This window comes from Podarcis bocagei, assembly GCF_964188305.1.
Source record: "Podarcis bocagei genome assembly, chromosome: 2".
In the NCBI taxonomy this organism is placed as follows: domain Eukaryota; kingdom Metazoa; phylum Chordata; class Lepidosauria; order Squamata; family Lacertidae; genus Podarcis; species Podarcis bocagei.
Window position 1 is genome coordinate 110,950,736 of NC_138126.1, and position 276,242 is coordinate 111,226,977.

The 276,242-nt window shown below is 45.7% G+C and overlaps 7 protein-coding genes and 2 long non-coding RNA genes across 21 annotated transcripts; 2 read left to right on the forward strand and 7 right to left on the reverse strand.

Moving 5' to 3' along the window:
* Positions 1 to 5,051: 5,051 nt before the first annotated feature.
* ZC3H10 (zinc finger CCCH-type containing 10) lies at positions 5,052 to 13,708 on the reverse strand. 3 transcript variants are annotated; one of them, XM_081181471.1, is made up of 3 exons: positions 13,365 to 13,708; positions 9,924 to 10,000; positions 5,052 to 7,655 (listed from the first exon to the last, which is right to left on the reverse strand). In XM_081181471.1, the coding sequence occupies exon 3, from the start codon at positions 7,610 to 7,612 to the stop codon at positions 6,419 to 6,421; it is 1,194 nt and encodes a 397-aa protein (XP_081037597.1). In that variant the 5' UTR covers positions 7,613 to 7,655; positions 9,924 to 10,000; positions 13,365 to 13,708; the 3' UTR covers positions 5,052 to 6,418. The 3 variants fall into 3 exon arrangements, with proteins under 3 accessions (XP_081037597.1, XP_081037598.1, XP_081037599.1); XM_081181472.1 differs by lacking the exon at positions 13,365 to 13,708 and adding an exon at positions 11,310 to 11,488; XM_081181473.1 differs by lacking the exon at positions 13,365 to 13,708 and adding an exon at positions 10,996 to 11,268.
* Positions 13,709 to 13,853: 145 nt separating this feature from the next.
* PA2G4 (proliferation-associated 2G4) lies at positions 13,854 to 39,851 on the reverse strand. The gene is made up of 16 exons (XM_081181477.1): positions 39,516 to 39,851; positions 36,740 to 36,868; positions 35,006 to 35,111; positions 34,535 to 34,604; positions 33,058 to 33,150; positions 32,188 to 32,251; positions 29,840 to 29,918; positions 29,562 to 29,640; positions 29,153 to 29,286; positions 28,096 to 28,190; positions 26,723 to 26,850; positions 24,809 to 24,862; positions 21,355 to 23,728; positions 17,057 to 17,401; positions 16,262 to 16,284; positions 13,854 to 14,180 (listed from the first exon to the last, which is right to left on the reverse strand). Exons 1-13 carry the CDS (start codon positions 39,601 to 39,603, stop codon positions 23,663 to 23,665), a joined length of 1,185 nt encoding a protein of 394 aa, XP_081037603.1. The 5' UTR covers positions 39,604 to 39,851; the 3' UTR covers positions 13,854 to 14,180; positions 16,262 to 16,284; positions 17,057 to 17,401; positions 21,355 to 23,662.
* On the forward strand, positions 17,408 to 115,417 carry LOC308580260. Its single transcript, XR_014004760.1, has 3 exons — positions 17,408 to 17,809; positions 18,788 to 19,978; positions 114,249 to 115,417. It is a non-coding gene; the product is annotated as an uncharacterized lncRNA (long non-coding RNA).
* ERBB3 (erb-b2 receptor tyrosine kinase 3) lies at positions 43,634 to 139,702 on the reverse strand. The gene is made up of 28 exons (XM_081181255.1): positions 139,285 to 139,702; positions 98,245 to 98,396; positions 93,436 to 93,631; positions 81,876 to 82,001; positions 79,300 to 79,365; positions 77,820 to 77,938; positions 76,942 to 77,083; positions 76,030 to 76,143; positions 75,142 to 75,262; positions 73,888 to 73,961; positions 71,652 to 71,742; positions 71,066 to 71,265; positions 69,587 to 69,719; positions 69,392 to 69,482; positions 67,450 to 67,604; positions 66,423 to 66,476; positions 63,802 to 63,943; positions 63,122 to 63,241; positions 62,602 to 62,700; positions 61,029 to 61,214; positions 58,798 to 58,953; positions 58,246 to 58,321; positions 56,621 to 56,767; positions 56,124 to 56,221; positions 54,931 to 55,080; positions 53,462 to 53,533; positions 52,150 to 52,417; positions 43,634 to 49,932 (listed from the first exon to the last, which is right to left on the reverse strand). The coding sequence occupies exons 1-28, from the start codon at positions 139,454 to 139,456 to the stop codon at positions 49,391 to 49,393; spliced, it is 4,062 nt and encodes a 1,353-aa protein (XP_081037381.1). The 5' UTR covers positions 139,457 to 139,702; the 3' UTR covers positions 43,634 to 49,390.
* Positions 139,703 to 141,042: 1,340 nt separating this feature from the next.
* LOC308580270 lies at positions 141,043 to 144,155 on the reverse strand. The gene is made up of 3 exons (XR_014004769.1): positions 144,053 to 144,155; positions 143,328 to 143,451; positions 141,043 to 141,238 (listed from the first exon to the last, which is right to left on the reverse strand). It is a non-coding gene; the product is annotated as an uncharacterized lncRNA (long non-coding RNA).
* Positions 144,156 to 156,891: 12,736 nt separating this feature from the next.
* On the reverse strand, positions 156,892 to 159,798 carry RPS26 (ribosomal protein S26). Its single transcript, XM_081181602.1, has 4 exons — positions 159,658 to 159,798; positions 158,391 to 158,568; positions 157,840 to 157,970; positions 156,892 to 156,989 (listed from the first exon to the last, which is right to left on the reverse strand). Exons 1-4 carry the CDS (start codon positions 159,658 to 159,660, stop codon positions 156,954 to 156,956), a joined length of 348 nt encoding a protein of 115 aa, XP_081037728.1. The 5' UTR covers positions 159,661 to 159,798; the 3' UTR covers positions 156,892 to 156,953.
* A 152-nt stretch (positions 159,799 to 159,950) lies between these two features.
* Positions 159,951 to 250,460, reverse strand: IKZF4 (IKAROS family zinc finger 4). 10 transcript variants are annotated; one of them, XM_081181381.1, is made up of 10 exons: positions 225,810 to 226,074; positions 224,154 to 224,208; positions 211,856 to 211,960; positions 206,805 to 207,065; positions 205,609 to 205,776; positions 188,465 to 188,614; positions 186,974 to 187,144; positions 184,594 to 185,293; positions 176,140 to 176,211; positions 159,951 to 160,323 (listed from the first exon to the last, which is right to left on the reverse strand). In XM_081181381.1, the coding sequence occupies exons 1-9, from the start codon at positions 225,957 to 225,959 to the stop codon at positions 176,169 to 176,171; spliced, it is 1,803 nt and encodes a 600-aa protein (XP_081037507.1). In that variant the 5' UTR covers positions 225,960 to 226,074; the 3' UTR covers positions 159,951 to 160,323; positions 176,140 to 176,168. The 10 variants fall into 10 exon arrangements, with proteins under 10 accessions (XP_081037507.1, XP_081037508.1, XP_081037509.1 ...); XM_081181382.1 differs by lacking the exon at positions 159,951 to 160,323 and adding an exon at positions 162,826 to 162,960; XM_081181383.1 differs by lacking the exons at positions 159,951 to 160,323; positions 176,140 to 176,211 and adding an exon at positions 176,227 to 176,463 and having other exon boundaries at positions 225,810 to 226,077.
* Positions 163,922 to 176,101, forward strand: LOC308580110 (uncharacterized protein). 2 transcript variants are annotated; one of them, XM_081181373.1, is made up of 4 exons: positions 163,922 to 164,831; positions 167,903 to 168,910; positions 171,005 to 171,131; positions 172,806 to 176,101. In XM_081181373.1, the coding sequence occupies exons 2-4, from the start codon at positions 168,206 to 168,208 to the stop codon at positions 173,807 to 173,809; spliced, it is 1,836 nt and encodes a 611-aa protein (XP_081037499.1). In that variant the 5' UTR covers positions 163,922 to 164,831; positions 167,903 to 168,205; the 3' UTR covers positions 173,810 to 176,101. The 2 variants fall into 2 exon arrangements, with proteins under 2 accessions (XP_081037499.1, XP_081037500.1); XM_081181374.1 differs by having other exon boundaries at positions 163,922 to 164,325.
* Positions 250,461 to 253,397: 2,937 nt separating the features above from the next.
* SUOX (sulfite oxidase) lies at positions 253,398 to 266,978 on the reverse strand. Its single transcript, XM_081181404.1, has 4 exons — positions 266,662 to 266,978; positions 263,401 to 263,467; positions 260,421 to 260,592; positions 253,398 to 258,954 (listed from the first exon to the last, which is right to left on the reverse strand). The coding sequence occupies exons 2-4, from the start codon at positions 263,454 to 263,456 to the stop codon at positions 257,524 to 257,526; spliced, it is 1,659 nt and encodes a 552-aa protein (XP_081037530.1). The 5' UTR covers positions 263,457 to 263,467; positions 266,662 to 266,978; the 3' UTR covers positions 253,398 to 257,523.
* Between the last annotated feature and the right edge of the window lie 9,264 nt (positions 266,979 to 276,242).

Genomic DNA, 276,242 nt, shown 5'->3' on the forward strand with positions numbered 1-276,242 from the left:
CAACCATACAGAACCACAAACCTTGCTTCCTAGTGGAGGCGCAACATTGTGGCAGAGACCAAGCAAAGCACATGTGGAGACCTTGGTTGTGGGTGTTCTGCTATGTCCCTCCCCACATCAGAATGAGCCTTTGAGAGTGGTAAGAGAAGAGCAGCGGCCAGAAAAGTGTGTTTCAAGCTAAATTTACTATCATTACTATTTTCTATAATATATAATCAAATCTGTACAGTTGATTTGAGTGTTGGTACTATTACATTTTTTTTTTTAACACTATACAGTGGTGCCTCGCAAGACGAAAAGAATCCGTTCTGTGATTCTCTTCGTCTAGCGGTTTTTTTTGTCTTGCGAAGCAAGCCCATTGAAGGATTAGTGGATTAGCGCTATTAGCGCTATTAGCGGCTTTTAGCGGCTTATCTGCTGATTGGATCAGCTGATAAGCGGCTTAGCGGCTTAGAAAAAGGGGGGGGGGAGAAAAAAAACCAGCAGGAACTCGCAAGACATTGTTGTCTTGCGAAGCAAGCCCATAGGAAATTCGTTTTGCGAAGCACCTCCAAAACGGAAAACTCTTTCGTCTAGCGAGTTTTCAGTCTTGCGAGGCATTCGTCTTGCGGGGCACCACTGTAGTGCCATTATAGTGGCACTATAGTAGCACCAGGCAGACGGCCTTCTCGGTAGTGGCACCCGCCCTGTGGAACACCCTCCCACCGGATGTCTATTTCTTTGACTTTTCCAACTATCTGACTTTTAGAAGATATCTGAAGACAGCCCTGTTTAGGGAAGTTTTTAATATTTGATGAATTATTATATTTTAATATTTTGCTGGAAGCTGCCCAGAATGGTTGGGGAAACCCAGCCAGATGGATGGGGTATAATTAATTAAAAAAAATGTTGTTGTTGTTATAATATTTTAAAATCTATCCCAACCAGCATGGCATAATGAATATTGGACTAAAACCTGGGAGAGCAGAGTTCATAATCCCCACTCAGCCATGAAGCTCACTGAGTCACCTCAAGCCAGTCACAATCTCTTAGCCTAACCTACCTCACAGGGATGTTGTGAGGATGAAATGGGGAGAACCATGTACACGACGTTGAGATTCTTGTAAGATAAAGGTGGTATATAAATGTGAATACAGTGGTACCTCGGGTTACATACGCTTCAGGTTACATACCCCCCTTAAGAACAGTTTCAGGTTAAGTACAGATCTCCGGAACAAATTACAGTGGTACCTCAGGTTAAGTACTTAATTCATTCTAGAGGTCCGTTCTTAACCTGAAACTGTTCAGAACCTGAAGCACCACTTTAGCTAATGGGGCCTCCCGCTGCCGCCGTGTCGCCGGAGCACGATTTCTGTTCTCATCCTGAAGCAAAGTTCTTAACCCGAGGTACTATTTCTGGGTTAGCGGAGTCTGTAACCTGAAGCGTATGTAACCTGAAGCATATGTAACCTGAGGTACCACTGTAAGTACTTAACCCGAGGTACCACTGTAAATAAATAATAATAATAATGTATAACAGGAGAAAATTTTGATCTCTCACACATTTGTCTGCTTTTCAGCTCTGCTTCCTAACATAAGAAGATACAAGACTTGATGACAAAAGTTGGTAGGTTAGGTAACCCTAACTCCTGAAGTACTGTGTGGTACCTCAGTGATCCAAACATCAAAAACAATGCTGCAGAGAAGGGTCTACTAAACGCAAGAGAAATGTCTCTGAGCTTACCATACAATAATGCCACCATAGGGTGATGTGGGAACTGGGGAAAGCAAACACCAGAGATGTAGGGTGTTTGCAATCAACTTTGAAAGTGTCCATCACAAAAACTCCTAGATGTATTTGTCTGCAGTTTGGCAGCTTCCTTACCCATGAGCACTTTTCTCATGTTTGTAGTTTTCCACCCATTTGTCCACAAAACACATGGGGACTTTAAACAATTCTTTGTTTACCCATCCCAAAACTTTTAACAGCTGAAATTTCAGGAAAACAAATCCTTCTGAAATTTGGCACGATTCATGACAAGGGGCAGCATTGCTTGCAAAATGCATCCAAACCTGCCTCAAAATAATTATTTTTCTTTAAAAAAAACAAAAAACCCCCCAAAACTTTAAAAAGGTACCTATTACAAAAGCCCCCGGACCTATTTGCCTGCAGTGTGGCACACTTTAGCAGCTCTAGACAGACTAATAATGCCTGAATGTTTCATTAGCTTCTGACAAAAGGAAAAAAATTAAGTTGTACCTGTTTTTGGTTTCTCAATCATGAATGGGGGCGACGATGAAGCAGACTCCGATAAACCTGGAGCCATATTTGATGGCCTACAAAGCGCCTCAGACCAAAGGGAGCTGCTTTCTAAACTGCTTCAATGGGGTTTGAACTCCTTTGTAGAAAGCTGAGATGCTGCCTCCATTCAGCTGACATGAGCCATAAACTATACTGATACCAGAAAAAAAAATCCACCTCTTTATCTTATTAAAATACAGGCTACTAACTTCAGTCCACCTGTGGGCTATAGGCCTCTGAAGAAAAGTGATGCGGCCTGGTCTGTTGCATTGCCTAACACATCAACACTCACCATCTTCAGCTGTGTCTCTCCAAAGGCAAATCTGCCATTGCTGTGCTAGAAGCCCAGAGCCATTTTTTTGCTTTTGAGGCTTTGTAATTGTTTATCGCTCATATCTTTCTTTTGTTTTTCTTCTCTTTTTTTACAATGTCTAAACTTTAATAAATATTTTATATAAAAAAAAAATAGAAGCCCAGAGCCATTAACAGCTGCTCATCACCTCAATTTTACATGCTCATCATTTCAGCTCCTTTTCAAGCACAGGGCTACAGTGGCAGGTGAAGCCACTTCTGGCAGAATTTCCTGGCTTGTGGAAAACCTGGATCTTGGACCCACCAGATCTCCATCTTCCCTTCCTGTCCACTGCTATACTAATAGCTCACACAGCCCCTCCTGCCTGTAGGTTGTTATGTGAGGTTTTGCCCCAGCTCTAGTTGTTCATTGGCCTTCCTTTTTTTAAGCTCTAAGCCAGGCACCCCCCCAACCTGCGGCCTTCCAGATGGTTTGGCCTACAACTCCCATGATCCCTAGCTAACAGGACTGGTGGTCAGGGATGATGGGAATTGTAGTCCAAAACATTTGGAGGGCCGAAGCTTGGGGATGCCTGCTTTAAACCCTTCCCCAGCCATTAATTGCTTTGCTGGCTGTTGTTGCCACTGTCTCACGTCTTCAAGGAATTGTGACTTTTAACCAGACCCCACCCAAGCCTTTATCCACCAACCCTGGCCATATGCTGGGGGAGGGGGGGAGCTGTTCTGCCTGGAACAAACCCACCTACATAGTGTAAATCAACCTGCTAAATTAATCTCCCCACATCCATACCTTCATGTACGATTGAGGCCTTGGTGTTCCTAATGCTTGGCTAGAAGGGGAAATGTCACCTGCTTCCTCCCACGTTTAAGTTCTACATGCTACACCTGGCAGAATTTCTTTTTCAGGCAATGCTTAAAGATACAGACGTACCTCAGGTTTGGCCAGCCTAAGAGTTCCTGGTTCAGTGTCCTTCAGCTTCCCTCACTTCCTTCTGGTCATCACCTCAGGGCTCCTTGTGACCTTGGTTCCTATGCGAGACTTTGCCCAAGCCTGTTATAACTTTAGTTTCTCCTTCCCTAACTTCGAGACTTTGCAGCCTTGTTTCCTCAGGCCTCTGCTTTTAGGTGCATGATATACCGTATTTGCCTACTGTTCCTTTCTTCCTTCAACCACCCTGACGAGCCCAGCCTCTCTGTTGTCCTTCCCATCAGCAGCATACTCCTTGCTGTCTTGTGCGTTTCCTACAACCATCGCCTCCAAATAGTCCCTCCTCAACCTGCCGGCTCCTTTGCCATTCTTCTCCACCTGCCCAACTGCGACCTACACCCACAGACCCACGTTTCTTGATCGACTGCCAACTCTACATTTTCCTATCAGGCACCTGCCCAGGCTTCCTGGATTTAGCTTCCTTACCTTTTTCCATGCATCTTTCCGGTCATTCTTCTTACTTCAGGACCACTAAGAGGCAGGTACTAAGGCCCCAAACTGAGCTTTCTTTAAAAAAATAGATGTGTCTCCCGTCTTCCTAGAAATGTAGCTCTGCTTCGGCCTTTTACCATTCTGCTCCATGTGCTTGCAGCAGTCAGTTTTGTCATGGTTAACAGTATTTCATATTTATAGGTTCCAGACTTTGTGTGCATATATATTGATTGTAAAATGATGTTGGGGGTAGGGAACAAACCCCATAACCTTCCTTCGCTGCACGTAACATCTTTTTGCCATTCCCTAAGAAAGGTAAAATGGTCAAGGGCTCATACTTACGGAAAAGCCATTTAAGTCAGATTGCACAGATATGTAGCATACAATTAATATAGTCAATTCCTATAACAAGGGCTGGCAGATACCTAAAACCACCCAGCATGTTGCTTCGGCCAATTCATCAATTCATCCTTTTTTTATTTACAATCTCTGTAGCTCGGATGTGCCATAAAGAGGTTTAAGATTTCTCTCCTGTGACCCCCCAGGTGGCAGCAAAGAAAGATCGCCTGCTATCAGGCTTTGAGAAGACTAACGTTTAGAGGAACCCTTATCATGAAAAGGCATACCTTCAAAGCCCAAGTTAACCTATAGGAGAATATTCTTCCCAAATCTCCCTATATCCATTGCTAATCAGCAGACCTTCTCATGATAGCAAGCTAGTTAATGGATCATCACAGCTACTTGTAGTTTATCTCACAGCAGCCCAGTTGTTCGCAAGGCATAAATAAGCTTGCAGGCTCAGCAGATTTTGCCTACAATAAAAAGTCACCTAGAGTATTTCCCTCCTGCCTCTCACCCCCTCCATCCCACCCATTTCTTGGAATGCTGCCAGTGTTTTGGAAAGCTGCTGTGTTCTGTTCCAGAGATCTATACAGATTCTTAACTGCAAACCCATAAATATTTGGAGGAGGAAGGGGAGAATACTGTATGTGTGTGTACACCCACACCCACACCCACGAATCACATCAGCACTGGATATTTGTGAGGACTGTACATTTGTTTTAATAGCGGAAAACATTTACACAGTTAACTGTAGAAGCAGCAGGTTCATGAAGCACTTTCCTCATTTTTGTCAAAAACATTCAAATAAAACCCGATCCAAATGGAACATGAAAAACACGAAAGCTAATATGGAGCCAAGGAAGAGCTGAGGGTTGCTATCATTAACAACAAAATTCCAAAAAGGAAACAGAAACACTGAATGAGGGAAGTTTAAGTATGCCATATAGCAAAACATGAAGTGATGCAGAGCAGGTAAGTCCCTACAACAACCAAGTCCTTGAACATGGGAGCAATTCAGGCATGAAATGCAGGCAGAAAGCAGTGAAACATCTCAGAAGAATGAACAAAACAGTGGGAGCTATTCTGGGCTTGCAAGGCATCAAGTACCCCCATAAGTGCCAATGGGAAGTTAGGCTGCTTCAAGTCTATGGGTAGCTACAAGATATTCCGCCATTGCATCCTGGGTGCTTTGTGAAACCCATAAATTCATATAAAAGATGCCATCTTTATATATGCCAGCAATCACCGCTAGCCTGCAAACTCAAACTTTAGTAAGTCACGTATGTTGAACCTGCTCTTTCCAGGGCTACAATGTCAACTGTCCATTCCTAATCAATTCAGAAGAAAAGGCAATATTTAATTTTGTGCTCTGGAACCATTTCCAGCTTACTGTTTATTACAGCAACAGAGCTCAGATAAAGCCATACCTAGGAGCCTGGATTTCTGGCTTCCTACAGCAAGAAACAGTGTACAAAGATACATGATGCAGGCTGACAACAGTCTCTGCTCTTTGTGGAGCTAGTACAGTTTTAGAGTCTTTGCCCCTTTCTTTGAGCAAAGCAAAGCCACTCTTCACTTCACCGGCAAGCCCCTGGGAGCTTAGCTGTTTTCCCCTCTCTGCACCAACCACCACAGGATGAATTCTGTGTGACTATGCAAAAGCAGTGCTTCCAAGGCGGTGAAATGTGCTCAGCTACAAAACTCACAAGGGACTGGTGGGTGGCTACATGAGGATGGACAAGCTGCAAAATAGATACAACATACACACAAAGGCTATGAGATTACGATACTCTCCAAACTGCTTTGTTAGCATCCCTGAGCCCTGCTGTCTTCCGAGGAGGGGCAAGCGCCACGTATTCCTGTGTGAGGACAATTGTGAACCCAAGCTACGGTCCTCCCCTCTGTGTCGAGATGAGGTTTCCGGTGGCTTTTCAGATCCGCACCTGAAATCAGTTTCATTCTCTCTTCCGCACGTTAACCACCTCTAACGAGAGGGGAAACAGATCCCGGTAGCGACCTAGGGAAAGCACAGACTGAGCAGAGACACTTCCCTTGGAAGTGGGTTAGTGGGGCATGGCTGTTATCCTCATGCTCTGGGAGGCTATGGGGTATGTCACCATGGGGGTGGTGGCGTGGCTCATGGTGATGCCCCCCAGTGGCTGAGCCATGGACACAGCCACAGGCGCTACGGATACGGCCACAGGAGCCATGGAGACTGGTGGAGCCATCCCCTGGGCAATGGTCTGAGCCAGCGCTGCTGACAGCGGGGTGATTTCTGGGTTCATGGGAGGCGCTGCGTTGCTAGGGGGAGCTGCCTGAGCTCCAGCGGGAGCCACCAAATCCTGCTGGGACACAGGCCGTGGCTGCAGAGCCTGGCTGCTCAGGGTGGTGTGAGTCTGGGCAATGCTGTGGTTGTAGTTGGTGACGGTGCCCACGGTGGGTGCCAGAGTCTGCTCAGTAGCCGGGGCCGTGGTGCTGAGAGTTATCACCTTGGCCTGGTTGCGGAACTGGGCGTTCTGTTCCAGCAGGACCTCGTTGGTGGCTAGGAGGTTGTTGACCTGCTTCTTGAGGTCCTCCACACGTTTGCGGAGCATGATGTTCTCCTCTTCCAGGAGCCGGTATTCCACCGTGCGAGGACTGGTGAAGTTGTACTCGTAAGTCTCAAAGTGGAGCCCGTCTACACGCCGCCGCTTCAGCACAGGGTCGTGATCATCAAAGCACCGGTCGGAGTCGTACATGGGGTCATAGGGGTCGTATCGGCGCACAGGAGTGGTGATGCCCTGTTCCCGGGTGGCCAACCCCCGGCCGTCGTACTCATAATCCCGCTGAAGGTGCTGGAATTTACATTTGGCCCCACGCTGACAATCCCCCTTGAGAAAATCCCTACAGATGGGGACTTCCTCCTTGCTGTTGGGGAGGTCGGCTGCGGAAAGGCCAAGCCCAGCTGCCACTTTCTGGCGAAGGCGTGGGGGTAGCTCCCCCGTCTTTTTGTAGCAGTCTTCGTCTTCCTTGGTGCCATGGATGAAGCGGCAGTTGATGCGGACGCACTCCTTGTTCTGGAAGTCGTGGCAGAAGATGAACTCGTTCTTGCTCACTCCCAGGTTGGTCACCTCGTTCATATCGGGGTGGCGGAAACGGCAGCGCTTGCCCCGCTTGCAGACATTGCGTAGGAAATCCCGGCAGATGTCATCGGAGTTGGCACTTGCCTCGTCGCTGCCACTCCCACTGCCGTTATAGGTGTTGTCACGGTCAGGCATTTTTTCGTGGCCTTGTGCAGGCTGGGGCCCCAAAATCAGGTTACTGTGCAAGTACAAGACAACAAGTAAGAAACGCAAGAGGGAAACCTGTCCAGTTAGATGATGATGATGATGATGATGATGATAATAATAATAATAATAATAATAATAATAATAATTTATTACTTCTGACTGGGAAGAGAATACACAATACATCAAACAACACTTTGTAATAATAATAATAATAATAATAATAATAATAATAATAATAATAATAATAATTTATTACTTCTGACTGGGAAGAGAATACACAATACATCAAACAACACTTTGTATCAGGTCCAAGTATTTTATAGTCTATATGTACATGTATATCCTCTCAACTATCAGAAAGAAACAACTTATTTGCTTGGACTGAATGGCTTCAATACTCCTTTTAGTTCCTCCTCATACTTTCCCCTACTTCTATCTTTTGAGAACAGATGATCAGAACTAAACACTGCACTCAACTCAGGGTGGAACTATATTACTGGCCTATATAAGGGCATTACATTTTTGCTGCAGAGAAGGGGAACAAAACTGAATGAGAGTTCCAAACGCTTACCCAAGACCACAAAGGCAATATGAGCCAACAATTGAAAAAGATGCTGCTTTTTACTTTGTTGGATGATCAAGCAAAGATTTTATTAAGTCTGCAGCTGCCTGCATAGGATTCAATTAAATTTCAAGGTAGTTTAGGATGTAAATGCAACATAATCTCAGATGGACTGCATAGCCCTTTAACATTTGAAAGTAAGGTAAAAAAGGTAAAGGACCCCTGGATGGTTAAGTCCAGTCAGGCGACTATGGGGTTGCAGCACTCATCTCGCCTTCAGGCCGAGGGAGGCAGCATTTATCCGCAGACAGCCTTCCGGGTCGTGTGGTCAGCATGATGGAACACTGTGAAGGAAACTAGAGCGCATGGAAATGCTGTTTACCTTTTTATCTGCTTGCACTGGCATGCTTTTGAACTGCTAGGTTGGCAGAAGCTGGGACAGAGCACCTACTCTATTCCATAGACTCAAAGCAGCTCATAATAGTTTTTCTAAATCTTAACAGTCTTACCCCCGAAGGGTTCACACTCTGAGAAGTAAAATAAGGGTTTAGCAAGTATGAAAACAGAAGGTGTCATTAAGGTAATTAATAAACACAGGGTAAAATCTAGTGATAATTTTTTCTTCTATGTAGTTTTGTAGTTATGCACTACTACTTATTATTTCAATATGCAAAACACTGAGCTACAGCCTAACTACTTCACAAAGCTTTATTTTTAACCATAGTAATGAACGTCAGCCATTCACTTATACGGTAAATAAAGGGATACACTCAATGATGCCATATGAATAGGAGCTACACTCTGTCCCCTGGTAACCACTGGGTGATATCCAATTAAGGCATAATCAAAGCAGACCCACTCAATTAATGTGCCAGATTGAGTTCTATGCACTCATAGAGTAGAACAGATATTTATACTGACGGATTTTCCCCCAATCAGATCTACAGTCTGCTGTGGCACAGCCCAGACCAAGGTTTACCAAATGGCTGAGAACTATTTGTGTGTGTAGCTTGGTTTATGGCAGGCTGCTGTTTAACAAGAAAGGAGTGAAGCTAAAACAAAGAAAACGAATGACTGCAATTCTTTGAATCTTGAAATCAACAAGGATTTCAACTTGCTACATGTATACCCAACATTCCTAGAAATGCTTAGAAATAATTCTTTGAAGACTTAGATCACCATGAAGACTAGCAGCTTGAACTTTCAAACAGTTCACAAATGTGAAATCCTACATCAGTTAAAAGAAGCTCCTACCCATCTTCTGTCACAGAAAAGGCATGGTTAAAAAGTTGGACTCAAAGATTTGTGGAAATGGAAGGGCACCCAATTTGCAAGCAAGCGGGGTGACTGTGTGTATGGAGTCTGCAGAGCTGGCAAAATTTATAACAGAAAAAGGGTGAACAAAACCCCACACAAGAATGGCATGCTTTTTCATTCTCATACTTCTGATTTTGCTTTAAAATTCCAAGGTAAGAGCTTAATGAAACTCCTATGGGGTCTTTTTAAAGTCTACATTTGCAATTCTATGCACACTTACCTGGGAGTGAGTCCCACTGAATTCAGTGAGATTTTCTTCTGGGTAGACCTATACAATATTACTCTTTACATTAATTTACAACCATGCCATTTCTAAATGACCACCAGCTAAAGCTCCAAACGCCAAGAATATTTAACTTCTGACCCCCCAGCAGATCATCATATAGATAAACCATTAGTTGTTAGGAAGCCTAACTTTACCTTCATGACACAAAATTTTCAAAGTCATGCCAGGGTAGGTTACGGCAAGGATTCAGACTTGATTTGTCCCACAAGAGCTATAGAAAGAAAAATAAAAAGCCATGCATTAAAATCTTCATTTACATGCATTTGTTTTGATAGATCAAAAATATTTTCAATCCTATCGTAGTGTCAGGATTTTAACATAGATTTTAACTGTCCATTCTACTGACTTTTACCTTTTCACATTAATTTATAAAGAACACCTATGCATCTGCCATAGACCTACTTCTGATATGCCGATAATTCTGAAGAGAACTGTAGAGTGCACTTAGTTCATACAGCGTCCTGGCCAGGTCCGCTGTAAATTATACCACATAAAAGAAAAATGCATTTAAGAGCGTGCCAAATGCTCCAACCCTATGGCTGCACAATGCAGAGAGGAAAAACAGCCTTTGAGGAAGGCTTAGTCACCATTACTATCATTCTGTAACAAATCTGTTAGTTTTTAAGGCACTACAAGACATGTCGTTGTTTTGTTACAATAGACTATATATAGCTACCCTTCCACAACTTATTGGTGAGGCATCCCCCCAAAAGCTCCTCAGAAACCCTAGGGATTCCACTTGTGTCTTTGAAAGGAACCGTACATCCTTACTGTACTTCTGATCATTATGTGCTGCTTCCATGCAGTGCGTGTTCTTAAGCCACAACCATGATCTGCTTTTAGCAGTTGTGTTACAAAGATGGGAGACACAAACTTTATTAGGAACATATTGGACCGGTCAGATATGATGCCCCCACCCCATATCTTTCTTCAAAAGTTGCTGCTTCTTTTTATTTGGCGATGAAGCAGTTTGGCTGTTTTCCATGAACTGGGTACCATCCTGTAGTACTTTTGATGACAGGCAACGTTGATCTCGTGTGTGTGGTTTTGCTTTGTTTTTTAAAAAAAGAAGATGATGAAAACTAAGAGCCAATCTCTTTGATCTCAGGGTGGATCGAGGATGTCTTCGGCTCAAGAGCAGTGACAACAACGTAACGAAGTTCTCCCCCCTTGAAATCCTGGGCACACCTGAAATCCACAGCTCACCTGAAACTTCGCAGCATCGCCCGGCCTGACCCCCGCCCCCCCCCCGAAAGAGCAACCCTAAGCCGGAGTGAAAACTTCCCGAGAGTCGTAAAGGGCCGAGGCAGGGCCTCCGCTCCCTCTCGGCGAGGGTCCGCTCGGCTGAAAGGGGAAGGAGACCCCGCGGCGAGAGGCCAAGGCAGGAGAAGGGGCCTCAGGGTCTCTCGAGGCTCGGCGGCATTCGTCCCTTGGGGAACTCTCGAACCCCGAGCCGGAGCGAAGGCCACGCCAGGCATGTCACCCCCCCCCCACCCCACTCCAATCTCCCAGCCACTCACCCTCACACCGACCTCCTCTGGTCCAAACAAAGCGCAGCCCCTTCCGCAGTGACGCCCCTCCTGCCGCCACCACCGGAAGTACTCTATGGTTCTTCCTACGCGCGCGGCTGCTAGGGAGGGATGCGGGCAGCGGCGGTTGCCGTGGCAACGGGACTCCCTTTTCTCATTCTCTCCCGCCTCCCTGCATGTATCGGAGGGGACGAGGCGCTTTATACTCCACCCAACAACACACACGTTTTACGCTGCTGGGCTTTGTAAGAAAACGTGGCGTGCGATGCATTCACGCTGCCATAACCGTGTTTACAACCGTGAAGCCTTTTGCGATAGGATTTCTCACCACTGCCCCACAACTATTACATGGCTCCCTGTTATTGGGCCCGCTGCTTATAGTCAGGCGGTCTCCCGGAGCCCGGCCTTTCATACAGGCCAGCTTTTAACCTATAAAGCGTTTTTTCACCTGTTCCGATTTCCAAGAGACCAAATCGTGTAACCAAGAGATAAATCGTTTTGGGGAAATTTTCAATTGGCACAATTTAGTTATGGTAAAAACCTAACTCTTGCATGCGCCAGCCCAGCCCTCTGAGCACAGGTTTCTACACAACCATTGCCCTTTCCCAACTCTCAGCACTTTCTAGTCTAGGTCATACAAGGAATCGACTTGTTCTGTGGCTTGTATACTAAAATCAGGGGTTACTGAACTGGTTGGTAGAGATGGTCTGCAAACTTTTAGGCAATATGCAGTGTAAAAATACAATTAAGGCAAAAGACCCCTGGACATCGAAGTCCAGTCAAAGGAGACAAAGGGGTGCAGTGCTTATCTCTTTTCAGGCCGGGGGAGCAGTGTTTGTCCGCAGAGAGATTTCTGGGCCATGTGGCCAGCATGATAAACCGCTTCTATTGCAATGGGACACTGTGACAGAAGCCAGAGCACACTGAAACACCATTTACCTTTCCTCCGCAGCAGTACCCATTTACCTACTTGCACTGGTGTGCTTTTGAACTGCTAGGTTGGCAGAAGCTGGGAAGGAACAAAGGAAGCTTACCCCGTTGCAAATTTGAACTGCTGACCTTCCGATCCGCAAGCCTAAGAGGCTCTGTGATTTAAGACCACAGCACCTCAAGAATGTGGGTTAAACCAGAGCATAGGACTTGCCGATCAGAAGGTCGGCGGTTCGAATCCCCACAACGGGGTGAGCTCCCATTGCTTGGTCCCTGCTCCTGCCAACCCAGCAGTTCGAAAGCATGTCAAAGAGCAAGTAGATAAATAGGTATCGCTCCTGTGGGAAGGTAAATGGCGCTTCCATGCGGTGCTCTGGTTCGCCAGAAGCGGCTTAGTCATGCTGGCCACATGACCCAGAAGCTGTCTGCGGACCAACATTGGCGAGTAAAGCGAGATGAGCGCCGCAACCCCCGAGTCATACACGACTGGGACTTAATGGTCAGGGGTTCCTTTACCTCAAGTATCATAAAGCATCTAATAAAGCACAGCAGCCACCAGAGGCAGAAAAATAATCAGGTGACCCACTCAGCAATTTACAAGTGGTCTGTGATGTTTATCCACTGTGCTGCGTAACTTGATAAAGGTTCTCAAACTGTAGAAGCTAGTCTAGATCTTGAGTGTACAGTACTGTACTGCTCTCGTACAAGAGCGGAAACTATCCTGCCTGGGTGCCTAACCTACAAATCAAGAAGTCTGTCAAGCATTTCCCTTGTAAGCACTTGTGGACCATGAAGAGTTCTGAATTCAACATGATTGACAATCCATTTGTATTGCTCCTTATACCTTTCTTTTTTATGCAGTCCTTGTTTGCTAGCACCAGATTACTGTTTAAGGAACCATGGATAGTTGGATGGATATAACATCTGCATTAGAACATTACTGTCATGGGAAGTGAGATGACAGTTGTTTTTTGTGATGAAAAAAACAAGCCAGATTCATGTAAATGAACTAAAACTCCAGTCTCATGTTTCCAAAGCAGCCCAACCTAGCTAAAATTAATATGGGTGCTGACAACCCCAATGTATTTTCCAACCACACATTTCACTTCATCTTACACTGGTAGTTACTGTAGGTCAGGGATTCACATTCATGGGCATCATCTTGCTCTCAAAGTAGACCAGTAAGTCTTATCTCTGCCACATCTGAAGATGGCACAATACCTCCTATGAGCTCACAAGCAGAGACACTTGTATGGTTCAAAGCTATGCACCTGTTGATTCTGGCCCAAACAAAGGAGCAAAGGAGCTTATGGTGTTGGCCAGGTTAGAAGCAGAGGGTTGTATCAAACCGTTTTACTCAAGAGTAGGGATTAAAACTGGATATAACCCAGATTGCTTTCACTTAAAGAAACCTTTACAAAATATCAGCACCCATTTTAGCCTGAATACCAGAGGACTTAATCCTACCCCACCCATGAAGTGATTTGAGTGCAGTAAGATACGTATGTACTGGATGCTGACACACGCACCCTCCCCAATTTCTCAAAGTTCCCCATAAATAACCTTTGCATAACTGTTTCAAACCTTTTACTGACAATGTCAACATTTGGTACGGGGAAAAAATGTGCTGAATTCCCCCAAAAAAGGAATTTTATTGTATACAAGTCACTACATCAAGCCACAAAGAACAAGATCAGTCCAGAAGAGTAAAGCTCAGGGGCCCACACACCCCTTGAAAGATCACCGCTCTTAAGCTTTAAGATGGAATCTCCTGAAGATAGGCAAGGAGTCTTCTAGCAGCAGCAAATAGGTGTTATCTGGAAATCAGCTTTTCAAGCTCTGCCCCTTCCATGCTCTGGTTCTGCAGCTTCAGTAGCACTGTGAGACATCTACTTGGACCTCTGTCTCATCTTTCTCCTTTTGCGCTTCAGCCTGCAGGGGATAATATTCTTTTAATTGTCAATACTAGCGAAACATTCTACCATAAGGCAATGTAGTGTTTCCAGTCGCATGAAGTGAAAAATTGTTTCTGCAGAGATTCAGTAGGTACCGTTTTTTCCTTTCAGGTTTCTCTTGAAGACTTTTACGCCAACAGGTCTTTGAAGCCACTTAATTTTAGATTAGCCAGCTACTTTAATGATTATCTGTGTTGTTCTCAATAGCATTTAAGGTTTCGATGTTGTACCCCACCCTAATACTGTATGGCAGTACAGAAATACTTGTATAACTAAATAAATGTTTAGTTCACTTTTCCTAAAGTAAGTCATTTCCTCCAATATCCTTCCTACCACACCAATTACTTGCAGAATCAAAAGGCAACTGAGAAAAGCAAAACAAGATGCAGTTCAAGCAGCTCTTCTTCCTGCCTCCTATTCATTCCTGTTAAGCAGGTTAGAGGTAAAAAAAAATCAGGTTAAAGAGGGCCACCAATGTGAACCGGGCCTGGCACTAAACAGGCAGCCAACAACTTTGCAGTTGTCAGTAGAAACACTTAATTTCTTTGGCATCACAATTTCATACTCCCAACATGTATGTTACAGGCAGAGCCCAAAGGCATTGGAGAGAATGATTGTGGCAAAGCCTGTAGCTGTCTTGCCCCGTCAACTGAGAACAGATGGCAATAATGCAGGGAGTGGTATTTTTCCACTTTTATTGCAATAAAAGCACCACTACTGCCTGCATTATTGCAACCTGTCCTGATTAGTTGAAGAGCCACCACAGAAGCCTCCCTCTGTACTTTTCTGAGGAGGGGAAGGAGAAGCATTGGCGACTGATCACTAGTGGAGAAGTACTGATACCTACTTTGGGGAGGAGGGCATTGGGGGGCGGGAGAAGGGGAATCATATAAAAAAAGCAAAATAATTCACACTTAAGTTCTCAACTGCTTAAGGTATTCAATGGTGAAGGGAAAATGAAAGATTACCTACCATCTCAAACAGTAGCTTTTTACCAAAAGTTGAGATCCTGCCCTCAATGAAATTCTCATTTATCACATATGCAATACATTCCTAGGCTTGTTTCATCCAAGCCCCACTGTGCTAAATCGTTTATCTGCTAGTGGGTGTTCCAAAGTACAAACAGAGTGTCTCAGATAACTATATACAACAGCTGCAGGGCTATTTCACATAGCACCAATTCTAATGTTTCTGTATTTATGATCCCTAGTGGGTGCAAAGCTTATGTTGGGAACAAGAACGAATGTAAAGCACTGAGGTATAAGTGCCTCAAAAACAAAAAAGGGGTTGTAGTCAAAGAGAAGGCTAATTCTACTTTGGTTAGTATGGATATCATTGGATATCATTGCATTCAGGCATGCATCTATGCAAGGAAATTGCCTCTGTACTAATGCCTCATGCATTAGTGATTGACCTGTGTTCGGCTTATTTTCTGTGCATCCCCAGTGAGATTCACTTGCTGTTTTACACTGGTTGAATCTGTGATGAACAGGCTTGAGGGAAAGCCTATTTCTCTGGATGCAACATGTGGCAGTCTGTATTCATCCTGACTGTATGTTTTCCATTATATTACTGGGAAGTCTTATACTTTGAATTATCACTCATTTTTCTAAAGCACTGCCTTGCAGAACAGCCACTGCTCCACCACACTGCTAGCATGTCTTCATCCACCTGCGATTTAGATAACCTAGGGTTAGTATAGCTCATCTGCATCTGTCTTGCCTAGATTCTTTGCATCAGTAACTGGTATGGACTTCTGGTTGCACCAATGTAAGAAACCTAGCAACATTAACATTAAGCCTCATTGAGCTCAATGGAATTTATTAAGCTAGCATAGTGGGAGTCTACATAGCCAGTAGACCAAATTTGAACTTAGAAACAAGTGGGGTCCTCAGATTTTAATTTTCAACAGCTACTATTTAAACTTTTAGATGCCCATGTTGTTACAACGGTATTACTAAATTAGTCAATGCACTTTCGAGAACTCTAATCAAGAATCTTCAAAAGCAAAGCAAACAAGTGGGTTGCACAGTAAAATAAAAACACATGCTCACATACCTGCGCATTCGCTTCTTTCGCCACTAGAGAAAGGGGAGAGAAAGGAAAGACAAAGTCAGCGTTTTTTATAGCACCAAAACCCAGAAGAGTAACACAAATACACTGGTATTTAAACATATATGAGGTGCAAGATCTCAACTTGTAGTTTTTTTAAAAAAACGGGCCCAGCACCAACAGCATTTTATCCATTAGTGTCATTTCCTAAAATTGCTACTCTGGAGCTTGGCAGAGTCTTGATGTCAATTTAAAAATTCAAACAACAGCTCTACATACCTGGGGCCCAGAAAAAAACATTTGATAGTGCGATCTTGTGCACTGCTTACTTAGGAGAAAGCCCCAGCAAGTTCAATGGGACTGACGCCTAAATGCGCATGTACAATAGTCACTAACAAAACTCAGGGCGGCCCTGATAAATGCCTTCATCAAGTATCAGGTTTACAGACTCGCTTCTCATGCAGAATCGCCCCATGACACTCGCTTTACCAGCTATTCCTCCACCCTCTCCAAGCTGCGAGGCCCAACTCTCTATATTCACACACCATCGCGCACCTAGGCCTCAGCAGGGTTTCCTATCACCGTGTAGGCCCAAAATATCAGGAGGGCCTCGCCTGGCAGAGAAGCACGAGGCGGTCTTGGCAACTCTTCCACTTCCCCGCTCGTCATAATAACCTTCCCCATTTCGCACCCGGCCAACCGAAACAATAGCCCGCCCCATTGCAAAAGACGGCAACGCAGGCCTCGAGCCCAGCTACGTTCACGGGTCAGCTCGCTATCCAAACCCGAGACCCCACTCACCTTAGCTCTCATGTCGGGGTGGGTCCCCCGGGCTCAGTCCCTGAGAACAGGCAGCAAGGCTGTGGCCGGATGGCGACGGATAGACCTCGCCAGGCACCACAGAGCAGCTCCGGCACAAGATGGCGGTGGCGGCAGCAAAGGAAAGGCAGAGGTAGGCGGTCGGTTGCTATTTATACGTCACGCGGCGGGCGGCAGGGGCGCGTCACAAACGGCGGTCTTCGCATTGCATGGTGGGAGTTGTAGTTTGCGCACGGGAGAGGGGACACATTTCTCTCAGAGTGTAGTCGGGTGCTCCGCCGCCATTTTGGACGTGAATGTAGGAGCCTCAGCCACCCTTCCTAACATCTGGAAATAAGACCCACTAAGTTCACGAAGACTTAACCGGCGCATAGACTGCACTGTTAGCCGGACAGTCCGGCGGAGGAGCAGTTAATAGCTACAAGCACACCCAACTCTTCGGTGGAATTAAATTTTAAGCGCTGAAACATGCTGTCAAGACCGTCTTTGACCATGTGCAGAGAGCATTTGCAAAAAAATCCGCAAACGGAGTCCGCCTGCGCATCTGGGAGACTTCCAAAAGTGTAGTTTTAAGCTGCAGCTCTTCCCTACGGACTGTAGCAATCATGGAACAACACGCCTAGGATTTTAGCAAACGCCCACGGAATAATCATGTTTAAATAAAGGGTCTGATCGTTTGAATTATAGGCATGGGCAGGCTGATCCTAGGCATATTTGTGCCGTAACAAATCCCAGGTAAGGGCATAATAGGATTGCGCCCTTAGCATATAGGTAAAAAGAAGACTGGGATGCACCTAACAGGTTTTAATTTAAGGTGTTTGGAACTAGAGCAACTGAACCATTCTTAACACTTGGCTGTACCCAAAATACTTGGGAATTGCATATTCACAACACTAGCCTAGGAGCACACACAAGGTGCACACTTACAAGGGAGCACTATCCAATCCTAAGTAGACAAAACTGACCCAGTGCCCACACCACTCAGTCTCTACCCCCCAAATACATTTCACATAGACCAGAATTACACATAAATCTTCCTTGTAAAACAAAAAACCCCAAACCACCACAAAACTACATGAGGGTCAACAACCTGGTGCCCATGGGTCAGGTTGGCAATCCCTCCTAGGATCTAGCTATATGTAAGATGTTATGAAAATGCTACAGTATATGCAGGCTTTCCCATGTATAAATTCATTGCCTACAATTGTCATCTGGACTCGCTGTACCTGATATACTAAGGGTGCAATGTGAAGTAAAATGTGACCTGCTTTTTCTATGCTAATGCAAACATATTTAATGAAAATGGGCCCTTGCCTAGCTTTGCAAAGGAAAATAAAAATTGTTACTGGTAAGTCAAAGTCAATATCATATACACCCACCCCACCCCGCAGATTTAAGTCGTCTTCTTTTTTTGTTAAGAACTTGAAATACAATAGGGTGGGGAAGACCACACTCCCGGCTCCTACATAGAAAAATACTACATTTCAGGATTGCAGGCTTCTCAAAACCTCAGGTTTACATCTTTGTGAAGTTACATGCACTTTTCAAGTCAAACCCAGCCCTCGTCAAATGAAAACCATGGATATTTGGAAACCTGCTGCTGATATTTAGTGACCACTTTATTCTGAGGAGCTTATTGTCTGAGCATTTGCTTCTCCCACTTTAATTATTTCAGTTATTTATTAAATTTATATCCCACCCTTTTCCCCAAAGGAGTCCCAAGGTCACAGGACGTCTCTGCAAACACACAGCTTCAAGGAATTCATTAGCAATGGAGATTAGTTCAAGACCTCAGAAAGAAGACATGAAGTATATCAGGCAGCATGTGATACCAACAAAAAGCTGAGTTCTGCTCTTTGTGTATCCCACCTAATAAAAGAAACAGCTAAAGTGTGGCAGTCTTACAAATTTGGAGCCATCTGAAAATGTCCGCAATGAAATGACTGCACCTATTCTTCAACAGATTGTAAAAATGGAAGCAAGCCAGGAAATCACATCACCTAAGTCTTCTGCATTTTTTAAAAATCTACATTAGCATCTCTGCTTCAGGCCTATCTTAATTTAAAATTGTGTTTTATAGAAATCCAAGGCGGGTAGTGTTAAGGACTTTTCCATCAGCACAAGCCTTTCTGCTTGTTGGATGGAACTATCTCCCCTGTCCTTCATCTGTGTGCTGATCTGGGGGTTCTCCTCATCCCCCAAAGCCAATGGAGGGGGTGGGGTGAGGACAGGGGGAAGCCCCCCATTGAAATAGCAGGATTTGATGCATTGGCTTCTGCTAGCACAGCTATTTTGTTTAATCCAGCCTGTACAATGTGCACTTCTGGTCCACAGAATTAAGAAAAATTAGAATACTGTAAATAACAAGATGAAATATAATTTTTAAATTATTATTAAAAGATGATCCAAAAAGAACTCCCTTAAGAGAATCAAGTCTTTTGTCTCAAGACAGTCTTTAAAATAATCTTTCAAAAAAAATTTTTTTAAATAATCCCAGTAGCACCTTAAAGACCAACTAAGTATAAGCTTTCTTTATACAATTATAATGGTCACAATTCTAACATAAAGGAGACAAGGTTGATGGGAGACCTCAGAACAGAACTCATTTTGGAATATTTCAAAGGCACTTCCTTCTCAGGTTGCAGTAGTCTTACATATCACTTGGGAAAACAGGCAAAGAAATGTGTACTGGAAAAAGCAAAGACCAATGTTGAAGCAATGATTCCACATCAAATTAGTTGAACTGGTCATTTTGTTCATATGCCTGATTATCGTCCTCCAAAGCAACTACAGTAGTACCTCGGGTTACATACGCTTCAGGTTACAGACTCCACTAACCCAGAAATAGTACCTTGGGTTAAGAACTTTGCTTCAGGATGAGAACAGAAATCTCGCAGCGGCGCGGTGGCGGCAGCGAGGCAGGCCCCATTAGCTAAAGTGGTGCTTCAGGTTAAGAACAGTTTCAGGTTAAGAACGGGCCTCCGGAACGAATTAAGTACGTCACCAGAGTACCACTGTACTCCATTCCCAACGTTAGAAAGGCAAGCATAATGCCAGTGGGCAACAAAAGTGGTTTAAAGGTGCTCTCAAGGCAAATCTTAAATGTAGTATAAACACAGACAAGTGCGAATCACGGGCCTGCGATCGCTCCAGTTGGAGAACAGCCTTGACCAAAGGTGTCCTGGACTTTGAAGAAGCATGAACGCAAAACAGAAGGGAGAAACGTGCCAAGATGAAGGCATGTTTGGCAAATCCTCACAGGGATCACGCCAGGAAACATGTCCCCACTGTAGATGTGCAGATCCAGAATTTGCCTCCACAGTCACTTATGGACACACTATTAAGAACGTGTTCATGGAAGACAATCTTGCTCAGCTACGAGTGATCGCCAAAGAAGACATAAAGCATCTCACTAAACGGCATTCTGTTAAAGCCCCCTTAACAATGATCTATGCCTTCTCATTACACATATCCATCATAACACAGAAGTTCTTCCACTTCATTCAATGTGTGTGGTAAAGGGCAACTCAACTGTGTTGTAAGGACCCTCTTTTCTGAACACTTCGGAGAATGTTACAAGACAACAGGTTGAACAAGTCATCGCATGGCATTCTCTTGCAAGGTAGTTATATCAACAGCTACTGCAATGTCAAGGTAAAACACTCAGGAGGCAGTTTTCCACCTGCGCTGCAAATGTACTGCATGCCTTGTCTTCTACTACTGCTGTATGGCCTGGCACACCATGGGATCAGGATAATGAGATTTGTTAGAACAGGCATCCCCAACCTGTGGCCCACCAGATGTTTTGGGCTACAATTCCCATCATCCCTGACCACTGGTCCTGTTAGCTAGGGTTCATGGGAGTTGTAGGCCAAACCATCTGGAGGGAAGCAGGTTGGGGGTGCCTGTGTTAGAATAACCACGACACCGAACCATTATCCCATTAATGCCAGAATGTAAGGAGCTGTCTCTCTGGCTTAACAGCAAAGAATAAATATAACATATTGTAGGCCAAGCGTTAAGAATCTCAAAATTTTACTCTTCTAAAACGTTAGCAAAGAGAGCGACAGAGTTTCACTATGCCGGGAATGTGGAAACTGTGGCTCACCAGATTAGGATGGACCTCAAATCCCATCATCAGGAGCCACTGGACTGATGGGAGTTTGGGCTCAAACACACCTGGAGAGGTACAGGTTCCCCACGCCTGCTTCATGCAAGAGAGGCTTAAATACTTAATGCTCACGCCTCCTTCATGGACATTAAAATGAAGAGATAACTACCCTCCATCCTCCAAAAAGCTGCTCATCCATAAGGCGATGTAAGGGACACACTAACCAGGAAAGCTGCACTCCTAGATTTTTAGCATGTTCTGGATATTTAGAACTTTGGTGACCGCAGCAGTTTAGAATCATGAAGAGAATTCAACATTTTAACGTTCTCTGTCATCATGGCTAATAAATATATAAAAGATGGAACATTTCTTCATGCATACCACGTTTAGGTCCGAAACACTCCAGATTCCTTCCACCCCCCTCAACATAGCAGACCCATTCATCTATCCAGAGGTGTCACTAATCAATTTTATTTGGAAAAAAAATCAAGTTACAGAACAGTTTGTGGGAATTTTCTTCCAAAATTTCCAACGGCATTTTTTTTTTTTAATCAAGAGATACAATTGCCTTGACGTTTCAAAATAAAGATAGAAAATTAAATTAACCGCCAGCAAGTCTTAGTGGTTTATAAACTGGTAATGTGGCTGAACTCAAGCCTTTCCTTTATGGAAAGGCGGTACGAAAACATACTTACTTATAAATGCTAAAATATTCCTCATTTGAACAAGTTCTTCTCCCTTCCCTTGTTCATGGTTAACAAATGGGAGCAGTTCAAAACTAAAATGGCAGTTAATTGCAAGTTTTGTGCATGATCCTCCAGGCTCATCGCTTTCATACGATTCAGCCTCCGCTCAACATGTTCCCAATTTTACCTCCCAAACGTAGCACTGAAAGCAACCCTTACAAAAGAGCAAGAGAACAGAGTAGAAATCAAAAGTAGAAAGTTTACAAAGAGTGATGGAAAAGGTTTTTCAGGAAAAAAACCCATGTGTTTATTTCCTTTTATGGACTTGAAACTTTGGTAGTAACTGCAATTTTTTTTTTTAAAATATTTGAAATCCAGATATATTGGTCAAGAAGGACTTTGCCTGCCAGAGAGCACTAGAGCTCCCCCTCCTAACAAGACAGGTCTTCAATTCAGCTACAGTAAGTGTCTTAGACAGGGACCTGGTTAGGAATACAATAGGAAAAAAATCCCACAATCATATACAATTCAATTGGACAATTTAAAAAGACATACTATAGAAAAGCGATTCCCACAAAGAGCTTGTTCCAGGTCCAACCACTTATGTAGCATTGCATTCATTCATGTAAAAAAGATGTTTGGAGGGAATTCTTCTGAAAAATCCTACTTTATACGACTTATCAACCTGAGCAGTGGCAAGTTGAACGGAAGTATCCACGTGTCCATGCACTGACTGAAGCAATCTGTCGGTGGAATAGGGAAGACAGGCAATTTTTTGCTATTCCCCCTTTCCATGCAGCCCCTTAAATCTGTTCCAGAAGGTTGGGGGACCTTGCAGAACAGATCTGAGAAGCACAGAGGGCTGCATGGAGACGGAAAACTGGGGGGGGGGGGGAATTGCCTGCCTTCTCTATTCCACTGACAGGTTCTTCCTGTTAGCAGACGGATAACCACTGGATAACCATCTTTAGTCCACAAAAAGCAACAGACAAGTGCAGATGAATAAAATGTCAAACTATCAAAAGAAAACTAGAGGGAGGAAGCTGCAGGTATCACTTTTGTCTCAAAGGATTTTGTGAGAGTTACCATATTTTTTGCACTGGGGTAATTATTATTTTTTAAAAATAAAAATAAAATCACACAAATTAAAAGAAATGTAGCATCTTTACGAAGACAAGCTATCTACTCGGAGAATGATCTTTAAACCAGCTTCCTGTCAACTTTAAAAATACAAGGTTGATAGTTTAAAAAGAAACACACACACAAAAGAACCCTAAGAATGTCCTATATGGTTTAAGCCAGGAAAAAAATGACTGAAGATTATTATAGGAAGAAGGCATGCAAGTTACATTAACTGCATGTAATGAAATTCTAAACCCAAGAGCTTTTGCATTTTTAACTTCAGTTGTGAAGATACTTGAGGATTTTTCAGAGGAATCAGAGTACCTGCAAAAGGGAATGGGGGGGGGGGGAACTAGACGAAAGCTCAGAACTGTATGTGTTCACCTCTAATGAGCACAAGTAGTATCAAAGGCTATAAAGACTGGATGTAGGTTAGTTTTTACTCCTGATTTTATTATTTCATACTTTTAAAAGTATTCTGAAGTGGCCAAGAGACTCCTCCCTCAGTGGCAAAGTCAGTCACAACTGGTTACACTCTGTGGGAAGTCCAGGCTATTTGTCATTTGGTCCTATGAGACAAACAGCCGTAAATGGATATTTGTTTCTCTTGTTTTGAGTGGGGCATTTGAGAGAAAGAATCAGGTGCTACGCAGAGGCGGTCAGAGCTGTTCAGTCACCAGTCTCATTCTCTTCTGCTGTTTCCCCTGTTGTGGCGTTCTCGGCATTCTTAGAGGCCTAGAGGAACAGAGCGGGTGATATTAACTGAAACTGAAGCTAATACTTAGGAAAGGAAAGGAACAGTTTGCAAAAACCCTAGACACAGCATTAAATATTTCACAGTTATTAACAGTTTTAAAGAGGACACCTCAGCTTTCAAAGGAATGCCTGCCCAAACCTATATGAAGTTGGATTTTTCTTTGTAAGGTTTGCATGAAATTTCTGATCAAAATATCTTAAAACTTTACCCGCATAAAACTCCACCTAAGACCTTAAGAAACTTTAAATACTGATAGACACTTTAAAAGAAATAAGCCCCCAGAATCCATATGTATTGTAAGTTCTTCATTTGGCCCAATATTAAGCAACTGCACCCATTTACCCTGCAGTTGTCAAACTCATGAAATCCTACCAGTCATTTGGAAAAAACGGAGTTTTAAAATATGCTGTACTATTATCGTATCCTGTTTAAGAAGATTTAAGGCGGGATGGGGAACTGAATGCAACCAGAAGGCTAGATCCTTATCTCCCTCACCCTCCATGGGCCAACGCTGACAGGTGGGTGGGCCATACTTCTGTCGATTAGCTTTTAAAAACAGTGTGTTTTTAGTTTTTGTTTCCAAAGGAAGCTTGCAAAGCTCCTTGCGTTTCACTTCCCGAGCGCCTGACAATCAGCTGATTGTCGGATGCTTGGGAAGTACTGAGCAAGGGGGTTTGCAGGCACCACCAACAGTGGTGCCTCCAAAGGCCCTTTTGTCCAAGTCCCTGCCCCTCACTTGACATCATACATGACACCAGGCGTTGGGTAGGTGGGTGTGGCTTGGCCAAAATGGCTTCACAGACCATATGGCCAAGCCTAAATAGAACCACAGGCCAGAAGTTCCCCACCTCTGAGCTGAGGCATCAACATAGTAATTTGAGGTCACATTGTCTTCAAGAGCCATAATGATGGCAACAACACAATTTTATACACACACACACACACACACACACACACACACACACACACACTTAAATCTGCCCTTCACATAAGGTCTAAGGGCAGGTTACAGTATTTAAAAAATGTAATGAGATTAGCACACAAACACAACCAAGTACCTTCTTTTTCTTCTTCTTTTGGGCCTTGCGGCTTGCTGAGCTCTGTAGGAGTGCCTGCAAGAGGGGAAAATGTCAGGAGCGAAAGGAGATACCTAGAGTGTGATTACTTCTAAGACAACAAGGAAGGGAAAATCACTGCCAGCCATAAAGGAATGCAGCCAGTCCTAGAATGCTTGGCACATATTGGGACTAACAATTAGCCTCACATAAAGCTGAGCTATGCATCCTTTGGAGCCAGCAACTTCTAGTTTCACCTGCTTGCAGAGAATTACTCAACAGTAGTGAGTCTGGGAGCCTCACATTGCCGCTTTAGAAATTACAAGCTTATAAAATTGTCATTTAAATTTTCCTAAGAAGTAGAAAGAAGAATTGCAAGGGGTGGGGGACTTGCATGTTTCACTTTAGCAAGTAAGTGCTCGCATTTGTGTAAAACGGCCTTCAAAATCATTTTGGTTTTAATTCAAAATGCTTTCTATGAACTCACTTGTTCTTACACCTCATTACAATTCACAACAAAAAACTTTACTAGCTCTTTAGAAAGAAGCAGCAAATCGCTTAAACATGATATCTCACATGACCACATGCCTAAAACATTTTTGTACTTAAAAAAAAAGGCACAAAAGCTAGGGGAGGCAAGGCTTTTTCTTCTTAGCACTTAATACAGGTACCCATTCAGTGCACGACAGGGCGATATTTGTGGCACACCGTAATCCTAGAAGGGTAAGGAACTATGAACCCGAAACAGTCCCTGGGGCCTCTACATCCAGCCCACAGAGTCCTCTCCTCACCTCATTCCCCTGCCACAGGCTTGAAAAAGCTTGGTAGAAGCAAACAGAATTATTTCCTCCCTCCCAAAGTCTAATTGTAGGGCGGTGGTGTCATAGCTGGAGATGGAAGTTAACTCTCACCTTCCCATGTGCTGTGATCCCATCAAGAACATCGTGGCACCACAATTAAGCTATTCATTGGCTCAAATAGAATTGCTTCTTTCAAAGCCGATTTCAGGAAGTGGAAAACAGAAGCATGGGCTGCATATGTAGTATCTCTGTGGGGTTCTTTTTGGCGGGGGGGCATACCTTGGCTTGCCATATCTACTTTTGTGTGGGACAGACCAGGGGTCTGCAACCTTTAAGACAAAAAGAGCCACTTGGACCCGTTTCCGAAGAAAAAAACAACTGGGAGCCGCAAAACCGGGAAGGTGATGTCGGGACGGTGCGTGACTAATGCACGCACCGCCCCCATGCGAGTCACAGCCAGTACAGCGCCCGCCACAGTGGGGAGTGTCGGGGCACACAATGCGCCTCCTTCCCTCGCTAGTATCCGCCCCGGAGCCGCGGCAAAGGTGTAAAAGAGCCACATGCGGCTCCGGAGCCGCGGGTTGCAGACCCCTGGGACAGACTCACCATTGGCATGCAACCTCTAGAAGTTTGACCAAAAGTGAACATGGCCTTTTGACCAAAAAATGTTCCTCACTTCTGTTCTGAACACACACTACAGTAAGCCTGCAACTTATGTGGGGATTATGTTCCAGGGATTGTCCCTAAAGCCAAAATGGCATATGGTCAAAACAGATTGGGTGTAGTGGCATGTGGAATTGCCACCCCCCTGCCCACCCCCTTTTTGCCAAGCAAAACTCCACCTAAGCTTACTTTATTTTAAAATGCTTTTCTTCTTCTCTATGGGATAGTCCTCAACATGTTAAAACCTACTTTGGATCCCAAATTTGTCACGCTCTCTTAGAACTCCTTCCCCAGCTTTATTAATGAACAGGTACTGGGAATAACAAGAACTATCAATTTTTATCTCATCACATTTACACTGGGAATAGGAAACTCAAGCAGTTCTCCCTACTGTGACAACATTTGTTCCTGGAACTCTGGGCACTTATACAAAGAACACTGTAATTCCACTGACCTTCAGATCTGCATCTTGCACCTCAAATTCTGATTTGTAGAGTTCAGGCTCAAAGGGACCGCTAGTTATCCTCATGGGACCATTGGGCATTAAAAGCACCGTGAACTTAAACTGGGCAACAAACTCTCCTGGGTGAGGGAATTAAGAGAAAGATTAGCCATGCACCGTATTAGACAACTGCCTACATCAAGAGTCTGACAAGCATACAAAAAAAAAAAAAAAAAAAAAAAAGGAACCAAGAGGTAAGATTGGTTTGGTTCAGACAGATCTGCTATAATAGTGGAGAAACAGGTATGTGAGCTTGCCATGAGATGTTCATTTCAATTATCCAAATTAGAGCAGGGGTTTCCTTCCCTTTTTACCTAACCTCAGCCCACCTGAACTTTTAAAGGCACTACAGTGGTACCTCGGGTTAAGTACTTAATTTGTTCCAGAGGTCCGTTCTTAACCTGAAACTGTTCTTAACCTGAAGCAACACGTTAGCTAATGGGGCCTCCTGCTGCCGCCGCAGCACAATTTCTGTTCTCATCCTGAAGCAAAGTTCTTAACCTGAAGCACTATTTCTGGGTTAGAGGTGTCTGTAACCTGAAGCGTATGTAACCTGAAGCATATGTAACCTGAGGTACCACTGTACTGTTGAGGTTCTTATTCAAGAAGTAGCAAACCACACTCTCATTTCTCACTGGTCTAAGATATTACTGCAAGTGTCCAGGGGTCCACAGTTGTGGCTGAAATGGAAATCAACCAAAATGTGTAGTTACCAACAATCCTGTCCCTCTCCCTTGAAAGACACTCTAAAATTGAGTCTAACTAACTGGATAAGTAGTTGCTCAGGAGCACTGAGTTGTTTTGCTGCTTTGGAGCACCTGCTAAAAGCAACACAACTGCAGGAATGAAGCCTTTCTTCTAGGCTTGGAGTGTTCACCCCTGCAGTTGCACTGGGCTTCAGAAGTACTCCAAAGCAGAAAAATAGTTTCACTGCTTCTGTTTCCAAAACCAGAGAGAAGTCCCTGCCCATCTTTCAGTTTGCCCTCATCACAAATGTGTTTACCAGGTGAAGAGACGTGCTCACCACTCGCAAGCGTATTTGCGCACTCTTGCAAATGACACAAAATATGTGTCCTAGTCTCTAACTGTGACCCCCCAAATTTAACCAAAAAGCAAAAATCTCTGTTATGAAGCATGTATCTGTATTCAACATGTACATTCCGTTTAAGTGCTCTCAACAAGAAACATACTGGGGCAACAAAGAGTTTATCAATTCAGTATATCTTTCTAAAGGTAAAAAAGTGCATAATAATTAGTCAGAGCTGCCAACTGCCTAGCCCCAAAGCAAGACAAAAATTGCTCTGACATCCAGCACAAGTGCTTACCTTCTTTATCATAGAGGACATTAAAAGGCTGTAGCAGCTCATGTTTAGCACATTCTACTACTCCCATCCTTGCCTTCTTTTCATCCTCAAATGCCCTGTATGGAACAAACATAAAAACAAAAACTGTTTGTGTAGGCTTTTCTGCATCCTTTGGTTACTATAAGAATTGCAGTCATAGTACCAAAGATTGCTTATGTATTGTGTAGATGCACACAAAATATAGAACATGTTACTGGACATAGAATTCAAGTTCCTACTAATCTCAACTTTCCACCCCCATTATGGCAGCAAACTTAATTTTGAGAATGAGGAGATGCTGGCACAATCTCACAAGGGATAGCTGAGTAAGACTTCTTGCGCCCAGGGTTTCAGTGCCCCCTACCCAGTTAGCAGTTACCACAGTTACCAAATAAGCAAGACACTTGCGTAGCTTATATAGGCTGTGGAATTCGCTTTCTCTTAGTACAACATTTTGATTTCTTTAGCACTTAACAATTCTGCTTATTACCTGTATTAAGAGGCTAGCATTCTACACACAGCTTAAAATAGGAAAAGCAATATAACTCAGAACATTCCGCTCACTTTACAATACATGCAAGAGACAAGGTAAAATAGGTAAAGGGACCCCTGACCATTAGGTCTAGTCGTGACCAACTCTGGGGTTGCGGCGCTCATCTCGCTTTATTGGCCGAGGGAGCCGGCGTACAGCTTCCGGGTCATGTGGCCAGCATGACTAAGCCGCTTCTGGCAAACCAGAGCAGAACACGGAAACGATGTTTACCTTCCCGCCGGAGCGGTAACTATTTATCTACTTGCACTTTGACATGCTTTCAAACTGCTAGGTTGGCAGGAGCAGGGACCGAGCAACGGGAGCTCACCCCGTCGCAGGGATTCGAACCACTGACCTTCTGATTGGCAAGTCCTAGGCTCTGTGGTTTAACCCACAGCGCCACCCACGTCCCTGACTGCAATGACAGGAACCATTCAATCATTAAACTACCAAGTGGAATCCCCGTTGCCAAGTGTATGCAGAGAGGCACCAGAAAACAAAGAGTACCTGAGAGTGAACGGCATAGCATCAAAGCGTCTTTCCACCTCACTGAAAAAGGCACGGGAAGTTTTCATTTTCAAACCATATTGCTTGGAAGGGTCCCTTTTGTAAATTGTAGTTCTCTGCCCAGCATCCTTTGCCTAAAGACATGCAAGTCATTAAAGACAGTTTTAGCAGCATAATATATAGATTTACTTATATGATGAAAGGGAAGGTAGCAAAAGAGTAAAAGGGGGTAAAGGATGTTTTTTGGGCTACGATTGTGGTTATGTAGAGCATTTCCCAACTTAACTGGCTTTTAAGACACTATATCAAACAATCTAATCAGGAAGTTAACATCCTTGTCACTTTAGATAAAGTTGCAGAACTTGTACGGCACCTGATTATAGAACAGGTGTTAAGCAAGGACACTTACCTTTCCTTCTCCAGTGCTGATGAGAACATCAATGGCATAAACTTCATGGACTTCAAATTCTGCTTTTTCATGGTCCTTTCTAGATTTAAAGAAACACACACACACACACACATGAAAATAGAAGACCACCTCTATTTGAACATTGTTTGGGAGTCAATATGAAGCAAGATACTAATTCTAAGTCATGTGTTTCATCTTACAACACATCTGCACTCCTAGTGCCCAAAAGGCACAAACAAAAAACGGCTTGGCAAAAATTCCAGACAAGAGACACGTACCTTTGCTGGTCTGAGGGGTTCTGGATGATAGTCTTCTCCCCATCTATCACATGCTGCTTCAGCTGGTGTGATAGCATCCCTGTCAAGAAAGGGTATCTATTAGCACTGGAGTTGCAAAGCAGCCAGTGAATCACAGCTGATAATCCAAGGCACTGCACTGCACTTTCTTTTTTTTAAACAACGATCAGAGAGACATCTTGTCATATGCCCAAAGGTCTGCATGTGCTTGTTAAAAAACAGCTTCAAAATTACACTAAGTGTAGCCTGGGATAGGTATTCACAATTCCAATAGCTAAAGGCTGCTTTATTAATAAGACAGCTACATCACCATTTCTACTAAAGAAAAGCCTTTTTGCCACATTATTATTGTTTTATTTAGTCAACTTATAAATGGCTTATTTTATATAAAAATATTTCAAAGCTATTTACAGTAAGGAGTTAAAGATTTTCAAATAACGAAGAGTCAACTCCGTAGGCCACTCTGTTAACCACCACCTCCTCCCCTCTTCCCACCAACATATTCTTTTCTCTTTCTGCAACTTACTATTTTAACCCTCTCTTTTGCCTTCTACTGCATAGCATGCACACTGAACCTCATCTCTATTTTCTGCATCACAATCTCTTTACCCTTTCCTCCAATTTAACTTTTTATGTTCCAGTTCTGTGCTCCTGAATCTTTCCTTGCTCCTTGCTGAACTTAACAGCACTCTCCCAGTACCTTGCACCCTAAGAGTCTCTCCATACTATGACAATATGGATTTGCAGACGAGTTTGCACTTGACAGGCAGCTGCAGCCAATTCTGACACTGGTAATTTCACAAGTATGAAGTGTCTGCTTCTAAACTCTCTCATTCATAATGCGTGTTTAAAATCTAGATAAATCTTTAGATGCAGGTCTGAAATATCTTATGTTTATCTCCATGAGGGTCTCATTCACAAGCAGACTGTGGCACAGCTGGATAGTTGCAACACTGCAAAACTACCAACTCTACTGTATGCCTCTGAATCCAGGGAGAGAAGCAGCACACAACACAATAAAAGCATCCTCTTGCCCCAGTCCCCACTGATTTCTTCAAGAGTAGGAACAGATCACAAACAGCAGGGGTCTGAAATTGCTTCAGGGGGCATAATTAGTCAGGGAAGTGACTACTTAGCAACCCATGGATTTTGTACTGTGCAAGAAGAAAGCTTAGAAGTGTTAAATGTGCCCTTAAACAAGGCGACACATTTAACTTGGGACTTTTAAAAAGACCTTTCCATTTCAAGCCTGAAACACTGTGTCAAGTAGTACTACAGGGACTTCTAACATCCAGGGTCACCAAACAAAGCATTCCTGCTCATCCAGAGACAAATGATGTGCCCAGAGAAATTTGTCCATTCTATTTATTCTCTTCCCCATACCACCCTCTGACACAATCTAGATCAGTACACCAAAGCATTCCTTCCTGCTTTAATGCACATCTTCAATATTTAAGATTCAATCTAGGGAAAGCCATGTCTCATCTGCCCTCCACATCACAAGCTTTGAGCAAGGAAATAGCACCTTTCTATTGGCAGGGGGCTGGTGGAGAGAGAGAAATAAGTCTTGACCTTGAGAGAAAAGAGCTCTGTTTAGTTTCATAAACTGCTGCCAGTGACTGGATGATTATAACACTTGAATGTTTCCAAAACAGTAGCTGCTTAGATTCCCTTGACAGCTTGAGCAGCCTCCTCCTCACTGTGCTGACATTTTTTTTCCTACATAGGCACACCACAGATCTACAAGACACTGCATGTGAAAAAATCTAACCTTAGAACCACATTTTTTGCAGGGTGGCCTAATACAAAAACATTAACTGACTGGTGGCCGAGAACCCTTCCATAACACATCACTAAAACAGCACATTTCTTTTACCTTGCTATCGCCTACAGTGAGCTTATTTTGTAAACTGCTCCCAAAGGTGATTTATTCAACTTTGGTGCCATCAACAAAATAAAAGCAACATGAATAGTTCAGCTTGATACCTTGATCATCTATTTCAGTTTCTAACAAAGTTCCTCAAAGCATATTACCCTGTGCCCTGAACTGTGACCCCAAATTTAAGCAGTCAGTTCTTTTAGCCAAATGAGCAGGCTAGAAGGAAACAGAGGAGTAATGTGTACATTGAAGCATCCTAAGAGCTCTAAAGGGAATGTTTATTTACAAGCATGTTATACCAAAGTAATCCAAACATCAAAAGCAGATATACTGTCCTCACAATAACTACTCTTCCAATACTTTCAAATTCTACAGAAGAAGGATCATTGCTATGTTAAATGCTCTTCTATTTCTGCTGTCTCATTTCATTGTTCAGTTAGCTAATCCTTACCTTCAATTGGTGTGCAGTTAAATGAATGAGCTATCTTGTTCCAGGCATCTGTCACTTGTGAATTCTATTGGAAAAGGGTGAATATTGGCATTTAAAGTTGAATTTGACCATATTCTGCAGTGAAACCTGTGATCAACACAGTTTAACGGCTCCTACACTGGCTATTATTTTGGAGAAGTGGATCATAAAAGTATTCCCCCTTCCCTGCACAATAAAAACCCCCTATAAATTCCAAGCCTTCAATAGAAAGTTGTTCAGCATTAGAAGCAGCCAAAACATTCCAGTATACAAGGCACTGTGTGACAATGATCCTTTCATACAGAACTTTTAATGGTGAGAAGCTGAATAGAATTACCACTGAAATCGTTATATATGCTATATAATTGAGGCAGAAACTAATTGTCAATAATAATGCAATAAATCTACAATTTCTTGTTTTCAATACGGTAGCATAAACATACTGCCCGAGACTAGGAGGGAATTACTGAAAGGGAAAAGCAGAACTTTCTACATCCTGTCCTAAAATTGTCATTAGACTAAACAAATGCTCAGCTGCCAAATACTTCTTATCATGTTTGGGGGTGGGGAATACCCAAGAACCTTCAGCCTTTTGCAGAAAGACTAATGGCAATACAAACTCTTCAGTAACTACTACCTTTTCTCCTCACCCGCCTCACTCCTCACCCCAGCATTTCTGCTATCTATGGCCAGTTGCCCTCAGAACAGTTTAATACTCTTCCCAGAGTAAGCCAGTGATTTTTAATTTGTATGTTCAGAATAAATTGAGGATTGGATCTGTGGTCATAACCTCTGGTCACCCATCCTGGAACATGAAACCAATTCATGTAAAAAGTAGCCACCCATTGTCACCTGGTTTCCAGGCTTAACCAAACGCAGAGCAGCTTCAGCACAGAGGTGAGCAGCTTTGATGACATCAGCTTTGCGACCTGACACTGGAGTTTCCTGAAATGGTAGGATAAAACTAATATTCATATAAGCATTTACTCCTAAGGGGTGAAAAGTGAAAAGCGCTTTCTCACTGACAAATCCTAAAGACACAGTACAGCTGCACAAAAAATGAATGGAGTAAACGAGCTTAAAATTAAGCACTCTTGTCCCATTGATTCCAGTGAGAGGGTTTAAGCCTTATCTGAATCCCATCCTGTTGGAATCAATAGGTCTTTTAAAAGTGTTTAACTGATTGAATGGTGCCCTTCTCAATCTGATGACTTGCACATGTTTTGGACCACAGCTCCTACTGTCTCTGCACACTGGCCATGCTTACAAGGAAACATAGGAGTTGGAAGTACTAAAGAGATGGAGAGCACCTGTGTTTGGAAGGCTGCTGAAAGTGCCGTATTTTTCACTCTATAACACGCACCCGACCATAACACGCACGTAGTTTTTAGAGGAGGAAAATCCGTAGGCATGCCACCCGTAGGCATTCCCTCCATAACACGCACAGACATTTCCCCTTACTTTTTAGGAGGAAAAAAGTGAGTGTTATGGTGCAAAAAATACGGTATTTTGCCACTCCCTTAATTCACAAATGGGATTCAAATATTATCCAGCCCTACAAGTCACTCTTTTCTTTGTTTTGCCTTAGATGCTAAATCAGCATTAGCTATGGTTAAATAAACCAAATTGACAAGTAGCAAGAGTTCTCAATCCACACCAGAATGCTTGAGTCACCAAAGTGACTCAAAAAATCTGGCTACATTTCCAGCAATTGTGCAGAAATTCAAAAGTTTAATGCAGCCTTTCCAGGAATATATTATATTATTATTAGTTTATTTTGCCTTGCATACTTTGAAGAGCTGCAGTTATGATAATTGAGAATTTTGCTTAGCTTGCAACTTTGGCCAAGTTGAATAGGGCATGCCACTTAAGAAGTTACACATTAATGTACAGCACCTGATGGAGTGACTGATCAATACAGCTGCCCCACATTCTTGGCAATGGGATGGATTGCCACTATACATCTAGAAATGCAACCACTTGCAGATAATGCAATGAGCAAAGTTACCCAGGACAAACATTCTCAGCACTAAGTGTTGCATAAAAGAAAAGTCCTTAAAAGTGACATGAAAATCAAGCAAACCCAAATAGGAAACACATTCTGTTTGTGCCCAGAACATATGGAATACTTTATACAGTATGATACTTGTATTACACAGTTTCAGAACCTTGACCCATCATACTTCTTAGCAGCTATAGCTGCAAATGAATAACTAGCAAGCCAGTTCTACTTAAGGATGCCGCTTACATTACTCCCCCTACTGGGGCCAAACCTGTCTTGAAAGTAGCACGTGCACATGCTACTCAAAGCCACATGCAGGAGATTTACCTTTGATGCATCAATGATAAAACTGTGAGCTACATTTGCTATGAAGCCATCAACATGGACTCCCAGGTCACTGCAACATGAAAAGGGAAAAAGAGATTTAAACCACAGCTAGCAATAAGGAAACTTCTGCAACATCAAAGGCTTAAAAAAATTCTGCTTACATGACACTTTACTTCCACATTCTGACCCTATTAAACCATTATGGTACACGCAATAGTTGGCACCCTAGCAGTTAAAGTGACTATCTCTACTTAGGAAGCAGGGCAGAACCATTAAAATGTGTCTCATTTGCCAAGAGAAATCCACACTAAACCAAAACACAAACACACACCTGCACCAACAATAACTTTGGTCCTCAAAGATGTGGCTCAGAGGTACCATATATAGCGTAATGCACTCTGAGCAGACCAGCTTAAAATATACAGCTGAGGGTAAAACAGATAACCCAAGAAAGTGAATGGAGATGCTTACATTTTGACCAAATCACCATCTTTGAGAACGTAATCCTGGTCACTCTTCAAGGGGGAGAAGTGACAGACACAGTTATTTACCGATATACTTGTGGGGAAGGCAATACCTACACAAAAAAGGGAGCAGTGATGAGATCATACAATCTACACAAGCCCTGTAACAGTTTTCCATCTCACAAATATAATAGTTACTGGTATGTATAAGTGTTAGTGTTTTAATGTGATTAGATTGTGTATCAGACATTGTTTTGACAACTTTTTTAAAAAGCAGGACAGAAATAAGTATCGTAACATGGGTCCCCTAAACCAGACATTTGGATTTGGGACACAAGTTGCCCTGTGTAATTCAAAGACTACATCAATCCCATAACGACTAGGTTGGATTGCTATCCTTTTTCTGCTGACACTGTGAGTGGTACTAGAGCTGCTACAGCTGCACCAACCTGTCTTGTAACTTTGGCAGCTTCCTCAGTATAAAATGAGCTGGGCTTGGTCAGTGCTTAGAGGGAGAGGCTTAAGGTATGACCTGGAATAATTTATGGGAGTATGAACCACTTTTTCAGACGGTAATGTGCTACTTTTCCAACAGATCATAATGCTGCTGCAGAGCCAGTAATTCAATGGCTTGGATTCAGAGATCCCATGCATGGAATTTTGCCCATAGGACTCTCCCTAGGGAGGGAGGATGGGGTGATTTTCACCAGTTCCATTTTCCTTTGTAGCCCAATGACCCTAAAAAGCTGCTCTGGACCCTCAAGAAATGTGAGAGAGGAAATGGAGAGGGGGGAGGGAGAAAAGAGATGGAAAACCTTCCTCCAGCAGAAGCCTTCATGGGATTTCAGACACACTGCAATTCTGTAATTCCACAACTATGCAAAGTTGCCTGACCACTTATATTTGCTATCAGCCCTTAATTTTGTGAAATATGAAACACTATAGTGCTTAATATTTATTTTGTTATCCAAGATTTATGATGTTATGCATGATTAAGACACATTTTTCTTGTCAAGGTATCAGTATGGATGCAGACTGGCCAACTATCATGCAGGACAAGGCAAATCCATTCATGGTTTTGTCTACACACAGAGTCAACATGTCTTAAACTCATGTCAATGTATTTTAAAGTAAACAGTTCATATAACACTACAATCCTCAAAACAGCATGGACCCTATATCCCCAAGGCTAATAGGTATTTTATACTTTTATGCCACTCTGAAATCCCAAAGCAATCTAGCATGGGTTGGTTTTCACATCAATTTAAAATTTGGTTTTTTTGCCAGACTTCAAGGTACACAAAGAAGAGGGGAAGAAAATTATGTGCTGGGTGCCGAAGTATTGAATCAACCCCATTAGGGACAGAACAAAAGTAATTTCAAATCCTCCCCTTCCAGTTAACTGGATTCCATGAAGTGCCAGAAATGTGAGCAGCATTTTTAAACTGCTTCCAGCTAGACAAAAACGGAATGCCTGATGTTCAAAAGTATAATTTATCTGCACAAAATGGAACAAATAATTCAGATCTGGAATACAAACTAATACAAGCCTAAAAGCTTGTAAGCACTGGAACAACCTGCAGCAAGTCACACTGGAAATCTGGGCTGGGTCTGCAGGTGCTGCATCTCAAACTCCACAATCCACATCACTGTACAATTAATTCTATTCAATGATGAATGCAATTTAAATGAGGCAACATGAGATGTATGTCAAAAATAAAGCTGGAAAATTGTATGTTACCTTTCTTCATATCTTTCTCTTTCTTAAAGATTTTGCCAGTCTCTTCCATGATCATGGCATCCCCTCTCTCACATAAGCTGAGGACAGACACTCCAGACTTAGCTGCTTCTACCACAGTCCGCAGGACTCCTGTAATTCAAGATAAAACTTCATATTGAATATTTTAATACACTTTACAGTTGCATAAAGCTATGCCACACTATGGAGCTCAGAAAGTGTATTTAACATTGGCAGCTCAACTTCTCACACCGAGGCAGGGTTCGAAATTAGCAGGGCACCAGGCACATTTTGCGCCTAAAGATTTTCAATTTGCGAGTGCCTCAAAAAGTCTGGGTGCCATTTTTTTGCACCTGGCTGACACTCAAGGATTACTGAAATGTATTTGCTTTGAAGCCTCAAAGTGTATGTTAAGGATAGACAATATGCTAAGGAGTTTAACAATAAAGGTCCCAGAAGCCATTTGGCTCCCAGCATTTCTATTCCAGTTTCTAACACTGAACTGCTAGATTCCAAGGCATCCAGGTTCTATTCCCACACCAACTGCCTACAAAATGTACATTAAATTCCATTGTTGCATGCCTACTGAATTAGAATACTCTTACCTATACCATTTAGGGAACTGAGAATCTCTAGTAATGTCTTCAGATTCCTAAAGTCAACTCCACCTCATGAGGTGACAACAGGTTGCAGTAGTTTTTCCAAACCTGCATCTTTCTGTCCCCAAGAAACTTTCCATCAAAGTCTTCTAATCTAATCAACCTTACTTCCATAGAAACGTTGAATTTTAAATACTATAGAACACTCACATTTAATGAGAACCTAAGATTAAAGCACACCTAGTCTTTCATGGTTTCATTTATGGAAAGCATGTGAGCCAAAGAGAAAAACATTGAGAATTCTGTCTTGTCTAATTAAAGTGTCCTCATCAGAAAAATGGTAATATTTTCTCTAAAGCCAGAGAATATTCCAGAAACAATACAATACATTTTTGCCTGAGCTGGCTTTTGGTGGGCAATGGTTAAACTGGTTTAAAACAATTTAATTTAATGAATATTTTATATGTCTTCAAATGCCATATCATTGTTTGTTCTTGTGATGATTGCATTTATCCATGTCATTGTATCTGCAACATATTTTGTGTTTAGCTAATACCAATGGACTGAGGCTACTGAACAACTGGCAAAAAATAGTGTTTGAATTCTTCAAGTTAAGTTTGCATAAATATTTAATCCTCATCCTTTTAATACAGAAATTTCAAGAACTGCTTCATGTTATCTTAACAGATCGGCTGAAGAGAGCAAGGAAAAGAATTTTAACTCCATTTATAAGAAGAGCTGAGACAGTCTTGTCCCATGTGCATTCTGCAACTCTGTGGTAAAGCTGAGACTTGCTGTTAAGTCTCCAGTATCTTTAACCTTTGAATTTAAGTAGAAAGAGTTTGCAGAAGTTTGTAAATGACATTAAGACAAAGTATCCCATTCCAGATTTTGGTAAATCCCAAATGTAGGATAGAACACAGGGATTCCTGAGTTCAAAAGCCTCACATTACAGTATGCACTCCTACCACCAATTAAGCAGTCAATAGGGCAAGCTTATCTTTGAACAAACTGCTTTCTTCCTTCGCAGCACAAAAATAAATTGAAAAAACTGGAAGCCTGACGCAGCATTTTAAAATTTAATGGAGCAGGCAAAGGTATTTCTCTACCCAGTATAAGAGTGTGTGAGTGTGCATGCTCACACTTTGCAAATGCTCAGGCCTACAAAAGTCAACTGTGAGGTTTGCTACAGGGAAAGACTCCCTCCAACACAGGCAGTTAAGAGCTGAGTTGCAAAAGCCGTTTCCCCTTTTCCTTAGTTCGCTGTAATCCTAACAATCCACTTCCTAGAGTTCCCCGAACAAGGTGATCCGATCCGAAGCTGAAAACCTCCCTTAAACAAAAGGGGAAACCTGGGAGGAAGCCAGGATGTCGGAAGATAGTGAACGGGAGAGAGCGCCAGCAGCACATGGCAAGTCGCAGACCATGTGCCTTACAGTTCCTGGAGGACGGCGGCTCCATTCCCTCGGGGGGATCGTGGATCAACCAAATCTTACCCTTCCCCTCTCTCAAAATTACCAGAACACATAAATTTATTTGTTTTTTTAATGCACGTGATTATTATTTTCTCAACGAGCTTTTCACGCTCGGGGGAAAAAACAAACACCCCAATGGCGGGCAGTGGACTAAAATTAGCCCTTAAAACTCTTTCTAGAGATTCCAAGTTGACCGAGGCAAGAAAGGAGAAAGGAAAGTACACCATGTGCCGGGCGGCTCTCCCAGCTTACCTATCAAGGGCAACGGCACTCGGGGGAGGGAGTGGAAGTATCCCACGTCCCGCAAAATCGGGGGTTTTCTTTTGAGGGGGGAGACAAGTCGCTCCAAGTCCAGTTTCTTTCTTACCCCCCCCTCCATTAACAAGAGTTCAACTTCAACCCAGAGTAGGAACCGGGAGGGGGGGGGAAACCACCCCCACCCCCAGGTCATATTTCACCCCCAAGCCTTGACGACCGACCAGCCAGCCACACACACACACTCATTTTACTAGGCAATATTATATATACACCTCACACCCGGGAGCGAAGAACAGATACCCCCCCCCCAACCAGGGCCGCCCCAGCAAACCTGCCCTGCCTGACAGCTCGCCTCGTCACCCCCCGCCCCGGAGGGCTCCACAGGCAGGCAGGCGCTCGACGCCCAGGCCCCAGGCCCGCCCCTCCAAGCCCCCGGGCCATACTCACGGTTGGCTATTTCTCCCCCCATCTTGTACTTGTTCACGACCACGTCTTCCGCGATCGTCAGCTCGGCCGCCTCCTCCTCGCCCGACATGGTCGGACTGAGCCGTCGCCGCCGCCGCCGCGGCGCGCCTTCTTCTTCTTCTCCTCTTCACAGACGACGACACCGCCCGGCCTCAAGCCCTCCCTGCCGCTGCCGCGTGCCCAGGTCGTTGTCGTTCAAGCCGCCGCCGCCGCCTCAGTAAAGAAGACCGACTGCGAGACAGGCTGCAAGAGGAGAGGGAGAGAGCGAGCGAGCGCGCGGGCTTTGCGCGCGGCACGCTGGGAAGCGAGTCCGCCTCCGAGGACTACAACTCCCGTCAGGGTCCAGGCCCAGCCAGGCTTCGGGCGCAGCGTGAGGTACGACGGGAAAGCTGAACCCCGCGCGCGCCCTTCTTTTAAGTGGCGTCACCTAATGGCCAGAGGGGGAATTGCGGGCAGCTTGTTGCGCCTTCGCCCGCCGCTCATGTGGTCAATGACGTTCGTTCTAGGTCGTCTTCCTGTCCTTATTTTATCGCCGCCTGGAAGTTGTAGTTTGGGTGTGCACGTGTAGCCAGTTTTGCTGCATATCCGAACCGTCCTTGGGGCGTTGAGATTAAACTTTTTGGGTTCTGTCCTCAGACTGTAAACTGTTGTCTCAACTCCTACGTACTTTATTCTTTTTGAACATTCACTCTTTGTCATGCTTTGTTTTCTCTGAAAGTCTTAAAATACCCTGCCCCTTAAACTTTTCCCGAAATATGATCTCTTGTGAGTTCTAAACCTGACAGAATTAGATGCCCGTAATCTAATACAATACTTAGCTAAGGCATTGCTAGAGCTGAACCGAGTGCTCCTTATTACTTTAGAAGTCTCTGGGTGCATTCACAAGTGACTGTAATGTAATGTAGTCAGATATGTGTCTAACTTATTCTGGTGTTCTTTGGAACACCAGCCTATCCTTCAGAGAATTTGCAGTCAGGCCTGCATTTTATGTAACCTGTGTTTCCTGTTAACTTATTTTACTCAGTGATAGTGACAAGAACATGATCAGGCTGCCTTCCTCCGCTTGGCATTAATTCATTTACTATTTATTTTGCTGACTTTTATCAAGGGAGGAATACGCTAGCTTGATCTAGCATAATGTGTACTTAATAAAATCATAAAGGTAAAGGTAAAGGTACCCCTGCCCGTACGGGCCAGTCTTGACAGACTCTGGGGTTGTGCGCTCATCTCACTCTATAGGCCGGGAGCCAGCGCTGTCCGCAGACACTTCCGGGTCACGTGACCAGCGTGACGAAGCTGCTCTGGCGAGCCAGAGCCGCACACGGAAACGCCGTTTACCTTCCCGCTAGTAAGCGGTCCCTATTTATCTACTTGCACCCGGGGGTGCTTTCGAATTGCTAGGTTGGCAGGCGCTGGGACCGAGCAACGGGAGCGCACCCCGCCACGGGGATTCGAACCGCCGACCATGCGATCGGCAAGTCCTAGGCTCTGAGGTTTTACCCACAGCGCCACCCGCGTCCCTAATAAAATCATACTGGTGGCTAATATTCCATGTCTGATGATTGCAACTTTTTTATATATAACTCAGACTCATCTCTTTCCATGTCCAAAGGTCAAGCATGCAGCCTGATTCTATACTTGTAAATAAGTAATAATAACAATAATAATGGGACGCGGGTGGCGCTGTGGGCCACATGACCCGGAAGCTGTCTGCGGACAAACGCCGACTCCCTCGGCCCACAGAGTGAGATGAGCGCCACAACCCCAGAGTCGGTCACAACTGGACCTAATGGTCAGGGGTCCCTTTACCTTTAATAATAATAATAATAATAATAATAATAATAATAATAATAATAATAATAAATTATACCCCACCCATCTGGCTGGGTTTCCCCAACCACTCTGGGTGACTTTCAACAAAATATTAAAATACAGTAGTCCATCAAACAGTAAAAGCTTCCCTAAACAGGGCTGCCTTCAGATGTCTTATAAAAATCTGATAGTTGTTGTTCTCTTTGACATCTGGTGGGAGGACATTCCATAGGGCGGGTGCCACTACTGAGAAGGCCCTCTGCCTGGTTCCCTGTAACTTGGCTTCTCGCAGTGAGGGAACTGCCAGAAGGCCCTTGGTGCTGGACTCAGTGTCTGGGTAGAATGATGGGGATGGAGACGCTCCTTCAGGTATATTGGACCGAGGCCATTTAGAGCTTTAAAGGTCAGCACCAACACTTTGAATTGTGCTTGGAATCGTACTGGGAGCCAATGTAGGACTTTCAAGACCGGTGTTATGTGGTCTCGGCGGCTGCTCCCAGTCGCCAGTCTAGCTGCCGCATTCTGGATTAGTTGTAGTTTCCAGGTCACCTTCAAAGGTAGCCCCACACAGAGCACATTGCAGTAGTCATAGCGAGAGATAACCAGAGCATGGACCACTCTGGTGAGACAGTCCGTGGGCAGATAGGGTCTCAGCCTGCATACCAGATGGATCTGGTAAACAGCTGCCCTGGACACAGAATTGACCTGCGCCTCCATGGACAGCTGTGAATCCAAAATGACTCCCAAGCTGCACACCTGGTCCTTCAGGGGCACAGTTACCCCATTAAGGACCAGGGAGTCCCCCACTCCCGCCCACCCTTTGTCCCCCCAAAACAGTACTTCTGTCTTGTCAGGATTCAGCCTCAATCTGTAAGTGTATTCAGGGGTTTATAGCTAAGAAAACATGCATAGGATTGTATTCTCAATGTGGCTTTAATAGCCATAAAGGTCTTTCCCTCATTTCTCATGTTCCAGGATCATCACAGTTTCCCACAAGGTTGACTCAGACAGTACAATAATTAATTACATTTGATCCGTTAATTTCTCCACAAGCCTTGATGGAGGGAGTGAAGGTCACCAGGCCAAGCTGACCCAAATTATTTCCTTTATAAGTGACTTCATACAGCAATAGCATTTCTTAAGGATTTACAACACCATACAGAATTTTACAGATTTTACATTTTACAGATGGGGAACTTCTTTGAGGCCAACCAGTGTCATAGCCATGAGTAAACAGGGATTTGAATCAAGGGCTCCCAAACCCAACTGCAGCACTCTCAGGGCTAGCCCAATATATTTTGCTAGGTGAGTCATGAGACAAAAGGACGACACCATCTCCCCATTGCATGAACAGAAGCCAGCTGGACTGGCAGCTGAATCTTAATGCAACACTGACAACTTGACAGCATCCTCCAACATACCAGATGCAGCAGGCTAATTTAGGGGGCTCAGGAGGAGCAACATATCTGCCCCCCCATATTTGCTGCCTGGGGTGGTCACCTTCCTCTGTTTATTAGTAGGGCATCCAAGCGCTCTGTTCAGTTTGCTTTCACCAGATCCTGCTTCCATTCTTCTCTGACCAATAAGGACACACCAAGTCCCTTTTGATGGAGAGTTGGGCTGAAAAGGCCTACCTCAATTTTTTCCTGTAACAGTTGCAATGTCCTGTCATGTGCAAAACCCTTCCCACCTAATTCCAGCTGGTTGTGGGAACTCTGTACATTCTTCTGTTTACTGAATAATATATTTTGAGTTAAGCTCTGGCTCAAGCCCTTGACTTGTTTCTGATGGTCCTATTGATTTGGAGGACTCCTCCATCTCTGTCAAGAGAAGGATGCCTGTACAGGCTTTCCTTCTCTTGTTGGCAGCAGAGGGAAGGAGGTGCTCACACAAACCTGGGGCAAAAATGTGCAGATCTGGCACTGATGTGGTTTGATAGCACACAGTTGAGTCTGTGCCTAAGTTTCTGTTCTTAGACGACTAACGTGTCCCGAACGAATTCAGCACATTGTTTGCAGCAGTGGCTAGCCCAATACCTTGAGAAACCCTAAAAGCAGCAGGGTATGAGGGGACACACTCCCCCTTATTATATGTATGGCGTTTCTGTTTAAAATTTTGTGGCTGGCCATGCCCCACAGCTGCCATTTTGTGAATGGTTGGATTCCCAACAGCAGCCATTTTGTGGTGGCTCCTGTCAAAATTCCAAATGTGTCCACAGGGGCAAAACTTTAGGGACTTTTGCACTGCTGATTTTTATCCATCATTGTAGTCAGACATTAAAAATGCACTTATAATGTCACATTTTTTTATTTAGTATTCAAGCACACACAAACTTTTATTTTTTTGAGGTCTTCAGTAACAGATAGAGCCTCTGTCAGCAAAAACTGGGTCATTCTAGCTTAGAAGGTAATTCATATTCAACACTTGCCCTGCAAGGAAAAGAGGTCTGAACTCTAGCCCTAAAACCATACCTGTACCTGTTGCCACAAAGCTTATGAGGAACTTCCTTCAAAAAAGCTCACCGACTTCCACATTCAGTAGATAAGATGATGAAGAGCCTATCCACAAACTAGTTTAACCATTATTCCTCTCTTCACTTGAGAAAGACCTTGGGAATTGTAGTTTGGCAGGGAAGCACTTTAAATTATAACCAGCACCAAAACTACAATTATAATCAGCACCAAATGACAATTCTCAGTATTCTCTGAGGAAATAAAACCAATGTCGTGAAGCTGTGGGCCTTCAGAGAGAACTTTAGCGTGGACTGAGTGTGTCAGGCATTAAAGTAAATAAAATAAAATTAAAAATTTGCCTTCTGCTCTGACAGGCAACCACACTGAGCTTTACCTAAAAAATGAAAGTGCTGAAAGCACTGCCTCCAAACAGGTTACGTTTGAAATAACTAAAAAAGGTTTGTTATGGAGCCAACTTTACTCTGTATATTAGCAAGCTAAGGTGTTTTTTTTTAATGAAAAAAAATTGGCCCAAGGAAGGTTTATGTTACAACTGATGCCAGAGTATCTTATTATATAATTTTCTAACACTTAGGGTTGCCAGATTTGATTTTTTTTTTTTAATGGCCTTGCTCCTGTGGCTTTGACAGCAGCCTGATGTACACAAACTAAGCATCTTTTCTATATCACTTTGGCTGCCATTCTATCCCTTCCTGCTAGGAAGTCTTATTTAACTCAGATAAGGCTTATTTCTCCATGGCAGAAAATGCTGCTTCTACTCACTTTCAGTGTCTGAAGCTGCTGCTAAAGAGACAGGAATGGGGCCAGGAAAAAATGTGGAAACCTTATGCCGTTTCCATGAGCATCTGTTGCCTGCTAGATTCAGGTTTCTTAGTAAACATTCGATTTGGGCACAGAAAGCAGTATCAAATAAACCCATCTTGAGACATCTCTCCTTATGACCGTGATCAAGGCCCATCACCTTCCTTCCAATTTGCTTACATCTTGGGAACAGGAGTTCTCCGGTGGCCTAGCTAATGGCAATAGCGGTGTCTCGATTTGTTTGTTTTTTTAAAACACTGCTATTACTGCTTGTTAAATGATAGCTGGGGCATTGCAGAAAGCAATTTAAAGTGTGTAAACATCTGAATTCCTTCCAGTTTTTGGTGGTGTTGTTTTTTTTAAGAGAGGGAATAAAACCTTCATGTCACCAGTTTCAAAGCATGGCATAAAACCAAAACAACCCAACATGACATTTATGACAGACAATATACACATCAAGATTTGGGGGCAAAAAAAATTAAATGTGACACTTTTACTCTACAAATACAAAGACGCAAACAAAAAACACTCAAGCTACGTCAGTCCAATGGGGTTGAGTCAATGCTTTTTGTTTCTTGTGCATCATCATGTGTAACAATTGGCGTTTGTTAGTTTAATTGTCCCAGTGTTCCTTAGTTTGGCTGTTATCCTCAACCAATTCATATCACAGATGTCTCACTAATGAGAAGAGCAACAAAAATTGAGGTAAATAATGGAGCTGAAATCTCCATCTGATAACCTTGTCCACAGAGTTTGTTGTGCTTTAACTCTGGTTTTTCCACCTCCTCTGTTTGACTATGGTTCAAACCTTTCTCAGGGTTGAGCCCATTAGAACAAAATATGTCTCTTCCACATTCAAAACATGGAGATGGAAAGGGAAATGTGTCCCCTTTGTTCTCGTCACATCATTCTGTACCTGCTTTTTAGCAAGTGTACCCAGGAGGCACAGCTCCCATGAGGCTCTTGTACTTCTAAGTCTGCAGTCTTATGCATGTTTTATTATTAAATAAGGCCCATTATTTCAAATAACAATGCACAGGATGGAGCACAGAATAGAGAAGTTTGACAAAGCGTGACTGTTCCTTGCACATACATGTCATGAAGGCAGAAGCTGATGAATTAGTCCCTTCCACATGACTCTTACCAGGTCCAAGAGACCTCTCAAGTCTGAAGCTGCTCAACAGTTACCAGGCTTTAAACTGGACCTGTTAAAAAGTAGTTTGATTTGCATTAATTAACAAATGATGATGTTTATCTCTATGCCACGAAAAGCTTCATGTGCTAGTTCCTGCATATGAACTTCAATTAAAATGCACAGGAGCAGGCCAGCCCATTTTTTCACTGGCCACTTGGTAGCCCTTACCAGGACTGTTCGGGAGCAAAAAAATATGAATTGCAATGTTCTGAGACTCAATATGCAAAACCAAAGTATTATTAAGCTTGCCAAAGTCCAGCTGTTGCGTTCCAGCACATTTAACTTTCTCTGGAATAAGCCCATGGTTCTCACCAACATTTTTATAAACACCTTGCACAAATATTGTGGTGGCTTAAGCATCAAGGCAGCGCTGAACTTTGTCCCTTTGTATTTTCAGGTGTCCAAATCTAAACAGATACAGATCTGTCTGAAATTTAATCCAAAACTGGTTTCACTGCTACTATTAAACAATCAAGCTCTGCTGCAGAACTCCTGCCAAACTAACTTCAGTTTTGTTCCAAGGTGTTGTTTCAGAATAAATTGCTAGCATTTTGTTGTCGCTGCTGCAAGGCGGGATGGGTTATGTTAAAATTAAACACTAAGTCCTACCACAACAAAGGATTCTACTGAGTAGCAGGTTTCTAGTCTTGAGTTGCACTGGATGAAGTTTCTTGGTTCTAGAATTAAACCAAGAGATCTTCCATTGTATTACAGGATTCTGGTGTGACTCTGGTTTTAGAACTTTACACCACAATCCTAGGCGTCTTTACTCAGAAGTAAGTTCCCTTCAATGTTACTGCCAGGATTGCAGAGTACACAAGGTTTATTTACTACTGCATTGAAAATGCTCCAGCTCTTTAAACTTATCTATCAACATATATTTATGTTGAAAGGCAACAACAACTTCTCTTGAGAAAGATTTCATTTCAGTGAATTTGTCCCTATGGTAAGCATGTTAAATAGCAAGATTTTTCTTTCCTGCAGAGGGCAGTCAAATAGCATCTCTAGTGCCCTTCTCTGGTATTAACCAATACTGTACAATCTCTGGTTGGGATTTCACTCTGCTCAGGTACCAGTGCTGTTGGCAGGACCCATGTATATTTGGCTGCTAGTCAGCTCTAAAGATATCACCACACCCTGTAGAATTATAACCCAGACAGAGACTTAAATTTGTTCAATCGGTTCCTGATGTTTCCCACAATGAGGAGAGAAGCAACTCTCAGGGGATAGAGTACCTTGTAAGCACAAAGTCTAAGAACTTGCAAGTCAGAATCAGATTGCTCCCTCAGAATCCAGTCAGTCAATCTCGGCGTTCAGTTTAAATGCACAGCAATCTTCTAGGCTTTTTAAGTTTGAGGAAAACATGGAAATGCGTGGTACTGGTCTTATGTAGGCAGAGTGTGGAATTTGCTCTCATCTGTCACACATTCTCATTTGTTCGGACCAAATAAGATTAAAGGAGGATGGAAAGGTTGCTACATTCCATACAAACATTTCTTTTTGCAATGGAATTCATCAGCGCATTGATTACATATACAATACAAAATATGCATTACAATAAAAAAACAAACAAAAGTTCAGTCACATATTTGCAATTCATATGAAAAGCCTGGAGGCCAAGCAGGAGGCCTCAGAACCTTCTGGATAATTTTTGTCACCCCAAAAGTGCTCTGTGGTGCAATTTAGGAGCCTATCCAGAATGCAGGCCAACTACATAAAGGAGGAATCTGCTGTTGAAACTACAGTTTAGGAACCTTACAGGACTCAGACAATGCATTGAGATCAATTGCAGAGCTTCCCTCGCAAACTTCTTTTTTTCTTCATCAGGTTTGATGTTCCCTTTTTTTGTAAATATCCCTTTATATGACGCAATCTAAAACTTGTGGGAACAAAGTCAAGGTTGTGCAGAATACGACTGGCCCTCAGGGTAGGGTGGGGTGATGGAAGAGAGAAGTTTGTTCCCAAATAATACTCTAATGTAAGTGAGCCTGGTTCAAAAGAATTAAAGAGTAACATCATTAAGGCTCATAGTGCAACTTTTCAGCCTTTCGCACAGCACTCCTGAGCTTCAGCACTAAAACTCATCTCCGTGGTCTTGTCACAGATTTCAGCCTGTAATCCTATACCCACTTACTTGGACATAAGCCCCATTGAACTCAGTGGGGCTTACCTCTGAGTAGACGTGTAGGATTGCATCGTGAGTTGCTGCTGCTGTCTTTTTTACTGAGCCCTAGGGTGGCCAGAGGGAGAAGAGGGCAGGGACCCTGTACCTTCCACAGTTGTGTAGAAGAGGAAAGTTCAGCAGGAGTAGCTTGCAAGTCTGCCTGGCACCTATCCCGAGAAGCATCCCATAATCCCTTTAACCGAGGGAGGGACTGCGGAGAAGGCTGCCTTTCAAAAGGCCGCTCTGCTGCATTCCGTTCCATTGCTCTCTCCTGCTTTTCATTCTGGGATGCTCAAGATCCGTACTAGATCTTCCACGGGCTGGAGAAAATTTAGGTTGGCCTGCAGTAATGAGCATCTAAATGCTAGAGGTGGAAGTCTGGGTTTCTAGCATGTTTGTTCCCTTTCCACTCCTCCCTCCTCAAGGGTCTCCCATCCTGATAAGGGAACTGAAAAGGCACAAGAAGGGTTGCTAACGGAACGCTGAAAAACCAGAGACAGAGCTGAAAACAAAACCCAGGAGCTCTGGGTTCTAACACACATTTTCTACACCTTAAGTCTTACTGAGAGGTAGGATTGCAGCCCACAAGTCTTTATCTCAGACCCACACTTGGGCACACTGTCTTCCTAAATGAAGTTCTCAGGCTCATGGAGAGGGGGAGCACCATTTTCCTTCATATCCACCCTTATTGCATATATTGTTGGGAAGACACATAAGCAAGACTTCTTCCTTGAGAAGGCCTTCCCTTCAGTCTTTGCAGCCTCCTACAAGGCTCAGCACGCATGCCTCATACTTAACGCCCCCCTGCTATTGGTGGGCAGAGGGTTGTCTTGACGAAGGCCGAGACAGGTACCCCAAAGGCTTCAGCTGTTGCTGAGGACCCTGTACAGTAGGGCACTCGGCACTTTGGTGGGTCAGCCCAGAAGACTCTACCCGGCTTTCTAGAACAGAGCTGATTCCTGAAGAGAGTGTGTCATATCCACCTGAGCGCAGAGGCCTTCGTGTCCACAGAAGCAGTCGCTTCCTACACTTATCTGTCCTCTTATCACAGAATAAGCCCTCTCTCTTTGCACAGGAATGGCTCCCAGAGTTTTGCTTGTGCCCAATCAGAGGGTTCCGTTTGCCCTCTTAAGTCCAGAGCATTTGAACAGAAGAGACCTGACTTGTAATCGGTAATCGGTCAAAACACAGTGCAAGGCGGGGAGAGCTGCCATCCAACCCTTGAGAAGCCCAGCGCCGGTTGGTCTCGATACACTTGCCCATTATAGGGTCAACGTCACAGAGGCTTAATGGGTGTTTTCCCTTTTTTCAGCCCACCATCACAACAATGGTGTTTGCAGCGATAAAGGGTAAGGGCTCGGGTTTTTACTCCCAAGCAAAAGGACGAATGAAACCACCAGTCCAACGCTCGCTAAGTCCTCTGAACATCCGCCTGACTGAACAACCGGCTGTGCCAGTAATCTGGGTTGTCAAAAGCACAGTCCGAGGCCTCCAGAGTGCGCAGGGGCTTCACAAATCCGTTCTTTGGGCAGGGCGGACTCTGGCAGCCAGGGCACTGCACTGGGGGCAAGACAGCATCCATTTCCTCGTAGCCTTGTTCGTCTGGGGAGCCCTGTGTGATGCCGGAGTCCATATCCGTATAGTCCCCCCGGGAACTGCGGATGCTGCTCAGGGACTTGCTGAGCTTGGGCTGTTTGTTCATGTACTCATAGTCTTCCTCGTCCTCGTCCTCATCCCGGCAAGGCGTGGTGAGCTGGGAGCTTGGCACACTGCCCAAAGATGTGCTCAGCTCAGAGCCCAGATCCATGTACTCATAGCCAAGCTCCTCCAGAGAGGCTGGCCGGGCCTTTGGAGCCTGTGGAGCTCTCCGGTTCATGTACTCGTACTCTTCATCCACTTCGTACACCGGGATTGAGCCACGGACCAGGGAGGCAGCAACACAAGCAGCACGCTCTGCACAGGAGAGAACACAGCGGTTCTTACAGCCTTGTAATTTTGCACTCGCCTGGGGCGACTAACAGTTATTTCCCAGGTAACCAGGTAACATTCCCCACTGAGGCTAGGATAGAGTCATATCTTCATCTGCCACAGCAGAATGTGGAGGTTGGCTCTCTCATTCCTGCTTAGAGCTAGTGGCTCTTGGGCCAGAACGGGGATGGAACAGCATGTGCTACTTTTATAGCGCTGCAGGGGGAGGCAGCATTATGAAAGCTGCACATGCACAGTTAGCTCATTCTCCATTCTAGTATTAAAAAAACCCATTTGTTCTAAGGCTAGAAGGCAGACAAAGGCAGTTCTGTGTGCAGCCTCCACAGCACTGCCTTGTTTAACTCGGGACAACAGCGTGGAAGCTGTGTCCGTGGCTCTATTCTGTTGCCATTCCCAACCCCATAGCAGGAGGGAGGGTAAATGGCAGTGGCAGCAAGCAGCATGGAGGAAAACAACCCCCAAATAATTGTTTGCAAGAACCATTTTTCACTGCTAGATTCAATGATCCCACTTCCCTTTTTCAGAAAGCAAGGAGGGGCGAGCTCTGGCCCTTGAATCCAATGTGGCCCTCAAGCTGCTTTTGCTATATTTATTAGAGTCAAATGTCCGCTTCCTTTGCTCAAGTACCGTATTTTTCACTCTATAGGACGCACCCAACCATAGGACGCACCTTGTTTTAGAGGGGGAGAACAAGAAAAAAAAAAACCTCCCCCTCTCTGCTCAGCGCCCCCTCAGCAAAGCGGCAGGAGAAACGGAGCCCCTTCCATTTCTCCTCCGCTTGGCTGAAGGGGCGCTGCGCAGCTCTCCCTCTCTGCTGAAGCCAGGAGAGTCTTGCTCTCCTGGCTTCAGCGAAAGGAACCCGAAGCCTCCAGAATGCAGTGGGAACTTACACTCCGCTCCGAAGGCTTCAGGTGGCTATCCCTGAAGCCTGGAGAGGGAGAGGGGTCAGTGCGCACCGACCCCTCTTGCTCTCCAGGATTCAGTGAAAGCAACGCGAAGCCTCCGGAGCGTGGAGGGAGCGCTCCCTCTGCGCTTCGGAGGCTTCGCGTTGCTATCGCTGAAGCCAAGGAGCCTGCATTCGCTCTATAGGACACACACACATTTCCCCTTAATTTTTGGAGGGGGAAAAGTGCGTCCTATAGAGCGAAAAATACGGTATGTTTCAAACTCTTATGGTGGGAGGAGAGGCTAGATGTGAGGACAAAGAAAGAGCAGGGCACTTAACCTCTGATTTGATGCTCCTTTGATTCCATGAGCAATAGACATAATCAGGTTAAAAACAGTCTGGGCGGGTAGCATTTTTACTTTGCTACTTGGCCCACAAATTCTAAGAGTTATCGGGCCCGATCTAATCGAATCTGTCCTTGGAAGCCAGAGGGGAATGGCCTCTGTGAGAGGAAGCAGAGGTTGTTGCTGCTTGACCCCTTGATCTACCTCCCCACCCTAGAGAGCTTTTCACTGAGGCCCTTCCTACTCCCTAGCCAGCTCCACAAAGAGTCCTTTGCTTGGGGCTGCCCTGACACCCACAGAGATGCCAATACACCTTCCCCTGGGCCTTCCTAGCTCCCCTTCATTCTACCTAGTTGAGCTGGATTCAGTTCCAAGTCATCAGATATCTCAGGCTGTAATCCTAACTCTTGGCTGGGAGCAGCAAAGTGGCCATAGCCCTGCCCTTTGTACCAGCCAGGGCAGAAGCAGGAGCCGGGCACATCATAACTGCTGCTTTCCCCCCCTACACCAGGTCCATGTCCATCCTTGGGTCCATTGCCAGTAGCTAGACCAGATCCTTGGCTAGGCCAGTTCCATCTCCTCCCTCCTCTTGAAATGTCTTGCTTAGCTGCTGCCAATGGGAACCTCCTTGGCAGCTAAAGCCTCGAACCAGTGAAGCTCAGCAGAACCGAGTGGAGCCAGTCAGATGTAAACTTCTGGTGCAACCTAATCCCCTCCTGTGCAGAACTGCACTACCCGCTTGATAAAGAACAGGCAAGCTGCTCACCGAGAAGACCCAATGTTGGAGAAGGCCATGGCCCAGAGAAAGCCAGAACCAATGAGCTGCAGGTCCGATTTGTTTCTACCCCACCCTTTCCACCTTGGTATTGGTGCAGTCCACTCCAGTTCTCCTAGGAGACTGTGGGCTGCATCTCAGTACCCTACAGACCCCCTCTGTGATGCTGTACTTACCTCTGCCGTTTTGATCTGGCATGACGTAGCCATTGGCATCTTCCTCTCCATCGGCACTCCCCACTGGGAGCATCAAGCTCTCTCGCTGAGACAGGTAGGCGCTGTCTCCCCGAGATCGCAAGCTGCGGCACAGGCTCCCGGACAATGACAGGTCCTCAGTGAGGTCGTATTCAGAGGTTGTGCCCCGTCCCTCTGAGGACTCCGACACCGTGCGTCCCATTGACTCCTGCCTTATCCGCAAGGTCTGCCGGGAGCCCAGTCCAGCGCTCTGGGTGGCAAAGAATTAGAAATGAGCATATGATTAGTGGCCTGATGAGACCCCACAGGCTCCTATTTCCCCCTGCCTATTGGAAACACAGGACACGGGTGGTGCTGTGGTCTAAACCACAGAGCCTAGGACTTGCTGATCAGAAGGTTGGCGGTTTGAATCCCATTGCTCGGTCCCTGCTCCTGCCAACCTAGCAGTTTGAAAGCACGTCAAAGTGCAAGTAGATAAATAGGTACCGCTCCAGCGGGAAGGTAAACGGCGTTTCCATGCGCTGCTCTGGTTTGCCAGTAGCGGCTTAGTCATGCTGGCCACATGACCCGGAAGCTGTACACTGGCTCCCTCAGCCAACTAAGCAAGATGAGCGCCAACTGGACCTAATGGTCAGGGGTCCCTTTACCTTTACCTTTACTGGAAACACAAATTGCTCACCCACGGGAGCCTATAAAACATTCAACTAAACTCTCCAGAGTCTGGCTACTCAGAAGTAAGTCCTGTTGAATGCAGTGGGGGCTATTCTCAGCTAAGCAGAGTTGCAGTCTGACCAAAGAGGAGCTGGAACGATAGTCATTTGGTAACTGTCTATTGCATGCCAACACAACTTGCGACCAAATGGCCATGCCTGGCAGCGCACCAGGGACTCAATAACCTTCCCAGTTTTGTTGCCTGGCAAGGCTGCAAAACAGAAAAGTTGTCAAGAGCTCGGCAAGCCGCATAACATGGCTGGCATGCCGCATTTGATTTGGTAGGTCGCAAGCTGTGCCGGCGGACCTGCTCTAGGGCCGATTGGCATGAGCGCAGCAATGTCTCTGGCAGAGGCCTGTTCCAGCAATGCTGTCTAATAGGAGTTGCCAGGGATCAAATTGTGCAAAGCACATGCTCTGGCACTCAACCCTTCTACTCTACCGAAGTTAACAGCCTCCATACAAACACACAAATTACACTGCCCCCCCCCCCCGTATCTGATGCTATTCTCACCGGACATGCCACCCCTCCTTCTGTACATCAGCTCTGAATCCCATACAGATTTGGAGAAAAATCAAATACCTGGCGATTTCCACTGAGACTGCTCTGATTCATGGGGATGTATCCAGCAGAAGGATTCAGAAGATTTGGGCTCTGGATGTTGATTTTTTTTAAAACCAAAAAAACAAAGAAGAGTATATAGCAATGAGCCAGGGCAGGGCCAGAATTGGATTTATTAATTCAGTCTGCTTAGAATATTTGTTCAGCAAAAAGTTCTCAAAGCAGTTGACACAGCAAAATAGGGCAAGAATTAAAACATATTAAAACATAAAAAGCACATTAGTTCTTAAATTTCCAGTATGGTTTTACCATCTGCCCCCTTCCTCCCATTTCCTCTTATTGCTTTGAAGGATAGGGTCAATTGGTGGAACCACGAGGAAAATAAATAATAATACCATGCCCTTTGCATGCCAGTGCAAATAGATAAATAGGTACCACTCTGACGGGAAGGTAAACGGTGTTTCCATGTGCTGCTCTGGTTTCACTCTGGTCATGCTAGCCACATGACCCAGAAAAACTGTCTGTGGACAACAGTCGGCTCCCTCGGCCAGTAAAACGAGATGAGCGCCACAAGCCCAGAGTCGTCTGTGACTGGACTTAACTGTCAGGGGTCCTTTACCTTTACCATTTTTATTGGGTTGTTGTTTTTATTTTTATTAGGTGTTTTGTGGTTTTATATCTTAATTTTAATTCTGTGAACCGCCCTGAAACTCCCGGTCATGGGGCAGTATATAAATTCAATTAATAACAACAAACAACAACAACTATAGTGGTACCTCGGGTTAAGAACGTAATTCGTTCTGGAGGTCTGTTCTTAACATGAAACTGTTCTTAACCTGAGGTACCACTTTAGCTAATGGGGCCTCCTGCTGCCACTGTGCCGCCACCACGCAATTTCTGTTCTCATCCTGAAGCAAAGTTCTTAACCTGAAGCATCTGTAACCTGAAGTGTTACTAATCTGGCATTAGTAATTTAGTGGAAGAAGTATGAAAATAAGCGTACTATAAGAACAAGGATGAAATTCTGATTAATATTATGTCAAATTTAATATCTAAATATTGGACAATAAAATTTAAGATTGGAGACATGATATTTGAAAATTACAAAATAAGATTTGGAAAAAGGTGAAGCACTGCTGATGATAACTTTATAAATGGGAACACAGGAAAGGGAGATGTGAGGAAGTCCAAAAGGAAGGGTATGGAAATTTGGTTTTTTTGAAATCTAATTATGTTGTATTTTATTTGTTTTGTGTTTATCTTCGTTTTTATGTTGGTGAAGGTGTTTTCTGTGTCTTGGTGATGTATTGTTTAAAACCTTTAATAAATATTTTATATAAAAAAAAATGAAGTGTCTGTAACCTGAGGTACCACTGTATATTGTAGGGCATCATAGGCAAGGTTAGGGAGGATTTCTTAATTGTTTGAGGAGGTTGGAGTCTCTCCCCCACGAAGAATCAAGTGGGTAAGGGGAAGGGAAGGTCTCTTACCCGCATGGAGTCAATCCACTGCCTGGACGCAAAAAGGTTATTAAGCTCCTCCTCCTCCAACTCTGTTTCCACTTCCAGTGTCTCCATCTCGTCTAGCTCCTTTTCAGTGAGTGTGGGTGGCTCAACTTGGGGAAGTGGCCCACTCTCTCTCTGAGGGGAAGAAGGAGAAGGTATTACCCTCATAACACTTACCAATGGCTGCTGAGCACTGGCACTTAAGCTCCCTTGGGAGCAGTGGCGTAGCGTGGGTTGTCAGCACCCGGGGCTAGGCAAGTAATTTGCGCCCCCTAACCCGTGGATTTGCGCCCCCTAACCCTAACCCCCAGATGTTGCGCCCGGTGCGGCCGGCCCCCCTGCACCCCCCATGCTATGCCACTGCTTGGGAGTGTCTAAATGAGAGCAGAACATCCTGATCTATGAAGATTCTTTGGGCAGCATTTGGGTTGATAAAAGGAGAGGCCCCCAGCCTCAGGTCTTCCTGGATGCCCAACCTTGCAGGCCTAGATGCACGAAGCCTGGCTAGAGCGAGAGAAGAGCCGTCTGCCACATGCACAGAGGCCTCCTCCCCCCATCCTCCAAACTGCCTATAAATTCAGAAAAGTAATCCTTGCTGACATATGTCTCATAATATCCAAAATCACATGCTCTGGCGTAGAAGCTGTTGCGCTGAAAAGTGGCTTGGGTAGGCAGCTCAGCAACAACGTGGGGAGGTTTTCACATTTTCAAACAACTTCATATTTTTTTCTAAATGAAAACAACTAATGCTCTGAAGCTGACAATAAATTTAAGAGAGGAAATTCATTTTTTAAAAAGGCAGACTGGGTTTTTAAATTTTTTATTTTGTTCAGAAATTAACACGTGGAACATGAGCAGGACCTATCAAGTGTAACTAACTGTGCAGGACTGACGGAGAGCAGCACATCTAGGACTCATGGTATTGATGGAACATTTTTAAAAACAGCCAGACTCACTGAGTGCTTATCGCCTGCAGAGTCTCTACAGCAGGGTGTGGGGAAACCTGTGACCCGATGTTGCTGGATTACAGCTCTCATCATCTCTTAGCTACTGGCCATGCTGAGTGGGGGGGTTGATGAGAGCTGGAGCCCAACAATATACGGAGGGCCACAAGTTTCCCCTGGTTTGATTTGTAGACTAGACAATAGGAAGGACATTGGGAGCAAGCCAGGACTAACCTTAATCACCAGGTAGCGAGGGGGGTCACGAGCCATACGTGTGAACTCATTGGCTAGCTCTTTGAAGGTGGGGCGGATGTTCTCGTCAATCATCCAACCTGTGGGGTTAAAGAAGATTGTGAGCATCGTTCAGGCAGATACCAGTCAGGACAGCTTCTGTGGCCAGGGCAAGACCATCAGCCTGTGGATTCTGGCTTAGGGCTTCCACTTGTCCTGCTGTTTTCCTCCAGGAAAACCCAATCTTTACCACTGAATCAGGGGAAAACATCAGTTGGGTTTTCCATGGATTGACATTTACTCTGATTCAGCACTAAAAAGTGGGTTTTCCCAAGGACAAGTGGAAAACCACTCAGACGCGTGCTTTCAAGGCACTGAACAAGTGGAAGTGTGGTTGAGCCCCCAGCCAGTGCCCTAATCTAGTGGTCAAAGGGCATCCAAGGAACTACTGAGTGACATTTCTCCCCAGGAGAGGGGAAAGTGTTACTCTGGTCACGTACATTTTACCATCACCATGTAGACATCAATGGTGCAGATCTGGGGCTGCGAGAGGCGCTCCCCTTTCTCCAAAAGGTCAGGTACTTCTGAAAGGCGGATTCCGGTATAAGGCTCATTTCCAAAGGTCATCATCTCCCACAATGTCACTCCTGGAGCAGGTGACAGAAAACGCTCATGAACAGAATGCAGTGGGCCAGATTCAACTACCGTATTTTTCGCTCTATAGGACGCACCCGACCATAGGACGCACCTTGTTTTAGAGGGGGAGAACAGCGCCCCTTCCGCGAAGTGGCAGGAGAAACAGAGCCCCCTCCATTTCTCCTCCCGCCTTGCTGAAGGGGCGCTGCGCAGTTCTCCCTCTCTGCTGAAGCCAGGAGAGTCTTGCTCTTCTGGCTTCAGCAAAAGGAACCCGGATCTCCCGCTGCGCTCCAGAGGCTTCAGGCGGCTATCCCTGAAGCCTTCGGAGCGCAGCGCGAGTTCCTGCTGTGCTCCGGAGGCTTCGGGTTCCTTTCACTGAAGCCAGGAGAGTCTTGCTCTCCCGTTTTCAGCAAAAGGAACCCAAAGCCTCCAGATTGCAGCGGGAGCTTCAGGCGGCTATCGACCCCTCTCGCTCTCCAGGCACCGACCCCTCTCGTTCTCCAGGCTTCAGCAAAAGCAACGCAAAGCCTCCGGAGCACGGAGGGAAAGCTCCCTCTGTGTTTCGAAGGCTTTGCATTGCTATCGCTGAAGCCAAGGAGCCTGCATTTGCTCCATAGGACGCACACACATTTCCCCTTCATTTTTGGAGGGGAAAGCGCGTCCTATAGAGCGAAAAATACAGTAACTGTCCCTGCCAGCATAAATCGGTGCAACAGGGCTTCCGCTAACACAACAGGGCTTTCCCTCCACCACACCCACACACACCACCCATACTGGCTGAGGAGTGTGTGTGTTGGGAGAACCTACAGAACAGCACACTGGGAGGCGTGTGTGTGGACTGGGAGAGGGTAGATCGTTCCATCGGAGAAACAGAAATGCTTGCACTGACAGAGCAATCTGCATAGCACTCCGCTGAATTCCTCCCAATAGATGTGGTACAGGTGGCTGTTACAGACCCAGGGATATAGTGGACAAAAGCCCAGTGCAAGGGAATGGGCCAATGTGTCCCAGCTATGGCAAACAAGGCAGGAATTGCGCCGAGATGTCCTCACTGTGCAAGTCCCAGCATAGTGGGCATTAGAAGACTCAAATGTGGGTTCCAGCCTCTCCCAATAGGAGGCAGTGAAACGCCTTGAAGCATAAGTACAGACAAAGAAAAGGGCACCAGAGGGCAATGTTTCATAAATATTTGGCCCAACAGTCAAATTGAACTAGGCGTGCCTTTCATTGGCAACAATGGCTAACCTAGAGGAGAAAGTCTCTTGGAACTTCATGCTGTGGTGGCACACTTAGGGAGGCTTGTGAACAAGCTCGAAGGCTCTAGTGATCACCTCTGCGGATCACTTTTCAACCTTGGTTGGGAACTGCACATAACTTAAGAGTCAGATAGTTTGCACTTGAACTGTTTTCTTGATTTCCAGAGACTTGCTATTGTGACAGATTTCCTGAAGGCAACCACAGTAGGAATCGGCTGGTCTGATATACCTACCGTAACTCCACACGTCACTTTGATGTGTATATTTTCCAAAATGTATGCTCTCCAAAGCCATCCATTTTATCGGTGTCTGAAAAATGTAAGGCAGAATGTCATAAATTATAATTAAGCTAAACATGCACACCACATTTGTAAGATTGCTTTCCAATCTGAATGCAACTGGATTCATTTCCTGTGAGTTTCCAAAACTGAATTTTCACTCCTAATTACCTATCAAAACTCATTTTGAAAATCTCATTTTTCACCTTGTTTCCCTCCTCTTCTGAAACCTTTTCAGGTATTCAAGCAGTTACTTCTGTAATAATTTTCTTTCTTAAATTTACTAGTTCTGTACATGGGGTATGCAGTTCCTCACTCCATAGTCTGGCGGTTGTCATTCAGAACATGACGGAGGCTCAAATGCAGAAATTGAATCTCTCTCTCACACACACACTCACTCACTCACTCACTCACTCACTCACTCCCCAATTTAGAAATGATAAAGTTACAAGAATCATCCTCTCTGCTGCCTGCACTGTATCTCACTCTAGTCTAATAGATACCAACCTTGATCTCATTGTAGAAGTATTTCTTGTCATCTGGATACAGCAAGTCGGCAATGCCAAAATCTGCCACCTGTACCTGGCTAGGGGATTTTACCAAAACGTTGCGAGCGGCAAGGTTGCGATGGACCATGCGGTGTTCCTCCAGGTAATACATGCCCTTAACATAAGGAAGGAGAAACAGATGAATGTGCCTGGATTTGTTTTGGGTTTGAGCACCTGATTCACGGGAGCTATAGTCTACCCAGGCCCAGCCTATATATTTGGGCCCTTCCCACCATAATGAAAATCAAGTATTTCACACAAAAGGAGGAGGCAGCAAGCCCTGAAATTGATGCATATCCTGTGTTTCTAAAGACCATTGCCAGTGGTGGAGCAAGAAGATGTGCTGGGCAGGAAGGTAAGGATCTAGAAGTTAAAATACATTTTGTGGATTTCTGCTGAGTAGTGGCATTTCCACACTGACTCATCTGCTGAGGAACCAACCCCCAGAATATCTGAGATGGAATTCCAGCACATGATAGAAAACTCTGGAACTTGTTCAAGGGGCATGCCCTGCGTTCACGCTAGACCTGCTGAGGCACGTTGGTGCACTGCTCTCTCAATTCACGCAATCTAGAATACACTCAACACACCTGCATATGGCAGGGGAAGTTTGATTTTTCTGGGAAGTTTTTCTGGTATTACCAATCTCACTGAGCAACTCCCTGATAACTTTTCAAGGGCCTGCGAGGCTCCCGGAACATCACCGGAAAGCCACTAGTTTGGGCTAGTTTTGATGGTGTGGCAAACACTCCGCATGCTTCTGCTGAGACCTTAGGTGCTTGTTGGCATTCTGCAACAAGCCACAATTATGTATTGCGTAACTAAATTAGCAGATCAAAACTGTGCTAATTACACAATTTACACTAACCCTAGCCAATTGCTTATCCTAATAATGGAGCTTGACTGCTGTCTCCAGTCACCACTTGCAATCAAGTGCACAATCCCAACTGCTGACAATCCTCAGTGACCACAGAGTCTTCTCATGGTAGCAGTCTGAAGGGCAGGGCATGGACTCACTACTATGACTTACTGGGAGCGGGGGGGCGGGCGGCAGCATGGAGTCCAGCACAGTGCAAATGCAGCAGTGTGAAGCACTGTGCTGACCTCAGCACCACATTGGCTCCCCTCTCTCCTGCCCTGTTTCACTGACTCCTACCGGCTTTTTTTTTTAGGGACGTGGGTAGCGCTGTGGGTTAACCCACAGAGCCTAGGACTTGCCAATCAGAAGGTCGGCAGTTCGAATCCCCGCGACGGGGTGACCTTCCGTTGCTTGGTCCCTGCTCCTGCCAACCTAGAAGTTCAAAAGCACGTCAAAGTGCAAGTAGATAAATAGATACTGCTCTGGCGGGAAGGTAAACGGCGTTTCCGTGTGCTGCTCTGGTTTGCCAGAAGCAGCTTAGTCATGCTGGCCACATGACCCGGAAGCTGTACGCCGGCTCCCTCGGCCAATAAAGCAAGATGAGCGCCACAACCCGAGTCGGTCATGACTGGACCTAACGGTCAGGGGTCCCTTTACTTTTACCGGCTTTTTGGTTCTGTTTCACTCCATCCTTCATCCCAACCTCTCACACCACTGACGACACCAGCAACGGGACTTGCCTGATTTGTCTCCATTTCTGTTTTATATTTATATGTTGTCCATGTTTAAGGTTCAGAATGTATTTGCTGGAAGTTCTCTCCGGAAAACAGAAGGAAGGCAGCCTCTCCCTCTGAATTCTGGCAGATCTTTCATCCCACTGAAACCCCTGGTGCCCTGTCCTGTGCCATTCCTATTTCTTAGGAGCTGTCCTGGTCCAGTGCCAGACTCTAAGTGACAAAGCTTGGGATACCGGGAGCCGTTAAGGTTCCCTACCCCTGGCTTACAGGATGCAGCAAGCAGAAAGCTAAACCAGAACTTGGTCGTTTGTATTGGACAAAACAGAAGGTTGCCTCTATTAAACAAACCAGAACAGCACCAGGAAACTCATGGCTCCACCCAGATACACCTTAGCCTGTTGCCACCTAGTGGCTAAGCTGTCTTATGACACTATCCATTGCCTTCAATCATGCTTGGGATACTCCCTCAACATTTGGAATGCAAGTGGTTCTAAAAAAAATCCAACATTCTGGGATAGATTACCCCCAGCCTTAATTGCCCCGGGAAAGGCCCTTTAATTAACCCCAAAATTCTTCTGCAAAACCCATACATACCTTGGCAATCTGCACACACCAGTTGAGCATCAGCTGTGGGCCAATGGCATCTTTGTTTTTGCGGACATACTCCAGCAGCGAGCCGAGGTCGAGGTACTGGGTGACCAGTTGCAGTTGGGTGCCAGTACAGATACCCAGGAGACGGACAATGTAAGCATGGTCCAGGCTACCTATCGCCATCATGTGCTGTACATAGTAAAAGCAGAAACAAAACACACACAAAAATGAAATCACAGCATCGGAGCAGAAGTACCAAAACGCCAAGTTACACCCCAAAGAGAAGGAACTCGCAGAACTGCAAGAAAAATTACAGGGTAGTGCTAAGTGTAGGCAGAGCCAACAGTGATACCAGTTAGACAAGGTTCACCATGGACAGCTCGCTGCTCAAGATGAGCAAGCTAGCTTGCCTGTGCATGCACAGCTGGTCACCCTCCTCCTCTAGCAGTGGTGCAGAAAGGCCTCCAAGATGCCAGGCACATTCCAAGGTCAGATGAATGGCATCACCCAAGAGCATCGGTAGGCAAACTAAGGCCTGTGGGCCAGATCAGGCCCAATTGCCTTCTGGATCCGGCCTGTGGACGGTCTGGGAATCTCCACATGGATCGCCAGTGTGCATGTTCTGTCCTTCTCCCTCTGTCTCCCTCCCACCGGTGCCTCCTCCCTCCCTCCTCTTGGCTTCTCCCCACCCTGCCTAGAAGAGGAAGGGGGCTGGGCTTTGTTGGTGCCAGCAGCAGCACTCATGCGGCCGCCATTTTAAGCAGCCCCTCTCTGGAGCCCTTTCGTGCGCCGCTCATCGTCCCCCCGCCACCAGACCCTGCCGCTCACATGACACAGGTAAGCTTCCACCAGGGCTTGTGGTGCTCTTGCATCATTCCCCCCCCAAAAAAAATAGTCTGCCCCCCCCCAAGGTCTGAGGGACAGTGGACCGGCCCTCTGCTGAAAAAGTCTGCTGACCCCTGCCCAAGAGGAATAATCTCAAAGGCGTGATTGCAATGCACATCACCTTCAAGGGGCTTTCCCTCTGCCACTAGAGAGCAAGTGACTTTTGATGCTCGTATATCTAGGTATCAGCTGCCCAAATTTGCCACCCAATTTGCTTAAAGGTCACCCAGAAACTGGGTGAGTTGAGTCAGCTCTTTCCATCCACGCTTTCCCCAATTTAAATAATCCTCCCTACCTGCCACACCCCCCAAAAAAATTCCTAGCCACAGAGCCAGAATACCCGTATCGCACCTGCCTTTTAATCCTTTGCTGCAAATAGCAACTTGTGGAAAGGTATTTGAACTGGGGGAATGGTTAAACACACACTGCCCACAGCACTGTGCTCTCAATCCAAATTACTCCCTATGGCTGCTGTTAAGCAAAGAAAGAGAGGTATTGGGATATACAGTTCTGGATCTTCCATGGCGTATCTAATTTAACACCCGCTCCCCCTATGTCTGGTGTGTTTCTCAAGGGGACTACAAAAACAAGCATGAAACAGTGACGGCCACGTTCAGTAAAATTTCCAAAGTGACTTGGGACCCGGGAAGGCCAGTCCTATCTCCTCCTTGCATGCCCTTGTAGCACTTACATCTGTGACAGCATGGAATGTCTGCCGGCCACTTGGGTCTTGGATGACTTTGATGCTCACAGGGATCTTGATGGAGTCTCCTTCTGGAATCCAGACACCCTGGTGGGGAGAGGGGCAGAGAAGATAAACTATATTGTTGATCTGAGGATCTATTTATTAACAAACTAGTAACTGCTGAGGACTCTTCCGAGACCTCATCTCTCATCCAAGATGGAAGCAAACACTAATTTTTCATTTACCATTAGAATCTCACCCCCCCCCCATTTCCGTTCTCATTTTCTTGAAGCAGGAAAAGGGAGTTCCGCTCCCACTCTAGATGACCTGCACAAAATACTGGAGCACCCCCCGCCCCCAGATAATGCCTGCCTCCAAGCACTCTAATCCATCTATGTCCCACCCCAGGTCCATCTCTGTAGCAATCTTCTAGCTCTGAACCCCTCTTCAAAGGCAGATCACTGTTCTCTGCCTCTGCTTAAACCAGCCAGAAGCAGAAGCTGTTCCTCCCAAGTCTCGGGCTTACTTTGTGCACTGTCCCAAACACTCCGGATCCTAAAACTTTCAGCTTCTTTAATTCTGTCTCCTTGAAGATTCGAGCCAGGACTTTATTGGCTTTCTCGCTGGGATCCAGGGGCTCCAAACTCTACAGAGAAGAAAGAGACCCAGACAAATAATTCAATCCATAGTCGTCAAGAATCCCTGTTTGAAAAGAACATCACAATTCACCGTCACTTTGCTCCTAATTGACTTTGCAGCATTCCTGGTTTTTTAAACATGTGTTCCTGTTCTTTTTTTGGCAGGGTGGGGGGCTGTCTGTCTGCAGCTAGGTCTAGCACAGCTGCTAGATACAACTGTGGTGCCAAACAAACCCATCTGTGAAATCCTTTCAAACACTTCAGCTAACCCTTACTTTCTACTGGAGTTCACAGAAGCAATGAAGAGGATTTTCTAATTCTATAAAAGACCCATTGAACAGGCACTCTTAATTCCAGAAGATGCCAAGCTACAAATAAAGTGTTACTTCATTGCCCCTTTTTCTCCTTCATGCCCAGTGTCCCTCATTGGAAAGAGCCCACAATCAGACTCCTGGATAACAGCTCACCCACTTACTGCCATATGTTCAAAGCTGGGTCAGACCAATGGCCCCCCCCAAACCCAAGTGTCCCGAGGTGTGTGTGGGGTGACACAAATTTACAGTCTCACCTCTCCTCTCTCCAGGTATCTGCGCATGGCTCGCTTCTTCTGAATCTTCTTGCCACGGCAATACAGAAAGGTGAGTAAGATGCAGGAACACATGGCAAAGAGGCAGCCCACAACCGTCAAAGCAATCACTGTCGGAGCTACCCTGGAACGCAGATGCCAGGCGTTATTAATAGTGAAGTCTGGGCACATGTCACAGTTCTGCACAAGCATGGCGAAAGCACAAGAATTAGTAGCAAGCATGAAGTTCAGCCATCTGAGAATCCCACCTTTACACACACACACACACACACACACACACACACACACACACACACATTTATAAATATATTTATTTACAGTGGTACCTCTAGATGCAAACGCGATCCGTTCCGGAGCCCCATTCACATCTAGAAGCAAACGTAACCAGTGACGGCATGTCTGTGCACGTGTGCATTGCTTTTCACCGCTTCTGCGTGTGGCGTCATTTTGAGCATCTGCGCATGCACAAGCGGCAAAACCCGGAAGTAACGCGCTCCGTTACTTCCAGGTTGCCGCAGAGTGCAACTTGAATGCGCTCATCCTGAAGCACATTCAAACTGAGGTATGACTGTATATATTTTCTGGCCCTCATGGCTGCAAAACTGTTGTTTGAAGGCATGAATGACGGGGGAAATCCCGGAAGAGAATTTTTCCATAGTTCCTTGCCCCTCCGATGGCTAGAAGAGGCAGAATAAATGGGTAAATAGAGGGAAATGGGCTTAACTTGATTGGGAGGGGGATAAATCTGATCAACCTTTCAAGGGTCATTGAGAATAATAAATGTGAAACGCACAGAGATGTATACTAAGCATTGTTGTTCTAAGTCACAGAAGTATCCAAATTTTCCCTCCTTGGTACAAAATCTGGTTGAATGGCGCAGAATAATAATACTCATAATCATTTTTCACGCAGTGCCTACTAAATATGGGTGACAGCAAGTCCTGGTGACAGCAAGATGCATCAGTACAACAAGAACCATGTGTTTGGCGCATGAAGCAGAGGTGCAGCCACCAGAGGTAAATTCTCTTCAGTGTTTCTTGATGTCCTAAGCATCCCCAACGTTGAAGGAATTGGCAGTGGTTCTGCCTGTTCTTCTGCAGGACTTTTGCAACTGGCAGTCCTTTCATCCCAGAGCTGGCCCCGTGCCAATCTTCATTATTCCCCACACTCCACCCCACGTCCCAGAGGCTCAATACGAGTTGCAAAATGCAAACAAAACCCAAGGAACATGCAAGCACGCTAAAGCTACAATGCTATGGAAGGCCAGTCCTTTCCTTGGCCAAACAAAGCTCCATGTCATAGGGGCTTGTGTTCCCCTGTCGCGTTGCGATGCGGCCCTCAAATGCTTTTTCCTCGTCGTGTCCCATATTCACAGGACAATTCGCACAGAGGGCATTGGAAGAGGGGCAGCAAAAGGAACTTTCACGTGGTGGTGGGAGCTTCCTCCGCCCCGTAAGGGAGGAAAAGGGTGCAGGAAGGAGATCAAAGCGCAAGGATCCACTCCCTCCAGCGACAGGCAGAGGCCTGCTGCGGCCCTGCCCTCCTTTCATGCCTCCCACAAAGGCCTCCAGGCAAACTGGCATTGGTGGGAGAGAGCAGGGGTGTGATTGTGAAGGGAAAAGAAAGGTGGGAGTACGGCTGAGGGGAATAGCCCTTTCAAGCATCCATTGGGTGAGGCAGATAATTATATATATTTTTTAGTTCTCCCTCTACAATCAATAGCCTGAGAGTTCTTTTTATGTTCTTTCTGACAAGCCTGAGTGTCTGAGACCCCTTTTGTTGATACAAGAGCCTGCCTCCTCAGTGGAAGGACCATAAAAAGGTGGCAACAAATGGAAGCGAGAGAGAGAGGCTGCGATCTTGGCCGGTTTCCCTGCCTTGGCCTGCTGAAGTCTTGGCAGGTCTAAGACGGCAGCTCCTTAAAGCACCGGCGTCTGAAACAGGGTGAATTTGGGAGAGGATTCACGTTTCAGTTTCGAAAAACGACTTAAAAAACAGGTGTCCCCCCCTGAGAAATCAGGAGGCAGAAAAGGAAAGGGGTGGGGGCAAGGAGGGACATAATTTGATTAAATGCCTTTGACATAATTTGGAAAAAAAGGCCAAACCATTTGAAAAATCCTGCAATTTGATAGCTTCAAGCAGGAATATCTTAACTAGACATTAGAAGCTATGCTATGGGCTAATGGCTATTAAGCAGTACACAAAAGCTGTTGATGTTAACTACCACGTGCCAGAGGCAAACCCTTAGAAGAAAGACTTCAGATAAAGTCTCCAGTGGCTTTAGTCCATGTTAACACAACAATAGCAATATTGTTTAGCTTTTATATAACAGCTTTTAAGTGTTCAAAGTGCTCCATGCACATTATTTCAACCATCCTCACAGCTACCTTTTAAGGTAGGTAAGGGATGGAACCTAGGAACTTGAATGCAAATATGCTGCTCTGCCATTGAGCTTCATGGCGATAAGATCTCTTCTTGGTATTTGTAGTCTGTAAGAGTAAGCACACTGGGGTGTGTGTGTGTGTGTGTGTGTGTGTGTGTGTGTGTGCAATTTATAAAGCTATCCCCGCACCCTCACTAGGTGAAGGGGTGCTGACAGGTACCTGTGAACAGGCAGTTCCTCCATGAAGCAATCTTCAAGCTGTGGTCCATCACACCTATAAGGAATGAAATCCAATAATTATCCCGGGAGACAGAGAATCCAAGAATCTAGGGAAACAGCCTCTAGCAGGAAAGTAAAAACCACAAACCCCAGTTTCCGCCTGCAGTAGAGAGAAGACTATATAAGATACTGCTCACCCCTAGTTGACGACTAACTATGATTTAGGCTCCAGTTGCAGATAGGTAGCCGTGTTGGTCTGCTATAGTCAAAATAAAAAAATTCCTTCCAGTAGCACCTTAAAGACCAACTAAGTTAGTTCTTGGTATGAGCTTTCGTGTGCATGCACACTTCTTCAGATATGCGTATCTGAAGAAGTGTGCATGCACACGAAAGCTCATACCAAGAACTAACTTAGTTGGTCTTTAAGGTGCTACTGGAAGGAATTTTTTTATTTTGACTATGATTTAGGCTGACAGGCATAATTTAAAAGTGTTCGTTTTGCTCCCTTAGCTGCAATAGCATTTAAACTGTAGCTGGTCAGGGCTCAAATGTGTGCAATGATTTTATAAAGTGTCATATTGATGCAACACTAACATTCTTATACATATATATATATTTATTATTATATTTTTCAAAAGTTTTCACAATTACCTTCAAATCAAATACACTGTCTCGTAAGGCGGCTTCCCACAATGCTTTTACTCAAGCCTTTTCCACTGCATTATATCTTTATCTATTGCAGAACATTTCTCTACAATTATTTTGTCATTTTTCTTCCGCTGCTTTTATCTCAAATCCCGCCCACGATTTCATTTGACTGCAATGTTGTTGTTTTTAACAGTCCACATGTGCTTTGACAGAACAGGTGCTGTTTGTTCTTCCTCACTTATTTTTTCCGTTCCCTGATCATTTACTTTTTTTTCAAAACACAAGTCACTCGGCTGCACTTTATGATGATGCTATCTGCGTGCAACATACTATGGAAATAAATTAGGTATTATTGCTGAAACTCCCGATTTCTCACTTACCCCTGCGTGCAGTTCTCATGGCACGACCGGCACTCATTGTTGGCATAGGGGTACTTGAAGATGAGCCCCTTTACCCCTACGATGCCTGCAGGGCAGTTTTCTACACAGTGCGGCCCATCCCGGTAGTTAGCACAATGCATACAGGCATCAGCACCCTGAGGAGAAAGAGGAGGTGAGTTGAGGAGACAGCTCAGTGATAGATCAGCTGCTTTGCATGCAGAAGAACCCGGGTTCAACCCCTGGCATCTGAGGAAAACATACTGAATGTGACCTTGGGCTTAGCAGTGCCTGCGTCATTCCCTATTCTTTCTGAAACTGTAAATAAAGCTTTCAGTAAAAATAATCTCTAGCATTCCCTCCACAGACCTCTGCATGGTCTGAACTTTCCGTAACTAGCAGGAGGACAACTAGGAACATCCCAAGGCGTTCGATCACCCAAACATTTGCAGCCCGTGGCCTGAAATGTAAGCGCTAATATGGCCTTGCAAAGTGACAGGGAGACCTGGGTACCCTTCCCTGCATTTAATCTGGTTGAGATCTGGGTCATCTGGCCCTGAAAGCTGCTCCATTCATTAAATAAAGGCAGCGGCAGCCAGAAGCAGGGACTTCGTGACTTTGGAATCTTCTTCCTGAAGAGGAATAACAATCTGCAGCTCTGTTGGATTTTGGAAGCCGCTGCAAAACGTCTCTTTTCCAGCAGGAATTTGCCTCAATTTGTTTTGTTCTGCAGATACTTCTTTGTAATTTCTTGTGTGTTTTTGTGTATTACTGTTTCACAATGCTGTCTGTTTTTGTTACGATCCGCTCACTGGTTTTGAGCTTTGGGAAATAAGTTTATAAATATATAAAATGAAACAATGGGTGTGGGCATGCCTTTCTGCATCCACTTTCCTCGGCCCTTTATACTATAGAGTAAGCGCGATCCTAAAAGTATGTCATTACTCCCCAAGCAATTGCTTGCAATGCTTGTACAGCTGGCCCAGTGCTTAAAAAGAAAGCAACGTAACAAGGAGGCAGGCAAGATGTACTGGAGCAGGTCCTGATCCCACAGCCTGAAACCTATACCTCAAAGGCCATTACTTTCCATAGGAGACCTAGTACCTTATAAGATATTAGAACACAGGCACTGCTCCAAGTATTATCACTAAGAGAGAAGCAGGGCCTTTGTTGCTGTGTCCCCAGAACTATGAAATAACCTCCCAGAAGTGGTTCATTTGAGCTCTAGTTTCCTGGCTTTCAGGAAAGGTGGAATCTGTTTAGGAAAAGCATATAGCTTAATTGCAACTCTTTCACATTATTTTATGTGTTCCAAGCTGCATCGAACATAACAAGACCACATAACACCAGTCTTGAAAGACCTACACTGGCTCCCAGTACGTTTCCAAGCACAATGCAAAGTGCTGAAGCTCACCTTTAAAGCCCTAAACGCCCTTGACCCACTGTACCTGAAGGAGCGTCTCCACCCCCATCGTTCCCCCCGGACACCGAGGTGCAGTGCCGAGAGCTTTCTGGTGGTTCCCTCACTGCAAGAAGCCAAGTTACAGGGAACCAGGCAGAGGGCCTTCTCGGTAGTGGCACCTGCCCTGTGGAATGCCCTCCCACCAGATGTCAAAGAGAAAAACAACTACCAGACTTTTAGAAGACATCTGAAGGCTTAGGGAAGCTTTTAATGTTTAATAGACTATTGTATTTTAATATTTTGCTGGAAGCCACCCAGAGTGGCTGGGGAAACCCAGCCAGATGAGCGGGGTATAAATAATAATAATAATAATAATAATAATAATAATAATAATAATAATAATAATAATAATAATTATTATTATTATTATTATTATTATTATTATTATTATCTGCAAAGGTTGGATATAAAATGCACAAAGATCTTTGCCACGCCACCAACCCTTTCCCACCACTCCAGAGAAGCTGTGTGACATTGCCATACCGATCCATTGCAGGTTAGGCCTCCTTCAATCTTCTGGCACTGCGGGTGACATGGGAAGCACGCCCCGTCTTGTGCAAATTCTCGAACATCCCTACGCAGAGCAGAGCAGGAGAGGAGAGGAGTTACACACTTGGGGCCAGGGTGGAACGAGAAGGCAAAAAGGGAAGGAGGTGTCCACGGCTGGCTATTTCTTACCCCTCGTAGAAGCTGCAGGAGTCAACACAGGTTCCGTCACGGCTGTAGTTAAGGCAGGAGACACACTGATCTGGGTCAGGACCCCAACAGCCATCGGTGGAGCAAAGAGGATGACAGACCTTCCCCTCTTGGGCTGGGAGAGAAACAGAGTGCCTGGATCACATCTGGGACCAGGGCCCCATTTTAAGTTGTGGGGAGGGGCATGTGCTACCTGGAAGGAAAATGCTTCAAGTCCCTTTCCCACCTCCCTGACCCATCTGTGGACAAACCAACAAAAGGGGGAAAGTCATAGATTTACTATTTTAAACCCAACATCATTTGGCTATAGCAGGGGTATGATTCTCTAGATGTCTGGCTACAGAAACAACTTTATTCCAGTTAAGACTAACTAGCACAGGGGTCAACAAACTTTTTCAGCAGGGAGCTGGTCCATCGTCCCTCAGACCTTGTGGGGTGCCGGACTATATTTTTTTTTGGGGGGGAATGAATGAACTCCTATGCCCCACAAATAACCCAGAGATGCATTTTAACTAAAAGGACACATTCTACTCATGTAAAAACACACTGATTCCCGGACTGTCTGTGGGCTGGATTTAGAAGGCGATTGGGCTGGATCCGGACCCCAGGCCTTAGCTTCCCTACCCATGAACTAGCATGTTCACAGTCCAAGTGGTATCCAGCAGCAAGCATCTGCTCTGATGTTGCAGTGGGCAAGACACTAACTTCAATGCGCAGAGTTGCTCAGATGGGCAGGTAGCGTAGACCAAGGAAACAGAGCGCAATGGAGACTGCACAATTGTTTTGCCACTGGAACATATGGGTGGGATTCAACTAATTTGAATCCCGCTAGCAGAAACCCACACAAGGACTTCCACTAGTGCATGGAGTCCCCCCCATGTCCTGAAAATCGGCTGGCAGGGAGGGGGGTGGTCGATAGAATCCCCAACACACTAGGGAGAGGGGAATTGTTTCATCTGGCAAGGTGAAATGCTTGTGCTGAAGGAACACTTGCCACACAGCTGCCTTGAATTCCTCTCCATAAGAACTGTTTGTTTGTTTGTAAATAATTTTTATAAATTTTCCATTAAGAACATCCAATTTATAACAAATCAAATCAAATCATAATCCAATTCAAAAAAATAATAAAAAAAAATGCAATCTGAATTATCAATTATTAAATTTCATACAGACTTCCCATATTCTAGACCTCTGAAGAACTCCTCTCACATAGTTATATTTCTGTCCTCTTCTTGTTGTTTTCATATTTTCCACATTCCGATCATAAGTACTGTTTGCACCCTACCAGAGTTCAGTGGCATCTACTACACAGTGAGAGTGACTGAGCCCTCTACAAGGATAAGAGAATGTTGAAACTCTTTTGAAGGAGTTGTTTGGTTTGGTTGATGGCAATGCGGCCTAGTGCAAGAAGCACCAAGTTCTCTAACTCCAGGCTCCCTTATCTACAGCTTGCCCACTCACTGCATTTCCTGGCAGGTTTGTTGCTCTTGATGTCAAGGTCCGAACGCCGGCGGGAGAGACGTTCCCAGTTGACCGTGTTGTAATAGCAAAGCTGCCGGTTCTCAGCGATGTAGACCTTGCCGGCACTGATCTCCCTAAGCGAGCGGAAGTCCAAAGAGGTCACATTCATGTTCTTCATGATCAGCAGCGAAAAGCCACGGCTAGGAAAAGCACAAACCAAAGTGTCAGCCTCAGGAAGAGGAGGAATGGGGACTATGTTCTATGGCTGGGAAGGAACAGCTAGTATCTATGGTTTGCGCCCCTGTCTGCCTGTACAACAAGCATGAGCAACTGGCAGACTGAGGTCCAAATCCGGCCCTGCTGTCCACCAAGCCCTGCACAACATATAAAGAAGCATGGATTTAGGTGGGGAGAGGACTAGTTTCCAGATTCAGCCACTCTTAATGCTGTGACTTTTCAGAATGGCATTAAAACAGCAGCTGTCCAACAGGCAGCCTTAGGCATCACCAGAACAATGAAGCTCTAAGACTCCTCCTACAACTCACAAGCAAGGTGAAGGAGGGTTGACCAAGAGAGCAATTCTTACTTATACAAGCTGCGTCCACCTATGATTTCCAAGTTGGAGAAGACGCTGAAGTTGTGCATGTGTTTGGGCCACGACTGGATGTTCAGGTAACCTAGGATGAAGGATACAAGGTTAGTGATCTCTGGTGCAACTTTCCCTAAGCATTCTCCCATCACCTCCAGAGTCCTTAGATCTCTGGTCTCTACGCCACCTTCTGGGCTCAAGCGTATACTAATGCCACTGTTTCCTCCAGCTTCCACATAGGCATAGAGCGGATGCCACTCTCAAGGAGTGCTGTACTGCTTTTTTGCAAGCTCCCCTTTCTAGCAGGACACCTGCCTATTTCTTCTTGCAGTGCACTGTGGGATTGATCTGAGAGTTCCTAGGCTGCTCCTGCCCCACCCAGTCTGGGGTCATCACAACCTGCACTGGGTCAATCTCAGCCCAGTCCCAGGCAGGCATGGGAAAGAATCTGAACCCAGCAACTTCCCCCTGTGAACAAGGAGCAACGATAGGATACCTTGGGCTTTTCCCAGCAATCCACAGTCCCTTCTCAACTCACATGCATTCCTAAGCCATATTACCACTCTCTAAATTTCTATCTACCCTTCCTGCTTATATACTAAAATCACACTGGGTACCATATCAAACATTTTATTATTTATATAGGTCTTGATTGTCAAAAACAAACAAAAACACAAAAAACCTCAAAGTGCTTTCCAGAAAAGAATGAACATCAGCAGGTAAAAAAACACCACCCAACTTTTTAATACATTAAAAAAATAATTAAAACCAATGGTAAGCTAAAAACCAGATTAAAATGCACATCAACATTCTAGGCGTCTGGATAGGCTTGCCTAAATAAATAATGTTTTTAGCAGGCACTGAAAAGGGTACAGTGAAGGCACCTGTCTGGTCTTAATAGGCAGGGAACTCCAAAATATAAGGCTCATCCAGACTTCCTTCCACGCTGCATTTCTAGACACAGGTCCACAATTTAGAGTGCCATGTTCGAATACTCTTTTTATGTTGTTGTTTTTCCGGTCCTGTGCTTTCCCTGTGAAAACCTGCTCTTTACCGCTGAACTGGAGCAGGTGGCAATCCATTTGTGTGACTGTCCTTTACTGCGGTAAAGTTAATACAGGGGTACCTTGGGTTACAGATGCTTCAGGTTACAGAGGCTTCACGTTACAGACTCCGCTAACCCAGAAATAGTACCTCGGGTTAAGAACTTTGCTTCAGGATGAGAACAGAAATCATGTGGCCGCAGCGGGAGACCCCATTAGCTAAAGTGGTACCTCAGTTTAAGAACAGTTTCCGGTTAAGAACGGACCTCCGGAATGAATTAAGTTCGCAACTAGAGGTCCCACTGTAAAATGGTACTGTCTGGCTTGAAAATTGGTTGTGTTTCTTATTTAATTCCCTACCTGGGACGAACCTGAGAGGTGGTTTTAGCCACTTCCTTGACACGCCATTTGTTCCAATTCTGGGATAAAGAACGGGTTTTTCTGGATAAAGGGGATGGGGAGGGGAAGCACTAGGACATGGTCCTTTAAAGTGTGGAACCTGTGCCTAGAAAGCACAGGGCAAAAAGCAACTGTGGATGAGCCTTAAAAAATCAATTTCTTTAAAATGTGGGACAAGTATTATATGGCACCTTGTAACAGTGCCAGCTCCGCAGACCAAAGTGGTCGAGTGGGCCTGGGCAATTTCACAGGTAAACTGGTCCCAAATTTTCCGAGACTGTACATACTAATAGTAAAACTTTGAACTTGGCCCGGTAGCAAATCGGCAACTGGTGCAGGTCTCTAAGCAGAGGGGTCATGTGCTGACAGGGTCTCACCCCTGTCAGCAATCATGCTGCAGCATTCTGCACCAACTGCAGCTTCCAGATCAAGCACGAGAAAAGCCCAATGTAAAGCACACTGTGGTCATCTGAATATGAAATAACAAGTGCGTGAACTACTGTGGGCAAGTTTTCCTGGTCCAGGAATGGTCATAGCTGTTGCAAAAGTTTCAGCTGGTAAAGGGGTGCTTCTAACCACTGAGCCTACCTGGGCTTCCAGTGACAAAGCTGGACCCAAATGCACCTGCAAAAACTCCACTTTTGTGGGGATTGCAACCCCATCCAGGGCAGGCAATTTGACCAGTTTCTCAGATACGGGAGCCACTCACCCACAGTGATCGAAAGGGACAGAGTCCTTTCTTACAACCCACATTGCTCATGACACAGAGAGTTCCCTGCACCCCAGTTCACCTGTGATCTCTCGCACAGTCTGGAAGATGTTGAGTTTTTCTGGGTCCAGGGGAGCTATGTTGTGCCAGCGGTCTCTGCAGAACAAGAGCAGAAATGGTCAGAACTAGCGGACAACCTCAAAATGGAACCAGCCTTTTTCTTCGAGAGCTGCTATGCATGATGACTTACCAAGGGATGGTAATCCCTGCACTCACAACGCTGATGTTATTTACATGGCTGTGAGAACATTGCAAGACCGTGCTGAGGTTACAACCCACAAAAAGGAACCCCCAGCTAATCAAGGGCTCATTCCTCATCCTGGTTGTCAGTTAGCCCATTAAAGGAAAAGGTGCCCCAGTCAGTACCTGCCAAAGGTGGAGCTGATATGGCGTATTTATCACCTCTGCAATAAAAGAGATGTGATGTCTACAACTAGTCTGGTGACTGGGAGTGGCCGCCGGGACCATATAGCACCAATCCTAAAGGATCTTCAATGGCTCCCAGTGCGTTTCCAAGCACAATTCAAAGTGTTGGTGCTGATCTTTAAAGCCCTAAACGGCCTTGGCCCTGTATACCTGAAGGAGCATCTCCACCCCCATCGCTCAGCCCAAACCAGGCATAAGCAAAATCTGCCCTCCAGATGTTTTTGGGACTACAACTCCCATCATCCCTAGCTAACAGGATCAGTGGTCAGGGATGATGGGAGTTGTAGTCCCAAAACATCTGGAGGGCAGAGTTTGCCTATGCCTGGCCCAGATACTGAGGTCCTCTCCTGGGGGGGTCTTCTGCTGGTTCCCTCACTGCAAGAAGCAAAGTTACAGGGAACCAGGCAGAGGGCCTTCTCGGTAGTGGCACTCTTCTTGTGGACCGCCCTCCCTTCAGATGTCAAGGAAATAAACTGACTTTCAGAAGACATCTGAAGGCAGGCCTGTTTAGGAAAGTTTTTAAGGACTGATGCTTTTAGATATGTTGTAAGCCACCCAGAGTGGCTGTGGGGAAACCCAGCTGGATGTGCTGGGTATAAATAATAAAGTTATTATTATTACAACTATAGACCTACTAGCCCCTTAGATATGGCCTCCAAATTATACTCACAATATTTATTAAATAAAATCCAAGAATGGGATAGTAACCAATCCATTATGTATGCTGAACAAGCACCAATCAATTTGGTAGACTGAGTAGTGCTACTGCTGCACTGCTGTTACCTAGCCACTCTGTCCCAACTCACAAGAAGTTATATCTTAGTGTAGAGAACAATCCGTGCATACCTACCCTACAAGACCAGTGATAAGGAAGTCCAGGTTGCCCAAGATTTTCGTGCAGTTGATAAAGCTGTCAATATTGCTGGAATCCACTGTCTGATACTTGCTTCCAATTCCAGTCCCTTCACAAGCTGGAAACAAGGCAGGGGGTCAGGGTTAAATGTTTCAAAGAGGTGAAAGCTACCAGCTTAACGTCTCTCCACACACCTCCCTAACATGCCCCCAGAGCTGATGGAATAGGCAAAAATGACTTGGTAATTGGGATCAGTCCCAAGTTTATATATATATATATTTAAAAAACTTTTCAATGAGGTTGTATAGCAGGAAAAAGAAAGGGGGGAGAAATCAATAAAGTACAATTGAACAAATATAAATATCATATTATATTTTCTATGAAATAAGCTACAGGAAGAGGGTATAAAGCCTCTTCTGTACATAGACAGAATATGTAAAAGAAAATCCCAAGAACCAGTCATGTATTTATTCACAGAATCTCTTCAACAGGCAGCATATGGAGCAGAGGTCTTTAAATCTTCAGAGATGGAATTAATAAATGTCAGAAATGGAAAACAAATACAAATCAAGGTCAATTATCACTTTACTTTTTTAATCAAGGTACCCCAAGGACTAACTGCACACACCCATTAAGGGCAAATGCCGCACGAGTATAGAATCACACATTTGTTTCTTGAAGAAGTCCAGAAGAGGAAGTCCAAGGCTTTCCCAGGCAGGTTGTCCGAGTTCTTTGAAGAAATGTGCAGATTACGTGGCATGTGCACAACCTTCACACCCGAAAGGTGGATATGCTCCACAGAGAAGAAGATCTGGGAGCCTCAGTTATGCCTTCCTATTTAGTTTCCTGTTCCAGTAGCCATAAGAAGCTATGGCTTCGTGTTACCTTTTGGGCAGAGCCCCACGCAAGGCTCACAGATCTTGCGACCGCCTTTTTCCACTTCCATTTTGTGATTAGGGCAGGTCCGGATGCACAAGCTCTGATCCACCACAAAATTATCTGCAAAATAATGGGAAGGAGGTGAACAGGGGAAAGATTAAAGAAATGTGAGCAACTAGTCACTGGAAACCCCTTAGGGATGTTTGGGGCTAAAACAGGACCTCATAAGTATCTGTGAGGAGAGAGATGGGGTGTTGGGGCTCCTAGATTTTCACTGAAGAATCCAGTCTCTTTCCATTTTAATATGAGAAAAGGAACAGCAGAGGATTATTATTATTATTACTAATATTTACTAAATTTGTATACTGCCCTTGTAGTTCACAGCATAAAAATACAAGATAAAAAACAGATAATACATAATACAAGCAGGGGGGGACGACCCCCAAAGGCTTTCAAACTTGAGGAAAAAAGCAGCAATTTCAACTACTGTGACTTCTCTCTCATTCTTGATCTGGGAACAATCAGGTTAAAATTAAAATAAAATACTCAAACTGTTAGTGTTGGGTTATAGTGATATTAAACGTCTTATTAGACATTATTTTATTTAGACTTTTAGACTGTCAATTTATATCTATGCTGCATTTTCCACCAGTCCATCTGTGCTCAAAGTGGTTCACAAGAAAACAATGTGTGGGCCAGCTTAAAAGTTTAAGAGGCCTTTGTACATCATGGCCCCTCAATGGAGTTCTGCCACATCTGTGGCAATTTTCCCAGATGGGTTGCAGGTGTGGGGGGGGGAATAATGTCTAAACTGGCCCTGAAGGAAGTGGTGCTCCAATCTAAAGGAACACCCATCACACACAGAGAGAGAGAAGACAACCACCCCCTTCTCCCCTATAGCCACAACCTAGGACTTACGGGGGCAGTTTTTGACGCATACGCCACCATACTGGTATTTGGCATCCGGGTTTGGCTCCAGTTGGAAGGTGAGCTTGTTGTAGATCAACGGAAGAGGGCAGCGTGTTTCACAGGCCCCATTGTCATTGACCTGCCGGCAGGCCTGGGGTTGAAAAAGCATGTGACAAAAAGCTGAGTAAGATCATGCCCACCCAACTCCCATCATTCCAGGCCGAAAGCTGAAACATTGAGCCAGATTCAACTAAACTAGTGTGCTAGCGAAGGCCAGCACTAGGACTCTCGCTAGCGCAATGGGCTTCCCCCTCTCCTCTGCCATGCCTCTCCCACACCTCCCTAAAATGTGCTCTGGAAGGGCAAGAGGGCCTCCCAAAACAGCATGCAAGAAGAGGAGAGGGGTGACCATTCCATCAGAAAAGCAGAAACGCTTGCGCTGGTGGATCAGTTGTATTAGTGCAAAGCTGATTTCCACCCACTTCATGCTAGATTCTTCCCCCAGTCCTGAAAGCACACAAAAAACTTGGCACTAACTCCATGGAGACACCATAGGGAGCTTGGTGAGAAAGGATAACCCACATTTTCCCCAATATTCCGTTAAAAACTGTGATTGCAAAGAAGATTATCATTGTAGCTGAACATGGAAAGAAGCCAAGGCAGCCCAGGAAACAAAGGCTCTGGCAAAAGCTAAAGATCAGGAGCTGAGCTCAAAAGATTGGAGGGTCGTGCTGGCAGGCAGGTTGTGGGGACAAAAGGAAAAAGGGGCAGATATGTACACTCAAAACCAAACTGTTCCCATTCTCACAATCATCTCCCTTCCTCAACACAGACCAGTCATACAAAGCACAACCAAGGAGAGCCGGACACAGAGACTGCTTACGTACAAAACACTCTGTCTTCAGTGGGCCAGTGCAGCCTCCTGCACATTCGTCGTGGCAGCATTCATTGGGGTTGGGGCCAAAGCAGCGCTCATTGCACTGGGGGGCACAGATGGTCTTGGTCACTATGGCAGGAGGAGAAAAATGTTGGGTGAGAAGCAGTCAATGCCATCGCCCCATCCTCTAATAGTCGGCTCCTCCCATCTTCTCCTGACCTTCCCAAGACCCTGGGAGGTGGACATAGGAAAAAAAAAATACCGTATTTTTCGCTCTATAAGACGCACCCAACCATAAGACACACCTAATTTTAGAGGAGGAGAACGGGGGGGGGGGGGAGAGAATTCTCTCCCTCTCTGCTCAGCGCCTCTCCAGCAAAGCGGGAGGAGAAACGGAAGGGGCTCCATTTCAACTCTCACTTCGCTGAAGGGGCGCTGCGCAGCTTTCCCTCTCCAGCGAAAGCAACGCAAAGCCTCCGGAGCACAGCAGGAGAGCTCCTGCTGTGCTCAGGAGGTTTTGGGCGGCTATCCCCGAAGCACCGATCCCTCTTGCTCTCCTGGCTTCAGCGAAAGCTGCGCAGCCTGCATTCGCTCCATAAGACGCACACACATTTCCCCTTACTTTTTAGGAGGGGAAGTGCGTCTTATAGAGCGAAAAATACGGTATTTAAGGTACAGTTACTACCCCTCAACACAGAAATTTCCCATAGCATGATGCATCTGCAATCCCTGATCCAAAAGTCCGTATATTGCCTTCCCAATTAATGGAAGGTTGGGAGTTGAGGGATAGCTCAGGTGGTAGAGCATGAGTCTCTTAATCTCAGGGTTGTGGGTTCGAGCCCCATGTTGTGTGAAAGATTCCTGCATTGCGGGGGTTTGGACAAGGTGATCTTTGCCGTCCCTTCCAACACTACAACTCTGTGATTTACTAGCATTCACAACTTATTTTTTCTAAAGAGGGCTCTTTGAGTGCTTTTGCATCAACTTTGCCCAGCTGAGGAACATCGTAGAATTGGGAAAAGGTTCAGAAAACGGTAACCAAAACAATCGAGGAGACGGAGCAAGCCCCCTATGAAGAAAGGTTGCAGCGTTTGGGACTTTTTAATAAACTACCATTCCCAGGATTCTCTGGGGGAGGCCATGGCTGTAAAAGTGGTATCCAGGTGCTTTAAATGTATGCCATTATTGTCAGAGTTAAATCATCACGGATCACCTATTATATGCAGGCAGATTGCTTAAAGCAGGTGCTGCCATAGCTTTCCTTTCCAAATTTGGAATCTGTCTATCACCATGCCAAGTTTAAGATGACAGAACCCACATTTAAAGCAGCCATGAAAAGTACCACCCAAGGACCAAACCTGGGGTTAGGGGTTAGTCTCCTCCAACCTGCCCTCCAATACTGGCTGGACATGTTGGGAGTTGCAGTCCAAAACATCTGGAAGGTCCCTGGTTTGGGGGAGAGACTGGGTCCCAGGCACTGTAATACTTACATGTTTGACAGTTATTAGGACCAGGCCCCCAGCAGTGACCATTGCAGCTCTCATGACATGGAGAACCTATCCAGGGAGACAAAATGCATCATCAGCCATCTAATGAGTATGATGGGCCAATAAGCTTATAAGAATCACATTACAGTGGTGCCTCGCAAGACGAAATTAATTCGTTCCGCAAGTCTCTTCGTCTTGCGGTTTTTTCGTCTTGCGATGCACGGTTTCCCATAGGAATGCATTGAAAATCAATTAATGCGTTCCTAGGGAAACCGCCTTCGGACCAGGTCCGGGGACAGTCTGCCCCCGGACCTCTTCTGAAGGCTGGGGGGGGGACAAGGGCTTTTCTTCCCACCCCCAGCATTTTAAAAAACCCTGGGACAGCGGAGGACTTCTTCGCTCCCGACCCCCAGCATTTTAATACCTCCCCGGGACAGGGGGAGATTTTAAAATGCTGGGGGTCGGCAGCGAACGCTTCGCTCCCGACCCCCAGCATTTTAAAATCTCCCCGGGACAGAGACTTCTCTGCTGTCCCTTGGAGATTTTAAAATGCTGGGGGTCGGCAGCGAATGCTTCACTCCCGCCCGCCAGCATTTTAAGATCGCCCGGGGCAGGCGGGGGGAAGGCAGGCGGGGGGGAGCAAAGACTTTTGCCCCCCGCCGGCCTTCAGAAGAGGTCCTCTTCTGAAGGCCGGCTGTGGGCGAAAGTCTTTGCTCCCGACCGCCAGCATTTCCCTATGGGCTTTCGTCTTGCGATGCAAGCCCATAGGGAAATTCGTCTTGCGAAGCACCTCCAAAACAGAAAACCCTTTCGTCTTGCGGGTTTTCCGTCTTGCGAGGCATTCGTCTTGCGGGGTACCACTGTATGTCCAAAGGCCTGCCTCACGTGCGATTTGCTTAATATGCATGGAACCTGATTTAAAGTGTTTTAACCCCACTCTTTACCTGAAAGGGCTTGCAGAGCAGCTTGACACAGGCACAGAGGAATCTGTCCTATGCAGAGTCAGACAAATTGTCTGCATTGACTGGCAGTTGTCCTCCATGGTTTCTTTCTTTTTTGTATATATTAGTTTTTTATTTTATTATTTCCAGTTATGCAGTATATTATGAAATAGTGAGACAGCTAGAAAGATAAGGCTTCACTTAACATTCTCTAGTTTCAGTTTAGAGGTCAAAAGCAGCTATTTCGAAGGAGTATAAATATATGTATTTTCCTCCCTCCATGTTTTCATACCAAGGATACACATAGCCCTACCTGGAAATGCCAGAGTTTGACCCTGGGACCTTCTGCAAGCAAACAGGTGCTCTATTTAAAGATCATTTTAGATTGGTTATGGTCTGAACCAGTTTGGATTTATTTGATATATGTTTTCAGGAACCTCATAAGAATTAATTCCCCAGGTGGCACACACACAAAACAAAGGCTAAAAACATAACAATAAAATCGTATTGCAGTAAAGACACAATAAACTTAAAAGACAACTGGTATAAAAGCCCCAACACAGAACGAGCGCAATAAAGATGCAGTGGTGGAGGACTTTGACTAGGAAGCATGTGATGGAGTCACCTTGTTGAAACTAGGCAGGTTTATGTCTGGTGACGGCCTGGATGGAAGATTTCCTGGGTTCTCACATTGCAGAAAGAAAACGGGGCACAAATGTAGCAATGAAAAGAGAAGAGAGGAAATGGCTGCATGGGGTTGCATTGTATCCAGGGCAGCTGTCTACCAGCTCCATCTGGTATGCAGGCTGAGACCCTACCTGCCCGTGGACTGTCTCGCCAGAGTCGTTCATGCTCTAGTTATCTCCCGCTTGGACTACTGCAATGCGCTCCATGTAGGGCTACCTTTGAAGGTGACCCGGAAACTACAACTAATCCAGAATGCGGCAGCTAGACTGGTGACTGGGAGCGGCCAGACTTGAAAGACCTACATTGGCTCCCAGTACGTTTCCGAGCACAATTCAAAGTGTTGGTGCTGACCTTTAAAGCCCTAAACGGCCTCGGTCCAGTGTACCTGAAGGAGCATCTCCACCCCCCATCGTTCTGCCCAGACACTGAGGTCCAGCGCCGAGGGCCTTCTGGCGGTTCCCTCACTGCGAGAAGCTAAGCTACAGGGAACCAGGCAGAGGGCCTTCTTGGTAGTGGCGCCCGCCCTGTGGAACGCCCTCCCATCAGATGTCTAAGAGATAAACAACTACCTGACATTTAGAAGGCATCTGAAGGCAGCCCTGTTCAGGGAAGTTTTTAATGTGTGACATTTTAATGTACTTTTAATCTTTGTTGGAAGCCGCCCAGAGTGGCTGGGGAACAAATAATAAATTACTATTACTATTACTCCTGTTACAGATGGGTAGCCGTGTTGGTCTGCCATAGTCAAAATAAAACTTCTGTTTCAGTGTATCTGAAGAAGTGTGCATGCACACGAAAGCTTATACCAAGAACTAACTTAGCTGGTCTTTAAGGTGCTACAGGAAGGAATTTTTTTATTATTACTCCTGTGTAAACACAAAACATTGGCAGGCCAGACAGGGGAATACGAGTGCAAGCACACACCTCACCCTACTTTTAGCCAATACTCACACTTGTCTGCGTTCTTTTGGATCACTGTAGGGTAGCTTGGATCCCGGACGATGTCTCCCCAATTGATAGTATCCGCATGACACAACTGCTGGTTCCTCCCAATGTAGACACCCCCAGACAGGATTTCTGAAAAACAGTAAGAGGCAGCTGTGACCACTTTCCTACTGGGAGATGTGAGACACCAAAATATCTGTGTGAGATATAGCCAGCATGCACACTGAGCACATCCAGCTTCCATATACAGTGGTACCTTGGTTCTCAAACACCTTGGTACTCAAACAATTTGGAACCCAAACACTGCAAACCAGGAAGTGTTCTGGTTTGCAAACTCTTTTCGGAAGCCAAATGTGCTCTGTTTCGAGTGTTGCGCTTCTGATTTGAGTGCCACACTTCTGTTTTGAATGTTACACTGAGGTCTGTCTGTTTTTGCTATTTATTTTGCGTTTTGTTTTTGCGGCTTTTTTGTGACTGTGTGGAACCCAGTTCAGCTACTGATTGATTGTGCTTTCATTTTATGGATCAGTGGTCTCGTTAGATAGTAAAATTCATGTTAAATGGCTGTTTTAGGGGTTGTTTTTAAAAGTCTGGAACGGATTAATGCATTTTGCATTACTTTCTATGGGAAAGCGTGCCTTGGTTTTGGAACGCTTTGGTTTTGGAATGGATTTCTGGAATGGATTGAGAACCAAGGTACCACTGTACTGAAAATGAAAGCAACCCTTTTCAGAACTCTTTCCAGAACAGATTATGAACCTATGGAAGACAAGCATGTGGAGTCCCACTTCCTCTAGCTCCACAGAATCATATAAAATCTGAAATGGACTAGGATGGACTCCCAAAGAGGTTTCCCCACTCTCTGAATTCTCTCCACTATTATAATAATTCTCTCCACTGCTATGATCACTGCCTAACTCTCATTTCTATGGCTTTGCTGAGCCGTCTCCTTTTTCCCTTCAGACCTCTTCTCCACCAACTTCTTATTTATGCATTATTCTATTTAAATATATTTATAGCCTAGCCTTTCATCACAACCAACCCAGGGCACGGCACAACCATAACACCGAACAAATTAAAACAATACACAAATCCATTTCGATTCACAGAGGGAACAAGAACAAGATAAAAGCGTAATTAAAAAGGCAGTCTTTAAAAACAGCAAAGCAGACTTCGTCCTTCCAGCATATGTGCTCGCTAAATTAAACAAGTTACCTTACAAAGGCCTGAGCAAATCGCTGAGTCTTGATCTGGCACTAAAAACAAAGTTGCTGTCATTACTACTTTCCCTCGAGCCATTTTTGTGGAGCGACTCATTGCCCGCACTTACAGTACAATCCTATACATGTCTATTCAGGAGTTCAGTGGGGTTTGCTCCCAGGCAAATGCCTATACGACTGTGGCCACAGTCTCTCTTGCTTCCTTGCCATCCTTCAGCGAAAGGAGAGTGTGTGTGTTTGTGTGTGTGTGTGTGTGTGTGTGTGTGTGTTTTGAAGAAACACATTTGTCCCTTAACAGCAAGCTGCTTAACAAACTGAGTTCTGGAGACTTAATGAGTCCTTACCAGCAGAGGGCTGGGAGCTATCACTGTGTTTTTCAGACTTCCAAAGTATTCTTCGGATATACAGTCATACCTTGGAATCCGTTCTGGAAGTCCGTTCGAATTCCAAAACGTTTGGAAACCAAAGTGCGGCTTCTGATTGGCTGCAGGAAGCTCCTGCAGCCAATCAGAAGGCGCTGAAGGCCCATTGGACGTTCAGGTTCCAAAGAATGTTCACAAAACGTTTGCAAAACTCACTTCCCGGTTTGCGGCATTCAGGAGCCAAAACATCCGAGTACCAAGGTGTTTGGGATCCAAGGTACGACTGTATAAGCGAATAGGTATATCAGCCTCCCTATAAGCAGCTGGCAGGCCATTTATATCCAAGCCAGGCTGGGTATAAATACTATTTATTAAATTTGCACTTGCTGGCTTGATGAAATTGGTGCTTTCACAGTACAGTGGTACCTCTGGTTATGAACTTAATTCGTTCTGGAGGTCCATTCTTAATCTGAAACCATTCTTATCCTGAGGCGCGCTGTCGCTAATGGGGCTTCCGGTTCGCGATTTCCATTCGCATCCTGGGGCAAAGTTTGAAACCAGGAGCAGCTACTTCTGGGTTAGCGGAGTTTGTAACCTGAAGCGTTTGTAACCAGAAGCATTTGTAACCAGAAATACCACTGTATTGCCTCACCCTGACTTCTGTTTACTTTTTTCCAGCTCTCATCTCCACAATCAAGGCTTATGGGCCTTGGTTACCCATTTGGAGGTGTCATGTGTTAAAGGCGCTCAAGGTAGTAAACATGGTTCCCCCAATATTATCCTTATAACAACGCTGTAAAATAGATTGGGCTAAGATCCTAGTGAGTTTCATGGCTCAGTGAGGATCCGAACCCTGATCTCATACTCCAATCAACGCACCACACATGCAGACCCTCCAAAGGTCCCTGTTTTCCAGGGACAGTCCTGGATTTACAGAAGCCTCCCAGTTTCTGATTTGATCCCAGAATGTCCCGCTTTTTCCTTTGAATGTTTTCATTGGAGGAATGTTGGAGGGTATGGAGTTATGTGACACCCCTCCCAAGCCATCTGAAGGCAGCCCTGTAATGTTGAATGTTTTATTATGTTTTTATGTATGTTGGAAGCCACCTAGAGTGGCTGGGACAACCCAGTCAGATGCTTGGGGTATAAATAGTACAACGGACCTCCCTGTTTTTTCATCGGAGAAATATTGGAGGGTATGCACATGGATTTTTGTAGGGGGTATATCTGACCAAATGTTTCCCAAATCAGCATTGCAATATCGCCTTTCACATTGCTCCACTGCCACAAAGCTCTTCCCTGGCCTCCTACGCCTTGTCAATTCCACAATTCTTCCCACAGCCCTTTAACAATCTACTTTAGGCTGAGACATCGACCTTCTTTTCCCTTACAAGGAACGCAGTACACATCTGCAATTATGTATTTAAGCGCTGAATATTAGCGATGTGAAATACTTGTAGTATCCATGAAATGCTGCAGGCACTTCCATACAGCAGGGAATGTTGCCCAGGTAATTCTGAAAAGCCATGTCTCCTCCGCCAAGGGTTGTTCTGTCAGCCAACAGAAAGATCAAGCGATGGGAAAGCTGATAGATAGGTGTTGTCTTTTTTTGGTGCCACAGTAGCTGAACAACAACAACATCAACCCAACAGGCTGGTTGGGGCAGGTACCTAAAACATGCAGAGGCCTGTTCTGGGCTGTCTGTCTTCCTCTTAGCTCTGCTGACATGATAGCCAAGAACTCAGATTTCACAAACAGCCACTTCCAGTGGTTACGGAAGACTTCATACTCAACCAACCAGTAGTGCTGAACTGAAGGACATACGTCAGGGGTGGGGAACTTGTGGCCCTCCAAATATTGCTAGACTCTAACACCCATCAACCCCAAGCAACATGGCCAATGGGCAGGGATGGTGGGAGTTGTATGACAACAATACCTGGAGTGCCATACATTCCCCATGGCTTATATAGTAGCTCCATGCTAAAATCTACGTTGGGGTCTCCATGCTTCTCTAATCTATGTTTGCACATGCATCCGTCTGCATTCAGATTAATATAGCCAATTTCTGAGGCAACATCCATTGGCTGTGGTCCCGTGAACAGAGAGATGAAAATGAAACTTGAATTTAAGTCCTTGCATTATCATTATTATTTCGAAGATTTATAGGTCACCTTCAGGGCAAACCCATCTCAAGGCAGCTTTAATCAGAATAACATATATAGGAGATATAGGTTACCTTTTGGTAATGCATACATATAATGGCTTGAAATGCATACTTGCTTAGCCACTGATCAACAGTCAGCATTAATGATATTGATTACTTGTTGAGTGAAGAAAGAAGGGGATGGTATCCCAGTCCCTCTGCCCTGCAAAACACCACGGTTGACCACGCTGGACATCTGCTAAGGGGATACATGGTACAGAGCCAATCCAATACAGATCGGCTTGCACTAAGTTCTGGGTACAGAGATTCTTTATCCTATAGAATGCTAGCAGGACTTGAACCAGCATGAGAAACCATGAGCACAAGACTACTTTTTGGGGCCAAATTATGTTGCGAAAATTAAAGTGTGATTATATTCAATGGCGTATTAGACTCAAGTAAATACGGTATTTTCATGTCTGGATTACCCTTGCTGTATTGGGCTGTTTTGCCTAACAAAGGGTTGCCATATGTCCGGGAATCCCCAGACATATCCTCTTTTGAGGGTTCTACAAGCTCATCTGGGTTGTGGGGGGGTTACATTTCAAAGCAAATGTCCTGGATTTGGAGTTTTTATTTTTATTTTTTCTGCGCGGGTGGCTCTGGTTCAGGCTTGGGCTCTGGCACCCCGGCTCTCTGGCGTGGACAGCGGAGGGGCTAGCGGGCGATTGCCAACCCTACCTAACACAGCGGGAACCATGGCAGAAACATATATTCAGTTTCAAATTAAAGAGCTCACTCCACAGATAAGCAGCAAATTTATCAGCCTGAATCAGATTCACAGCATCTTTGACATGATGATTAATCAGCTATGTTTGAAACCTCTTAGGATTCATTTCTGAATCTGGGAAGGAAGTAAAGCATAGCTGAAAAGTAGGTCCAAACGTGGCTATCATATTGTAGCAATGGGTTCTGGAGAGGTAACTGAACTTTGGGCTGAAAGAACCCTTCTGAAATAGCTTTCAAAGACATGCTATATAGTTTACAAGGGGTGCAGGTGGCGCTGTGGGTTAAACCACAGAGCCTAGGACTTGCCGATCAGAAGGTCGGCGGTTCGAATCCCCGCGACAGGGTGAGCTCCCGTTGCTCGGTCCCTGCTCCTGCCCACCTAGCAGTTCGAAAGCACGTCAAAGTGCAAGTAGATAAATAGGTACCGCTCCGGTGGGAAGGTAAACGGCGTTTCCGTGTGCTGCTCTGGTTCGCCAGAAGTGGCTTAGTCATGCTGGCCACATGACCCGGAAGCTGTACGCCGGCTCCCTTGGCCAATAAAGTGAGATGAGCGTTGCAACACCAGAGTTGGTCACAACTGGACCTAATGGTCAGCGGTGCCTTTACCTTTATATAGTTTACAATATCTGAAAGTGAGCTTGTGTTCACAGAAAATACGTCTGAACTATTAGCGAAGAGCGCAAGATACGCAGTATCTTGCTGCGTAAGATATATGTGCCTAATTCTGGGCAATGGAAATGCTCTTATAGTGCACCAAATCCCTTGGGCCTTCACTGGTCTCCTATGCGATTGTCTACAGAACGGATGGAATAGCAAGGGCTGTATCAGATGCAGCACAGCTGGGTTCTCAATGCCATTGTTGAGGCATCCTGGGTGTAAAGCTCCTTGCATGCCTTTTCCAGGAACAATCCATGGCATTCCGATTGTGCACTAGAGCTAAACAAAACCGGGAGGCAACTGCTGTGCAGGCCTGCCCTTGGCCAGACACTAGTACAAGATTGCCATACAGTAGTACCTCGGGTTAAGTACTTAATTTGTTCTGGAGGTCTGTTCTTAACCTGAAACCTGAAGCACCACTTTAGCTAATGGGGCCTCCTGCTGCTGCCGCGCCACCGGAGCACGATTTCTGTTCTCATCCTGAAGCAAAGTTCTTAACCTGAGGTATTATTTCTGGGTTAGCGGAGTCTGTAACCTGAAGCGTATGTAACCTGAAGTGTATGTAACCCGAGGTACCACTGTATTTCAAAAAGTGGAAACCCGGACACAAACGTTGTTGAGCTTGGGGTGGGGGGGCAAAGTTGTTGCCATATGCTCATTTTGGCCGAATTCCACCCGGACGCTCTTTCCGGCAGACGAATCCCAGCTATTTCTGGGAAATTCAGGTCGTATGGCAGCCCTAACTAAGAGGGCTGGCTTGCAAATCATAGCGAAGCAACATTACAGCACTCAGAGCTGCTCTTCCTTTTTTAAAAAAATAATAATATTTTATTAAATTTTCAGATACAAAGTTAGAAATATACGCAGAAAAAAGCAGTATAACAAAGAAATAAAAGAAGGAAAAAAAGGAAAAAAAACCAACCATTCAAAACATTTTTTATATAACTAACTGGACTTCCTCACATCTCCCTTACCCTGCGTTCTTTATAATAAAAATATCAGCAAATTATTACCTTGTTTCGTACCTTATTTTGTACTTTTCAAATGTTGTACTTCTGGATTTAAAGTACTTTTTATCAATTACTTATACCTTAAATTAAACATAGTATTACTTTAAATTTCGACCTTTTCTTACTTATAGCTTAAATTCCTGTTTCACAAATCTAATTGCTGGAGCTAAAGTTTCCGGATCATGCAAATTCTTAACATTAATACAACTTATATCAGAGCTGCTCTTCCAAACCCCAATCAAGGAAAAAGAACAATGAGACAAACCCACATTTACCAGTTGCTAACTGTCCTTTCCTTTCTGCCCTCCGTCTCCCCAAATGCAGCTGCTTCTTGGGTGTGACACAAGGACTATATAATGGCAATCCTGCCCAGGAACGAAGGAAAAGTTCACATCCGTAGATGAAACAGTGTGAATGGGGTCCGTTTAGGAATCTAGACTCTGCTTAGCCAGGTGTCACCTGCCCAGGCTGCAAAACAGTTGACATTCCTTCTCATGCAGAATAACCCCAGGGGACTTTCGTAATGCAAATTCTTTATAAAGTTTCTGGGTGAGAAACAGGACAAGCAGTCTCTCACAATTGATTTAGTTTCCCTCAAAGTTCTGCTTCCACAGTCCCCCACCCCCTTCCTCAACTAATTCCATTATCTCTACTGTAGCTGGAGTTGACCTTGAATTGGGACTCAACCCCAGGTTGTTTACAAGGCTTTTCTTTGTTGTACAGCACCAGGTCTGGCCAATTAAAGGGGCAGTGTGCTAAGGGTGGCCCACAAACCTGCTTCTTTGGCAGCTAGTCAAATCCTGCGAGCTAAGTGGCTAAGTGGACCCATAAATTCTTTCTTATAGATTGGACTTTCACCTGCTTATCTCCAGCTCAGATTGTAAAGATTGTTCTCTCGGATACAATCAGAAGTTCAGAGAGTTAAGCAGCAGGAGGGGCAGAGCCGCAGATTGACGTTTAGGATCCATAGCTAATGACTCCTGCGAGATAAACACGTTTTCTACCCTCATCCTGAAGCCATCCTTTCATTCGAGCCTCCATCACAGACTGGCCTCACCAACTTCTGAGATGCTGTGGATTGTGCTGGCTGCGTATAGGTTTTTCTGGCACCAAAGGTCCTTCTCTAAATATCCCTGCTACTCTGTATGCTTTCTTAGTAATAATTACTATTATTTATATGCCACCACCTGACTGGGTTGCCCGGAGAGCCACATTTTATAAAAAAAGATTTCCCAGTATTTTAAAGTGATTTTATATCTACTGCTTTTTGCATTTTTACTGTTGCTACAGTAATTGCTTTTGTTTCTGATGTTTTTGATTTGTTTTATATTTGTTCTATGGTTCTCTTTTGTAGACTACCTTGAAAAACTAGATTAACATTTTTTTTCTAAAAAAAAGAAGTGCTTTAGAACAACTGGATTTTATGTTAGAAGTAACTTCCAGGATGACTCAATACATCAGACTCCTAGATGCTTTGTCCAAATAGTTTAAGACAAAGCCTTAAATGGCTCAGGACCGCAATACCTCAAGGACCACCTCTTTCCATATGAACCTACCTACCCAGACCCTGAGACCATCTTCTGGGGCCCTCTTTCATGTGACTCCTCCTCAAGAGGTCCGGAGGGTGGCAACACCAAAACGGGCCTTCTCTGCAGTGGCTCCCCGTCTGTGGAATGCTCTCCCCAGGGAAGTTCGCCAGGGCATTTTACACCTTTAGGTGCCAGGCCTTTGGTTGACCTGATTGACATCCTCTACCCTTTTAAAATGTGGATCTTTTTTGGGTGTGTGTTATTGGGTGGTTGTTTTATTTTGATTTTATATATCGGGCATAGGCAAACTCAGCCCTCCAGATGTTTTGGGACTACAACTCCCATTACCCCTGACCAATGGTCCTGTTAGCTAGGGATGATGGGACTTGTAGTCCCAAAACATCTGGAGGGCCGAGTTTGCCTATGCCTGTTATATATCGCCATCTTTTCTGTGAACCGCCCTGAGACCTCCAGGTATATAGCGGTAGAGTATGTAATTTCAATAAATAATAATAATCCTGTCTGGAAGCTCCTAAAAGATCTTGCTGTTGCTCAGTATAGAACCATTCAATATCTGGTTTCAACCAGTGGCTGAATTTTGCTGTTGAAAGGAAAGGTAACAACCCCTAGATCAAGAATGGGATTCTGTGCACATGATTTCAAACTCCTAGACTCTTTCAGTGTCGCTCAAAAGAGCTTACTAGTACGTTTACTAGTACGTTGATTTAACCCCAAACACTGCCTATCACACTACTGATGCAAGCTCTATGGGTCGAATTACAGTTCCTTTCTGTCTTCAGTTCCCCTTCCCAACACCACACGACATACAGTGAGGGCTAGCAACAGATGCCAAGACAAGTACCCAAAAGTCACAAGTAAGGGCATGTCTGCTCTGCAAATTAATCTTTTGTAATTGATTACTCTACAAACAAGTTCACCTAATTCTATAAACTGTAGGTGAAAGTGCTACATGTTCTCTGAGGGAGAGTCATACTCTCATTACAAAAGCACGAGCACGGTTGCCAGTTTCGGGTGGGATTCAATCACACGCTGGCAAATGCAAGTTGTGCAATTAAGTCGATCAGTGCTCTTGCGCAGAAAACCCGTGATAAGCAAAATGAAGGGGAAATGTGACGGAAAGAGTGGGATAACCATGGCTTGACAAAACACTGTCAAGCCAGCCTCCTCACAAACTTTGTGCAAACATACCAGGATGACTGCTGACACCATACATTTAAAGCGCTCTTGTACCACTTTTAACAACCATAGGATGCGGGTGGTGCTGTGGGTTAAACCACAGAGCCAAGGGCTTGCTGATCAGAAGGTTGGCGGTTCGAATCCCCGCGACAGGGTGAGCTCCCGTTGCTCGGTCCCTGCTCCTGCCAACCTAGCAGTTCAAAAGCACAAAGTGCAAGTAGATAAATAGGTACCGCTCCGGTGGGAAAGTAAACGGCATTTCCGTGCGCTGCTCTGGTTCACCAGAAGTGGCTTAGTCATGCTGGCCACATGACCCGGAAGCTGTACGCCGGCTTCCTTGGCCAATAAAGCAAGATGAGCGCCACAACCCCAGAGTGGTCCGCAATTGGACCTAATGGTCAGGGGTCCCTTTACCTTTATACCACTTTTAACAACCATGGCTTCCCTCAAAGAAACCTGGAGACTGTAGTTTGCTACGGGTTATGACTCTGCAGACCTACAATTCCCTTAACAAACTACAGTCTCCAGGTATCTCATGCCTATTGGAAAGAGTACTTTAAACGGACATTAGTTAACATTTCAAAGCCAGCTGCTGGATGGGTAGGTGCCCATGTATTTTTCTTGAAACAAACATTTAGACTGAGATTGTGTTCTGCACAAGGACAGACTCCAGGCATAGCGTGCGATTGCCTGAGCCAATGGTGTAAGATCTTGAGCTGTGGAATGTACTGTCCTCCTCAGTGGGGAAGGTAAAAGGTGACAGATGCTGAAATCATTTATCCACTGAGCAATCATGCTCCACCCAGTGCCCCACATACGCCCTAGACTTGCCTGCAGGGAGCAACCGTGGGGATAGATATGCAATGTCTGCCCCATATACTTTTTCACTGGGTGCCTGAAGCAGCTTATAATTGCAAAGGAAACCAAGCATTCCATTTCCTCCTATCCATCCACTCTCAGCTTTAGCAGTGCTAAGTGTGAATGGCAATCTGGAAAAGGCTACTTAAACCGGGATGCCCATAACCCTAATCCCCAGTAGAAAGAGCCAGATAGTGGCTACTAAGCAGGGAAGGAAGGGCACTTTCCACATTATAAAAAAGCACTCTGTTTTCAGGATTGCTTCAAGTGGTTGAGGGAAATAACCGAAGCTTAGATGCCCAGATGTGGATTCTTCAAGGCACATAGAAACTGTGCCAAATCTCAGATCAATTGTTGCCTCTGAGCAAGTGTACCACAACACACACACACACACACACACACACACACACACACACGGCTAGGTGCTCAACCCTACCTAAAAGTCATACTCTCCTATCTGATCATCCTTCTCTTCAGATCCCAGTTGCAGTAGGTGTAGTTATTCACTGCTGAACCTAAGCACCCTGCACACGCTGAAAGGGATCTCTCTTTGCTATTACTGCATATAAAAGGTAAAGGGTAAAGGGACCCCTGACCATTAGGTCCAGTCATGGCCAACTCTGGGGTTGCGACGCTCATCTTGCTTTATTGGCCAAGGGAACCGGTGTACAGCTTCCGGGTCATGTGGCCAGCATGACTAAGCCGCTTCTGGCGAACCAGAGCAGTGCACAGAAACGCTGTTTACCTTCCCGCCAGAGCAGTACCTATTTATCTACTTGCACTTTGATGTGCTTTCGAACTGCTAGGTTGGCAGGAGTAGGGACCGGGCAACAGGAGCTCACCCTGTTGTGGGGATTCGAACCGCCGACCTTCTGATCGGCAAGTCCTAGGCTCTGTGGTTTAACCCACAGCGCCACCCGCGTCCCTTTTACTGCATATACTCAAGGCCAAACCCTGGCACTGAGCAAGACACCTTTGAATGCACTACTGGGGAGAGAGAAGTGTGGCATGCAGTAGCGTTGCATGGTTTGCCAGTGCCTGGCGTGGGGCAAGTGTTGCGCCCCCCTGGCGGACTGGGCAGCTGGGGTGGGGGCTCACGTGGAGCCTGCGCGCAGGGTGTGTGTGTGTGTGTGTGTGTTTGTGTGTGTGAATGAAGCCCAGCTCCAATAGGCTCCTCTCCCACTGCCTCAATCTGCCTGCCCACCAGACCAACCCGCCTGCCATCGCACCTCAGTTGCCAGGGCTCCATGCCTGTCATGGGGGCACCTGATTGCACTCCCTCAAAAATGTGCACCTGGGCAATGGCCCCTCCCCCACGCTACACCTCTCTGGTGGTTCACTGGGGTGGCCCATGTTCTCAGGCAATGGCCCCCTACCCCCCCACGCTACACCTCTGGTGGCAGGAAGAAGTGGAGAGAAGCTAGTCTTGGGCAGGGGGCAGGGATGGAAAAGTACACTCAGATGTTCAAGTGTTTAAGGAGGGGAACTGGTGGCCTTCCGCATGCTGCTAGACTACAACTCCTATTCATGAGCATTTGTCCTTCTGGCTGATGCCGGTTGGATTTGGGAGTCTAGGAACCTTGGGAGGGGGTGTGGGTTCCATCACCACTGGCTTAAGACATGCCCTGGCAGAGGACAGCAAAGCACCTTAAATTATATTGGTCCTTTCTGGTCCAGGGACTGTTTTCATCAGGGCCATGGAATGCTACAATCTGCTCACTAACCTCCACAAAGGCAGAAAAGGAGTCAGTAAGTAGCAGCGCAGAATCCCTGGCTGCGTAGCACAAGCCTCAAGGCTCACCTGTGAGTTGATTGAAACCCAACTGCTGTAGGCCATGTGTGGCATTTTTTCCATAGTTGAGGAGGATGTAGAGGGCGTACTTGTCACCAGAGTCGTCATAGTGCTGCATCCCTCGTATTATGCGCAGGTTCTGCAGTGGCAGATAGGTGAAGACGTTCATGGCGATCAGGACGTAGCCAGTCACTTCTCGGATAGCCTGGGGAAAGTCAGAGGGAAATTTAAAGGGCACCATAACACCCACCCATTCGTTATCAAATCGCGCAGCTAGCAATTTTGCTAACAGATCGTGCCGCCACTCAAAACAGGCTACGTATTGGGACTGCAGAACATGATGGGAGACGGTGACCTCTGCCCCTTCCCTGTCATTGGTCTGCCCCAGTCTCTTCTTCATTAAAAGCATTTGTAACAGCAGTGGTGGAAAAGGAGGAACCCAAGGGGAGATTCACATAAACCCCTCCATGCATTGCCAGAATGTGTGGGGTGGGCGAGTGTCACATGACCTCGTGGCCAAGCCTCGCCCACTGCCAATTAAAGGGGGGGGGAAATGGGTGTACATTTCCAAAATATAAGATAAAAAACAAATACAGTGGTACCTCTGGTTGCAAACGGAATCCGTTCTGGAGACCCGTTCGCAACATGAACAGAACGCAACCTATGTCTGCACGTCTGTGCATGCACGGGTTGCGATTTGCTGCTTCTGTGCATGCGCAAGTGGCGAAACCCGGAAGTAACCCTTTCCGGTACCTCCGGGTCGCTGCGGGATGCAACCTGAAAAGACGTAACCTGAACCGAACGTAACAAGAGGTATGGCTGTAAAATAAAACCTACATACAGCAACAGTGTTTTGTGTTGTGTAGACTCCTATGATGTAAGTAATGGGCCCCGCCTGCTAGCCTGCTCCCTAAAATATCACTAGTTTTCTCATTTTTATATTTTTTATACATTTTTATATTTTATACATTCTGCAAATGGCTTTAGATACCTCTTAGGTCTATTAATTACCATATAGCATATATTCAACACAATAAACAGTGACAATATGTTGTTGACAAAGGACAGCTGGGCATATAAAGGACCCCATTACCTTCAGTAGCTTAGGGCCTCATCAAACCTAAATCCGGCCCTGGAAACAAGTCTATGTACAATACAGATATGCATGTGTAGAGCTTCTCCAAGTGAGAGGGACCCCAATTGCTTTCCAATATCCACTGGGCGTGTTGGATGTCACAGGAGCATGGTGGCAGAAGTGGATGTGGCTACCTTTCGCAGTGGCAGTGGACAGGGCTAGCCCATGCAACTGTGGTGGGGCAAGGCTACATCAATGGGTCCCTTCCAGATGTTATATCAACATGTGAAAGGGGTTGTGTGAATCTGCCGCCCCCAAAGTTTTTCAAAAGTGGTTGTAAGAGCGGTGCAATTTTGCAGTAATCTGAGGATCAGAAACCTAGAGCAGAGGAGCCGTTTGATATTGTTTCAAGAGTGAAACTAAACAGTATGGCAACAGACCTGCGAATTCAGGAGTTGCAGAGTTCAAACAGAATTCCTTTATTGCACACCCCAAACTCTTGTTTGAATTACTTATCAAGTTTGCAGCTGCAACCATCGCCATGTTTCATTTTCCCTTTCTCTTTTGTTGGATCATACTTGCAACGAGACACCTTCCTCATATCCATGTTCAGACACTAGAGCAGAAATAATTTCTCTTGAGTTTCGGCCTCTTTTTTCTCCCCTCTGAGCTGAGGGGGAAAATTTATATCATCTAGACTTACCAAGATGCCCAACTATAATGATGCCCATTTCTCCCGAAGGATTTTACATCCCCAAGGATGTAAGTGATTCTGCAGCAAGCCAGATTACGGCTACTTTGCATTAGAAAGGTCAAGGCAGAGGCCTGCTGGTTACCCTACAATCTTTTTAGGCAAGATGTTCTTAGTTTTTCTATAGGGATCACAAAGCATTAGAGCTTGTGAAATCCCCCGAGACTATGATATCATCATCTTTGCTGGGGAACTGTTGTCTTGTGTTAGTGACTGCATTTGGTGGCCACCCACGTAAGGTACGTTTCATACTCTCTCAAATTAAATGAAGGGGGTGGGGAAGGCTCTTTCCCTGTGGGAGAATGCATTAGTCAGGGAAAGGACCACTGTGACTTCAGACAACACTCAATAGGGCAGTTGTTGTTGACAGCTCACCCTGCCACTGGAAGCAGGAAAGTTAATTCCTGCAATGATGAGTTGGCTCCATTTGTACAATCACATTATAGAGAGTCTTTCCCACTCATCATACTGTGGTTCCCACATACCACAGGCAGGTTCAATCTAGATTAACATATTATACAGCTGTTCAGATTGGACACTGGATATCTCGGCCTCCCAGCTACTGGGAGCCTCTGGGAAGGTGGACAATCCGAAACTACTGCCTCAACCATAGCTGTCAACTTTCAGATTTGAAAATAAGGGATCAGCAGCCCCGAAAATAGGGGTGTGGGTGGCGCTGTGGGTTAAACCACAGAGCCTAGGACTTGCCGATCAGAAGGTCGGCGGTTCGAATCCCCGTGACGGGGTGAGCTCCTGTTGCTCGGTCCCTGCTCCTGCCAACCTAGCAGTTCGAAAGCACCTCAAAGTGCAAGTAGATAAATAGGTACCGCTCCGGCAGGAAGGTAAATGGCATTTCTGTGTGCTGCTCTGGTTCGCCACGCCAGAAGCGGCTTAGTCATGCTGGCCACATGACCCAGAAGCTGTACGCCAGCTCCCTCAGCCAATAAAGCGAGATGAGCGCCGAAACCCCAGAGTCGGTCACGACTGGACCTAATGGTCAGGGGTCCCTTTACTTTTACCTTTCGCCCCCAAAATAAGGGATCAGCAGCCTCACCTGTCCCGGGGACAGTCTACGGGATATCTAACAATCCGGGATAGCAGCGGGAAGCGGCGCTGGAATAAGGGAATTTCCCGCAAAAAAAGGGAAGGTTGACAGCTATGGCCTCAACTGTGAGCTGAAGGAAATTACCCCAGTATTGAAATCTTTAGCCAGCTGCAGCATAGATCAGAAGCAGGGATGCCCAGGCTTCTACTCACCCTCAAAGTGCAAACCTCACTGACGCCAACATATGACGAGCAGCATCGTTCAATCCCTCCTCTGTCTTGGCACTAACCTATGACTCCCCACTTTAAGATGCAGGAGCCCAACACAGCAAAAACTCCACAACCTTGGCTCTTTATCAAGGCAGAGTCTAGGTGCCATAAGTGCTGTCTACCTGTCTGGTGCCCATAGAAGGCAAGTCAGGGCACAGCCCTGTCTGGCAGGAAATCTGGGAGCAAGTGAGAGCAGGAAGTGGGGGAGAGCTAACAAGACAGTTCTCCACACTAGTGAGATGGGGTAAGGACCAAGGAGGAAAGACAGAGAGGTTAATTTAAATCCTAAGACGGTAACAAGGGTATTGCTTAAACTGCTGACAGTCTATATTCCCAGGGTGCCTTGGAGAAGATTCCGTGCTAGCTTCACAAATCTGTTGACAACAGGAATAAACTTAGGCCTGGTGCACTCGTAACACGGGCTTTTTGCAAATCACGGTTTGCAGTTGGGATTCAGATTCAGGATTGAACTATCCCCCTTCCCCACCCCAGCATGCTTTCTCCCCCTCCCTTCCTGACAGTAACCATGTTTTCATTTTATGTGTGTGATAGCTCAATAGCTGTTAACGGCAGACTACATTCTTTTCTAACCATGGTTTTGCAAATCGAAATCAGTGGTTGTGAGGAAACCATGACTTATATCAATGAACATATTCACACAATATCATGTTTATCTGTGGAAAGGGAAGAGTAGGGCAGGAAATAGCTGCAAACAAGGGAAGAGGGAGAGAAAGGAATGTACATGCACAAGGTTGGCTCCTAGTCTGCAAAAAAAAGTGTGCATGGGATCTATTATTTTACCTGCACCAGCAATACCTGTACTCCTATAGGGCCAGCAGTGTGCATGGTACTTTAAAGAGTATAAAATGGCAAACCCCTGCCCCAAAGAGCTTACAGTATAATCTAAAATTATTTTAGATTATGTTATTTTAAAAAGGAAGGGAAGGGAAGCCCCAGGAGATTGTACACATGCTTAAGCTTCATGACAGGCTTAAGTAGTAGTAGCTTATAGCAGGGCATGGGTAGGCAGACTAAGGCCCGGGGGTCGGGTCCGGCCCAATTGCCTTCTAAATCTGGCCCACAGATCAGCGGGAATCAACGTGTTTTTACATGAGTAGAATGTGTCCTTTTATTTAAAATGCATCTCTGGGTTATTTGTGGGGCCTGCCTGGTGTTTTTACATGAGTAGAATGTGTGCTTTTATTTATTTAAAATGCATCTCTGGGTTATTTGTGGGGCATAGGAATGTGTTCATCCCCCCCCCCCAAAAAAAATATAGTCTGCACCCCCACAAGGTCTGAGGGACAGTGGACCGGCCACCTGCTGAAAAGGTTTGCTGACCCCCCTGTCGTGGGGCATGGGCAGGGATGCCAACTTGAACAAAATATTGTGGAGGCCAGGTAAGCCCCTTAATCGATCACATGATGCGATGCACACACACCATTTGAATGGCAGCCCCCTCAAATATTTATTGGGTGAGTGAAGACCCTTCGGCCCCTATGGGCATGGGAGCCATGGGGTGTCAACATCTCTTCCTGCCTTCTTTGTTTCGAAGCACGCTCCTCCTCCTAGATCCTTACTGGCCCTTGTGTACTTCACAGGGCTGATGCCAACACACAAAGGTCTTTCCCGCAACACACACGCTCAGCAAGTCATCTCCTTTCCATCCCCTCGTTACCTGTAAGAATGAGAGGTCCGAATTTCTTTCAATGAGCACAATCTCAAGGTTGCCCATGACAATCTCACAGTTGTTGTACATTTTCTGTAGCGTCTGGTATGTCTGGTGGGAATCTCCCGTGACGCTGAGACCATTCAGGGTGCCTGCACAGACTGCAACAAAAGAAGGAGAAGAGATGCATAAGTCAGGAGCAAAGCACAGTAGCTGAAACTTGGCAGCCAACTGACGACAAGAAAGATCAAGGTCAAACACACACACACCCATCATAAGCAGGGCTGCCCACACATCAGCGCTTCACAATTTGATCCACGATCCTGGCCAGAGCATGCCGCAAGTAAAGATTAGGTGTGAACCAAGTTAGCTGTCCAGGGTCACAACAACCTTCCTCTGGAACATATCACTCAAGGCACTTCACTCAAGCCCCCTGACACTAAGGATATATCCACATTATGAACTTACAAAACTTTTATGCCAGTTTAACTATCATGATTTCCTTCCCCCCAAATCCTGGTAGTAACCGTAGCTTGCTGAAGGAACTAAGAATCCCCAGTCCCCTTCTCACAGAATTACAGTCCTCAGGTTTTCTTTGGGACAGGGAACTGCTATGAATTTGGGTATGGATTTGTTGTTGTTGTTGTTTAGTCGTTTAGTCGTGTCCGACCCCATGGACCAGAGCACGCCAGGCACTCCTGTCTTACACTGCCTCCCGCAGTTTGGGTATGGATAGATCTTCTCAATGGGAGAGACAGAGAACCTGTGGTCCCTCCAAGTGTTGTTGAACTACAGCTCCCATCATCCCTGACCATTCCCCATGGTGGCTGGGGCTGATGGAAGTTTGAGTCCAACAACATCTGAAAGAACACAGGTTAACCACCCTTGCTCTATGGACTCACTTAGGATGCCTCTAGAGAAGGCTTTCCCAAACATGGGTGTCCAGCTGTTTTCAGACTACAACTCCCATCATCCCTATCTAGCAGGGATGATGGGAATTGTAGCCCCAAAACAGCTGGACACCCAAGTTTGGGAAACCTTGCTCGAGGCACTCTTGTGAGTAACAAATGTGACTGACATCTGCAATCCATATGGGATTATTTATTAAATCTGTATACTGCCCTTCATCCAAAGATTTCAGGGTGGTTCACAATATAAAAATACAAAATGAGAGCACAAAATACGTAACAAAATAAAACAAAACAAAAACTCATATATATATATATATATATATATATATATATATATATATATATAGTAGGATCAGATGATGTAGTAAAGCAACTATGGTCGATACCAGTTAGGGTAATGCCAAACAACCATGTTAGATGCCATAACTTTCAAAACTAAGCTGCTTCAGGTGAACCAGAGCAGCGCACGGAAACGCTGTTTACCTTCCCGCCGGAGCGGTACCTATTTATTTACTTGCACTTTGATGTGCTTTCAAACTGCTAGGTTGGCAGGAAGTTCTATATGAAACACAGCCAAATACAGTGGTACCTCGGGTTACATACGCTTCAGGTTACATACGCTTCAAGTTACAGACTCCGCTAACCCAGAAATAGTACCTCAGATTAAGAACTTTGCTTCAGGATGAGAACAGAAATCGTGCTTCGGCGGCGCGGCAGCAGCAGGAGGCCCCATTAGCTAAAGTAGTGCTTCAGGTTAAGAACAGCTACAGGTTAAGAATGGACCTCCGGAACGAATTAAGTGCTTAACCTGAGGTACCACTGTATAAGAAAGGAGAACCTGCTTTTAGCAATGGTTGTTGAATACAAGATGACATTCCAGTTTTATGTCAAGAGTTCAGAATTTCAAATTCTGAATTTCCTTAAAACCAGACAGTAAAGTTTCAAAAAGTCAAGTTCTGTATATATGTGTGTGTGGGTACGGATATATCACACCGCTTGGAAAACAAGTGGGCACTATTGACCAGTTTTACTTCTTTTGGAACAGAGGAAGTCAATACAAAAAAAAAAATACCAGTCACCATGGTGCCCACTTCCTGGCAGCTTGCCATTGGCTAATCTCACCCAGGGCCTGAAGGCAATTTGCCAGGGAAATGATTGGCAACCATGAGCACAGGCAATTCCAGCTCCACCCCTTGGAAGGTAAATAAGCAATCAGCTTCTCCCCCACAGCTGAAGTGGCAGGTAACAAGAAGAAGTGTGCAATAGGGCAGAAACCACAGAGAAGCAGGTTCCTTGACTTGATAGGCCTCAGAGAGCTTTGTTGAGATCTGGATCTGCCCCAGAATGGCTCTTTTGTTTTCTGTTCTCCTTGACAAGGAGTAGATTCTGGTGTGGGTGCATTTACACTTGTGGTTTGTTTTGTTTTTTTGGCATGCAACACACGCTTCAAGCTGCATCCTCAACACACCACTGACCCACTGGGTGCCATCATTGCCCCTTGCAAAGCACCACTACACAATGCCCTGACTCCATCAAGATCCATACCCTAATTCTCCAGCAGGCTCCTGCAGATATGGTCTGAGAGTCTTGTTCTTGGCATGGCAGAGTAAGTCCATCAGGCCCCTGGCACCCATACCCGGCTGCCCACCCTCCCCTGCACAGGCCTGATTTCCAGGCAAGCACCACCCTCTTCATTGCAACCCTACAGAGCAGGTGAGGGATGGGGTGTGTGAAACAGACCAAGCGCTAGTTACAGCTTTCAGCACTCCTCTATTATCAGGCAGACTTCTCCCAGCAGCTTTGAAAGGAAGCTTAGGGTGTGAGGATGCAGAAAACACCTGGCTTCTAGTTCTCTTTTTATTTCAAGGCTTGTCGATGCTCACTATTTTCTGTTCTCTTTGGGCGAACGCGCCAGAACCACATTTTTAATATTCATTTGTTCTTTTTAAAATATTTCTGCACTGCTCCCTCTCTTAGTGATACTTAAATGGTTCATAATATAAAACAAAATAATAATGTATTAAAACACTGAAAACAACTGTAGAATTCCACTCCCTGTCGCCAACGCTATATATTATTCAAAGCTGGAAATTAGGAACCAAACAAAGACCTGGGCAAACAGGTAGGGCTTAAGCAGGTACTGAAAGCTCACGACAGCCAACCTGTTGGGTTCTTTCCAAGAGCAGGGAGTTCCACAGAACAGGCACATTCACAAAAAAGAAATATAGATTAGTTAGTTACCACTGACTTTACCCTTCTCCTTATCATGTAATCAAGTGAATTACGTGGGGCAAAAGGGTGGTTTTTCTTCTTTCATGTTTATAGGTAAAGCGAGGATGTTACTTAAATTATCAGTTGTGTGTGCAGAGCAGGCAGTAGTGGTTATTCTGGATCAATTAGCCATGGAGACAGGTGTGCTCTCCAGTATCTGGTGTTTGCAGGTAAACTTTTGTTGCTAAATCACAGGTTAGGCACACTGTGCCCCATCATCCATGAACGCATAAACACTTGTTGTTAATAGGTAACAGAGCGAACACTGAATAAACAAGACTACCCTGCTCGGTTTTCATTTTGGATTAAATCATCCAAAACAAACTCTCACTCAACCCCCACCCCCATGTTCCTTATTCAAAACCACTCATTTGTACTAAAAGCAGAAGATATACATAAAACATGCAGTTCAAGAACAGGGGAAGTCCACCTTCGTTAGTCCAGTTGCAATGAACACAGAGTTGCGTTTGGTAGACCTAAGTGAGTCGTGCCCATTAACTTCAATGGATTTACTCTGAATAGGACTAGCATTGAATACTGGTCACACTGCCCGAAATCTGCCTCTGATAGAGGAGTCTCCCAGGATTCTCTGGGGAAGCCATGACTGTTTAAAGCGGTATCGCAGTGCTTTAAATGTATGATGCAGATGGGGCCAAAAGAAGCACTTCTTTTGTCTGTTTTTAACTCATCCTGGGCATCTGCCAGTGACTTCCACCCTTAAAGGGTTGGAAAAAGCTACCCCAATACCCAGGCTTAGTGCTTTTAGAACAGCAAGACTGTGATGCAGTAATGTTGACTAAGCACCACACAAGAACATTTTTCTTCCTCGGGGTGTGGATTTAACAGCTATTACGATAAGAACTTCAAACAATGTACGGTAAGCAAACAGAATAGTAAACAAACCAGGCACTGTAGATGATCTGAATTTATTCAGCCCCAGAATCCATATCCAGTGCGCAGGGTTATAAAGGATATGTCTTAGATGCATTTCCTGCTAAGCAAGGGAATTGCCCTATCTTTACTCTGTCTTCCTCCTATTGCTGCCCTCATCCCACCCCACAAAAGAGGCTTTGTTTCTGTGCATGATGGAGAGAGGTACACCTTCCCCACACCAATGGGCAGGGAAGATTCCAGGAAAAGATGCATCTGAAGAATTTGTGCCCATTGTACTACTGCTAAAGGAAAACATCAACAACAAAACTACTGCTCTGTAAATTGATCCCCAAAAAGAACTAGCCTACTTTATTTGGTATGTTCTAAAACAGGCAGAGGGACGCGGGTGGCGCTGTAGTCTAAACCAGAGCCTAGGGCTTGCTGATCAGAAGGTCAGTGGTTCGAATCCCCGCAATGGAGTGAGCTCCCATTGCTCGGTCCCTGCTCCTGCCAAACTAGCAGTTTGAAAGCATGTCAAAGTGCAAGTAGATAAATAGGTACCGCTCCGGTGGGAAGGTAAACTGCGTTTCTGTGCGCTGCTCTGGTTTCGCCAGAAGCGGTTTAGCCATTTTGGCCACATGACTCGGAAAAACTGTCTGCAGACAAACATCGGCCTATAGAGCGAGATGAGCGCCACAGCCCCAGAGTCGTTTGCGACTGGACTTAACTGTCAGGGGTCCTTTACCTTTACAGTGGTACCTCAGGTTACATACGCTTCAGGTTACAGACACTTCAGGTTACAGACTCCGCTGACCCAGAAATAGTACCTCGGGTTAAGAACTTTGCTTCAGGATGAGAACAGAAATTGTGCTCCGGCGGTGCGGCGGCAGCGGGAGGCCCCATTAGCTGAAATGGTGTTTCAGGTTAAGAACGGACCTCTGGAACGAATTAAGTTCTTAACCCGAGGTACACTGTACCTTTTAAAACAGGCAGAAGGCCAGACAGAGCCCCCTGTTGCTTCTCTGCCAACCCCTCTTATGAAAAAAAAGCAGGCTAGCAAAAAAAGATTCCCACTTAAGAATGGGCACTTCCCTGCCACTTCTGTTTCTTTTGTGACGAGCACACAGGAACAAGTTTTGCCATTCCTCTTCTGGCAGCGCAGTCACCTTGGTGAAAGTCCTGCTGGCCTAGGTTGACATGGCTTGGATCTGGTATAAACTCCTACATTGAAAGCCTAAAGGAGCAAAGACAATTGCCATCATTCTTTGCTGATTTCAGGCTAGGTATGCCATCACCAAGCTCTGCACTGCCCATCTTGTCCCATGGTTATAAAAGTGTTGGAACTGATGGGGGGAAAGTGCTGGCTGCTACAGACAGGTGAGGGAGGAATGCTCCCCTACAGAAACATTGCAGCTGACTTAGGGCAGCAGAGAGCTATGTACCAGTATATATGCAGCAGGAAGGAGATTGCTACACCCCAGAAGCAGTAAGTAAATAAGTACATTGCAGGTGGAGGGGGGAAATTCTAGAGGAACAGAGTTCCTTTGAGCATATCCTATGCCAATCAATAATCACAGTCACGTTCTTCAAAACCTAGAGAAAATTTCAGAAATTTTCCCATGGGCCTTAGGTTGCCTACCCCTGAAATCTGAACTCCCTTCCCCATCCCAGAATAAACCCACTGCTGTCTGCCACTAGACCTCCCAAGCTCTCTCTAGCATGGTTTCCATGTAGGCATGAGTTCTGGACATTTTACTTTACATTAAAAAAAGATACTATGCTGTACTTATCCATGACCTATGGACAAGACCACATTATGATGAGAAATCTCGTGAGGTACAGAGAAGAAGCCATTTACTTTCAAGCTCTTTAACTGCTGCTATTTCCTACAGTTTGGGTGTGTACATTTGCTTCATATCTGTAAAGTTCATGAGGGTTAAGCACGAGCCCATAAATCTTCCGCAGTTGCCTCAAAAACTGACACGCACACACCAAACTGGCTGGGCAACTTCTTTCGCCAAGTATGACACAAACAAACAACCTGATCGGCCAACAGTCTGAGCCAATCAACAGCCCAAAGTGATTGACGCACAGCAGGTTCGTGTCGTACCTGGAACACAACAGGACTTTGGCAATCCAAACACATACACAATGCCAAAAGCCACACCTCCAGTTTATGTTCCCGAGGTAGGGGAAGAGAACGGGGGCAAAAAGATGCATTTGGGGCCAACTGGGCTGGAAATCTGGACACAGGATTCCCCGAGCGCAAAAGTTATTTGTGGTTTCTGCTATGTGTTTCCAGTGGGATAAGGACAGAGATAAATTCCCCTGGCAGATCCTGTAAAAGTTCGAGCCTTATCACTCCACCAGTCATTCCGAATGTCCCAGTAGCCACAGAAGAAGTAGACCTTCTGGGTGCAGGAATGGAAACCCCTGCCAGCTCCAGAAGGGGAGGAGAGCCTGGACACAGGGCCTTCATTGTCCCCAGATGGAGCTGCTTTGCTCCCCAGGCCACTCTGTGAAGGGACAGCCCCAAGCCATGTCCTGGCTGGACAACAATGGGGTGATTATCCATGGGGAGGGGTGGAGACGTTAAAGGATCCTGCCACAAGACTGCTTGAAGGGAAGGGAACAGATATGTCCATCAGCCCCCCACTTCACCCAAAGAGGTGGTGGATCCAGCCCTGATCTTTCCGAGCTCATCCTCCCCCTCCCCCCTTCCTTACCTCTGGAATATTTCCTCCTTACTGCTATGTCAGTGAACCCTGTCTCTTACTTATTAACACGTTAAAAAAAATAAATCTGCACAAATCTATCCCACCTCTCTTAATTCGTAGAAGTCACAGAGTCCTCTACAGTGTGGTCCTAATCCAGATTCATTGACTAAAGGAACATAGCTTCCCTCCTGTTAAATGTTAGGCAAACACCATCTCTGTTGTTGTTTTCGGCACTTACCGAAGACCTTCCTCTTCCATGCAACCTTTTAAGTAGAAATCTTTTTTTAAAAGTTGAAATATTTCCCTGTCTGCATCTGTAGTGGAATTGTTTTTAGATGTTCTGTTAAATCTTTTCTGTGTGGGTTCCTCAAGGATTCCCCATTGCTGTGCTATAACCTTCCCTGGTCTAAGCTGGGATAAGAATCGCAAAAATTGCAGCCACGTTCCCTGATCAGACGAGACACTTCTCTATCCTTACATTTGCACTCTTTCTATGCTTAATTGTACTGTGGGTTTAAGTCACCAAAGGGCTGAAAAACAGGAGTGATGGTAGCAAGGGCTGCCTTTGAGAGTCCATAGCTATTTATTGCCACCAGACATAAACAATGCTTCCTTTCCAGGCAATCTATACTCCATCCTTCTACCGCCTCTGGCCTGGCAGCTTCTTTCCTCAATGGGCAAAAAAGGCAGAGGGAGAATTGGCATGAACAGCTACCCACCCTCTTCTCCCCAGTCCAGACAGTGGCTCCAGCCTGGGAGGCAAGCAACAGCCAGACATATCAAGTCCTTTCCTGAAGCGATAACTGGAGGGGGGAACATGAAAGGGTTGGAGGGGGTGGAAGTGTTTAACTCCTCTCAATCATTTCCCCTCTCTCTCTCTCTCTCTCTCTCTCTCTCTCTCTCTCTCTCTGTGTGTGTGTGTACACACACACGTGCACCACACAAAAGTGCCCCTCTCAGTTTCCTTCAGCCCCGAGAAGCTAGGAGTCCAGGACTCCTGGGTTCTACTGCCAGCTATAAGGGATTAATGAGTATTAATAAAGATTAGAACGTGGTGAGGGATGAACTTGGGTTGTGGGTTGGCAGGGGGCAAACGGGAAGGGGTAGCAAACAGGAAGGGGCGAGGAGCCAGGACCACTGGGTTTTGTCCCATTTTTCTAGTGACATGTTCTTTGCCGGGTTGCTATTCAAGAGCCAGACGTGACTCAGAGCTGAGCAGCTGGGTGTGGGGAGAGGGGAGAACAGTTTTGCCTCTCGCTAGGCTGAGATAAAATCAATGACACCCACTCCCCACCGCCGTAACCACAATCTCTTCACCCGTCCACCTAGATTAGGACACCCGAGGTTCATTCTTTATATGTAAAGTTATTGGCCTCATGGTATATACAATGCGAAAAGTGCTCCCCAACTGTGGCCACTTCTCTTGGGCTCTGGATCTAGACACGTCAAAGAAGCAAATCAGTTAAACGCATTGTAAACTCATACAGGGAAATCCGGCAGGGAAAGGTGGGACTCCACAGTGCCATCTGGTGTCACAGTGTTATATAACATATAAAAAGGTAAAGGGGACCCCTGACCATTAGGTCCAGGTGTGACCGACTCTGGGGTTGCGGCACTCATCTCGCTTTATTGGCCAAGGGAGCCGGCGTACAGCTTCCGGGTCATGTGGCCAGCATGACTAAGCCGCTTCTGGCGAACCAGAGCTGCGCACGGAAACACCGTTTACCTTCCCGCTGGAGTGGTACCTACTTGCACTTTGACATGCTTTCAAACTGCTAGAGCAGTGTTTCCCAACCACTGTTCCGCGGCACACTACTGTGCCGCGAGATGATGCCTGGTGTGCCGTGGGGAAAATTAAAAAGATTTTTTTTTTTTTGTAAAAGTCAAATTAGGTCCTAATCTATCTCTCGAGCGCCCCTTGTCCGTTATTGTGACGCATGAAGCGTGTTCCCGCCCACTCCCCGCCCTCCCTTGCTTCTCTCTCTCTCTCTCTGTGGCGCTCTCTGCCGCTTCCTGCTGGGCATGCGCAGCTCGCCTCGCGCTTCCGTTCCGGCCCCTCCTTCCCCCGACTACCCCGCCGCTCTGTTCCTTTCTCTTTCTCGCGTGTCAGAGAGCGGCGGCGCGAGCGCGGCGGTTCCCTCAGGGCTGACGGAGGGCTCGAGGAGGAGGAGGCAGGACGTGGAGGCGGAGAAAGCGGCGGCGGCCACCCCCCACCTCCGGCTCCAGGCCCGTGTAGAAAGCTGAGGGGGAGAGATAGATAGAGGTGGGCGGCGGCGGCGGCGGCGACCACGATCAACCGCCACAGTAGTTGTAGCGGCGGCAACAGCGAGCAGGGACTCCCGCTCTCTCTCCGTCGTGTCTCTCTCTCTCCCGGGCCCGTCCGTTGAGTCTCCCGCGCGCCTCGGCTACAAGATGAGCATCGAGATCCCGCCGGGTCTGACTGAGCTGCTGCAGGGCTACACGGTGGAGGTGCTGCGGCACCGGCCGCCAGACCTGCTGGCCTTCGCCGCCGAGTACTTCACCAAGCCCCGCTCTCCTTCCTGCCTCGCTTTGCTGCCTCCTTCCCCCCCACCCCCAAAGCTTGGAGGTTCCCCGGCGCCGACCCGCAGGTTTGACCCCCTTCTCACACCTGTTTGCGCTCCTTGCACGGAATGGGGCGGATGGGGAGGAACGGGGCTCGCCGCTGCCTCCGCTCCCCCTCCCCCCCTCCGCCGGCGGTCCCGCGATTCTTGGCTTTTTGGCGGTTGGCACAGAAGGAAGGCAAGGGGGAGGGGAAAAAATTGAAAACTTTCACTTTCGTGCGTCCCTCCCGGCGTGACGCTGCGCGCTGACGTCACGGGGCTGTAATGGTGGTGTGCCGCGAGATTTTTTTCATCAAACAAGTGTGCCTTTGCCCAAAAAAGGTTGGGAAACACTGGTTTAGAGGAGAACCCAAGAGGTTCTCTGCTGCTTTTCAGTTGTTGATGTCTATATGCACTGAATGACTGCAGTCCTCCTATCTTCTGTCCCCATTCTATTTCTGTGACTAATGGCAGCTCTTCTTAAAATTATTTTTATTTTCGGTACCTCTAGCAGAGCCTCCAGACCTCTATTCACTGTCAGTGATTCAGTGTCTGTGTGCCACTGCTATGAACAGGGAGCGGGCAGCTGGCCACACAATGAATTGTGTGTCTACGCATATATGCGGTGTCTAAACTAAAATGCATAACCTTTCAGCAACTGAAGATGTGGTGTGATGGAGTAAATTTGAATAACACAGGGCTGCTAGTCAGGGTTGGGTGGCATTTTATAGTCTGCTAGAGCTGGTGGCACTGTGGTCTAAACCAGTGTTTCCCCACCTTTTTTGGGCAACGGCACACCTGTTTAATCAAAAAAATCTCGCGGCACACCACCATTACTGCCCCGTGACGTCAGCGCGCAGCGTCACGCCGGGAGGGACGCACGAAAGTGAAAGTTTTCACTTTTTTCCCCTCCCCCTTGCCGGGGAACCTCCAAGCTTTGGGGGTGGGGGTGGGGAGGCAGCAGAGCGAGGGACTGAGGGACGGCGGCAGCTGGGGCGGCGGCGGCTGTTGTGGTGGTGGCGGCGATAGCGGGCGGAGGAGGGGGCGGCGGCGGGAGTTGCTGCTGCTGTTGTTGCTGCTGCTGCCCGGACATGCCGGCCTCCTCCTCCTCCGCTGTCTCGCGCTCCTCCATTTGCACGCGCTGCCCCGCCGCTCGGCACCACCACCGCGGAGCCGCCCCCGGCTTGACGCGGATCCTCGCCGCCGCCGCCTCTCACCGCCCGACTTGCCCGCCTCCCTCCCACGGCACACCAGCCGATGTCTCACGGCACACTAGTGTGCCGCGGAACACCGGTTGGGAAACACTGCTCTAAACTAATGGAGACAATAGAGTTTTAGTGCATGGGTAGGCAAACTAAAGCCTGGGGGCTGGATCCAGCCCAATCGCCTTCTAAATCTGGCCCGTGGGCGGTCCAGGAATCAGTGTGTTTTTACATGAGTAGAATGTGTCCTTTTAATTAAAATGCATCTCTGGGTTATTTGTGGAGCACAGGAATTCGTTCATTATTTTTTTTCAAAATATAGTCCGGCCCCCCACAAGGTCTTAGGGACAGTGGACCGGCCCCCTGATGAAAAAGTTTGCTGACCCCTGTTTTAGTGCATTGCTATTTTATTTGCATCCCAAGGTTCCTCTCAGATGATCAAGACAATTTATTTGGGAGTTGTCCTATTGAATTCTCACATCCATTCAACCTGAGATATGCAGCTTCTCAAGGCTAGCATTATAGCATACCCTCCAACATTTTTCTAGTCAAAATAGGGACATCCTATTCCATCATCATAATCATTTTATTTATACCTTGTCCATCTAACTGGGTTGCCCCAGCCACTCTGATCGGCTTCCAATTCCAATACTTAATTCGTTCTGGGGGTCCGTGCACAACCTGAAAAGTCCGCAACAAGAGGCACCGCTTCTGCGCACACGCACGACGCGATAGATAGCTTCTGCACATGCGTGCACGGCAAAACCCAGAAGCATACACTTCTGGGTTTGCCATGCTCGCAACCCAAAAGTTACGTTACCCGAAGGTAATGTAACCTGAGGTACCACTGTATATAAAAACATAACAAAACATTTAATGTTTAAGAACTTCCCTAGACAGGGCTGCCCAGATGTCTTCTGCAGGTTGTATAGTTACCTATCTCCTTGGCTAAGGGGTCACACAACTCCATACCCTCCAACATTTCCCTGATGAAAATGGGGACATCCTAAGAAAAAGCTAGGATCAAATCAGAAACCAGGACGGCTTCTGTAAATTTGCGACTGTCCCTGGAAAATAGGGACACTTGGAGTGTCTGTTGTAGTTGAGCAGGGAGTTGAACCCAAACATCTCCAGACATGCTAACCATGACCATTAGAGAGTTGGGGGCAGGGGGAGAGAAGACCTAAAAGCAAGGACTGCTGCCTAACCCTAGATTTGGGTGGGAACTAATGGGGCTAAATTGCTTTTTAGCAGAAAATACCAGGGCCTAGGTCTTCCTGAGATTTTCGCTCAGAACTTTCAAAGCAGTTTTTGCTAGGTGAATGTTTGGGAGTAGTGGTACCCTTGGATACGGGTGCTGCAGAGTAAATAATTACCCACCTACTACATTCCTTTACAGATTAACACATAAGTAGACATGGCCCTGGTTCTAGCTGACCTGAAACAGAGCTGATATTTACACAGCCCCATAATTTGTCCATCATTCCAACTAATAACTTGTTGTCTCGGCACTGTTTTTGTTTCAAGTCCCAGCTAACCCTTCAAATGCCTGTTATTGACCAGCATAGCGTAGTTGCTAAGAGCAAGACTCACGAGCCAGGAAGTCTACAGCTAAAAAAATCTAAGAAATCATTTAAGGTGGCATTAGGCTAGCCATTTTGTTGCAGCTTCAGCCTCCTCATCCAGACCTTTCCCTGTGAGATATAAGAGGATACAGTAGTACCTCGGGTTACATACGCTTCAGGTTACATACACTTCAGGTTACAGACTCCAATAACCCAGAAATATTACCTCGGGTTAAGAACTTTGCTTCAGGATGAGAACAGAAATCGTGCTCCGGCGGCGCAGCGGCAGCAGGAGGCCCCATTAGCTAAAGTGGTGCTTCAGGTTAAGAAGTTTCAGGTTAAGAACAGACCTCCGGAACGAATTAAGTACTTAACCCGAGGTACCACTGTAATAATATTTGCAGAAGCGCTAGGCAGATTATTGTAAGGATGTGAAGAAGCCCTCTTAATTATGAATAAAATACTATGTAGTATTAACCACTACAACTACTGCCTTTCGCAAAGATACTATTATGAGTTTGAGAGGGAGGTAGGCTGCATGCCTGACCCCACCCCTCCTTCTAATTCCTGAATCCAGCATGGATTCAATTCCTGGGACAGCCAGGCCAGCTTCCTGGTGAGGCCTTCTAAGTATGGGCATTAAGGTAACAAAGGAACTGGCTCTGTGCCAGAAAACAAACAGGTGGGCCCTTCTCCCTCAACTCGCTGGTAATTAGAAAGACAAAGGCCAGAGTTAAGAGTTGAGTTATGTGAGCTAAAAGATGGAAGCTGGAAACAGGCTGGGAAGCCAGAGAGACAGAGCCATGTCTGATTTCTGTTGGAATCCATGGCTGTGGCTTATGGGCAAAGCAAGACCCACTTGCGATGTTGGTAAAGGTAAAGGGACCCCTGACCATTAGGTCCAGTCGTGACCGACTCTGGGATTGTGGCGCTCATCTTGCTTTACTGGCTGAGGGAGCCAGCATACACCTTCCAGGTCATGTGGCCAGCATGACTAAGCCGCTTCTGGCGAACCAGAGCAGAACACGGAAACGCCGTTTACCTTCCCGCCGGAGCGGTACCTATTTATCTACTTGCACTTTGAACTGCTAGGTGGGCAGGAGCAGGGACTGAGCAACAGGAGCTCACCCCGTCGCGGGGATTCGAACCACTGACCTTCTGATCAGCAAGTCCTAGGCTCTGTGGTTTAACCAACAGCGCCACCCACGTCCCAGCATGGGATGTTGTATATATGTGCAAATAAGCCATATAGCATAGATACCAGTCTCTGCTGTCCCTCATTCCAAAGGAAACTGAACCCTCGAATCTTGCACCGCTCAGAGATTGGGGTGGCATGCAACAATACGTTGCACAGTAAGGACTAGGTTTCTTGCAGCTGTAGGACGTGAGACAGTTGCTGCCCATCTGTAATTTGAAATATATATTGCTGTCTCAGAAAACGTAATTTGATAACCCTGAGATTTACAGTGGCGTTAATTTGTGCCTGTAAATATTAAGCACTGTAGCCATGGTGTGCAGACATACTCTTGCCTATGAATATTATTTTGTTGGAAATTCAAATAAATTCATCTGTGACATGAAAATTGCCCTGCATGTCTTTTTCATCTTCTGCTTCTCTGTGTTTAGGAGTGTCATATATGTTCAGTTTATCACATCACTACTAAACAGAGGCTGGGATCCAAATAAACTACTTTAGGCACGCCCAAGACTGGGGGCAGGCTCAGTGAGATTTTTTTGACTCTTAAAACAAAATAGGCTTTTAACAGCAGACTGCCCGGCTCCTCAGCCCTGCCGTATCACAAGCTGCATTTGAAATTCTCCAGTCAAAAGCTGCTTGTCACGTGTGTCGTGGGGAAGCTGCTGTATTGAGATCCACAAGTTCAAGATCCTTTTAGAGCTATGGAACTTGCTGCATGTTCATTTGAAAACATTCCGAATTGTGCTGTTTCCCCTTAAAAACAGGAGGCGGGATTCACCTAACCAGCTCCATCAGCCAAAGCCCTGCATTAGAACTTCCATGTGCACAATGGGGCTTTCGCCTCTCTCCTCCCACCCATCACCCCCAAAATAGGAGAACCCCCAGCAGAAGAGCACATGGGGGGTGTCAATCCACCTGGCAAGCTGAAATACTTGTGCAGAGAGGACATTCATCCTAATAATAATAATAATTTTTTATTTATACCCCACCCTTCCCGGTTCAGAAAACCGGGCTCAGGGCGGCTAACAACAAATTTAAAACACTTAATTGTGATACAACAAAAAACAGCATAAAATACAGTATAAAAACGTGAATAACAATAAATTCAAAGTTCTAAAATCAATTTAGGGGGAAATCCATCCAATAAACATTAGATGATCACCAGGGCTAGCTGGCTAAATTAGTCCTATTTGGGCCAGCAAGGAGGCCAGGGGAGAATTAGCTGTGGGATCCAGAGATGGTAATCTTCATAAAAAGGGGAGGGGAGGGAGGGAAGGAAGGGGAATAAAAGATCAGGCTAAATTAAAATTGAAAGCCAGGCGGAATAGCTCTGTCTTACAGGCCCTGCGGAAGGAGGTTAAATCCTGCAGGGCCCTGGTCTCATGGGACAGAGCATTCCACCAGGTTGGAGCCATCACTGAGAAGGCCCTGGCCCTGGTCCTAGAAGGATGTTGAATTCCACCCAGTCATTTCCTGCTTGACAGGGGGTTGGACTCGATGGCCCTTGTGGTCTCTTCCAACTCTATGATTCTATGATCACGCAGGCATACTGCACTACATTGGACTCAAGGGAACTCAGAGTCCCTTAGGGAGTTGGGCAGCAAAAGCCAACCTTCCTAATTTCCGACAACAGAAGAACAAACATAAGTCTCTTGTAGATATTCATTGTTAGTAGCTTGTATAGTTGCAAGTGCATCAGGATTGCATTTGGTGGAATGATTTTTTAAAAAAAGGAATTACAGGTACCACCATCCCAAAGGAGTAGAAAAGACTTTTTATGTATGGGACAAAAGCCGCTCGGGTGTTACTAGCCCAGAGATGGAAAGAAGACAAAGTCCCTACCAGAGAGGAATGGCAAATTAAGCTGGTGGACTATGCTGAAATGTCAAAGCTGACTGAAAAACTCAGGAACCAAGAGGACAAATAAAAAAGAATGGGAAAAACTTACATAAATTATCTAGGAGACCACTGTAAGCAGATGGAAACATTAGCAGCATTTTAATTTCACTTGTAATATAACAAATACCATGGATAATATGGATTGATATAAAATTTAGAGTATGGAATAATATGCAGTTTTAAATGTTGAGAATAGGATCCCATAGAGGGGTTGGGGGGAAGTCGCGAGATTCAGACTCAGTATATGAATATGTATTTGGATTGTTATAATTTTATATTTGTAAAAACTAATAAAAATGGTTTTTAAAAAAGGATTGCACTTGTTGGAATCCCCCCCAAAATAACAACAACAACACCCAGCATATGTTTTCCCATCTTTGAAGGACCCAACTCCACAACGCAAGACCTATTGTGCAACACTGTTGGAAGATGTGTGATCTCTGCTGTTAAATTTTGTTGCTTCATCAGTTTGTAAACCACCTTGCGTACAGCAATATGGAAAGGCAGCGCACAATTTAAAAGTGAAATGAAATGAAGTGAAACATAGTTAAGTCCCAAATGTTCATTCTGTGCCCTATGTTTTTCCACAGCAAGATCACTAGGCATGCTGTCCACATCCCCTGCCCATCATCTGCTGCCTGAGGCTGCTATTTCTCCTTCCCTAATCATGGGGCTAGCCCTATACAGTGATACCTCAGGTTACAGACGTTTCAGGTTACAGACGTTTCAGGTTACAGACTCTGCTAACCCAGAAATAGTACCTCAGGTTAATAACTTTACCTCAGGATGAGAACAGAAATCGCACGGCGGCGGCAGGAGGCCCCATTAGCTAAAGTGGTGCTTCAGGTTAAGAACAGTTTCAGGTTAAGAACAGACCTCCAGAACAAATTAAGTTCTTAACCCGAGGTACCACTGTACAGCTCACATATCCAGAGTCTTTGCATATGGCATGTTCATGGACCTAGGTCCCTTGACAGGTGGCTGTCAGGGGCAAAACTGAAGACTGATGTCCCCAAGTATTGATGTCCCCGCACACAAATACACTTCTTCAACCTTTGTTCTGACTACAGGCTGAGGTTGATACTTGCATGGATCTGTGATGGGCTGAGAACGGGCTTGGTAAATTCTTGCAACAGAAATGTTATTAATAACTTAATAGATCATTGCTGCATCTCAAAGCAGGCTAAATGAGTAAAATTGTTATATACAGCATATGGAAAAGTCTGGACTCTGTAATCTGTAGATGGAAATCTGAAAAACAAGGTTTCCTTTGTGCACATCAAGCCTCATCTGCCCCATGTTAACTGTGTGACGTTTCTTTGAATCATTCCGTTAATGTTGTGCATCTATTCTGGTCATTTTGAGCCATCTTGGAGTAGACCCAAATCAGGAAACTGCTATAGACATTATAGCCCCAAGCACATGCACCGATTTGGTTAGGAGCCTGTCCTTCATTTGTCCGGACAGAAAACTGAAGGAATTCATTCAGAGAATTTTTAGTCCAAGATTTGTAGCTGTTATCAGTTATAGAAACTTTCATAAAGAAAATGATGATGGAGAAACTTTAAGCTCTTGGATTTCTGCTTGCTGTTGTTAATGGCACAAGAGCTCTGCTGGAACAAATTAAGCAACCCTCACTTAAAATATATCCTATAATGTGGTCTTTTGAAAACACACACACACACACACAAGTTTCAACCCTATCAAGTAAACAAATACTTAAATAATATCTTCTATAAAACTCTGGCAGTCTCCTTGTGAAGTGTTTGCGAAATTTGCAAAGCAGAAAACAAATTCCAAATCTGACTTCACAATAATAAATTCCAAAAATCTATTTACTCGTCAAACCTTTATTAGGCATTATAATCCAAAAATCTATGCCGTGCATCTTTTAGCCCTGAACACTGCCGAAACACGGCAGTCTCATACAGAGAATAAAAACTGCAAACTCTTTACACAAGCCTTAGCTTGCAAGAGATTTTTTTTTAAAGAAAAAGGTCAAACTGGGAGCAAAACAAAGATAAGGAATAAACCCAGTATTTGACTCCTTCCCGTTTTGATCACCTTAAGGCTTCCCTGAAACATAAGGGAGGACCCGAATGTTATTTTTAACCTGCCACTGTAACATTTTTTACAAAACTTGAATTGCAGCTTCTGTTTCTGACCAATCCAATGGAAACTGGAAGGAGCTTTTCAGCAAGCTCATCAAAGCCAAACTAGGAAACTTCTGGGGAATGTGCCAAGACTTCAAGGACCTGTCATTCCACAAAAGGGCTTGTTGTAAAACCCACGGAGCTGCATGTCACTTTCATGGTCCATTCTGCACTGTGAAATCAATTTTCCTATTTACAATCCCAGCAGTCTTGGAAGGGTCAAACTGCGTTTAAACCTGTTCCACTCTGGAGGCCAAAAAAGATGCCATCCTGTAGTTCAAGACTTAATACTGGGGACTGGCATATTGCAGAGCACAGCATCTCATTGTTTTGTAATGCGTTCCTATGAACATTTACTCAAAAGTAAGATCCATTTTAGGGACACGAGTGGCACTGTGGGTTAAACCACAGAGCCTAGGACTTGCCGATCAGAAGGTCAGCGGTTCGAATCCCCAGGACGGGGTGAGCTCCCGTTGCTCAGTCCCTGCTCCTGCCAACCCAGTAGTTCGAAAGCATGTCATAGTGCAAGTAGATAAAGAGGTACCGCTCCGGCGGGAAGGTACCGGTAAACAGCGTTTCCGTGCGCTGCTCTGGTTTGCCAGAAGTGGCTTAGTCATGCTGGCCACATGACCCGGAAGCTGTACACCGGCTCCCTCGGCCAATAAAGCGAGATGAGCACCGCAACCCCAGAGTCGGCCACGACTGGACCTAATGGTCAGGGGTCCCTTTACTTTTACTTTTAAGATCCATTTTGTTCAGTGGGGCTTGCTGTCTGGTTAGATGTGTTTGGTATTCCATCTTTAAGTGACTTTAATCCCTGGCTTCCACAGTTTTGGAGGGCTGATTTTAATGCAAATTTAAATGGGAAAATATATGCAGAAATGCTGGAATTCAAAATCCATAGCCTGGATTCAACTATTCTGGCACACTAGCAGAACCGAGCACACGAGGCTTCTATTAGTGCAACTGACATATCTCGCTTTGCATATCATGAGTCTATCTCATATATCAGTTTCACCTTTTAAGTTGAATTACTGAAATAAATGAACTTTTCCACAATATTCTAATTTTCCAAGTTTCACCTGTAATTTAGGGAGGAAAAACCTTATACCAGAATTACAAGAAGAGCTTGGGAAAAGAGACTATTCATTAAGGTTTAAAAATTAAAAGGCAAATATGAAGAAGTCAATAAATATTATGATCCATGGCCTGAAGGCCAGTTCGTTATTTCCAAATGTTTGTGTTACCCTGGGAGAACAGAAGATCGGCAAAGCACACTGGCCTGAAGGAACTGATTGTGTGGGTTGTTGCTTTGTTGTTGTTGTTTTGGTTCAAAAGATTGAAACAGAAGGTTGGGGGAAATTGTTTTTGCCACCTATTTGGCCGACATGGATTCTTCATTTGACTAGATTCCAGCAGAGTGTCACATATTTCACTACAAAGAGGCTCCTGGGCCCCATGAGGTCTGGAACCTCAGCCGTATTGCACATGAAATTCAGACACACAGCAGGTGACTCATGAAAGATTTGATCATATCAAAAGCACCTGGAGGGAATTACAACATATCAGTACATATGGGTTGTACAATCGTCAAGCTTGCGAAAATATTGGAAGATGTAAGTTGCACAGTCTACAATTTTATGCTTTGCCCCACCAAGTAAAACTTTGCTTTTCCTTTCGTTTTCCTAAGTTTTGGAAAGGAAGTCAATCCTTTCAGTTTGAATGTTAGGCTCCAAATGTTCAAGGTCAATTTGCACCACCATTTCAACCTTTTATGGACACCTCCATGCGGCCCTGGGGGGATAACTGCTTTCCTCACATTCAATGGACCCCATCAGCTTCCTTTTGAACATTTCAAAAGGTGTGAAGAAGTCATTTGGACTAAGTATTCAGAGACAGTTTCCCACAGGAAAGAAGATATCCAATCAAGGGCTGAAAAGTCCCCAAGATTAAGTCATCAGCATTGTAAAAAGTCTATGGCAATCAACATCTAAATGACTCAACCATTTGCTCTTAACAGTCCACAGAGGCAGATGGTTGTAAATGCAGCTGTTTTCTTCCTCTTTAAAGGCTTCTATTAATATGGAAATAGGAAGAGGCCCGGCAGCAAGCACCAACACATCTATGTTACACAGTGGCAAAACCTATAAGAGATGCCACCACTTCTGCATGGGATCCCTGTCATTAAGCCAAAATCACCTCCAGGGGTCAGTATATAAGACGGCTGGCTGTAGCTCAGTAGCTACAGGTATATCTTGGATACACCCCTGTACACTCGAGGGTTAACCATCCAAAGCTGCTGCTGCCAGTCAGTGAGGACAATATGGAGATGGAGGAGTTTTGACTCAGTATAGAACAGCTTCCTATGTCTGGGCACCTAAAATGAAAGGGGGTCTTAAAGAATATGAGATAAACCCACCCTATGGTGACACTTTAGGAATCCTACCTGAATTTAATGTGGTGGTTAAGATGTATTATGGGGTAACTAATCTGCATTAATTCTGGACCTTTAGAGAAACATGTCTAAAGTAGCATGTATATAGTCCCTGCCTATATAAATAAGTTTCTGGCTGTGCCATTAAGATGAGCAACAACTGTTATAAAGTAAACATACAAAAATATTCATTATTTTTTTTAGTTTTTTTTAAAAAATCATGTTGCTATAATCTGTTACTTCCTAAGGCACCACCTGTCTCTTTGTTGTTGTCTTTGCTGCTTCAAACTAATTTTTTTAAAAAAGGTAAAGGACACCTGGACGGTTAAGTCCAGCCAAAGGCGACTATGGGGTGCGGTGCTCATCTCGCTTTTCAGGCCAAGGGAGCTGGCGTTTATCCAGAGATAGCTTTCCAGGTCATGTGGCCAGCATGACTAAACCGCTTTTGGCAAACGGAGGACGGTGATGGGTGCCAGAGTGCATGGAAATGCCGTTTACCTTCCCGCCGCAGCAGTACCTATTTGCACTGGCGTGCTTTCGAACTGCTAGGTTGGCAGATGCTGGGACAGAGCAACTCACCCCGTCGCACAGATTCGAACCGCCGACCTTCCAATCAGCAAGTCCAAGAGGCTCAGTGGTTTAGACCACCGTGCCACCCGCTCCCTGTAAACTAATACAGTGACCACCTCTGGAAAGAATGCCCGGGAAATTATGCCCAGCTTTCAGGGCCAATCTTTCTAAACTTCGGGCATGATATAATGTCATCATGATGGGAACTTGCCACACTGGTTTTCAATAAGAGTCCTTCACAGCGCATAGTTGCCTGATCAAGAACGTGGCCTGCTTTATAACTTATCTGTTGACTCTGTTGGTCAAGTTACTTAACCCACTTGATAAAGTATTGTCATTGGACATGACCCACGAACTAGATGTCAGTTAGGTGGCAGTACTGACAATGGCAAGAGAAGGAAGAGGGAGGTTCACTAATCACTGTCTGGGTTTAATTGCACCTTTCCCAATTAAAGTCCCTCTGTTCACATTTCAAGAGTACACCACACACACAAATTTTCTCACACACAACTCCTATTTTCTTTGCTCCACCTATACTTAGCAGCTAAGGAACTGGAACATTTTCAAAGGAGGGGGGGATTACTGATCAGATGCTTTTTGGAAACAGTAATTGGAGCTTGTTGCTGAGTAGCTTATAACATGAGTGTGATTTTACCTTTTTTTTTTTAAAGATCTCCTTTGGAGCCAACATTGTTGCTTTGTGTTTGTGCGTGTTGTTCTGTTCAAAGGGGCCATCACCCAGAAACTGATAAGGAAGTGAAAAGTCAGAAGAATGCAAAGCAGGTTGGAATAAGATTGACAGGAATGAAATATAGCACTGTAAGTAAAGCAGAAAGGCAGGCTTATGCACCATTACTAATCACTTCAAAAACCACACCTCTGCACCAGGTAAGACTGTCAGTACTGTAGTGCTATAGTTTGCTCATAGTTGGGGGCGGGGGATGAGGTGCAATGGGAGAAGTTCTTTTCCAAAAAGTAATATAGTCATTCATTCACTGTTTTAAAAAGCAGAACAGTGAGAATATAATAAAGTCATGGTTAGGAATAAAAGTTGTCTGAGTTCTCATGAATAAACAACCAAGGCAAATCTGAAGAACAGGAATACAGACGTAACCAGCCTCGGAACAGTTCAGTTCCTGATCAGGTTGCGCTGTGAGTAGCTTGTTCTTCCATGAGTACATGGTGCCACATTTCATAGAATGATAGAATTGTAAGATTGGAAGGGACCCCAAGGGTCATAGAGTCGAACCCTCTGAAATGCAGGAATCCTGCTCACAGCCAACACTGGGTGGCCTCGAACCACCAACCTTCTTGGTTAACAGCCAGGTGTTCTTAACCAACAGCACTCTGCCATATTGCTGCTCCCCACTAGCTTGTCTATAGCTGTTTTTATTTCCCAGTGGTCGGCTAAGTTCGCTGAAAGCCCCTGGTGTCAAATGATGGAACAGTAGCTCAAGCTGTCATATATTATCAGATGGAAGCTATTGGATCCTTCTGCTACGGGGTAGCAAAGGCATGTATGGAATACAGCTGATATCTGAGGCATGTCGCACGGATAGGCCCTGCTTGGGCGGGGGTAGGAGGAGAATTTATTTCACCAGGGAAGAACGGGGCAGAGAGAATTGCAGCTGGCTAGGAAGGCTTGTGTCCTTTCTGAAAGGTGGACAAGGGCACATGTCTTGGGGGAGGGAAGGGCAGAAAAACCAACAGGAAACATTACAAGATGTCTGCGATTCAAACGTTTCAGCTGTAATTCCAATTAGATCAGTGGGATGGAATTGCACACTCTCCCCTCCAATGACAACCCCACACATTTTTCCTCTGGGAAACCTTGCTGCATGGGGTTTCGCTAATGGCTCAGGGTCTCTTCTCAACTGACTGCCTTGTTTGGCCCTCTCTTGCACACCCAGATCACATTTGCTGGTGACTGCAAGCTGGGCTATGTATGGCAGCTGGTGGCAATAAGCAGTTTCTTCCTGAGATTGCCAGTTTTTGATTTGTGAAAAAGACACCCACCCAGTGGACCCTAGAGGACTCAAGGCAGAGAGCCAGCTCAGAAGGATTTAACAAGTTGAGGCCAGAGCCAGGCGCGACTCAGAAAACCATGCATTCAAAGCCTTTTGCACCCAAATACGATCGAGCACACAAAATTACAATTTGACCGGTCAGCCCCTTGGCTGCCAACACTGAGCATGTGCAACTTGCCTCCCTTGCGTGAGCCACAAGGAGATATCTGGATGCTCACCAGAGATCATTTCACTCATCTGGATGCCGTAACGTACCTGGGGTGGGGCGGGTTGCCCACGGGGGTGATTGGCGCAGTGATCCCTGCCCACGGAGGGTGATCAATGGCAATCCCTCCCCAGGAGGGTGATTGGCGCTTCGATCTGCGACAATCCATGCCCAGGAGGGCGATCAGCGCAGCGATCCCCGTCCAGGGGAGATTTTGTAAACCCTCCCCCCCAGAGATGACACTTGGGGCAGACAGCTCCTCCTTCCTATGCCCTGGCCTACCTCAGAGGGTGGTTGTTTGTGAGGATGAAATGAGGGGAGAAGAACTTTGTATGCCATCCTGAGCTTCCCGGAAGCAAGAAAGGATATATATTTAATGCAATAAATAAGATGAACGGAAAGTAAAATCGTACGATTCTGAGACTTGGAAGATGGAAAAGGGCGTCAAACCAGGTTGCCTAAGGGGCAAAACATTCCTGGGTCTTTGCTTCTCCCCATGACGGGCAGACACAGAACAAAACCCTCCTTCCTCTGATCTTTTCTGGACACCCCCGCCTTCCCTCCCACAGAAAGGAGGTGCATCCAACTTCTCTCATCGCCGTGGGTAGGTGTTCAAGCGATCTGCCTCCCATTCCCACAGACTTCCCCTGCGCTGCTAGAGAAGGCTGCTGGTGGGTGCATAGCAAAGGGGGCAGGAGCTTTTGAGTCACAGGCTGCCCCAGGGTCCCGACCCAGAGCCCCCTCCAATTAAATGGCTGTCATGGCTACACAATGGGGAGCCTTTATGCCCTTGCATGGAAAAGGCGTTGGGCTGGCTTTCATTCCTCGGCTGCAGCCCATTAGGGGCCTTACTATAATGCTTGCTTGTCAGAGCAGCGACTAGCTTGAAACAAAAGAGCTACAGAGACAGAAAGCACCATGTCCCAAGATTTAAAAAAGTAGAGGGGGCTGGAGGAGAGAGAGAAAGAAATCCATGTTCTCAGCAGGGAAGGCAGCCTCCCCGCTACTTTTAGTCCTCCTATGATTGAGAATCTGCAGAGAAGGCAGCCAGTGGGAGGCAGAGGACACCAGCAGATCTTCCAGGCGAATTGTTGCCTGGAGGTCCACACATAAGAAAACTCATTCAGATGCCAGCACCAAAACAGGCCTCTATATTCCCCCTTCCACTTGTTACTTATTTCTTTCAAAGGATTTATCGTCCCATTTTTTGAAAAGATGCTTCGTAAAGCAGCTCACGATAAATACATAGCCAAATACAAGATTTGAACCTCTGAAGGCTGTAAAGGCAGACTTCGGAATAATAGGTAACTCCTGGCTAAATCTCAGAAGAAAGCAGGGGGGACGACCTTTGCATAGCCCTCGCCTCTCCCCGTGATTAGCAGAAGGAAACAGTACATTTTGCAGAGTAAAATATGCAAATATATGCCGGTGTACAGTAATCTATAAAGGCAGTAGAGGTCATGGCCCTGAACTTGGGTAAACGTGGCCCAGAGTGCACACTCTGAGCTGATAACATCAGTAGAGAGCATCGATATTTGTACGGTATTTAAAAACTGGAAACCTCTTCACATTTAAAAATATTTGTATTGGTAATGTTTTCCAAACTACACCTGCAGCTCTGTTAAACATTTCCTACATTCCAATTGCTCTTAGCAGTTTCTGGATGAACCTCCCCCCCCTTTTTTTTCTAAGTCCCCCATGAGAAGCTATATATATATATGCATTCCTTTTCAGAGCTGGTATCTGCCCCATGAAACCAAGCACTCCACCATCAACATTCCTACACGCCCAACAACATGCATACACAATGCTTGCCGCTGGCTACAGACGGCTGCTCGGGCTTGTTTCCATTTTGGGGTTTGCTGTCCAGCCTTTTATCTCTCTCCTTCTGGGAAATGTCCTTGCCTTTGTCCCTCAGCCCTCCCCACCCCACCCCCATCCCAGACCACCACCATGGCCACCTTATTGTAAAACTAAAAAGGTGAGACAGAACATGACTCAGAGATAGCAAAATGAGCTGTCAAGCTTGGCTAAGCCATGTCTTTAAAAAAAGCGGGCAGAAGAAAGAAAGAAAGAGAAAGAAGGAAGGAAGGAAAGAAAGAAAGAAAGAAAGAAAGAAAGAAAGAAAGAAAGAAAGAAAGAAGTGGAATTCATTCAAATTAACAGGGATGTGTGTAGGGTTTTCTTTCTCCCTACTGCAAAGAGCTTCTTAGCAAAATGATTTCTTCAACCATGAAGGTGTAGAACCCCCCCCCAAAAAAATCCTCAGGGGTGCCACTACAGTGGAGGGGCGAACAACTCTCCCCACCTTGTTTCAAAGCTCTAAAAATTATCCCTCAGAAAAAATATATAAACATGTATAAAACTATAACCAATGCTCTTAAATGCATCGCTTTCTTTTCTTCCAAATTGAGCTTGAATATACCGCTCCGGCAGGAAGGTAAACGGCGTTTCCATGCACTGCTCTGGTTCGCCAGAAGCGGCTTAGTCATGCTGGCCACATGACCCAGAAGCTGTACGCTGGCTCCCTCGGCCAGTAAAGCGAGATGAGCGACGCAACCCCAGAGTCATCCACAACTGGACCTAATGGTCAGGGGTTCCTTTACCTTTTATACCTAAAAGAAAGCCTTTGAACCTTGCTATATGAATCTCGATGCACCCTCACTTACATTTGTTCTCCCACCCACCAAACCCCACTTGCCAACCCTGCTGCTGAAGCCTGAAATGGCGTTCCTGCCCACAACCAGCACTAGAAACTGATAAAGGATTCACTCACATTTAAAAGCATGTGGATTCCCTCCCAAAGAATCCTGGGAACTGTAGTTTGTTAAGGGTGGCAGGAACTGCAGTTTCAGTTCCCAGGATTCTCTGGGGAATTCCATGTGTTTTTAAAAGCATGGCGTGGGTGCGAACAGCTACGTAACAATGAAGGGGTGCTCAGGTTCAGCTCTGTAAAATTCGTCGAAAAATGTTGCTGTCATCAGCAGAGCACCACCAAACCAGTCCATTCAAACTCTTTCACCACTGCTGCCATCAGGGCAGGAGTTTGGGACAGAAGTCCAAAGTCATATCTAGGGAATGGGGAGAGGCAAACACAGCAGGGGTGGCGTACTGCATTTTAAACTAAATTAATTAATACATGTTGCCATCTAAACACCAGGGTGTGTGCGCTCCCACAAGGCCATTGGGTGCTATTCAACTAAATATTTATGCCAGCACAGGGATGAGCGCAGACCCTTCAAGTATCCCTATTTTCCAGGGACAGTCCTTGATTTAGAGAAGCCGTCCCAGATTCTGATTTGATCCCAGCATGTCCCACCTTTCCTTAGGACATCCCTATTTTCATCAGAGAGGCGTTTGAGGGTATGGTAGGACATACCTATATTCATAGGAGAAATATTGTAGGGTATGGGAATTCACACCCCTATTTTCATGGGAGAAATGTTGGAGGGTATGTTAGCGCTGGGGCAATGGGCCTCTCCCACACACACACCCCATACCACACCTAAATCTGCTCTGGAGCAGTGGGGGGAAACCGAGACCAGATTTAGGGGGTGTACAGGAGGAAAAGAGGGGGAGAATGTACTATTGAGCAAGGAGGCTTCCTTGCCTTGACAGAATGTTCTCTGCAGCTTTACAACCCATGAAGTTCAGAGTCCAAAACTCCCTCATTGCACTGCGGACTCTTAGGAAAAGTGTTAGAAACGAGCTAAATGGCACCTTAAACCTAGGTTGTGGGCACAACAACGGAATGTCTAGGTGCACTTTTTTTAATAATAAGAATACGAAGCTGAAAATGAACGAACCTCAGCTAAAATCTTATGTTCATTTTTCAGGTGGTCTAGTCCTTCCCCTGGCCACCCCCCTAATATTCTTAAGAGGGTATCTTCTCCAGTCTTCAGAGCTGGAAGTGGGGAGGCATAAAAAAGTCCTCCTTTCCTTCCACTCTGCAGTTTTAATCTGAAATCTTAGGTGCAGTACTGCGCCCAGTGCTCAGAAACTGTTCGCGCTACTGAAATTCCCTATCGCAAAATGTGTGTAGAACAATGGGAGTTTCGACCACTGCTTAAAGGTAAAGGTAAAGGGACCCCTGGCCATTAGGTCCAGTCGCGGACGACTCTGGGGTTGCAGCACTCATCTTGCTTTATTGGCCGAGGGAGCCGGCGTACAGCTTTCTGGTCATGACTAAGCCGCTTCTGGTGAACCAGAGCAGCACACGGAAGCACCGTTTACCTTCCCGCTGGAGTGGTACCTATTTATCTACTGCACTTGTGTGCTTTCGAACTGCTACGTCGGCAGGAGCAGGGACCGAGCAACAGGAGCTCATCCCGTTGTGGGGATTCGAACTGCCGACCTTCTGATCAGCAGGTCCTAGGCTTTGTGGTTTAACCCAGAGCGCCACCCATGTCCTAGGCAAAATGTGCCTAGAACAATGGGAGTTTCAATCACTGCTTAGGAGTGTACTATTCTCCTATAGGCAGAACTTGGGTGACTATGACAGAGAGTGGAAAGAAATGTACGGATGCAGTGCTCAAAGGAATCACATGCCTTCAAAAGGGATGGGTGGAAAGAGAGGAAGGGTTGACAGCTCTGTGGCAGTTGGAAGCAGCAGCCAGCCGTGGGAGAAGGATAGCATGCAGAGTAACACATCTCCACAAAGGGAGCCGACCTCTGATCCTTCTCTGCATACTTCTGCTTATAAATACTTCTCACTGCTGCCCTTCTGGAACGACAGCACAGAGCCCTAAACAAGTATAAACCTGAGTTCCACATTTCCAGCCTAGAAAGACAGGCAGAAAACAAAATAAAACCTAGCCGCCTTAAGCTCACCATTCAGCACGCAACCATCTATGGGTGTTCCTCTTCCCTCCCCATCTCTTTTTTCCTCTTGTGCCGTGCCTATTAGATTGTGGGTGCAGGGATTGCCTCATTTTAGGTACTTTTATACAGATTATTATTCACAATCATAAATGACCCATTCTCCTCCTTACACACTGCATGATTGTGGTTTGTGTAGGCTGAGTTCACAGCTCGAAAACAATCGGGAGTGTATTAAAACCAGGAGGAAGTTGGCTTCTATAGGAAGAGGAGAGAACAGAGCCCCCGGTTTTTACTAAAGCCCAGCTACTTCCCATCTTAAAAAGCTGGAGCTCAGGTTTCTATAAATCATCGGCTGCCAATTGTGTTCTCATACCTGGCCCTCGGCCATTTCCAACTGCCAGGGAACGTTGTCGGCCCCATTCACCCTTTTGCTTCCTGGTGCCAACTGGAGCCCTTGCCCATCATGACATCAGGGGAAAGGAGGACAATTGCCACACTTATCTGTGCGGATAGGATGCATCAGTGGCGTAGCATGGGTTGTCAGTACCCGGGGCAAGGCAAGTAATTTGCGCCCCGTAACCCGTGGATTTGCGCCCCCTAACCCTAACCCCCAGATGTTGCGCCCGGTGCGGCCGGCCCCCCCTGCACCTCCCACGCTACGCCACTGGGATGCATGCTACTGGTCCTGTGTATGGAGAAATCATGGTGGTGGAGGGAGCCATATATGCATTCAACAGGGCTTCATAGATCCATTAATTCAACCTTCACCAACCTAGTCCTCTCCAAATGTTTTAGACTACCATCCTCCCTAACCACTGGCTGTGCTGGCTTGGGCTGATAAGAATTGAAGTCTTTAAAAATACCTGGAGAAGAGGCTGATCTGGGTTTCAGATGCAGCACCTTGGAAATTCACAGTTCAGATCTTGCTCCCATAACCGCTCCTCTACATGCAGTTTAGGGATAATCCGTCTGAGCTACATTACAGGGCTGTTGTACAGATGACCGGAATAATGTGCATCAGGAACACTCAAAAGAGCTGCATAAACAGGAGCAGTAATACTATCTAACTTTTATATGTTATTATTATTTAATACTATTCTAATGGTCGTTGAATATTACTTTTTTGATATAGGTTGCCTGTTTTAAAGTTTTATTATCACATTTTTGTATTGCATTAGATTGTTATAAGATGTACATTTTTTGTTTCTTCAGCTTGTAAACCGCCTTGAGTATTGTAAGATAGAAAGATGGTATACAAATTAAAAAATGAAAATGATGATACCAACCCTGGCACACGGTTGCCCGCCACACAGAATTCAAAGTTCACAGTGGCTGCATTCAGGTGTACTGCAATACTAAGCCACAGTTTAGCTTTATGAGAACAAGCACAGTGAACCTCCCTCTCATATGCTCCTATCTTCCTCTCGTCCCCTGGCACAACCATGGGGAGATTGAAAGGTTCCATTTTAGGGTCACTGCGGTTTACGCGAAAGGCCAACATCTGGGGCCCTCCAGATGCTGCTGGACTACAAAACCCATCATCCCTGGCCATTGGCCTTATTGGTTAGGACTGATAGAAGCTGTAGTCCAACATCAGGGGGTTGGACGAGATGGGCCTTGTGATCCCTTCCAACTCTACTGTTCCATGATTCTATGTGGACTATCACTTCCTGCTCTATGGTTTTCCCCATACAGAAAATACAAAGCAAGGAGTGGTTGGGTGGTAACTCAGTATTTCCTCCTGTACCTTTGAGCGGGCCACTCAGCTGGGAGATGAGGCAGCAAGTGCCTTTCATCCACCTGTTTCCTGTACACAACACTTTTCCCTCCACCGGTTGGAGCGAGGAAGGTTATAATCCCATAACGTTGTAGTTGGGCTTTGATGAGACTATTTTGGAATAGACTTGTTAGCACCCGAAACAAACGTCCCCCTAAACTGTGTTCGAAGAGAGTGTGTCACAGTGATTGACAGGAGAACAGAGGTCAAATTCAGCCACTAAACTTACTAGATGGCCTTGGGTCAGCCACACTCCCATGATCTATTTATATCTCACAGGGTTGTTGTGAGGGTTTGTTTGTTTTGGGGTTGTTGTTTTTTTAAAAAGAGGCTTATGTCACCCTGTTCCTCAGAAAAACTGCAGGATGCAACTATAATAGTCCTGACGGTGGACTGATGGAATCTGTCTTGTCCTAAGTCATTCCTGAACTTCCACCATATTCCAAGCAGAGGTGCAGTGGTCCAAGGTTGCAGGGGGTCAAAGACCCATTACTAGAGTCCTAGCAGGTCCCTACATCCAGCATCCCAGAGCCACCCAATCAGCATGAAAAGGAAGCTGTTTAGCAACTAAGAAGCAGTCTTTGCACCCTTTGTGCTTATTGGAGTCAAGCAGAGTGAAAGGAGGCGAGTCGGGTAAAGATTGGCTCCTAGGGTCACTCTGAAGGAGGCACATGGCATGGGAAAGGAGTTGTTCTGTATGCTCCATAGCTAAGCATTTAGGAAGAATGAAAACTGAAGGTGTTTCAGTTTCAAGAGAATGGTGTGCATGTTCTGTTGCGTAACAAGGTAAACACAACTTAAGTCGCTCAGAAAAAAGCTATTGGAGCGTTCCAAAACATTTGCCCACGAACATGCACACAAAATAGCAGACCTAGCTGAAAGGCAGCGCAGAGAGATCTGCATTGAGCATTGCAATGCATACATCATTATCATCATCATCATCATCAAATTATATTTGAGAGAGGAAAAGGCTAAGGAGTAAACTCTACACAAATCCCCAAGACAGCTGGATGGCGCCTTGCACACCCTCCCTCCAGCAACTCCAGCAGCCAAGCTAGCGCCAAACGTATTGCTCTGCTTCCCTTTGGACCACACCAGCGAGGTCTCGTTATCTGGGCATCCCCAAAACCTCCATTCAACACTGCCCAGGCTTGCGCCCCACAGAGGTCACTTTTGGTGCTGCTAATACAGCGGTTTGACTTCACCCCCAGAGGCACGCTCCATTGTCTCTCGAGACAGACGGATGCCGGCAACCACAATTATAACACGACTGTACTGTATAATCTTGCATAATCTTAGAAGGGGGCTTGGCTTGAAGTGACCCTGCACTTCTGAACTGGACTGATTCCAAGGGAATATGCATGCTGTGAAGCTGCCTCTAGCAGAGCTTTATTTGTGCCTCTGCTGCTACAGCGCCTGTTCCAAAAGTGTATCCTCTGTCAGGAGGAGGCGTAGGAATGTAGAAGAAGGCAGGCTCTGAAAAGCCCCCCCCTTTTTTTTTTTTACAAGGGGCAATGTCAAAGTTGAAAAGCCTAAAATTAGTGCAGGCAGCTGCACTGGAAGCCACAGGTGCTTCTGTGTGGCTTTCCCTCTCTGCCCACTTCCTCCTCCCTCCTCTCTGCTCTTGGTAAGAAAGAAAGAGAAGAGCAACAATCATTCTGTCCCTCCAGGGTGTCCCTATCATCAGGAGCCTTCTTCATTTCAGTTGATTAAAATACTTAACTAAAAGTAGAAAGATTTTGACAGATTTTTTTTCTGAGCACTTGGGGCCAAAAGAAAGTAATTTAAAACAACTGCTGAGATATTTCGTTCCGAATCTGCTAGACAGAACCAGTCAGAGGAGGATGATAGTGGGTGTCCAGTCCCCCTACCCCATACTGTAAAATAAATCCATGGTGAGGGGTGAACTACAGTTCCCAGCATAAATATATAATAATACGAAGCTGTATAATTATTATTATTATTATTATTATTATTATTATTATTATTATTATTATTTATTTGTACCCCGCCCAAACTTCCCTGAACAGGGCTGCCTTAAGATGTCTTCTGAATGTCAGGTAGTTGTTTATCTCTTAGACATCTGATGGGAGGGCGTTCCACAGGGCGGGTGCCACTACCGAGAAGGCCCTCTGCCTGGTTCCCTGTAGCTTTGCTTCTTGCAATGAGGGAACCACCAGAAGGCCCTCGGCGCTGGACCTCAGCGTCCGGGCAGAACAATGGGGGTGGAGACGCTCCTTCAGGTATCCTTCCCTCAATTCAAAAACAACAACAACAATCCTCTTCTGTGGATAAGCTCCCTGTCCTAAAACCAACATCTGCCATAAGATTGCTTAAGTGGCGATTCCAAGAGCTATCCTGGTGTCTGTCCCCAACACCCATTCAAACTGCGGGGGATGAGCAACATTGTTTTTCTCTCTCTCAGTTGACTCAGTGCTCTGTTTGTGAAGACACCCTGTGCCTATCTGGCAGGAGAGGACACACGCCAGGTGTGGGCGGAGGCTGTGGCCACGATGCTTTTCAACACCCCTTGTTTGGATATTATCCCTCAAGTAGATCACCCCTCCAATACATCATCCCTCTTGCTTTGCTGCCACTCGGAGTTGCTTCATGGCTGGGCATCCACCCTTCCGATCTTCCCCTGCACACCTGGTTTTTCGCTTGCGGCTATTTACTCAGCAAGCACTACCTATTACGAAAGGTCCTCCCTCCACCCCCCCTCCTTTGGAGTGATTCAGATGGGAGGGACAATCCTGCCCAGCCCTGGCCATGCAAATCTCTGACAACATAAGCTGTGCATAGATGGAAGAGATTAGGGCACAGCCCCTTGGACCCAAAAGTTGCACCACAGGGAAATGGCTGCCTGCATTAGGAAACAGGAGCGCGTGAAAAGGAGAGCTCCTCCAAGGAATGACATTTTCAGTGCCAGGTGAGCCTCAACATCCCATAAGAACATCTGTGCCTTTTTGTGAGCATCTCTAGCTAAAGTGGAACAATCTCCCCCATCAATTTTGGACCACTTGCTTAAATACAGTGATGATTTTTCTACCAGGTTAAATTGGCTACGGACCCTGCAGGATTTATTTGCATTTCCCTGCATCAGGTGGCTTGGCCCAAACGCCTGAGCCAGCTGGAGCATCTATAAGTCATTTTCTGAATCTGTTGGGTACCCTTTTTTAAAACAATGATCCTTCACATTCCCCCCCCCCCCCAAGGAGCTCCATATGAAGCCAGCAACCAGAGTTTTCTAGATATGTGCTGGTCACACTCCTTTTTCTCAACTAGAAACTCTGTGGTCATCCAGCTAGAGTTCATGGGATTTTTGAAGAGCACATAAGTACCCTGTGTTGACTGACCCTGAGTATGCACAAGAAGTGCCTTGTTGGAAAAAGCCCAGCATTCTTCGCAAGAACCCCAGCGAGCAGCAAAACACTCAGTGCTCAAACAGAATTAGCTTGCAGACCATAATCCATGTTCTGTCCACCTTCATTCTACAGCATGCTTCAGTCAGCAGGGACCATTTTCATACACATTTGCAAGATGGATGCGGCCATGATACTCAGTGTCTCTGTTCATGCACAAAGTACCTTCCCCTCTCCATGGAGTAACCACAACCAATTTGGCACTAAAACTTGGTTCTGGGGCAAAACCTTATATTACAGTTAATCTACTATGGATTCCCTACATAGTCATGTTCCCACTGAAATGCCATGATTCCTGAATCCCCTCCATTTTCCTAGCACTTCGCAGTTTCCAAATTAATAATCATTGAGCAAGAGACTTAAGGGGTTTGGTCAAACCAGAAGCGAAGGTCCAGCAACAAAGAGTTCTTTTATCTCAAGAGCGGGAGGCAGGGACTGAACCAAGGGCTGGACAGATTCCAATCAGAAATAAATGTATCAGAGAAATAGGCTCCATTGTTTGGTCCCTGCCCCGTTATCATTTGTATCTCAGCCCCACAGATGTTTATCCCCCTGACAATACAGGCTGTCCTTCTTCCATCCACAGGCACACACACAAATAACATGCATGAAACCCTAAAGTTACAATACACTCACACACTAGTTTCTCTTTCCAAACTCCCAGATTTTTGTGAAGCAAATGCAATCGGAGGTACAGTCAGTGATGGGCAACCTGTAGCCCTCCAGATTATGCTAAACTGCAATTCCCATCATCCCTGACCTATTTGCCATGCTGGTTATGACTGATGGGAGTTGGAGACCTTCAACAACTGGAGAGTCGGGGGTTTCCCAATCCCTGGTGTAGACAATAAAAGCAATCACAGTCTACGTGAGTAGAGTGTCGAGTGTAGATGCAAGAATCCAAGACTCAAATCCCTGCTTAGCTAGGAAGTTCGCTGCTGACATGACTGCCTCTTAGCCATAACCTACCCCACAGGGCTCTTGAAAAGGTTAAATTAAATAGCTCAGTGTAAGCCACCCTACAGTCGTGGATAAATGTGACAAATAATGGTCTTGGTGTGGCTCAGTGTTAGAAACTGGGGTAGAACAGCTAGGAGCCAAATGGCTTCTGGGACCTGGGTTGTAGGCGCCAAAACAGAATGTCTAGTCGCCACGGGACGGGGAAGGGGGTCGGCAACACTATTTATTTATTATTTTGATAAGCATGAATTAATATTAACAATGTGTTACTTATGAGAATTGCATATCACATTTAATGCATGCTTAATTTTGTGTTTACAATAAAAATATTGGTACCATACATCAGGTTTTCAAAACATTCTTTACTGTTAAACTCCTTAACATATAGTCTATCCTTAACATATACTTTTCAAAGCACATACATTTCAGTAATCCTTGAGTGTCAGCCAGGCACAAAAAATGGCAACCCGACTTTTTGAGATGCTCGCAAATGGAGAACCTTTAGACACAAAATGTGCCTGGCGCCCGGCTTCTAAGAGTTTTGCCCTCCCTTCCTTTATGACACGTGCCCTCTCAACTCATCCAGTCTGCTGGAGGAGATGGTGCTCTGCAGGCACTTTGGCACAAGGCACCTCTTTTGCTCTGGCACCCTTTTTGTGGCATCCTACTGTCTGACTTTCATTCCAGCTTAATCTGCAGGGAGGCCAATTTGTGGCTAATGCCACATGAAGGCACATGAAGGCAGGGTGGACCTGGACTGATGATGTCCCGGTCCCTCCCAACCCTAAGATACAATTATTTTCTCTGCAGCCTAGAAAATACACACACACACACACACACACACACACACAGAGAGAGAGAGAGAGAGAGAGAGAGAGAGAGAGAGAGAGAGAGAGAGAAGTAGTTGTTGTTGTTTAAAATCTATCAACAGAGCAGAGAATTGGCCAGGAACTGGAAAGTCGACAAAGCCTTCTTAACCTTTAGAAGATTTCTTGTACATATTAATTGAATGACCCTTTCTGGAAGGGAGCAGGCCTGGAGAAGGTGTGGAGAGTATTTGTGGCAATTAGCAGTGTGGCTGTGTTGCAGTGTTGTTGACACAAGAGCAGAACTGTGAGGACTGGGGTGTTGGAGAGATGATACCATGGCAGTGCTTAGGGTAAGCAAGATGGATTTCCTCTTATCAACTCATCGCCTTCAAATCTTGTAAAAGCTACACTTGAAACCTAATATAACAATGGGCTCATCCCGGCGTCAACCAAAGAGAATTCCTGGGCCAAGGCTAGACCAGGCGATTGCATTAAGGTAATTCCTCTCTTCCAGGTATAGCCAATGTGCTACCACTTTAGTTGTTGTGGGTTACAACTCCCAGCAGCCCCAGTGAGCATGCTCAGCAGCCAGGGATGATGGGAGTTGTAGTCCAAAACATCTGGAAGGCACTATGTTGGCTACCTAATCAATACACTTAAGCAATATGTCCAATATACAGTCGTACCTAAGCTCCCAAGCGCCTTGGGAGTCAAATGTTCTGGCTCCCGATTGAAAACTGGAAGTGACAGGAGCTTTCTGCAGCCAATCGGAAGCCACACTTTGGAAGTCAAACATTTCGGAAGTCAAACGGACTTCTGGAACAGATTCTGTTTGACTTCTGAGGTACGACTGTAAGGCCAAACTTCCCCTTGGTGTTTAATGCCTAAAAGTGAGACAGAACGGAACTCATGCCTGTCTGGGGTACCTTCCCCACAGTCCCAGATGCATGTAGCACGCTTGTGGTAATTTGGGGAAGGGGAAGAGGCCTGCCATAGGTGCTCAAAATGTTACCACCTCATTTTTTCAAGCCAAGTCTGGTTCTGTGTAACATCAGGATTCTACAGACGTAACATTGTCATTAGAATTATAATAGACCACATCTCACAGATATGGTCCATTTAGGACATGGGCAGGCAAACTAAGGCCCGGGGGCCAGATCCGGCTCAACCACCTTCTAAATCCAGCCCGCGGACGGTCCGGGAATCAGCATGTTTTACATGAGTAGAATGTGCCCTTTTATTTAAAATGCATCTGGGTTATTTGTGAGGCATAGGAGTTTGTTCTTTTTTCTTTTCTTTTTTCAAAACATAGTACGGCTCACAAGGACTGAGGGACAGTGGACCAGCCCCCTGCTGAAAAAGTTTGCCGATCCCTGATTTAGAAGTTACTAGGGGTCCTTTCCCATGTCTTTTCACACTTGGAAAGGGCCAGGACAAATCTGTGCAGGTACATACTTTTCACATGGAAGAAAAATGCAACCAAAAAAGGTTGATTTCCCCCCCCCCATTAGGACTTGGTTTTAGGCCAGCTTATGTGTGGGAAGGTGGGGGGGGGGGCTCTGACCCATGGATTCTTAAGAAGTAGACGATTTCCTCCCAATCTCAGCATTGCTTAGGCAGGTGTGTCTTGAACTGGGGATCTGGGCAGAGAAGGGAGGTTTTCCCTCTAGTTTATCTGACCGACACTGTTTGATTTTCTTCCCACTGACAAAAGCTACAGCATACATGGGGAAAGCAATTAGCAGAGGTCAAGAATGTTGACACAAAACTGGTTTCGGGCAACTGGGGAAACCTGGTCTCTATTAACTGAGGGAGGAGAGCAAGAGAGGGCTCATTAGCAAGTGCTCATTAAGTAGAAAAAAACGTAAACAAGGTTCCCAGCACTCGGTTGTCCAGCAGCTGTGTACCAACACATCAACTTAGGGAGAAAAATAAAGGTTGTTTCCTCTTGGCAGAGGAAATTAAGACAGCTGAGAACAGAGGAAGCTGCTATATACCAAGTCAGGCCACTGCCCATCTAGCTCATTTCTGTATGCACTGACTGGCAGAAGCTTGCCAGGGTCCCAGGGCAGGGGCCTCTGCAAACACTACCTGGAGAGGCAAAAGGTTGAATCTGGGATCTTCCACATGCAAAACCGATGCTATACCGCTGAGCTATGGAAGGAATCACAGAAATGCTTCTGTAGGGGAACCAGCTAAGGTTGCCTACGGAGGTCTCCCTTTCCTTCTCAGTTTCATTGTGTCTATTTGGCCTGCTCACTACCTTCCAATAAGGTAGCAGTTCCGAGGGTTAGAAACCCTCGGAATGCCAGCGCTGCCTTGGTGCTGGCAGCAGAAAAGGTTGTGAGATGTGATCTCTCTGTAGAGACCTAACAACAACATAGAGGACAATGACCTATCTGACTTCACAGAGGGCGATTTCACCTACGAGGTGGCTCCCCACAGCATAGTTGTTCATTAGCGAACAGCTGCAGAGTCCAAGTGCCTTGAAACACACTGTGTAAAGTACAAAAGGCAGAATACATGTCAGCAGAAACGCAACATAAAGTGAAAAGATGCATTATCTGTGCCAGTGCAAATATACCAGCCTCAAGAGATAGGAAAGACAGGAAGGGGTTGTTCTGGTTAGGGTCACCGGGCTGGAGGTGTGCCAAGAGACCCGGTCCAAGGCCACACTTCCCTGCAAATACATAACCCTACCCAAGGCCACACATCGCCGCAGGCACCTCACATAAACATATTTGCAGAGGAAGACCGGTATCTGTTCGTTATAATTGAATATACTGATTAGTCACTTTTCAGTTAAATAAGGTCTTACAAAAACGAAGCACATTGCTCCCATGTTAATTGGCATGAACTGACATTACTGCTCTTTTAAGCAGCTTCTAGTGCAATGTTTAAGGGGTAGACCCAAAATTTAGTAATAATCAGAGCAGGTGTATTGAAGTCAATGAGTTTAGGTCAATTCATTTAAACTGGTCTGCTGCTACTACTAATGTTGGTGATTGCCCATCAGATTAGTCCTGCAGCCCTTTAGATTTTGCAAGTCCAACAGCATCTGGAGGGCCACTGCTTGGCCACTCATTCAACTTTTTTTGCAGAGGGCCCTGTGCTTTTGGAGACCCTCCACACTACTATCGTTTTTAAAACAACAACAACCCATCTTACCAGTTCAAGCACAATTTATTGATTTTCAGCATAAATTATTTGTGCAGGGCCTTCTCGGTAGTGGCACCCGCCCTGTGGAACGCCCTCCCACCAGATGTCAAAGAGAAAAATGACTACCAAACTTTTAGAAGACATCTGAAGGCAGCCCTGTTTAGGGAAGCTTTTAATGTTTAGTAGGTTATTGTATTTTAGTGTTCTGTTGGAAGCCGCCCAGAGTGGCTGGGGAAGCCCAGCCAGATGGGCGGGGTATAAATAATAAGTTGTTGTTGTTGTTGTTGTTGTAATGACCTCTGGGTTAAATGACTTTAAAGCAGGATTAAACACCCATATGAAAAAAGAGCCTATCAATGAACAACAGTCATGATGAAGCCTCCAAGTGCCAGTTGCAGGGTTCAAGAGCAAGAGGGACTATTGCCTCTTAGCCCTGTTTGTTGGCTTCCCAGAGGCACCTGGCTGACTGCTATCATGATCCTGGATGGGAAGGACTTTTGCCCAATCCAGCAGCATGGGATCTTCTTATGTTCTTATGACAACAAAGCCTTGCTAAAAGGTTACTCCCATCTCTCTAGCTTTCTCCTTCATCCACCACCTTGCAGCCCCTAAACATTCCCTAGAATACACCAAGAAAACTGCATTCCAGATAATATGGACATAATATAGCAATGATGGGGAACCTGTGGCCCTCTCCATCAGCCTCGACCACTGGCCATGCCGGTGGGGAGGTGTCTGATAGGAGATGGAGCTCAACAACATCGGAAAGGTTGCAGATGGTTCCCCAACCCACTGGTGCAAAGGGAACCTGCCGAGGAAGTTAAGCATTCCAAAGGACTTTGTTCTCAAAAATATTTGCAAACATATTTACGGGCAGCAAAACGGAACGAATGCTTAACTTGTTTTGACTCTGTGTCCAGTGTCTAAGAGAGGAGGACATCCATAGTTCTTTCACACACAAACCCCTCCCCGAAGATTTCTTTTTTAAAACAACAGATAGCCAAGGAAACACTACAGAAAAATTCCTCCAGTGCCTAGCTGGAGAGGTTAACCTTTCAAACAGCATCGATTTAAGGGACTCCTTTTATTTCCCCCCGTCTGTTGGCTTAAGAAACCACAAAACAAGCTAGGACAGTGGACTTGGTCCTTTTCAAATCAAACCTTTTTCTCCCTTTGCGGTGTTTAATCTTCGCACTTGGAACCTGCCTGCCCAAGGTATGGATTGAATCTGACGGGAATGGAAGAATGCCACCTGCCACTCCCCTTTCTCCCCCAATGACACAGTTCAGCAATGGGAGATGAAAAGGCAAGAATGACTATGGCATGTCCCACACAGAGACACACACAGACATTCCTTAAGTAGAATTTAAATACATAGTGGAAGTCTCCTCTCCATAATCAGAGCAGAAGATCAAGCCCAAAACTTGTCCAACATCCTGTTAGCTACACTGGTCAACTAGGGACAAGACTGCAGTGTATTTGTATTCCCCAGCAACTAATATTCAGGGGCTTACTGCATGTGCAGAGTGCATTTCCCTCTTTGTAGCCTCCTCGAGCTTGTCTAATCTCCTTTTAAAGCCATCCCAAGTAGGTGGTCATCCCTGCCTCTTGTGGGAGCTGTCGTTATGTGCCGTGCAAAGAAGTACTTGATTTTCTCTGCCCTGAATCTCCCCAATATTCAGCCTCATTGAATGACCCTGGGTTCTAATATTATATGAGAGCAGGAGAAAGTCATGCATCAATACTAATGTAATGCCCCCCTTCTTTTTGGGTAGCGGGCAACAAGAACCCACAGAATTCTCTACATCACAACACCTACATTGCACCCCCAGGATAACTGGGGCAAGGCAAGCTTTTCCCAATAGTTGGCAGTTGGAAATATTATGGTTGGTTCAGAATTTGTGTAAGCACAGCACACTGGAGAAGAGTTGAAAGAGCGTGTGTTATCTCATTGGGTTTTTCTACTCAAGATTGCCATTAGTTAAAAGTGTTGACAAGCTTGTTTCCAACTCTCCCCCCTTGCATGTTCTTTCAAAATAGGTGGAGTCAGGATTCTAATCTATATTGGTGACTGGAATGTCAGATACACAGGCTCACGCCCCCAAACTCCATTAATTAGTCTGGAGTAGCTGCCACTCCCTCATGCAGCCTCAATAACTACAGTGGATCCGAATCCCCTACTTAACCCCATAAACCTGTTTTGAAAGGGCAGGATGAATCCACTGCTTTGCCGTATTTCAATCTATCAACAGGCAGGGTTATTAGAGGGCAATTGATCAATATGAACTGCAGGTCCCAACCATGTTTACACAGAAGTTAGTCATACTGTATTCAACTGAGCTTACTCCCAGGTAAGTAGGGTTAGGGTTTGTTATTTTATGTGCCCTGGATAGGGAACCATGAAGAGGAAGTTACTCTGACCCAAGAATCCCCCCCCCCAACCAAAGAAAGAATGAAAGAATTAAGTTCTCATTAAGAACATCATGAGTGGAGGGACTCCTCAGGGAGGAGAACATGGCACTGAATAAAATTTTGTGGAAGGGTTGTGTGAAGTAGCCACTTGTCTCATACATCACTAATGACTAATACAATAATAATTTTTCCCTCGAAGATGGCACTTAACTTCAAGGGGAAAAACAAAGAGTCGAATCCTACCTGAAAACCACACCTTCTCTAACCTATATATCCTGTAAGCCCCAAATCCCAGGTATGTAAGTGGGGAGGGCTATGGAAACTCAGTGAAGAGGGAAATGCACTTTGCACATGCTCACAGTCACTTGTTTATTATCATTACTTCAGGTGCGCCAGGGTTTTGAGGTTTAAACAAGACCTAGGGAATCAATTTCAAAGGCTGGGAGGGCTGAAGATCAAGTCCAGGTTCTGTAATTTCAGCCTAAAGCACACACCCCCCCCACACACAGTTGATTCCAAAACCCAACCCTTCAAACAAGCGAAACAACATTTTACAGATTCCATAAAGTTTGCATTGAAGTTTCTGCCCTCCCTTTTAGGAGAAACACAGACGCCTCTCCTCCAAACCCCGCAATCAGCGAGCCAGGATCGCGCTCCTCAGACCCGTACCAATCACGAAAATAAAAGATCGTTGTGGTTTGTTTGTTTGGGGGGGGTGTCCCTCTCCCTTTAGAGAAAGGAAGAGCTGAGAGGCTGGGGAGGACGAGACACAAAAATAGGTTTTGCCACAGCTCGGCGGCACAGGTTCAAAGGCGTCTCTCCGTGGTGTGAAACTAGTACACAGTTCCCCTCCCTACGGCTGACAAAACGAGAGAAAGATAATCAAACGCCTCGGATCCGATTTCAGGGGGGAGGGGGGTTACACACCACTATCATGCGGGATATAAACACAGCCGCCGTGTAAGGTCCTGTTTAGGGCTAAACAGACACTCGATTGTGTTATTGCAAAGGGCAGTTTTCTCCTCGCGATTCCGCTCAAGGCAGCCAAAAAGGAAAGAAGACGACAGATAACACACATTTTTAGACTGTTCGGGGTCACATACCTGCTTGAGAAGCTGCAGACCGCAGGCTCCACAGGAGAAGGACCAGCCAAGGCACGAAGCTTCTAACCAAGTTGCTCTTCATCGCTGGAAGATCTTGAGTTGCTTTTGTATTTTGCCTGGGCTTTTCCCTTCCTTTCTCTGCCTTCCTCCCACCACCACTTGCTCCTGGCATGCGGCGGCGCGTTTTTCAGGCTATGGCATTCTGCATTGGGGATGAGGAAGAGGGCGGCAGCGTGAGCCACCTGATCCCCAAGCGAAATGCCCACCAAGCTCTCCGGTTCTCTGGCTCAGCGGGGGTGTATGGAGCTGATCGCCTCCGTCCCCGCCGCCTCTCGACGCGGCAAGTTCTCCTCTAGAGCCAAGAACACCAGCCGTGGCGCCTTTGATCAGTTTCACTTACACACAACAACTCGCAAATTACACACACTTCATTCAAGGGGAAGCTTAAGTCGCGCCTCATTGGCTGAGGCTGCGCCCTAGCCTGGCCAATCAGAGGACAACAGTCTAAGCTCCCATGCCGAGGAGTGGAAAGCGGAGATTTGTATTACTGTATTATTACTTTTTTAAAAAAGAAGGGTGGAGGTAGAAAGCCTTATCTAGTTCTAGGCAAGGGTGATCCACGTTGTTGTTGTTGTTTTGCAAACTCTCATGAAAAAGAGTTCATAATAACGCGCGCACCGCTGTAGTCAATGGATCAAACTAGCAACGAAACTACCAATTTGAGAAACCGTGCCATATCAACATAACCCATTCTCTGACTATATTGTGGATAATTTTTTGTTAGTGGTCATTTTGCTTGAGGGCGGGGATTCCCCCCACTCCATCAAGCAATGTGTAAATTATATTAAATAAATAAATATTGCTAGTAGCAGGGACGTGCAAACAACTTTGGTTAGTAAAAATCCCACCGAGCCACGCTCCGCAGATTTAATCCACTTCCCTGATTATATCAAAAGTAGATGAGCCATTTTTCCCGTTACAATCTGACTCCTGTGTCTATACATAAATACCCTTGGCTGGACCAGGCTTCCCCTTCACCTCCAGGTTTAGTAATTAAGAAATCCTTAAAAAAAGGCTCACTCTCCCATTAAGCACACCGTGGTTCCTTAGGACTATCCTGCTATATGAAGAAGGGCAGCTGGGCTGAGGTTTTTTTTTAATTAGCTGTGATTTAACTGATATTGAAAAAGTTGAGCTGCCCACCACTTTCTCCCCTTGTGTAATGTTAATTCTGTGTAATGTGTCTGAATAGATGGATTTATTTATTTGCCTGAGATGAAGCACTGACAACATATAAAACAAGCCTGCCTTGGGGTAATGTGAGTTCATTTTGCAGTTGCTGGAATCTACAAATCTACCTACCTACCTATCATGTGATTGCATGCATATTTGGGAGGAGCTAAAATATCAGCTCCCATTGCTCAATCCCAGCTCCTGCCAACCTAGCAGTTTGAAAGCACACCAAAAAGTGCAAGTAGATAAATAGGTACCACCCCGGCAGAAAGGTAAACGGCGTTTCCATGCACTCCTCTGGTTTCGGTGTTCCGTTGCACCAGAAGCAGCTTAGTCATACTGGCCACATGACCCAGAAAAACTGCGGACAAACGCTGGCTCCCTCGACCTGTAAAACGAGATGAGCGCCGCAACCTCAGAGTCGTCTGCGACTGGACTTAACTGTTGGGGTCCTTTACCTTTACCTTTAAAATATCAGGACTGAACAAGGGGGGTGGGATTCTCTCTCTTTCAGTGAGGCCAATGTGGTCTATTGGAAACTTTGGGTATTATAACAGTGTTTTAAATGTGGTTAATGTAAGGTCTGTGTCAGGGAAGAAAGGCTGTATTTCGCTCACTTTCAGGTTGTAATTCTATACATGCTTAAATGGGACTTACTTCCAAGTATATATGCACTGTCAGGTGCCCCAAGGAGCTTCTTGCCACATCTGTCCAGAACATGCTTCAAAAACAAACAACACTTAAAAGTAAGATTTTAATCTTCACTGTGTAGAACGGAAACATGTCATGCCACTGCACAGACAAATGTGGTTTTTCACAGGTTGGGAAGTAGGACAGGTTTCCTCTTAATACTGTCACAATTCCTAAAACTAATCATCAGTAAGGTTTCCCTTTTCTTAAATCAGCTAGTTGTAGAGGCTGAAGAACTACATTTGGCTTTGGGAGAACTGAGTCCAAATCTCAGATTAGCCATGGGCTCACTAAGTAGTTTGCAGTTCCTTATCTTAGCCTAATTCAGCCCACCTCACAATGTCACTAGAAGGAGGAAGAGCCAGCCCTACTGTTGGGCAGAGGGAGGCGGCTGTCTGAGATGGCCAATGCTGATTGGCAGAAGATGCCAGAACTGTACAGTGCCATGATGTCTGCCCCCTGGGCTCCCTAAGTTAGCCAGCTGGTGGAGGACCCGACTGCTGAAGAAAAATTCACCTGCCAGTTTTATTCTGTTGCATTTATATCTCACTTTTTTTCTCCAAGGAGTTAAAGGCAGCAGGTATGGTTTTCTCCCTCCTCATTTAATCCTCACAACAACCCTGTGGGGTAGGTTAGGCTGAGAGGTAGTGGCTATCCCAAGGTCACCCAGTGAGCTTCATGGCTGAGTGGGGATTTGAACCCTGTGTCCTAGGATCTAGTCCAATAATCTAACCACTACACCACACTGCCTCTCTGTATGTGGCTTTTGTATGTGGCTTCTATATGTTGAATGAAGTGGTGGTAGTGAGAGAATCTTGTTCATAACCTCAGGCAGCAAAAATGTTTGGCCCCGTCTTGGGAAGGAGACATGAAATACAACCTGCATAGCATTGAAAAGACTTCTAGAAAGGTAATGGGAATATTTGGATTGAAGAAGAGACAATTTGAGGATGTTTCCTTAAGGCTGCTACCAGGTAACATGGGAGGACTTAACAACCTAAGAACAAATATAATGACTCAACCAAGGAAGGACATTTGGGTGGATACTTCCATCATACCAGCCTTGTTTACATGTATTTAGAAATCTATCAAAACAGCTCAATCCCAGGTCCTGATTTCAGAAGCCCCCTGACATGTTTGCTGTGCCGGGGTTTTATTGTATTTCCTTACCTTTATATCCCCTTCCTTCCTTGCATCATGTAATCCAAGTTAGCATACATGTCAGTCTTAGAGAAGTCCACATTTAAAGCACATCCAACACACATTTAAAGCACATGACCTTCCCCCAAAGAACCCTGGGAACTTTGTTTGTTAAGGCTGCCTGGAATGGTATCTCTGTGAATGGGGAATAGTCATTCCCAGGATTCTTTGGGGGAAGGTCATGTGATTTAAATATGTGCTAGATGTGCTTTAAATATATGTGTGGATCTGCAGTCTCCCATCCAGGCACTGTCTGAACCTCCTTGGCTTTGGCAAAGTGGTAGCCTCAGCTGCCTTCAGACCATATCCTGGAACCATAGCCTTGCACATGGGGCTAGTACCTCCTTGAGCATATGTAAAGTCGAAGAACAACCTAACACCTCTAGGGTTTGGATGAAATTATTAAAGGGCAAAGAAGTGTGGATTCTAGCCACCTTTGGACTCGAGACCCTTGTTCTACAGTGCTAGATCACTGTTCCCTCTCAATATCTTCAGTAGGACCCAGGAACCAGCACCTTAATGCAACGCTGTGTTTCTCTTCTGTTGTGCATAAAGTTAGACCGGGTCACAGAACAGGAAAGAGAAAAATTATTTCAAGACAGCAAGAGAGTTTACTGAACATGAGAACAGCGGTGGAACTGGGTAATGCAGTACCCTGAGCGAGGGCAAAAATTGTAACCCCTTCCAAATATTTCTTATTTGCACTATAATTCCTTTCAGTACAGTCACTTTTTATGGATCTTCTCAGTAGGTACTCCTATAATTATAGGTGGTGGTGGTGGTGGTTATAATATTTTGCGCTCCCTCAGCTCTGCATGCCCACACTGCCTCAAATCTGGCACTAATAAGAACCTCCTTTCTCTCTTGCATTCTGCTTATAATGTCCCTTTTCCTCCCCATCTATTCCTCTTTTCTAATACCTTTTGAGTTCTGCTGCTGTGTCTGCCACAATCTTCTGGAAAGAGCCAGTGGGAAACAAAAGCAGCCTCTATATCTATCCATCCATATCAATGGCTTTCTTTGGTCATTCAGAGTGAAGACAGCCTGGCAGAGAGGAGAGAGAGATGGGTGGACTGTTACTGTTGTGTCATCATCCTTATTCTCTGCCCGGGCCTTTGGCGGGAGAGAGCAACATGAGGAGCAGCACACCACCAGCAAGGTCAACCTGTCACAGCGCATGGCGTGGAGGGAGGGAGAGGATGGCAGAGATTCAGGAGTGGGTGCTCAGAACAATGGCCGCAGTCAGGAGAGGAGTGGGAGGAAATGAGATCAGAGATAGAGTCAGAAGAAAGCAAAGTTCATGGGCACTGGAGATGGGGCCCCCACCCTCTGCAGAAAGTAGCAGGATTCACCTGATAAGGTGTTGAAGGAAGCAGCCCTGGGGATCGATTTATCTGTTGGCAGCTTCTGGGCCAAACAGATCCCTCTGGAAGGATGAACCACAGGCTAAGCATGCGAAGCATGGAAGTTGCACCTAGCAGGCGGCAGAGTGTCTAAGGATAAAGTGCAAGAAATCTGTAACTGGATCTCCCAACTTTTTTATATATTAGTTCTTTTATTTATCTATTTATAAAAAATATTTAAATACTGCTGTATCATAAAAATAGATCACAGCAGTTTACAGCAATATAAAAATCATACTCACTGTAACATCAAACCCAGGAGTGGGGATCCTATGACTCTCCAGATGGTACTCATCTCTCATGATCCCTGATTGTTGACCACACTAACTGAAGCTGGCAGGAGTTGGAGCCCAATAATAATAATTAATAATAATAATAATAATAATAATAATAATAATAATAATAATAATAATAATAATTTATTTGTATCCCGCCCATCTGGCCGGGCTTCCCCAGCCACTCTGGGCGGCTTCCAACAAAGATTAAAAATACATTAAAATATCACACATTAAAAACTTCCCGGAACAGGGCTGCCTTCATATGTCTACTAAATGTCAGGTAGTTGTTTATCTCTTTAACATCTGATGGGAGGGCGTTCCACAGGGCAGGAGCCACTACCAAAAAGGCCCTATGCCTGGTTCCCTGTAGCTTAGCTTCTTGCAGTGAGGGAACCGTCAGAAGGCTCTCGGTGCTAGACCTCAGTGTCTGGGCAGAACAATGGGGGTGGAGACGCTCCTTCAGGTATACTGGGCCGAGGCCGTTTAGGGCTTTAAAGGTCAACACCAACACTTTGAATTGTGCCCGGAAACGTACTGGGAGCCAATGTAGGTCTTTCAGGACCGGTGTTATACAGTGGTACCCCGCAAGACGAATGCCTCGCAAGACGGAAAACCCGCAAGACGAAAGGGTTTTCTGTTTTGGAGGCGCTTCGCAAGACGAATTTCCCTATGGGCTTGCATCGCAAGACGAAAGCCCATAGGGAAATGCTGGCGGTCGGGAGCAAAGACTTTCGCCCACAGCCGGCCTTCAGAAGAGGACCTCTTCTGAAGGCCGGCGGGGGGCAAAAGTCTTTGCTCCCCCCCGCCTGCCTTCCCCCCGCCTGCCCCAGGCGATCTTAAAATGCTGGCGGGCGGGAGCGAAGCGTTCGCTGCCGACCCCCAGCATTTTAAAATCTCCCCGGGACAGCAGAGAAGTCGGGAGCATTTTAAAATCTCCCCGGGACAGCAGAGACTTCTCTGTCCCGGGGAGATTTTAAAATGCTGGGGGTCGGGAGCGAAGCGTTCGCTGCCGACCCCCAGCATTTTAAAATGCTGTTCCGAAGCGGGGGGCGGGAACATCTGCCCCAGCCGCCCCGCTTCGGAACGCTGTTCCGAAGCGGGGAGGGGGGGCGGGAACATCTGCCCCAGCCGCCCCGCTTCGGAACGCTGTTCCGAAGCGGGGAGGGGGGGCGGGAACATCTGCCCCAGCCGCCCCGCTTCGGAACGCTGTTCCGAAGCGGGGAGGGGGGCGGGAACATCTGCCCCAGCCGCCCCACTTCGGAACGCTGTTCCGAAGCGGGGAGGGGGGCGGGAACATCTGCCCCAGCCGCCCCACTTCGGAACGCTGTTCCGAAGCGGGGAGGGGGGCGGGAACAGCTGCCCCAGCCGCCCCACTTCGGAACGCTGTTCCGAAACAGGGAGGGGGGGCGGGAACATCTTCTGAAGGCGGGCAGGGGGCGAAAGTCTTTGTCCCCCCTGCCTGCCTTCCCAGGGGCTTTTAAATAGCCCCGGACAGCGGAGAAGTCCTCCGCTGTCCGGGGCGATTTTAAAATGCCGCCCGCCAGCATTTTAAGATCGCCTGGACAGCGGAGAAGTCTTCCGCTGTCCCGGGGTTTTTTAAAATGCTGGGGGTGGGAAGAAAAGCCCTTGTCCCCCCCCAGCCTTCAGGAGAGGTCCGGGGACAGACTGTCCCCGGACCTGGTCTGAAGGCGGTTTCCCTAGGAACGCATTAATTGATTTTCAATGCATTCCTATGGGAAACCGTGCATCGCAAGACGAAAAACTCGCAAGACGAAGAGACTTGCGGAACGAATTAATTTCGTCTTGCGAGGCACCACTGTATTATCATCCCTGGTCTAATGCCCCTCTAAGTCACAGCTGTGGTCCAAAGAGCCCCAACCAATTTTTTATTATTCATAGAGGGGCGGGAATATACAGGCACCATACCAGTGACTTTAAATGCCCAGATCCTACTCCTCGATTAAAGCAGCTCTCGGTGGAGCTGAGTTCTAATCCAGGTCAGCTCAAAATCCTGTCCAGATGAGCCACAGATGAGACATTCAGCACTGTAGCTGCTCAGCCTGTCCTTGAGGCACTGCTGAGCTTTAGCCCCAAATTTCCCTCCACCCAGCTCAGAGGATGAGTCACACAGAAAACAGGTGACACCAAAGAGGAAAAGATGGTTTCTGACATAAATAGGACCTCAGGCATGGAATGCAAGACTAGCCTTCTGCAAACCTCAAAGCAGATTACATGGAGAGAAGGTTTCAACTTGAAACCTTGACATAAGAGAGAAGCAGAGCATCTAATTGTTCCTTCGTTTTCCCCCATTACTGATCTCATGTGCTTCAGGGCACCTCTACTTTTGATGCTGTCCTCCAGAAACAGTTTGCAGTCTGTCTCACTATTCCTCCCCCCTTTCTCTTCATTCTTACTTCCTTTTGTTCTGAGCAATCAGAAAACAAAGGGGACATTCTTTGTTTTTTGTGTGTTTCCCCCCCAAATCAGCCTTGGAATGTAGATGAAGTACAAAAGCACTGCTGCTGCCCTCTGGCGCCATGCTGTGGCTCCTAGCTGGATGTGCATGGGGAAACCACACACATAAGTGTGAACGGATTACTGCAGAGGTTTTCAAACTTTTTGAGTCCACGGCTCCCTTAACCAACTACATTCTTTCTGTGCCACCCCTGTGGGGCTCAGGAGCCCAGTTATGTCACCCCTTGCCTGCAGAGCTGGCAGCTTCTCTCCCTTTTTTGAACACCCTCCCCTGTGGAGTGTTACCTCTGCCTCCTCTCCTCTCCCCTCTCCTTGGGAGTCCTCTGAGCAGCCACTGCCCCAGGTCTCTGAGCTTCACCCCCTGCCCCAAAGAGGGGTGCCTCCCAGAGGCACAATTCGCCTGCGAAGCTTATACAGTCATACCTTGGGTTGAATATGCTTCAGGTTGAGCGTTTTCAGGTTGCGCTCTGCGGCAACCCAGAAGTAACGGAGCGCATTACTTCCGGGTTTCGCCGCTCACGCATGTGCAGACGCTCAAAATGACGTCATGCGCATGTGCGGAAGCAGCAAAACGCAATTCGCAGATGCGCCATCGCGTCTTACATTCTATTCAGGATGTGAACGGGGCTCTGGAATGGATCGCTTTCGCATCCCGAGGTACCACTCTAGTTTATAGCCAGGGCTGCTGCAATAAACAGCTGTGCAAGCCTTTGGGAGACAGAGAAAGGAGAGGGCATCAGAGGAGGGAGGGAAGGAAAGAGGGACAGAGGCCTGCGGCACCCCTGACCATCATTCAAGGCACCCCAGGGTGCAACGGCACACTAGCTGAAAACCACTGGATTACTGTAACATACTCCACGCTGGCAGCTTTTGAAAGGTTCTCAATAACTATCTCTGATTCACAGGAATGCCAGCTTAGCCCCGTGACCATGGGTGCCCGGGGCAGCAGGTGCCATGCAGCGTGCATGGCCTTGGCATTGAAATTTGTGGGTGCCCAGCCCCTTCATGGGGAATTTTATGGGTACTTGGGCACCCAGGACCCCAGGGAGTTGGCACTTATGCTGATCCAGAAGGTAATTCCAGAATGTTAACTGGGGATGGCAAGAGTGGAACATACAGTGTTGATTCTAAGACAACTTCACTGGATCCCAGTTGGTTTCCAGGCCCAGTTCAAAGGAACATGTTTAACCTCTGTGGTGTTTAATTGTGTACAGCTAGGATAGCTCAAGGACCAACTTCTCCCTTTTAAAACATACCTAGGTAAAGGTAAAGGGACCCCGACCATTAGGTCCAGTCATGGCCGACTCTGGGGTTGTGGCGCTCAGCTCGCTTTATTGGCTGAGGGAGCCGGCGTACAGCTTCCGGGTCATGTGGCCAGCATGACTAAGCTGCTTCTGGTGAACCAGAGCAGCACACAGAAACACCGTTTACCTTCCTGCCGGAGTGGTACCTATTTATCTACTTGCACTTTGACGTGCTTTCGAACTGCTAGGTTGGCAGGAGCAGGGACCGGGCAACGGAAGATCACCCCATCGCGGGGATTCAAACCACCGACCTTCTGATCGGCAAGTCCTAGGCTCTGTGGTTTAACCCACAGCGCCACCCACGTCCCTCATAAAACATAGCGTACCTATTCATTAATAAAAACTTCCTGAGAAACCTAACTATAAGCCTTTGGTGGGTGGGTGGTTAGCCAAACAGGGCATTGAGACATTGGCATTCTCTTTGTAGGGTCATTGACCATGCTTCCACTCTTCTGTCTGTTAGGGAACTGATAAGAATGAGTCTTTTTTCTCCACAGAAGGGTTTTGGGGCTTATTGATCACTTTTATCTGATTCAACTTGACATTCTTTTCTCTCCTGATTTTCCTTGCTGCCCAACCTGTTTTATTATTTATGCAGTTTCATTTTTGGATGTTATGTAGTTTTTAACTGCAGGTTTTTATTAGTTGCCCTTCAGATCTATCAGCTCAGAATATAAAATAAGAACGTATTAAATTAATACATGTACAACATGACAGCAGGGATGCTTCTTTATTCCACTGTGAAAACATAGCTATAAGGAAGAAGATAGACCCCACCTGACTCTGCGGCTAAAAACAGTCAACATCCCATTAGGGATGTTTTCTGAAAAAGGAGACCATAATCCCCTCACTTTGGCCAGAAGGAAACTGAATTGTTAACCCTTTTGAAAACTGAAATATTACACAGTAAATATTGCCAGTGGTAATTCTTGTCCAGACATCCATATTCTGCAGCACATATAAAGCCCAATGTTCTGCTGGGATCAAATAATACAGCAGATGTTCACCTAGTTGCTGAATTTACAGAGGGGCCAGTTGCAGCAGTTTATGTAAGAACTAGGGACAGGAATGATGACCCAGACTTGATCAACATGTCAAGTTGTCATGTTTCTACAAGCCACATCATAAGCAAATAATGCAACCAAGACCATGTCCACCCCTATTTTTGCAAGGCAAATTGGTCTTCCAAGGGAAATCTTCAATTAGATTCATGATGTAAACAAGTGATGCTGAAGTGCAAGGTAAGAGGCCTCGCTCCAGACGGCCATGGACAGGTATGACTCACCTACAGTACATTTGCGCCAGGCATTAGTTTGACAAACATCCAATTAGAAGTAGTACTTGCTTTTCCACTTAGGGACTATGGCCAGTGTTTCAGTACATTGAAAACTGCTTAAAAGATTAACAGAACTGGTTTTTCTTTATATCAAGGGCTTGTTAGCATCAGAAAGTGGAACAGGATATGCTCATGCTCCTCCCTGGTGCCAGTTAACTTCTGGAAGGTCAACTTGAGTCAGTATCAATGTACATCCACAAGCATGCAAAACTGAGAACAGCATAGCATCTCAATTCAAGAAAGTTAAGTCTCAGAGTCATTCTGCATTCCGCAATCACAGCTCAAATTCTGTAATTGTATAATACTTCCTACTAGCAACATTTGGGTTTCTGAACAAGGATTTTTAGCTGGGGCTAAGAAACAGATCTGATATTTCTGAGTAAGGAAACCGCCATGATGTGGCCTTTTTTGGTTTCTGAATCTTTAGTAAACATGAGAACATAGGAAGTGAGTCAGACCCATAGGAGCCAACTCCTAGGGGCCAAGGTCCCTTCAGGCCCCCCAGTAAAATATTTGAGGGAGTTGCCCCAAGTTAATAGGTATTGCCATTCAAATGGTGTGCATACACCACACCATGTAATTATGTAAGGCAGGGCTTACCCGCTCCCCTCAATATTTTATTCGAGTTGGCACTGAAACCATTGGTCCACCAAGCTCAATAATGCTGATATGCCAAGGGAACCTTTTCAACTCAATTCCTGTTTGGGGGCACCATATGCCAACGGTGGGCAGAGGCAGAGGGAAAATGGACAGAGAAACAGATGCATGTGATTCTTACCTTTGTTCAGTAGGCTATATATCAGCAGTGCTGCTTTTAATGTTTTATGACGGTGAACTTCCCTTCTGGTCACAGAAGTGTATATCCTGATACTCACATTGCAGTGGAGATGGCCAGCTTCATCATTATTATTTTTTAAAAGCCCCAACACTGCAATTGCAATAAACATAATCCATCATCATCATTTCAATACTGCAGGTTGGAAACAGAGAGGAAGTGCAGATTATAACAGCCCTGCAATTGACACCTGTGTTATTGTCTCCATACATGATGTTGGGGGCAGGAGTTTACAGCATATCCTCCACTTTTCTCCAGTTAAAATAGGAACGCCCTATCTAAATAATAATAATAATAATAATAATAATAATAATAATAATAATAATAATAATTTTGTTTATGCCCCACCCATCTGAATGGATTGCTCAAGCCACTCTGGGTAGCTTCCAACATATATAAAAACATAATAAAACATTAAACATTTAAAAACTTCCCTATACAGGGCTGCCTTCAGATGCCTTCTAAAGGTTGTATAGTTGCTTATCTCCTTGGCTCAGGGGTCACAAAACTCCATACCCTCCAACATTTCTCTGATGAAAATAGGGATGTCCAGTGCTTTTTTCTGAGGGGACGCAGGGGTACGCATACCCCTAAACATTTTGTGAATCTTTGTACTTTTGCCCATTTACTGTATTTATTTTTCCCCGATTTGCACTACAAAATGGTGATTTTCTTGAGTCAAAATGAGAGTACCCCTAAACATTGTTTTTTGGGGGGGAAGCACCGGGGATGTCCTATGGAAAAGTGGGACATTCTGGGATGAAATCAGAAACTGGAATGGCTTCTGTAAACCTGGGACTGTCCCTGGAAAATAGGGACATTTGGAGGGTCTGTTACAGTTATCCTGTATTGTCACGATTATCATATTATCAAGTGAGGGGCTGAGTGGCAGATATTCTGATATGGAGAGTTATTACAATGGGGCTTTCTCCATCCCTGGCATAGGCCCAAGGCTTAGTGGTGCTAGGTAAATGGAGTCCTGTCAACTACCACAGAGAGGTGTCATTTCTGGGAGGCCTTGGCAGGCTCTCAAATAAAACAACAATGGGTGGGGAACCTTAAACTGAGCCTGAAGGCCACTTTTTTCGTTCGAGGGGCCAGACGCCAGTACTGGGTGAGGCTAGAGGGCAAAGTGAGCCTTGCAACTGTGAGGGGAGAGACTCCATCAGGCAAGGCCTCCTTCCACCTGCCTTGCTCCACCCTCTAGTCTCTGCTTCTCAATTTGTATTGTATTATTTTATGTACTGTGGCTTGCCATTGTTTTATTGATTATAGTTTAGAAATTATTTATTGTAACTGTTGAGTGGATTTCTGTTTAACTTTTATATGTTGATATCATTATCTTATACTACTCTACTAATTGTTGAATATTACTTTTTGATGTAGGTTGCTTATTTTAAAGTTTTGTTTTGTATTATCACATTTTTGTATTGCATTAGATTGTTATAAGATGTACATTTTTTGTTTCTTCCGCTTGTATTGTAAGATAGAAAATCGGTATACAAATAAAATAATAATAATAATAATAATAATAATAATAATAATAATAATAATAATAGGTGTGTTACCTTTGTACACTAGGCTAGCTTCAACACCCTCACACGTTCCTCTTTCCAGGCGTGCAGGAGGCATTAGCAGAATTTCAAGTAACTGTTCCAGACAGGTAAAAACACCCAAGCAGAGTACAAAACAGGGTTGTGGCTCAGGGAAGAGAGCTGAGAGGGGCCTGGAAGGCTCATTTGGGCTTTTAGGCCCAAAGCCTTTCCCAAAGCTCACCCTCTGTACAGTGGTACCTTGGGTTACATACACTTCAGGTTACATACGCTTCAGGTTACAGACTCCCCTAACCCAGAAATAGTACCTCGGCTTAAGAACTTTACTTCAGGATGAGAACAGAAATCGTGCTCCGGCAGTGGGAGGCCCCATTAGCTAAAGTGGTGCTTCAGGTTAAGAACAGTTTTCAGGTTAAGAACGGACAAATTAAGTACGTAACCAGAGGTACCACTGTGTACACATTTCCCATTTAGGATGATCTGCAGGATGCAGGACCACCAGCCCCTTAATGCCACACAGTGCTTCTCTCCCCCCTCCAAGCATGTAGAATTAAGACTGGATCCACATAAAGGGGAATACTTGTTTCAAGACAAGCCAGCAAAAGAGTCTGCTGAGCATAAGAGCATCTGTTTCTCTTGTGCATTCTGCCACAGCCTTCTCGTCGGTTGCCCTTTTGCAATAACCTTTGAGTCCCACTGCTGTCTCTGCTGCAAAATTATAGAAAAAGCCTATGAGAAACAAAAGCGACTTCTGTTATCTATCCATCCGTTCAGATGGCTGCCATTCCAAGCGGAGAGAGAGAGAGCCTGGCAGAGAGAGGAAGGAAGGAAGGAAGGAAGGAAGGAAGGAAGGAAGGAAGGAAGGAAGTGCTGGGTTATTACTGTTGTGGCATCATCCTCATTCCCTGCCTGGGCCTTTGGTGGCAAAGGATGGCAGGAGCAGCGCCACAGCCACTGGCAAGGTCACTCTGTCACAGTGCATGGCATGGAGAGAGGGAAAGGATGGCAGAGATTCAGGAGTGGGCGCTGAGAACAATGGTTGCAGTCAGGAGAGGAGTGGGAGGAAATGAGATCAGAGATAAGTGTCAGAAGAAAGCAGAATTCATGGGCGCTCGCTGCAAACAGGCCCTCCCAGCCTCAGTTAAAAAACAACTGATGGGGGCTGATGTGCTGAAGGCAGCAGCCCTGATGCAGGATCTGTCTCTTGGCAGCTTCTGGGCCAAGCAGGCCCTATGGAAGGACGGGCCATAGGCCAAGGATACGAGGCACGGAAGGGACACCAAGCAAGCAGCAGTTCCCCCATGCAGCCCTTTTCCTGATTGAATTCCCATTATGCTTCATGCGATCTTCAAAATTAATTTTTAAAAATGGCAAAACATTATTACCCTTCTGAAGCACAGTATTCTGTAATCAACAAAACCCCTTTGGTGTTCAGAGCCATTGGTGCCAGTGTGGCACCTTCACTAGAAAGTCACAAAAAAGTGAGCAAGCTGTGCGCATGCGCATTGAAGAGGAAGCATGATGCTGGAGCCTAAAGTCTCCAGCTTGCAAGTCTTGAAATGAGAATATACAAGGTGTTAAGATGAGGTAACTGGGGTAGTCTCTTGTCTGGTGGAAGGGTGTGAATGTGTGGTCCCCTGAGGTTGTTGGAACAAGGAAGTAATAATGTTTGCTTGCAACGTTACTGAATATATCAAATATAGCCGTTTTTAGAGATCATAACTCTTTCGTTTTAAGCAAGGATATAAATCACCACGGGATCCAATCAGATTTGACCTTTAAGTGCTCTACTACCCAATTTGGACCAGGACCTATAGCTGTGACATGTGATCTCCTGGCAAGAGTTGGGAATCCAGAAACAACTGGAAGGCTACAGGTTTATCATCACTAGTTAAAACATCCCACTTCTCTACTCTAGCTCTGGTCCAAACTGCCCCAACAGTTGTTGAGGAAATATACAGGAACCACGCAAGTGACTTTCAACCTGCTTAAAGAGTTCTTAAATGCCCAAATCCTACCCTGAGATTAGAACATCTCTCAAGTGCAGTTGAGTTCCAATCCAAGTCAGCTCAAAGTCCTGCCCAGATGAGCCACAGGTGAGAAACTCAACATGGCGGCTACTCAGCCTGCCTTTAGGCATTGCTGGGCTTTAGCCACAAATTTTCCTCCACCCAACTCAGAGGGTGAATAACACAGGAAATAGGTGACACCAAAGGGGGGGAGTTACTGTTGATATAATTAGGGCCTCAGGTCATTTCTTGGCCTGTAATATGTTAAGAGTTTGATTATAAACTCTTCATTGTTCACACAATCCCAAAGTGAGAAACACGTAAACATAATAAGAGTTCAATTAAATATACCTTGACTATTTTGACATCAGAACATCTAATTGTTACCTGGTTACTTCCAATCTCTGCAGGGCCTTGATCTCAGGCTTCAGGGGACCTCTAATTTAATCCTGTCCTCCCTAAACTATTTGCAATCTTTTTCCAATATCCCCCCATTATTTCTTCAATCTTCCTCCATGTGTTCTGATACAAAGCAGTTAGAAAGCCAGAGATACATTCTCTGTTTAATAAAAATCATCATCACCGTCTCATATTGCTATGGATTTGGAACGATGCACGGTATTAGGAGGTAAGCACCTAGAGCTGCCCTTTGCTGCCACCCTGTGCCTACTAGCAGGAACTACACAGGAGAAATAAATCACCCAAACCAGGAAATTTGCATCTTCTTCATATTCAGATTTGATGACTGCAACAGACTCTATAATGGCTGCTATTGAGCAGATATTACAATTGGTCCAGAATGTGGCTGCCATATTTTAAGTGGGTCAAACAATTTATTTGCGTCGTTTGGCACCAGTTTGGCTGCAGGAGTTGCCAGAAGTCGGTGTACAAGGCGCCATCCAACAGTAGATGTAGAATGATGTAGAACTCTGCAGCGAGGCATTTCAAATGTAGTACGTTGGTCCTTGCTCTTTTGCCTTGCCTGCCAGTGCATCCCAGGGCCCCATTCAATGGGCTCATTTTAACCTATAAAGCTGCAAAACAGCCAAGGACCCCAGTACCCGAAGCCCAGCACACCCTGAGTGGGCTCGAACCACCAACCTTCTGGTTAACAGCAAGACACACCAACTCACTGTGCCACTGGGGGCTCTACCTGTGGAATCGTCTCCCCAGAGTTTGCCAAAGTGTATGGCGCCTGTGGTGTATGGGGGTTACTTACTTTTATATAGGGGCATTTTCTTTTGGGCTGTATCCAACAAAGCTCCACTATCACGTCAAACTTGTATGCATGCGACAGATCTTCCTCTTCATCTTCTGTCTCCTCCAGCCCCTTCCCCCATCAGTGCCAGGAGGGTGGGAGTTAATCTTTTGAATGAGTTCTCATAAACCAGGAATTACCTCTGTGTGGCTTGGAGAATGGTTTCCAAACCATCTTAAACACAGTACTACCTTGCAGTACTTTCACCAGTCATAGTGGGAGTTCTTACCTAGAGATCCACATTCTGGTGGTTGTGGATTAAACAAAGGTTCTGCTAGGCTCAATGAATGCAGAGGGGGTTAAGGCCAAACACAAGAATTATGACCCAGATTGGATCATCATGTTGTCATGTATATATACAAGCCACATCATAAACAAAGAATGCAACCCAGACCATGTCCACCCTTATTTTTGCAAGGCAAATTGGTCTTCCAAGAGAAACCTTCAATTAGATTCATGATGTAAACAAGCAATGCTGAAATGCAAGGTAAGAGGCCTTGCTCCAGACTGCCATGGGCAGGCATGATTCACCTACAGTGCACTTGCACCGGGCATTAGTTTGACAAACATCCAATTAGAAGTAGTACTTGCACTTCCACTTAAGGACTATGGTGACTTTGTAAAGCACATAAAAAACTAGCAAAATAATTCATATTTAGGAAAGCCTTCAAGTTCAACGAAGCTTACTCCCAGGTAAGCAGGTTTAAGTTTGCGGCCTAAATGTTCTTTTCTTTATACTGGGTTGGATTTACTCTTCCTTCTGCTAAAAAGGGCTCCTTCTATTTGCTGAAATAGCTTTGATCAAGGGGAGACTTCTGCTAGACGAAGCAGTGGAGTTGCTTTTGCTGTATTCCTCTTTCCTCTATAGCCTTCAGCATCACCTCGCTGTTCAGAAAGATCCCTCAACACACACACCCCAAGCCAGAGCAGCTTTTTAAGGAACTGTCAAAAGAAGGAAAAACCCTGCATAACTCCAGTGGAGTGTTACATGAGTGGAATTCCACTCAGCTCAAGTATGAATGTGATCAAGTAAACTTTTTGTATTAGAGGTGGGCAAGTTTGAATCCTCCAAAAGCTGTTATAATACAGCTATATCTGAGAAGCATAAAAAAGGAACACAATGTACATGCTTCTCCCAGGCCCTAGCTACTTCCAGAAGTAGTTACTGGTCAGTGTGAGGACACATCAAGAGTTCATTTCCAGTGTGCAGGCCCACACAAGTGCAAACTGAGTAGAAACAAAGTTGGAGGTGCTTTGTGAATCAACTGATCCAATCCACCGCTTGATCTATGAAACCTGAAACTAAAGCATCCACAATACGCATGTGGCCAGCCTCTGCTTGAAGATACACCACTACATTTAGCCTAGCTCTCTGGAGCACAAAGTAACAAGTCTCTGCTAGCTTCTATGGCAGTCCTTAAAGTGCCTGATTATTTGCTTACACCCACACCCACCCAGTTCCTTACCTCATACAACCTTTTTCCAATACAGCTGACCACATCTTTGTTGCCCTCCACCAAACCTATTCAGTTTGTTCAGCTCTTGTTAACCATTTTGTGGTTGTGGGCAAATTTGGAAACACAAGAAACTGTTCTGAGCTACACACACACACTATATCACAGAGGCAAGTACACCCCGCCCCACTGCCATGCAGCCAGTCTCTTTCCACCCACCAGCAATTAGCTTGAAAAAACGTGTTTTATCTTTTTCTGAACCCTAATTTGCAGGGAGGGAATCTTCCTGGAAACTCCCCAAGAAGGTCACCCACAAATGATGGGGAGGGGGGGATCAAGGAATGTTCTCACCCGTGAAAACACGTCACATGGCATTCTTGGCTTCTAAACATTGTGCACATTTCCCATTACTTCAGTCCTGCCCACAAACGTGAGGACTACCAATACAAATGGCACTCTACATCTAACCATACAGATTTCCAAGTTCCACAGTCAGTATGCCTAAATAACGGCTAACAACAAGACATCCACCCCTTAAAATCCAGCCGTGTAAAAACAACACTCTAAACCAATAACACATAAAGACCAGCTGTAAATTTATTGTGTCAATAGTAGAAACTGGCATCATTCAAACCATCTCTTTACATAGGCTTAGGGGGTGGTCTTGGTGCAGCACCCTGGGGGGAAAAAAAGAAAGGTTGTGTTAGGGGACAGTCATTTAATTATGACACAGCTATTTAAATCAAGACAATACTCAATTGCCATCACAAGACCAATTTGATACAGGTGAGTTGCAACAAATGAACAATGCAAGGGAAGCAGTCTGGGGAGCTGGCCTTGCCCTTTTGGCGTCATCTTCAACTTTGAGATTAGGCATTTTAATGAATCCTGGCTTATGTCACTATACATCACCATGTACACAGGTGGCACAGTAGGAGCTGCAGTGCAGCTGCCTCCTGGGGCAGACTGTGGCTCTATAACAGCCTTTCTCAACCTGTGGGTCTCCAGATGTTGTTGAACTACAACTCCCATCACCCCTAAGAAGGGCAGAGCTCAGGGATGATGGGAGTTGTAGTCCAACAACATCTGGAGACCCACAGGTTGAGAACCACTATAAGGTTCAGTAAGAACCCGGAGATGCAATTATTCCTGCAACATTCTGGTGCCTGTATTCCGTATTATTTCCAACCTCTTCCACATGTAACTTTTCATTGGCACTCAATACAAACTGCAAATCTCTACTGTAAGCCACACACAAGGCTTCCTACAAAAAAACTGGGAAAGGATGCCAGCTGGCATAAAAGGGCATAGATCAAGAACCTCAGAAAAAGCAGACACACAAAAACCCTATGTTTTTTTAAAACAGGGGATCACAGGAAAGTGCTCAATTTTTATGCTCGGGACATTTTGTTACATAATAATGCAATATCTTAGTGCAAAGGGCCATTTCAATGCTGATGGTGCCTCACCAGCTAGGAGGTTTTGAAGTGCATAACTTTAAGAACAGCTTTAAGACAATACACTTACAGCAGGCCTGAACCGGGGTGGAGGGGTACGGTCCTTCCGGGCCTCACGGGAACGGTTCCTCACCACCTTGCTGTGGATGGCACAGCTAACACAATAGTGAAGCTTCACATAGAGTTTGGGCAGCACATATGCTGGAGAGAAAGGAAGAAGCAACAACAGAGCTAAGTACACAGGCATGCAACGTTTGCATTACAGAAAGGCAAAATCCAGTTCTTATATAGCACCCATGAAAAGCTTCCGAAGTCTTCCAATGGATGGTGTACTGCCGGTTAAGCTCATTAATGGGCTCTGAATTTTCCAAAGGAAAACCAGCATATAAAATAGTATTTTAAAAGAAAAATATTCAGGAGCTTAAAACTTTAAAGAGAAGTATGTCTCATGTTTATTCTGACAGGACAAAGCAGACTAAGCATACAACACACTTCAATTAAGAGTCATAATGGGATTTGATTTCTGTTTTTACACGAAGAAATCAGTCTTCATTCCACCCTTCTCAAACTTTATGAATACTGGTAAATCAGAAGTAGTGCATGGAGACATAAGATACTTACAGTCAAACACACTTGCTTCCGAGATATCTCGGACTGCGGCTGCTTCTACTATGTTTCGGATGACAAACTTCTTAATGGCCTTGTCCTTTGGGACGCAGCGGGCACAGTTGGTACAGCGAATAGGCTGGACATGTCCCCGGCCCTTCTTGGCACGGCCATTATTCCTTCTCTTCTTGGTCTGTTTAAAGAGACAGAAATTTATAAATATTAAGGTATTGGAGAACCAAGATAGCACTACAGAACACAGGAAAAGCACTGCTCAATACCCAGCAGTATATTCGAAATACCTCTCACATGGGCATCTCTGGTAAGCATCAGCTCCTGAGATAGACAAGGAAACATTGCAGCAAACAAAACAGGCATAGGCAAACTTGGCCCTCCAGATGTTTTGGGACTACATCCCCCCCAGCCACTCTGGGTGGCTGCCAACAGAATATTAAAAACACGATAAACCCAGAAACTCCCTAGCGAGCACAGGAGCCAACTCCTGGGGGGCTTTTCAGCTCCCCCAATAAAATATTTGAGGGGTCCGAGCCCCCCAAGTTGATGGCCATTGCCATTCAAAAGGTGCGCATGCATTGCGTCAATGTGATCGATTATTTGGGGCGGGGCTCACCTGCCCCCCCACCCCACCCAATACAGCGGTACCTCGGGTTACATATGCTTCAGGTTACAGACTCCGCTAACCCAGAAATAGTGCTTCAGGTTAAGAACTTTGCTTCAGGATGAAAACAGAAATCGTGCTCCGGCGGCGCAGCAGCAGCAAGAGGAAGCCCCATTAGCTAAAGTGGTGCTTCAGGTTGAGAACAGTTTCAGGTTAAGAACGGACCTCTAAGTACGTAACCAGAGGTACCACTGTATTTTATTCAAGCTGCTCCCCTCCCTGCAAGCTTGGAGGAGGCGGGCTGCCCTGCAGTCAATCATGCGCACGGAGGACAGGACCGTCACGAGGCCCAGAGGGGTCCCGAGAGGGAAGCCGGCGCCAAGGGAGCAGGAAAAAGGGGGGAGACGGGCTGTACCAACTGGAGCCCGAAAGGGGGGGATACTTGAGGAATGTTGAGGTGGGGGGGTGTTTGAGGGCCGAGACGGTGACCCGGAGCCGTTAACTCCAAGCCGTTAAAGGGGAACAGGATGGCAGCTCCACCACCAAACCCATTCAAATTCCTATCTATTTCGCTCTTCCCGCTCCCGCCCTCTCAAACTCAGAGCTTTGGCCTCCATTCCCCTTTCTCCGGCCCCGCGGAGCCACACGCGCAACTCTACCCACCATTTCGGCGCTCAAGAAGAGGCGAAAGAGGATCCGGCGGCCGCCCTGCGATCCTTATATAGCTATCCCTCCGCGAGGCGGAAACGCTTCACCTCATTTCCGCCCACGGTGAAAAAAGAGGTTTTCAAAGAACGGGTTAAGGGGGCGGGGGGAGGTAACCCACCAGTGTGTTTCGTCCTAGGGACAGAGAAAGCAATGATGTTGGGCTTTCCCTCGCTCAGTCCCGACTCTGAGCCTTTTTAAAAAATTGGATTATATTCCCTTTCCCTCGTCTGCGGAATGATTTTTCAAAAAAGGAAGAAGTGGTTTGTTGAAAGCCCGGATGTTTCCCAGGATGCATCGGAAGAGGTGTAAGGGCGAACGTTCTTGTTTCAGCTGCAAAGATGCATGCCGGGAGTTGTAGTTCTTTCCCCTTTCTCGTCTTGCGAGGTAGCGCATGCAGGAAGACGCAGCAGTCTTCTCTTCCGCGAAGCACATGGTCATGATGTCGTCATGCGAAAAACTGGGCCTAGCCAGTTTTTTTTGTTTTGTATTCTGCTTATATTTCAACTACTTTAGTGATTTCATTAATTTTTATAAAACTCTGGCTTTATTGCACTGAAGACTTGTAGCAACAATATTATTCTTTTTTTCTGAAACCATGGGCGTAGCACGCAGCTGCCTCCCCTAAATCAAGTAAATAAATAAAAATATGTTATAAGAATTTTAAGGTATTTATAAATTATATAAAATAGATGCTCATAAATGTACCAAGCAAACACATACAAATATGTAAACCACATGTCTGAAACCCACAGAAAAGTCCTGAAACCATTTTCTCTCTCCCAAAATGACCTCAAATACTTCTCTGCAAGGTTGAAGGAAATGGGGAACCTCCCCATTGTCTCTTTGCTCACAAAGCCTGTCTCAAGGGCACAGTTAAGATATCAATAGGGTGAGCCTGTGACCTGGATTCAATAACTGAGTAGTTATCATAACAAGAGAGTGGCCAGGATGCCTAGGTAATCCAACCAAGTAACCTGGCAGACAGGATATAAACAACTCACTGATTTCTGTTATGGTCTGCCCCTTCTCTGATGTACATATGACATATGACCACTTCTGTGATGTATGTATGATGTATGGAGGGGTGGGTCTTGAGCTACAGGGTGGGCAGTTCAAAAGTCTATATAAGGGCTTGCACACCTTTGTCCTGGGTCCCCCCCCCCCCCAGTGTACTCCATACGGGAAAGGGATCAGTTTTTGTTTACAACAAATACTTCACCGACCAATCACATCACAGATAGCTCGGTTCTGCCCCCACCCCAAACATAAATCCTGGCTACACCCATGACTGAAGCCATCTAATTTGTGTAATCAAAGGTGCTACCTGTTAGCCAAGCACTCAGGCTGTGCTTCCAGGCTGACTGCAATCCTCCAGAATTATGCAGAGGAAAATGGTTCACTCACAATATGTATTTGAGACAGTTCTAAGGCATGTGCCATGGCGGAGACAGATTTAGGGCAGCACGACTGTTTTCCCCCACGCTGGGCACCGAGTCAAGAGGGGCACCGCAGGACATTGAAACTATGACGTGCACATGCAGAAAAGGTGAGAGGCAGGGGGAGCAGAATTTTGGTTTCACACGGCACTGCTGAAATTTGAAAAACCAAAATCTGGCCATGGGCATAGATTGTTAGGCTAGACCTGTGGGGTGTATGTCTAAAACAAGGATAGCCAACGTGATGCCCTCCAGATGTTGCATTACAGCTTCCATCATCCTTGATCATTGCTGGGGGTAGGGGATTGCTGACTACTCCTATAAGCACTCCACTGTACAGTGGTACCTCTGGTTGCGAACGGGATCCATTCCGGAGCCCCATTCGCAACCTGAGCAGAGCGCAACCCGCGTCTGCGCATGTGCGGGTTGTGATTTGCCACTTCTGCACATGCGCATGATGTCATGTTGCGTGTCTGTGCATGCGCGAGCGGCAAAACCCAGAAGTAACTCATTCCGTTACTTCCAGGTCGCCACAGTACGTATCCTGAAAGAACGTAACCTGAACCTAATCTAACAAGAGGTATGACTGTAGTGCCAAAAATATTTCTGTGCCTGCAAGACCCCCTGGAAATTTGTCCTTTAACAGCAACAACAAAACCTTTTCAAAATTTAAATGATTGAAAATAGCGTGGAACAGCTGACCAGAAAGTCCTCTGAAAGGCAGCCTTGAAAACTGCTGTTATTGCTGCACCCATTTTTACACTTTGGCCATGCCTACTTTGATATGCAGCCCCTGGAGGGTTGATCATGATTCATGTGTCAGTGCAATCCTTGCCCCCCCCCCCCAATTTAACCACCCCAGGTTAATGGTTGGCAGTCCAGGGCTTGAACACAAGGCTCTTGCAGACAGGCTGCCTTTCAGAACAAGATGGGAAGCTGTCTTCCCATGCTCCTAGGAAAACTGTTCAAAAACTTACTAGACTTCAGGAAATCAGTGCATAGGATCTAGGTGTACAAACTGCAGTGGTGACATGAGTTTACAAGCATGCAGGATAGTCTTGCTGGCTACACCACATGTTGGCTACTGGTAACAACAGTATATGTAAATGGTATTGCAGTGGCAAAATCTTATCTCTGACAAATATAGTTCCAACATTATGTGGTTGCTGAGAGTGAATGCAGACATGACGACTCAAGATTTAATGGCTGTGTAGTTCTTACACTAGAACCACCTATGTTGCTTTATATATGATTGTAAGTTACCACAATAAGATTTAACATAGACAACATCATGGGATGAGTCTTCCTGACTTTAGATGACACTGCAGATGTGTCAGACACAGTTATAATCATTTAGCAGACGAGAATAGTTACACTGGCTCTGTGTCACATGCACAAGAAGATCATCAGAAGGGTTCAGAGTTATCGCAATAACTGAACCATTCCCTACAAATAGAATAAATAAAATAATTTTAAATAAAATTTATTTATGGCTCAGTGGCATGTCTCAAATCATTTCTGAAATTAGCTTCAAAAATATTTCCTTTTGCTCCATAAAATATGCACACATATCACATACAATTTTTGTTTTGTTTTCACATGTAACTACCACATCTACATGTTTTTATTTTGCAAAATATATTGACCCCAAAAATTTTTATTTTGCAAAATATATTGACCCCAACATTTACAGAATGTCAGAAACAGAATATGCAAGGAAAGTCGGAATCAGAGGTGGCTGGTCCCAAAGATGACACGGTGTAAAACATGAACAACCAGTTCAGTATCAGGGACAAATTCCGTATACACCATCAATCTGCACCTATAGTAAAACAACAGGCATTTGAGAATATGGCCTATAAACTTGAGTTTTTAGGTGGTAGCTTTATGCATGAAAGGGTATGATTTTATATTTGTTTTATAGGGCAAGGATGCATTACTTAGAACATGGGCATACTTGGTGATGGCTAGTTATTTAGTTTCATGTGTAATGATTTATGTTTCTGACCTGTTCCATCTTGGTTTCAGGTGAGCAACTCAAGTAAGGGCTAGTTGACTAATGTATATTCATCGCTTGATAACCTGAATGAACGAAACCCTCACAGACCCAACACCATAAACAGAACTGTTACATCGCCTCACATCACCTCTTTCAACAGTTTCAATAGATTCATTTCATGTCTTTGTTTGGCTCCAAGTCATAAATTATCAAAATGTTAACAACTCAGTCCTATATGTGTGTCCACTCATAAGCAAGCACCATTGAGTTCAATGGGACCGACTCCCAGGTACGTGTTTGTTATGTGTGTGTAAAAATGCATCACTCGGAATCAGTCTCACATACTTCTAAGCAGACATGTTTAAGATTACATTGTCACTGATGATAAACGAAACCATCTGCATGTGTTTGAGGCCTAGTTCTAGAATATCGATAGAACAAGGCCAGCAAAAGTAAAATTACACATTTAATGAACTATATCCCTGGTTTTTAGTGCTCCATATTTAAGATAATCCAGTTAAGGTCTTACAATTCGTCCTTAAAATATACTGGTTCAAACTTTGGTGAATCTCTCAGGAAAGGAAATCCTACAGTTGTGGAGCAGCCAAACAGAGGAGGTGGGAACAGCTTACTGTTCCTGTGATAATAATTTTGCAAATCAACACAGAATTATTAAGATGGCATTTTCAGTAGCTTGAGGGGTAGCATTATAAGAAAAGAAGAGAGATTAGCTAAGGTATACAAGGGGGGGATTCCAAGCAGCTTTGAACGTTTTCAGGTCTGTAAGCTAGTTAGGACTTACAGTGTGATTAAAATTTATGGTTTTGAGTCAACAAACAAGTGACAGTACTGAAACCCCTTTTAAGATTGCAAGCCTCCCTTGGTGGCCACTTTCAGACCACTTACAGAATGTCCTGGGGAGGCTGAAAACACACACGATTCCAGCTACTGTATCCCCATTTCCACGTGGAGAAATTTAAAGCAGGTCTCGAGAGCAGCACGCTCAGGCACAGATGTCAAGAAGATGCGACTGCGTTGAAAATCCGTTGCTCAACAACCTCGGAAGAGCAACTGATTCTGTTACTTTTGGAATGGTTGTGGAAACAGGCACGGCACGGCGTGGTGCGTGATTTATTGTTGAAACGCTGTGCAGTGCAGGAAGGGAACACGGCGCCTCTTTCCGTTAAGGTAGCGCCAGAAAAGAGACCATTGGTGGGGTGTTGTTGTTTTTTTGGGGAGGGCGCAACTGGAACCAAACGACTTTAAACCTTGCAAGCTCCACGATCTCGCTTTCTGCAGTGCCAGGGAACTTCGCCTTTGCCAAGAGAGAAAAGTCAAAAAACTCAACTGCTCCAAACACCTCATAACGCAAACACCCCTCTAAGGCCGAGACGCGTCAAGAGTTAAATTGACTGGCAGGCCGATCCTCAAACCAGTTAAACAGGAGCCCTTGGATTTAAGCCGGCTTAGTCCTATTGAGTGAGAGCTAAGCCCTGGAGAGGCCCAGGAAGCCGAGAGGCGGCGGGTGGGGGGGGGGGAAGATGCAATAGCCCAGGCGCCATCCTGCTCCGCCCTGGATTAAAAAACCTCGGGATTTGAATTTTATTAAGGGGTGTGCAAGGGGGGGTGGGATTGTGTCTGCAGGGCTCGAGATCCTCAGGGGTCCGCGCGGAGGAAAAGAGCTGTGGGGAGCGGTGAGTTTCAGGGGCATCTGGGGCAAAGGGGGAAGAGCCGATGCGGCTGCAGGAGAGGGAGAAAATGGGGTGGGGGGAGAGAATCAGGCGGAGCCGAAGTGCAAAATCCGGGGGGGGGAGAGGGGAGGGCTGGCAAAGGAGGCAGCCGGAGGGGGGCTGATTCCTTTCCACGGATCTCTGCAGATCTGCGTGGAAAGCTTTGCAGGAGCAGAGGGGGGGGGGCGGACACACGCACACACACTCGTCTCGCCTCTTTGTGGAGTTGGGAAACGACGGCCGTGGTCGGTGCAATCATTGGGGGGGGGGTGCGCTTCTGTAGGGCCTGCTCCATGGAGCTGCTTCTCTCTCTCTCTCCCTTTGTCCAGGGTCGAGGCGTCCGCCCCCAACCGGCTGCACCGAGTCCCAAGCAGCCAGGCTCCATGGATGCCATGCCTTAAATGCAATGCTGTTGTTGCTGCTGCTACTACTAATAATAAAAAAAAAGTGGGGAGGGGAGGCGGGGTGGGAGGGGTGTGGGGGGAGGGGAGCCATGGTGGGGTTAACTTAATTCCGTTAAAAAAAAAGAGAGACACAAAAGGAGACAATCCGGAGTTTTGTGTTTTGCTCGCTTGTTCGCCGAGTGGGAGGGAACGGAAGGAACCTTCTTTCTGCTGAATGGTTGCATTCAGGGGAAACTCCCTCCAACGAGAAAGGCAGGATTCCCCCAAAATGGGGTTTCTTACACCAGATCCGACACCCCCCCCCCGCGCACTTTGCTTACGAAACACCCCTTTCTTTAGGACCAGTGGCGTAGCGTGGGGGGTGCAGGGGGCGCCGGCCGCAACATCTGGGGGGGGGGCGCTCGCACTCGCAGCTCTCTGCCCCCTGCTAAAATCCACGGGTTAGGGGGCGCAAATTACTTGCCTTGCCCCGGGTGCTGACAACCCACGCTACGCCACTGTTTAGGACTCCCTATTTCCAGCCACTCACTGAAGGAAGAGAGTCCCAGCAGACTTTGCTAGTTTAATTGGGGTGGGCCAGGAAGGGGCAACAGGATCCGTGCACACCCCATTCTCACGCGCTTGTAGGGCAGGACTTGAGGTGGAGAGTGGGTTTTGTTTTTGAATTGGGGAGGGGGAGCCCCAGTGGACACCGCTGCCTGATGGTGGTGGGGAGGGCGAGCTCTGCAGAAACGTATTTAACTCCTGAGCCGATTAAGGAATCTGCATGCCCAGCCTGCTTTTGGTCCCTGAGACAATAACACCTCTGTTTTCCCCCCTTCTGCTCCATTCCTACTCTCTGGGCTACTCTGCGTCTCATAAGAACTAAAAACAGCCGCCCTGCGACAGAAATAATTCAGGCAGCACCCCTTGATCGCTGGATGGGAGAGGGATAAACTGCGTCCCAGCACAACCATCCAGGGAATTGGGTATATCTAATGTGACTCTCGGAGGCTGAGTGAAAACATTAAGAATGATTTCACCACATGTGTGTAGTTGTAATAAACTGGGTAGCAAAGATGTCCATCTGCGCATGAATTTGGCAGACACTTGATGCCATGTGTTGCTCCCGGAGAATAACATGTATTTTTTGTATATAAAAATAAATCCAACAGATTGGATCTTAACCTGAAACTGTTCTTAACCTGAAGCACCACTTTAGCTAATGGGGCCTCCCGCTGCCGCTGCGTCGCCGGCACGATTTCTGTTCTCATCCTGATGCAAAGTTCTTAATCTGAATCACTATTTCTGGGTTAGCGGAGTCTGTAACCTGAAGCGTATGTAACCCGAGGTACCACTGTACTTAACCTGAGGTACCACTATATATAATTTTTTACCCAAGTTTCCCCTTCGAAGACTCAGACTGCAGACACACCATCCATTTAAAGCACATTAGCAACAACACCCCAAACCCTGGGTACTGTAGTTTGTTAAGGATGCTGGGAATTGTCGCTCTGTGAGGGGTAAAGGTCGTACCCTCCAACATTTCTCTGATGAAAATAAGGATGTCCTACCATACCTTCCAACATTTTTTCCAATGAAAATAGGAACGTCCTAAGGAAAAGTAGGACATTCCGGGATCAAATCAGAAACTGGGACGGCTTCTGTAAATCCGGGATGGTCCCTGAAAAATGGGGACACTTGGAGGGTCTACAAGCTACAGTTCCCAGGGTCCTTTCCTGAGGAGGGGGAATGCTTTAGACGTAGGTTGTGTATGAAGCATCACACCCAAGCTAGGCTTCATATGAACCTGGAACACACCACAACTTCAGCTATGAAATGTGTTTTAAGTGCCAGAAATCTGCTTAACCTGTGAAAGAATTATTAAATAATACCTGCGGGAATGCAGGAAGCTGCCTATTTGTCCATCTAACCCAGTATTGCTTGCTCTGACTGGCAGCAGCTCTCCAGGGCCTCAGGCAGAAGGAAGTCGTTCTCATGGTCTTGCTCCATCATCCTTTTATCTGGCGACTGAATCTGGGGGGGTCTTCTGCAAGCAAAATGCTCTGTGTCACTGAGCTGCGACAGAGCAGGGCTTTTAGGCATGGCGAGGGATGATGGAAGTTGCAGTCCAACAACACCTAGACGACGCCTGATTTAGGCCCTTGATTGTGCTATGCTCAAAATATCCTCCCCTTCTGCCAGCCAGTCTGTCAAGAGAAACCACTGGTTGTTATTTCTCAGGCTAACTTCATATTGCAGGATTCTTCTAGGGCAGGGACAGAAACAAACAGCCCTAGGTACACTGTCCTAAGCAACCTGGAGGACAGATGTGAGCCACAGTTGTTAAGAATAAGAATAAGAATAATAAGCCACCCATTTACTGGGTTGTTCCAGCCACTCTGGGCAGCTCCCAACAAAAAAAACAGTAAAAGCACAATACATCATCACACAAAAAACCCTTTCCTGAACAGGGCTGCCTTCCGACGTCTTTTTAAAAACCACATAGCTATTTAAGTGTTTGACATCTTCTGGGAGGGCGTTCCACTATCTAAAAGGGCCCTCTACCCAGTTCTCTGTAACCTCTCTTCTTGCAATGAGGGAACCCCCAGGTTAATTTTAATTATTTTTTTCTCTCTCTTTCTTTCTCAGGAACAAGCTCCAAGTATCTGAACAAGAACTCGGGCCTTGTCCGCGACCCTGCTGTTCAAACTCACAAGCACTGTCAGGAGGGTATATACCTTCACAAGGGTATATGGTGCAGAAAACAGGAAAAAATAAATAAGAGTAGGAGAGGATTCCAAGTGTGAGAGTAGGCGAAGGGGTGGGCAGCTGAGAGGGTGGGGATAAATCTGTCTCCAGAAAGGTAAAATGGCTGAATAGTCGCAGGATGCGGCAGCTGTGGGTCTCCGGGTTCAGGAAAGGTTTGACAAGACGACGAGGCCAGTAGGGAAAATGGAGAAACAGGACCCGGCAGGCCCAAGGCCGGCAGAGAGCTTGGACGGAGCAGGAAGAGAGAGCTTTGCCATCCGTCCGGGAGCCATCGAGGAGCTACCTTGCTGGGCAATGCCACGCCAGGAGGGCAGCATCCCTCAGCACTTGCACACCCAGTGGCAGGATTTCCTGAAGACCATGCAGTCCCCTCACGCAAGATGGGGGAACCCGCCGTTGCCAGAGCTGACCTCCTGGGACGACCTGGTTGCTTTCGAGAGGGTCTTTGGCGCCTGCCAGTGGCCCAGGGGAGATGCTCTGACCCGGCTGGTGCCGGCCTTCAGCGCGGAAGCCCACCAGGCCCTGAGCAGCCTGGCCTCCAGAGACAAGATGGACTACGGGAAGGTGAAGGCCGCTTTCCTGCAAGGGAACTCCACCGGCACAGAGATCCATCGCCAGCGCTTCCGGCAGTTCTGCTACCAGGAGGCTGAGGGGCCTCGGGAGGTTTGCGGCCGGCTGAGGGAGCTCTGCCACTGCTGGCTGGAGCCGGAGAGCCGTACGAAGGAGCAGATCGTGGAGCTGCTGATCCTGGAGCAGTTCCTGACCATCCTGCCTCAGGAAATCCAAAGTCAGGTTCGGGATCGGAGCCCAGAGACCTGCGCCCAAGCAGTGGCCCTGGCGGAAGGCTTCATTCTGAGGCAGCAGGAAGGCGAGGAGCAGGAAGAACAGGTGAGGGAAGCAGCAAAGCCAGAAACAGGGTAAAAAATGCAGGCCAGTGGTTCTCAAACTTTTTTCTCTGGCCACACTTTTAGAATAAAAACTTGCTCGTGCCACCACCAGATTTTTTACAGATTGGAAAACAGGATCTCCTAGCAGCGCTCAATATACAACATAAAAGTGAAGGTAAAGGGACCCCTGACCATTAGGTCCAGTTGTGGCCGACTCTGGGGTTACAGTGCTCATCTCGCTTTAGTGGCCGAGGGAGCCGGCGTACAGCTTCCGGGTCATGTGGCCAGCATGACTAAGCCACTTCTGGCAAACCAGAGCAGTGCACGGAAATGCCGTTTACCTTCCTGCTGGAGCGGTACCTATTTATCTACTTGCACTTTGATGTGCTTTTGAACTGTTAGGTTGGCAGGAGCAGGGACCGAACAACGGGAGCTCACCCCGTTGCGGGGATTCGAACCGCTGACCTTCTGATTGGCAAGCCCTAGGCTCTGTGGTTTAACCCACAGTGCCACCCGCGTCCCAATATATAACATAGAACACAACTATTCAATAAATAATAATAGTTGTGTTCTATGTCAATATATAACACAGAACACAACTATTATTATTTATTGAATTTATATACCACCCTATACCTGGGGTTCTCGGGGCGGTTCACAGAATAAAATCGAGATATAAAATCACAGAATACATACAGTGATACCTCGGGTTACAGACACTTCAGGTTACAGATGCTTCAGATTACAGATTCCGCTAACCCAGAAATATTACCTTGGGTTAAGAACTTTGCTTCAAGATGAGAACAGAAATTGTGCTCCGGCAGTGCAGCAGCGGCAGCAGCAGCGGGAGGCCCCATTAGCTAAAGTGGTGCTTCAGGTTAAGAACAGTTTCAGGTTAAGAACTGACCTCCAGAACGAATTAAGGTCTTAACCCGAGGTACCACTGTATATAAAAACAACTCAATAGCTCCCCCCCCCCCAGTAACATTTGAAAAGGGTATAGGATGTCAATCAGATCAACCAAAGGCCTGGTTAAAAAGGAATGTTTTTGCCTGGCGCCTAAAGGTGTACAGTGGTACCTCAGGTTACGTACGCTTCAGGTTATATACGCTTCAGGTTACAGACTCCGCTAACCCAGAAATAGTGCTTCAGGTTAAGAACTTTGCTTCAGGATGAGAACAGAAATTGTGCAGCGGCGGCGCAACAGCAGCAGGAGGCCCCATTAGCTAAAGTGGTGCTTCAGGTTAAGAACAGTTTCAGGTTAAGAACAGACCTCCGGAATGAATTAAGTACTTAACCTGAGGTACCACTGTATAATAAAGGAGCCAGGCGAACTTCTCTGGGGAGAGCGTTCCACAGACGGGGAGCCACTGCAGAGAAGGCCCGTTCTCGTGTTGCCACCCTCCGGACCTCTTGGGGAGGCGGCACACGAAGATGATGATCTTTGTAAGATGACCATGGGACATCCAGGAAGTATAAAACAATGCAGCCATGTAAGAACGTGGATCATTCCCAAAATGTAATTCTAAATGACCATGTTACATATGTACCTTAAGTAGGTAAACAAACTCAACGAGAGGTGTGAGCTTGCGGTATCGCTTGGTGCTTTTGAAAAGATATCTGTGCATATTCGGCAAAAAAAATATTTTGATACTATACTATTTACTACACCGAAATGTTTAAATGTTTCTTAGATTGTCCTTGAATCTTTCCACCACACTTGCCAGCCTCTCTTCCCACACCCTTGGAGAACCACTGTTTCTTTCTCTGTCTCCCCCTCTCTCTTTTTCTCTTTCTGCATGAAACCAAATGCCACTGCTGGGGTGTCATGTGGCTGGGGTTGCGGCTGCTGTCATGATGAGTTCCTGCACTTCAAAATTCACCGCTGCCCTACTGCATTTAACCCAGTCCTGTCCATCTGGACTGGCAGGAAGTTTCCTACCCTGTTTTTCATGATCTCACACACAGGTTGCTTTTAACTCTGCTGTCGATTGAATGGGTATGCTAGGAATCGAGGTTTTCATATATGCAAAGAACACCCTCTACTGCTGGGCTGCCAGCCTCTTTGTGAGCAGGACTTTCAATGCTGTTTCAGGGGCACGCGCCGTTCCGAGAGGTGGCTGTGGATTTTTCTGAAGCGCAGAGAGCTCCGCTGGATGCCAGGCAGAGGCAGCTTGGCAGGGAGGTCAGGAAGCAAGAGAACGGCGGCACCTGCCTAGTGGGTAAGACTCCCTCTGGTACAATTGGTGTTGAGTCTTACATGCTCTTGGTGCCCACTGAAAATGTGCTTCTTCGCGTAGAGTGGAATTTCATTTTCCTCTCTTCCATTTGTTCTGTCTGCACAATCATTTCAGCTCTCCAGACGGAAGGATACCCCCTTTCCTCCCTCCCTCAATATGCTGTTCTGCAGATTCTCTGGACCCTCCCTAAGCCAATTTGAAGAGGGGGTGCATGGGAGAAGGAGATTAGTTGACACCATGGCACAGGGGCAAGTGGGGCTGGTTAAATGTATCCCACTCCTAGGGTGGATCTTCACTCATGGTTTTTAATGTTAAGGAATAATAATAATAATAATAATAATAATAATAATAATAATTTATTATTTATACCCTACCCATCTGGATGGGTTTCCCCAGCCACTCTGGGTGGCTTCCAGCAAAATACAGTGGTACATACGCTTCAGGTTACATAATCTTCAGGTTACAGACTCCGCTAACCCAGAAATATTACCTCGGGTTAAGAACTTTGCTTCAGGATAAGAACAGAAACCGCACAGCGGCGCCGCCGCAGCAGCAGGAGGCCCCATTAGCTAAAGTGTTGCTTCAGGTTAAGAACAGTTTCAGGTTAAGAATAGACCTCAAGTACGAATTAAGTTCTTAACTCGAGGTACCACTGTATTAAAATACAATAATTCATCAAATAAAAACTTCCCTAAACAGGGCTGCCTTCAGATGTCTTCTAAAAGTCTGGTAGTTGTTTTTTTCTTTGACATCTGGTGGGAGGGCATTCCTCAGGGCGGGCGCCACTACCGAGAAGGCCCTCTGCCTGGTTCCCTGTAACCTCACTTCTCGCAGGGAGGGAACCGCCAGAAGGCCCTTGGAGCTGGACCTCAGTGTCTGGGCAGAACGATGGGGGTGGAGACACTCCTTCAGGTATACTGGGCCGAGGCCATTTAGGGCTTTAAAGGTCAGCACCAACACTTCGAATTGTGTTTGGAAATGTATTGGGATCCAATGTAGGTCTTTCAGGACCGGTGTTATGTGGTCTCGGCGGAAGAGTTAAGGAATGGTTACATTCTACTTTTAACATTCATAATGTGCTATTAAAATGGGTGCTGAAGAGCAACCAGGAACCAGCAGTAGGGAAGCAGCATTTTTACAGAGAAAACAAGGAAAGGAATGCTTTTAATTTACAAGTATGCCCTGTGACGTTTTAGAACGATATACAGTGGTACCTCAGGTTACAGATGCCTCAGGTTACAGATGCCTCAGAGGCTGCTACTTCTCCTTCCCTAATCATTGGGCTAGCCCTATACAGTGGTACCTCGGGTTACAGACGCTTCATGTTACAGACGCTTCAGGTTACAGACTCCACTAACACAGAAACAGTACCTCGGGTTAAAAACTTTGCTTCAGGATGAGAACTGAAATTGCATGGCAGCAGCGGGAGGCCCCATTAGCTAAAGTAGTACCTCAGGTTAAGAACAGTTTCAGGTTAAGAACAGACCTCCAGGACAAATTAAGTTCTTAACCCGAGGCACCACTGTATCTAATATCGTTCTAATAACGTTGAAAAGGTTGGTGTAGATCCAGCCCTAGTTTTTTTTGGCCCCATCTTACTCCCACCTTTGCAATGGCCCACGGCCCACCATTGTCATTTGCCTCCTCACCCTCCAGGCACCACTAACACAGCCAGCAGAACCGAGGAGCAATTTGAACACCAGGGATCCAGGAGGGAAGACGTAGAGGAAGAGGCGGCAGCGCCCGCAGCCCCAGAGGGAGCCCAAAGGAAAGAGAAATCCCACCTCTGCATCGAATGTGGCAAGAGCTTCACCCGCCCCTCGGACCTGGCCAAGCACCTGAACGTCCACACAGGAGAAAAGCCCTACCTGTGCGTCGAGTGCGGGAAGAGCTTCAGCCAGCTCTCACACCTTACGAGACACCAGAAAATCCACTCGGGAGAGAAGCCCCACATCTGCTCCGAGTGCGGGGACACCTTCAGCCAGCGAGCGTACCTTGTCAGTCACCAGAGGAGCCATTCGGGAGAGCAGCCCTACCGCTGCTCCTACTGCCAGAAATGCTTCAGCCACCAGTCGGCCCTGAAGATCCACGAGCGGAACCACATGGGGCAGAAGCCCTACGCCTGCGCCGACTGCGGGAAACGCTTCGTCTCCTCTTCCTCCCTCACCACCCACCGGAGGATCCACACGGGGGAGAAGCCCCACGCCTGCGGCGTGTGCGGGAAGCGGTTCATCCAGCACTCGAACCTCGTCTCCCACCAGCGGACGCACTCGGGGGAGAAGCCCTTCTCCTGCAAAGTGTGCGGCCGGAGGTTCGCCTACCCTTCCGACCTCACCAGGCACCAAAAGATCCACACGGGAGAGAAGCCCTACCCGTGCGACGAGTGCGAGAGGCGCTTCACCAGGCTCTCGGACCTGATCACGCACCAGAGGATCCACACGGGGGAGAAGCCCTACCGCTGCATGGAGTGCGGGCGGAGGTTCAGGCAGAGGGGGGTGCTGGTGAAACACCAGAAGTGCCATTCGAAAGAGAACCCGAGAGGAGGCGAGTCGGTGGAGTCTCAGCCCGGCGGCGAGTTCAAACTCTGCGAGATCAAGCAAGAGAAAGAAGAACTGGAGAGCCTGGCAGAATCCGGTTTGATTCCCTCTCCCAGCTCCTGATGCTCACCATCACTTTCTTACGCCGCTGCACTAGAGGGAGGAATGATCTCGTAGGCTACCCAGAAGGGTTTTCACTGTGCTTTTATTTCTTTTATTTCTTTTTTTTAGTTAAATAGTTCCCCTTCTTTTGGTGCTGGCTAAAGCCGGTTCCAAGAGCAGCTATCCATTGCCATCTGCCGCTTGGCCTGTGAACAGATGTTGGGAACCGGGGTGGAGTGTGTGCATGTTGTGGATGGGGAGAAAGGACGCAAGGAATCCGCCTCACCCTCTCCACACGGCTGAATGGCCTGCTGTCACAGTGACCTTTGGAAGAAGCGGAGGCGAGGTGGAACGCTCTGTGTACAGCAGTCAAATACACCTCTCTAAAGCAGCTGGCCTGTCTGTGTTTTAGCTAGATGCGAAAGGGACGGCAGGGAAATAGGATTTCCTCTCTGCTACCTTGAGGGAGAAGCTGGATGCAGTGGTCTACTTTGTACGTCTCCAAAGGGACAATGGCATCTTCAATGCCAGACATTGTTGCTGGGCTGGGCTGGAAGTGAATGCAGCTGCCAGGGGGAAAAATGAAGCCAGGGGCTGGGGAAAGGAGTCGGGACCATAGCTGTCAACTTTTCCCTTTTCTTGCAAGGAATCCTATTTGAAATAAGGGAATTTCTCTTAAAAAATGGGAAACGTTGACAGCTATGGTCAGGACACCACAAGACCAATGGTGGTGGGGGGTGGGAATTGTATGTGTGAGGTGCGCAGCAATAATAATGGCACGGGCAGGTAAGCTTCCTTGAATTGGAGCAATGGTGGCTCCATCTTCTCCACATCCCTAGGCATTTGTGCAAAACCCAGCGGGCTGTCAAACAAGACAGGACTGCCGACAGTAACCTGCTTTTCATTCCTGCTCTTGCCACACACCCCTCCCCCTGATCGCACCCAGACAATATGAGCTGGCCCTGCTCAGTTAATGATATAAGAAGTGGCTTGAAAAAACCCAACTCTGGTCATTGGTAGTGCCCAATCTGGCTGGCTGCAGCTCCTCAAGCTCTCAGACAGGAGTCATTCTCAAGCTTGCTACCTGAAATCGCAGGTGGCAGGGATTGAACCCAGGACTTTATTCCACGCAAGTAATGGGCTCTGCCACCGATTTATGGGCTCTGAGCTCTGCTGGCTACAGATTAGACCTTTTTTTTTTTTTAATGCCCTGTGGCAAGCAGGCAGTCCCAGATCAATTGCCAAAATCTCTCGTTTTAATGTAAACCACTTTGGGAGCCTCTGTGGCTGAAGAGCGGTGCACAATGCTCTAAATAAATACAAATAAAATATACGCATTGCCCTCTGCTACCCGGCTCATTAGCAGATCTGCAAATCTGAAGTAGACAACAGATTAATATATACCTCCCCATCTCAGTGTTATAGAAGGAGAAGGAATGCATGGGGCTGTACACTGGAGGAGAGGGGCAGGGCCTGCAGTAACTAAACTTGGCTTGTGAACACTGAGATCCTGGAGCAAACAGAGCAATAGGATTTGCTTGGCTTCTGTTCATTCATCCTGAGACTTTAAATAGGGAGATTTGGTGATGGGAGAAGTGTGTCCTGAGAAATTGCCTCTGTTGAAGGCCTCAGAGCCCGGCCAGGAGAAAAAGTTAGCAACCTGCTGTATTCAAGTGGTTGGCCTCTTAAAACTATTCTTGTTAGCATCACCATTTGGGTTTCTCCTGACAGCAGGATAGAGATTAGGTTAGAGTAACTGTTTGTTGTTCCAAAGCTGCAAGGTATTTGTAGAATAAATTCACCCAAAACCTCGGAAAGGAACCGGCAAAAATACGTACGTTAAAAGAACTTTAGACAGGGACTGTGTGTACTTTATCATTCTGCAGAGGTTTGGGAATAAACATGTGGTGGACCTCACCTTTTAATCTGAAAGGTTTTTGACTTTCGTAGCTTGAAAATTATGCAGATAGGAGGGAGAGCTCTGAGCCAAATACGTAGTCACCAGGAGACAAATAACTGGTGCCTTAAGAGAACAATCTGAACTGTGTCTACTCAGGAATAAATCCTACTGAATTCAATTGGACTTACTCCTAGGTAAGTGGGTTTAGGATTGCAATCTACTCTCCCCATGGTTGAATAAGCAGAACGGTGAAAATGTATGCCGATTTATAGACACCACAGACTTTATGTTTTCTTGGCATGGGACTTGGGTTTCCCCAGTACAGTTCCCACAGCCCTACTTTTATGGAACTTCTGATATATAGAAATACTTTCAAATGCGGATGATTTTAATAAATAGAATCCTAAAAATTACTCTGAGCCATTTTTAAAACATTTGAGTTTGTACTCACGCGTGGCAGTTGTAAACCGTGTGTCTCACTCATATTAGGCATCTTGGGAACCTCTGTTCCTTTTTCAGTGTCCTGAGGTAAAGAAACAGATTATCTTGCTGATGTGGTTTCAAGGCAGCGACATATAAATACGGTAGTTTGAAGTGTTTGGATTTTTTAAAAAAACAAAAAACACCACTCCAGCCAAGTATGTTTTTACAGCTTCTTTCTTCGTTAATTAGGTAGTAGCGCTCTTCATAGTCAGTGTTAGGGATGTAATTGATTACTTCCAGAGATTTTCTTCCTCAACACTAGTGCATCACATAGGGAACCTGTGGCCTTGACCTAATTGAACGTGAATGGGGAGAAGGAATAAAAGATAAAAGGTGGGAAGCAGAGAGAGAGACAGAGAGAGAGAGAGATTCTTCCTTTGCTGCATCTATTAAAACGTAAGTTTGCTTAATTCTGAGAACTTGATTGTTTGCCTTGTCTTGGGCGTTCAAGAACAGGCTCACAAGAGGGTGGGCAGCCATGGAAGCGTCCCCCAACTATAGGATGGAGGATTCACAGAAGGGATAGCTTGAAAGGCTTTTTGCCCAGTTTTAACAGGATACTTGATTTAAAGAATTTGGTATATTAGGATAAGCTCCGAATTGCACATAACTTCTCCGCTGGAGGGTATTTGGATGTTTTGAGCGTTAGTTCTTTTTCAAGTCTGTTTTCCCTTCCAGAAAAAAACACAGCTTTTCTTTCTTCACTTAAGGAAAATGCCACCTAGGCTAGTAAGTCATTGGGAAGTCACAATATACAACTACCATAGGGAGTTGGGAAGAAGGCTCACTCTGTCAAGACTCCTAAGTTGGGGGTGGAAATGGGCTTGCACCCTACTTCGTATGAAGTGGTCAATGATGTGTGAATTCTAAGATGGGCTCTATTTCAGTATCCCACACCCCTGTGACCCTTAATGCCTCATGCATTTTTCTGACCACGGTTAGAGTAGTACCAGTTTGGCTGTCAGTCACACCCAGCACTTGGGTTTTCAGCCGCTGCCTGAACTGCTACTGTATCAGACACCTGAGTTGGAAACCCAGCCAGATGGGTGGGGTATAAATGGGTGGGGTATAAATAAAATTTAATAATAATAATAATAATAATAATAATAATAATAATAATAATAATAATAATAATTCTGTACTCAGTCCTGTGCAAATACTTACAGGACTCAGCTACATTAGTAAAAACAAATTATAAATGCATTATAATACTAGTTGACGCTGTAGAGCTGAAATTGGAACTCTATGAAATTTACCATCGTGAGCTTTAAAACGTCCCCCCCTCCCCCGGAGAATTTGTATTTATAGTTGTGTAGATGCAGCCACAGTCGTGTTTGCGGAGAGCATGACGTTGCATCTCAAGGTCACTTTGAATTCACCTTTCTGAAATCAGGTGAGAGATATAATAACAGCGACAGCATAAAAAAAGTTAACAAACATGAAGATTAGCAGCTCAGTTTCAGTGCTGGCTCTCGCTCTATTTAATGGGACAAGCAGAAGGATCCTATGGAAGAGCCTATAAATATAGGTATTTGCTTATACACTATCCTTGTTTCTGTCCAATCATAGACTGGCAACTTGGACTGGCATATATGCTTTGGGTCCTAAAACAGGGGTTGGCAACCTAAGGCCCACAGGGGTCGTTTAACCAGCTCCCGAGCCGCCCCCGAACCAAGCTGCCCATTCGAGACTCGCTTCTGTGGTGCCGGAAATGGCGTCTGCGCAGACACCGAAAATCACAGGCGTGCGCGTGATGCAGCCCACAGAGGGATCTCCACTGGAGTGAACTGGCCCAGGTGAGGTAAACCTTGCCAGCCCCTGTCCTAAAACTTATGAAAATGTCTCTCTTTGAAGCAGAGTTCCTCCATAAAGGAAACTGCAGTGCTAATAATAATAATAATAAATTTTATTTATACCCCGCCCTCCCCAGCCAAGGCCGGGCTCAGGGCGGCTAACAACCAATAATAAAAACAAGTTGAATGAATACAACTTAAAAACAAGATTAAAATACAACAGTAAAACATTAAAATGCTGCCTCATCACAGGAGGAGAAAGGAAAAAAGAAAGGGGGGGAGGGAATCAAATTGACTCCAAGCCAAAGGCCAGGTGGAACAACTCTGTCTTACAGGCCCTGTGGAAAGAAATCAGATCCCGCAGGGCCCTGGTCTCATGAGACAGAGCGTTCCACCAAGTTGGGGCCAGTGTTGAAAAGGCCCTGGCTCTGGTTGAAGCTAATCTAACTTTCTTAGGGCCCGGGACCTCTAGGGTGTTGCTATATATGGACCTTAAGGTCCTCCGTGGGGCATATTGGGAGAGGCGGTCCCGTCGGTACGAGGGTCCTAGGCCGTCTTTGCAGGTAGCAGAAATGCATACATGTATCTTCACGAGCACATCCGCTTGTTTCTGATGAAATGAAAGGGGAGGGGGGGTTGTGCATGTGTGAATGAATCAATCAGCATGGCTTTGTAACAGGGTGCTCATCTAAGAATGGGGAGCCAGCACAAACCTGGCAATAATCCAGTTAGGAAAACAAGAGACCAGGCTGTTAAATTACTCATGTTTATTTATAACAGACCTTCAGCCAGTACAGTACAAAACTTAACAGTAGTATAATCTCCATTACACAAATATGTACTTACAATATATTACAGATACAAAAAAGCTTTTGCAGTAAGAGGTTTTTCTTTTATTTAAAAGTGAGTTTAACCCCACCAAAAAAAAAGGGGGGGGGGGAAGAGTGCGACACCAGCAAATCCAATAACAATATACAAATGAAAGCTTGTTAGAAAGAAGAGAAGAATATTGTAGCGGGTTGGGGATATTGCACATCTTTTTGTTCTTCATACATCTGGTTAAAAAATATATAATATTTACACAAGTTAGAGACCTGGAGTTTTACAAAATTTCCAAGATTTGTTTTTTAGGCTCTTCATACAGGTGAAAGCAAAAATAAAACAGAACACTGGTTTTCTTAGAAATTTTAGAGCTTTGTTTCTCTAAAAACAAACCTGTTTCCATTTTCACAAAAGGGGAGAAGCAGGAGGTAAGTTGTGAAGTCTGAAACAGGATTTTTGCTCCCTGATTCATCACAGAAGCAGGTTTAAGAGAGATTCGTACCATTCCACAGTGCAGTAAATATAGTTCAACAGTGATGAGCTGGAGGTCTTCATTTAGCTCAAGAACTACCCAATATTTCTGATTTTTTTAAAAAAAAAACCCAAAAGAAAACCAAAGAGTTCCTGCAGAGAGCGGTTCTATTCCCACTAAAAACAGGAAGAAAAAGTCTGAACGTGGGCTTTGTATGGAGGCACAAAGGGATATCTTTACTTTTTACAAATAGAAATCAACAGTAACAAATGACCCTTTAGGTGCTTCAATTTACCAGTGTGGCATTAATTGATGCCAAGCACCCAAGGGCCATCTTTGGCTTTCAAGAAGTCAGTACCCAACTATGAAAGCCGATTTTCCTATTAATTTTTTGTTGTTGTTCTTGTCAAAGAATCACACTCGTATCTGGAAAAAACAACAACCTGTAAAAATATCTAACAAGAAAGACTGCACTAACGTATTTCCTTCCCAATGTTATATGTCAAGAAGTCAATACATGCCCCCACTTCTTGACAAATGTATCAAGTTGACAAGCATAGCTAGTCGGATTATGTTTTACAGTTTTCACAGCAATATTAGTCTCTGCATTGGAAAAAAAAGAAAGATGCATCTTCCCAGAATTTGGTCTAGGGGAGCGGGAAAGAACTCTAATCTCACATGGAAAAGATGAGAGCATTGAGGATCACTTCTAGAACTGGAAGAATAGATTATTTTGGGGAAACAAACCCCATATTCTTAGCAACTTTCCCTAAGGTGGTGTTTCAGATGCTTTGTACTGTAACTCGCCTTCAGCCCAAACCAAGATGGCTGTGGCTAATGGGGAATTGTAGCCCCCAAAAACATGTGGAAAGGCCCCCGGTTGTGTAACAGCTGCTTTGGGGTGTGTCTCCCCCAAGCTCTATTTTACAGATTGAGATTTATTTAAGTGCCTAGCATGAACTATGCAGCTGATCTACTAAGTGGGGGGAAAGCAGATACAAATTTTGCTCTCTGCTTTATTTCCACTTCTGCTTAAAAGACTGGTCACATAATCAAACAAACACCACGCATAAGATTTTGCCTATGTCTGGGGAATAAGTGATCTCTTTCAGTAGTTGGAGGACTTCGTAAATACCAACTTTTGTTTCACCTCGACTGATGGACCAAATAGTGCTTGCCAATTAAATATAGTGTTGCAAAACACACTGGGAGAAAAGCCTTCAACCCTGCATGTGTGCCACAACCAGAGGTCCAGACAGCCTCATGTACCTAGAGGAAAGTGCTCTTTGTCAGATCCTACAAGAGAGAATCTTCCTATAAATGGAAATGATTCCTGCAAACACCATTCTAGGCCTAGATTCATACTGGGGTGGAGAGGGAGGAACAAAAACATGCACACATTGAGTTTAGGAGTTTGCTTCTCTCATTACTGCTATACACACAGGTCTGCCTGGATCAGAAGATGTGCAAACATCTCAACTCAGAGATTTATTTCTATAACATTTGTGGTTCACGCGACAAATGTTTTAGATCTTTCTCTGAACGCATTTATGTGAAAAGCTAGTTAGCTTTCACAGGATGAATCCTATAAGCAAGATGCAAGAATCATCTAAAATACTGGCGTGTTAGGCGGTTCATGGGAAAAAATGTTGAAAATGCATTCTGGAAGAAGCTTTTTTTTACTTGCTCATATACACAAAATGGGCCAAAACAGTCACTCAATGACAGGTAAATGTCTTTAAAAGTTGGAAATCAGCTTTGAGGTTTTTTATTAAATGTAATAAATGTGCATTAGATTTCCAACATCCTGCTTTCACAAGTCTTTAGATAAGCCTTTCCTGAGAACCCAAATGTGTGTTTTAAAAAATAGCTAAGAAGCAGCTTTAAGATATGCTCTCACAGATTTCCAGGGGCACAAATGGAACACCTTGAGTTCATTCATTCAACACAATTATCTTATCAAACTGCTTGTGTTAATCTGACTCAAACCTTCATGTTTGCAAGATTTGTAGTGGACAAATCCTAACTTTTAAAGCAGTATGAAGTCAAAACATTCAAAAATACAATGTATAATAGCTGGATCATAAGATGTCTTCCAGTCACATGAGAAACCCCGTAACAATTCCCAGTACAGAAGTGTCATCCCCAGAATCACCACTGGGCAGTTTCATTCAAATAATATAATTTAATGAGCATCCAAGTCTTGGGAATTACTGAGGGGGGAACTATGCCTTCTGAACTGATTCTTCGGTTTAACAATCACAAAAAGTGCTGAATACTGTACACCAATAGGAGATATGAGTGCTTTTAAAAAATCAAAATCCTTTATCCAAGGGGCCTAAGGAGTAACAGGGAGGGAGGGGAAAGTACAATCCTCATTGAAAAGACAGGAAGTGGACTCTCAAGTCCCTTTAGCAATTTGGCAAAGTCTCCCAGCAGGTTCCATTCGTATTGCACAATAGTAATCTTAATGACAAGAATTTTAATATTCTATTCCCTCTGCTTGAAGCCACAAAATACACATCTGCCGGAACCAGCTCAAAATGCCTTCTGAACCTGTAAGATACAATTCGTATGCTGAACCCAAGTGACAAGGCAGAAGGGGAAAGTGACTGTACCAGAAAAGTTAAGAGCTTTAGAAAGCGTGGCAGAACAGTGGAGTGCAACTATTCAGTGGCGTAGCGTGGGGGGTGCAGGGGGGCCGGCCGCACTGGCGCAACATCTGGGGGTTAGGGGGCGCAAATTACTTGCCTTGCCCCGGGTGCTGACAACCCACGCTACGCCACTGCAACTATTTGAAGGAAGGTTCTCACCTTCCCATCTTCTAGAGGAATCCCCCGGAATATCTCATTTGTCAAGGCCTTTCCAGTTAAGCAAATCTGTCCGGCCTTGCAAGGGGTGGCGACAGCTCGGAAAATTTAGCATTTCACATCTCAAAAAAGAAGTCTAATAACAAAAGGGCAAAACCGAACAAAACGTTGCAACTTGAGGTGTTTCTATAAGTAGAAAAAGAACAGCCTTTGGTTTATCCCACAAGGAAGCAGTTTGCTGAGCTGCTGTTGAGCAAGTTATTTTTTATGCATCATGGGCATTTATCTAAAACCACAAGCCTTCTCCCCTTGCTGTGTCCTAAGACTAGAGATACAATTTTACCCTTACCTCCCATCTCTTTCTCTCAGGCAAGGTGCTTCTAGCAGGTCAAGGTGCTGAGACGAAGGACAACACCTTGCAGAAAGGCAAACTTCCCCAGTTATGCTGCCTCAACGCCCAAGCCTTTACATTTGGTGATTACACTCTTAAAAGCAAGGATAAACAGAATTTCTGCTTGGGCTGGTAGGAATGACTGCATAAGCCTGACGTGGAGTAACAAATCCTGCCTACAGTCCACTAACAGAAACGCATCTTCAACCAAACTACAGAATTAGAGGTTTCAGCCCTTCATGGTGATCAAGGCTTTAAGACACTAAAGTACACAAAGCAAGGTTTTTTCGGCGGGATCTGCATTGCAGAACACCAATGGCCCTCTTTGGCACCACTGATCACGTACCTGTGAGAAAATGGGAGACTCTGGCTACTGTGTAGATATTGGGCAGACAGGTTACCGGAAGTTACTCTCTACACGATTTTGTCCATGCCACTGTATGCTTTTATGTAGCTGTACAAGACAAGGAACTTCCACCTTCACGGCTGCTGCTGTCAAGAGTTTGCTAATGGAGTCCAAAAAAACCCCATATGCTTTCTGAACACGGATCACTAAGGTTTTTGACTGTTCTGTGCAAAAACAAGGCAGCCCTTCCTGCTGGGAAAGGAGTCAAACCCCAATCTACTTTGTGATAACCAATTCCTGGGCAACTGACTGGAGAGAGGCAGAAGTCAGGCACCAGAACAACAGCAAGAAGTGACAAGGCTTCAGCACCCGACTCTAGTAGTTGCAAGGGAGGTTACTAAAAGCCACAGAGGCTTTTGCTATCTTGTTTCCTGCCTTCCACTGAAAGTCCCTTGATTGTGTCTCCTAGGAATCACATCCAACAGGGTCATGTTTATTTATTCACCCTACGGAAGTTGCATGCTTTTGGAGAGAGAAGTCAGTGACATACACTCACCTAAGGGTTGAAGCTCACACCTTCTAAAACTTCCACTAAAAAAAAAAAAAGACTCTTTAAGAGCCGGCAGAAGGAAGCTCAGAGGACGTTAGCTCAAGCAACCCTCCTGGAGAGAAGGTCACGCTGAACAACACGGACATCGAGCAAATCCTTTTGAAGGAGGGCATCTCAGATTCCTAACAGCTGGGATGCAGAACATGCCCTTTAACCAGGCAGTGCTAAGGTTCCTTCCTTGCATCCTGGAGGGAAAAGAAAGGATTTGCTTTCCTAATGCTGATCTTCAATTGAGCTTGCAAAAGCAGCACCCTGGCAAACTTTGTACACAAACGCTTGCCACCTTCCTTCAGACTAGATCGTGCTGCAGCTCCTTCATTTTCACCAGATGCAGAATTCGCGACCTTTTCTGTGCCCCGAAAGAAGAGACACAAAGCTGTCATAAAGCAGAAGCATAGAGGTATAGAGTTCATGGGACCACAGAGTTCCTAGTAGGATACCTTCCTATGCTGTGTTTCACAGACACCCAAAAAAGAGGGAACACGCGGTTCTTCCTGACATCACCATCTAAGTGTAACTCAAATCGTGGCTTTCCTAGCCCCTTTGAAAGGGGGAAGTTCTACAAGAGTATATTAGCACCTGATCTGAGGTTCTTAATGTCTAACATGGTGACTTGACAAGACATACCTGAACTGAAATTCACCAAAAGAAGCCCAAAGAAACTTTGAATGGAGGAGGAAGGAGGGACAGACATGAAAGACACTAATATCTTGCTGATGTGTACCAGGGGTGTGTGTCGTGTCCCTCAAAATGGAGGAAGCCCCTGGCAAAATGACATAAAGAAAAGGCTTACATGACAACAAAATAGCGAAATGAAATTAATAAATAACAACTATGAGTGGAAGAGAATCAAAAGCACAAGAGAACTTTAAAATCAATAAACAGTATTTAAATAACACAGCGTAGAAAAGGCAAATGTTATGAGCTCCTCCCCATCTCAAGTTTCTTGGATTTTTTTTTTTTAAGTTAGGGTTTTTATTTTATTTTTTAAGAACATTTCTCTTTTTTAGCCAAAGTCAGTGCAACGGAGTACAAAAGAAATGAACGGCTCCATACCCGGCGAGGATGGGGCACGAGAGATGGGGAGGGAGATTTGGGAAGGTGGGGAGAGAGGGGAGAGAGTTTAGGACTAGCCGACTTTATGCTCCCCTCTCACTATGTGGGAGGAGAACTCGTACCGGTCTTGGCTGTGATAGCCGCAGATGTTGCATTCGAAAGGGTCTCTGAAGCCGTGGCAGCCCATGTGGATAGTGAACATGACGTGGTCCAGGAACAAGATTCGGCAGTGCTCGCATTTGAAGGCTTTTATCTGTTCCCCTTCATCATTCACCACACGCAGGGCTTCTTTGGCTGAGCTGGGAGTTGACCGAGTGGTGGTGGGAATGATGCCCTCTTGTACTTTCGGGTCCTCTTTGGCGTAGGCCGGACTCTGCCGGCTGCTGGTGCAGTTCCCAATGACGGACAGCAGCGGCTGCTGTGAGCCCCTCTCCTCGTGGATGCTCTCAGTGTCTGTGGAATCCTGGCAGCCGTTGCTAGGTGACACCATGCTGGGCTCCCGAGATGCCCGGTACACAATCTGCGTCCCGTCGGGAAGGTCCTCGTGGCCTTCCGCAGCTTCCCGGCTTCCTGCTATTTCCAGCCTGCCCGGGAGGGGCTGAATCTGCGTGTAGACGGAACTGATGACGGGGGTGATCTCAGAGATGCAGTTGGTCGGCGGGATTCTGAGAGGGCGCAAGTGTTCTGCTCCCATGAAGGACAGGGATCCGCCAAAGCTCGTGTCCATGGGATGGTGGGCAGCCACCATCTCCACGTCCTTCTCGAAGCCGGAGCTGACGTCAAATGCCATGTCGGAGAGGCCAAACCGCATCTGCTTCTCTCCTAAGGCAAAGGACGAGAGGTATCAAAAGACAAGTTCCCTCTACAGTCAATACGATGAGCCTGTTAGGGATGGAAGTCAAATAAGAGCACAGCACATGGACAAAAAGCCTTGCAAAGAAATCTCTGGATGCAGCTATTGCCGCACATGCAGGGCGTTAATCTCTTACCCCTGCCAATTCTTGTACGTAGCCCCCTCTTGTCCCTTTCAAATGCAAAAGGAGAACCTGAGAGACATGACCAACCTGAGCAACTGGCTCTCATTGGTCAGAAAGAGCCAGAGATCCCTCCTTCAAAAGAACCAGAGGGGAGAGAACCTTTAAAAAGCTGAGCAGCTCCTGCAGTTGGGGGGGGGGGGACCAGACTGGGTCTTCTATACCACCAGAAAGCTAACCATCCTTGCTGTCTACTCATAAACAGACTAGAAATATTATATCGTAGAGGCTGGGATTAGTCCAGTTTCAGGCCCACAGTGCTCTCTGGCTTATTTTGTATTCTGATCTTACCTTCTGTCAATTTCCCTACCTTTTATTTCTAATAAGGTTTCACAATTTAACCGTGTGTGCAATTGCCAACCACAGGATTCTAGAGCTCCCACATGTCTAGACAACTGGAATTTACATTGCCGGAAGTTTAGGATCAGAGTTGTAAAGAGACTAGCGTGTCCCACAGAGCTCTGGGAGAGACTCCGGTAACGTGGGCTGCCTTTGCATTCAACGTAAGTTACAAGGGAGTGGTCTGGAAAATACAAGGTGTGTTGGTCTCAGGGTTCCCAGTCATAAGGAAGTTGAGGGGGGTCTGCCAGGGAAATGAACAACCTTTCTTTGATCTCCAAGGTTGGATAAAGCAGCCGAAAGCAAGGCTTGCTTTCCTCAGCAAGTTGTCTGCTGGTTGAATGGAAGAGTGTAGGATGCGCTGGCTCAGAGCCAGTTTAAAAAGGAATGGGCTTTGGTGCTTTCCTGTTTCCCTCCCATCTGGTCTGCAAGAGGGTCCTGGAAGCAACTACCAGATTAAAAGACTCAGCTGGCAGCACTGCAGGGCTGTTGGGCAACAGCTGGGCAAGGAAGCGGGTGCATGAGACTTTCCTCTTCTCCGCAGCACATAGCTCTGAGTCTGCACTTGACTGGAGGCAAGAAATACTTTATGTAAGCAGCAGGGGGAAGGCTCAATTTGAACTTGCTTCTTGAATTTGTGACTCCATTTTGCACCTATTAGTTGTTCATTACTACTACTACAACTATTAGACTTGTCAGCCACATGTTACCTGAAGGTCTCTAACTTACAACACATTCAATAACATGAATACAATTAAATTATACCATGAAAACAGAAGAAAACAACTCCCACAACAGCCAAATTAATCTAGTGTGTCTACCACCTTGTAGTTTGGTTCAGACTTGAAGCCACACTTTAGACCACACTTGAAGCCAAATCCCACTAACGGCAGCTATTCCAGAGAGCATAAATGGCTGCCAAGTCCCAGTCTAGTGGTAGCTGCCATCTTGCTGCTTGCTGAGAGATGCCCTGCCTAACCACTTTTTTGCTTTTGCAATGCAGCATGGAGAGGGATGATAAAAGCTGGTGGGGCTGCGAATGCAAGATCTGATGGCCCACAGGGAAACACCCAAGACAATAAAATAACACAACTGTCGGTGGTCAACAGCTCCGTTGTCCTGCCACTACCTTTAGTCCACTTCCAGGAATCCAGGGGAAGCTCCTTACCCACAAATTTCTGAGGTGTGGAGCGTTTTCGTTTGGTGATGCTGTTTGCCAGTCGGTCAATGAAGGTTGGCCGGTCGGCTGAGGAGTGAAGCATGGAGTCCGGCACCATCTCCAAGTCTCGCATCTCGTCACCTGGCAAGGAGACAAAAGCAGGTGTGACGTTTGGCTCCCTAGAGCGTTTCTGCCTCAACCTTTGGAAGGCCTATATTGTGAAAACAGTAGATGCTGATGGTTCAGCGATTTGCCGAGGAAGGAAAAGTCACACAGCAAAATCGGCAAGGATGGAACAGACTCCCAATGCTAAATTTAGTCCGTCCAATTTAGATCCTGTTCCCCAGGTCCATGATAACAACAACTTTCTTATTTGTAGCCCACCTACTATTACAACAACAACTTTATTATTTGTACCCCACCTATCTGACTAGGCTGCCCCAGCCACTCTGGGCGGCTTCCAACATATATAAAAACATAATAAAACATCACACGTTAAAAAGGTCCCCTATACAGGGCTGCCTTCAGATGTCTTCTAAAGGTTATATACAGTGGTGTCTCGCAAGACGAAAAGAATCCGTTCTGTGATTCTCTTCGTCTAGCGGTTTTTTCGTCTTGCGAAGCAAGCCCATTGAAGGATTAGCGGATTAGCGGCTTATCTGCTGATCGGATCAGCTGATAAGCGGCTTAGAAAAAGGGGGGGAGGGGAAAACCCCCCGCAGGAACTCGCAAGACATTGTCGTCTTGCGAAGCAAGCCCATAGGAAATTCGTTTTGCGAAGCACCTCCAAAACGGAAAACTCTTTCGTCTAGTGAGTTTTCGTCTTGCGAGGTATTCGCCTTGCGGGGCACCACTGTAGTTACTCATCTCCTTGACATCTGATGGGAGGGCGTTCCACAGCGGGTGCTACTACCGAGAAGTCCCCCTGCCTAATTCCCTCTACCTTCACTTCTCACAACGAGGGAACTGCCAGAAGGTCCTCAGAGCTGGATCTCAGTGACCAGCCTGATCACTGAACCCATTTAGACTCTGTCCTTCAAGGCCACAGTTTCTCTGACTACCAGGCCTTACATGTTCTAGACACTAAACCCAAATTTTCACCTGGACTAGATATGGGATTCTAGTCCTCATTACCTAACTAGTGCCTGCTGCGGAAACAGATGGCAGGACGCCTTGGGCTAAGTGATCCGTAAATGAAGCAAATAATAATGATGATGGCAAAAGTAACTCAATCTGCATTTAGATGGAAATTCCATGCAGTGGAGGGGAACCACCTCAAAGAGGAAGTACCAGCTAGGGAAGGCATTTTGCATTGCAGACGATTTGGACCGTTCCACCCACACAGACCCTGCTAGCCGGTTTGGATACTTGCAAAAATTGCTGTGCGTAAAGCCATCCGAAGTGACCGACAACGCTGCCCCTCAAGCTCACCTGTTCCCAGCCTGGCAGGTCCAGACTTACCTTGCTGGCCAGCCAGCGACTGTGGTTCAGTGTTAAGACTCTGCAGGTAGTTGTGGCAGCGTTCCTTGTGCTCTTCCAATGTGCTTTGCTGCTTGTAGCTGCGGCCGCAATAATTACATTTGTAGGGCTTTCCGACGGTGGGGGAGGAGACTGGAATGGAAAGGGAAACGTAAAAGGGTCCAGTAATAAAACTCACATCTTTCTCGAACCACCACAGCAACCTTTGGGTCCGCAAGAACCAGCAAGCGCTGACAGCCTGCCTGCAGCTGTAGGAATGAAAGGAGACAGGCACAAACAAAAAAACCAGCCACCAACTTTGCAAACGGTTCAGTTGTCTGTCTCTGCAACTGTGCCTGCCTTGAGACGCTAAAGGAAAAGGGGCATCTTTCAAATGATTTCCTGCTGAAAGAAGTCCTCCTCTCGCCAATCGCCATTTCTATGATCATCGCTGCCAAGATCAAATATATGTGGGTTCCCCCCCCCCAGCTTTCTGGTAAGGGACTCGCATCAGATCCGAACATCCTCATTAGGCCCTAGTCATTGAAGGCACTCCAAAATGGGAGCTTTACGACAGTAATTCAAGGACGACTGATATAGCTGCCCTCATTCTGTTCTTCCCCCTTTACATATTTGAATGTTACTATTTAGGGAGTAAGGGGGCTTTAGCAGAGCATCAGGAGTCCTCACTGATGGATCAATTGGAAATCATTGCTAAAAGAAGTGTTACCCCCCCCCCACCAGAAAAAAAGCAAAGAGGTAGTGATTGTCAGAGTCTGAATTAGAAGCCAGACCAGTGCCTGATTTTATAATGAAATAAGCTAATGGCGAGATTGTTATATGCACAGAGATGGAAAGATACAACCCGACCCACTATAGAGGAATGGCTGATAAAACTATTGGACTTGGCTAAGATGGCAAAGTTAATGCGTTTAAATTACTGAAATTTATTAAGGATTGGAAACTTCCTATGGGCTTTTTGCATGAAAGTGAACATGTAATATTTGGATTTGAAGATTGAAAAAAATATTCATCAGTAGAATGGCTGGATGTTAATGAGTGAATACTATATTTAGCTGCAGGACAGAGAATTGGAAGTCTTTTTATCTTTCCTTATCCTTTTCTCTTTTGCTTTCTCTTCATTTTTCTTTTTTTCTGCCTCTGTTGTTTTTTAGATTAAGTATCTGTTTGATTTCAATGTATTATAAAAACATATGAACTTTTATACAGTGGTGCCTCGCAAGACGAAAAATATCCGTTCTGTGATTCTCTTCGTCTAGCGGTTTTTTCGTCTTGCGAAGCAAGCCCATAGGACAGGGGTGTCAAACTCAAATTCATCGGGGGGCCGCATCATCAGTTTGGTCACCCTCAAAGGGCCGGTTCGAGTTCGAGTGTCTTCAAAGGCCATGACACCTTTAACAGCTGGATTAAGTAATGCAGAGCTTCTGGCTCATGGAACACTACACCTTGATTTCATTTGAATACATATATGAATATAAAAATGGTTTCCTGTTTGGCTTGGTGTTTAAGTTACACAAAATGTGCAGGTTTTAATTTTTCTCATTCCCCAAATTTTAATCGAGCATTTGTTTGGATTTCCCCCCCTTTGCTACCTACCCTAAACCTTTGAGGAGGGCGGGAACTGATGGCCGGACCCTGTAATAACATTGAGGAAAAAATTGCATGATGTGTAAATACCCTAAAAAATAAACCAATTCCTTATCAGCTTTTTCCCCATATATAAATTTTTGCAATGCGCACCCTGCGGAAGCCGCGCCTGACGTTATTTACAAAACATGCACTTGCGTATCGAATTTGCTTTTGAATCGCGAATCCCCAGAGGCAGAGGATGCTGTTCATTGGGCAGCGCGGAAACGCGCCTAAAGAAAGAAATAAAGAAAAGCAAAGCAAAAGCACGCCGCCCCGAGTATTCACAGGGCGCGCTCCCAAAACACAAGCGCGCTCTCGGTCTCCCTCTCTCCAACGCGTGCGAAGCCGGCTCTGCCCTTCTCTGCGTTCCACCTCGCGCAGGCGCGCTGGGCTCCCGCCGGGACTTATTTCACCCCGGCGAGCCCGAAAAGAAGTTGAGAGCAGCAGCAGCGGCCTCCCATATCCAACCCCGCCCTCGCCGTGTCAAATAAGTCTCGGCTAGGTAGCTGGAGGAGGGGGAGGCCTGCGCCTGCGCAGAAAGGACCCAAGGCGCCCTGTGCGCGCGCCATAGCCCAAGCTTCCCTCACAGATATATATAGACCAGACTACACGGGCCACATGATGAGGTCTGGCGGGCCGGATTTGGCCCGCGGGCCTTGTGTTTGACACCCGTGCCATAGGAGATTCGTTTTGCGAAGCACCTCCATAACAGAAAACTCTTTCGTCTAGCGAGTTTTCCGTCTTGCGAGGCATTCATCTTGCGGGGCACCACTGTATATCTTTTATATATGTTTATATCTATTTTATAACAGGTATGAATATTTGTATATCTTTGAGTAAGTATCAATAAATATATTAACAAGGAACCACCTGGAAACCACCTCTAATCTTGGTGATTGTAGTACTCAATGGTGAAGGGAAAATAAAGACATTTATAACAATAGAAATCTATATTAATTTTAAAAATATATATATATTTTAAATTTTAGAGACCAAGTTTGTTCTTGGTATGAGCTTTGCATGCACACAAAAGCTCATACCAAGAACAAACTTAGTTGGTCTCTAAAGTGCTACTGGACATTTTTTTAATTTTTTAAAATATATTTCTACTGCGTCAGACTATCACGGCTATCTACCTGAATTTATAACAATGTATCACTGAATATACTCAAGCTAGCTACTTTTCTTCTTCACATGGTGTACTCTGAAAACCATGTTCCAGAGCTAAATCTTCATGAATGCTGTAAGAAGACAGACTTGCATGTTTATTTTAGGCTTGGAGCAAGCTAGCAAATTTAATTAATTTATACGCTGCCTTTCTATAAGACATTGCCAAAGCAGTTATTTTGCTTAACATTCTCCTGGTGCGTGAGCCTTCTTTGCCAATTGACAGACACACATTTGCAATAATGTCAAAATCTATACTAGCTACAATACCTTTATTAGGCTAATCAAAATGCCACAAAACAGCGTGCAAGTTTTTGATTCTATTGCTCTTGTTGGTTTAATAAAGGTTTTGCCCTGATATGAATTTTGGATTTTCTTCCTATGGGCCATGCTTTTAGTTTTCTCTTTGCAATGCTGTTTATCTTTTCATGGACTCCCCACTCCAGCCAAACGACAATTTGTGCAATTGTAGCAGCCACCAGATACCATTCACAGCGCCCATGCAACACAGGCGCAACAGCTCTGGCACATGAAGCCACTAGCGGGCAACATTTTGTGCAATTGAAAAAAAAAACCTGATTTGGTGAAATGGAGCAATGTTTCAGCCTTTGGCAAGTTTCCCCAATAAGAAAAGTCTGGGCAACAGGCAGTACCTACTTGCTGGAAATTCTTCACATTGAACCCCTGCACATAAGCGACAAAACTTTTTGGAAGGCTGGCATGTTATACAGTAATAATAAACAACAACAACAACAACAATTTATCATGTATACCCCACCCATCTGGGAGGGTTTCCCCAACCACTCTGGTGGCTCCCAACAGAATATTAAATACACGATAAGACATCAAACGTTAAAAACTTCCCTAAACAGGGCTGCCTTCAGATGTCTTCTAAAAGTCAGATAGTTGTTTATTTCCTGATGGGAGGGTGTTCCACAGGGCGGGTGCCACTACAGAGAAGGCCCTATGCCTGGTTCCCTGTAACCTCACTTCTCGAAGCAAGGGAACCGCCAGAAGACCCTCGGAGCTGGACCTCAATGTCCGGGCTGAACAATGGGGGTGGAGACTCTCCTTCAGGTATACTGGGCTGTGGCCATTTAGGTCTTTAAAGGTCAGCACCAACACTTTGTGAGAGACCAGCATGGACCAGGATTTACACACAGAGAAACAGAATCATCAAGGTGAAGAAATGGCACGAAAGAGGCAGAATTCAGAACTCTTTAAAGTTCCTTGTCCACGCAACATATTTGGGAAAGGCTGAAGGACAATGGTAGGGCATCTGTTTTAAATGCAGAAGTTTCCAGCTTCTCCAGGTAAGGACTGGGAATGTCCCCGCTCCTGGAGAGCCACTACTAGCGAGTGGAGACAGTGGAGTCTCAGCTGATGAGTTTGACTTCTGGCCTAGCTGTGGGTTAAACCACAGAGCCTAGGACTTGCCAATCAGAAGGTTGGCGGTTCAAATCCCCGCGACGGGGTGAACTCCCGTTGCTCGGTCCCTGCTCCTGCCAACCTAGCAGTTCGAAAGCACGTCAAAGTGCAAGTAGATAAATAGGTACCACTCCGGCAGGAAGGTAAACGGCATTTCCGTGTGCTGCTCTGGTTTGCCAGAAGCGGCTTAGTCATGCTGGCCACATGACCCGGAAGCTGTACGCCGGCTCCCCCGGTCAATAAAGCGAGATGAGCACCGCAACCCCAGAGTCGGCCACGACTGGACCTAATGGTCAGGGGTCCCTTTACCTTTACCTAATTCCCAATTATCTATGAAGTGACAGATCTCAAAACTAATACAGTGGTACCTCGGGTTAAGTACTTAATTCGTTCCGGAGGTCCATTCTTAACCTGAAACTGTTCTTAACCTGAAGAACCACTTTAGCTAATGGGGCCTCCTGCTGTTGCCACACTGCCAGAGCACGATTTCTGTTCTCATCCTGAAGCAAAGTTCTTAATCTGAGGTACTATTTCTGGATTAGCGGAGTCTGTAACCTGAAGCGTATGTAACCCAAGGTACCACTGTACAGCACATCCTTAGGCTCTTCCTAGTAAATGGTGGAAATAAAACAGCTCAAAGTTTTTACAACATACTGGCTGATATCGCAGTCCTCCAGCCCAGCCCCGGGGGCAAGAAGATCATGGATCAGGAGGGGGGAAGGGAGGGAGGGGCGAAGGAAAGAGAAAGAGACCAGGACCATGAAAACTAGCAGCCTGATTTAAAAAAAACCCAACAAAAACAAAAAAACACTTCTGGGAAGTGGCTAGAAAAGCAAAAGGTTCACCAAAAAAGGAAAAAAAGAGGCTGGTGGGGGGAGGGTGGAAGATGTCTCACAGAGCCTGTGCAATGTCAAATACAATTGTGAAGATCAATAGCCCTACACAATGCACTGAGAATGAAAGGGGGGGGGGTAACTTTCTGCCTCTTGACTCAACCGAGACACACAGAGAAACTGAACTAGGAAAGTTTTTAGGAATGGAGATGGCCTTTTGGAACTCTCTGCCATTTTATATAACGCAAGGGACCTTCTCTATTGCCCTTTTGACATTCCTCTTTCAACAAGCCTTCTAAGTGAAATTCTTAAGCCAGCTGGTGTCTGTCAGAAACTGAACTGAATTGTGTGCTACTGAAAAAGTAATTTCTGGAATGGCTTAGTGCCTTTCTAATTCCAAACTGAGGAGTCACGATCAGGGGTCTTCAATCCAATCTGCCATACTCACAATGACAAGTGTTCCGCTGCCTTCTCTTCAGCAGAACGAGGAGCAGCCTTCCTGGATATATAACCTTATTCTCATTCTGTGCTTCTGAGACACACAGAGCACACGGGAAGCACAGTACAATTCCAGGAATAATCCCACTTAGAGGAGGAAGGTGTGTGTGTGTGTAAGAAAATTAATGGATGCAGTGGTGCAATTAGGTAATTCTTGTATCTGGACTTAACAGGGTCCAAGTGCGATAAGCCAGCTCTGCAGAGTTTGGGAGCCCTCCTGTTCATTCTGCAAAGTGGGCTTCTGGGCTTCTGCCACAAGTCAACCGTACAATGGTAATACAACTGAGTGTTCAGGCATGTGGAGGAATGGGGCAGGTGGCCCTGCAAAATTTTAGATCCAACCCCAACAACCCATGACATTCAGCACCCAACAAATTACTTCATAAGGAAAGTGGCCTTCAGGGGAGAAACTGGCACTCCCCACACCTGACGTACAGCATATGAGTTACCCCACAACTAGGACTCTGTTCCCTACTGACAGGGAGTTTTTAAGAGCCCAGCAAAGAAGGTCTAGGTGGGTCCCTATTTGCAAGAGCCACTGACTCTGTAACACAATCCTGGCCAGCCGTGCATCTACAGTGGTGCCTTGCAAGACGAAAAGAATCCGTTCCGCGAGTCTCTTCGTCTTGCGGTTTTTTCGTCTTGTGAAGCAAGCCCATTAGCGGCTTAGCGGATTAGCGCTATTAGCGGCTTAGCGGGCTTAGCGGATCAGCTGATAAGCGGCTTAGCGGATCAGCTGTTAAGCGGCTTAGCGGATCAGCTGATAAGCGGCTTAGCGGATCAGCTGTTAAGCAGCTTAGTGGCTTAGGATCAGCTAATAAGCGGCTTAGCGGCTTGGGGAAAAGGGGGGGGGAGGAAAAAACCCCGCAGGAACTCGCAAGACATTTTCGTCTTGCGAAGCAAGCCCATAGGAAATTCGTTTTGCAAAGCACCTCCAAAACGGAAAACCCTTTGGTCTAGCGGGTTTTCCGTCTTGCGAGGCACTCGTCTTGCGGGGCACCACTGTATTTCTGAGCTACACACGCAACGCCCGGTACTGTTTGTTTTAAAGGAAGCCCGTTGTCATACCTAATCAAAAGAGTACTTTCTCATTTAAGCTGTGCTGTTAAGTTGTGCTTCACTTAAAACCGCATTTCCTCTATGGGCAAGAAGACCCTTTCAATCTTTAAATTGCATATATAAAAACAGGGAACTAAATTCTGACAGTCTGCTCTCCAAATATCCTGGGGAGGAGGGGAGGTGAGAGAAGAGAAAATTCTATAGAATTGGGTCTGCTGAATGCAAATTCCAAATGCATTTGTTTACTGGGTTGGAGAGAGAGAGAGAGAGAGAGAGAGAGAGAGAGAGAGAGAGAGAGAAAGGAGAGTTGTGTACTGAAGAGAGGTAGCCCCATGGGAGAAGAGTCATCCTAGTGATCCCACGTGTAGATGCAGCTTCTGATCTATTTCTAACTGATGTGATGCGTTTGATCTGGTTTATAAATCCTCACTTTTTTGGAGGCAGATCTTCAAAGATGAAAGCAACTGCCTCACCCAGGGGAACAGCATGAAACACACATGTCAGGTTAAGGGGTGGGGTGGGGAGAAGAAAGATATTCCTTGCTCCCCTTCCCCAGGTGGGACAGGCTATTTTTACAGCCGTAAAATCTAAACGCTGATGAGGACACTGTCATTTCACTCATATACCCTCTCTGCCTCATATTAACAATCTGCCCTTCTGCACAGCCTTAATTTTCTTTGATATTACAAACAAATGTTAGGATTTGGCACATTTTATCCGTCAACAGCTGCTTAACATCATTCTGTGCCGTGATATACGGAGGGCTGGTGGCGCAGAAATTACACTAATGAAACAGAAGGCCAGGCCTTGGAAAAAGCATGCTTCTGGAGACAACTAGGTCAAATTCTTGAGGGTCCTTCTAAACTGACCATTTGCGCAGGGAACTGCAGGCGAGTTTCTGTCACTATTTATCACACTCTTAAGCATTTTTCTCCTCTTAGAGCAGACCATACTGCCCTAACTTTCCTCAGTATTCTCTAGCCAATATCAGGATCTTGGGCAGAGGTGCCAATGTGCACACAGATTTCGGGAAGGGCTGTTGATGGCTCAGTGGCAGAGCAAATGATCTGCATGCAGAAGATCCCCGGTTCAACTGGGCAGGCCTGAGAAGGACACCCTTCTGAAACCTTGGGAAGTTGTGGCCAGCCAGTAGAGAACAAGATGTGCCAATATCCTGATGTGGTGTAAGACACATAACCGCCCCTACCTCATAACAACAGTGCTAGAGGAGCCTCCATTAGAGCATTTCTATCAGGGCTGAGGTTACTAGCCAGGCTTTGGAGACCAGCGAGTTATAGTGACAAACGGTCCTTCCAGAGCACGGGTCAAACACAGGAGTATACCCTGCAAGGTCCTGAGAATTCAGTCATACCTCGGGTTACAGATGCTTCAGGTTGTGCATTTTCGGGTTGCGCACTGCGCCAAACCTGGAAGTACCGGAATGGGTTACTTCTGGGTTTTGGCACTCGCGGAAGCGCAGAAGCACTAAATCGCGCTTTGCACATGTGCGGGAGCGCTGAATCACGACCCGCGTGTGCACAGACGCGGTGCTGCGGGTTGCGAAGGTGCCTCCCGCACAGATCACGTTCGCAACCCGAGCGTCCACTTTATCTTCTCCACCCTGTCTTCAGCTATGGTCTGAAATTTTCAGTGTTCACTTCTGTTTTCTGTTGGAGGACTTGGCATATACCAATGATAAATAAGCACACACATAGATATTCAAGCATAAAAGTGGTTTTAAAAAAATGTAGGAACATATCCATTGCTTTAAAAGAGAGGTTTGTAAGTACAGTGGTACCTCGGGTTAAGAATTTAATTCGTTCTGGAGGTCTGTTCTTAACCTGAAACTGTTCTTAACCTGAAGCACCACTTTAGCTAATGGGGCCTCCTCCTGCTGCTGCGCCGATTTCTGTTCTCATCCTGAAGCAAAGTTCTTAACCCGAGGTACTATTTCTGGGTTAGTGGAGTCTGTAACCTGAAGCGTATGTAACCTGAAGTGTATGTAACCCGAGGTACCACTGTAAGTAAAAGGGGGGGGTTAGTTTGATTTTAAGATCAATTTTCAGGGGAAGGGAGCTTAAGCAACCAAAACACAGTGTTAAGACCAAACATATCCGACTCCGACATAACTCTAGGAACAAGAAAAGGGTGACACTGCAGAAAGTGAAGAATGGTATCAGCTGTGCCTTGCATACTGGCTCATTTACCTTTTTAAGCTGCTTGATAGCTGCACATGCTGACTGTCAGCCGAGCTGGTTTATATGCACAGCATCAACTCATGCTGGCTGAGAGCACATGGGGTTTGAGCCATGCCTGAGGCTATGCATGCTCCATGCACTTGAGAGAATATTCTGTGCTAAGGTAAATAAAATGCTGAGTCAAGAAAGCGCAATTCTGTGCCCTGCACGAAGCATGCAAATTAATCACTTTTGCATACATCTGCTTATTTTACACACTCTGTTCTGCTACATGGAACTTTATACATGCCAGTGAACCCTCACCTCCAGACCACTGAGATACCTTCTTTTCTTCTCCCTATTTCACCAGGCATCGCCTATCCACACACACTTAAGCTTATTTTCACAGTCAGGTAGGCAACAAACCAAAAGGACCAAAGCAGGGATTCAAGTTCCATGCGTGCACAGATTAAGTAAAGATCTACAAAAACTACAATGTCACTAAAGACAGTGGAGAGATTAAGATGGCTGTCTGCACTGGAGTCTGAACCTGCCTTTTCTCTTTGCTTAAGCAAACCTAGAAACATGTAAGCAGCATCTCAAATGCCTACATACCAAGAAATTTCTGGGCTAGGCTTTCCGGGGGAGGGGGGGAGGCATGTGTGCATTAGTATATACTGTGCCCACTTGAATCCTTTAGACCTCAGATGTAGTCTCACTTCAGTCTTTGCCCTCATGGCCTATATTGTAGAGTGGTACCTCTGGATGGGAATGGGATCCGTTCCGGGATCCCGCTTCCACGTGTGACATTATTTTGAGCTACAGATAGGTAGCCGTGTTGGTCTGCCATAGTCAAAATAAAAAAATTCCTTCCAGTAGCACCTTAAAGACCAACTAAGTTAGTTCTTGGTATGAGCTTTCGTGTGCATGCACACTTTCGTGTGCACACACAAGGTATCTGAAGAAGTGTGCATGCACACGGAAGCTCATACCAAGAACTAACTTAGTTGGTCTTTAAGGTGCTACTGGAAGGAATTTTTTTATTTTGATTATTTTGAGCGTCTGTGCATGCGGCGAAACCCAGAAGTAACATGCTCCATTACTTCTGGGTCGCTGCGGAGCACAACCCAAAAATACTTCACCTGAAGCTACTTCAACCCAAGGTATGACTGTAGAACATGATTTTGCATAAATTGTGCAAAGCACAAAATTTAAATTGTTTTCGGCACAGGCTCTGGATTTCTGGGGTGCAGATTATACGCAGCCCTCGCTATAGACTCCTCTCTCTAGCTCTCAGGACAAAAGCTGTGCAAGTAATTATGAAACTGTTGCCTCTGGAGGCTTAATGGCTTCAGCCCAGCTTACCAAAGAGACCTACTCTTCCCTTTACTCTCTTACATTCCCTTGAGATCAGCTGAGAGCAGGCTCTTCCATATACCTTCTGTGCACTAATTTCATTCTACAAGGACACAGCATTCTTGGCATAGGCTGCCCTTGATCTAGAATACTCCCACTGTGGACTTTCATAGGTCTTTCAAAAGCCCTACAGTAACACTTTCTAATCTGAGCAGGCTTTCAGTGGGAATGCCTAAATTGGAAAGGCAGGATTTAACAGCTATGCCTTGTCTTTTGATTTGCCATTTTGAGTTTGAGTTTTTAGTTATAATACACTGCCCAAAACTGTCAGGGGGGAACTAGAAATTCAAGCCAACATATACTGGCATCTGTACATGTATCTATTCCTCTTTGTTACATAATGCAAAACTGTTCTTCTGCAGATTTCCCTGCCTGGGGATATCAACATCTTAGCAGGAGTTGAAGGGATGAACCAGCGATAAGCATAACAAGAACATCAAGGTACACCGGAGATAGCAACACGCTTTCCAGACTCTGCAATAATCAAAAGGGTAGGTAAGCTAGAAACAACTTCTCTGAAAAGCTAAGAAGGTTCAGGATAGGGTTCCGTTACACAAACAGCCTATGGCAATGTAAACGTTAATTTCAAGTGGTTTGATGAAAGAATGCATGGGTTATCCAACTCAATTAGTGCATGATTAAATGGCATAAAAGGTAAAGGTAAAGGGACCCCTGACCATTAGGTCCAGTCGTGACCGACTCTGGGGTTGCGGTGCTCATCTCGCTTTATTGGCCGAGGGAGCCGGCGTACAGCTTCCGGGTCATGTGGCCAGCATGACTAAGCCGCTTCTGGCGAACCAGAGCAGCGCACGGAAATGCCATTTACCTTCCCTCCGGAGCGGTACCTATTTATCTACTTGCACTTTGACGTGCTTTCGAACTGCCAGGTTGGCAGGAGCAGGGACCAAGCAATGGAAGCTCACCTCGTTGCGGGGATTCGAGCCGCCGACCTTCTGATCGGCAAGTCCTAGGCTCTGTGGTTTAACCCACAGCGCCACCCACGTCCCTCTAAATGGCATAAGGAGGCCATAATTTAAGCTATATTCTGGGGCTGCCACATGCACAGAACACTGCAAAGTTGGCAGATATATTGCACACTACACATCAGCAGCACACGGTATGGTGGGGCTTTAAAAGAGAATTAGACGAATTCATGGAGGATAAAGTGATCAATGGTTACTAGTCATGATGGCTGTGTTCCACCTTCACTGTTGCTGAGTGTCTCTGAATACCAGTTGCTAGTGAACCAATTGCAGTTGAGCAGGGTGCTGTTGTGCTCAGGCCTTGCTTGAGTGCTTCCTGGAGGCACCCACTGGCCACCAGGATGCTAGTCTAGATGGGTCATTGGTCTGATCCAGCAGGCTTTGCCCCACCCCCACCCCACCCCCGTGTCTGCTACTGACTCACATTCTAAATTTGCTTAAAGCATTTCCAAAAAATAAAAAGAAAAATGCTTCCATCAAAATTGTGGAGGAATTAAGAATTGTACTTTTGTGTGCACATGCGTGTATGGGGAGGTGCCCGTAGTTCTTTCTCTCTGATCTCTAGCCATGGCACTAAAATCCCTAGGGACCCTTAGAGAACAGCCATAATAGCTAACTGTCATGTATATACTGAATAAAAAAGGTAAAGGACCCCTGGATGGTTAGGTGACTATGGGGTTGCGGTGCTCATTTTGCTTTTCAGGCCGAGGGAACAGGCATTTGTCCACAGGCAGCTTTCCGGGTCATGATGAAATCGCTACTGGTGCACGAGTGCCTTAGTGCATGGAAATGCCATTTACCTTCCCGTCGCAGCAATACCTATTTATCTACTCGTGTTCATATACTTGTGAACTGCTAGGTTGGCAGAAGCTGGGACAGAGCCACGGGAGATCACCCCATCGCGTAGATTCCAACGCTGACCTTCCGCTCGGCAAGCCCAAGAGGCTCAATGGTTTAGACCACAGAGCCACCCATATCCCTGGTCCCAGTTCCAAAGCAAGTTAACTAGGTACTGCTGCAGTGGGAAGGCAAACAGTGTTTCTCTGTGCTCTGGCACTTGTCACGGTGTTCCGTCGCATCAGAAGTGATTTAGTCATGGTGGCCAAATGACCCGGAAAGCTGTCTGTGGACAAGCGCCAGCTCCCTCAGCCTGAAGTGAGATGAGCGTCGCACCCCATAGTTGCCTTTAACTGGACATAACCGTCCAGGGGTCTTTTACCTTTTTAACTATATACTGAATAACAGCAATTGTAGCAGTTCAGCTAACCAGCTGCTGGTGTTTAGCCTTCTTCTGGGCTTAGGTTTGCCCTTTGACTAGCAGGGAATCTCAGTGAAACACAGTTTTATACTATAAGCCTTGGGAACAAGGGTACACTTGTCTTGTTAGGCCTCAGATACAGTTTTCCACCCTGAGCCTTTTGGGACAAGCACAGTTTTAAATATATGGGGAGTGGGAAAGAGACATGTACAAAAGGATAAAAAAGGAAGTCAAATGACAATCCTACCTACTTCTGCACTCTGGGATATTTCATTTCAGTGTCTGAAAAAATGGTACAATTGGGTAAGGAAATTAGCAAGCAGTTGTAGCATCCCCTAACGAGTATACTTCAGGTTGGCTTATCTCCTTGAGATACCTCAATACAAAGACATTCCCTGAACACAGAAAACAAGCATGTCAGGGACAAGTCTAGCGTTTGGCACGGAGGAGCAGTCACAAGTGGTATAGGCCAGACACAGATGTGCCACCTAATTAGGATTGAGGGGAAGAGAGAAATGGAAGCAGATAGGTAAGATGGGATACCACCTTAGCTGCTAAGGCTTAGCACTTCCATGGTGCCCCATTGTTTGTATTTAAGAGGGTTGTTCTAAGAAAATTCCTGAGCATCTGGTCTACTGGGGCTGAACAGAGATATTTCCCCAAACCTATCTGGAGCCCTCAGATGACAAAACTCTTCTGCATTAACTAACTTTTCAGCAGGGTTGTGGCGGCTAAAGATTACAGCCTGGTTCTTTATCAGGTGAGGCAGTCTTCCTCTGAAGGCAGGACCTTGACTTAGCTGACGTTTCATGTCAGCTCCCACAATCCATCTGGCTGGCCCTTCAGGGTATTTTCTGATGCTCCCGCATACGATGACCCCGAAAGTGCTCTTTGCAGAGGCAGCGTCTCACTCGGTGGCAAATGCCAACACCTTTTGTTTTGCGACTGAGCGAATCCCCCAAACTGCAAGTTCTCTCTCGGTCTCAAAAAACGATACGTGCAAAATAGTTCTGAGCCCGTACTAAGCACCATGGATACCTACTGGCACCCCCCCCCGAAAGGGTCGGAATCAGAGGAGCTGTCGCCACTGCGAACTGTCGCCAGGAACCACCCAAGCGGAAGCTGGTTGGGGGAAGTGACAACTGATTTTGATTGCTCCAGACTGAAGGACTCTTCAGGAAGGCCAGAGGCCTCGAGGCACAGAGCAGCAGCATCCCAGCAATGCACAGTGATCTGTGAAGAGAGCTGTCGTGATTCCACGGCATCCCTCAACTTCCATGCAAGCTTGCGGGGGGGGGGGGGGAGGATGACAACAACATGCTGATCTCCTTTGCTCACAAAATAGCTAATCAGGGCTTCCTAAATAATGCAAAAAGAAACTTTTTTTCAGGGCGGGAAGTTCAGCGCGTGAGAGAAGAATTTTGTTTGTGTTAAAAAGCCCCAAAGCACTGCAGAAATAGAAGCTAAGAGAAAATAATATATGCTCAGCAGGTGGGCAGATTTCCCTCTCTCTTTCCTGCCCCCTCTGCCCCCCCCCCCGCTCACGGCACGCCAACTGCTACAGTAAAAAACCTTAGACTAAATTTAAAGAGCCACGTCACAAGTATCGTGGGTTAAGAGGCTGATGACAAACTCACCCGTCCATCTTCATGCCAACCGTCCACACAAATCCTACACATCTCTACACAAATAAGGCACCCTATTGACAAACCAGTAACCCACAGAAAGCCAGCAAGGAGTTGGATCCAGCAGTGCAAGATAAGAGAATAAAAGCAGCCCAAAGGTCTAAATCATGGGTAGGCAAACTAAGGCCTGGGGGCCGGATGCGGCCCAACCATCTTCTCAATCCAGCCTGCAGACGTGTTTTTACATGAGTAGAATGCATCCTTTTACTTAAAATGCATCTCTGGGTTATTTGTGGGGCATAGGAATTCGTTCATATTTTTTTTCCAAAATGTAGTCCAGCCCCCAACAAGGTCTGAGGGACAGTGGACCGGCCCCCTGCCTAAAAGGTTTGCTAACCCCTGGTCTAAATGATCCAGCAATCTCTTTCCCACAGTGGCCAAACAGATGCCTATGGAAAAAAATTGCAAGCAGGACTAGATTGTAGTAACAGAGGAATACTTCTCTGATACAGAAGGAAATATACCCCCGTCATGACTAGTAGCCATTGATAGTCTTATTCTCCTTTTAAATCCATCCAAGCTGGCAGCCATCACTACTTTCATAGAATTGTAGAGTTGGAAGGGACCCTGAGGGTCATCTAGTCCAACCCCCTGCAATGAAGGAAACTTTCTGCCCAGTGTGGGGCTCAAACCCACGACCCTGAGATCTCATACGCTACCAACTGAGCTATCTCGTCATTTGCTTCCCTAACCCGTGTCTTTTTTCTAAGCTAGAAAGTCCCAAACAGTGTAACCTTTTTCTTATAAAGGAGTTGCTCCAGTGCCTTGATCATTTTGGTTGCTTTTAAATTTAATTTCTCAGTTTTAAAAATATCCCTTTTGAGGTGTGGTGTCCATAATTACATGCCCAGCATTCCAGGTGTGGCTGAAACATAGATTTGTATAAATATGCTATGACACTGATAAGTTTTATTTTTAGCTTTATTTTAAATGTAATTCCTTTCCCAATGAAGTAGATTCTAAATTTAAGAATGTTGTTTAGATAGTCACCCCCCCTTTTTTCTATCAGTCACAACTTTGAGAATTTTACAGATCTTCAGCTGAACTTTAATTGCTGCAATTGAGGTTTTATTCAGGTGCAACATGAGGTCATGTTAATCCATAGGATTAAGGACAGAGTAGGCTCAATCTAAGAGATTACTAGCACCAACAGGTAAAGCTTGATAAAAGCTTGATAAAACTGCCATTAAGATAATGCGGAGTCAACAATACGAAGATTTCCAGGGTCAGTTAGAGAAGAACCTGAACGACAGGAATGTTCCTAAATAGCAGAGAATGATGTGAAGACAGTTCCACCTTCAGAGTTGAAGGAAGGGTGGGCTACAGATGTAACAAGTAAATAATATCTGTCAGAGAGAAAGAAATCATGAATGGGTGGATCCAGATTAGAAGGCAGGCACTGGAGGTGATGGAACATAGGGAATGGTTGGATGGCTGTGGGTTGCCAGGGGCTGGACTGAGGAGGAATGGTGGGGGCTGCCCCCACCTTCTCCTGAACCTTCCTGAGAACAGGAAGACAGTATAGATTTAGAACAGTGGTTTGCAGAAGGGCATAGTTCAGAGGCTGCAGAGTGGAAAAGCAGGGAAATATTGGGAGAGGAACAGCAGGAAGAAGCAGCACCGGGGGCGCGACAGTTGACAGACTCAGTGTCTTTGGAAAGCGTTCCTGAGCCCCCCTCTCCCAGGACGGCATTGAGAGTAGTAGAACAGAAAGCTTACAGGCAGAAAACTCAAATTAGCCGGCGCAGGGATGACGTAGAATAGGAGAAATGGAGGGGGTTTGAATTTACTCGGAGTAACGCCATTATTTAACAGAGATTGCATTCCTTCGTCTCTCTCTGTGAATACTGAATAAATTACGTGGTAAGAACTATTCTTGTTTATCTGCTTTTTGGCTGCCACTGGGGGAGGGGTCTGATTCCCTGAAGCCTGACATGGGTGGTCACTGTGGTCTACCTCCCTTTAAGAAGAGGTGACTCCAACTAGCAGAGGTCTGGGCCGAGGGCAAAGAGCAAGAGATAGTTCTGCCAACCCACCAAGCCCTACCTTGCTCTAACTATTTTTTGTCTAAGAAATTTATAAACTGCTTAATTATACAGTCATACCTCTTGTTGCGTTTGCTTCAGGTTAAATCTTTTCAGGTTGTGTCCCGCAGTGACACGGAAGTAACGGAATGTGTTACTTCCGGGTTTCGCCGCTCGCGCAGACGCTCAAAATGAAGTCACGCGCATGCGCAGAAGCGGCAAATTGTGACCTGCAGGCGCAGGTTGTGTTCTGCTCATGTTGCGAACAGGGCTCCTTAAAGGATCGCGTTCGCAACCAGAGGTACCACTGTATACATTTCTAAACACTGTACATAAAAGAATGGGACAATAAAGAAAAGAAAATACCGTATTTTTCGCACCATAGGGCGCACCCAGTTTTTAGGGGGGGAATTCAAGAAAAAAAATATTCCCCCCTCCGCAGCTCCAAAGAGGAGAGGCTGCGTGGGGCTAAAGAATCCATAGCCCCGTGCAGCCTCTCCTTGCCGGAAGGGTTGCGCGCAGCTATGGATCAAGCCAAGGCAGCGAGCGGGATGGATTCCGCTCGCTGTTTTGGCTTCCCCTTTAGCCCTGTGCAGCCTCTCCTTGGCGGAGGGGTTGCGCAGGGCTTTCCTGGCAGGTGGGGGGATTCCCTCACCTCTCGCAAAAGCCCGCAGAAGCCGCGCAATCCCTTTAAAGAGATTGCGGCTTCTCCTGGCTTTTCTGGGAGGTGGGAGAAGGGACTGATGCCGCCAGTCAGTCCCTTCTCCCTCCTGTGGAAAAGCCCGCAAGAGTGCATGGAGCTTGTGTGCGGCTCTTGGGGGCTTTTCCCACCTGCCTTCCCCCTGCATTCGTTCCATTGGACGCACACACATTTTCCCTTGCTTTTCAGGAGGGAAAAAGTGCGTCCTATGGTGCGAAAAATATGGTACCCATAAAACTGAACTAGAGCAGAAGTGCCTCGTGACCCACCTGAGTGTGTTCGGAGGTGCCCCGTGAGTGCGTCTCTCCTCCGACAGGCATAGTTACAGAAGGGACATTTGAAGGGCTTCTCGCCCGAGTGCAGCTTGATGTGGCGCAGGAGGTTGCCCTTTTGGGTGAAGGAGGCACCGCACTGATTGCAATGGAACGGCCTCTCACCTAGGAAGAAGAATAGTGCATTGGGATGAGTATCCAGAAAGGTTAGCCTCGACCCTTGCTTTCACTGATGAACCATGACCCCCAGTTCAAACATGCTGATAAACTGAGTTTAAAGGAAACAAACAGACTCGGGGTTGTATTCAGTGCAGTGTTAAATGGTGCAGGTGGCGCTGTGGCCTAAACCACGGAGCCTATTGGGATTGCCGATCAGAAGGTTGGCGGTTCAAATCCCCGTGATGGGGTGAGCTCCCATTGCTCGGTCCCAGCTCCTGCCAACCTAGCAGTTCAAAAGCACACCAGTGCAAGTAGAGAAATAGGTACCACTGTGGTGGGAAGGTAAACAGCATTTCTATGCGCTCCGGTTTCCATCACAGTGTCCCGTTGCGCCAGAAGTGGTTTAGTCATGCTGGCCACATGACCCGGAAAGCTGTCTGTGGGCAAACGCTGGCTCCCTCGGCCTGAAAGTGAGATGAGCACCACAACCCCATATTCATCTTTGACTGGGCTTAACTGTCGAGGGGTCCTTTACTTTTTTTTAACCTAAGTGGACAGTTCCATTGGGGCAAGGATTTCTCATTGTGCAGCAGAACTATCTCCCCCTCTGCTCCCCCCCCCCACTTCCTAAATCCATTCTGGGGAATCCTCCAACTCTCTGGAAGAGGAGAGGGAGGACGTCCCATTCTGCTAGTGCCAATCCTTGTGCTAGCACAATTATTTCCTTTAACACTGTCCCCCTAAGTCCTCCATGGAGCTGTTCAGGAGCAAGCATGAGTGTTTCCAGCTCATGCATCTTGCAGAAAACCATGGTTTAGCATGACATGTGGATGTGTGAAGTACTCTGAATGCACCTGGATTGATCTAACACCCAGTCTTGTAAGGAAAGAGCTATAAAGCAGTTCAGAGCCTTATTAGGCTAAAGAGCCTGAGCGTGACACATAGAACGTTTAGACCATTGAGACTTAAAGCACTATACAAGTGCAAAGCTCATGCATCAGCCCTTACGGTTACCAGCAGCCATGCCCGCTCACCGGTGTGGCTGCGCTTGTGCACCATCAGTACATTCGGGCCAATGCACACCATCCCACAGATATCACATTTCAGCTTGCCATTGGGTAGCCGGATGCCGCCAGGGGAATGTGGCTCCTGCCCTGTCCCGTCACAGTAGCCGAGTGGCTCAGAGAGAGAATCCTCCACAATCACGCTGTCCTCTTTTTCAATGAGCCGGTCGTCATGCGACAGCAGCCGGCTTGATTCTTCATCACTGTACATTTCCACCTTGATAGAATTTGCTATGGAGGGAAAAGATGTAAAAAAAAAAAAAAAAAAAAAAACAACAAAGCACGTACAGGTTTGTGACAAGTATTTGTAAACAGTTAACTTTTTTTTAAAAAAAAGTTGTTATGGTCCAGGAGAGTGAAAAGAGACTTCTAAAAAATAACCATCAATAATTATTAATAGATCCTACTAGCATCTAAGGCCAGGTGCTTGGGGAGCATGATAGAAATTTCTAAAATTATGTATGATGTGTGTGTGTGGGGGGGAGATTTATCCTTCTTTCCCACTATTTTAGATCACCCCTTGACACTGATTGGGAGCAAATTCAGCACAAGCCAATGGAGTATTTATTCAGAAAGTGCATCATCAACTTATGGGATTCAGTGTGACAAGAGAGCCAGTGTGGTGTAATGGTTAGAGTGTGGAACTAGGACCTGGGAGAGCAGGGTTCGAATTCCCGCTCGGCCATGAAGCTCACTGGGTGACCTTGGACCAGTCACTATCTCTTACCCTAATCCACCTCACAGAGTTGTTGTCAGGATGAAATGGGGAAGAGGAGAACCATGTGACCACCCTGAGCTTATTGGAAGAGAAATGTGACATATAAACGTAATAAATAATATAAATAAGCCATTAGTTTAGAAGGAACTTTAAAAAGGGATTAGACAAATTCATGGAGGCCGGGGCTATAAATGAGCATTAATCACATCAGCTAAGTGAACTACTATGATTACTTTTTAAACTGCCAGTTCGTGTGGGGCAACAGTAGGGTGCTTCTTATGTTCTAGAGCAGGCATCCCCAGACTCAGCGCTCCAGATGTTTTGGGACTACAATTCCCATCATCCCTGACCACTGGTCCTGTTAGCTAGGGATGATGGGAGTTGTAGTCCCAAAACATCTGGAGCGCTGAGTCTGGGGATGCCTGTTCTAGAGTATCAAAAGGTGTAAAAATCAAATACAATCCCCAGTGCTCCAAATAATGTAGGGCTCAGCACATGGGGGGCAGGGAGCAGGCCTCTCCTCCACTAGATCCCCGGCCAGGTAGAAAGGACATTTCACTCTGACAATACAGGCAGGAAAATGGTCTGAAGAGCAGCCTTCTAAGGCATTTTTCTGCCAGCACCCTGCAAGAATGTTGTGGCATCTTTTCTACAGACAGAAGGTCAAGAGTCCTAAACCCAGGGTCTGGTTTCTAAAACGTTCAGTTAAGAATGCGCAAGAAACCGGGATGCTATGACATTAGCAAGAAGAGCTCTTTGCTAGGGGAACGCACAGCCGGCCTGTAAATCCAACCACATCAGTTGGTGTAACAACGGACGCTCGTCCCATTTCAAGGTGCAAAAATGGGCAATAAAATATTAAAAATCTAGCCCTTCCCAAGCCAGAGACGGGGGAAGCTCGCAACTTGGAAAGCAGGGAGCATCTAGCGCAGGGCTTCCCCCTGAAGCAGCTAATGGAATGTAAAGCTTGAAAAACGAGGACTTCCTGTTTCGACCGACAGACACATGGAGCAGCCTCCGCCGCAGAAGGAATGCTGTTCGCGAGGCCTTGCTGAATAAACACTCCTGAACCTTTGGTCCATGGCCAGGTTACATCATTCCAAGGAGTGTACTGAAAAGAAGGACTCTCATATATGAATCTCCTCCCAATTCCTAAGTCCCACTGCGTTCTCTTCCAAGCAGCATTCCGCTGCAATGGGAAAACAGGAGGAAGCTGCCTTATACCAACTCAGTCCATTGGTCCATGTAGCTCAGTATTGTCCACCATAACTTGCACATGCTTGCTACACATGCATCAGGACCACCTATTAATACAGCGGAAGGTGGAGAGCCTCAAAATGAAAAGGGAAGCTGAACCCTTACCCCTCCCTTGTTCTGTTTTTTGCTTCAGGTAATTTTCTCCCAATCCAGCTTGAGACTAGGCTGGGAGCAAAATGCCCATAACAGCAAAGCATAGGCAGATAAAGCGAGGGAGAAGGTTCAGTTCTCTCACCTGTGTATCCTTCTTTTCTTAAAATTAAAAGCCCAGCACCACCTGCTTCGTATATAAACACAGCAGGCACGTGAACAAAGGTGCTCCAATCATATTTAGTCCCCCCCCCCCCGCAAAGGATGGCACTTTTAGCTATGCTCATGTGTTTTGGGATAAGGAAACAATATGAACCAGCCTTCCCCAACCTGATGTCCTTCAGATGATTTAGACTCCAACCCGCATCAATCCTAATTGGCATATCCCCACAGCATGATGGAAGTTGAAGTCCAAAACATACGGAGGGCGCCACGTTGGGGAAGGCTAGACGGCTGATATAATCCCTTCAGACTCTCCATGAAATGTCACCTAGATTTTTTTCACACGCAGGGCAGGATAAAGATAATAGTTTGAGTTTCCTCACTTGAAGCTTTATAAGTGTATACAGTATATTGTAACATCACGAATGGAAATCGTTAATTATATAGCTGTTGACTAAGGGATTATTATTATAACTGACATTAATTACGATTATGGAACACAGTGATGTAAGATTGGAAATGCACCCAAACCATCATGCGGGGAGCCGATTTTAACGAAAATGTATTAATTGGAAGTTGACTGGCACTTTGAGAATTGAATAATTTGGGAATTAATTGTTATTGTTATAATTTGGCTATTATTGGTAGTACGGTGGTACCTTGGGATGCGAACGGGATCCATTCCGGAGCCCCGTTCGCATCCTGAATAGAACGTAAGGCGCAACTGCGCGGATCGCGTTTTGCTGCTTCCGCGCATGGTCATTTCCGTTACTTCTGGGTTGCCGCAGAGCGCAACCCGAAAGCGCTCAACCTGAAGCACATTCAACCCGAGGTATGACTGTATATTGGAAAACTAATAAAAAAATGTTAGAAAGGAAAAGAAATGGCACCTAGAATTAAGGCGGCAGTTACCATGTTCATTCTTAAAGAGTGTTTGATTTGTGGCATTCCACAGAGCATTGGAATAGTTAAGAATGTAGGTCATTGCCCGCATCTCTGCTTTTTCCTCTCTTATCTAGTTGCCACCTATTCATGCTATACAAACTGAAGGTAGCAACTTGAAGGCCTTGCACACACAGCTACGGCTGGCAGCCATGGCAGGAGGCTAGTGCAGAGAATTTACCTGTGCTCCTAGAATATCTCGGCATTAATTACATTAAAAGAAGCCAGGCTGCTTAGGTTAGGCATACACTCCTGTTTATACATCTTGGAGATCCAGCTGCAAGCCGACACCTCTGTGCGCAAATATGAAGTGAAAACCTGCTCGCTGTGGCAGGAGCTGCTTGGGTATATTGATGCTGGTTGAACTTTGATGTTTTTTCGCTCCCCTGGGGATGAGTGTTTCTTTTTCTCTCTCCCCCACAGCAAACGGAGGGCTGGCTTTTGTTCTGCAACTTTCCTTACAGAAGGAAGGCAGAGTCTGGTTGGGTTGGCAAAACAGGTTATGTAATATTTCTGCTCCACTGGGGCATGAGCTTGCTGGCTGAACCAGCTGTGAAATCAAGACTGATCAGAAGCAACGGTATCAGGCAGCGTCTCCCTTTTAAAGGAGAAGATACTCATTTCCTATTTGTTCAAACCATACACTGGGTTCTCCTCCTGTTACACTGAACAAGTGTGATCATGCTTTTCCAGGGGATCAACTAAATTTTAACGCAGCGGATGTGTTAACATGGACATTTGAACGTTCCTTTCTAAATGACTAAAACTGGATTTAATTGTTGGTTTTTATAAGCCAACTGTAATCGGTTTTATAAACCAACTGGAGTGTAATATAAACCTCCCGTGATTTCAGATAAAGAATTAAGAGGATGTTATAGCTATCTAATGGGATGCGGGTGGTGCTGTGGTCTAAACCACAGAGCCTAGGACTTGCTGATCAGAAGGTCAGCGGTTTGAATCCCCGCGACGGGGTGAGTTCCCATTGCTCGGTCCCTGCTCCTGCTAACTTAGCAGTTTGAAAGAACATCAAAGTGCAAGTAGATAAATAGGTACCGCTCCGGCGGGAAGGTAAACGGCATTTCTGTGCACTGCTCTGGTTTGCCAGAAGCGGCTTAGTCATGCTGGCCACATGACCCGGAAGTCCTTGGCCAATAAAGCGAGATGAGCGCGCAACCCCAGAGTCGGTCACAACTGGACCTAATGGTCAGGCGTCCCTTTACCTTTTATAGCTGTCTAACACAAAGCAGTATTATCAGGTGAGAGACAATAGTCAGAAGTCAAGTCTGAGAACGCTAATCTTTCCCATACATTAACTCTGCAACATGGTGGTCATACTTTTCAGCAAAATTCTCAAAAAAGAAAAAAAGGAAAGCCCAGTTGATAATTTCAGCAGGAAATGCTGGTGGTTGCAGAATATGGCAAATTAGAATGCATCAGCGCAAACACCATCTGAATATAGAGTCCTCTCCCGCATCTCCAACTCTTTGCTCACATGATCTAGCACCACTGGTGCTTTCCCAGCAACCACAATTTCCAGTCACTCACTCACTATGAGAGGAAATGCCTTCTTTGTCGATAAATGTGTCAGGAACCAAACAGTGACTTTCAAATCTCTCAAACTAAAAATCTGAGCAGGAGAGAATACTAGGCAGAAAGTTCAGATAACCCAAGGCTGCTGTATAAAAGCTGCCTCTTTTCCAGGGCCTCCTCCAAAAGGTAAATTCTTCGCTGGTGTGATTATCTTTGTGCAGACCTTTTTGGAGGATTTCAAAGGTGGTCTCTGCCTTGATCACAGCTTGGGCCCAACACCTTTTGGACATAAACTACAGGAATCAGAAAATGACATACTTACCACTAAGGGAGCGGCTTGGGGAGGAATGTTGGCTGTTTGGTGTGCTCACAGTAGGGCCCACAATCGTGGAGGTGAACTCCTTTTCCAAAGAGGAATCTCCACTACCTTTGAGGAACAAAAAGAAGCAGAGAGCACAGGTAAGCCTCGTTTCAAGAAATCAAGAAATATTTTTCCTGTGCTTAGGACTGAAGATGGGCACAGAGGAAAGGAAACTCTCCTGATGAGTTTGAGTAAAGTCTAGATTTTGCAGCCTACAAAATCTGAATGAAAAAAATTCCATTGGCGCTCTGACTGAATGAAAACCTAGCAGGAGGAATCCCAACAAATCCCAACCATGTATATAATAAGTGCCCTGTTCTTGCACCGTATAGTTTATGATGATCAGATGATTATCAGTGTAGACCCAGATACAGTGAACATCCGACCAGCATTTCAGAAGAGAGATGTCAGATACTGATAGAACCAGTTCTATTACATACATAAAGCAGCCTTCTTGTATTTATAAGACTGAATTCATAAATGTTTTCAGAATGATGATACTGGTTTAACATGTATAACATGCATTGTCAAAATAAGCCTGCAGCCTCTAAGCTACCCGAATGCTTGTAACCAATATATGCAGCAGCACTTGGGAATCATCAAAGAAGTGCAAATATCTCATTACATGGCAATTACAGGATAAAGGGATCCCCATTTAAAATTTGAATCACCTTAAATAAAAGCCAGGATATACGTAGCTTTGTTGTTGTGCAAATAATACGCAATATGAATACAGAAATGTGTCATAAAGAAGAGTTTCAACATGAAGTCTCATGGAATAGCTGATATATATATATGAATGATTGCGGAATCCAGGCTCAAGATAACAATACTACAGTGAACTGATTTCAAATACATTCTTCATCTATGGATTCCTGTGTTGTTTGCTGTTGCCTCCAAGAGGAAGAAAGCATGCACCAAAAGCACTTGCTTACTTTGTTCTCTTTATTTATGGGGAAGAACATGAATCAGTTGCATATAAAGATCTTATTAAGGGTTTATTAGCTACAGTGTACATGGAAGTCATGCAACACTAGAGAGTTCGCAGAATCTTGCATTTGACTTTTTTTTAGAGTCTGACAGCTTGCCCTTTTAGAGAAGCTAGCCCAACTAAATTATCCAAATGTGTACTCTTGTTGTTTTTTAGTGTGCAGTTTCCATTTCTTCCATTAATAAGAACCCATCCTCCCTAAGCCCACCTCATTTATTGTTTTGGAAAGGGTGTGGGTTGTATTCAACAACAGTCATGCTCTAAGTAGGACCAGTGGAATTTATGGACATGGCTAAGTTTGGTGTATTCATTTCAACAAGTCTTCTCTGAGAAGAACTTCATTGGATTCAACCCAATCTTACTTAAGAGAGGAATTCAACTAAGTTTTACTCAGAGTAGACCCACTGCAATGAATGGGCATAACTTAGTCATGTTTATTAATTTCAGTGGGTCAATTGCTTGAACTGACACAACAATCTCCTTAGTGCCATGTTATATTCCACACATTATCCCATTTTTTTAAAAAAAATCATTGTACACTGTATACTGAAAACACAACCTATTGATAAAAAAAACTACTTGTTTAGTGACTTAACATGACTATGGAGGGACAGAATCACTCAACAAGATACATCAGTGCACTTTACACACCCATATTAAATATTTGCACTGGTGTATCTGCCTGCAGCTCCACCAATTTAAAGGAGTTAAGTGTGCTTAATCTAAAGACTCAGTTTAAGATGGGGCATGATCATCTTTATGTTTTATAACGAAGCCAAATGAAGGCAAGGGACAATGTTGCTCCTTTTGGATACAACATTCCTGGCTTGCTATAGGATTGCAGCCTACCTCCTTTTGCATGCATTGGGGGGGACCCTCTTAAATAAACTTTGTTCATTTAAACTAAATAAACCAGGATAACTAACTACGCCAAAGCTAACATAAAATGGGAGACCCAATGTTTGTCGCTGACTTGCTAAGGAATCTCCAGCCTGTCGGTGTGTCATTAGGCCCAGTGTAGGTCCCAATTTAGCCCACAAAGCCATTTTCTCCAAACCACATCAACCTTCCTCCATACTTGATAACTTATGTGGGGGAGAGAAGGGAATGGTTCCAAAGGAATAATCTCGAAACCACTGGGGGCTTCAAGGGAACTCTGGACTGTTCTTTTCCAAGCAGGGCTTGCTGATCTGGTGGAGTCCCATATTGTCTATTTGTAGCTAATTAGCAGCTAATTAAAGCAAGCCCTTTTGAAGCTGTCCCAGGAGGTCATAATGATGCCAGGAGGTTGACAGGTAGGCAGAGCTGCCCACCTGTCAAAGTTGGCCCACAGGTGTGTATGCAGGAAGGATTTAGCTTGCCAGCCACGTTCAGTTCCCCACCCCTGTGCTAAACTGCAGTTTAGCAATCCAGGATAATTACAACTTAACCAGTCCATTGTAGAAAGCTGCAGGGAAGCAGAGCAGAAACCATGGAATGCTAATTGACGGTAGCTTGATAAACTGCATTTATCACTGTTTCTCGCTGAAGGTTTTTGAAGAGACTGGAAGGAATGTCTTGGGCTTAAATCTCACCGATGTGACAAAATCTGTCTCAGTTCTACTATTTCAGAATGCAGGTGGGGGCTCACAGGAGTCCACGCTCCTCCATACGAGAAAATCCCTGCGCACAGGAAAGAAGCGTTACAGCTGTCAAGACAGGAGGTTACTAGAGTATGCAGAAGTGTAGTCAGGCTGAACAACAGCAGCTGACAAACCAGGCAAAGCTGGAAATTGGCACTCCTTGCCACTTGATGCCACTGGGGCCTTGTGTAGTAATGATGGCCATTGAATGTCTGCTATCTCCTTCCATGCTGCAACTTAAGACCGTGGGTTGTATCCAATGTAGCGTGAAGTTAAAGAAACTTAGCAATGAACCTGTTCCATTAGTGGGTTATCTTGTGCGAGAGGTTCCAAAAAGCGAACAGCTTGGATTTCTAAGCGCAATTTGTACACCTGTGCTAGTGCAAGTTCTTGCGCAATCGTTACATCGGCGGACCTGCCACGTGGGTTTACCCATAATATGCAACACAAACCTAGACAGCATCTTAAAAAGCAGAGACATCACCTTGCCAACAAAGGTCCGTATAGTAAAAGCTATGGTTTTCCCAGTAGTGATGTATGGAAGTGAGAGCTGGACCGTAAAGAAGGCTGATCGCCGAAGAATTGATGCTTTTGAATTATGGTGCTGGAGGAGACTCTTGAGAGTCCCATGGACTGCAAGAAGATCAAACCGATCCATTCTGAAGGAAATCAGCCCTAAGCACTCACTGGAAGGACAGATCCTGAAGCTGAGGCTCCAATACTTTGGCCACCTCAAGAGAAGACTCCCTGGAAAAGACCCTGATGTTGGGAAAGATGGAGAGCACAAGGAGAAGGGGACAACAGAGGACGAGATGGTTGGACAGTGTTCTTGAAACTACAAGCATGAGTTTGACCAAACTGTGGGAGGCAGTGGAAGACAGGAGTGCCTGGTGTGCTCTGGTCCATGGAGTCACGTCCCTGGAGTCACATGACTAAACAACTAAACAACAACAACAAATGCAACACTGGAAAACAGACCTCTGCTTTCACAAGGAAACTTGCACGAGCGGACTAACAGCTCTGGATACAACCCTTTGACTTAAAATACAGACTCAAGCCATTAGTTAAACATCAGCCAAGCTCTTCCCTCTGGCCTGGTGAAGGGTTCTGTGGAACCTGAAAGTTTGCTCAGTACAAAGGTATTGTCTCCTAATGTTGGCTTTTTTTCTTACGGGTCAACATGAGTACTTTTGCTTTTCTATTTATTCAAATGAAAATAAGAACAACTTCCCTGTTGTTCATTGGCACTGCATTTAGAGAAGCAGGATCAGTACGGGCAGCATGCAATGAAAATACTGCAGCAATGCCAGCCCCCTGAACGTCTTTTCTGCAAGACACTCTCCCCAATTCCTGTTTAGTGCCCCCGTTGTTTGGAGGCACTCTTATCTACTTAGGAAAAAAGCAAGTTCTAAAAGACAGGAAGCATGTCTGGAGACATTCTCATCAGAGAGGCTTTAGTACAGAGACAGGTGATTTTCTTCAGAGTTTGAACGAGCTGCTGTTCTCATGCCCACATAGCTGAGCACATTCCAGGATCTGTCACGATAAAAGGAAACAGACTGTTCCAACCAGGTGAAGTCAATTTTAACACAGGCACAGCATGCAAGGCTGGTGCCTTGTGGTCATTTTATCTTTAAGGAAAAGTTGTTGCTTTCTTCTCCCAGGTGGGCCCAAAGGCCAAGACTTTCTGGATCCTGAAAAAAGGAATTTCACCCTTTCCCTAAATGCTGTCATTCCTCAGGTGCGTAAACAGGAGAGTCTACATCATAGTAAGCCTATCTCTGCAACTGCCTAGAAGCAGCCACACACCCCTCAATATGGATATTAATCGTTTAATTAGAAGTTAGCCACGATATGGCTAAGCAAAATAGGCACCAGCAGCAAACAGTTCGCAGCGGAGCACATTTAAGCATCAATGACTTGAACTAACTAAGGATTTCTTCTGCTCCTTGCCAGAACACACAGAGAATTAAGGCCCTGACCCCTTCCCTGGGCTTTTACTAAATAGCAAATGGTGGAGGAAGAAAAAGGGGGTGTGGGTCTTTAACAGCCTCGTCCACTGCTTTTATAACACATACATTTATCTTTCCCCTTTGATTGCTCATCCCTAACTGATCGCCTGCAGTTGCATTTCTGATTTCGAACAGACTCTATCCCCCACCCCACCCCCCGACACAGACGATGAAGGAATTCTAGAGATCAATTTACTTGCATCGAAAGTTAGCCACTTCCTGCACTGTTCTGCGTGGCATCAGACACACCCCAAATGGCGCCAAGTGTAAATGAAAACAGAAAAGAGCATGGAGTTATTTCACACGGCCACCCCGCTCCCCATTTAACTTACATTATTCTAGCTTGCTGAAGATACCCTGGAGTGTTATCACAGCCAACTCCTTGGAAACAGCACTGGAATACAGACTGTGTGTGTGTGTGGCTGCATCTCGGCAGTAGGGTGAACTCAGCCACTCACCTTCCAGGAAGAAGAGATTCCTGGAAGTGAGAGAAACGGCCGTCATTTTACAGTCAAGCAGCACAGTTAGAGCAGGAATCCATACGGCTGCAGTGTCCCCTTTCGCTGAGATTCTGGCTTGCTCCACTGAACGCTTTCTATGCCTTGCCTCTGAAAACAGAGCCATCAGCTTACAAGGGGACATCCCTTTAGTGATGGGTTTTTTAAAAAAACAACAACAACCCCACATTGCCGGGGCTAGACAGAGCAAGGAAGTCCGTGGAAAAAACATCGCAGTTGTTGCCTAACCCCCATCACTTTGGCAACAGAATGAATGCTTCACAGTTGCTCTGGAAAGATAAGAGCTGCCACCGAAAGAGCCTTTAACACTCCAGAAAGTGGCAGAAGAAACTGTATAAGTACAATGAAACACTCCACTGCATTCAACAGAATATATATATATATTTCTATTAAGGTGTGCTGCACATTGTACACAATTGACTCATTCTTTCACAGTAAAGTAGCCATGTTTCTTTGGCTAACCAGTTTTCTCTTGGCCAAATAGCTAGATCAAAACCATTAGGTACGGGATCAGCGCAAACAGCATACTTCATTTAAACGTTATTTGGGTAAATTGAAGAGCCAAAGGAGAGAGAAAATCTACTGAATGTGTGGAGTGGGGAATAAAGAAAATGTTTCCCTGCTCTTTCAAATACCTTGAGGAGATAAAGTAAAATCTTGAGGGAAGCTTTCCCGTTGTTACTGGGCTCATCACAAATCTAGTTCATTATTCTTTTTTAAATCCCTACCCCATAGTTTTTACCCATTCCGTCTTTTCCGCTAAGAGTTTAATCACTTCATGGAAACATGTTTTTTTGTTTTTGATGAGGAGTATAAATGCAAGATACTGCTATCTTCTGATTAAAATTATGCACTTAGCTGTTGTATTTCTATCACGCCTACTTAAAAAAATCAGGAGAAAGAAGTGCATGTTACAGGAGCTTTAGCCGACTTCTGCAGAGTTAATTTCCATAATAAAAATAATAGTTCTAAAGGGGGGGGAGCAAATGTCTAAATTTTAAATTATGCATATGTGTCCTAGCAGGCATTCATCGCCTCCTGCACGCAAGTGAGAGAAAAAGCAAATGCCTTCAAGAAGGCGCCTACCACCCATGGCTTTTAATCAAGAATAATGCTAAAGATCTGCTGCTCAATTAGTCAGAGGCACTTTTTAAATAGTTAAAGTCAATCCAGAATGCAGCAGCCAGACTGGTGACTGGGAACGGCCGCTGAGACCATATAACACCGGTCTTGAAAGACCTACATTGGCTCCCAGTACGTTTCCGAGCACAATTCAAAGTGTTGGTGCTGACCTTTAAAGCCCTAAACGGCCTCGGTCCAGTATACCTGAAGGAGCGTCTCCACCTCCATCGTTCTACCCGGACACTGAGGTCCAGCACCGAGGGCCTTCTGGCGGTTCCCTCATTGCGAGAAGCAAAGCTACAGGGAACCAGGCAGAGGGCCTTCTCAGTAGTGGCGCCCTCCCTGTGGAACGCCCTCCCACCAGATGTCAAAGAGAACAACAACTACCAGACTTTTAGAAGACATCTGAAGGCAGCCCTGTTTAGGGAAGCTTTTAATGTTTGATGTATCATTGTATTTTAATATTCTTTTGGAAGCCGCCCAGAGTGGCTGGGGAAACCCAGCCAGATGGGCGGGGTATAAATAATAAATTATTATTATTATTATTATTATTTAACTGGTCAATCAACTTGAAGTTGCGTATTTAACCATTTCAGACCAAGCACAGGCCTTTTCTTGAGAAAGGTAAATCCTGAGCTCAGTACTATAAACAAACAAACAAACAAACAAACAAACAAACTCATTGGAACCAGGACCTAAGTTTTCAAGTCAGCACTGTAGAGAGCGAAAAAATAAAAACTGAACTCCAGCTTTGAATTTTTCAATGGTCAGACTCTGGGATTTTTCTAGCCTTGTCTACACTATGTATTTACCGCACATCAGTGCTGGTTTCACGGCCCAATGTGTTTCTCACCTGCTAGGTATACACTGCAACATACATCCTCCCTGCTTCTGCCTGATATGATTACACCAACAATAACGGTTGCCATATTTTATCCCAGGCCAATGAGGACGGACTGCTGTGCTTCCATCTCTCCTTCCTGTTGCAGAAGTGTGCTTTAATGGAAATCCTGTGAACCAAACATCAAGGCTATTGTCCACTTTCTACTAGTTGAGAAGGAGCAACTGCCAATACTCAGCTGCAATCGTGGCCATTCTGACAGTTGTTCTTTTTTTAAAAAATAAATAAATCATTTTTATTGATTTTCCAATAAAAAACATCCAATTAATATACTCCAATTAAAATAAAAAACTAAAATTAAAAAGACTAAATTATAGTCCAAATTATAATTATTAATTTTTCGGAGCTCCCCACGGTCTAGATCTCTGACAGTTTTTCAAATAAAAAAGAGAGCACCCACAATTGCAATTCCTAACCTAAAGTTCCATCTCTTTTCCTCATTTGGAACACACATACAATAATATTTTCCATGATGAGAATATACAAGAACAGGAGGAGTACACAACTGTACAATTCTAGCTCAAGTAAGGGGGGGGAGAGAGAGCTGGGGAAAAGGGTAACAAACTAGGAAACGTAACTAGCTTTGTTGTCCTAGAAAAAGCCAACAACATTCAGAAACAGGATGAGACGACAAGTCTAAGAAGGTGATGAGCAGATTCCCTGAGTTAATGCAACTCATTCTCAGAGTAGACTCATGGGCTTACATATGGATGGCAATGGGTTTACGCGGAGCATTCCCCATTATCTGAAGAAACCTGAGAATATTCTTGGCTTTAAATGAACTGAAAACAGGAGCCCATAACTTTCAGCTGGCCTTGGTCAGCCACAATTTGTGGGTGCTGTCGACCCTTGCTATTGCTCACCCCACTGGGGAGCAGAGCCTTATTCATGCTGAGCTTTATAAACGTTCTGAAAGCAGTGAGACCTCTTCCTCCTTTCAGAGTGCCTCTAGTCTAGACCTCTTGCCAGATTAAAAGATTCCTCCTGCCACTAGAAAGCTGGAAAGCATACTTGTGGACCTACCGATGGTGGAAAGTCTTTTCCATGTTCTACAGCATCAGTCTGAAAGGTTGTTGTTAAGTAAAATCCCTAAATATAACTGTCCTCACACCATAAAGGTTAGGACCATACTCACAACAAGAGGCAGTTAAGCATCTGAAGAGGAATGACCACTTGAATACTGAATATCTCTTGAATATTTCCCCATCAACAGGCAAACTGATCAACATCTCTACCGGCTTCCTTGATTAGCTCTGCCCACCTTGTCAGCAGCCTATTCCCAATCTGCATGTCACATTAATGTCATAAGCATAACTGAGAGCTCAGCAGAAAAGGGAAAAACAGATAAGACTGAAAATGTTTCAGATTATGTAGCTCCTGGACTGTACATTGTAGGGGAAAAGGCTTTCAAAGAAAGGAACCAGACTGGTAATAATCCTTTGCTGACCCTGTGTCAGCATCTGTGGCTGCAGAGGATATCAGCCATGGCTTGAATGACAATCCTTAGGATCTAATATTGCATATACAATATCTCTTTATGAATTCATACACAGCAAGAAAACACCTACTACACGTAAGCCCATGGAGTTTCCTTTATTTCTCAGTTTTATTATCATAGGATGTTCTCACAGCCCTCTAGGGTTGTTGTTGTTTTTTTAAAAAAATGATGACTAAATATGGATTTCTCCAAAACAATTAGTACTTTGCATCCTGTTCCCATAATCAGATCCCCACTAGGTCTCTTTTAACAAACTCCATCCTCCTGGGGTGTATTGTAAATTTGGCCTTCATCGGTCTGGATGATTTACCAGCATTAAAGAATGAAAGGCGAAGCAGCATTTCGCAAACCAGCCACACAAAATATGCATTTGATTCTGCACAGTTAGACACAGCCTACTGATTACTGCGATTGGTGGCATATAAGTCATTGATTTCCCTCACTCTCAACACTTTTATAGTTGAACAAAGGTTCTTATTTCATCCTTAGCCTCATAACATGCACGTCACCTGATAGTGACTGGTTTTTTGGAATTTTTTAAAAGATATGTAACAAATATACAATCTTTAAACTTCAAGGCACTACTGCATATATCTCCTGAAGATTGTTAAATCCAAACAGTGTGTGTTACAAGTACAGTGGTATCTTGGTACTCAAATGGCTTGGCTCCCAAACGCCGCAAACCCAGAAGTGAGTGTTCTGGTTTGCGAACGTTTTTCGGAAGCCGAACATCTGACACAGCTTTTGATTGAGTGCAGGAAGCTCCTGCAGCCAATTAGAAGCTGCACCTTGGTTTTCAAACCGTTTCAGGAGTCAAACGGACTCCTGGAACGGATTAAGTTTGAGAACCAAGGTATCACTGTAGTTACTTAATGAGATTGTCTTGTTCCTTCGCATGTTGCATATTCTAGCCATCATTTCACAATTCTGGCTACCATCAGGTCAGTCTGCTCCTTGTAACTCTGATAACTGTTGATCTACTTATAGCTTCACCAACAACCTTTGTCCAGGACAAATATGAGCTTGTGTACCTGGCTATGAACTAGAGGATGACATTTATTGGGTGGGTATACATCCCCAGCAAACATACTCCTTCACTTCAATTTAGTGGGGCTTTCAGTACAAAGAAGTCAACTCATTATTCCAGTAGCCCACTCTGAATTGTAGTCAGTCAATATGTTTATTTACACCAATGTATTTGTATGCAAGTAGCTTTGATGATCTTTCCCTCATTCATAATTACTTCACGGCTCTGTTTTTTCCTGTTTAATGAGGACTCTATGCTCTGTTCTTCCAAAAAGAAACAGCCAACAAAATAAGATCACTCACTTTTGACTTCTTTTTCTTCAAAACCAGAGATTTTTTAAAAAACGCTTGAGTAAATTATTTAAATCCTATAGGAGTGCTATACAAACAGAACCAACTAATATATTTTCTACCTTCCCTACCTTCCTCTATTAGGCTGTCCTATCCTATGCATAAAGGTAAAGGGACCCCTGACCATTAGGTCTAGTCGTGGCCGACTCTGGGGTTGTGGCGCTCATCTCGCTTTATTGGCTGAGGGAGCCGGCGTACAGCTTCCGGGTCATGTGGCCAGCATGACTAAACCGCTTCTGGCAAACCAGAGCAGCGCATGGAAATGCCGTTTACCTTCCTGCTGGAGCTGTACCTATTTATCTACTTGCACTTTGATGTGCTTTCAAACTGCTAGGTTGGCAGGAGCAGGGACCGAGCAATGGGAGCTCACCCCGTCACGGGGATTCGAACCACTGACCTTCTGATCAGCAAGTCCAAGCTCTGTGGTTTAACCCACAGCGCCACCCACGTCCCTATCCTATGCATACTTACTGGAAATTTGATTTCCATCAAAATAAACATCACTAGATCAGGCTGTTAGGCAAGTGTTCTAACCTGGTCATTCTACAATTCCTCTTTTCTGAAAAATGTATTTAAGTTACTACAGTTTGCACTTAGTATTGCTAATAAGAATTTGAACTCTCCTAGTTAATGCACTTCAGATGTGGCACTCCTGAGTAGCAACTGCCTTTATAGCTTCAAAGAATCATAGAACTGTAGAGTCAGAAGGGATCCCCAGAGTCATCTAGTCCAGCCCCCTCTAATGCAGTAATCTCAACTAGATCATACATGACAGTTGGCCATCCAACCTCTGCTCAAAAACCATCAAGTCCTAGTCTCTGGAGCATGAGGGGAAAAAGCTTGCTCCATTCTTCGTGTGACAGCCCTTCAGATATTGAAGATGCTTATCACATCTCCTCTCAGTCTCCTCTTTATCAGGCTACACATACCTATTCCCTCAACCGTTCCCCATAAGGTTTGGTTTCCAGACCCTTGATCATCTTGGTCGCCCTCCTCTGCACATGTTCCAGCTTGTCAATATCCTTCTTAAATTGTGGTGCCCAGAACTGTACACAGTCCTCCAGGTGCCGTATGACCAAGGCAGAATGGAGTGGGACTATAACTTAGCCCTACTTATCTTCTGAAAGAGAATGTGATCAGGGACAAGATATTTTAAATAAGGTATATTTTAAATAAGGTAGACGCATCCAACTATGCTTAAGGATTAATTGGAAGAAACTTTTCCAGTTATCTTTCCCAGCTGTAAGGTAACCACCATATTAAGTGAAACAATTTTACTATCAACCGCCAAACTCTTTCTGTACTCATATTTAATGAAATGGGCATCACATAAAAATACTGCCTATGGTCAAGCTAACTGAAGCATGAAGAAACAGACGGAATTTAAAGGGATGCCAAAAGTTCGCTTTTCCTTCAGTACGATACGTAAGGATCTGCTCTAAATTTTTGATGAATCAAATATCCTCAAACTGATTTAATTGCAGTGCGTGTGAGCCTTAACTATGTTGCAAGTCTCAGGTATATTTAACAGCTAAAACACCTGCCGAATTTGGCAGGTGGGCAGATACAGAGCTCTAGCATTTTTCGCAGGCACCGAACAGTAACTTAGTAAGACATGGCCATCCATTTGAGGTTGAGCTGAATTTGGAGGGTTGCTCCAGGCCAACTGCAGCCAGGGAGAAGATTGCATGCCACAAGATCAATGTGCAGTGACCTGGCGGGGCATGGGTTCTTGTCTCAAGTTGCACTTTGGAGCACTGCTCTGAGCTGAATATGGGTAAGGAGGGCAGAGGCCATGAATCGCCAGGTCACTGATCAGAACAGAGGCTGGCTGTTACACTCCCTTAGGTGATGACTCCATCACTAGTCAAGTCCATGGAGCAACTATCACTGGTAAGAGACTGAAAGGTGGGGAGGAGGCTATTCTCCCGTGTCCACCCCTGAGATCTTGAAGCAAGACGAAAATGCTGGAAGTAGCTGCCCAAGGGTGCATCTATCTAAGAAGGCAGGTCATGTCAGGAAGCTGGGGGAGGGGGGGAACCACGTTGCTCCTCAAAACCTGAGGCATGCTGAATATTCCAGTGCCGAACCAAAGGTTTATTGTGACCAAAATGCAGGAATCCTATCCTGTCTTTTGCACTATGTATTAAAGACAAAACGGCATCTAAAAACAAAAATAAACAAATCGAGATCTGTGAAAAGCAAAATGAGAACATACCGGATATGTAAGAGCGTCCATTGCAGTCCTCTATATCCATCTTTACAACACTCTTCTAAAGAAAAAGAGACAAAGGTCGATCAGAACAGCAGCTATAAACCAAAGCAGGAAGCTTTTGGTGAGATCCCAACCCACCCCCTGGTTGCACATCCTAAAATACAAAATTGAATTAAACTACTTTTCAGGACTGAGGCCACAATGGCAAAGGGCAATAATTCACTGGCAGAGCATTTGAAATGTATGCAAAAGATCCCAGGTTAAATCTCCAGCCTCCTCAGGAAGGGTGGGAAATCTCCTCTCTGAAGCCCTGGAAAGCAGCCGCCAATCAGTGCTAGTCAATACTGAGTTAGAGTGATCAATGGTCTGACTCAGAGTAAGGCAGTTTCCCATACCAATATAATCGTGGATCATTACCATGGAAGTATTTTAATGAGCTTTTAAAAAATCCAATTTGTCACTTAACATTTTACCATTAAAAAAAAAAAATCCAGCCTATATCTATAATTATATCAATATTATATATATAACCAATATGATATCAGATGATAACCTGGGAGTGCAAGTCTTCCAATTTGTGGCTTGGCACAACGAAAGAAAGAGAAAAGCTACTTTTGACACATACACACCCCATTTTACTGGAAATAAAAGGCAGGGCATATATATGTATATGTATATATATATGTATATGTATATGTATATATATATGTATATGTATATATATACATATATGTATATATATGTATATGTATATATATACACACACACCAGCAAATAACTCTCATAAAGTGGGGCCCATGCAGTTAATTTCGGTAGGTTTTTCTGTCCTTGTGTCTGTATTCAGCTGCCCTTTAAAGGAGGAGGCTGTCAAACGGTGTTAGTTCACGAAACAGAAGCTAAACACTGCTTCAAAAGGTTGCAAGGAAGGAGCAGCTGTCAGTCTTACATTTGATGAGGCAAGACCAGATTCAAACTTCATTGGTCTAGAACACAAGTGGCCACAGGCCACTGCTAAATTTGAATCCTTCAGTGGCAAGGTACAGTAACAACTGTCCAATGCAATTCATTTTCAATAAAACAGACTCTCTGCTGTCATCCGCTCTTCTGGGTTCAGTCTGAACTAAAATTGATGCTGGTGTGTAGAAGGTACAGCACACAGGTAATTCTGAGTCCCAAATCCAGAAGTGCAGCTTTTATCAATAAAAAGCAATCGTTCTTTGGAAAATGAGACTGAAAACCGACACATCGCATCACTGAGCAGTCAAGAAACAGGCATTTTCAAAGATCAGACTGGAATAACAGTATATATCTTGGTACTTAGCACCCCACAGAGATAATGAACATATTATGAACATTTTATACATTCAAATGCCTTCCCCCCATTACACTTAATGTTTTTTTTTAAAAAAAAAAATAAAAATAAGTGCAAACAACCACAAGTTTTACCACTTTGAATTCACACTGTAATTGACTACCAGTAAGCTCATAAATGAGAACTCACTGGGAAAAAACAATTAAGAGCAACAATTTCCCGAGATATATTTTGGCTTAAGGATCTAATTTAGGTGCAGTTCGCAGAACACAGGGGAAACAAAGAATTAGTATAAAGAGGAAGGAAGAATGCAAGTTCTCCAGGGAAAAGTCAAGTGATGTACTTACATCTGAATGCGAAGTGAGGATGCTGATGGATCCTAGGATAGCTTCCAAATACGGAAGACAAAGGCAAAGGAGAACGATACTCAACTGCAGTTGGTTTAGGTTAATATCAGGAAGTAAATTCCCAAGTATAAAAAGTATACCGCTTACCATGGGGAGTTTTTAACTCACCCACCCCATCAGTAGCAAATGGTTTAGGCCAATGGTTCTTTGACTTTTTCAAAGCAAGCCTTTCTAACCGATAAGCAGGTGCGGGGGGTGGAAGGAGGTGTTTATGGTAACCCAAGGTCTCAGGTCTGGGAAGAGGCATATTTTTTTTTTAAAAAAAGCAAGCGTGAAAAGTGCAGGACCAAATGGATTAACAGCATACTGTAAAGTTATTAAGGGAAGTACGCTTGAAAGCAAAAAGCTCCAACGTTATTAGAAAGCGTAAGGACACACAGTCAATCTCTACCTCCATTAATGTACAGACTAAGGACAGAATCAAGGGACGCGGGTGGTGCTGTGGGTAAAACCTCAGCGCCTAGGACTTGCCGATCGTATGGTCGGCGGTTCGAATCCCCGTGGCGGGGTGCGCTCCCGTCGTTCGGTCCCAGCGCCTGCCAACCTAGCAGTTCGAAAGCACCCCTGGGTGCAAGTAGATAAATAGGGCGGGAAGGTAAACGGCGTCCCGTGTGCTGTGCTGGCTCGCCAGATGCAGCTTGTCACGCTGGCCACGTGCCCTGGAAGTGTCTGCGGACAGCGCTGGCTCCCGGCCTATAGAGTGAGATGAGCGCACAACCCTAGACTCTGTCAAGACTGGCCCGTACGGGCAGGGGTACCTTTACTTTTTTAAGGACAGAATCAAGCCACTGCTTACGACATGGCGAATGCTTGAAAAACTCCCCATCACGAATGAGAGTCCACAACCAGGGTGTTAAGCCAAACATATCAGCCCAAACTTACGATAAGAGCTCGGCTGCATCCGACCAAAGGCTCAGCCCACTTCCCAGAGTGCTTATGGGAAGCCCAAAAGCAGGAAAGAAGTGGAACGGTCCTCTCCTGCTTTTGTTTCAGAGAGGCTGGTCTTCAGAGGCATGCTGCCTCTCATTCAGGACAAAGGAAACAGCAATTATGACTAGAGTCTTATCCCTCGTGAATTCGTCTCACTCCTGTTTGAAGTTATCAAAGTTAACAGCCATCATCACATCTTATGGCAGCAAAATACCATGGTTGAAAGCATGCATGGTCCAAAGAAGTACTTTCTCTTGTCGAATCACATTTCCGGTTGTCCGTAACCCTTGCTTAAGAAGTCACTCAACAAGCTGACTCTCAGTATGGTTGGAGTAGTCACGTAAGAAGTTTTAAAGTGGCCGCTATATAGCAGGTTAGGGACATGGGTGGCGCTGTGGGTTAAACCACAGAGACTAGGACTTGCCGATCAGAAGGTCGGCGGTTCGAATCCCCGCAGTGGGGTGAGCTCCCATTGCTCAGTCCCTGCTCCTGCCAACCTAGTAGTTCAAAAGCATGTTAAAGTGCAAGTAGATAAATAAGTACCGCTCCGGCGGGAAGGTAAACGGTGTTTCTGTGCGCTGCTCTGGTTCGCCAGAAGTGGCTTAGTCATGCTGGCCACATGACCCGGAAGCTGTATGCCGGCTCCCTCGGCCAATAAAGCGAGATGAGCGCCGCAACCCCAGAGTCGGTCACGACTGGACCTAATGGTCAGGGGTCCCTTTACCTTCTATATAGCAGGTTGGGGAACCCCTTCCTGCAACCTTGATACTGCCTACAGCCATTTGAGCCTCTGGGTCTCGTCCTGCCCATCAGCTGTTCGGCAGGGAGCAGCAGGGAGGAAAATGAGGGCTTTGATGCTATGAGAAGTGTGCAATTGCAGCTCTTTTCTCCGCAAGAAGAGCAAAGCAGAGGGGAAATACGAGAACAGCCAGCATGGTGGGGTAGTGCCATAGACTCATCCTCCTGACAACTGGGTCAATGGCACTTACCTTGACAACGTAGAGGCAGGGATTGGGCAGCAGTGGGGTCAAACCTGTACAGCTGCCCTTGTAAGCGTGCCAGATTGCTTCCACTGGTGCAGCCACATAGACCTAACCTCATGTTCACCCTGCCCCAACTACGTGCCATTCAGATTTAGTGGATTATGGTATGAGATTCTCTACCATACCCAAATCAGTGCTTATCTGAATCTTATATGGGGAAGTAAGTCCTCCGCTTGCCTTCAATATTTGTTGTGACCTTGGGTTGGTTTTATTAAAGCTGTTGCACTATTTTCTACTGTAATTTTAATTTCTTGTAGTAGTTTTTTTTAACCGCCTTGTATTTTATTTTATTTTTTTAAATGGGAAGCAATATATTATAAGGGACACGGGTGGTGCTGTGGGTTAAACCACAGAGCCTAGGGCTTCCTGATCAGAAGGTCAATGGTTCGAATCCCTGTGATGGGGTGAGCTCCTGTTGCTCTGTCCCAGCTCCTGCCAACCTAGCAGTTCGAAAGCACGTCAAAGGGCAAGTAGATAAATAGGTACCGCTCCGGCGGGAAGATAAACGGTGTTTCCGTGTGCTGCTCTGGTTTGCCAGAAGTGGCTTAGTCATGCTGGCCACATGACCCGGAAGCTGTACGCCGGATCCCTCGGCCAATAAAGCGAGATGAGCACCGCAACCCCAGCGTCGGTCACGACTGGACCTAGTGGTCAGGGGTCCCTTTACCTTTAATATATTATAAATAAATAAATGTGGAAGTCAACCTTCAATCTTCCATCAATTAATGAAATGTATGTAGTTGTATGCCTCTCCACATGCTGTGCAACACTGGAGAAGCTGGTGCTATTACAAGCTGGTGCTGCAATTTTGTTTTATCACAAACAAGAAACAAAGCTGCCTCCACAAATAGGTTATGGACAAAAAAAAACCCACCAGGCTGCAATAATTTGACAACACTGTCAACTAGACGCTCCGTAAAAATAGGGTGAATAGAAACTGGCAATTCTAGCTAGTTACGAAGCAGTTTGAGCCATTCCTCTCTTCATTCAATAGTCTAGTCCCAGGACTTTATGGCTCTATAATGGATGTTTGTGCTGTTCTGATCATTCCCATTATAGACATTTAAGAAATTATGTTCACCTAATGATTCAGCTATTGGTATCTGAATCCTAGAAACACACTTCTTGTTTAATTTTGGCATGAAAAGGACACAGGAGCCACATTGATTCCCTTGAGCTAGTTACTCACGTATCCTCTAGACAAAACCCCAGTGGGAAAAGGTCCCAGGGAACTGGGTTCTGTGTTGGAATAATGGAAGCATTCGGGCAGGGTGGACTTCATGTGTCACTCAGGCACAGTCCTGAGCCATGTGGAATCTTCTAACGGAAAAGTAGCTCACACTCAGCTAGAGCTATGTCTAAAGGGCACGCAAGTACTAACTGAACACTGGCAACACATCCTCTTTCTTTATTGGAAAACTTATGAATTGCCATGCTGAGTTACAACAAGGATCTGCCCAAAGCTCTGTTCTCTGTGATGTTCATTCTCTCTTAATCCAAGGAACTGGACAAGGATCCTCTGTGAAAACAGGACTAGTGCACATCCACAAAGATTACCTGCCCACAAACTTTATTTTAGTGCATCTCTCTGCACACAGCTGCCAGCCATCTGTATATCTGTGACATAAAAGCAAAAAAACAAAAAACAAACCACCGCCCCCAGGAATTTATAAATTTACAAAACTCTTACTTATTCCTATTCTGCCTTTCTTCCATGATGGAACTTGTGATGTACAGTGGTGCCTCGCAAGATGAAATTAATTCGTTCTGCGAGTTTTTTCGCCTTGCGAATTTTTCGTCTTGCGAAGCACGGTTACCCTGGGTATTAACGGTTTTAAGAAAAAGGAAATAAACTCGCAAGATAGCCCATAGGGAAATTCGTCTTGCGAAGCAACTCAAAAAACGAAAAACTCTTTCATCTTGCGCGTTTTTCGTCTTGCGAGGTACCACTGTACAAGTATTTCCCATGTAGTTTCCTATCTAGGCACTGACCAGACCCACTTAACTTCAGCAAACAGCATTATATGTCTTCAGACCATACCCTGCAAATAACGCCTCTAGCAGTTACATTTTGAGTCCCCTACATGCAGAGGGAATTCTAAGCACTTAGGACAAAACTCCAATGACTGTAGCACCACAACAGGAGGCTATCATTGACAGGACAAACCAGTCCTTAAATAGAAACCACAGCAAAATGGAACTTTTCTGCAATGGGATAGTATGGCAATGAACTCTTTTATGCGCATCTAAGGTGAGAAGCAATACATACAATGCTTAGTGTGTGACTATAGAAACTCCAGCATTATAACTACACTTTCAGGCAACCAAGTAGAGAGGCCGAGGCATCTTCTAAAGTTACATACACAACTATTTTCTAAATGAAAGTCAATGCAGTGCTATTTTAAAAGGCCAATTTTGGCTAATGGGCATCCATAGTGTTTTGTGACAATGGATTCCTTGGCTTTATTATGCATTATGTGCTTACTTCAGAAGGCTCCCTCGTGGCAAACACTGAACTACACTCACCTTCCAAGGAAAGCAGTTACCCCAGTGTAACATTTACATCTTTACCCTGCCTCCTTGGAGTTATGCAACTGCAGAGGTAAACGTGTCATGCAAACATTCCAGAGCAGATGGAAGCCTTGAGAGGGAAAAGCCACCATTCACTGAAGAGAATTCATCCTCAGTTGAAAGCTGCTCAAGGAGACCAGATGGCTTCCACAGTTTAGCCATCGGGGCCGTCTAAACAGAATGGACGATTCAGCTCTGCTTGGTGTTTTCTCAGGAATGAGTTCAGAAGATAGCTGCTGCAACAGAGCTACAGAGCTCTGCCTATGGTCATGACCACATATAGGGTTGCTATACGTCCGGGAATTCCTGGGTATGTCCTCTTTTGGGGGTCCTACATGCCCATCCGGGGGGAATTTTAAATTTTAAAGCAAATGTCCTGGTTTTAAAAAAATAAAATAAAATTGTGAACGGGTGGCTCTGGCATGGGTTCGGGGCTATCACTTTTTGTCTAGGTTTTTACCTCTTGAAATATGGCAACCCTTGTCTGATCTCAGAAGCACTGCCTAGTACTTCTAATTTCTGCTTCATCACTGTTCACTGCATCAAACATAACCCATAACCTAAAAAAACAGGTTAAGGGTTCTAGCTGGGGTGACGTCCCCTGCTGGAGCAATGCCCCTACCTGTAACAGCTCCCACAATCTGCGAGTCATGTTGCAGAAAAAGTCTACAATATCCTTACACTATCACAGATCCCTCTTCAAGCCTAGAAAGCTACTGCCTTTTAGTAGAAAGGCAAGTAAGGATGTTTATTGTGGAGTGGCACATTTGGGGGAATCAACCTTATTGCCTGGACTTCCCTAAGGCAGCAGACCTCCTACGTCAATATAGGTAGTGTTATGCTACTTTAGGAGGTGAGGAGGAGATCATAAGCATCCACAGGGAACATGAATCGGGAGGCAGATCAAATCAACTCTCTCTTTTTTTTATCTATACCCTGTGAGCGTTTGCCAACCATGTGTTACATAGAACTGGGGAACAGATTTGGTGGAAATCAAACATTCAACTCTTTTTTGAGGTCTGTGTCTGTTCACATGCTTTTGTACTAGAACTCCATCGTATAACACATTATGGCAATATTATAGCTTCCTGGGAGTGAGAAATTCTCACTGTTTTGGAATTCAAGCCCAGATATACGGTGAAGTTTCCAGATTTCAGGTACAGCAAGAGAGAAACAGGGCCAGTGTGCAGAATCCCCTCTAGGCTCAAAGAATTAAGAACATTAGCACATTAAAAGTAGAACACAGTGGCTTCAGAAGCCCTTGAAGTTCCTTTCACTTTTGAAATAAGGGCTTTCCCCCCCAAGTGACAAAACTTAGGGAATAAAACCTTCAGAAGTAGTCCAATTATTTTAAACATGCATCGCCTCCCAACCTCTGCATGATGATGTTTACATGCATCCTTTTGCAATAGTTAAGACAGATCAGCATTTTTTATTTTTTTTTTAAGGAAAGCAATAACTGAAAAGCTTCAGTGAAAAGAAACCCAGCTGGACCTTTGCATATCTCCTTTTTGCTCCAGACTGTGTCCGCATCTCGGAAATGAGAAAGTCTTATCGGGTTAATGCAGACCTTTTCCTTAGAGTTACTGTCGCTCCCTACAAGATACTTCCAACTGGGAAATATCAGCCGCACCGGGCAAATTTCAGTCTTACAGGATCTGTTGTGTTTTCTGCTAGAACCCCCCAGGTTCACCAACTGGAGCCAGGTACAAGAGAGAAGCACTTATAAGCTACCAGAGATCTGACAGTAGATCCTACCTTCCGCTTACAGTTTTAACTCTTTCTTGCAGAGAAAGAAGTGAACACAATGCAAGGTATTGCCCCAGGGCTACAAATTACCCAGGCCAGAAGTTTTCAACCTTTGAGTCCACAGCTCCCTTGACCAACCACATTCTTTCTGCAGCACTTCTGTGGGGCTCAGGAGCCCAGTTATGTCACCCCTTGCCTGCAGAGCCAGCAGCCCCTCACCCCCTGTGGAGTGTTCCCTCAGCCTCCTCTCCTCTCCCCTCTCCTTGGGAGTCCTCTGGGCAGCAGTCGCCACCGCCCCTGGTCTCTGAGCTTCCCCCACTCTGCCCCAAAGAGAGCTGCCTCCTCACACTGCCCCCCAGGGGCCTGGGAAGAAGGTGCCCCCAGTCTTAGTGGCCTAACAGACTGGTCAAAGGTGAACATGAGGCCAACACCTTACCTTGGGAGGCAGCAGGGGCAGCAGCGGGCGCTGTTAGGCCTGTATGGCGGAAAGGCTCCCCTTCAGCACCGGGCACTCAGCTCCCAGGCAGGCCTTGCACACAGCAAGCACAAGAAAAGCCAGCGCAGCACCTGCCCACCCGGCCTCCCACTTGTCTGTCTGTGCCCAACAGCAAGGGCTGGTGGACTGGCTGCCTGGGCTCCTTCGCCAGCTTGCTTGCTTACTCCGGGGCTGCTTCAGGTCCTGGCAATTAGCACCCCCTAGCCAGCCCCAGAGGCACCAGGAGCTTGCAGCCAGGGCTGCTACAACAAACAGCTATGCAAGCCTTGGGGAGGCAGAAATGTGAGAGGGCATCAGAGGAGGGAGGGAAGGAAGGAAGGAAGGAAAGAAAGGGGGGCAGAGGTCAGTGTGGCCTGCAGCACCCCTGACCATCATTCAAGGCACGCCAGGGTGTCACGGCACACTGGTTGAAAACCACTGACCCAGGCTATTGTACCAGTGCAGCAGCTCAGGGTATCCCAGAACTGTATTTTTTAAAATGTGATGCAAATACACACACACACAATAGAAGTAGACACGCTATGTGGGCAGAGGGGTTGCATGGCAACAATACAGACAGTCTTATACATCAACAAAGTCCAGGATCTTCTTGCACTGGCACAGCAATATGACAAAAAAAACCCACGGCATTTAACTGAAAAATTGCATGCATCCTGAAGCTCCCACATGAACCTCAGGATACCAAGCAGGAAGAGGATACCGACTACCATGCAATGAAGCAAGTGTTGACACAGCAGCAGCTCTTGTGAGTGTCAAACAACAGAGGCAAACATCAATCATGTAAGGAGATGGAATTCAGCAAGCCTGATCAACCTTTTAAGATGCTGCTCTGCATCTAAAAAAAAAACAAAACAAGGTCAGAAGGGAAACATTTTCAGGTTTCCCGATATTATCATCACTGAAGCACACAGCGACCTAACATTCCAAACAAATTACTCAGCATTACCTGGAAGACAGATAGGACAGCAAAGCAATGCACGTTATTAACCTCCAATGAATCTGTTGGTGAGCAACTGTTGTTGGGCAGTGCGGGGACACACTGCTTCTGATACAGCGCTTGTGGGATTGGGTGGGCCCATGAGTCTGCATGATGAAAATGTTAACACCAAATTATAGGTCACATTTATTTAAAATAATTTATGCTATGCTATAACCATGCTCTTAGGTTGGCAGTTTACTACAAATATTGAAACAAATTAATAAGTACATTGAATTTAATTTTATTTTTAATGCTTACGATCAGCATAAACACCACATCTCAGACAGAACTACATTAAAGCCACAATCTATGAAAAGGCCTGGGGAAATAAAATGTGTTTGCCTAGCAAGTTAAGTACTAGGCAAGCATCTTTCCGCAGCCAGGATGCCACCACCAAAAAGGCCCTTCACCCAGTAGTCAGCCCACTGAGACCCCCCCCCCCCAGAGAAGGGCTTTTGATGAAGATTTTAAAGTTAGGGTATGTGCATATGGAGACCAGGGATTCTTCTGGTACACTGGTCCCAAGCCACAAAGGTCTAAATCGGCAGATTGAATTTGGCCTGGAAACAAACTGGGAAGCCCATGACAAATTACCAGTGTGATATTCTCATACTACCCAGTCCCAGCAATCATGTACAGAACTCTATGAAGTTCCTGGACTATACTCAAAAGGCTCCTCCACACAAAATGTGTTACAGTAAACCAAACAGGAGATTTAACAAGTAGCGATAACTGAAGCCAAGCTAACCCTGTCTATGTAGAGTCATAGTTGATACACAAGCCTAACTTGGCAAAACCAAGCCAAATAAGGAACCTGAGCTTCCCAGTGGGAAAAAAATGGATTAAGGTGCAGTCTTGAGGACTGAAGCAGTTATTACTCCAGCACTACCTTCTAAAATGGTTTGTCTGCATAGGAATTCTCTAACTCAGGCAACCTACCTAGAAGCATACCATGGTTGGCGGTATCGATACCTGCTGAGACATCCAGGAGAAATAGGACACACACAGCATTTCTTTCCCAGCAATGGTCCTCCCACAGGGTAACTATAGCATGTTCTGCATCAAAACCAAGCCTGAAATTATCTAGAAGTATGAGTCTTATCTAAGAATGCCTGGTGCTGACCAAGAACTAACTGCTTGAGCACCTTGCCCAGGAAGGGAATGTTAAACACCAGCCAGTAGCTTTTTCAAACCTTCAAGGTCCAATACAGGTTTCTACAGATGTGGCCATACCACAGCCTCCTTAAAGCCCACATGGGCCACCATGTTTCTCAATGGACGTAACTGGACACCCCCCTTCTACTATATTTACTAAGCTGAGACAGACAAGAATAAAGAAAACAGATGGTTGGCTGAACTTGGCCAAACAACTTATATAACTGAGTCATTCAACAAAATAACCCAGATGGTGCCTTGGTTGCCTCCATTGACTAATCTGCATAGCGGTGGATAGGAGGGATGCCCTATAAACATCTCTTTGTCAATTAGATTTGGGTATGATGAGACCCCCCAAAAGCTGCGCGCCACTCCCATGCCTGACGCTCCAATAGGTCAGGACTAGGACTTTCAAACATTATGTCTTTCACCTACTAAGTTGTAGGTTGACTTTCCTAACAAAAACTGTAATATAAGATGATGTAGATTGCCTTCAGATATTTCATATCCTCTGGATTAACATATTTTTTCATTTGTGCTTTGATGTTTGTGATCAAATAAACTAGACCCATTCTTCTTCATCAGCGATTACAATGAGGTCCCTAAGTGACTGCAAAAGTTAAACATTCTTTAAAGTGTTAATGGCATCACTGTGATTACCGGACAAAGCAAAGCTGTAATTTTTTATTTCATTATATTTTCATCTTCTTCTTCTTCTTCTTCTTCTTCTTCTTCTTCTTCTTCTTCTTCTTCTTCTTCTTCATGATCCACCTTGAATTTTTATAAGGAAAGGCACCACGCAAATATTTTAAATAAATAATAAACAATCTTAACATATGGCAAGTTGCAGTAGACACTTCCCAGACTGCTACAAGGAAATTGCTTTGCAGAAATTCAAGAACCAAAGATGAACTCAATGAGCCCTGACCATTGGATTAGACTGGAACAGGTCATAATAATCTTAGAAAATAGGTAATACTTTTTCAGCCTGGATGTTTCTGCTCACTCTGTATCATATGTCTTCAGTAAAGCAATTCCAGAATAACTTCAGGTAGGCTGTTTGGGCAGTAAATTACCATCCCTTAAAGATTTGTGCCATTTTGACAAGATTTATCTAAACGGCATCTATCTGCCGCTAAAACCCACTATGCTTTTAAAAACTAAAATGAGTGATTGTGTTTGTGTTCCCGTTTCATCTGCATAGTTCACACTGTGACAGAAAAAGCCTGCTCTCTCGCCCCTCCATTTTCCCCAAGTGAGGGATAGCATGTATACAAACAGCTCCTGAAAACACAAACCTCAGGAAATGTGCTGTCTGGCAGGAAATTAGGAAAATCCCAGTGATATATATTTATGTCTACCCAGGGGGTGCCTAGTATCCCCTCTCGCCTCCAAAAGGTGTCAATCCCCTTTACCTGCTGAATATGAACATTGTCAAAAGGAGCAGGTGCTACTCAAACCAACCTTGGAAGAGTCCCTAAAAGTGAGCTGAGCTTTGCAGCTTTCGTCCCTGCCTGAAAGGATAAAGGGTCCGTTCCATCCTTTATCCTCATCTATCAGGAAACCTTGCAACTAACCAACCGCACTCTGTTACATGTGAATAGGCTGAGGCATCTACTTGTAAGTTCCTAGGTCAGTACAGTGGTGCCCCGCAAAACGAATGCCTCGCAAGACGGAAAACTCACTAGACGAAAGAGTTTTCCGTTTTGGAGGTGCTTCGCAAAACGAATTTCCTATGGGCTTGCTTCGCAAGACGACAATGTCTTGCAAGTTCCTGCTGGGGTTTTTTCCCTCCCCCCCCTTTTTCTAAGCCGCTAAGCCGCTTATCAGCTGATCCAATCAGCAGATAAGCCACTAAAAGCCACTAAAAGCCGCTAATAGCGCTAATCCGCTAATCCGTCAATGGGCTTGCTTCGCAAGACGAAAAAACCGCTAGACGAAGAGAATCACAGAACGGATTCTTTTCGTCTTGCAAGGCACCACTGTACAAGTTTCTTTTCCAGCATGTTGGTAAGGTCCCACCAGGAGTCTCAGATCTGCACAAAACTGGGAACGGCACCAGCAAATGTGCAAGTACCTCTTGCACACTTCTTGGGTGGGGAAACTTAAAAAAACCCACAAGGTGCACACACAGCTATTTGCCCTTTTGTCATTATAGGATCAACAAATCGGAAGGCAGGGACAAACAGAAAAGGGAACGTCTACTGGTATGCATGGGAAAGCCCCAAATTTCCTACTCCTTATACACAAATTCAAATACTGGGCTAAAAAAGGTAAAGGACCCCTGACAGTTAAGTCCAGTTGTGAATGGGGTTGTGGCACTCATCTTGTTTTACTGGTCGAGGGAGCCGACGTTTGTCCGCGGACAGTTTTTCCGGGTCATGTGGCCAGCATGACTAAGCCGCATCTGGCTACTCTGGTCTAATTCAAACAGGCAAATTGTGGAAACGTAGCTTAATAATGCTCATATTCGGACAAGCCCTGAAAGGTCATCAGAAACCCTCAATCCTGCATTTGATTCTATGCACGTAAGTGTTGTTGTTTTTGGAAACTAACTAACTAACATGCTCACAAGTGGGCACAGGCTCAAGGCCTTTGTGGGTAAAATCCTATACCCACTAGTCTGAGAATTAGCCTCACTGCATTCAGTGGGACTTCCTTCTAAGTAGACATGTATAGTATGACACTATCCTGATGGTTATGTTGGATGTCGTATAACAAGGCACATCACCTAAGCCTTCAATAACTCTAGAGTGCCTTTGGGGAACCTTTTCTCATTTTTTCCTAATCCAACACTTGACCAAGAATCATTTCTGAACAATGAATGGCTTTGTTTAATTGTCTTCACATGGATGAAGGGAAATGTCAGGTACTCATGGAATATTAAGATTTGCTGCTCAAGTTGTCAAACTTGTTTTATCTAAAAAGGCACAATGATCTTTAAGGTTAGCACCTGACAGTTTACTATACATTTTTGTTGAGGTCTCTGGTGTTAACAGCAGTGCCATCGCGGACTGAATTTGGGGGGGGGGATGTGGGGGAGAGAAGAGACTGAATTTCATTAAACAATATTAATTTGAATCCAGATATTCAAGTAATATATTTGATGTGAAACACTGTGTTAACCAAAAATGCCCTGTTAAGCTGTAATGTACAAATTCTTACAGAGCAGAACTGAATAAAAATCATTACATAAGGATTTTTTTTTAGCAGTGAGGCAGGATTGTAGGTTTCAGCTGAAGTTCAAATAAAAATCTGCAACCATCAACATATTTAAAAACAATCAAATCACAAGAATCTGGGGGTTAATTTATGTTTCGGTTTATGTGCATGTTTATGTTATCATTTTTTTACATTATCTGTTTTGTCAACACTTAATTGAAAGCCTCAGTAAACAAATGTTTCTTTAAAAAGAGACAAAAGCAACATTCATACAGAGAAACAGTCTATGTGGCTGTTACAACTATGGCCCATCAGTACAGTGGTACCTCGGGTTACATATGCTTCAGGGTACAGACTCCGCTAACCCAGAAATATTACCTCGGGTTAAGAACTTTGCTTCAGGATGAGAACAGAAATCGTGCTCCGGCAGCACAGTGGCAGCGGGAGGCCCCATTAGCTAAAGTGGTGCTTCAGGTTAAGAACAGTTCCAGGTTAAGAACGGACCTCTGGAATGAATTAAGTACTTAACCTGAGGTAACACTGTAAATCTGTTTAAAAATCCTGGGCAAGTAAAAAGGTCCTTGGTGATAAAAACAAACAAACAAAACCATAAGAATACCAAGCAAGCCTCTCCACTTGTGACCAAGTGAAGATGCCTGGGCGTCAGGATGATGCCTGACATCTCCATCATCTGGAGGTGCATGCCTGGGGATAACTGGATCTTGACTGTTTTCACACACTAATACCCCATCCTGTAGAGTTCTATCAGCTATATTTTTTCTGCACAACTGGAATGAATTTCAGGAACCAAAATGCTTTTTTGTGCAGTCTGAGCAGGAGCTGTGAACAACGTTATAGTTAATTGTTGTAGCTTGTCTTCACTTAACCCACCCCACTGTCCTGCTCACAGCTGTGAAGAATATCCCTATGTTATGAATGGTCCAGGTCACCATTAAGAAAAACAGGTAGAAATAGGTATACAGTGGTACCTCGGGTTACATATGCTTCAGGTTACAGACTCTGCTAACCCAGAAATAGTACCTCGGGTTAAAAACTTTGCTTCAGGATGAGAACAGAAATCGTGCTCCGGCAGCACAGTGGCAGCGGGAGGCCCCATTAGCTAAAGTGGTGCTTCAGGTTAAGAACAGTTCCAGGTTAAGAACGGACCTCTGGAACAAATTAAGTACTTAACCCGAGGTACCTGTGTGTGTGTGTATGCAGACTGTCCCTGACCCAGTGACTTTTAAGTTCTCAAAGTTCTTAACCTAGCTCAAGATGGTCATCTGAACTAGCCAGATGTCACAGTCAGTCTGTCATTTGAAAAATAAGGGTTTAGAGCCATATTGCCCAAAAATGGCAACAAGAAAGTCTGTTTTGATGACTGTAACCTTGGTTTAAGAAGCTATTTGGAGCCTAGCTTATACATCTGAGTTCCTAACCCTGCTTTAAAATCAATGCTTTTATTATAGTTTTCCAACGTTGGCTCTTTCCTTATATTGTGCTGTTCCAAATAACAACCAGAGTTACGAAACCAGCCCATACTGTGGGCTCAAGCGAATAAGTCATGGGTAGGCAAACTAAGGCCTGGGGGCCAGATCCGGCCCCATCACCTTCTAAATCCGGCCTGTGGACGGTCCAGGAATCAGCATGTTTTCAGATGAGTAGAACGTGTCCTTTTATTTAAAATGCATCTCTGGGTTATTTGTGGGGCCTGCCTGGTGTTTGTGCATGAGTAGAATGTGTGCTTTTATTTAAAATGCATCACTGGGTTACTTGTGGGGCATAGGAATTTGTTCATTTTTTTCTTCAAGATATAGTCTGGCCCCTGACAAGGTCTGAGGGACAGTGGACTGCCCCCCTGCTGAAAAAATTTGCTGACCCCCTGGAAACCCCCAGGGGGTTTCTTTTTGTTACAACAAATCCAATGTTATCAGGTCTCATGAGTAACAAAAATTATACAAACACCAAAAAAAAAACCCTAAAATAAAAAACAGAAAATGTATCAGTAGCACATAATGGTTATCATCTTATGCAGCAATTTCAGTATTCAGGGTAAGTATGACAGACAAAATTCTATGCATGACATTTCTACAAAACAGCTTACTGTTACCAAGTCTTTTTTTTTTTGTTTGTTTGTTTAGTTCTGCCTTAAAGAGAAGACAGACCTGACATTCTCAGGCAGGTCACAGTGGGTTCTTCACCCACAAGGTGAACTTGGAGCCACAACACATGTTACAGACATAAAGAAAATATAACAAACGCAAAGGAAGTCTGTCCACCCAATCTTGCCCCACTTCTTGCGCTGCATATAGCCACCTGCCATTTATATTTGTGTATACACACACCCTAAAGTTCAATCATAATGATAATAAATGTTCCACTGCGAGCAAAATGCACTTCACAGCTGGATTCAGATGCTGAAACTGTCCAGGAATGAGCAATTATTTTAGTAGGTTAGCCCTGGAATATAACATATAATGCAGGTCTCAAAACAGATTGAGGGTATTTTTTAAAAACCAAAAGGCAGGGAAAGGGCAAGGAACCCTTTCCCAACCTCTATTGTATGCTGCCAGCCAGTGCGATGGAAAACCAAGGCAATTAGCAAACAAGGCCAAAAAAAGCAAAGAAAAAAGCAGCATTTAAGTGCCCAATTCACATTAAGAGACACTGGACAATCATAAGTCTCCAACCAGGGATCTCACCGAAGGGATGGGGAGGGATGGACATTTGGCAAGACTAGCACCCAAAATTCGCTAGTAGCCAGCAATTAGCTCCATAAGGATTACAGAGTTAAGGGAAGATTTAGTAAGATCCATAAAGGCTTTACTGTTTTCCCCCAACCCATTGTTTCCATGAGCAGCCGTTTATTTTCCTCTGTAAAGACTTGTTTTCCACTCTTGCTGCAAATAGAAGTTAGTCAGATGAACCAACCATTTGAAGCAAAGGGGAAGAAGGGAGGAGGGGGTGGAAGAGAAAGAGGCAGGATTGTTTGAAACATTTGAAAAGCCAGCCTGGAAGAAACCCATTTGTATTTTTAAACAAACAACAAAAAGCTAATGTAGCTATCAAACTGGCAGCACATTAAACACCAAAGAAAATGTTTTCCTGGCGATCAGTGTGTGTGCTGACACTAAATGGCTTCTGGCGGTGGCATAGAGAAAACTTCATGAAAAACTGGGGAAGCCTGCGCAAAGGGGCAAGACGGAGACGCAGCAATCATAAAAGGAAAGCCTACACAGCATCGTATCATTCTCGAGGCTGCTGGGTTGCAAATGTTTTGGGGCACATTTGCAAACCTTGTAGAGTTATCACAGCTGAAAGACGGGAGGGAGTCAATGGTTTTGTGGAGATCTTTGATTAACACACATACCACGGGGGGGGGGGTGGCATTTCAAGTTTATGTGGGTCAACAGTTAATGTTTAGGCTCCCCAGATTTTTCCAGCAGCAGTTGCAGAGGAGGATCACATTAGTACAGGAGTAGGCAACAGATGCTACACTATTACTGTCTCCCACCTGCCTCAAGCCACGAGCAATAGTTAGAAGGCTAAGAATCTCAAACTTTCATTAAAACGTATTTGCAGGCCTCATGCATGAATACACAGGGGCTAAGACCTGGCCACAGTGATCCATGCGGCGGTCACCTCCACGCTTGACTACTGTAATTCGCTCTACGCGGGGCTGCCCTTGAAGCTGTCCCAGAAACTCCAGCGTGTGCAGAATGCTGCAGCGATGCTCCTCACAGGGTCTCTGCCATGGGAGCATTTTCACCCAGTGCTTTTCCAGCTACACTGGCTCCCAGTGGAGTACAGGGTCAGATTTAAGGTGCTGGTTTTGACCTTTAAAGGCCTTCACAGCCTAGAACCCTCGTACCTACGAGACCGCCTCTTCTGGTATGCCCCACGGAGGACTTTAAGGTCCATAAATAGCAACACCCTAGAGGTCCCGGGCCCTAAGGAAGTTAGATTAGCCTCAACCAGAGCCAGGGCCTTTTCAACACTGGCTCCGGCCTGGTGGAACGCTCTGTTTCATGAGACCAGGGTCCTGCGGTATCTGATTTCTTTCCCCAGGGCCTGTAAGACAGAGTTGTTCCACCTGGCCTTTGGCTTAGAATCAGTTTGATTCCCTCCCCCCCCTTTCTTTTTCCTTTCTCCTCCTGTGAAGAGGCTGCATCCTACTGTTTTAATGTTGTATTTTAATCTTGTTTTTTTAAATTGTATTTTAATCAACTTGTTTTTATTATTGGTTGTTAGCCGCCCTGAGCCTGGTCTTGGCTGGGGAGGGCAGGGTATAAATTATTATTATTATTATTATTATTATTATTATTATTATTAAGAAAACCTTCCCAAAGCCCTGCCCGTTTCATGATTTCAAAGAACTGGATCAGTTTTGAACATTTTAGTTACCCGTTTGGCTGGACGGAAGTCAAGACTTATCTATGCTAAACGGGATCTGGTCATAGCCGTAGGAATGCAAAATGATGCGGGCATTCTAGGCAAAGTTAAGCATTGTTAATTGCGTGCTTATCTTTCCCATGTTAAATACTATAAACTTGAAATGCGTATGAGCAGTGGCCCCCTGGTTCACAATATGTTTCTGATGCAGCACACACTGGGTATCTGCTCCTCCATCAGCACACCACCAGCTTGTTTTACGGTTATGCATCTTCTACACTCCCACACTTTAATATTAAAAGTATTTAACATTTCAATTTAGCATTTCCTACATGCTCGTTCCAACAGAACTCTTGATATCTCCCTTAGGCCTATCTTTGCAGGCTAATGCACTTTAATTTTGTTCTTTAGAAGAAATTTACATACAAATTCCCTCAAACAGCTTCCACCAGGGAGCTGCTTTTTTCAAACAACTAAGCGCATATGACAACATGTTTCGGTCCTTCTGAAGGAAGTTAAAGACTTGCCGCCAATAATAATTGACTTGTGGACCACCGCCAAGATCCAAACACTTCATGCAGGAAGATTCATGCTCCCTATCAACTTGATTTTGCAGAACAATTCTCAGAAAGATTGCAACAGAAAGAGGCAGAGAAATTTTCCACCTTCCCTATTTCCCATGCTACCCTCCCCTCCCCCAGGAGCCAAAACTTCTGCCACAGAAATAGGGAAGAGACATTATGAGGAGTAGATTTACAAGGGACCAAGAGAGAGTAGCAGGTAGCCATAAAAGAAATGGTGATTGTTTTCTGCCCTAGTGTATATAATAAATCAGAAGTCAATGAACTTTTCCAGACATTGGAATCGAAAGGTCTAACACTGTACCACATTTTATTAGCTAGTGGATTGTTCCTATGAGGATTCCCAGGCAAATCTCTAGTGGTGATGGACAGGGGAATTCCATGTCAGCAATTCGGGGAAAGAAACTTCAGCTCAAGAGAATTTTCATCCCCAGGAATGTGGGCAAACAATTCTCCTGTTAGTACAATTTGCTCGTCAAATTTGTATGGTAATCCCATAGGAATAATCCTCCAGCAGACAAAATGTTGAGAAACCGTGCAGTGCAATTTACGATCACAAACTAATTATCATATGGGCAATTATTTGAGTGCTCATCAATACAGTATTACAAAGACAACAAGTTTTTTAAAAAAAAACACACACCAAAAAAGCCCCACACACTTACTTCTTCAGCACATGTCTAGAGTGAGTCACAAAAGTTAGTCCAACATTTGCCCACCGACCCAAGATGGAGTAGCGCTTACCATTAAAAGTAAAGGTGTGTACCACTTCTGAACACTGATATTTTAACAAGTACTGAAGAAACCCAACGAATGTTGCTCATGAAAGGCACACAGTCGTTCCAGATTGAAAAGGTCCACAGTAACTCAGCTTCTCTCTCTTGCCTGCCACAGAGCTCACCCTGACACTTTATGCCTCTCTCCCTGCAACTGAACTCAGATAACCTCCATATCGCAGGGTGGAAGGCCAAATACTTGTGACCCTATAATTCTATTACGTATTGGCTTCCCCTGTCTAAATCAATTTCAAAAAGAAATTTGTATCCCTCTTGGGGAAAAGGGTTAACTGCTAGGCACCATTACCATCAGCTATAAATGGCGACACATATAGAGAGCTGTGGCAAACCACTTTCATTCCACAAGTGGAGTCATAGAGAGCTAAACCAACAACAGTCACACTCAGAGCAAAGTCCACCACCAAATATAACTAACATTTGCTATCTCCCACAGATCACTAGGGTGTCAGGCTGGCAACTGCCATATACTTATAGAGTGCTTTGGAATGATGAAAAAATGTTTCCTGTACAATACAATAGCCTAGTTCGCATGCAACAAACGAGTCTAGCTTGTGAAGTGTAAATCCAGACTCCTAGAGCAGTGTTTCCCAACCTTTTTTGGGCAAAGGCACACTTGTTTCATGAAAAAAATCTCGAGGCACACCACCATTACAGCCCCGTGACGTCAGCGCGCAGCGTCACGCCGGGAGGGACATGAATTGCTAGCAAATTACATAATCACCTCCTTGAGGGCTGGCTCATCTTCTCCGAAGGCAGAACCCCATTAATTAACAGGACAGACTCACACCATAGCCAAGACGAGGGGGGAAAACCTCAGTCATGCACAGTCATGCACATGTGGGGGCTAAATGAGGACGAAGACCGGGCAGAGAGCAGGGTTCAAATCACCCCACCTGGCCAGGACAATCCCTGGGTGCTCCCTTGGGCCACTCGCCTGACCCACCTCGCAGGGCTGTTGTTGCGAGGATAACACGGGGAGAACCACGCGCACCCCCGGGAGCTCCTTGGAGGAGAAAGCGGGCGATGAATGCAATGCACGAAATATATGAGAGGCGACCAGGTTTTGCAGGTGAGGGGCCCCCGCCAGCCTCCGCTTCCAACACCCGGCGCAACGACGCCGAAGTTTCCCCCCGGGCTCGGCTCGGGGAGCAGCGCTGCTCCCCCCCGGCTCCCCTTCGCCCTCCCGGCTCTCTCTGCCGCCCACTGGGGACCCCCCTCACCCGCCAAGTCCGGAGCGCCGGTGGAAGTTGCATGCATGCATGCAGGGCGCCACGTTGCCATTGCATTGCACTGCACTCCATGCAACGCCTGCACGCATGCATTGCCTTGCACGCCCGCCAAGGGGTCTCCCCGCGGTCCGATGCGTCCCCTCCGGCACGGATGCAGCATTGCAAAAATAACCCCCCCGACGCAGCCCTACCTGGGGGGCAGCCTCCGCCGCTCCGCCTCCACGGGGATCCCCGGGCTCCATCCTGCCGCCCGATCTCCGCGGGGGCGCAGGCAGGCTGCGCGGGGTCTGCGCGGAAGAGCCCCTGCCCGCCCGGCCGCCGCCGCTGCGCTCATTCCATGGCCGGGAGAAGAGCGCTTCAAACAAAACGCCCGGCCCACCAGGCCACGCTGGGAAACGTAGTTTGCACACCCCGCGCGGGCGCAGAGCCCAAGGGCGAGGGGACTACGGATCCCGGCAGCCCCCGTGCCGGGGACGGAGGGGGAGAGGCCGGGTGCAGGGATGGAGGGACGGGTGGGCGAGCGAGTGAGTGAGTGGCAGCCGCCAAGCCTTGGCCGAGAGCCAGGAAGGGCCTCCCCGGAGGAGGAGGAGGAGGAGGAGGAGGAGGAGGGAGGCGCAGAGCGGGAGGAAGGGAGGGAACCCCAGGGGTCATCTAGTGACGGCGCCCCAATCGAAAATTTGACTTTTTAAAAAAAAAAAAATCTTTCGAATTTTTTAATTTTTCCCGCGGCACACCAGGCAACATCTCGCGGCACACTAGTGTGCCGCAGAACAGTGGTTGGGAAACACTGTCCTAGAGGCTTATTCCTCTCCAAAAGCCCTGCAAGCGGAAGCCAAAGTTGGTCATTCTTTGGAATGAAAGAAGGTTGCAGTAGATGGGTTCTCATGTCGTGACAAGCCAGACTCTAGTTTGTTTCCTCCCATATGGAGCAAAGTCAGCAATGGGGAGGAGCAAAGTGCTGGTGTAAATTAAACCATGTTTGTTTTATAAACCATGGTTTAACATTACATGCAAATTAGTTCAATATGTACTGTCTTGTCACCCCAAGAAATGAGAGAGGTATGCTGGGTTAACCTTTAAAAAAGACTTTAAAAAGACTTGGTCTAAGGGCATAGAAAGAATGGTGCTCACATTATGGAAAGTCCTTCTAGTAATCAGGGGTGGAGAACCTTTTTTCTGTCTCCAGGACTATGTACCAGTGGTAGGCATGTCTAGAAGCAAAAGTAGTGTGGCCAGACCTAAAACTGGGGGAGCAACAAATGCGACTTATCTGTATACAATAAGCTACATTCCAGCCACGCAAAAGACAAAGGTTTCTACATATCTAAGCAAGCAAGAGCCACTATAACAACTAAAGGACACTCCTGAGAAGGGCTTGAATCAGTGCTAGTGAGGGGTATAGCCTGAGGGGAGCCCTCAAGACCAGATAGGGAGGCCCCAAGTCCTGTGACTTCTCTTCCCTGAAGTAAATGCTTGCCAGAGTCATAGCAAGTACACATGTCAATATGGTTGTGCATAGGAAACATGAGAAGCTTTAGGTATTTTAAGATTCTGCACTATTTTATTTTTTGATAGTTTGAGAAACAATCCACTCTGAGTCTCCAAGGTGAGCTGTTTATGCATCCAGATAAACTAACAGGAATAACTTCTGGGACAAGGGATTTCAGTCAAGGAGTCTGATCCAAACATGAAGATTAATCATTTGGCTGATCTTCTCAGTAAAAGAAAAACTTCAGGAGGCTACAGCTAACTTGAGTCAAAAGTCTTGCTGAGCTTTTGCTTGGATCTATGACAGTTCCCTGTTCCAGTTTTTAAGCTTACCTTCTCCTATGAACTAGAGTAATACAACAACATTGCTAAAGAGTGTGAAAAGAATAAGAGGCAACTGAAAGATTCACCATCATGGTCAAGTCCGCCCTATGTAGGCTTAGTCCAGGCCACCAAAAGACTAAATAAGAAGTTTGCTACACAATGTTAATGGCTGAGGCAAATCTAAACAACTCTTACCATTAAAGAGCAGGTACCAGGAATAGTTCTCTATGATTTTTTGCCATACTGGTAGGCTATTCAGTCTGAGGGGGGTTCTGACAAAACGTCCTGGGGTGATCTTGAGACCACAAAAAGGAAACAAGGTTGGAAGTGGTTGTTGAAGCACATACAGTCCAAACCATTTTAAAACAGGAAGCTGAAATACAAGAGAAAAGGCCACTTTCTCCTGCTGCTCAACAGCCTGCCTTCAAGGTGTGGTGGCAAAGGCCACACCATCCATTTATCGTGATTACAGATTTTTAACTTGTCAAAGCATAATCAGTACTATTCATAAGAAACAAAGCTTTCACCTTAGATAAGCCTGGAATACAATAGCAGAGGAAGTGTTATGGTTTCACATGGTTGTTAGCAACGAAGTAGTCCATGGAGAACCGGTGTAGCATAGCAGCTTGGAGAATGAACTAGGAATCAGGATGTGTCTGGTTCAAATCCCTCCTTTGCCATGAACTAAATAGGTTGCCTGAGGCAAGCCGTTTTCTCTCAGCCTTACAATTGCTAATAGAATAATCACACTGTCCCTACCCTACATGGTTGTTGTATGGATAACAAGATAATGTATGTGAATAATTTAGAACAATCTCATTATATAAATGCTAAGCATCATAGTTCTTTGTATGCATGACTGCAAGCTCTAACCTTGGAAGTGAGTCATTTAAAAACAGTGGGATTTACTAAGAATTAGCCACATATAAGACCGGAAGAATAGACCTGACAGAGAGAATCCCAAAGCTTATCATAAAGTATTGCAGTAACAAATAATGTCCACATTTGATTGTCAAAGAAACTCAGTGAGGTGAGTTTACACAATACACTGTGATAGTTAAGAACAAATATGAAACACTAGCATCCTGAAGTGGGCAACAAGAACATTGTTCCCTTTAGACAAAGGAACTACCATGGCTTAGAAAGTGGCATGGTTTCTAATGCACAGATCCCGGGCTACCCCTGCACTTTACACCATTTGAATAAGTCAGCAGAGAGGTTCGTCTTGAAACCTAACAACCAGTTTGGGGATAAAAAGCCTATCTACAAAGCCAGTGCCAGCTCATGTGACTTAAATGCACCAAACTAAGAAACTTGAAACCTTCTTAAGATTCACTGGCCTGATACATGTCTAGCAGCATTAAACATATGCTAGAGAATGAATGAAGTCCTGCCTTTATCTGATGAGCCTCAACTGACTTGGAAAGAACATTTTGCCCCATGAATAACGCTTTCAGGTGTATATTGTTGCATTCATGACAATGAGAGTCAGCTTGGTTCTGAGACTCTGCTAGGTGGGATCCAATAACTCAACATTTACACATCTCCCAACAAACACCGGCTATTTAGAGAATTTGCCACTTTATAAATATAAAGAAGCAATAGAAAAATAAGGCTGATAATCCAAATGCATGCCAGGAAAAGCATGGCAGACACCTTTCCAACATAACCTTGTTAATATCACGCTGAAAATGTCAGAAACTCTTGCACTACTGTGTCATATTTAATAAAACCCCAACTATATTTTTAAGGAAGCTCATACACACAGAGAAGAGAGCATGTGGAACAAATTGCCCTACTCTTGCACACCCAGCTCTCTTAAGTATAGTTCCACCTTCTCAAACTCCACACCTCCTCTATTCATTGCAGATGCAAAAGCAGCCAAATTTGGGAGCTAGGCAAGCTGGAATTCAGTCCTTCAATTCCAGAACAAGATGCCCATTACAGCTTACCAGTATTTCTCTTAGCATGATACTATGGTAGTTTGAATAAAGAAAACAGTACTCCAAAAATGTAAATCCTGATATATTAGTGTAGAAGAAACTCAACTAAAGCAAAACAGTGAAAATGAACTTTTCATACTATAAGCCTAAAAGTTTCCACATTTCCCCAAACAAAAGAGTGTTTTTTGTTTCAGTTTTTGACTGCATTTTTAGGAGAGATACTCGCATTCCTGTTACTTTTCTCTTGCTCTCTCACACATACAACCACCCAGGAAAAAATATACTAGTCTCATTGTACAAGGGAAATATTAAAAGTTTAATTTAGCAAGAGCTGGAAATGGGAAGTGATTGGAATTTCGACTAACCAGGCTACTAGCAAAGCTTATCATAGAGAAGGTTTGTTTCCTTTCAAAGGTAACCACAGATAACCAAGCTTCGAAGTCTTCATTCAGATTCTTCTCTGCAAGAAGTATGCAGTCAGAAGAGTACAGTAAACAAGCATGCTCCCAAATCTATCAATTCCTCCTTCACCTTCAATTACTGATGCATAATAAGGGATGCATTAGAGGAGGCAACTACACTCAACGATGTACAACAGAGAAGCCTTTCCCAGGGAGAAAAGTACCTTTTGCTAAAGACTTCATGGCAGCCCATCAGAATACAACACTCACAATCTATATGTGTGTGTGTGTGTGTGTGTGTGTGTGTGGCCAGGACCATGTGTGTGGATAAAAAACAGATGCACAGGCAACGCGGAGCCAAACCTATTCAAAACCTGAATGATGGGATTCAAATCCATAGCCTGGCACAAGACAAGAGCCTGCATTTCGTTGCTGTTTCCAGCATGTTCAGAGTAACACTGCCCTGAAGTGACAGGTACCTCTCCTTCCTTGCTTCCCGCTTCTTCTCCAACCCGTATGGCAGATACCATCCCGAAACAACCGCCTCCAGTCAGTCCCCGCCACTCAGGACGAAGCTGAACTTCTAAGTGCTCCTAGCCCTGGGGCTCGACTTCCTGGCCGGGCCCTTCTTGAAAAGCCTCTATTATTAGCTCCTGCAAAGGCGCAGCCCAAGTTTGCGCCTTTCTCCCTGCAGCCAGCTGTTCCTTAGTTACCACCTCTTCTCGCAAAGAGCTGCTCCTGACAGAGCGCCGCACACTTTCCCCCTCTGCCCACAGAGGAATCTCCTTCCTCCCCTCGGAGCCCTCGGCGCCTTCACCCCAACTCCTTCCCCCTCGCCTTGCCTCACCCTCCGCTATCCGACTCCCCACTTCCAGAGACACCTCCCCCCCCCCGCCCGCCTCAGCCCCGCTTTGCTCGTTGTTCCCTCCCGGCCCCCGTCCGCCCGCCCGCCCCTCTCTTTCCTCACCTGACTCGGGGGGGCTCCAGACCCAGCTGCCTCGCCGTGGGGAGGGCCCCCCCGGCCCAGCCGCTGGGAGGGGGGTGGGGGGCGCTGGAGGGGGGCTCAATGGCTCCGCGACGGCGGCTCCATCCACAGCGCCTTCACCTGAGGAGGGACCGAGCCCCCCTCCCCTCCCCGAGCCACTTCCGGTCCCTCTGCTAGGCGACAGGCGCGGGGAGATGAGCGTCGAGAGGCTCGAGTGGTGGTCAAAGAAAGCGCCCAGGGCATCATCATTCCGTCAGGGGGTGGTGGGAGAGGGAGCGCGTCGAGCGCATCGAGCGAAGGCTTTAGAGGATAGGCAAGGAGGAGCGGGTAGAGAACCGAGCGAGTCGATACGGGAACTGATGGGCGGGGGGGGGGGGGAGAAGGGTCGTCGCTGGGGGAGGCGGCGGCGAGGAGGGAAGCAGGCCGAGCACGGAGGCGCCTGGATAGAAGTAGGGACGATCCGAACGCCGGGCGTATCGATGGCGGTCTCAGGAGGAGAGGGAGCAGGGGGCACAAGCTGAACGCCGAGAGCATCGGCTCAGAGCGCTCGCGAAGGGGAGATACTGGGGGGGGGTGTCGGGGCGTGTCTGTCTGGGAGTCCGAATATTCGCCGATCGGGGGACCCCCTCAAGTTGCTCCCCAATCTTAAATTAACAGCAATTAGTCTTGCATCTTAAATTAACAGCAATTATTAGCCTTGCATCTTGAATTAACAATTATTAGCCTTGCATCTTAAATTAACAGCAATTATTAGCCTTGCATCTGCCCCCCGGTCGCCAGCCAGCGATTAATGCAACGTGACAGTTCGAGGCGGGTCCTGCCGTTTCCCCAATTCCAGTCCTTGCAAATCGCGATAATGATGGTTCTAGAGGTGCCGAAGGAACTAATATGTTTGCATGCGGGGGACCGATAGTGTGTGTTTGCGTGTTTCACCAGCAGCAGGGACGACCGATTTGTTTCCGACGCGCGTGGGAACGTCCTTGCCGATTATCTTTCATAGTATTTTATTTTCTTTAGTGTAACGAATAAACTGTCTGCCTTTATTACGTACTCTCTATCCTACCAGTTTTCGCTCAGACGTAAGTACGCTTGCAGCTTCACCCTTAACGACCCAAAGCCTGGGAAGTTTCAGTGGGATTTATTTGGAACCGCCCAGCAAGCAGGCATAGGATTATATATATATACCCTTAGTAACAAAATTAAGTACTGGAGCAAACCAGTGGGGATAAATTAGGCAGGACCCAGCCTGGCCCTTTCTTACACTTGCCGATGGAGAAGGTTGCTTAGATGAACTGTAGGTCTCCAGCATCTTCACGTGTCCCGTTATTTCCGTTTTACATTTTGACACAGTCTAAGAACAGACCCCCCCCCCCAACAAACACACAAAGGCACAACGGCTTAAGTAACCAGCAGTTATTTATTATTATTAATGGTGATGCTGATGAAGAGGCATAGGGTTTCCTGTGGCTCTAGCTTCCAGCACAAATTATTGGTTATAGCTAGCTTGCAAGAGACCTATAATTCCTCCTGCTGCCACAGGGACTGTGGGTTCCCCTATATGTAACACACAGGATGGAACCGCTTCATGGGGTTTTTTTTTGGGGGGGGGGAGGATGAAGCACTTCTTCATCCTAAGACTGATAATAGTTTTCAAATTGTCATTTCCCGTCCAGTCGATTTTAATTTAAAATTCTCTTTGAAGCTGGCAGCATTGTCTGAGGAACACATTAAATTTGGTTGTTTTCACCCTGCGTGTGCTAATGTGGTCCTCTTTTGAGCTTGCAGCTGACGAATTAGCTAATTAAAGCCCTTTATCCCACATGTAAATAGGACAGAGAATCCGTGCTGACATGAACCAAATTACCTTTGGCTCCGAGAATCTCTTTGATCTGGATGCAAGATGCACATCAAACACAACACACCATCTAATAATGCTGGTCAGGGAACAAAATCACCATTGTCCTCAAAATTGTGGCACACCACCCCTCATTTACTTAGGCAATCATTATTATTTTCATTATAATTAATCCATAGGCACGAACCTGCAAAATTTGTCCTTGTGGGGGGTGGGAAATGTTATGAGCAGAAGCAATCCCCTCATCATCTACTTCAACACTTACCCAGCTCCCCTTGCAAGAGCCCACTAGGAAACTTTATTCAGTAGCGTTATGTTCCATCCGATTTTATGTTTAGCTCAGCACTGCTCAAGTTGAGGCTTTTGCATTGCTGCAAGCTTGCTGACTAGACTTGAGGTTGTCAGCAACAATCTAAATCAGGTTGGAGTCACTGGATTCCAGCCCTGTGTTGCATTCAAGGCTATCCTCTCACCCTTGATATGCCACTAGATCCTGGGCAGGCCCACTACAACCTTGTCAAAGAACCAGCTGACTTCTACCACTGGTATGCTACTGAATACCAGTTACTGGGGGAGCAAATAAGGAAGCTGGCTATTGTCCTCATCGTGCCCTGACTGCATCCTAGTGGCATCTAACTCGCCATTGTGAGAAGCAAACATCAGATTGTCCGGACAAGAATAAGATAGAAAGCTTCCAGTTATGGGGATCCCTGCAAATGAGACCCCAATGGGGTCAGCTGACAAATTTAATAGTTGAGAGGAAATGTAAATTAATTAAGTTATAAGCAATCTGCCAACTGACATACACCTAATAGAGCCAGTGTGACATTGTACTATGCTGAACATTCCTTCTGTGCAAGCATTTCAGCATACCAGATGGAACAATCGCCCCTCATGACACCCCCAAGCCAATTTCAGGGGGCACAGGGGGAGAGGGGAGAAGGCTCCATTGCAAGCCCTTGCACAGGGAGCTCCCATTCATCTTCAGATGAATCCCACTCAAGCAGTTACCAAAGTACATATACTGATTTTTATGGAATCAGAAAGGTGGATGGGTTGTTAAGATATAATCTTCTAGTCCAATCCCCTGGTGATGCAGGAAATCTAGTGCTACAGCACCCCCAATAATTATATAATTATGGCTGTGGTTTCCATAACTGGGGCCTGTCGCAAGAGCAGAGTATAGATTAAACTAATAAGAATATACACTGCAGACTGAAGGCAATTTCCCCTGAAATTAAGCGGATGTACCTCAAATTAAAGAGTGTTTCAGATTACAGGTGGTTCCCATTGGGCGTGGAATTCTCAAATGCAGCATTGTTAATTTATCCCGGGCTTTTATGTCTGAATGAAGTTCAAAAACAGAGCAAGAGATGGACCTGCAGATAACCTTACAAGCAAGGAAGAAGAGATGTACATAACACAGGTGGAAACAAAAAGAAGAGAGATAAAATTCGGAGCGTTTATTAAGGACTATTAGAAAATATAGATTCTTACCCTATGCAAAATTAACAGAACAAATGCAATATTTTATCACACTCATCAGCTTTCAAATGAGGACAGAGCAGGAGGAGCCATTACACAGTAAAAAAAATGTTATAGTTTCCCCTGTGCAGTGTGGAGATATTAAAAGGTATCTGGTTTTAAGAACTACTCATTCCTTCCCCATGCAAAAGGGGAAGCCTTTTCAGCTTAAGGGCATGTTCCCTTGTGTACAGCCTTTGAGGGGAGGGGTGCTTGCCAGTGGTGGGGTGGGCCAGAGGCAAATCTGGGCAAATCATTGGATGTAGCTCTTACTTTTGTACAGTAGGCTACATCAGGGTTTCCTAAACTTGAGTCTCCCGCAGTTGTTGGACTACAACTCCCATCATCTCTAACTAGCAGGTCAAGGATGATGGGAACTGTAGTCCACAAACAGCTGGAGAGCCAAGTCTGGGAAACACTGGGCTACATTCCAGCCACGCAAAAGTCAGAGAGGTTCCTCCACCTACTCAGAACACACTTTACACCTGCTCTAGGACACCTGCTCTAGGAAACCAGCCTGTTGATGACCATTTTTCAAACAGACTGCTCGGGCTTGCTTTCCATCTTATGCCTGACAGCTCAGAGTTCTCAAGTCTTGCTCTTAAGTGGGTGGAAAACTTCACCTGATAAATTTGGGATAAAGCAGAACAGCAAGGCTAGTGAGAAGTTGCAAGCCAACTGTTGTAACATATAAACTTCAACTTGACTATAGGCAGCCTTTGACGAGTTCCCATTGGCTCTCTTATCGCTAATGTTTTCTGTGTGCACTAAGGAGGGAAACCCCTGCTAAAAGTGCCAGGCGTTTACCTTTGCTTAGCAATGGTTTAAATGCAAATCCCTTCCCGAATCAAGAAGGGGTTTGCATTGAATCCTGCCAAACTGAGCAGGATTTAACCCCTGCGGAGGGGGGAGTTAAATCCTACTCAGTTTGGCTACGCTTTGAAGTCCCCATGTTGGGACTTCAAATAACCTCAGAGGCAGCCAAGTGCTAAATCTTGGCTTTAGCAGTGCCTTGCTACCAGTGAGGTGCTTTGAAGCCGAATCCAGACTTCAAAGCCCTGAAATGTCGTTTGTGATGTCAGGTGATTTGGCATTTGGTCAGCCCCACCTGTCAAATTTGGCTTGTGAGGCAGATCCTGACAAGGCTCCACACACACACACACACACACACACACACACACACACACACACTTTGAAGTTTGTTACCACAAGCGGGAGGGACACGGGTGGCGCTGTGGGTTAAACCACAGAGCCTAGGACTTGCCGATCAGAAGGTCAGCGGTTCGAATCCCCGCGATGGGGTGAGCTCCCGTTGCTCGGTCCCTGCTCCTGCCAACCTAGCAGTTCGAAAGCACGTCAAAGTGCAAGTAGATAAATAGGTACCGCTCCGGCGGGAAGATAAACAGCGTTTCTGTGCGCTGCTCTGGTTTTCCAGAAGCGGCTTAGTCATGCTGGCCACATGACCCGGAAGCTGTACGCCAGCTCCCTCAGCCAATAAAGCGAGATGAGCGCTGCAACCCCAGAGTCGGTCACGACTGGACCTAATGGCCAGGGGTCCCTTTACCTTTACCACAAGCAGGGGTGACAGAACAGGCACTCACCAGCTCCTTGCAGTCTTGAATAGCCAATTTGCCTTCCAAACCAACAGGTGTCAGCCTCCTCTCTTGGGCTGACTGGGACTTACCCAGGAAGCGCTTTGTGCACAGTGCCAGGGATGGAGAACCTGTGGTCCTCCAGATGTGGCTGAACTCCAACTCCCATCAGCCCCTGCCAGCTTGGCCAATGGTGAGGGATGATGGGAGTTGAAACCCAGCAACATGGGAGATTCCTGGTGTACATGCATATCCTGATTTTCTGGCTGTAACCCAGCACCATTTGAATCAGGTTGTAGTTCCAAACCAACCACCCCATTGTCTTGCTTTGTTAAAGAGTTAACCGGACCTGGAGCTATGGAAGAGAATCTCCTGGAGCCATACAGTGAGATGAAGGCACCTGGACAGGATTCAACCCATTAAATCCTCTTGCCTGCCCCACCCCATATGCAACCCTACAGCACTAGTGGAAGGGAGGAGGTGAAGGAATCCCTTAGCATTTTTGTACACTGCCTCAAACAGGTCATCATGGAAACTCTAGGCAAAGTAGAAAAAACGAATGAGATGAATACATTTTCCACCATGGCCAGCAGAGGGAAGCAGCAAATTAAAACAAGGACAAAAACCCTGAATAGATACAGAAGTCTTTTATAGTGTGATGAAAGCTTTTCCTAACCCCTCTAAACCGGATTCTTGAAGCTTGGCAAGTGTTGTAAAGGGGGGGGGATGCTTACAAGCTAGTAGGTAGAGTTTCCAGTCTGGAATGTGATTAATTTCCCCAAAGCTCTCCAAATCCGGCCTCCAATTACCACTACAGATACTTGGGGAGGGCAGGTCGGAGACTCACCCAAATCCATCCATAGCGAAGTTTTCCATCCCCGCCCTGAAACGTCAGATCAAGAACTGGCAGAAAATGCTGGGGTACCAAGAGTACAGTGAGTGCCACGTAAACTCACAAATCTACAATGGAAAAATCTCTCCAGGCACTTATTGTGGCAGGTGCTGGCAGTGCCCTGAACAGGCAGAGGTTGCAAAAAGAAAAGAGGTGCAGCCATGATGTCCTGATCTGATGAGAAGGATCAGCAATGGCGGTGGGTGGGAGGACACACACCTAATTTTGGACGGGGTGGGTGGTGGTACACACTGAAATGCACAGCACTGGCTCCCAGTGCATTTCCAGACACAGTTCATAAGCACTGGTGCTTCTTGGCGGTGCCCTGCCTGCGGAACGGGTCTCACCAGAGAGGCTCCTCTGGCATCTACATTACAATATTTTGGGCAGCAAGTTAAAAAAGCTTTAATGTTTTCCCAGGGCTTTTTTTTTTTCCTTTTTCAAAAAGTGGGTCTTAAAAAAAGTCCTGAAATTAAATTGAATGTTACACTGTTTTACCTATGACTGTTTTCCTGCAAGTTTGTGATGTTATTTTAATGCTTCATGGCTAACACCTCCCCCCCCAAAAAAAATACACTAACACATACACACACATATATATATAGAGAAGGCACAAAGTGTTCATGGGAGGAGATAAATGCGCATGGAGAAAGCCAGTTCCTTGGACACAGACACATAAATCCAAGCTCCCCATATGACCAGGTGCAATCTGCCCTACAACTACTGTTGCAGGAAACCCAAAGCATTAAAATTTAGTTTTGGTGTACACACAAACACACAATGCCTCTGTTTTGTATGCTGTTTTCCTAAACCTGAATTCCCATATGTGAGCAAACTACCTTTATTCCCAATCTCATTCTTATGTGCAAGCAGAGTAGCCATTCTCTCTGTGTTTTTAGTCCTGCCAGGACAGGAGTTAAGTATTTCACAAAAGCGATTGTCAGACCCCTTTCCTTACAGATAGAAAACTGTGCTAGATTGCTGGACGCAAAGGGCTCCTGTAACGTGTAAACAGCTGCTGAAATCGCCTCTTCGAAAGAGTCGAGATTTCTGTCCTCCTTTTTCACAACACGACCGTGTCTTCTGAGCAGGGGTGGGAAATGAGGGAACAGCTCTTGTAATGGTGGCAAGAACAACGAGAAAGCAATCCTGAGGAGGAGGAGGAGCAGAGCGCAGGAGATAACGAAGGAAACTCAGTGAAGGTTGCGCGCATTCGCCTCTCGAGAAACAAACCCACAAGGAATTCTAAAGGGCAGCAGAAGGGCTTCCTTAAAAGACAGAGAGATTAGAGAAGAGGTAGTAAAAGGGCCTTTATCCATCTTGAACGGGGCTTGCCAAGGTGGTGACCTTCAGGTGTTGTTGGGCTACAACTGCTTTCAGTCCCAGCCAGCAAAGTCGATGGTCAGGAATGATGGAAGCTGTAGCTCCGTGGTAGCTGCAGAGTGACAACAAATGCTCTTCTCCAAGAGGATGTAGGCAAACGTACTCTCAGAAGAAAGAAGGAGCAGAACAACCGCAATCCAAGACCCTTTCTTTCTTTCAGGCAACGAGGCACGACTCAGCCTCTTACTCCTCGCCCACGCTGACGTGGACCCGATGCCACGCGCTGTTGAGCACTCCCAAAATGTTCCAGATGGGCGCCACTGTGTTGGGCTGGTCGTTGTAGCTGGCATCCACAGCCTTGCAGACAATGTCCATCTCTTTGGTGCCTTCGGGCACGCAGGCGTCCAGTTGCCACAGCTGCCACGCCCAGGCTCGACCAGGCAGCTGCTCCTTCCCGGTGAGCTTGGCCACGTGCCAGCTCTTCCCACCATCCAGCGAAACATCGACACGGATCACCCTTCGCCCCCCTCCGCTCCAAGCGTAGCCCTTCACCGTGAGCTCCCCGGGGCAGACGCAGGCACCCGGGCCCGGCTCGGTGATTGCCGACTGCACGGGCATATCTTGGATGGCAGGGGCGCTGGAGAAGTCCACGTTGTCCCACGTCACGGAAGGGGAGAATCCTTTGTAGTCCTTCTGCTGCCAGTGGCTCTGGCTTTCTTCCGGGCCCACCGTGATCCGGGCCAGCCACTTGACGTTACGCGCACCGACTATCCCCGGCGCAATGACTCGGAGGGGGAAGCCGTTGTCCCGGGGCAACTCCTCCCCGTTCATCTCGTAAGCCAAGAGGACGTCCCCGTCGGGACTCATGGCCTTCTTGAAAGGAATGGAGGCCCCGTAAACTGTGCCGCTCTGATCCTTGTCCAGTCCCTCAAAACAGACGTGCCCCTTGTCGCTGGGTTTGTACCCGGCTTCCGCCAGGACATCCCGAAGCAGGGCCCCACCCCAGCGCGCGTTACTTATGGCCCCAACGCCCCAGCCCAGCCGGTTGGTGTTCTTGATCGCGTTCATCTCGGCCCGGCGATTGCCGGCGCATTGCAGGGTAGCGGTCACCTCGTGCTTGGGGAACCTCCTTTTCAGGTCCTGCAGGGATAGGGACATTGTCCGCCCGCCGGAACTCTGTACTTGCAGCCGGTAGGTGGCGGGGTCCACCACGGGCACGGGGAAGTGGTTGCGCTTGAAGAAGAGCGCGTTGGGAGTCAGGTAGTTCTCGGCAATCAGCTCCAGGGGGGTCTCTGCATTGAAGGGCTTCAAGGTGTTGATCCGCAGGGCGGGGTGCCGCTGGGGATCCTCGGCGTATGGGTCTCCCGGGCTTGGCTGCGGAGGCTCCTCGGGGCTCAGCTCCCCCACTTTGTACCCGCGGAGGATCTCCAGCACGTGTTCCTGCTTGTGCATGGCGTAGAGGGCCCAGAACGGTTCCAGAGCGCCCCCCGCCGCCAGGAGGATCTTACTTTTGCCTCCAGGATGCACCTCTACGAAGTCTGTGATGTCAAAAACGTCGCTGCCATAGGTCACCCACACCCGACTCGCTTCGCTGTTGTGGCGAGCCACCTCCTTCCGGGTAAAGACCGGAAATGGGGGTCCAGCTGCGGGCGCTGGGGTCTCCAGCTCAGCTGCCTGTAAGGAAGCAAGAGAGGAAAGCCATTAAGAAAGGAGAAACAAGGGGCTCTTTGCAGTCCTTAGCACTCTTCTGCCGTGATCAAAGAGCCCCACTTATTTACACGAGAAACCTGTCAAACCACAGTTGAACTATGGAGTTTGTTTCCTTTTCTTAAGCAATTTTTAATTGGTTTTTAAATAAAAACAAACACAATCACCACGAAACAGCAGCACATCTAAGAGTGTGTGTTTTATCCATTGTCTCTAGACATACACTTACACATTCAAACATATTACTTAAAGTAGCCCCTCCACTGAGAATATTGAGCAGTTAGTATAAGAAGGTCTTGATTTTGGTCATTAACATTGTTAAAGAAAGGGGTTCACGTTTCTTGGGAGGCGTCTCTATTTGTTAGGCCTTTAACTACCCCTCCTGGATCTGGTGAGACGCTCAGACATTGCTATATCCAGGAGTTTGTTTTCATAAGGCCTAGTGATGGTCACTAACTTCCATGACTTTCAAAGAGGATGAGATAAATTAATGGAGGATCAATGGACTACAGTGGTACCTCTGGATACGAACGGGATCCGTTCTGGAGCCCCGTTCGCATCCTGAAGCGAATGCAACGCACTTCTGCGCGTGCGCGGGTTGTGATTTGCCGCTTCCGCGCATGACGTCATTTTGACTGTCTGCGCATGTGCAAGCGGCGAAACCCGGAAGTATCGCGTTCCATTACTTCTGGGTCTCCGCGGAGTGCAACCTGAAAGCGCTCAACCTGAAGCAACTTCAACCCAAGGTATGACTGTACAAGCTATAATGGCGACATTATATCTCCACTGTTGGAGGCAATAAGCCCAGGAATACCATTTTCTGGGAGCTGCAAGTGGGGCTGGCAGTCTTACGTTTATCATCTCCCACCTTGCTGCTTGCAAGTTTAAGTTCAGGCACAGTGCCAAGACCTTTTTTTGTACAACAGCCCAGCTCTCAACGTTTAGCTCTTCACATCCCACTGTCGGCACGCAGAGGGCCGCAAGGCCAGCTGGCTAGCCCCAGCTGGGTCGTCTCCTTCCAGACGTCCCACTACGAAGACCCATCGACCTCTGCTCCGACGTATATCAGCAACCTAGGCTTCAAAGCCAGGGCACACTATGTCAGCAGAGCGAACTGCGCACACAGAATAGGCGTGAGGCTTGTGGAAGCATACTACAACTACGGATTTATTAATTATAAATCAGGACAAAGAAACATGTTGTCTCTCTCTTTGTTTTCTCTGAGAGACAGGGAAAGAGAATGTTAGCCGCTTTGAGACTCCTTAAAGGGAGTGAAAGGCGGGATATCAAATCCAAACTCTTCTTCTTAGCAAGCTGTGCTGGTATGTAAACAGACACATGACATGCAACAGTTCCATGTTTGCAACTAAAGGTGGAATGGAATTTTCCAACACCCACGTACACATCCCACTTCCCCAAGCGGCCCCACTCACCCGCCGACGGTGATCTCCATAAGCTAAGATGGTGCCTAGGCCCAGCCCGGCCCCTGCTGCTACCATGACCCTGCGCCTTGTGCTGCCAGCATCGTTCCAAGTGCCATGGTTGCGAGAGGTTGTCCACGCCATGCAGGCTGGAGGGTGGGGCCTCCAAGGCATCTCTCTCAACCTGTAACCAAAGCAGGCCAAAACCTTAAAAGAGAAGATATCTACAGCATATACTTCGGACGTGTTAAAAAACACTGTTCTATGATTCTGAAGTTTTAAGCAGTGTCATTACCTGCAGACTTAAGAGACATACAGGAAAAGGACACGGGAAGAAAATGCAGAAATAAGTTGCAGAGCGGGACAGGGGAGGAAAACGGCCTTGGTCCAGTATACCTGAAGGAGTGTCTCCACCCCCATCGTTCTGCCCGGACGCTGAGGTCCAGCACCGAGGGCCTTCTGGCGGTTCCCTCATTGCGAGAAGCAAAGCTACAGGGAACCAGGCAGAGGGCCTTCTTGGTAGTGGCGCCCGCCCTGTGGAACGCCCTTCCAGCAGATGTCAAAGCGATAAACAACTACCTGACATTCAGAAGACAACTTAAGGCAGCCCTGTTCAGGGAAGTTTTTAACGTGTGATATTTTACTGTATTTTTGGTTTCTATGGAAGCCACTCAGAGTGGCTGGGGAGGCCCAGCCAGATGGGCGGGGTATAAATAATAAAATATTATTATTGTTATTATTATTATTATTATTATTATTATTATTATTATTATTATTATTATTATTTATTATTAATAATAATAATTTGCTATGGCGGCACAGGGTCTGTCTTCCAGGATCCCAACAACATAATCAAAGGAATCTGTACCTTCCCTTAAGAGCAACCTTGCCTGACAAATGCAATATTCCCAGTTCACACACAGGGAGGGAACTTAAAAAGATGATGATGATGATGATTTATTACTTATAACCCGCCCATCTGGCCAGGCCTCTCCAGCCACTCTGGGCGGCTTCCAACAGGATATTTAAAAGATCAAACATTAAAAACTTCCCTAAACTTCCCTAAAGACTGTGGGCAAGTACCCTAGAAAATGTTTGCCAAAGCAGAAAGGAAAATGAGTGCAGTTTGTTCTGCTTCCAGGCTGCCATTCTTAACTCCTTGGCAAAGGTGCCTTTCTCTTTTTCTCTTTTTTAAAAAAAGAGTGTGTGCCTGCAATTGCAACATGCAGCGTGTTATTTGGCAAATTCCAGACCTGACATATAAAATAAGGAAGCTTTCTAGAGCCTTATGGTAATCGTTTATAAAAACAGGCCTGCCACTTCTCTTAAGAGAGTCAGAACAGGATGGCGATTCCTGTGGGGCAGATTATCAGCACCCTGCAAAGCTACCTGATCATTGTCCTCACCTGCTACCCTCACAGAAACTGCAACATTCATATACTTCCCAAATTGGCCTCCTTTACCCCCCCCCCAGCAATTCATTAGGCAGGTACCCTCACCACCATGTTTTAGATGCCTGCTGATTTTTTCATTACGGCAAGCCTACCCAGACATATCATTTAGCTATGTATTTTTTGCTTCAAACAGTTTTTCTGATTCTACAGTCTATAAGAATCTATATTCTGATTCTACATGTGTTTTACTGATAATATTGTGTGTAAAACCTAGGAAATTTTATAATTAAGCAGCCTAAACATTTTTCTCAATAGAAATAAATCCCAAGGGTTGTTCTCAATGTAGTGCTAAGCAAAACATTCTGTCCAGAAAAAGAATTTGGAACATTCTCCACCTCTTCTTCCTCTGCGCACCCCCTAAATCTGATCTGGGGGTTCCCCCTAACCCTTTGTAGCAGGTTTTGTGATGGCGGGAGGAGGGCAGAGTGGGGAGAAGGTAGAAATCCCATTGTGCTACAGCTAATCCATGCGCTAGCACAAATATTTAGTTGAATATCATCCCACATTTTGAATTCACAGACTTTCAAAACAAATCCTAACCCCCCCCCCAAAAAAAAACACCCTGTGAGATTGAGATAATTACATTTTTTTGCTGGGATTTCTAGACACCAAGAGCATAGGTAGCCTATTTCCACTCAGGTCAACCGGTGATTAATCTTTAACTCCTGCCTCCACTCAACGCAAGGTAGAGGGAATTATAAACCTAATAAAAGGAGTCTCCCTACCTAGATCCTTTGCCTAGGATCATAGAAGCAGAAGTCACAGTGAAAGGGAAGTGATGCACTTGGAGATAAGATTAGAGTCCATATACAACTGGGTAAGGAGCCAAAACAAATACTCTGGAAAGGCTCTTTAGGAAAGTTCAGGTAAGGTCTTTTTGCAAGGTCTTTTTGCTTCCTTTTAGGCCATAGGGGCAATACTACCTGCTGGAAAGGAAGAGACTTGGTAGGATGTGACTGGATGGGGGGTTTAAATTGCCAATGTGAGTGGAAATTATTGAATAGAGCTAGAGAGGGAGGAATAGCAAAAAGGCCTTAGCTTGAAATGAACTTTTATTAGTAAAAATACAGCATTTTTTTATTATTACAGAAGCCTTTTCTCTCTGTGTGTGTTGGAAACTTGGTTTCCCCTTTCAACCTCTCTGCTTTTCTCTGGGACCAAGAAACAATCTGAGGGAGGAATGTCAGCCATGAAATTTTATTTCCTAAGAAACTCAACAACTTTCCACACTAGAGCTTTTCCTACTATATTGTCTCTAAGCCTTCCTTACCTTAGAGAAGAGCCCTATGCACTTAGGAGCTTGCCCTCTATTTGTCAATTGTTCCAATAAAAACAGTATTGTTTTTTATTTACTTTCGCAATTTTTCGGCCTGACTCATTTGCCAAAAACCCCACAGGCAGCAGCTTTTTGAGTCCATGTCAGGATTTTGAGAGGTGAAAACAGAAAGGAAAGATGTCAACCGTGTATAGCAAGTTAAAGATCAAAATGTCCTTTCACAAGAAATACAGAGTCGATGTAAATAGTCCATGCTCCTTACCAGTGTGTTCTGTGAAGGATGCAGAAGCCATTCCTGCTGGGTTTGGACAGCAGCATCTTCCCAATACCTACATGCAACAGGAAAAGTCAGGCAGGATTTGCACCAGACAACACAAGTTCTAGAGCTGCCCATCAGCTGGAAATTCAGTTGTCACAGGGACAGTCTGGCTTCAGTTGTCTATGCTCTGATACTCCAAGTTAGACTATTGCAAGGTATTGCGCCGCCTTTGAAGATGCACAGCTAGTGCAGAATGCTGTGGTTGGATTATTAACTGAGATAAGAAAGTGTAAGCTCGCTTTCAACATTTCAAACATTATTGAACCAACCAGAGTCTTTACTTCACTTCCACTGCACTGTATTTACCTCTCTCTTAATAAAGGTAAAGGTACCCCTGACCACTAGGTCCAGTGGCCGACTCTGGGGTTGCGGCGCTCATATCGCTTTATTGGCTGAGGGAGCTTCCGGGTCATGTGGCCAGCATGATTAAGCCGCTTCTGGCGAACCAGAGCAGCGCATGGAAACGCCGTTTACCTTCCTGCCGGAGCGGTACCTATCTATCTACTTGCACTGGTGTGCTTTCAAACTGCTAGGTTGGCAGGAGCAGGGACCGAGCAATGGGAGCTCACCCCGTCGTGGGGATTCGAACTGCCAACCTTCTGATCGGCAAGTCCTAGGCTCTGTGGTTTAACCCACAGTGCCACCCACGTCCCTCTCTCTTAATAGATTCTTATTAATTAAGAGGTACGTGCAGCCCAACCCATGTTTACTCAGAAGTGAGTGCCATCAAGCCCAAAGGAATTTACTTCTATGAAAATATGTATATAATTACAGTGTCCTGCATTATTTCAGCTTTGCTCTACATGTTCCTAGTTTCCTCCATGCTAACCATCAATAGGCTTCATACTTGCAATGTTGGAGACCCGTTTCGCTCCTTACATTTGTAGTTCTAAAACGTACAGGTTGTGTTGTAGCCATTTAATTCCACATCAGCCAAGAGAGGCAGGAAAACACCCCTAAGGTAGCAAAATGGCTTCTTGGAGACCAGCTAAAAATGCTGACCTTAATTTAAAGTTTTAATAAAATGCATACAGAATACATGGTATGATCAGTTATTATTTACTTACTCGGCTGGATGAAAACAAAATCTAATTATTAGCAAGGAAACGAGAGAATGCAACTTGAGGCTCATTCTGAATTTGCCCACTTGTCCTGGCGAGACCTGGTTAGTATGACATTTCCCTTACATATTTTATTTTATTTTACTCCTGTATTGGTTCTGGCTGTGTCCTAACAGCCTGAAATACGTAAGTTAACACAGGTTAATGTTTTCCCATCGTTTTACCGCCACTTGCTGCATGTCAGGCTGCTGTAAAAAGCAGTCTATTAAAAGGGAAGTCAGCAAGCTGATAGTGGGACCAACACCTTCCCCTGCAATAAATATTCTCAAGAGATAACCTTTCCTAGAAAATGAATTAAAAAAAAACTAGGTGAAAAGTGATCAGACTACTATTTTTTATATGTGCACCCAGAGCCAGATTTAGGTTTGATGAGGCCCTAAGCTACTGAAGGTAATGGGGCCCTTTATATGTCCAGCTGTCCTTTGTCAACAACAAATTGTCGCTGTTTTTTGTGTTGAATATATGCTATATGGTAATTTATGGACCTAATAGGTATCTAAAGCCATTTGCACATAACAAATAGGAGCCCATGCAACACAAGATACTGTTGCTGTACGTAAGTTTTATTTTATTTGTTTTTTATCTTATATTTTGGAAATGTACATCCAGGTTTCTTTCCCTTTAAATTTTTTGGGGGCCCCCAAGAGAGCGGGGCCCTGAGCTATAGCTTGTTTAGCTTATACATAAATCCGACACTGCACCATATCCAAGCTGTGCAATACAGAAGTAGATAAAGGTAAAGGGACCCCTGACCGTTAGGTCCAGTCATGGCCGACTCTGGGGTTGCAGCACTCATCTCGCTTTATTGGCCGAGGGAACAGGCGTACAGCTTCCGGGTCATGCGGCCAGCATGACTAAGCCGCTTCTGGCGAACCAGAGCAGCGCACGGAAACGCCATTTACCTTCCCGCTGGAGCGGTACCTATTTATCTACTTGCACTTTGATGTGCTTTTGAACTGCTAGGTTGGCAGGAGCAGGGACCGAGCAACGGGAGCTCACCCCGTCGCGGGGATTCGAACCGCTGACCTTCTGATCGGCAAGCCCTAGGCTCTGTGGTTTAACCCACAGTGCCACCCACATCCCACAACAACCCATGTACTGCATAATAAACATATGCACCTCTGTCATGTTCACTCCTTAGTTGTTTTCCCCCAACTATGAAAATTTCTAAAAATCCCAAATGTCATAACCTTTAGTCATAGGGAAGTTGTGCCATTCAAACCGCCAACCTTCTGATCGGCAAGTCCTAGGCTCTGTGGTTTAACCCACAGTGCCACCCGTGTCCCACAGAGAAGTAGATAGATGGATATAATAACACCACAGGCTTTTGAGAACAATCCCTGCATACAAAGGTCTCCTAGGAAGCTCCACGAAAAGCTGCTACAGCACCCAGAGGTTGCCAGAGGTTCACTCAGATTTGGGAAACAAGGGGTCTCTCCGTACAAAATGCTGAAGGATAAACGCTTCTGAGAGGCTGGAGATAAAAGGCCCAGGGCCAGCAAGACACATTCACAGAAAAAGAGCAGTGACAGACGTCTGACTCTAAGGAACCATAACGGGCTACCTTCCAGATCCTTTTTTTTAAATGGAATATTATTGTGAAGAGGAACATTTTTTTTTAACTGGCAACCCTATTAATAACGCTGATAATGCACATATATTTGGTCTTTTGCCAGTCTGCTGAAGTGCGTTGCGCTCAGGGGTGCCAACCTGAATATAATTTTTGGGGGGGACGGGGGGGGTGTTAAAAGGCAAGTAAGCCCCTCCCTGCATAATCGATCACATGACATGGCACATTTGAATGGGAGTTCCCCATACCTTGGGGGGGGGTGTCCCCTTCAAATATGTTATAGGGGTGGAGGGGAAGGGACCTCCTGGGAGTTGACTCTACTTTTCCACGCACATCCTCGTAAAAAAGAGCAGCCCCCATAAGAGGCAGGGGACGCGTCAGCACAACCCCCCCCCCAAAAAAAAACACAACAGATGCCAGACAAAGCCAGGCTCTTCCCTCCCCTCCCCCCGCCTTTCGCCCCACTTCACCCCCCAGGGCATCCTTGCCCATGTGGATTCCTTTTCCTCCCACCTTCAAGTCAGGCCGGTCCTCCCGGGAAAGGTCCGTCTCCGTGACGCAACGGCGGCCGAGCGTTGTTCTCCTTTAAGAGGAGGAGGTGGGATCGATGCGGGGGGGGGGGGCGGCAGCGACGACAGAAAACGAAAGTCCTCGCCCACCGAAGCAGGAGAGATTTAAAGGGCCCGCGGCCCAAAAAGAGCTGCCGCCTCGGACACGGAATCCCCCGCGGCTACCTGAGTTGCGCGCAGCAGGCGAGAGCTCCAGCTGGCCGACGTTGCCCGCCTGGAAGATGCTCCCGTGAGCCGCGTGGAGTTTTCTGTTGCGCAGGTGCTGCGCCCTCTTGGCTCCGCCCTCGCGGCTCGGCAAGCGGAGGAAGAGGCCGCCCTCCCGCCCAAAATGAAGCCCAAGGTCGGGCCGGGCAAGCAGGCGCCGGCGGGGAGAAACAGTATTCTTCCATCCCCGATTCTCAGCCTCCCTGGCTGGCGCCCCAGGTTCTTTTTAAAAAAATAAAATAAAAATAAAATAAAAACATCTTTATTGGAAGTTCCAAAAGTACATAATTCTATGTGCACTAAACATTGTGAGAAGCAAATAAAACAGAGGAATGAAAAAGAGAAACAGAACCCGTGTAGAAGGAAAAATAAAGGGGCTTCCCCGAAACTGTATACTGTACAAGATTGTTCTTGTACTTCACCAGATCTTAACCTATTACAGTATTTGTAAGAATGGATTCCAAATTTGTTCATGGCAAGTCTGCGTTTATATGCAAGTTGTTCATATGTTGTGAGACTTCAAACTTAGAAGGGAGCCGCCTTTTTACTTTTCCAATTCCTCAGGATTTGTCTTTTCGCTGTGGTAAGGGCACGAGATTCCACTCATCTTGTCCTTTTGTAAGGTTGCAGGTGCTGGGTATATAATTCAAGAGGATATTTTGCTCTGTAAATGTGAGGTTGTTCCGTATGGTTCTGCTGATGGTTTCAGCTACCCTCTGCCAAAAATCTTTCAATACAGGACAATGAAAAAACATATGTTTTAGAGAAGCATTATCCCTATTGCATCTCCAAACAGGCTGGCCCCAGATTCTGGCCTGATGAGAAAGGACTGGAGTAGAATGCTTATTTATTTATTGTACTTATATGCCGCCTTTCTCTTCAAAGGCTGTCAAGGCGGCGTTGTCTACAGGCTTCTCCTACCCGTTTCACCCTCACAACAACCCTGTGAGGGAGGTTGGGCTAAGAGGCTGACCCAAGGTGAGCTTCTTGGCCAAGCGGGAATTCGAACCCTTGCCTGTTTCCAAGTACATTTCCAAGCACAATTCAAAGTGTTGGTGCTGACCTTTAAAGCCCTAAATGGCCTCGGTCCAGTATACCTGAAGGAGCGTCTCCACCCCCATCGTTCTGCCCGGACACTGAGGTCCAGCGCCGAGGGCCTTCTGGCGGTTCCCTCGCTACGAGAAGCCAAGTTACAGGGAACCAGGCAGAGGGCCTTCTCGGTAGTGGCGCCTTCCCTGTGGAACACCCTCCCACCAGATGTCAAAGAGAAAAATAACTACCAAACTTTTAGAAGACATCTGAAGGCAGCCCTGTTTAGGGAAGCTTTTAATGTTTAATAGGTTATTGTATTTTAGTGTTCTGTTGGAAGCTGCCCAGAGTGGCTGGGGAAACCCAGCCAGATGGGCGGGGTATAAATAAATTATTATTATTATTATTATTATTATTATTATTATTATTATTATTATTATTATTATTACTGCCCTCCCAGGTCCCCGTCCCAACACGCTTAACTGTTACACCGCACTGGCTCTTTCCTCTGTTGGCTTTCTCCCCACACCCATGTCGTTGGCATGTCTCTAGAGAAAATGGAGTGCGCCTCTGAGGGTGAAGTTAAGCCAATGCATTAGCAGCAACCAAGGTGACCTCCCTGGGCGGCGTGTATGGAGGTCCTGGGCTGCCCAGACGACAAGACCCCCACTCACGGCTTCGCCGATGTGGTCCAAAGGAAAGCAGAGTGATACATTCAGTACCAGCTTGGCTGCAGGAGTTGCTGGAAGGAGGAATACAAGGTGCCATCCAACCGTCTTAGGAACTCCACTCTGGATTTGTGCCGGGTTTACTTTAGCCTTATCTTCTTCAAAAGATGCCCCGCAAGGCAGCGAAGGTATAGAATCAGAGTTCTGCCCCTCACTTCCCTCTACAGCACATACTGAAACCTTCTTGACTACTGGGCCCACTATTGGTCTTGTCTCCTCAATCCACCAGAGCCTGTCTTCTCACGCAGGGCAAGTCCCTAACTCACCAAGGGCTTATAAGACCCTTTGGCTACCCTCACTTGATTTAGCTAGCCGGTCAAAGCCATTCCTTGCGTGTGGCTCACCTCCTGACAGCTTCTAGGCGGAATCAAATCTATCCCCTCCCCCTCTTCCTTTTTCCTTCTGTGATGGAACTCCTGTTTGGGCACTTCCCTGGCTTTTTTCTGGCCCACGTAGGACCAGTTTGGATAGTTGGCCTTGGTGAAGACTTGGCGTTTTCATCCCCCAAAAAGCTTTTGATTTGAGTTCCTACTGAAATGAGGCTGCATTTTAATGTTGTGTTTTAATCTTGTTTTTAAGTTGTATTTCAATCAATTGTTTTTATACCAGTGTTAGCTGCCCTGAGCCCGGTTTTGATTGGGGAGGGCGGGGTATAAATAAAATTTAATAATAATAATAACAACAGGAGCCACAGGTGAGGGCTGAGTGTAGGGTGGGGACCAAAGATGGATAAACAACCCCAGAAGGAGCACAGCACGACCCCCACCAGAGGTACTACCCCCCCCCAACAACCCATGTAAAGGTAAAGTAAAGGGACCCCTGACCATTAGGTCCAGTCGTGGCTGACTCTGGGGTTGCGGCACTCATCTCACTTTACTGGCCCAGGGAGCTGGCATACAGCTTCCGGGTCATGTGGCCAGCATGACCAAGCCGCTTCTGGCGAACCAGAGCAGCGCACGGAAGCGCTGTTTACCTTCCTGCTGGAGTGGTACCTATTTATCTACTTGCACTTTTACATGTTTTTGAACTGCTAGGTTGGCAGGAGCAGGGACCGAGCAACGGGAGCTCACCCCGTCGCGGGGATTCGAACCGCTGACCTTCTGATCGGCAAGCCCTAGGCTCTGTGGTTTAACCCACAGTGCCACCCACATCCCACAACAACCCATGTACTACATACCGGTAATAAACATATGCACCTCTGTCATGTTCACTCCTTAGTTGTTTTCCCCCCAACTATGAAAATTTCTAAAAATCCCAAATGTCATAACCTTTAGTCATAGGGAAGTTGTGCCATCTCTGTTGTGCCATCTAGTTTGCCCTTTCTAAACCCTTTCCTGCTCTGCAATGTCTTTCTTTTTTTTAAGGTGAGGTGACCACAACAGCACACAGTATCCCAAATGTGATTGCACCATAGATTTGTATAACAGCATTGTGCCAGGTATAAGGAAGTTGTGACCTGGCAGATGGAGGGCTCCCAACTCCCAGTAAATGGTTAGGGATGATGGGAGCTGAAGTTCAGCAGCTGGAGAACCCTGGCTTCCCCAACCCTGTTAAATTCTTGGTAATTTTAGCTTTAATAATGTTTTCCTCCAGTTTTCCCAGATCAGATATTAACCTAGGTAAAGGTAAAGGGACCCCTGACCATTAGGTCCAGTCGTGGCCAACTCTGGGGTTGCGGCGCTCATCTCGTTCTGTAGGCTGAGGGAGCCGGCGTACAGCTTCCGGGTCATGTGGCCAGCATGACTAAGCCGCTTCTGGCGAACCAGAGCAGTGCACGGAAACGCCATTTACCTTCCCGCCGGTGCGGTACCTATTTATTTACTTGCCCTTTGACGTCCTTTTGAACTGCTAGTTTGGCAGGAGCAGGGACCGAGCAACGGGAGCTCACCCTGTCACGGGGATTTGAACAACTGACCTTCTGATCAGCAAGTCCTAGGCTCTGTGGTTTAACCCACAGCGCCACTGGCGTCCCCATATTAACCTAAGTAGCCTGTAATTTCCCATATCTCATCTTGCTCTGATTTTAAAACTGACCACTTTCTAGTCCTTGATGCGGAGGCTGATCTTAGGGACAAGCTGAATATTTTTGTTATAAGATCAACAATGTTCTTTAAGAATATTTGGGTGGATGCCTTCCGGAACCGACAAATCTGTCAGTTTTAAAATTGTCAGTAGGTGTTAGAATTTTTGTTCCTCATTCTTTCCTGAGGAACTAATTTAGTTACAGGGATCTGCCTCACTCTTTCCACTGTGAAGATATATGCAATTAATTAATTAAGCGTTGCCAGTTTTCAAGTTGTCATTATAAGTCTGCTAACTTGGTATCTTATCACCATTAGTTTCGTCAGTTCCTCAGACTTTGTTTTTCCAGAGGACGCTACTTTACATACAGGAACCTGCGCTACGCCTCCCTCTGAGGAGACATATGCAAAGTTCTGCAATATTCATTTCCTCCTTTAGCATCCTTCTGACTTCCTTGTCTTTGAAAGGTCCAGCCACCTCCCTGGCTGCCCATCTGCTTCTAATGCAATTATTTTGTTGTTGTTCTTCAGCTAAATACTTACCGGTACTTACATATTCTGCATCCCTTATAGTCTTCTTAGATTTCTTTTGCCAGTATTTCTTCCTTTTGGTCTCTTCCTGCCTTTAATAGCTTTATTAACTCTGCTCATTAAACACACAGGGATCCTCTTAGGCCTGGTGGTATTTTTTCTGATTTGCAGTATATATTCTAGCTAAACTTCTATTATTATGGTTTTGAACAACCCCCAAGCATTTTGGAGAGATTTGACCCTCTTGACTTTCCACTTCAACTTCTTTTTTACCTCATTTTTTGCAAGTTTTTTCTTTGGCAGTCGAATGTGACTCGGTGGGACTTTGTTGGCAATTGTCCATCTACATCTATGTTGGATTTAATAGTACTATGGTTGCTGTTTCCAATTCAGTAACACTTATATCTCTTACCAGGTCCTGGGTTTAGGATTAAGTCATCTCCCCTCTTGTTGGTTATGTGACCAACTGTTCTAGGACACAGTCATTTAGGGCATCTAGAAATTTTGCCTTTTTGTCATGACTGGAATATGCATATGCTTTGTCTATGCGAAGCAGTGTTAGAAACTGAAATATGAAAGCTAGAAGCTAAATGGCACCTTAAACCTAGGTTGTGGGCACAACAACAAAATGTCTACGGGCTTTTTTTTTTTTAATAACAAGAATGCAAAGCTGAAAATAAATGAACTGCAGCTAAAATCTTACCTTCATTTTTCACATGGTCTAGTATCCTTCCCCTGCCCATCCCCTTAATATCCTTAAGAGGGTCTCTTCCCCAGTCTTCAGAGAGTAGCTGGAAGTGGGGAGGCAGAAAAAGGCCCTCCTTTCCTTCCACTCTGCAGTTTTAATCTGAAATCTCAGGTGCGGTACCGTGCCCAGAGCTCAAAAAACAGCTTGCACTAATGAAACCCCCTGTCGCAAAATGCACCTAGAACTGTTATGTACTGAATTTCTCACCCTGGGCCAGCAGGGGGATACTGTGGATAGTTTTCACTCAGGTCCAAATATGCAAATAAGGGATTGAAAGTGACGTTCAGTGATTGGATAGTTACAGAAAGTGTTACAGTTGCGTTGTAGTGGAGCTCTATATAAGCAGGCTGGCTGAACCCTTCAGTTCAGTTCTGTTCTGTGAGTAAATAAGAGCTGTTTGAAGAATCGCTGTGTCGTCTGATATGTTCACCCACAACTTAACAGGAACAATGGGAGTTTTGAACACTGATGTGAAGGTAGTGAGGCCAAAAAGTTGGTCACCAGTTAATATTGCACTTTTGGATCCCTCCTTCATTTCCTTCTCTATCTTAGAATCAACCTGGGCATTTTGGGTTGGGGGATGATAATATATCCCTGCTACTACATTACCCTTCGGGTCTGGTATCGCCACCTAGAGCAATTCTGCAGGAGTCTGCTATTTGGGGGATCTGTAGCTTGTTGGACTCCCATGTTCTCGTTGATATGCAGATTGATATTACCTCCAATACACCCTTCCCGGTCCTCCATATAAAATTTATATCCAGAGATAATCACAAGCCTGCCTTTCATCTAAATGACCTCATTGCCATTATCGTCTATGTTATGTGTGCATTGCAGGAGATGGGGGGGAGTTCTTTATAGCTTTATTAAAATAAAAAAGTTGTGTGTTTTGAATGTTTTAAAATGGGATGGATATGGGTTTTAAAATGCCACTGTAGCCGACCAAAAGTCCAGAGGTAACATTATTATCAATTTACGATGGGGTGGAAGGTTCGCAGGCTATGAAGGACTTGCTCACAAATTTATTGACAGCTGCACAAATTATTATAGCTAGGAAGTGGAAGGGACAAGCAGAATATAAAATGGAAGAATGGTGTAAAGAGGTGTGGGATATAGCTATTAACGATAAATTAACATGTGCCATTAAAGTAAGACGGGGAATATGCAGGAGAAATGATTTTGAGGAGATATGGAAGGTGTTTGTAGAATTTGTACTGTTAAAATGGAAAAGGGGTCAAACCATCACAATTTTGGGAGGTTGGATAGTTACAATGGAATGGTCTCGGTGGTGGGGTGCACATTTTTATTCGTATTTATGATTATTACTTTGTCAAAAATAAAATTATAAAATAAAAATAAAAATGCCATTGCAGTGCGCGGTGGTGGGTGTTCCTCTAAAGCAGGCATGGGCAACTTGTGGCCTTTCAGAGATTGCTGAACTACACTTCCCATCAACCCCTAGCAAGCACAGCCAATGGCCAGGGATGATCAGAGTTGTAGTTCTGCAACATCTGGAGGACCAAAGGTTCCCTACATTGGCTTTAAAGCATAGCAGCATAGGAAGCTGCCTTATACGGAGCCAGACCATTGATCCATATAACACAGTACTGTCTGGCCACAGCTCTCCAAAATTTCTGGCAGAAGTCCCAGCGCTTACCTGGAGCTGCCAGGGCTTGAACCTGGACCTTCTGAGCAGTGCTTCTGATTTTGAAAACAGCAGTCACGCGTCTTGTATGCTTTTGAGTCTTATGAGGTTCCATAGCACTTATTGCTAGGTAAATGTAATAGAATTGCAGCCTTAAATACGTGTTGTGAGTTGGAAAACAGATGTTTCTGGAGGTTATGAGATACGGCGGCTTTCCTTGACGTATACCCTTCATCAACTAAGTGCAGAAAAGCACACATGGGCACTTGTTATGGAAAGATAAGAATGTAAATTCACCAGTAAGGACAGGAGGAAATCTTCAGCCCTCTCCTATGGGAACAAGCCCCAATATACTCCATTAGCTTTGAACAACTGAGTGGCAACTAAAAGGAGCGGAACTGTCGTTAGTAACCTGTTTCCATTCAGCAGAAGGGAGCACTGTACTGCAGCAGGAAAGGAGCCCAGGAGGCTAGCTTATTCCACATCAGGCCTTCAGTGAATATATCCCATTATTGGCTGTAGTGGCAGCTCCAGAACGCAGGTGGTGCTGTGGTCTAAACCACTGAGTCTCTTGGGCTTGCCGATTAGAAGGTTGGCGGTTCAAATTCCCGTGACGGAGTGAACTCCTGTTGCTCTGTCCCAGCTCCTGCCAACCTAGCAGTTCAAAAGCACACCAGTGCAAGTAGATAAATAGGTACCCCTGTGGCGGGAAGGTAAACAGCATTTCCATGTGCTCTGGTTTCTGTCACGGTGTTCTGTTGCACCAGAAGCGGTTTAGTTATGCTGGCCACATGACCCGGAAAGCTGTCTGTGGACAAACGCCGGCTCCCTGGGCCTGAAAGCCAGATGAGCGCTCCAAGCCCATAGTCGCCTTTGACTGACTTAACTGGCCAGGGGTCCTTTACCTTACTTTTTACCTTATTGGCTGCAGTGACTTTTCAGGATTATCAAGGTACAGTGGTACCTCAGGTTACATATGCTTCAGGTTACATACACTTCAGGTTACAGACTCTGCTAACCCAGAAATAGTGCTTCAGGTTAAGAACTTTGCTTCAGGATGAGAACAGGAATCGTGCTCCGGCGGTGCGGCGGCAGCAGGAGGCCCCATTAGCTAAAGTGGTGCTTCAGGTTAAGAACAGTTTCAGGTTAAGTACGGACCTCCGTAACGAATTAAGTACTTAACCTGAGGTACCACTGTGTATTTACCAGACTTTCTGTGATCTGGCAGGGAATCAGAGAGTCACCTGACTTTTTGCATGCTAAGTGTGTGCTGTAGCACCAAGCCATGGACCTTCCCTACAAGGAAACATTTCTTGGGAGTTTCCATGCCAAATGTTCACTAGGCGCCTGCTTGATTCACTTTGTTTAATTTGGGCTAAGGTATTGAAACATTGCTGGCCAAAAGATAGGGCATGAGGAAGGGCTGGCAATAAATTAATACTATGCCTGGCATGTGAAGGAAGTCTCTTTCTCCAACAGCTGTTTACAGGGCCAGGAAATCAATATCCCAACACAGCTTGTGAACGTAACAAGGTTTTGTTTTGCCACAGGGAGAGGGAACCACCCTCTCGTTTGTAAAACTGTTTGACATATAATCGACAGGGCTGTTCTAAGACACACCCATTCCATTTCATGCACAGAAGCCAACTAGACCTAGACAACATGGTTCATTATTGTCAAGAGTAGTAGGCTAAGTTAGGGGGTGCAAACCTGCCCATGTGACACACAGCAGCTGTTCTACAAAACATCAGTACAGTGGTACCTCGGGTTAAGGGACATGGGTGGCGCTGTGGGTTAAACCACAGAGCCTAGGACTTACCGATCAGAAGGTCGGCGGTTTGAATCCCCGCGGCGGGGTGAGCTCCCGTTGCTCAGTCCCTGCTCCTGCCAACCTAGCAGTTCGAAAGCACGTCAAAGTGCAAGTAGATAAATAGGTACCGCTCCGGCAGGAAGGTAAATGGCGTTTCTGTGCGCTGCTCTGGTTCTCCAGAAGCGGCTTAGTCATGCTGGCCACATGACCCAGAAGCTGTACGCCGGCTCCCTCGGCCAATAAAGCGAGATGAGTGCCGCAACCCCAGAGTCGGTCACGACTGGACCTAATGGTCAGGGGTCCCTTTACCTTTACCTTACCTCGGGTTAAGTACTTAATTCGTTCCGGAGGTCCGTTCTTAACCTGAAACTGTTCTTAACCTGAAGCACCACTTTAGCTAATGGGGCCTCCTGTTGCTGTCGCGCCACCGGAGCACTATTTCTGTTCTTATCCTGAAGCAAAGTTCTTAACCCGAGGTAATATTTCTGGGTTAGCGGAGTCTGTAACCTGAAGCATATGTAACCCGAGGTACCACTGTACCCAGCATCTGCCCCTTTGAGGCAGGTGCCTCACTCTGCCCAATGGTAGAGATGGCTCCAGTTGTTGAGGCACAGGCTGTGGCAGAAAGGGTAAAAAAGGAAGAGATTTTCCCCAAGTCAACTGCATTCCTCGCCCCCCCCCCATGTACAAGATCACCCACACAAGTTCAGTGGTGCAAACTGCCCTTTCTTAAGTCTCCTTTCAATGCAAATAGTATAATTAGAAGAGACACAACAAAAGGTGCTATGTAAGAAGGCTGCGTTTTAGAC

Coding starts and splice junctions, on each gene's coding strand:
- ERBB3 (XM_081181255.1), bottom strand. CDS start 139,456: ATGCCAGGAGCAAGTGGTGGTGGGAGGAAGGCAGAGAAAGGAAGGGAA. Junction 52,418..53,461: donor GTCTCAGTGGAAATCGCCAG/GTATTTGATTTT, acceptor TTTGCCACCCAG/AGCGCTGGACTGGGCTCCCG. Junction 49,933..52,149: donor GCCAGATCAAAACGGCAGAG/GTAAGTACAGCA, acceptor TCTCCTGTGCAG/AGCGTGCTGCTTGTGTTGCT.
- ZC3H10 (XM_081181471.1), bottom strand. CDS start 7,612: ATGCCTGACCGTGACAACACCTATAACGGCAGTGGGAGTGGCAGCGAC.
- LOC308580110 (XM_081181373.1), top strand. CDS start 168,206: ATGGAGAAACAGGACCCGGCAGGCCCAAGGCCGGCAGAGAGCTTGGAC. Junction 168,911..171,004: donor GCGAGGAGCAGGAAGAACAG/GTGAGGGAAGCA, acceptor ATGCTGTTTCAG/GGGCACGCGCCGTTCCGAGA. Junction 171,132..172,805: donor CGGCGGCACCTGCCTAGTGG/GTAAGACTCCCT, acceptor CTCACCCTCCAG/GCACCACTAACACAGCCAGC.
- RPS26 (XM_081181602.1), bottom strand. Junction 157,971..158,390: donor GGAAGCAAGTGTGTTTGACT/GTAAGTATCTTA, acceptor CTTTCTCTCCAG/CATATGTGCTGCCCAAACTC. Junction 156,990..157,839: donor CACCCCGGTTCAGGCCTGCT/GTAAGTGTATTG, acceptor TTTTCCCCCCAG/GGTGCTGCACCAAGACCACC.
- PA2G4 (XM_081181477.1), bottom strand. CDS start 39,603: ATGTCGGGCGAGGAGGAGGCGGCCGAGCTGACGATCGCGGAAGACGTG. Junction 34,605..35,005: donor GATGGTGATTTGGTCAAAAT/GTAAGCATCTCC, acceptor TTCATGTTGCAG/TGACCTGGGAGTCCATGTTG. Junction 33,151..34,534: donor TTATCATTGATGCATCAAAG/GTAAATCTCCTG, acceptor CTACCATTTCAG/GAAACTCCAGTGTCAGGTCG.
- IKZF4 (XM_081181379.1), bottom strand. CDS start 225,959: ATGGTAAGCGGTATACTTTTTATACTTGGGAATTTACTTCCTGATATT. Junction 188,615..205,608: donor GCACCTCCGAACACACTCAG/GTGGGTCACGAG, acceptor TTTCCATTCCAG/TCTCCTCCCCCACCGTCGGA. Junction 187,145..188,464: donor GTCGCTGGCTGGCCAGCAAG/GTAAGTCTGGAC, acceptor TCTCCTTGCCAG/GTGACGAGATGCGAGACTTG.
- SUOX (XM_081181404.1), bottom strand. CDS start 263,456: ATGCTGCTGTCCAAACCCAGCAGGAATGGCTTCTGCATCCTTCACAGA. Junction 260,593..263,400: donor ATCCTTCACAGAACACACTG/GTAAGGAGCATG, acceptor CTTTGGTTACAG/GTTGAGAGAGATGCCTTGGA. Junction 258,955..260,420: donor ATGGAGATCACCGTCGGCGG/GTGAGTGGGGCC, acceptor GCTTCCTTACAG/GCAGCTGAGCTGGAGACCCC.